At 36.6% G+C, this 288,358-nt stretch overlaps 1 protein-coding gene across 2 annotated transcripts; it reads right to left on the reverse strand.

Annotated features, from left to right (window-relative positions):
* Positions 1–34,297: 34,297 nt before the first annotated feature.
* On the reverse strand, positions 34,298–239,159 carry LOC108707897 (ephrin type-A receptor 3). 2 transcript variants are annotated; one of them, XM_018245986.2, is made up of 17 exons: positions 238,541–239,159; positions 205,778–205,842; positions 169,454–170,114; positions 102,033–102,188; positions 99,798–100,133; positions 86,379–86,503; positions 84,651–84,810; positions 79,136–79,238; positions 77,352–77,419; positions 62,566–62,691; positions 58,992–59,177; positions 56,266–56,327; positions 53,173–53,382; positions 49,559–49,708; positions 44,933–45,126; positions 36,952–37,107; positions 34,298–34,881 (listed from the first exon to the last, which is right to left on the reverse strand). In XM_018245986.2, exons 1-17 carry the CDS (start codon positions 238,626–238,628, stop codon positions 34,776–34,778), a joined length of 2,952 nt encoding a protein of 983 aa, XP_018101475.1. In that variant the 5' UTR covers positions 238,629–239,159; the 3' UTR covers positions 34,298–34,775. The 2 variants fall into 2 exon arrangements, with proteins under 2 accessions (XP_018101475.1, XP_018101474.1); XM_018245985.2 differs by having other exon boundaries at positions 84,651–84,813; positions 238,541–239,158.
* Between the last annotated feature and the right edge of the window lie 49,199 nt (positions 239,160–288,358).

Raw genomic sequence — 288,358 nt, forward strand, 5'->3', positions numbered from 1 at the left:
ACACCACAAAGTATCAAATAATGTATCAAAAAATGTTTTAGCACATAAAATGTCTTAGAAAGGGGTAATATGTTGCAAGTTACTTGGGTCTTAGAATGTTATAGGAAACAGCCTAGTGGCAAAGTTTCATTGAGTCCACGGGGAAAAAGGGTGTCCAATTTATATATCCAGCGGGATTCCCTTCTCAGTAGAGCTTGATCCCTGTCGACCCCTCTTGCGAGGGGGGGCTGGTGGTCGATGGCCATACACCGAAAAGTAGGAGGTGGATGTCCTTTCGACAGAAAGTGTTTGGCCACTGGTTGTGTAGCTTTGTTGTCCTTAACAGCTTTGCTGATAGCCGATCTGTGATTGGCAATTCTTTCTCTTAGTCTGTGTTTAATCTTATATCTTTTCCCTTGATGTGGATGTGGGAAGTCTGGACCCGTCAATAAGCATCTGCAGGTGACACAATCGGGGCACTTGTAGCATCCCAGCTTGGTGTGCTTTGTTAACCAATTAGTTTCCGTCTTGGTAGATATGTTCATATCTGTACGTACTAGCAGATCTCTCAGGCTTTTGTCCCTTCTATAGCCCAGGATGGGTCTGGTTGCTGTGTGTAGGGATAAGGAATCATCCATGTTTAGCATGGGCCAATGTTTCTTAATACATTTTGACACCTGGTGTGATGCAGACGAGTACGTGGTGGTGAAGATAAGGGGGGTTGCCATTTGCTGTTGTTTCCTTTGTCCAGACAGTAGGTCACTTTGGGAATATTGCAGTGCTCTGTTGAGTTGTGTACAAAGAAGTTTTTCAGGATAACCCCTTTCCACAAATCTAAGGAACATTGTTCTTAACTGGATTTCTGCTGTCTCTTGTATATATATATATAGTGAATAAAATACCCCCTCTTGTAAAATATAAGAATAATTATAAGTTACCAAGGAGTTCCGTGACCATTGTGGTAGAATGATCAAAGAAAGGTGCAAAAAGGTGAGTTTTGCCTTTAATTTCTCCCCAATAGGAGATAAAAGCTGCAAGGCAGATGTTACAAAACAGAGAATGGTTTTTCTGTTTAAAGGATATCGCTGTCTGGCCCTGGAAGCTATAGTATTCTGGAAGGAACAGGCAAGCCAGACATTTTTTTTCTAGTGGTTCAGTTTGTATATTGGCGGTCACTTTCCATAGGAAGGCTGTCCTATGGAAAGGTATTTAGTTGTAGAGAAACTTTTATGAAGATCTCTCTAAATAGGGCACAGAAGGTTACCTGCCTATGTTAGGATCTCCCAGAGGGGCTGGGGGTGCTGCCTGCCACTGCAAGGAGCAAAGGGAGACATGCCAGGTGACTGAGCGTCAAAAGTGATTGAGGAAAGCTGGAAGGTCAGACATGCCATAGGCTGGTAAGCTGGTATCCCTGGAGGGGAGAGTCAGCAGGGTTTTGTGAGAACTTGAAGCCCAGAATATTCCAGAGTGTGGAAGCTACCCTGTAGGGTAAGAACCCCAGAGTGGGGAAAAGTTTTTAATGTGTGATGTTAAAAAGCTAATGAACTGTGTTCCTGTAACTTTTGTGTTGGGAAGAGTTTGTCTGAATTAACCTGTGTTTTTGCCTGAAGACCTGGCGTCCCTTTCTTTCTGTTCCTGATCCTATGCTTACCTGCCTACCATAGCTAATTTCCCTCAAAAATGATGTGTACAGGCAGCCAGCTTGTCTCATATGGTGGTAGAGGATGCAGGTGACCCTATGTGACAAGCGGGCTGCCGGTACACCTGTTTCAGTGAGTTATGTGACTGGTTATAACATCACTAAGCACTGTTTATAAGCATATAATACACAAAAGCCATGAATATACTGTAAATTATATCCTTATAAACGGTGAGTTCTGATGTCATCAGTTATAAACGGTGAGTTCTGATGTCATTTCTGTCACATGACTCATTGAAATTTGTGTATTATAATAAATAAAGTACCCCCAGTTTTAAAATATGAGGATATTAGAAGTTACCTCGGAGTTTCATGACCTGTATAAAAACACTCGGCCTTCGGCCTCGTGTTTTTATATGGTCATGAAACTCCTCGGTAACTTATAATATCCTTATATTTTACAAGAGGGGGTACTTTATTCACTATATTATTTACAGGATATTCATGGCTCTTGTGTATTATAAAAAGATAATGGCATGCATTTTGTCAGCATTAACTGTCATCCTATAAACAACTTAAAAACAAATATATACCTCATAGAAAGTTTGAGAAGCACCTCTGAAACTATTCCATGCATAGCTGCTATGGTAAATTAGAATTTTTCTTTCAAATACACATTATTATTTTATATTTTTTGTTTTATTCATGAAACAAATAATGCATCATCTGAATCTAATATTAATGAAGTTACAAAACCTAAAAAAAAATCTAATGAAATTTAATCTAGGGTTAAATTGCATTTTGTCTAAAAAAAAGGGTAAAATATAATTTTTAAGAAACCACATGATTCCAAATGAAATATTCCTCTGACCCCAAGGTTGAGATCACAGGGCTGATACATTGGATTTGATATGACTGCGGAATAAGGAAAACAAATCAATGTTTATGTAAATCCAATAGATAGGCTCCCCGCCAAACTTTTTTTGTGCTTCTTTCTTTACAAAACTGTCAGAATTGTGACGTGTTTGTTGTGTCTTGATTCAGAGAGAGAGAGAGCAGAAGCAATGAGGTCAAATTATTATTGCATTGTAAAACAAAGGGTTCAATCATGATAAATTATGCTTCAATGGAAAGACATTGTTTCTCAGTGACTACACATACAGAAAATGTTGAATTTATATTCTGCCAATAAATTCTGATCATATTTAGTCTAAGCCTTTAGTATGTTTTGGCAGAATAAATGTTAGAATGAAAAAAAATCTTATTTCTATGAATAAAATATATTTTGATGTGAACGGAAGAAAAGCACATTCCTTTACTAAAATTAATGTACTAACATGCCCTAACTAATTGTTAACAACACTTGCTGTTGCTTTATGCATCAATTAGTCATTTTGATTTCTGTAGAAGGAATAAAATGAATTTAAAGTAGTTCTTCTTTCAGCGGGTTGCTGGTATGGCATGACTGCCAGGGTTTAATTGTATTGTTATTTTTATTGATCCTGTTTCTTTTGAGGCACTCTCCTATTTATTTATCATCCTGACTTCCAGAATGTTGCCTGGTCCCTAGGGTAATTAACCTGTGAAGTTTTTAAGCTCTAAGGGAAGGCCAAGATTCAGGCCTTCCCAAGTGGCATCATCAATATGTAGTAAAGTCATCATGAAAGCTTTGGACAGCCATTGTCCCACTAGACACCATGGCTTCCATGAAGGATGTGTTAACTAAATTTAGGTATTAAAGGTCCATTGACAGTACTATGCCTTCTTGTAGATCATCTTCTTGGCAGGTCACCTTGCCTGTGCAGGTCATCCGTCCACCTTGTTATTCTGGTTTGACCCTTGTCAGGCTGTCTGACCTGCCTGTACGCTGCCTGTCTTCTAGATTGCTTTTGCTGTGCTACACCAACAGGCACAGCTTCTGCCTGAGTTGAGCTACACAGAGGAACAGAGAGGAGAGTGACCTTAAAATGCCTGCTTTCATGACTGTGCCTGTCGGTGCAGCTCCCGGGAGCTATGAAAGAGAGTGGATTTACTTCTCTCCACCTTGCTACAAAATGCAGGAATTGAGAAGTGGAGCCAATGCTCTGTGTGACCAGAGTCTTTTAGAAGCCAGGGGCCCCATTGCCCCTGGTTTCCTAATACAGGCCTGACAATTGCAAGAACAAAAAAAAAACTAAATTTTTTTTAGACTAAATGCAAACTGCCTAAAATTAAACCAAAAGTTAATTTTATGGCAAACAAACCCTTTACAAAGGGGACAGATAGTAAAAAAATAAAATAAATAGCCAGAGGGGATCATGTATATTTTTTACCAACAACAGGGCAAGGTATATGGGTGATCCCTGGTTAGCCAAGTAGTAGATTGGTCTGGTCTACTGCATTGCTGTTTGCTCTTTGGCAGGTCCATTAAAACTCAACACATGAAGGAAAAATGTTGCAATAAAAGCATAAACAACAAAAGTACATCATTCTTAAAGCAAATAGAAAAATTAGAGGAATGTTTCTACCATGAGGAATGTCTAACTGGGTGACAAAATAAGTAGATTAATACTGGGATCATTTCATTCATGCAGGTAATTTTGAAGAAGCCCTTTTTGGAGTATCTTCAGGACTGGCACTTTTATACAAAGACAAATACTTTTGTGACAAGGTCCCTTGTGGAGCATTGCTGCAAATAGATCGGAGGGAAGGTATTCTTGAGAGGAGAGAATTATGGTCAAGGTCAAAGTATTAAATAAATCCAGAAACACAGAGGATTTAGAAAGAGCATAAACATGAAGATATCAAAATGACAAGTCAGCAGTAGACTTCAAAAGAAATTGAAAAAAAAATATTCATGTATGCATATGGAATCGCGAGTCATCGAGGGATAACCAAACAAAAAAGACAGCGCTCCTGAGATTACAATGAATGTTACTATAAAAAATGTATATAAAGATAGGTTGTCAGTGTTTTCTTTTTTATTGCCAGTCTGGTTTTACAGAAAAATTAAGTTGACTTTACCACGTGCTACCCTTTGGCCCTTAATTCCTTCATGCTGCCAGCTGTGTTTTTTTTCTGTGCCTTTAGTATGTTCCACTTCTTTAAGAGAGATTGCTCCTTGTCATTGAAATTCCTTTAGCTTTGGAGTATTACATATGCAATCGTGCTACCTTGCTATTTCTTTTGTAGCTTAAAACTCTGTGAATGCTAAGTTTTATTTAGATATTTTTTTTTCAATAAATTGTTAGAACCATTATTATTTTGTCTCGGGGTGAATTTTGTTGTACAGGTATGGGACCTGTTATCCAGAATGCTTGGGACCTGGAATTTTCTGGATAAAAGATCTTTCTGTAATTTGGATCTCCATACGTTAAGGGGACAATTTATAAAACCTCAACTTTTTTGGGTTGGACTTTTTGACGACAAAAGAAGAAAAAAAGCATGATTTTCCGAGATTTATTATGCGACAAAACTGCAACAATTCCTAAAATAGTTCAGCTAAAACCTGTGAAAATCAGTTCTGGAACTAGGGGTAGACAGAAGAGGCACCTGCCTAGGGTACTATGATAGGGAGGTACTGGGCAGTAACCTGTTAAAGGGTCTTCTGCCTACCCCTAGTTCATGTTCACTCCCCTCTTCCACTCTCCCCACCACTGCCCTCCCCTATGCTGCTTTCCCCTCTGTTGCCGCAACCCCCCCATGCAACATCATTAGTGGTGGGCGAATTTGCAAAACGGTGAAAAATTGGCGAAACTGTGCCAGCATCCTTTTTTTTTATGCTGGCATCTGTTTATGATGCCAGCGTCCGTTTTTTGGTTGCCGTGGTCATTTTTTTTGACGCCAGCAAATTTTCGCGCCGTTTCGCGAATTTATTCGCCAGCGCCAAATCACGCAAATTCGCCGCAAGTTTGCGCCTGCCGAATAAATTCACCCATCACTAAACATCATGGCATGTGCAAGCACATTTGTGTGTACGTACACAGGAGGGGAGGGAGGTGACTGGCTGAGTCTAGGGCGTCTAGTTGGCTTGGCCTGGCCCTGGTTGAAATCATGTAGAGATCAATAGTAGATGTCCCTTTTACAACTGGAAGATCTTTGTTTGATTTATGGTTTTAGAGTTTTTTCAGGTTTCTTTGCCACTTGCTTTGGTGCGACAATACAAAAAAAATCATAGTTATTATTGTTTGACAAGTCGAAAGAGTTAGTTGAGGTTTTCACAACGTATCTGTGACTTTTCTCGTTCATGCTTTTTCAGTTCGGATCTTTTAATAACTTTCATGGCATCCATTGTTTTAGTGAAAGTGAGTCTATTCCTGGTTTGGAAAACCTCAAAAAACACTAAACACTTTTGATAAATAGGCCTCTTAGTCTGCTAAAAAATACTTTAAAATAAAGGATTGTTTTGCCTTCATTAAGGACTAGTTATATCTTCGTTGGGATCAAGTGCAAGCTCCTGTTTTGTTATTACAGAGAAAAAAAAGGAAATCATTTTTAAAAATTGTAAGTATTTGTTTAAAATGGAGTGTATTAGTCAAATCCAAAATGTGTGCAATTAAAATCAACGGGTAGATATTACATATGCTTTCAGAGCAATGCAAACGTTTAGTTGGAGAGGACTGTGAGTTAGACTTGATCTTCTGAGAAGAAATACATGTATGGGTCTGCTGTAAGTAAATTCAGATTTGGGTTTGTTCTCTTTCTTCTCCAATTAAATAGATACCCATAGTGGTTTTACAGCTTGAATACACAGTAAAACTTAAGATCTATATTTCTATCTATTAAAAAGTGACCTTTACAATGCATACTCATTGGGAAATTCAGTATAGCAGCTGGAGGTACTAGGATAGATAAAAGATTCATTGGAACATTGAATTGAATCAGCTGGCATCATACAGCTTTCCCTGAAGGAAGGAGGCACTATGCTGATATGTTTGAATCTTACCTGATTTTGATTTTGATGTTTGGTTCGCTGTTAATGTCTTTGCAGTCGATGCTTATGGACGATAATATAGAAGTAATTATTTCATTCCATTTAACTTGCTATTTTTTGCTTCAAGCATTTAAATGACTGCCGCTCCTTTATTACAGAGGCATGTTGCACCAAAATGATAAACTTAGCATTGTTTAGGCTGCATAATGTTTCTTATGTTAGGCATTTCTCCATGGCAACTCTATATACCCTGGGAAACCAAACAGTGGCAGACCAGTTGAAGAATGGCTGTTTTAACAGTGGTTGTTCTATCTACAGATTTACTAGGCACTGATTTACAAGCTGTGAATGAATAGTAGCCTTCAACAACAGGAAGCTTTGCTATTAAAACCCTTACGTTCAGCTGGAGCCTGGAGTCAAACTGTACAGCTTAACAGGAAAGCTCACACCAGGATCCCAAGTAATCATCACACTAAACCATAAGGAAATGTCTTCATCCCTCTTAAATGGCCCTTAATCAGACATTGGCAGTGCAGCTTTGATCAGAATATAGGGAAACTTAGCATAACTATTCTCAATGCAAAACAAAAATAAACTCTGAAAATGGGGTTCTATTGGAGCGTATACTTTATGAATTAAACTTGTCTGAATCATTTAAAATAACTTAAAAGATACGTCACTATTGCCAATTTTTCAGAACAGGAATGCATTATAAATGGCTCCTACTGGGTACATAGTTTGGCTCTAATATTAATGGCAAATCTAGAAAGTGTTATTTTTATTTTATTTTTTTTATTTAAAACCTTTCTTTCAAGACCAAATGGCACTTATGATGTTGAAGTTGGGACCAAGGAGTAAGCTGCAATGCAGGCATGCAGGAGAAGTCCAGGTCATGGTATACAAGGGGTTAAGATACTCAAAGTCGTAATCCAGGCAAATAGTTAGAGGCAGGCAACAATCAGTGTGGTCAGGATTGACGCAGAAGGGTCAAGAACCCAGGATCAGTCAATACAATAAATGTAGTGCATCCAGGAACTCACTTAAGAACTATATTGGGGTGCTGAACCCAGGTCTCTGGCATATTTTTATTTAAAATTTTGGCATCAAACCTCAACGTGATATTGGTGTGCCATGGTGGTGCATCGTAACCACATCATCACCGCCATATTGGATTTGGCATCATTAAAAGTTCCCCCAATATGCTCCTTGCACTTTGCTAAATTTGTTTTATGATGCTGCTCTGTGAAGGCCATGAGAACATTTAGGGGGCTGTTCCTGCTGCAGCTATTTCTGTATAATTCCATTGCCAGCTCTTTTAGGACTGACCATGGGCCCTATGATATCAGTCTATGGTAAAAAAAATGACTCCTGTCAACTTCTAGTGAAAACAAAACTAGAAGAACCTAATGATACATTCATCCTTAAACATTTCCATCATATAAAATTAAAACAAATAAGGCATACAATATGAACAGGGACACTTAACAAAAAGAATGCTGGAGTTTTGGTTGAAATATTAATGTACTTGTGATAGGTGGGAACCTAGCAAGAAAAGTAATGTATGACACTGGTTTAGGGATATGTTTATCCTTTATATCTTTAGCAGCATCATATTACACAGGAGTTTACAGACAATCGTTCATCATGCACCAGTCCTTTAGCACAGTAGGAAAGGTCTGTACCTGGTACTTACACAGCTGATAAATTCTATATGGAAACCAGAGTAAGGCATGGCAAAACATATATAGGTTCCAGTACCAACTTCACCTTTGGATAGTTTGGGGTGATCTTAGGTGAGATATCCATGTATACTGTTATTTGCTACCCACTTAACACCCATATAGACCTCTGCACTACTACAGGTCCATAGAAGTAGGGGGCACAAATCTTGCATCAAGCTTCTTTCATCCCACACCCATGGAATGGTGGGAAGGACTCAGTGACATGCCAGGAAAGCCTAATGGCACAGCACTAAAACACTGTGGTTGCTCTGTATTCTGTTCTGCATGCCCTAACAAAATTACTTCTAGTAAAAAAAATTGCAAGGTATTGTAAGAAATTATAGTCTGAGCCATGCCCATAAATATCTTGACTTTTCTGTAGGTTGATGTACTCCTGATAGACTTCAAATACTCACAAAATAATTCATACATATGGACACCCTACAGGGCTTCTCAGGAGGTTGCCTTTTAAACCAATCTCATTTACTCTATTTCATTCCAGTTCATACCATACTCTCCATGCTGAGCCAGATTTATGATTAAATGTATGTTGCATTGGGATATAGAAAATATCATTCATGTTTGCAAAGTTCATACAATTCTCTTTAATATGTTAGCAGTTTTTATTGTAGAATAATGAGTTCCTTTTGGTGGATCCATATGGCTTACGTTTAAAATATACCATTTTATAATATATACATATGTATAGAAATATTAAACATTTTTATAAATATTAGAATTCCTTCTAGAAAATGAAGGATGCATTGCTACTTTTTCATCTGAAAATTACAGGTGCAAAGTTAAGGGGCAGATCTGTAGCTAGAAGGGGAGAGGTTTGCAGGTGGGGGTGACCAAATTTACTTCCAGCCCTGGATTTAGGCTTTGTTTCTCTAGCTAGTTTATCAGATTTTATCAGCCTAGTCAGTCTATATTTGCCGATGGATAAGGGGGCAGTGAGGAATGGCTAATGTTGAGGTAGAGAGGAGAAGCTGCTGTGAAGTATGGTAGTAGGTGGGGGGATGTTGGGGGGATTTCAGGGAGGATATTGGCATAATGTCAGAGAAAATTGTGATGTAATAATGGTTAGTCTAGATTGAATGATAAAGAAGAGGACAAGGAGGAGAAGGTTATATATATATATATAACCTTCCTAACTGCTTGCTAATCTAGGTGAAGGCAAAAACAACCCCATTTGAAGCCTCTCAAATTTGCCTCAGATGGGAAAAATTCCTTCCTGACTCCAAGACGGCAATCGGACCAATCCCTGGATCAACTTGTACTATGAGCTATTGTATCTCCCATAACCCTGTATTTCCTCATTTGCTCAAAAGCCATCCAACCCCTTCTTAAAACTACCCAATGTATCAGCCAGTGCGACTGATTCAGGGAGAAAATTCCACATCTTCACAGCTCTCACTGTAACAAACCCCTTCCGAATATTTAGATGGAACCTCATTTTGTCTAATTGGAATGGTTGCTCATGTGTCAGCTGGAAAGATCTACTGGTAAATAAAGCATTAGAGATAATTATATCACCCCTTAAGTGACTCTTCTCCAGCGTGAACAACCCCAACTTGGCCATTCTTACTTCATAATGGAGGTTTCCCAAACCTTTTAACAGCCTAGTTGTCCTTCTCTGGACCCTCTTTAAATCAAGAATGTCCCGCTTGGGCACTGGAGATGAAAACTGTACAACATATTCTAGATGGGGCATTACCAGCACTCAGTACAGTGGAAGAATAACCCCCTCCTACTGCAAATCTATTTAATGAAATTGTATATAAATTAGGGCCCCTATACCTCCTAGCCCCCCTGCTTCCCCTGTATTTACACCCCTGGTTATAAGAAGTAGGAAATGTTGTGCAGAATAAAGGGGAGTCGCTGGCATGCAGAATGGTTTGTCCATAAGCTTCCCTAGGCTTTTGACAGAGCTATGCTACCCAGTAATAGCAGCAAATGCATTGTAGAGCAAATGTTTGATTTTTCATGAAATTCTATTGTCTTTCAATTATATATTTAGCCTCTGCTATCCATTTGTACTCGTCAAAACCAATAGAATGTGGAAAATATCAAAATATTGCCAGTGCAATGTCACTACTGGAAAAAATGAAGCTTAATTGGAGGGGGGATACACAATTTTCATAATGGGTACCCTGGGAGTAAATGCCAAATTCAATGACCCCCAAACTCCTTAACTGTTCCCTTTACACATTTTTCTGACTGCAATTATAATACTGCTAATGATGTAATAGAGGACCAGCATAATGGTGTACATGCATTCAATTAAATCCTATAAGAATTACGGTTATGATTCCATCGTTTCGTCCATGTTCCACAGTATCATTTAAGGGATAATTTATTCCATCTGGCACATTGCCTGCATTTAATTTCTTTATTTTTCTCATCTACCCATGCTGGCACAAAATTAAATAGCACCGTAAAGTAAATTACACCCTTCCCAAAAGACTGACCCTACTGAACTGACCACAGTCCTAAATATTTCCTGCATACTACAGCTCATGCAGTGCTGGGACATGGGGGCAAAGCAGTAAGCATGTAAAAAGAAAAATAAAACAGACATTTAACAGAAAATTATATGAGCTGTTAACTTAAGTGGCACCTGTGGAGCAACTTAACATTAGGTATGCCAAAAACACGTCATGTAAATTTCTTTTCTTTTTTTTCTTCATAGAGCTGTACTGTGATCCCAGGGCTGTAAATCTGTATAGCTGCCGATTCTTTCATGGTTACTGACAAACCGGAGCTTCATGACTGTATGTAATGTTTATCTTCAATTTACTTCATATCTAGCGTTTATAGTGGTAACATACACATATACTATATATATATATAATACACAAAAGCCATGAATATCCTGTAAATTATATCCTTATAAACGGTGAGTTCTGATGTCATCAGTTATAAACGGTGAGTTCTGATGTCATTTCTGTCACATGACTCATTGAAATTTGTGTATTATAATAAATAAAGTACCCCCAGTTGTAAAATATGAGGATATTAGAAGTTACCTCGGAGTTCCATGACCTGTATAAAAACACTCGGCCTTCGGCCTCGTGTTTTTATATGGTCATGAAACTCCTCGGTAACTTATAATATCCCTATATTTTACAAAAGGGGGTACTTTATTCACTATAATATATATATATATATACATACATACATCCCATATAGAACAGCACTCTCAGGACTTAAAATGATAAAAAAAAAGGTTTGTATTCATAAAACAGCTTGTGACTAACGTTTTGGCCTAGTCATAGGTCTTTCTCACAAGCTGTTTTATGAAGAAAAACCTTTTTTTATCATTTTAAGTCCTGAGAGTGTTGTTCTATATGGGATGGATGAAGATAATGTGTTGAATGTGCACCCAGGCATATGAACACCTTATTATCAGAGGCAGGTCAGAAATATGCTGAATAAGAAAGCCAAAAATTACATAAAAATTAAGGCCATTAAACTCATGGATGAGATGAGACATAACGCCCACATCAGGAGCTCCCTGCACTGCTGATGGTGGTTAATTTTTTGAAGAACAGCAGTATTTCCTCCATCTGGATTGTGGACTCTATTATCCCACACCTCCAGTGGGGGAATCAATAAGCCCCCACTATGTGCTGTTTAAGAAGGGCGAAATCAGTGAGGAGTGACTGATGTGGAGGCAGTGGGGAGGAGCCAGTGGGAAGCATGGTGGTAGGCAGGTAATTATGATGGGGGGATACTGGCACAATGATGAAATGATGTGATAAGACAAGAGGGCAGTGAAGAGTGGATAATGTGGAGGGGTCATTTACAACTGCAATGGCAGTTACTCTCCCACAGTTGCGTATAAAACCCCATTCAGTAAAGGAACTTGAGCTAAAATGTGCTCTTTGCACTTCTGTATAATTGCACTTTGTGCTGCTCAGTCCTTCCTGCCTCCCATTGCATTTTGCACGCAGTTGTATCTTTTGACACATGGGAACTCTGGAGCTCTCACCAACTCCACACCAGAAGGTAACTCTATGGATCCTTTGGCACCCTGCATCAATAGATACAATGCACTTGTGTCTAAAGACACAGACCAACATATCAATCTCATGCGGAACAGCAGAAATTACCCCAATTGGAATTTCATTGCAATTACATCAGATTGTACGTGTATGTAAGTGTGTGATTCCCTTGAGTTTGATGTATCATCTGCAACTGTGTCAGACAAAACTCTTCCTGGCAAGCACAACAAAGATGAAATTCTGGGGAAAATGGTGCATTATGGGGGGGGAACAAGTTGATTGCGCTTGTGGTCTTCAATGACACCTAGGGGCACATTTACAAAGCTCGAGTGAAGGATTCGAATTAAAAAAACTTCGAATTTCGAAGTGTTTTTTGGGCTACTTCGACCATCGAATGGGCTACTTCGACCTTCGACTACGACTTCGACTACGAATCGAACGATTCGAACTAAAAATCGTTCGACCATTCGATAATCGAAGTACTGTCTCTTTAAGAAAAACTTCGACCCCCTACTTCAGCAGCTAAAAGCTACCGAAGTCAATGTTAGCCTATGGGGAAGGTCCCCATAGGCTTGCCTGTGATTTTTTGATCGAAGGATATTCCTTCGATTGTTGTATTAAAATCCTTCGAATCGTTCGATTCGAAGGATTTAATCGTTCGATCGAACGAATAATCCTTCGATCGCAGGATTTGCGCTAAATCGTTCGACTGCGATATTCGAAGTCGAACGATTTTAGTTCCTAGTCGAATATCGAGGGTTAATTAACCCTCGATATTCGACCCTTAGTAAATCTGCCCCCTAGGGTCACATTTACTTAGCTCAAGTGAAGGAATAGAATAAAAAATACTTTGAATTACTCGATAGTCGAAGTACTGTCTCTTTAAAAAAAACTTCGACCACCTACTTCGCCACCTAAAACCTACCGAGCATTTATGTTAGCCTATGGGGAAGGTCCTCATAGGCTTTCATAGCTTTTTTTGATCAAAGGAAAATCGTTCGATCGATGGATTAAAATCTTTCGAAACGTTCGATCGAACAATTTTTCCTTCGATCATATTAACGAAGGAAATGCGGTAAATCCATCGACTTCTATATTCGAAGTTGAAGGATTTTACTACGACGGTCGAATATCGAGCGTTAATTAACCCTCGATATTAGACCCTAAGTAATTGTGCCCCCTAAGGTGTTGAAGTATTTTTTGCCCTGATATTTTGTACCTCTGTGGATGGGAGACAAAACACTCCAAATTGATCATCCCCTTTATAACATATGGCTGCAGTTTTGTCTAGGGGATCATTGCTTGACATCACACAATGCCATGCTTTTAAGCAATAATTGGCAGCACAAAACTTTTAAAGTTTATTTAATGAATTTTCAGATTCTGTCTTGAACAATTCATATATTTGTTGTCAGTGTGAATGTTTGACTGATTAAAACATTCACAGACAAACCAAGAAGATTTGCAAAAAGTTAAGGGGAAAATTTCAGTGTCCAAGAGATTAAAAGCAGATGAATACTATAACGGTTTAATTAAGACATCTTTAAACTCCTTTTTCCATGCAGGCAGTTATTCTCAACATGAAGAAGAGATCAGACTAAAATAAACACAATTTGTCTTTATTCTACATATGGCTTTAGATTAAAGCAAGTCCAAGAGCATTAATCATGGAAAAGATCTTCAACGGGAAATTAGTTTTGAAACACAGGAATATTTCAGAAATTATGTTTAAAATAATAGTTCTTTGTCTCTCTTTCATTGCCAACTGTTTGTCTGCTTCTTTTTTCATTTTTAATGTTGTTTCATTGAATTTAAAGATACATTATCCTATCATACAGTCACTTAGGAGGAGCAACGAAGATCAATTGAAATTACAAAGATAGCATGGCTGATATAGAACAAACACTCAATATGATACTTGTTCTTGAGGGGCTAAATAATTCCCATCACCTGAGTACAAGAACAAGGTTAATCTAGTGAATGGAGCACAATTGATGCCAGGTGGCAGTACAACTTTAATTACCTTGAACATAAGCCTCAAAATTTTGAATATAATGCAGAGCAAGAAACAAGTAGTGACACTGAAAGAATTACAATAACCCTGACACTTGTTGGCTAACATACTATAGGCAAGTTTTGTTGAGAGCTGGCAGCTTGTGATGACATTTGCTGTATTAACCAACACCAACACTTATGTTCCTGATCCCATGTGGTGCTATTGACCATGTATTGAATGATCTTCTTAAAAACATCTAAAACATTTGTCTTGGTCATTGGCAGTACTAAAGATTTTGCTTCGGCAGCTACTGTTTATGAGGGTTTCATTACCTATGCATCAAAGTGGCAGTTGGAAATTTAGAATGAGATGGATAACAGAGCCGATGGGATCTTGGGACCTGATTTTTTTCCGATAGAGAGTTTTTTAGTGGTATTAGTTGTTCTTGAAACCATGACTAAACTCTTTGGGGCAGATTTATTCGAGGGCGGAAATTCGGCAGTGACCGATTCGCACCCATCGTTACACTTCCCAGGCCAAAATTCAGTCAGACAACGCTAATCATTTGAATGCAGAGTTTCGTCGTTGGCACCGAACGCTGGTGGGGTTTCGCTAGAGTTACTTCGGCAATGCAAGCAATTGAAAGCAAAGATACGCTAGCTTCATTTCTGCCTAGTGCAAATTTGCTAGAGGTCTTGCACTCAGATTCATTTGCATACAGCGGGAAATTATAAAGTTGAATGGACGTATACTGTATGTTGCAGCAAATACATTACACTACACAAGTCCAGGGAACCTTAATAAAGAAAATAGAGGTGTTATAATGCCCTACAAATGAGTTCACTGTATAGTTTATATGCCATATGTTAGAAAATGTATGGGGGAACCCGGTTACCCAAAAAAAAATGTAAGGACTTTTGCAGGCTATCACTCTGAAAAAAGGAAAAGACTCCAGCATTTTTTTGGACTTAGAAGCTAATTCCACTAAAAAAATATGATGTAAGTAACAGAGGAAGATCTATGCACTCCAATGCACTTCCCTGGTCTGAGCTGGCAAAGGCAAGTCTGGCGAAAGAGGTAACGTTCAGTAAAATCCGAATTTTATAGAGTGTGAATGACCGCTAGTGTCTATCTCTTTTGCTAGCGAAGTGACGACTTTGTTCCTTAAATTGGCGATGTTCCTGCGGGTGGTAACGCTAGCGAATTGATGCTAGCGTTAGCCACTCAATCCTTGAGTAAATCTGCCCCTTCTTCTCTAAAACCACGAATGCCATTAAAGTTATTAAAAGATTGCAATATAAAGTATGAATGGAAGAAATTGCTAAAAATTGCTACAAGTACAGAAACCTCTAAAAATGTGAATTACTAGCAAGAAAAAATTAAGAAAACCTTTAAAGTCCAGGTCCGGATTTGTGATGAGGCCACAAAGGCCCGTGCCTAGGGCGGCAAAATATTAGGGCTAGCATGCCACACAGCTGTTTTCTGAGGAACTCCAGCGCGTGTTCTGACGCGCACGGGGGGTTGTGTGGACGGCGGGTGCTGGAACTGTGCTGCTGGGAGCTAGAACCACATGGCCTATGGGCACCCACACTCGGCCCTGTAAAATGACTAAAAATAGCTTGTACTGCTTGTACTTGGGAAGTTGTGTATTAGAGATTTTTCCATAATGCCTAAGCTTCTGGATATTGGATTGGTACAGGAATCGATCCGATACCAGTATAAGCAATAAAATATAATAATGATAAACTAAAAGCCTCCAAGGCAATGTGTTTTTTGGTTGCCAAAACCAGATAGTATTTTCATTGGCAAGCCAGAAAAAGGCAGAATAGGAAGACTAATAATTACAAAAACATAACAAATAAAATATTAAGAAGAAGAAGGACCATATAGTTATTCCTGCCATCAAATTAAAATGTATATATAATGTATAATAAAAATGGAATGGAAACTTACCTACATTCTTTTCACTTTATAGTTTCTATGGTCACTGCAAATATTAAGACACATTAATAAGTCACAAAGTTGATTTGTACATTATTTCCGTTAACACACTATTAAAAATTCCTTCTTCTATTGACACTCCCTTTTTTGGCCTTTGTCTGGTAGGAAATTTCACTTTTGCTAGATAATTTGTCTGGCAACCTCAGGTTCTGACTAAAAAGTCTGGATTATGTTATATTGTCATATGTAATCTGCAGTTGTCAGCATCACTTTGTTCAAGTCTGTCTCAGTAAAATTAAAATTTGTGTATAAATGTATGTTCAAATAGTTTTATTGCTTTGTATACAGTATATGTGTATATATGTGTGTGTGTGTAGTAAACATAAATATTTCTTGATAAGCTTTGCTCACCTTGTTTTTTTATGAATTTTCACTACAAAGACAATTCACAGAAATATCTCTTATTTACTATAACACATTTCGCTAGCAAAATAGCGAAACATGAAAATCTGCTTATTTTCAGGAGAGTTAAACTGGTTAAAGGCTCAGAATCCTTAACTGGTTCCTTTTAGTGGTAGATGAAATTACTTTAGATGTATAGCCTCATATGAGAAATGTGAACTTATGCTCAAAATATTATTGGCTAGTCTGAAACCTTGACATTTTTAGCCAAGCTAATGCCCCTTATCGGGGCTTCAGGCAGTTCTCCATCTGTAGTTAATCTACCATGTGCAGACTATACCAAGCTGCTGGCTCCAGTGGCATCCTATACAGGCATGGAACCTGTTATTCAGCATGCTCAAGATTTGGGGTTTACTTCATATCGGATAAGGGGTCTTTCCGTATCTTGGGTCTCTATGCCTAAAGTCTGCTAAAAAAATAATTTAAAGATTAAGGGGTCCATTTACTAAGGGTCGAAGTGAATCTTCGAATTCAAAAACGTCGAATTTCGAAGTAATTTTTGGATACTCCGACCATTGAATAGGCCAAATTTAGATTCGAATTGACACAACTTTGACTTCAAAAATTGAAGTACTGTCTCTTTAAAAAACTTCGACTTCGACACTTCGTCACCTTAAACCTGCCGAATTGCTATTTAGCCTATGGGGGACCTCCTATAACCTTTGAGTGTTTTGCTAAGTTTTGAGTAGTTAAATTATTTTTTTGTAAAATCGTTCGAATTGTTCGGTGGCCGTTTTAGATCAAAAAAATACTTCGACTATCGAAGTATCAAATTCGATGGTCGAATTTCAAAGTTTTTTAACTTCAAAATTCGACCCTTAGTAAATTTGCCTCCTAATTAAACGCAATTGGAATGTTTTGCTACCAATATGAAATAATTATATCTTAGTTGGGATCAAGTACAAGGTACTGTTTTATTATTACACAGAAAAAGGAAACCATGTGAAATAATTGAATTAACAGATCTGGTTAACAGATCCCATACCTCTATAGCAAAAATATGGCCCATGCATAGTTCATCTGATATGAAGAAAATAGAACTTTTCATCAGGTTCATTGATCCATGGAAAAGCAAAGAACCTTCTCTAGCACTTGTTAGAGGGGATTCAGAAGAAGAATAAATAGCATTTTATCCCGACTACATTTTGGCAAGCAGTATATTTTTCTTGATCGACATATTAGTTCCTGAAGCAATGAGTAAGAAAGGAATTACCCTTTGTCTAAAGAAGAAGATACATAGGTTATTTATAATACTTGGAGAAATTAATTTTGGGAACAATAACTGAAATGTTTCTGTGATGGGGGAATTCTGGCTGGTGTAGATGATGTTGGTACCCCTAAATGAAATTTGCATTTCATATAAAGGGAAAAAATGCTAAAATTGCTTCTATGTCTATGTCATTAAATCATTTTCAGGCATATTTGTGCCTCCTTATATCTTACTGAAAAAAAAACTAACAAGATAATAACAGTACACTAAGGAGCAAATTTATCAAGGGTCTAATTGAAAATTCAAAATAAAAAAATTTGAATTCCAAGCTATTCTTGTGTACTTTGACTAAGGAATAGTCCAAATTCGAGTACTGTCTCTTTGAAAATTCGACTTTGACCATTCGCCATCTAAAACCTGCTGAATTGCTGTTCTAGCCTATGGGGGACCTCCTAGAACCTATTTGGAGTCAATTGGTGGACTTTGAAAATCAAAGTTGTTTTTTTTTTGAAGATACTTTGAATTGAATTAATCGAATTTGATCATACTTTTATTATAGAATGGCTAATTCTAAGCAACTTTTCAATTGGCCTTCATTTTTTCTTTTTTTTTTTATAATTTTTTAAATTATTTGCCTTTGTCTTCTGACTCTTTCCAGCTTTCAAATGGGGGTCACTGACCCCATCTAAAAACAAATGCGCTATAAGGCTAAAAACATATTGTTATTGCCACCTTTTTTACTCATCTTTCTATTAAAAAGCTAAATAACTAAAAAAAAATAATACCCAATTGCAAACTATCTCATAATATCACTCTCTACACCAGCGATCCCCAGCCTTTTGAACACATGAGCAACATTCAGATGTAAAAGGAGTTGGGGAGCAACACAAGCATGAAAAATTTTCTTGGGGTGCCAAATAAGTGCTGTGATTGGCCATTTAGTAGCCCCTATGTGGATTGTCAACCTACATTGATGCTCTGTTTCGCAGTGCACCTGGTTTTTATACAACCAAAACTTACCTCCAAGCCTGGAATTCAAAAATAAGCACCTGCTTTGAGGCCACTGGGAGCAACATCCAAGGGGTTGGTGAGCAACATGTTACTCACGAGCTACTAGTTGGGGATCAATGCTCTACACCATGCTTAAAGTTAATTTAAAGGGGACAACCCCTTTAAAGGAATAATGTGATCTCATTATTTCTATTATTTTTTTTAAGATAGTCAACTTGGATATCTCTTGGATACCTCAAACGCCTACAGTGACCTAGAAAGATAGGGCATTTAAAAAACATAAGAATTTCCTGAACGTTAGCTGAACATTTCTAGAGTCCTGTTTAATAATGATCTCCTTTTTATTGTCTTTACTAAAACTGATTTAATTATTGCTAGTGATATAAGCGGTCATATATTTTGTAAAATCTGTAAAAGATTAGAGGAGGAAATTTGCAGGAAGAAAACAGCAGATAGCCTACATTATGAGTAATAGGAAATCAAGAGCTGAAGAAAGCCATGAAAGCATATCCAATATAAATAATACTTGAAGTGTCGGAATATTCATACTTTTTTTTCCTATGCTTAGCTTCTCCTCTGAAAGGGTAATTTTTTTTTTGGTATTTGTTTAAATTATGTCAGGCTCAATTTTCATCATTTTTGTGTCCGTTCCAAGTGAGTTAAGAATTATCAATTATTTAAAATACTGTATTTGGATAATCATGACATTTACATTTTCAGTTTAAAATGCCCCAGAATATGAAACGATGATATAAAGTTGTAAATTATCTTTAAGAGAACCAGCAGTCAAATTGTATAAAGGTTAATATTAAGTCGTATGCATTAGGAAACTACTCACTCTACCAACATTGGATTTTTTTTCAGTATGCAAACAAGCAATTAAGATTTCAAGAAGGCACAAGACATCTGATTAACCCACCCAGGATGTTTTATAAACAGACACGGATTCCACATATGGGATCACTCAGTTATTACACGTAAGCCAATATTGCAGAACTCAATCATTACAATATCATCCTGACTCTTCAATGTGTTCTGCTGTAAAAAGGACAAGCACAACCACATCATGTGATGCTTAAACCCACAACAGATGTGAAAGGTCAGTGCGGTTTTATAAGATGCTCCGGGGATATGAGAGAAAAGAAGCCAAGGAGATCTAGGATATTTTGGTAGAATCTTTGTAAGCATTAGAAGAAAACTGGCCCTTTATAAACATAGATACCAATTCATGTAAATATATTTTATTTGTAGCTGACTGGTATTTAAAAAAATATCTTGCTGACTCCAATATGTCATTTGGACTAAGCCATAGATCAAAAATCTAAAAAAAAATGGTTTAGGACCGACAGCAATATATTTTCACTTATGCATCATACCCTTTTGTTTACAATGAAAATGCATTAGTCCAGCAAAGACAAAAAATAAAACAAAATCACAATTTAATATTTTAGCACAATAACGATAACAATTATATAAGCATGTTCATCTACATAGCCATTACCATATAACAGGGGAAAACCCCAAGTCGATTGTCCCGCCCAACGATTCTTGAGCAGTCTACAAGCCTCAAGGCTTCAAATGGTTTGAAAATTCTCAGCCTTAAGTCAGGCAATTGAACCAATCCCTGGATCATACACAGTAAAAAAGGGATTTAGGCCGATCCAAACTCACCCCCTGTGTGTTCTTCTTGGAGTAACTCCATTTTTGTATTCAGGGTGCTCTGCCATCAGCGTTGGCACTGAAGTAATATTTGCTCAAAAGATTAAAAGGCGGCACTCTGGTTAAAAGAAAAGGTGGGTTATTCCTATGGAGATATGTCTATTGAGAATACTCGGGTCTCTGTTAAATTACGTACTTTTTATTTTTTACTATTGTTAATTATTTTTACTATTATTGCTTATTTGAGTCATTTTTTTTAAAAGTAGCATACTGTCCTCACCTATAGTTATATACATATACAACTACCAGAAGAAACTCAAAAAATACTTTAAAAAAATGACTCAAATAATCAATAATAGTAAAAATAAAAAGTACGTAATTTAACAGAGACCCGAGTATTCTCCATAGGCATATCCCTCAGTTTATAGAAAAATGGCTCCCTTTGGAGTGCATTGATGCTTTTAACCAATACGATTTTAATAGGATAATTAAAGAGTTTTTTTATAATTAGTCAATTATATGGTTACATTTTATGTATGTTGTAATTGTATAAACAATCTGTAGAGGCCGCTATTGTACGACCTATTTAAGGAAACAACATGACTGTACTTGCAAGCATATGATGATGATGATATGAAACGCGTCAGGTGATAATGGTCAGTGACCTGTTGGAATAAACCACCTTTTCTTTTTACTAGAGTGCCACCTTTAAATCTTTTTGGATCATGTCGGTTTAATATGTATTACTAAAAGGGTACACGCAAGTTGTACACGGTCATGAAGCTGTTTGGGGTTAGCTGTTGAATGATGATGGTGACCCACAAAGTGTGGCAAAAAGAGTTACAAAAACAAAAAGATGACAGCACTCAAGGAACCCATAAATCATGGCTTATGACTAAGTTTCCTTTAACTTGAAATGTGTAAGGCTGTATCAGAGATGTAGAGTCTTCTTTTCTATATTAACATGGTCTTTATGGGTTTCTTCAATGCCCACCTCTGTTTTTTGTAATGGAATTCCACTCCTCTAGCTGTGGGATTAGGGCTGATGTATCTGGACCACAAGTGTAATTTGGTAGTGTGTTTCTCTGTAGGCTGGCACAAACCGGACTTCACTCAAAAGATGTGAAAATAACCATCTCAAAAAGTAGCATACTATAAATAAACTACTTTATACTTGCATCAACTTTTGTAGTGAAGTCCGGTTTGTGCCTGCCTACAACAAAACTCATTTATATAAAATTACTGCAAGTTCACATGTATAAGTACCTATGGCAACAAAGTGGATTAAGAAATATTTAATGTGCTGTTTGTGGTGCAATTTAAAAGTAAAACATTTGAGAACACACACAGATTTAGCATATAAACCATTTACTTCAATTGATGTGAGGTCCCAGCCATAAGAAGATAGTGGTAGAGATATTGTTAGGGGTTAACAATGTCACCCTGCATCATTTAAAAAGTCCTGAGTCTGACCTGTTCTAATGAGGAGGTTATAACACTAAGTGGAAGAGCAAGGACATCATTAGGACACAAGAGCAATCAAGTCTCTACCCAGTGTCTGTGATTAATTACTGTTCTAACCACTATGACACGTGCAAGGCTCTGCAGAGCCAGTTTCATTAATAACGATGGTATTAGGGAATGCAAACTAAAAAGGCCCAAATTAACAGAGCCAGTTTCATTAATAACGATGGTATTGGGGAATGCAAACTAAAAAAAGGCCCAAATTAACAATGGAATAGATAGTATTTTATAGAACAGGGAGCAGAGGGCTTAATCATTTGTAAACATTATTTGTGTGCCAGTGGGCTAGGATCCAGAACCTATTCTCTACGGTACTATTTAAAAGCATCACTGGTGGCATTACCAGAAGACAATGATCTAAAATCAGATGGTGAAGATTATTTGGATGTAAAACACAATATGTTACTGTTCATTTATGGCAAACATAGCACATGGTGGGGTCCAGCAAGAAAACTCTTTCTGCAGTATGTTGGAGAAACTAGAGGAGCTGTGACCTTTATCTGAAGATCTGGAGTGATTGGCTATATGAATCACAAGCATATAGTTCCTCTATTTGGCGTATGCCCCCAGAAATTAAGTTAATGAAGTGAACAGCTAGTGCACACACATATATGACTTTTTCTGTCATTTGTGCCAACCTTTTATTTGCACAGCAGTTGGTTGTAAGACTAGGATTGCTGTTGCAAGGTAGGGCTGGAATAGCAAATATTATAGAGGTAAAGGCTTCAAAGGAAAAATAATAGTGTTCTTACGCAATCAAAACATGGAATAAACCAGTATTACCTAATGTACCAGTGCTGATGATCCAACACAGGATATTGGCAATGGCCTCCTGTGCCTTAACCTGGAGGAGCAACGATCTGTATACACCAGGTTCCTGGTTCTAGACTAGGAAGTTCCTGACAAATGGTTAAATATTTAACTTGATTGGAACCATGTTATTGTGTGACGTAGAGTAAGCCTGACATTTCATATGTCCAACTTTGCTTAAATAATAAATGTCTGGGGTTTTGAATGAATGTGTGTCAGTAATAAAATAAAGAGGTAGATAGACACACTCTATACATGTATAATAAACGGAATAATGGATCTATTAACCACTGGTTTTATTCTGGGTTTTTGTTTTTAATATGTAAATAATACTAGATAACACAAAAGTGTTAGGCAAAATACTAACTGTTACATAGTGGTCCCTTAGAAATAAATATGGCATTGAGAAAATGTCAAATATATAAAGGTTAAGACTTAAAGAACATATATTGGATTGTATCATTTGTAACTGTCTCCAGCAAGTCACAATGGGGTGGTCAACATTTAGCACATCAAAACAGTCATGGTTAGACTTTAATGAAGAGTGGTGTGGATTTAAAATATTAAATTAGCCTGACAAGCGTGTGATGGATTGAGTTATGGAGCTAAAGCAAACTCTGTTCCTTTGAGGATAGTGTAAAATCTTTCTTTTCTTTATGATTTACTCTGGGATATGGATCATTGGAGGCATGATTACTGCACTTTTTGTAAATGATTATTTTAAAATGCCTATAATATTTATTAGGTACCATTTGAGTACCCCTTGCCTGCCTGACAGGCACACCTATCATGGAGAGAGTTATCAGCAGTAAGGAGACCAAAAAAAATGTACATTGGTATCATTGGGGTTTTAAAGGTTTGAATTGTAAAACCGTGGATTGAAGAAATATTCTTTAAAAGCCCGCAGGTCTTAGGTATCTGTACCAGTTCTTGGACCAATGGTGCTACCTCACTGATATCATTAACATGTGCTAGACTAGTGTAATACAATTACAGTGGGTTACAGTCCTACTCTTGACCTCTTACACCAGGGGCTGGTTGATGCAAAAAGCTGTAGAGTAGAAGCACATTATATATTATAGAACCAAAGGGTTGTGGGTAAAGTACGTTATTTAGTGGCTTAATGGGTTGTGTGTAAGAGTACATTATCTATTTTAGGCATTTTCCAAGAGGTTGATGAAGAGATGACTAGTGCCCTTTAAGAAGAACTAAAGCTTAACTAAAGAAGTAGGCTAAAAATGTTGTACATTATGCGTTGGGCTTCTGTATCAGCCCAAGGCAAACGCAGCTTTTTATCAGTAAAGATCTGTGTCTCCAAAGATGCCCCAGTAGCTCCCCATCTTCTTTTCTGCTGATTCACTGCACATGCTCTGTGCTGCTGTCACTTACTGACCTTAGGGGCTGACTCAAATTAAATAGTACACATAGAATAGAAATGTCTCAATATAAGGCTGATTAGTAGTTAATTCAGATCATTACTACATGGCAGCACAGAAACCAGTGCAATTAGCATCAGAATTTAATAATCAGCCGTGTAGCATCATTTTCTGCTTGATAATTTGCGACAAAAAAAGAGACATCATTGAATACTGTTTATGCTAAAGACTAACCTAAAGTCAACAGTAGTTTTTAGATTTTTGTTTCTTATCTGGTAAACAGCTTAATCATAATCAGAATGGATTTACAAATTTGCTTTTGTTTTCATTTTTCTCTGATAATCATATTGCATTATGTGGCCTGGCTCATGATTTGTGGTAATGTCAGGCAACAACCCACAAACAGAAGCAGAAGAAGGATTTATTATACAGAAAATTCTATTAATTATATTACATTTAAATTTAAAAAAATCAGGTTTTATTAAGTGTAAAAACCATGTAAACTTATAATACAAAATTGCCTAAAATATTGGCATCTCCCCCAAGTGAACCAGGGTTTCTTTGTTTTTTTAACAACAGTTTAGTGTTAATTTTTATAATGGCAAGGATTCCCCATTAATATTTTATGATTACAATAGTATGCCAGTAAATATTTAAAAATGAAAAAATATTGAATACAATACTACATTTTATCAAGCAACAAAATTGTGAAGACATAGTCATTTCTTGGATGATGCTCATAGAAACTGTGCCAGCGCCAAGGGACATTATCCCGGAAATCTTTTGTTACAGTTCTAATTGCTTGCAGCTCCTAAGATATGTCCAGGCGGAATTAATTTCTTTATTTTGTTATGATTTCTACCAATTTAAAGTCTTCAAAGGCATAATTGGATTCTGTAGGATTCCAGCCACAACCAGCAAATGTGAATTAATCACTAACCACTGACATGTCTTAGCTTCTTTTCACTTTCTACTTCTAGTCTGTATGTTCTAGACTTACCTATAACCAACATTCTAGCAACTAAAGGCAACAGTATATTTTTTTCTATTGGAGTACCAAGGAAGGAGATCTGAATTTTAAGCCTTCACTATTGAGTGACTAAGTTCTCCAGCATGACACCACGGGGCAGATGTATCAAGGGTCGAAATTTCGAAGTTAAAAATACTTCGAAATTAGACCATCGAATTAAAATACTTCAAATTCGAATATCGAATTCAAACTTTTTTTCGTCGAATTTGGCTATTCTGCGGTCGAACGGCTAAATTGTTTGAATCTAACATTGTCTGAACAATGATCGTTGACAGATTTCAAATGTATTTAAATAAAATGTTTTGCTTTTAAAAAAAATCAAATGTATTGTGAGAATAAAAAAATCAGATTGTCCTGTGTTTAAAACCCCCACATGGGCTACAAAACAGGGCTGTTAGAAATGAACAACTGAAAAATTGTCCTAAGACCTTTTGCTTGCTTTTCTTTTTTACTGCCAATTTTTTTTTTTATAATGCAAAGAAAGATAATATGCACAGGAGAAACAGAGAAGCAATAGCCTAGAGGTACAATTAACAGTATTCTGCACCTTTACGACACTAAGGACATTAGCATGTGTGGTATGCTGTGTGGGATAAATGCAAACGTGGGTTTTAACATTTAAAAAAAGATCATCTTACACTGTTATGTTCTGAATAATGTGCCACTTTTAATTACATCTGTAGATACTGTTTCAAAAAAGATCTTTTAAGACCTGCATTCTGATACTCTCTAAAGGATATTTTGATAAGTACATTGGTGTGGTTAGAGGACACACATATTTTGCACAGGTCATGGAAGGTTCTAAGTTAAATCCAACTGTAATATAAAATGACAAGACCTATATCACTATATACCCTGAGCCATGCAATATATCACAGTGGTTATAATACTGTATTGTAGTCAATGGGAAAATAGCTTCAGCAGTGTAACTCCCCAGCCTGAGATATGTCATTTCAGAGTGGAGTAACTTAGAATGTCCTATGCTCCATCCATAGATTTTGTGTAAAAATAAAATTATAATAATAATGTAGTCTGAGGCACAAAGGTACTGTGAATCCTTCATAGGCTGAGCAAGTAAAGTGTAAAGAGAATTGAAGAAACAAATCCCATGTCAACACAAATAAAAACGATCAATTCAATCATGAATAAAACACACCTATTAAAACAAACCAGACTTTGAAGCTTCCTGCTAGAAATTAGAAAAAAATGGATTTTAGGAAGGTTTAATCATTTTGAAGAAAAAAGTGACTCCCGGAATAAATAGTCAAAGAGTTTCAGAATTTGAAAAGGGAGATTAAAAATTAAAAGTTTATTTAAGTGGATTGTTTCTAACTGGGACAGAAGAAGAATAGCTTCTACACTCTTGTTCGAGATACATAAATGTAGAAGCTTTATTCTATAATAGTCCTAATAACACCCCTCTAATATAAAGAAGAAAATATATATTGATAAAGCTATAGGATCTTTTATCCAGAATGGTTGGGACCTGGAGGTTTCAATAAGAGATCTTTCCATAATTTGAATCGCCATACCTTAAGTCTGCTAAAAAGGATTGAAACATGAAATAAACAAAATAACCCCAATTGGGTTGTTTTGGCACCAATGTGGATTAATGCTGCCTAGTTACCATAAAGTACAAGGTACTGTTGTATTGTTACAGAAAAAAAAAATATTTCCATAAAAAGTATTTGCTCAAAATGGAGTCTCTGAGAGATGGCCATCTTGTAATTCTGAGCTTTCTGGATAAGGAGTTTCCGGATGAGTTATCCAATAACTGTTTATATGAATTATCAACTGTGAACACACTCTACTTGATTCACTCTTTTGAGATTCTTGGTAATAATTTGGACATAGAAGAAAAAAGACCTACAGTATACTCTCTTTGAAGCAAAACCATAATATCCACCAGCGTGGAATGGTATTTTAGTTTGATATTTATTCATTCTTCAGAAAGGTTCTAATGTGGACCAAAATGTCAGATTTAATTTATAGTAATAAACCAGGCAGACAATTTTACGAGTATATCAGAGGCAGATGTACTGTCTATTAGTTGGAAGTCAGGTTCAGGGAATATGAAGAAAAATTTCAGTTTTCAGGCATTGATTACTTTTTTTTACAACTAAATCTTGGGAAGTGTTTTCAGTCTTGAAAAAACTGTGGAAAAATACAACTTGGGAAAAAACTTAATCAATGCTTGAAAACCCAAGATAATACTAGTCAATTTTTTCATATCTCCTGTACCTTAAACCCAACTAATAATACATTTTCCAGTTTTTATAGAGGTAGAATAATGATGTGGTGGATGCAGTAGATGAAGTATGGCACAAAAAGGGAGCGACAATGGGGAATTGTGGCATTTACTAGTGACATGCTCTGGGGATGTCGTAGAACATTGTTGACTCATAATAAAATCCATTTAGGCTTCCAAGAAAATTACAAATTTCTATAGATTTCAGCAGAATATGCACCACAACCTGAGTGTCTTTATGATTAGTCTGAAAGAGGAAACAGAGAGCACCGCATCAAAAGGCATCACCTTGTTTGGATACTCAAGAGAAAAATAGCTGCAAAGCAATCAACACTCTTCTCAGTTCTGTCAAAAATACTTTTACAATGTTTATTATAAAAATATAAATGTTTGCACTACAAATCATTTTACATTAGACTGAAGCCATCTACAGTTGCACCCCTAAGAAACTAAGTAATGCTTAAAAAATGCATGTCAAAGTAAATGCAATATGTTATACAGGTCTAGAAAAAGCATAAAGTAGGTATATAAACAGAAATAAATAATAAGTAAATTACCTTTAAAATACTGGAAAGATAATATTAAAGAGATTTATTTGAAAGATTCTTAAAGGCGTGTTCCTTAAAATATGTTTCAAATGATAGCCATACTACTAGTAGTATAAAATATGAGCTCTGGGTTACAAAATGGTTGGCCCCTAGCAATGAAACATGGTGCCCCCCTTTTGAAGTTTTTTGTTAAACTACAACCCCTAGCAACCCAGATAGCCTTCAGCTGTATGTGGGATGCTAAGAGTTGCAGATTAAGCCCAGATGGGGAGGTTAAATATGTCCATTGTATTCTACTTTTGTTACCCCCAGGGGTCCCCTTGATGCCGAGGGCCCAGAATCTATTCTCTCTCTGCCCAACCCTAATGTCTGTTTAGACATTAAGGGGCAGATTTATCAAAATTCGAAGTCAAAGTATTTTTCACCGAATTTGTAAAATTGTTTGATCGTACGATTAAATTGTTTGTATTGAACTATTCGATCGATCGAACGATTTTACTTCAATGTGTAAAGACTTAGAAAATGGTTGTAGAAGGTCCCCATAAGCTAACATAGCATTTCGCCAGGCTTAATTTGGAGAAGTATTGAAGTCAAAGTTTTTTTAAAGAGACAGTATTTAGATTATCGAATGGTCGAATATTCGAACGATTTTTACTTCGAATCAAAGTCGAAGTAAATTCAAAGTTGTAGTATCCTATTCAATGGTCGAAGTATCCAAAAAATTACTTTGAATTTCAAATTTTTTTACTTCGAAAATTTCCTCGAATTCACTTTGACCCTTGATAAATCTGCCCCTAAATCTTACATACATTTATGTACAAAAATGTCAATAATAAAAAATGCTCAATGAGGTCTCCTGAGGAACAAACAATAGATATATTACAATGATGATACACATGAAGCAAGCCAAGTTGAATGAGTAATAGTTTATCATAATTCATCCTTTTTATATGTAAATATATGCTGAAAGCTTCAAAATATATTTTCCATACAGACCATGAAATCAGAGGTATCCGGATGCACTGGGTTCAAGGTCCTTTTGCTCAGGTCCCACTAACATTATAAGTAGCTTTGTCACCTGATAAAGTTCAATTTCTAGCAAGTAAATAATCTTTTCCCTAAAACACCACACTAATTGACCCTCGTGATGACCCTTTCACTGATTTAGGAAGCCCCTACTGTTTGGAAATATTTAATGGGCCCATTAACTAACAGACGAATTTTGATTTTTTTTTCACAAATCTCCAAAAATGTGTGTTTTTTCCCTATTTTTATTTAAAGCTGTGATCCTATTGAACTGCTTTAAATCATTTAGGACTTTTAGAGGTTTTTGGACATTTCAGCTAGGAAATGTTAGAAAAACGTAATCTTTTAGAGGTTTTAGAGGTATTTTACAGCGCATTGTTTTCCATTTGTAGTTTTTTTATTCGGATCTTTTAATAAATATCATGACATTTATGGTTATAAAGAAAGTGAGTTTCAAAAACTTCTAACCACTAAAAGCCAGCCTTTGATAAACAGGCCTCCACATGTTTAACTACATAATTTTCCCTTTCTCATTTATAACTTTGAACTATTTAAAAAATAAATAAAGTATCAATAAATCAATGTCTTCCAACACTAAAGGGCCCAAAAACTGAAATAAAACACTGTGGAATAGCTTTATTAAACTCAGGAAATTTGACTCCGAATTTTTTGGCAGTGTTATGGTGGTCCCTTAGTTAAACAAAATAGATATAAAATAGATTGGTTGGTTGGATTATGCTATTTCCCATCAAAATAATAAAACAAATAAAAAATGTAATTCAGGATTAACCTTTACATGGGCTCTCTTGAAAATGAGGTTTACACTTTAACCATGTTCCATTAATCTATCCCTAAATTGCGTAATTTTTTTTTTTTAAATCAAGCTTCAGATTCACTTAAATGTAAATAATCAGGAAAGTTGCTATGTACAAATGGAGCATCCAAAAGTAAAGGTGGCTAAGTGTGGGTTAATTGTAGGCTCAATTCTGCAGTACACACCCCTGCCACAGGTGTAATCGCAATATGCATTAGGAAAACAGGAACTGTGAATGAGCCAATGAAGCAGTACTTGCTGCAAAAAGTGTTTATAAATGGAGCATGTCCTGTTGCCATGACAAATTAAATGGGCAATACAGAATTTGTAGTGTTGAAATATTTTTGACTTAGGGGCAGATTTATCAAGAGTCTAAATGAATTCGAGGAAATTTTTGAAGTACAAAAAAAAAATCGTAATTCGAAGCAAATTTTTGGATACTTTGACCATCGAATAGGATACTACGACTTCAAATTTACTTTGACTTCGATTCAAAGTAAAAATCGTTTGAATATTCAACCGTTCGATAATCGAAGTACTGTCTCTTTAAAAAAACTTTGACTTCAATACTTTGCCAAATTAAACTTGCTGAAGTGCTATGTTAGCCTATGGGGACCTTCTAGAGCAGTTTTCTAAGTCTTTAGAGGTCGAAGGAAAATCGTTCGATGATCGCTGAAATCGTTCACATCGTTCCATTCGAACAATTTAATCGAACGGTTTTACTTCGATCGTTCGATTGCCAAAAAATACTTCGACTTCGATATTCGAAGTCGAAGTATTTTAATTCGATGGTCGAATTTCGAAGTATTTTTTACTTCGAAATTCGACCCTTGATAAATCTGCCACTTAATGTGTCGTTTGTCTGTAGATCGTAATGTCAATTCTGGCCAATGCATTAATACGCAACACAGTCTGCTCCCTCTGTGTTTTTTACAGATGCTGAAGTATTTGGATTTTTTCTATAACACATTAGAAAATTAAAGCAACACTGACAGATATATTTATTTTAACTAGTGTAACAGCTTGGGAAGGGTTCAATATTGCAGTTTTAGTATAATGTTTGTCAGACACCCCTATATTGAATCTCAATGGGTAACTGGCAGATTTTTCAGTGGTAACTTGAGTTCAAAAGTGGCAGCTTGCATAATAACAAATAGGAGAATTTACATCCAGGTTGAGCTTCCTTTGTTGGGAAGCGATATGTGACAAGTGAATTAGTAATTCGAGAGTTTCTTTGTAACATGCTCAGGCTAACATTTTGAAATATCAGAATCTAGATCTGGAAGTTGTTTTACCTGGTCGGACAGAAATGTTATGTTAAACATTACTCTAGTCTAAAAATGTAAAAACATTTCATCATTAACAAACATATGGTTTCATAAATAAGTACTGAGTGAGGATTTCCCAAACTTATCACATTAAGGCTGGTCACACAAAGTTGACCCACTATTCAGACTGCTTGTTTCAGTATTTTTGAGCAGTAGTGTGGCTGACATTGCCTGGTCTTCGGGTTTAACTGTCACTGGTTTCTGCCTAAACAGAGCAAAGTCAAAAGCCCTGTGTGTCATAGGAATTATGATTAAGGAGCGTGTCACATATTAATATAGTAATTAACTATTTTTGAGATGCCAAGAATTTGCAGGTTTGCTCTCCACCAGATCAGTGACCCATATTGCAGATTAAAAAGGAAAAATCTTTTTTGGAAGATTATTTAAAAGTGTACAAATGCTTAAATGCACCTGTGCCACAGTTTTAACTGGGTGGGTATATTATTTAACCCTGTAACTGACAATGTAGAAGGGATTTAGATTGTAGTTAAATATTTTTGCATAACTTCCACTGCGATACATAGGGTCTAATTTATAAAAAATCTGTAAACCTTAAAAAGAAAATTAAAATTTAAGTAATTTAAAAAAAAAAACAATTCTGCTTTGGAATTAATCATTCCAGTTTGGCAGATGATTACCAGAATACTCTCCCCCAACATAGGATTTGCATCGAGGAGAATTCCAACTTTTTATTACCCAATAGAGCAAAAGGGCATTGTCTGATCAAAACAGTCAAACACATTGGGGCAAATTCACTAAGATTCGTAGTTGCGCCAGGCATAACTTCGCCGCACTTCGCCACACTTCGCCAGGCGTAGTTTCGCCAGCGCTTCGCAAATTCACTAAAATCCGAAGTTGCGCTCAGGGGTAGCGTAAGGTTGCGAAGTTGCGCTAGCGTTGATTCGCTAAGTAAAGCGAAGTTACGCTAGCGAAGGCTAATTTGCATACGGCGCGAAATTCAAATTTCAATGGAGGAATACGTTTCAGCACTACAAATGGCTAGAAAACCTTCAAATCATCAAATAAAAGTTTTATTTTGCCCTACACATGTGCCCACTGTCTAGGTAAGTTGCCATGAGTCAGGAAATGTAGGGGGGAAGGAGGGGAGCCCCATAAAATTTTCGATCTTTTTCAGCCTATCACCCATAATGTAGAAAACACGCCTGCGTTTTTTGGGACTTAGAAAAAATTTTGACTTTTTTTGAAACAATCCCTATCTACTCTATTGCGCTTCGCCAGGTCTGAGGTGGCGAAGGAAGTCTAGCGTAAAAGGTTGCGTTCAGTACACTGCGCGCGTTAGTGAATTTGCGTAGTTACGTCGCTAGCGAAACTTCGCCAGGCGTAAGGGTGCGAAGTAACACTAGCGAAACTACGCCAGCGTTCTTAGTGAATTTGCGCAGTAACGAAAATGACAAACGCTAGCGAAGTAACGCTAGCGTTCGGCGCTTCGGCGCTTAGTGAATTTGCCCCATTGTGTGGAACTGGTTTCAGGTTTCAGAAATATGGCAGTTTGGTACAAACTTTGTTGGCAGTCAGTGCTTGCAATTCTTCAGGATTTCACAGTTTGATATTTGCTAAATCAACCCTTTATTATTTCCGTCATTATTTTTCCTTTTTAATTTAAATTAAAACTACCACTGTGAAATCAGTACATTTATTTCTACTGTATGGACCCTGCAGTTAACACAGTGGGCAAATTGTTAAGAAAATGGGGCAAAAAAGTTATTTTTGAAGAAATGAAAAACACACCATGATAATGATATTTTCCAATAGATTACAGTGATACATTTATATGTTCCAAGGAAGACATACAGTATTCTAGTTTTGGAAGCTTTGTCATCGCCCTTCTGTCAAATAGTTTCTTAATAAACATTTAGCACCTTCAAACTGCCTAAAAACATTAAATAAACTGAAAAGCACTTACATTATGAACAATAGCAATAGAAAGCAAACAGATCAGTGTTGTCATAGGTACTGCTTAATAATATCCGTAAACCTTTTGACTGGACTACAACATTCATTTAATCCCTTAATTTCTGCTAAAATTTGTAGGCAAAAAAGGTTTTACATAATTTGAAGCACCATGCCTTAAGGCAACAAAAATATTAAACTGTTACAAAATAAAAATAAAAACAGTTAAATAGTTTAGCCATCAGTGTGATTTTGCGCAAGTTTAATTAAGATATTTTACAATGGACTCTCCAATAGAGAATTGGTTAAAAATTAAGAATTGTTTGTTGGGAAATGACGCTACTGTATTTTCTAAGTGATGGGCATCTTTATAATGGATCCCATGCCTGTTTTACAAAAGCAAATTGTATGGCTACATTGAAAGTGTAAAATGTTTATTGGTATTAACTGGTCTTTCCTTTTAAGATTAAAAATATGGTTTCATATAAGCTTTAAAAGTTCTAATTATTTGAGTCAGTGACAGAACAAAGCAGAGCATGATCCCAATGGCTGAATATTATTTTCCATTTTGAAATTGAATACATGTCAAATTACGAGCAGAATTATAAACTTAGATGAAATGAGTAGAAACAGGCGTTGAAATTAAGACATTGGAGGTCACTTGGGATATTGGAGTTTAGGGATTGGCCCTGTACCTAAATGTGCTCAGGGTTCAACAGAGCTCTTGTTACACCCCAGAGAGAAGAAATATTAACTCTGTATCACTATAGTGAATAATTTATCGTTTTTTTTTATCATTTGTTGGACCTTAATTCAAAGATGCCAATTTCTATATATAAATTTTAAGCATTCAATCGAATCTAGTCTTCACCAGACCAGTAGTTGAGGAACAGTTTTAACTGATACTATACATTTGAAACATGTGCCTTACATTAAATGCATTTGCCAGTATTGCCAAACAGATCTCTATGACAATATAAACAACACCTATATGGCCTTAACCTGATTATAATGCCAAGATAATGTTTTCAATACCTATTGCTATTGGATATTCCAATATACAGTACACATGTCTGAAGCAAAAATAAAACAAATCACATTCAAATAAATATTTTTTTTTAACAAACAAATGACTGAATACTGACTAGTTCTTTCTGTCTTTAATATTGTAAATAATTCAGTTAACATACCAAAGTGTAACTGGTGTAACATTGTTGGTTAAATATCCTGAAGGTTACCTGTATTTATTGTAAAACCAAAAACAATATAGTAAAAAATGTCATGAATGTATCTTTTTTTTAAAAAAAAAAACAAAAAACAATGCACGATTTGTCAGTTTTTGCCTGTTTTCCCTGTACTCGGGTGAAGATGCACCATTTCTGTTGTATTGCGAGTCTTGTATATTTTCCATAATCTTCTGTTCAATCAGATTTTGTGTGTTACCAAAATGTAACCTTCCTGACTGTGAGATAAGAGTTTTTGCTCCTATTTAAGGCATTATAATTCCAGTACAAGAGTCTATGTGGGAATAGGATTATTGTCCGCCCCCACAGTGTTCTCCTTATAGTTTTTATAGCATGAATTGCACCTTCCATTTCAAATATATCTTCTTGTATATTTGTTTCATACATTAACAGGTCCATTCTTCTGATGTGTTTCAGGAGGTCTGAAGCTACTTGTGATTTTCTTTCTTGGTCCAGTAATGGTAACACCAACTGTCTTCATATCGCTGAAACAGTTATTGAAAAGAAAAGCAATTAAAATCTTCAGAAATTATTTTAAATGGAGACATCCTTTTGAAAAAATTGTACATGAAAAGTTGGGAGGCCAGAGAATTAACATGACAATATAATAAATGCAAATATTCTCAGATTCATTTGTAGAGATACACTAGCACCAACTATTATGGTGTTATTAGAACCAGAGTCAGCATTGCTTTGCACTAGCCTATGTGCCCCTTTTTGAGCATGAAATGCGTAAGGCTACGGGGATTGTGTCTATAGTTATGTAGCCTTTGTGGATTCCTTGAGTGCCCATCATCTTGTTTTTTTACACATTGTCTCTCACTACCCAAAATTCCAGGATTCTGATTAAATTCTATATGTATTTTGCATATAGTCATTCTCAACTCACTGTGAGTGTGCAAATACCCTTGGTTAATTTGCCAAGGTACAGAAAACATTTTCGCAGTTACCAGTATGGGGGGTCTTTATTATAAAGCATGGACCAGGGTGCAAAGTGCAAAAAATAGATACAAAGGGCTTTTGTACTTTGCACACTACTTCATGCGTTGTGCACATAGGCAGAGGATTTTCTGCTCCAGAATAGAGGGCAAAACTCAAATATGTGCCTTGTATGAATAGGGCTTGGAACTATGGGTTTTGGGCTATGCACCTACCTCAGAATTTCATTAAGTACAGGGCTTCCTTGTGTTTGACTGTGTTGTGCTCTACACCTTGCACCCGATATCTGACTGCGGAAGCCATAGCCCCAGGCACAACAGGTGCGAGGGCCCTACATGGTGCAATGGTGTGCTTCTTAGTGATGTTAGACATGCATGTGGGAAAGTGGTAAATGACTCTTCAGATGTTTATTATTAGATTGTTTTAATATACAAACCTGCTGCCCTCCAATTCTTATTTATGCCAAAGCTGTTGCTGGGGAGGTGAAACTGTACTTTAACAACTTTTTATTTAAAGTAATTAAAGTTACACAGTTTGCCCCAGGTCTTGTAAACCATAGCAACCAAGCAGTGCAGAGTAGAAGAGCTATTATGACTTGCTACAATTTTTTATATTTATTACATTACCTGTTATACTATCATGGGAAAATGTGTTTTTTTTCAAAACGCATCAGTTAGTAGTGCTGCTCCAGCAGACGTCTGTCATGTGACTTGTGCTCTGATAAACTTCAGTCACTCTTTACTGCTGTACTGCAAGTTTGAGTGATATCACCCTCCTCCCTCCCCCCCAGCAGCCTAACAACAGAACAATGGGAAGGTAACCAGATAGCAGCTCCCTAACACAAGATAACAGCTCCTTTGTAGATATAAGAACAGCACTTAATAGTGAAAATCCAGGTCCCACTGTGACACCTTCAGCAACATTGAGTAAGAGAAACAAGAGAAGAGAAACAATGGCCTGTCAGTAAGCAGTTCCACAGTGCAGCACTGGCTCTCTCTGAAAGCACATGACCAGCAGAATGACCTTAAATGGCTGCCTAAACATTAATATTACAACTAAAAAAATACACTTATTGGTTTAGGAATGAAATGTTATATGGCAGAGTGAATTATTTGCAGTGTAAACAGTGTAATTTCGAAATAAAAACAACACCATAAAAATCCCAACAGTATCCCTTTAAGGTTTGGATGCAAGGTGTAGCAGAAATTGTGATGATACACAAAACACTCGTAAATGTACAACTTACTGTACATTACACCAGATACTATAAATACCCTTGTCTTTTTCATAATACAATACTCTTTCTTTCAAGCTCTTCGCCCAAAAACATGTTCTGCTTCTTTTCTTAGCAGGAGGGTTGGAGGCCCACCTGTCTATTGCACATCTTCTACTTGTCTTTTATAAGCTGTCATGCCTATATATTGTCAAATGGCAGCTCAGGACACCCCCTTACAGGATGCCAGTGAAAAATGGGCAATTTTTTAATAAAACACTAACAAACATTTTTTTTTAAATGACCAAAGAACATTAGCACCACTTATCGCCCATTATATGAAATGATATACTTTCTTTATGTGGGCTTTATGATTTCTATGATGTATTTTTTATTAACTTACTCTAAGGAAATTTTTGCTATTGTTTCACAAGAACTGTAGGCGACTCCAGACAAAATATCCTGACACGGTCCAGTTTGCAAGGCATCGACCCAGTCTGCTGCAAGTTGAAATGCGGGGAAGTCAGCGCAGTTTTGATCTAGCAGCAGATTTGAAGGCCTGAAGGGGAAAGGAGAACCCATTATACTTTGCACATAATCATCCTGCAGGTAATTATCAAGAGTTTATTACATGTGTAGATGAGAGGCAGTGGGGTTGCACCAAGAGAAAATGAACTGCTGCTTGCCCTGTTCACAATTTTGTATAGACAAAATTTGTGTAGACATAATTTTTTACCACCGCATATAATTAACATTATTATGGAAGATGCTGGGAACAGGTGTTGGTCAATAAGATGGACACATGCACATGACTTTATACAGTCTGCATTTCCTTATTTTCAATTTTTTTGTTATTTGTATAGGTCATTGGAGTACTCTGTTTATTTTTAATGTGCCCCATGTGTTCCTTACTATTCTGTGTGGCTTTCCCATTATGCTGGGCTCTGATGCCTCATGGCTCTTTGTTGTTACTTGCCAATGCGTGTTAGCTAAATGGCATTAACTCTAATTTTCTCTATCCTGTGCTGTAAGGGCCACTGTCAGACTGCAGTAATCCCAATGCATTGGACCTTATAAGTTATTTTGATTGGTCCAAGTCTACCTCAAATACCCTGTGCAGAAACACTTGAATAAGGTGATGTTAGTGGCAGAATACCACCTGTTATTGAACACTCTAAGATTGTGAGACAGACAGGGCTGGCTAAAAAACTGCTTCATAGAGGAGATAGAAGTGTGGGATATTTCTAAAGGTGACGACCACCAGGTTATAGGGACTTAAGTGGGTAGGACTCAGGGAAGTCTTAGAATAATCCATTGGCACCCCAAGTGAGGAAGTTTCTGCACTGGAAGCACTTGGTGTGTGATATGACATTATGCCCCGAAGCGGCGAAAAGACCCAAAGTCACGAAAATAGCCGGAGCTGAAGTCCTGAAGCGGAGAAAAGACCTGAAGTCACGAAAACAGCCGAAATTGAAGTCCTGAAGTGGTGAAAAGGCCCGAAGTCATGAAAGGAGGCGAAGTTGAAGTCCTGAAGCCACGAGTTCAATTCTACTGAACACCAATGTGGGTTTTTTTTTAATCCCCTGGCCACCAATGTATTATTTTAATATTCTAAAGGCCCCTGCCACCAATGTTTTTTTTTTAAAAAAAAAAATTTGGGGCCCCAATTTTTTTAACTTGTAAGGGGGGCCCTGGCACCAATGTTTTTTTAAAAAATATTTTTTGGGGCCCCAATTTTTTGTTAACTTGTAAGGGATGCCCTGGCACCAATGTTTTTTTTTTTTTAACTTATAAGGGGGCCCTGACCATCAATAGCTTTTTATAACTTGTGTGTGGGGAGGGGGTTACTTTTTTAGCGCTGATGTCTGTGTGGTCTTTGGGCGGGATGGAGTGAGGCTTGGGTGGAGTGGGCGGGATCTGGGGTGGGGCTTGGGCGCTAGTGTGGGTGGGGCCTAGGGGGCCCCGTGATTTCTAATGGCGGTCCTGTCCTGGAGAGCAGTTTGAGTGTGTTAAAATAGTCAAAAATGGTTACATTTAAATTTCTTTTAACCTATTTCAGTTTCTTTTACTCCAGTAAAGTTACTTCCAAATAACAAGAGTCATTTAAAAGGCCCTTTTTACAAAAAACGTTTTGGTAATTTAACACCAAATAGCTACTGCTGTTCACTACAATGTGTGTATCACCTTTGGACTTGTATTTTTCACTGGCAGTATATCTGATATTCTCAGGACATTTTGGAAGTATTTATGAAGTGCTGCTGCTGGAAAGAATGTGAGAATTCCCCCCCCCCTCTAATTTTCTAGCGTAATCGGCCTTTGATTAGCTCTATCAGAAGCACAAGGAAAGAGTTTGTGGAAGGAAAGAGTTTGTGTATCTAAACTGAGAAAAAGCAGATTACGGACATAAGTAGTCAAAGTTTTCATATCGATGATTTGGATCAAAGAAATGTTGCAGTATAGGGGGACTGTATTTAAGTGTGGAGGGTTCCTCTAAGGATTGCTGGTTAAAATTGGTTACTTTCCTCCTTGGAGAGGACATCTGGACAGTTTATCAATAAGGAGGAATGTGTCTCTCACTGCGAAGAGCTTCTGATGTCTCCACACATGCACCAAGGGAACGCTGAGGTTCCTTTTTTTTAATCATCTGCAGGCATCGACATTTTTGGACCAAGCTCCCAGTCAGAGGTCTGAATGGGAAATTTATGGGGAGGGTGATGTTCATCATGAGCTCACATTTAACTAAACAAATTAGATGACTTTCCATCCAGGCAGCTGTACAGAGGCCCTGCCGGTTTTCCACCTGATCTTTTACAGCTTTTCATAAATCAGTACCCACCAGGCTACAGACTGCAGTCATTAAAAAGAAATCACTGATATTATATATCTGCTCGGAGGAAAAAGTTAAGGGGAAAAAAGTCTCCGAGCGCCAGCCCTTCTGTAAAATGATATGTATTTTATAAGCATTGCAAGACTTCTTACAAAAGCATCGACAGCAATTTCTGTGTCAAGTTTATCCTAAACATGCATAGTTAGTGCGACTTATGGATATATTACGGCCAACGTCAAAATAAAGAGTTGCATTTTAATACTTAGAACTCTTTGCAGTTTTGAGTTTTTGTTGTTTTCATGATGGATCTGGTTTAAGATCTAAAATAGGAGAGACGTGTTCAGAGTTATTTCAGATATTCATAGTAGAAGACTATAAGAGAAGACTGTCTCACGTGGCCTAGCAAATACAGGGCAACAGTTTCAGAGGAGCCATGAACAAGGGCCTTTAGCCTCTAATGGAAATAGAACAGGACATGCTATTTTAAAGGGTTAAGTTTACACTTAAATTAAAGTAACCTTAGAGAGTAACCTTAAAATGTGAGTATAATTTATGTACAAATAAAATGTATTTCTTGGTGGTACATGTATGGGATCTGCCATCTGAAAATCCATTATCCAGAAAGCAACGAATTACTAGAAGGCCATCTCCCATAGACAACATTTTAATTCAAATTATTCCCTTTTTTTCTGTAGTAATAAAGTTATACCTTGTACTTTTATTGGAGGAAAAACAATCCTATTGGGTCTATTTCGTGTTTAAATGATTTCTTTAATAGATGTAGCTTTACACTTAAAGGGGTAAGTTTACACTTAAATTAAGAGGAAAGTAACCATAAAAAATGTATATAATTTATTTACAAATTACATTTATTTCTTTGTCATACAGGTATGGGATTGATTATCCTAAAAACGATTAACCAGAAAGATCCGAATTATGGGAAGACCATCTCCCATATATTCTATTTTCATCAAATTATTCACATTTTTAAAAATTATTTCCCTTTTGTTTGTAATAATAAAACAGTAAAAATCAATATAGAGAGCAGTAGGAGCCAGATTCAATTGAGAACGAGTTGGAGTACTCCCGCAGGTTTGAAAAAAGCATAGAGCAAAAAGAAAGAGAATGTTGTGATGTGGGGAGTTGCAGTTCCACAGTGGTCGGACAACAATCCCCCACCCACCAGCAAACCAGTTCAGGCTCCAACTCACTAGTACACACTAAGAGTCAATTGCAAATAAATATTAAAAAATAACTTTTAATAGGACCATTAAAAAGACTAGAATCAAAAAAACACACTGGGCAAGTGCCCACACAGCACACCAACAAACTCACTCCTCCTTACATCAGCAGTGTCCCTAAAAAACATATAATAAAATAGAATAAAATGCCAAAGCATAGGTGGACCAATGGTAGTTTTTTATGCAGTTAGAGGGTCACCACCTGACCACACATAGTTAAGGTTAGAGACGTACCACAGAGCCCTCCCTTTCAAGTAATGCCCCACAAAACACAAGTTTCTACCTGTCTACGTGGGGAGCAAATGGGAGCTAGTCCCTCACTGTCCACCTATGCCACCTGCCCTACACATTTCGCCAAAACTATGGCTTCCTCAGGGGCATAAGTGGTGATGCTGCGTTACTTCGGGCAATAAATAGTCTTTCATTGGCATCCCTTGTGGTGGCACACATGAATTACGTCACTTCCGGTCACCTAATAATGTGTGTAACCACTTCCGGAAGTAGATGAATGTATTGGCAAGTACTTGCGCCTGGGAGTTTTTGCGCGTTGGCGTTTTTACGCCTGCGCGAAAAAATAACAGACATGCGCCCAAATGAATAAACGCCAGGAAGTTGTGATGTTTAAACTGCACTGGCGTGTTTGAACAGAGAGCCAATGAGCATTTAAGCTCTAGGTATTCCTAATAATTATATAGGCATTTAACCCTAGCCTGGATATATTGTAGATTCACTAAGTTTCAACAAAATCAAGGTATTTACTTAGACGAGTGCCACACCACCTACCAAAATCTGGATGGGGGTCACTCATATTTTAAATATAAAGACAATGGCCAAAATACTATATATATATACCAACAGAGCTGAAGACCAAAAAAAGGGGGTTGGCTGACTATTAGAGAAAGGGGGCGAAAGTTTTACCTTCATTTAACCCATTCGGGGACTTCAAGGTATAGATCCATTCCGCTTCTTTTTGAAGAAGCTTCCTATTGAGATCTCCCACTCGCGTGGTGTTCCGGATATTTTCAATTCCAAAGAACTGCATAACCTCTGTATTACCTTCATGTATGGAGTTCACATGGTTCGCTATTGATATATTTCTCTTGTGCCTCACATCCCCCACGTGTTCCATAATTCTACAACGGAATTCCCTAATAGTTTTCCCTACATATTCAATGCCACAGGTACAACGCATTACATAGATAACCCCTGTTGTTTTGCAGTTAATAAAGCTCTCTATCTTCCACTGAATGTTTTCAATTTTCTTAAAAACAGAGGTGGTTTTATTAAGTATAAAGGGACATGCTACGCAGTTGCCACATTTATAACAGCCTTTTTGTTTGCTGGCCAGCCACATCGTGTGACTGGGATTGGTGTAGTGGCTTTGTGTCAGATGGTCACGCAGATTCTTACTTTGTCTAAAAGTCACAAGGGGTCTCTGACCCAGCACCTTGGATAGTTCCGGATCTTGCTGTAAAATATGCCAGTGGCGATTTAGAATATGTAAAATACTTTTATGTTCCTTACTATAGTCCCCTATTAGTCTAATGATATTAGTATCTGATTTTTGGGGCACTTTCTTTTTTGCGGTAAGGAGATGGGCTCTGTCCGTTTCTAGTGCTCGGATGTAAACTCGTTTAAGAGAGTTGTGGCTGTAGCCACATTCCTTGAACCTCCAATACAGTTTTTTTGCCTCGACCTTGAACTCATCAATGTTGCCAAGTCTTTTGACCCTCAAATACTGGCCAGTGGGAATTCCTAAGATTGTATTATTTGGATGCTGACTTTGTGCGTGCAACAGGCTATTCGTGGCTGTTTGCTTACGATAGACGGAGGTGCATAAGTTATTGCTAACTGGGTCTCGATAAATGCGAATGTCAAGAAAGTTGACAGTGTCCCTGTCAATCTGTGACGTGACTTTCAAATTAATGTTATTGACATTAACAGTGTCAACAAAGTCTGAGAACTTCTCTTTGGTGCTCGTCCATATTAACACTATGTCGTCTATAAAGCGGACCCACAGGGGTATATGTTGGGTAAATTCCATAAGGTCCTCACTGAACACCAGGTTACGGTCCCACCATCCTAAATAGATATTGGCATAGGCCGGAGCACAGGTACTACCCATGGCTGTGCCCCGTAATTGATGGAAATATTTTCCGTTAAACGTAAAGTAATTGTGAGTGAGCACAAACTCAAGCAGGTCTAATACGAAGGTATTGTGTCTCAGGAATTGTTCCCCCATTGTTTAAGGGTGTCATTAAAGGCCAGCAAACCCACCTGATGGGGGATACTGGTGTATAAGGATTCTACATCCAGACGAGCTACGTAGTGGTCCGGATCAAGACCGGATGCCTTCAAGGCGCCTAATTGCGTCAGTCATGTCCTGTATAAAAGATGGTAAGCACTTGACGAAAGACTTTAGGATTTCGTCAATGTAGTTACTGGAAGGTTCAGTGAGACTTCCGATCCCCGATACTATAGGGCGTCCCGGAGGGTGTGACAGGTGTTTGTGAATCTTGGGGATGGTGTAGAATGTAGCAACAACGGGAGATTTGACAGACATAAAGTCAAATTCATTTTTATTAATGACTTTGTTGTCCAATCCATTCTTTAAGATATGCCCAATAGCACTCTGGAATACTTTAGTGGGGTCACAAGGTAGCTGTGTGTAGCAACCCCTATCACTTAAAAGGCGTATACACTCTTTCACATAAAGGGTTCTATCCTAAATAACCACGTTGCCCCCTTTGTATACCAGCAAGAGCGAGTGAATACATGCCTGCTTTTTAATGGCTCCGGATTCACCTCCTTAGGATGAGAGACTACTCACTAATAGTGTGGCTCTGCAATCCTCAAAATTCTATATACGTCTGGGTAGAGCAATTTTTATTAGAAGATATGAATGAACTGACTTTGATCAGTTATGTAATGGCATTTAACCCTCTATAATCCATCTACAAGCCAGAGATCCTGAGTCCATATAGCTTTCCCTACTAATTTCTCTTTTAACCTTTTTTGTTAATTTCTGGGCATACCTTTATAATTTCTAATTTCTAATTAATAGTTAGGTTTTAAATATATTTTTTGTTGGCTGGGATCCTCTGACAAACTTAATATGGGAGGGTGCAACTAAATGGGTCATTATTTTTCTTATTTTTGGTTAATCAGTATTCCACTTGACCCTGCACACCATTAATTAATTTGCTTTCACATTCCGTCCAATGGAAGGTGCCCCCCATTGTTCTTCTTGGTTTATTTGCAAGGGTACAGTATAAAGCTCCTTAAAACAGTTACCTTGTGTTCCCTTTATTTGTTGGCCTGACTTGTTTAAGGCATTTTCTGTCTGTGTAATCTATTTATTAAATGGCTAAACATTTTTTAATTCTTCTGTTTATTTTATTTAAGTAAGGAAGCCATCAAGCCATTGGAAGTCAAATATCTCATGTGAGTGAAATGCTTTCCTCTGAAGGCACCAAGTGACGTTGGCTTCATATTCTATATTGTTATGTTCACTGATGGTTTAGGAGGAATGAACAGAATTGAAAAGTACATGAAGAATGTGCATGGAGCATACCATGTTAAGCTTATTACATATATTTATAGAAGGACAAAGAATGCCGTAGCATGTTGTTCTATCCTATGTATCATTAATCTCCAGCAGCCCGGTTAGGAGCAGAGGCTGATTAACAGAATTACTTTACACAAAGCCGCATTTAATGTAAAAGTAGCTGCAACCTCCCCGGCACAACTGTAGCCATCCAAGAGTCTGCTAATCTGCTGACTAATTATTGTCATTAAAAACAGAACATTTTATTTTATTACAGGAAATGATATGCCACTGTTAGCTTCAAACACACACAAGATCACGTTAGCATTGAGATTTGCGATCGATGCCGGAGTGACAGGAATTACTTGTACAGCTCGCTGAGAGATTTAGTCAATTGCTTTAGACATAAAGGATAGATGCAAGGGAATAAATGACACAAGGAGTTGGCAATGTGGGTGTCAGAGCTAATAATGAAACAGAGTTCAGCTGACTGGAAAGATCAGATGGAAACAGCTCTGTAAGATCTTAAATTCAGAGGTTTTCCTGAACTACCAACCATGTCCAGGTTATAATAGGACTGGAGGCTAAAGGGAGAGAGGAGCATTTATGAAGGTGTGGCTTAGGGCCAAAGTAGAGCTAGAAACTGTAAATTCAGATGAGGGGTCTATGACCCAGAATTCTTGGGACCTGTGATTTTCCAGATAATCCACCATTGCCTTGGTTTTTAAAAATGTTGCAGACTTATGGAAAAACATTCAAGACATCTTACCTAATCGATGCATTGGCGATAACTTTCAAGCTACTAGGGTTTCGGATTAGTTTATCTAAAATGCTAACAATGTCTTCAAACTTGGGCCTGTTGTTTCTGTCTTTCTGCCAACAGTCTAACATGAGCTGATATAGGGCTGCAGGGCAATCCATTGGTGGTGTCAATCGATAGCCTTCTTCCACGGCCTTGATAACCTGGTGACAAGAGATTATCATTAGAAGTAGTATAAAAAAGAAAGTTTAGTGAAGCTAAAGCCTTTCCTATGGAAGGTATTTTATAAGCTGTGGAGCTGGAAAGCAGATGCAAATGGATGTGCTACACAATAATTGGACTACAGCACATACTCTAGTTAAAGTATAATAGTATTATTGACTCCACATTAAAAACAGGCAAGAGGATCCAAGCCTTACGTGTTTCAGGCTATTAAGCCCTTAATCATAGGAAGCTGGAAATCACCCCCTAGTTGCCAATGTGAATCATATGAAAATGACAGCTCAGTTGGTTTTCACCTAAAATGTGCTTTTTTAAGTGAGAAGAAAACTGTGTCAAAAACCTCCATGCTACACAAGTTCCATTTCAAAATGCCTTAAATCCCTTTGTGTGCTAAGGGCTGTAAAACTTCTGTGAAATCTCTTTAGCTCAAAAGTTCTTAGAGGAGCAATAATGTTCACTTAACTGAGAACAAATGGGATTATGTAATTACAGGTACACAGTTTCTTCCAGTTACACTAACCCTTGCCAACCAATCAGCATTTAACATTTATTGTTCTACTCTGTCAAAGGATACATCTGATTGGTTGATGTAGGTTAATAAAATGGGTGCATTCTGTACACAACCTCATTTGTGCTTTAAATATAATAACATTGCTCCTCTTAGAAGTCCTTTATGAACAGGATAATTTTCCAAAACTGAAGGCTCGTGGCACACATAGCATATTCTCCACCAGCATTTTTCAGCAGGCAAAGAAATTACTAAAGCCATGGAAACTACCTGTTGACAGTGGTAATGCAGATTTTGGTCAGAAAATATGCATCTGAGTATGTTTTAGGTACAATCCACCTAAAATTGGAGCAATTTTATCCAAAATCTGGTTTCCATTAAATAAAACAGTCAAGTTTGGGCAGTTCACATCCAACTGAGAAATGCTGGAGGAAAATCTCCAGACCCACAGTATGTCACATAAAAAGATCTTAGTTCATTGCCCCACCATTTACCAGACTTTGGGCCGGTTTATTACTTGAATCGCTCGAATTGATCCAGTTTTTAGGCAAAACACTCCAAAAATGTATAAATATATCTATATTAATGTGTATAAATATATAAGTATACATAAATATAAATCTTTTTAAACCCGAAAATGTGAGTTTTGACCAAAAAAAACAACCTAGAAAACATTTTAATTTTCAAACCTTAAAGGGATTCTGTCATGATTTTTATGATGTAGTTTTTATTTCTAAGTTAAACTGTTTATGCTTCAAATAATTCACTCTACAATATAAAATTTAATTCCTGAACCAGCAAGTGTATTTTTTCTTAGTTGTAATATTGGTGTGTGGGCGCCATCTCAGGTCACTTTGCCTGGTCATGTGCTTTCAGAAAGAGCCAGCACTTTAGAATGAAACTGCTTTCTGGAAGGTTGTTGTTTCTCCTACTATGTAACTGAATGTGTCACAGTGGGACGTGGATTTTTACTATTTAGTGCTGTTCTTAGATCTACCAGAGAGCTGTTATCTTGTGTTAGGGAGCTGTTATCTGGTTACCTCCCATTGTTCTGTTGTTAGGCTCCTGGGGAGAAAAGGGAGGGGATGATATCACTCCAACTTGCAGTACAGCATTAAAAAGTGACTCTCATGACTGGGGGCACTGGGAAACTGACAATATGTCTAGCCCCATGTCAGATTTCAAATAAAAAAAAATATAAAAAAATCTGTTTGCTCTTTAGAGAAATGGATTTCAGTGTGGTATTCTGCTGGAGCAGAGCTATGAACTGATGCATTTTGAAGTTTTTTTTGCCCCATGACAGTATCCCTTTAATAAATAGCCCCCTTAGTGTCTGTTATCACTTTAACTTTGAAGTATTTTGTCCATAACTGCCCACAAGGCTCCCCTGTTTTCAAGTATGGTGGGTAGTCTAATCTGCATTTTGGGCATTAGAGAAGCCGTCAATGTTGCCATAAGCAACAGTATGACCCCTAAGTACATTAACTCCTCCTCTTTTGCTGCAGTCAAGATCCCCATGTCAACACGGCCTCTGAAGCTATTCCTCTCTGTCATCAGCTGATGGTGGCCCTAGACTGTAGGTTTTACTATTCATCACCTACTGGGCTTCTGCGTGGTACATGACAAATAATGTTACTCATCTCCCTCAGCTAGAGGTCTTCTTCTACAAACATATCATTCTGCTGGTACAGAAATGTGTTTGTGTTACATATTTAGTAAAGTAAACTACTGCAATTAGATTTAAGTGGTAGCAACATTAAATGAATCAACGCACACTTAAAGCTGCATTTCAATTAATTTAATTTTAGCTTTGCTGTATCGAGGCACCACTTGAAGACACTCCGATTAAAATGTGGATTTCATTTTTTTTTTAATGAATAAATGTTATGCTCAAATTTTTTTATTGTAACCTATTTATTATATTAATACGATATTTGTGTATGTGTATATATGTATTTGATTCAATAGTTGGTCACTCACTTAGTCAAGTTATGTTTATGTAAGCCAACAATAATGTATTAAAGGCTGGCATTGCACAGAGAAGCCAAATTCTCTTTCTTTGAACAAATAATCAAATAGTGGAAAGGGTCCTGTGGATCATGCATACCTCATTTTTCTAATTGTTGGCGGTGATGTATGAAGAGAAGAATTTGACCTGATTTGAATCTTGCACATGTTTAAATCAGTTAATACAATCTAAGGCAAATACTTAAGTGAACGTCTATAAATCAGATAAACCACGGTAAGCGGACTGTCTTAGATCAGCAGCATACAAAAATGATTCCATCTCATTTGAGCTCCAACAGTAGATGAGATTGCTTAATATTCACGTCCAGGAGCTTAATCTTTCAATAGGAGGCATAGCATTTTATAGAGAAAAATATATGTTGCTCAGTTAGGTAAGAAGTGGTTTATTCATCATATCAAATAATGAAGCTGTTCATTTGCTGCCAATGGAAACAACTTCCTGGCATTCAGGTAAGAAGAGGTGCTATGCCGTCAAAGCTACTAATGCTATTTTGCAGCACTTTCCCAAGAATTTTCTCCCCCTCATTTCAGTTCTCTCTGAAGTTTATTAGAAGCAACAACAATGCAAAAAATGGCTAGGATACCATTTCATTTCCATTTGTACGTCCAATGTGAATATTAGAAGGTCTATGGGTTGAAGGTAATAAAAGGTCAAAGTGTGCTCCAGGTCTAGTAACAAACAACAATGAGCTTACTAGGGTTTATTCATATTGATGCAAACCTTTCAACTTAAAGTTCATGGTACATGGAACATATTTTCTGCCAGCATTTTATGGCCATAAAGTAGCACCCAAACTCAGCAGAGAAGCCTTAAGGGAAAGGGGTATTTGAGGATTTCAGGCAGACATCCACCTGTTACTGCTGGTGGATTCCAATAAAGCTTATGATAGGCTCCTCTGCAGGATTCATGAAAAACAAAGGTGGAGAATATGTCCCATATGCCTTGTTACTTTTATCTATTAGAGATGAATGCTGGGAATATCTGCTCCTTTTTCCCTACTCCTAAAAAGTGCCTACTCTATGTGCCTATGCTTGTCAGTTCAGTCTTATCCATGATATTGTTCTTGTTCCTGGATCCAATAATTCTCTGCATCACCAACTGAAGGCCAATACGATTAAATCAATGTGCATATCGATTCACATCGCCCTGCAGAAATTTGAAGATTAAATAACCTCAAAGATCCCAATGAGTGATATGAAATCAAGTTTCCTGTAAAATGGTTTGGTTCTCTTTAAGGATAGGCAAGACTGGCCAATTGGCAAGTTCCTTGGAACTTAATTTGGATTGCTGCCCTCCATTTTGATACTAGCACACTTATTCCCAGTTATTTAATGGTTTTCTATGTGCAGAGTAGAACATAGATGAGGAACTAAACTGTCTTCCATCCTGTTATACTAAGACTGGTGATGAGCACATTTTTTTAACCAGGCATGGATTCACAGCGAAATGCAGAATTTCTTTGCAAAATTTTGGGGAAAATTCACTGCAAAAAATTTCTCCATGACAAAATAGATGACGAGACAGAAAATGCCTATTTTAATTCATTTGGACAAAAAGTCGCCAGGACAAAAAAGTTGCCAAGACAAAAAAGTCAGCAAGTGCCCATTGACTTTAATGCATTTGGAATGAGAAAAAAAGTTGTTGCCTAATGACTTCAATGCGTTTCGCAAAATTTCCAGTTTTTCACAAATTTTTCATCAGTTTCGCAAGTTTTTCACTGAGGTGAAATGGGACAGATTCGCTCATCACTTATAACAACAAAATTTGTCATCTGGTATGAAGTGCTTTTCTTTTTAAATATACCGGACCATGAATTATACAATTAATATGCTGCCTTTTCTATTTAGCAATGGAGACAGAAATGAGATTTCCTTACATCTTGATTGGACATTTCCCAGTAGGGTCTCTCCCCGTATGACATCACCTCCCAGAGAACGATACCATAGCTCCACGCATCACTTGCTGATGTGAATTTACGGTAGGAAATTGCTTCTGGTGCTGTCCATCTAATTGGGATTTTTCCTCCCTGTGAAAAATTTGAAATACATTTTTAATATCTTTCTTCCATTAAGTCCCAACATGACTACTATAATGATGTTTCTCTCTGTCATTTTTATTATATATAGAACTTCTGCACACACAACTGCACTTACAATTACAAATAACCCCTTGATTGCATATTATGTCCTTTCAATCTGGCTTTCAAACTAGATTTTGGTTATTCTAGTTAATAGGGACCCAGTCTTAAATGCAATGGCACACTAACCATTTTAATTCAAAATTGCTGATGTCCACAACAGATCTCAAACGTGGCTTTTCTTATTTAGTCTATAGTGCACTGTAGAGTATACCTGTGGGTAGAGATCATAGTCTTGAATTAAGGGAATAATGGGCCTCAAGATGAGAATAATGATAGGCTAATTGGCCCATCAAATATTAAATGGCTTGGGGGTAGACAAATGTTCTTTTTGGAACTTCAGCTCAATGTTCTCCATCTTTAATATAATACTGAAACCCAGTGGCCATCACTCTGGCTCTTATTATCTTTTACTCACCCCCAACTTCATTCTCTCTGTGATATGGGTTTTAAAAGGTTCAGATATTTAGAGTAGTGGTCTTGTACACATTATATCAGTTCAAAATAGAAAAGGCATAGTCAGTGGAAAGTGTCATTTCCTGATGCTGTAATAACATCAGGAAAAATGTTACATACAGTAGTTAATTGGTCATCACCTTGTACATAATGGTAAACTAGCACAGATATTCCTGGATAGGGATGTAGCGAACCGCCGATAATGTGTTCGCGAACGCCGTTCGCGAACGCCGTTCGCGAACACCGGCAAAATTTGCGAACAGTTCGCGAACAGTTCGCGAACTTCGAACATCCGAAAATCGTTCGATTCGAACGATCGAAGGATTTTAATCGTTCGATCGAACGATTTTCGTTCGAATCGAACGAAAATCGTTCGATTTTAGCGATCGAATGGTCGAATGGTCGAACGATTTTGACGCGAACGCCTATTGGCGAACGTCGCGCGACGTTTGCGAACTTGCGGCGGACGCGAACAGCCGATGTTCGCGCGAACAAGTTCGCCGGCGAACAGTCCGCGACATCCCTATTCCTGGATGAATAATGGGATGTAAATAGACTACTAATGTAGAACAAAAATACAATTAATATGATGCTCCTCCATCCAAGTTCTCACACAGACGAGGGAATGCACAGGCTTGTGAAGATGAAATGAATGACATTATGGACTGGCTTCAAGATTTTTTTCTATAGTCTCTATTTTTTCCCATTATTTATTATAGAAGGAAAGGGCAACTTGACTCCTTCCTGCAACTTGAAGAATATTCCTAATGTTCCAATGCAATTTTAATTTTCCTTATCAAACTGAACATGTAGTGATATTTACTTTGTACTGGCAGTATGTATAGTGATATACTGTATTAATTTAAGAGGTTCTACAGTTGTAACACTATGATCATGTGATGGAAACATACCAACCTGCAAGTGGCAAATTATTTCATTGCCTCCCCTTTCTTTCTTAAGCAAAGTGCTAGGGCGAGGTTTTTCTTACTAGTGTTCTAGAAACACACATTAGGGCCATTTGAGTGTTTTGTAGGCTGTGAATCCCCACCCCCCTTAAAATGGTAGATTAAGAATTAGCTCCATTACTGACAAAATCATACTTTAAGGGGGGTTTTTATCAAAATCGAGGACAAAGTAGCTAAAATTGAGCAAATCTTTTTCTAAATGTTTTCCCGAATCTGAAGATTTTTTGGATTTCTGCTGAAAAAGTCCAAAATAGTTGGATTTTTGGGCTAATTCTAGCACAGACCACAGAAACTTCCAAATAGTATAGGGACCTCTCCTATTGACTTATATACAACCACGGCAGGTCTGAGATGCAGGATTTTCAGAATCAGACTTTTTCCATCCTCGGGATATAATAAATAAATGAAAATATTGAGGTTTTTTTTCACTAAAAATTCAGATTTTATAGTAAAAAAAACCTCTAATCTTTCGAGTTTTTGGAATTCGAACTTTAATAAATAACCCCCTAAGTACCCGAAGGGGAGTTTCTGTACTTCTTTTTTACCCTTCAAATGATAGCTGGATTACAATAGACAACAAAATGTATGGTACAGCAAAGCACTATAGCAATTGTTATCCCTGTAGCTGACCCGGTTTTTATTGAAAAATTTACAAGAAAATGTAATTAATAAAATTACCAGCTGACATTATCAAACTTATAGACAACTGAAATCCCCTCCCCCACCCAGTACAATAACCAAATGTCCTGATGAAGAACGTGACAATTGGACAGACAGTCTCAGTTCCATGAAGAGCCTACATCTGGGGCCAATTTACTAAAATTTGGATTTCAGTTTTTTCACATATTTTGTTTCTTCATAGCTCTAAAACTGTAACAATTCAAGATTTATGCAGTGTATAAACAATGAAAAAATCTAATACAAAACTTTGGCAAGCAGAAGTAGTCAGGGTGCTGTAGGTGTCAATGGGAGCTGTGCTGATCCTATTTTTTTTTTTTAGCCATTGAGGCTTTCAGAGGTTTTTGGATTTTTTTTGCTTGCAATTGTCCAAAAAACCTCAATGTTAATATTTTTTAGCACATTATTCAGTGTTATTTGCTGCTGTTTGTACTTTATACTACTTCATACTTTACATTTTAATAACTTTCACAACATTCGTGGTTTTAGTGAAATATGGGGGACTGTAATAAAAGTTGGTAATGGAAAACCTAAAAAATTTTCCTTTGCACAAATATAATATAGCTTTTGGGAACCCGGAAACTGTTTAGCGACTTCTTCCGATAGTGGAAGAAAGTTTGTGAGTTTTATAGTTTGCGTCAAGTGAATGTAATAAAACTTCTTACTGAAAAAGTTATGTTTGCTCCAAAAGATTACGTCTAGGGATGGTTGAATTGTTTTGCCTTGTTTCGCCACGGAAATGACGCCCATAGACTTGTATAGCATTGGGCATCAAAAAAAATTGCCGCCCGTCAAAAAAAAATTGCCGCTTGTTAAAATATTTTTGACGCCCATAGACTTTAATGGCCGTCGGCAACATTCCACCTGCTGCGAATTTTTGGTGTAAGAAATGGGTCAAATTCGCCCGAGCCTAATTACGTCACGTTTATGCACTTCTTAAAAGTGTGCAGTTAAAATTTGCAATGCATTAACAGTTTAAAGAAGATTATTACATTGAGAAATGCACATTTTTATTCTTATTGGTGCAAATTATTTTTGTCTTTGCGAGTTTTATTACATTCCGCAAGATCCTTGTCATAGCTACAAGTCTTCCTCCCCATTCAAAGTTAATTGGAAATGCCACTAATGCCCCCTTGAAAGAATAAAAAGGCTTATAATCAAGTAAGCATTTATCTTTGTAAACCAATTCAAAAGCTGCCTAGAATAGGTGAATATGACATAATAAAATATAACGTTGTTTTAATATCTACTTACCCTTGTGGTATAGGCAGCTTCCGGGTCGTCCTCCAATATTCGAGACAATCCAAAATCAGAGACTTTGCAAACAAGGTTACTGTTTATGAGAATATTCCGAGCAGCCAAGTCACGGTGGACATAACCCATATCAGAGAGGTATTTCATACCAGCCGCAATGCCACGCAGCATGCCCACTAGCTGGATGACTGTAAACTGAGCGTCGTGTTTCTGAAAAAAAATGATCTTAATTAGGATGCCAACTGGCTCTTTAACTGTGCTGTAGCAAACAAAAATTACATTAAAACTGGTATCTAAAATCTCTGTATTATCAGTTACATCTTAAAATAGAATTAGCAAATGCTTATGGATATTTTCTGGAGAAATGGTAGCACTTTCATTGCAGAGATATGAAAGATGATGTGATTTTCCGAAACACTGAAAAATGAGTACAATACTAACCAAAAGATATATTCATTTGCAGATAGCATCTACAAAGAAAACAACATTATTTTTGCTGGTTTTCTTCTGCATTTGCTGTTTGAAATATACCAGACTCTCGACTTGAGCTAATGCAGTGAGAGTGATGTATTCGTATACACAGGATGTCTGCCTGCAAGTATGCACCCCGGTACCTGGTTCAATTTGAGATCTTTACAATCTTTTTATACTAATAGAATCTTAAAAGGCTAGGAAGTCTATATGAATAAGCCTTAGCGTCAGGCAGGGTCCACACATTGGTCATTGTAAGTTTTGGTGCATTTCAGTCCAGTATTGGTTGCACAATTACGGTGTATTACTTTGTTGAAGTATACCCAAGGTATTACTTTTTTTCCTAGGACCTGGTTTAAAATATCCAAGCAGAGTTAACTCTTCTATGGTATGTCTCTACCTGGATGTCGCAACGCTTCCTTAAATTAAACCTCTCTAAAACTGAAATGGTTCTCTTTCCTCCAACTAACACCAGTAACATCCCGGAAGTATCCATCATAGTTAACAATTCCACTATCACCCCCTCTCCCCAGGCCCGGTGCCTTGGGGTTATCCTAGATTCTGCCCTGTCATTCACTACTCATATCCAGTCACTTATTAAATCATGTCACTTCCACCTAAGGAACATATCCAAAATATGATCATTTATCACCCAAGATGCTGCCAAAATTCTTATTCACTCTCTCATCATAGCGCGTCTAGACTACTGTAACTCTCTTTTAATTGGCCTCCCCCTCCAGAGACTGTCACCTCTCGAGTCCATAATGAACACTGCTGCGAGGCTCATATACCTCAGCAACCGCTCCTCCTCTGCCTCGCCATTCTGTCACTCCCTGCACTGGCTTCCGTTACCTTTCAGAATCAAATTCAAATTAATGACACTGACTTTCAAAGCACTTCATAAGTCTGCCCCACCCTACATCTCTGAACTCATCTCTATATACTCACCCATTCGCTTACTACGCTCCTCTACTGACCTGCTACTCAACTCTTCTCTCATTACCTCCTCACATGCTCGCATTCAAGACTTTGCAAGGGCTGCACCCCTCCTCTGGAACTCTCTCCCACGGTCTGTCCGACTTTCTCCCAACCTTTCTGCTTTCAAGAAATCTCTGAAAACACACTTCTTTCGAGAAGCCTACCCTCACTCTGCTTAACTACCAAACGCAACACCACATAAAGTACCACATTTCTCACCCACTTAATTCGATCTTGCCCACTCCCACACCTTGTGTATCACTCCCTTCCCTTTAGACTGTATGCCTATGCATAGGGCCTTCCTCACGTTTTGTACCTGTATTGATTGTGATGTTTGTTACTCCATTTGTTCTATGTATGCAATTCATGTGATTTAGTTGTATAATCACATTTACTTTACAGTGCTACGCAATATGTTGGCGCTATATAAATACATGTTAATAATAATAATAACTCTTCTATGGTATGTGCATTGTGTGTACAGAGAATGAAGACAGAGATCATTAGTTGGATAGCCAACAATATAAATAAACAAACCTTAATTGTCATTGATCATCTAACCACAATCTTTGGTCTGTGGCATTGTCAGATATATTATTCTACTGATGGTATACTCTCTAGGTGCAATTATTATTACAGGAAATCAGTGGACTTCCTAAGACACATCACTCATGCATAACAGGGAGGTGGTTCCGGCAGTGCTCTATTAATTAAATAATATATTACCCTTGGTGAGTGCATTAAGGGAATAATAATTGTGCATAATACATTTCAAGTGCCATTTAGGCCATTTTTTTTGCTGACTGTTCTTGCCCAAACTCCTTTATATTTACAATCCCTTTTGAGATATTTCAGATAATACGTGAAGTTTTCCATCATCTTTTGGGCAAACAACATATTGGGAAATGATTGATGATAAGAACAAGCTCTGCCAGTTTTTTTAATGGGCTCTAATGAAGATATTAAGGGATCAATACATTATTCTTCCCCTGATGCATTACTTTCTATAGCTTCTTATAAGGTGTTACAGCCTCTGCAGATTCTGCCTTGTATGGGACTCCTTCATCATTCTTCATTCCTCTCTTCCACTTATTTGTAAAACATGGCTTCCCACCAACTGACCCAAATTGGTAGCTGCATGGCCAGAATAACAGATGCCTAAAAAAACTGTATACTGGTATAGAACCTGTTGTCAAGGATCCTCAGGACCTGGGGTTTTCCACATAAGAGATCTTTCCATAATATGGATCTCCATGCTTTAAGACTATCATGTTAACATTAAATTCTGATTGTTTTGCCTCCAATAAGGGTTTATTATATTTTAGTTAGGAACAAGTACAGGGTGCAGATTTATTATTACAGAGAAAAAGAAAATAATTTTTAAGAATTTTAATTATTTATTTTATTAAATGGGAAATGGCCTTCCCTTAATTAGAAGCTTTCTGGATAACTGGTTTCCGGATAACGGATTCTATACCTGTAATAGATACTCTTACAACTATAGCAGGTAAACTATAAGGTATGCATTGAAGGAGCTTATTGTGAGATAAGTGGAGTGAATGGTTAATGATGGAACAGTAAGCTTAAATTCATCTAAGTCTAACATTTTTTATATGGTGTACTTACAAAATCAAATGTACTTACACGCAAAAAACTATCCAGGGAACCATTCTCCATATATTCAGTAACAATCATCACAGGCTTATCTGAAATCAAATAAACTGTTTAGTTTATATATTCACAACATTGTCATCTATTTCAAAATTTATATTTAACATTGTTTTTTACTACCTGTAACGGGTTCCTTTGAATGGAAAGCAACATGGGTCCCCCTGTTTGGACCATTATACCTTGAAAATGCATGTTACTATGTGTTCTGATGCTGTACTTCCAACAATTTCCCAGTGCTGAATACATACAGTATATCTATGCTTATAATACAAAGCAACAGTTATTGGAGTTGGAAGTCATTTGCCCAACATGTTTACCCCCTTCACTCTTATATATATCTTAGATATGTCTAGATAAGATGTATTAGATACCAATCATGATTTACTGCTGAAATGTAGCCAGTAAAAAACTACTATAAAATACTGATTTTGACCCTAATCACAGTCAAAATGCTCCAAAGATCCTATTTGTGAAAGGCTATCAAATGGATGTTTGGTTATTTGTCCAGTTCATTATTTCAACAACATAACAGTAAAATAGACCTTAAACATCATCAGCAGACATGGAGTAACAACAGAGTAGATCAAAGTGCACAACATAATAAAATGCTCTAGAATGATCTACTTAATAGAGTACATGCTTGGAATTTAGAGCAATGTATGATGGGATTGAAATGCATTTTCTGATAATAAGAAGTATACAATTGACATTAGGATATTTTTTCTAGACACATCATTTATCTCTTGCCTGCCAATATTGTGTTATGATATGATAGTTATTGTAAATATGCATACACTATTATTTAACTTTAGTCTGACTAACTAGTTCTAATGCTTTTAACGGACATATTTAAAAAAAAGTTAAGCTGTTCAAGAGAAATGAATGAAGCCTTACTATGGATTATTTTTTTTGCTTTTAAAGGGCATGTACAGGCAAAAAAATAAAATCCCATTATTACTTTATTTAATGAAAAAGAAACCTATCTCCAATATATTTTAGTTAAAAAAATGTGTACTGTTTTTATAAGAAACCTGACTGTATGCAGTGAAATTTTCCCTTCATTTACTGCTGTGGATAGGAATTGTCAGATGGTCCCTAACTGCTGAGCAGGGAAACAATCATACTTATGAACAGCAGGGGGAGCCCCCGCCTTACTTCTCAGCCATGCAGAACTCAAGCAGCTTTGTTTATGACAGTCCCTAAGCAGCCCAGACCACACTGAGCATGTGCACAGTCTTAGTCTTGCAAAGATATATAACAAAGTTACAAGATGGTGACCCCCTGTAGCCAACTTTGAAAGCATAAATTATTTGTTTGATTAGGCTTGTGGTGCAGTAAGTTCATGTTTATATTTAGTATACAAAATACAGCATTTCTAGCCTTATTCTATTTTACACTTTACATGCCCTTTAAGAGACCAGTGTCAAACTAGATCTTTTGGACCCTGGGAGATTTTCTTATTGAGCAGCCTTATGATGTCATCATTTAGGAATGCCCAGCTTGCTACAGTGTATCTATGAATGATGTTTGCAGATTGTGACTTTTCCTCCTAGTGAGGCCCACAGTAGGGATTGGTGGTGCATACTGAAAGCCAAGTTGAGAAACTATAAGCAGGGGGAGTATTACAAAAACATTTTTTACATATATATAGTCTTGTTTTGGGCACCTGGACAAGTGTTGGATCTCATGGTAAACATCCCATAGTGGGATGTTTGAATATCTTTGTTGTTTGCCAAGCAAACTCAGACAATAAAATGTCTAAATAAAAAACCCCCCTGATGCCATTGTCTCACAGGCAGATTAGTCACAAAATTCATATTGCCCTTATATTGTGTTATATGTCCTATACAAGAAGCCAGAAGGAGGCATGGCTTAGCAGTCTATGGGGCATAGCAAGACCACAGAGGAGTGACAAGTTCAGAGGGTCATACCATACATTATGGGGCACATTTATCAAGGGTTGAATTTCGAGGGTTAATAAACCCTCGAGTTCGACCCTCAAAGTAAAATCCTTCCAATTTGAATATCGAATTCGAAGGATTTTAGCGCAAATACTTTGATCGAACGATCAAAAATCGTTCGCTCGAATGATAAAATCCTTTGAATCGAACGATTCAAACGATTTTAAGCGATCGATCGAAGGATTTTTATTCAACCGAAAAAAACTTAGAAAAGTGCTGAGGAAGGTCCCCATAGGCTAACATTGCACCTCGGTAGGTTTAAGGTGTAAATTATGAAGTCAAAGTATTTTTTAAAGAGACAGTACTTCGATTATCAAATGGTTGAATATTCGAACGATTTTTACTTCGAATCATCGAATCATTCGATTCGATCGAATTTGACCAATTCGATGGTCAAAGTACCCAAAAAAATACTTTGAAATTCGATTTTTTTTTTTTCGTTCGAATTCTTCACTCGAGCTTAGTAAATCTGCCCCTATATGTATGAGGGAGCACTGTGCCAAAGTTTTTTTAACCAAATGCATGACTTTCTAGCATTCCTTTAAATACAGTAGACCAGGTAGATCTATTGTTAGGTAACATATAAAGATTTTTACATACACCAGAGCAGTACAAACACACTGCAATAAAGATCAGGAATTCTGTTTTGAAGAAACCTTTTTACATGTATAAGATAGAAGTAACTTGTATAATTGTGATGCTATTATTGACCTTTTTTGTTAAACTACCCATGCTTACTTTTTGTAACGACTCCTTCCAAGCGAATGATGTTTGGATGCTCAAACTGTCCCATGATGCTGGCTTCACTCAAGAAATCTCTTCTCTGCTTCTCGGTGTAGCCAACCTTCAGTGTCTTGATTGCAACGCTAATCTCCTTTTTTGAAGGGAGTTTCAAGTGCCCACTGCACACTTCACCAAACTCTCCTAAAGAAAGTAAAGTAGAGGAAAAATGAGCCATGACAAAATGAATATTAGCCTTGTGAAACACAATTCTAAAGAATGTTTTAATAGGCTTGTGACAAGCCCATAACTCTGAATCTTCTAATGCTGAACACATTTAACCATGAAACAGTCATTTACATTTCAGCTTGATAAGCACTGGCTTGTACAATGAAGCACTGTATATGCAGGCATGGTTTCTAGACAAGATCACTGTTTAAGAACATTCTTCAACTCAAACACAGTCCTGCATATCACTGCATCCATTTGTTATGTTCCTTGCTTAGATGTCAGCCACATTTTTCCTGTTTTTAAAGAAAGGCCTGACTTTAGGGTGAATCAGACCTGAGTGAAATGCAATGGATTCTCCATGAAAATAGAGCCCTGTTTTTATAAAGAACAATATCTTCCCTCTCCTTGAATTTCATACATTTGTTCTAATATTAATAATATCAAGTTTATTGTAACTAGTGTCTTTATATACAGTAGGTGAGCCAGCTCTCCCTTCCTTGTTGTTCCTTGCGTTGCCACAAAGGTAGTCCAAGCCAGAAATGTATCATGGATTGCCTTGGAACTAAACCAAAATATATTTAGTACTTAGTTTAGTATTTAGTACGACTCTGTCAATTAACCCAAGAAGTTAGATCACAGCTCTGCCCATGTATTCATATAAAAGTTGATGGCCACCATTTGTGACGTCCAAAGAAGGAAAACTGAGCTGGTAAAGGGTATGGAATGTCTCAGGTATGATGAAGACTGGCCAAGCTGGGGTTGTTTACACTGAAGAAGAGACGCTTAAGAGGGAAATGATAACTATAAATAAATATATATATATAAGGGGATCATATAATAATCTCTCTAATGCTTTATTTACCAGTAGGTCCTTCCAGCAGACACAAGGGCACCTATTCCAATTAGAAGAATAGATGTTCCATCTAAATACCCAGAGGGTATTTTTCCAGTGAAAATTGTGAAGTTGTGGAATTCTAAATTCCCTGAATCTGTTGTACTGGCAGATAGATTAGATAGCATCAAAAAGGTGTTGGGTGACTTTTTAACAAGTGAGGAAATCTGAGGTTATTGAAAATATCTCTTGATCCAGGGACTTGTCCATTTGCCATCTTGGAGTCAGGAAGGAATTTGTTCCCCCTCTGAGGCAAATTGGAGAGACTTCAGACTGGGTTTTTGCCTTTCTCTTTCTCTCCAGTTAGGCAAGTTATATATAGACTTAAAAGGTTGACCTTAATGGACTTGTCTTTTTTTAACTTATTATGTTACTATGTTACATGTGCAGAGCATCTGCTTGATTTTTGAATACTAGAAAGGGAACTCGATGCACAACAACTTCAATATGGTGCCACCACTTTTAACTCCATATATATTTACATTAATACATAAGCCCATATTCACACAATCATAGCCATGAGATATCCATGTAAAATATAAATATCATTTTCAATTGAAGGGTTACACCATTTTATTTTGTACAAAAACACACAAACACTGCCCTTTCCCTAGAATAGCTGTAGATCAAAAACAGGTAAATTGTTGCAGGTACCTCCGCCAAATGAACAACAAAGAAGCCAACAGTAAAAAAAAGATGTGCCATTCCAGCCATGACAAATGCTGTAGATAAATAAGATCAGGGTGATTGAATATGATGGGATTTGTAGAGAAAGAGCAGCTGGTGAGCCACAGGTAACCTGCCTAAACTTAGGGAAATGTATTTATTATCATGAAAGGTTTAGAAAATTTGCCTGAGGATTTGGAGGCTTATTATATTCAACTGTATAGAAACATTTTCAAAGCAATATATTTTATCTTTGTTCTCTCCTTTGGCTATTATCATAAAGAGTTACATTGCATCCTATTACACTTACAGCATGTTGCAACTGTAGCATGTCTGAAATATGTTTATATTGGCAGGTCCAAAGCACACAGGAGCTGATTTACAAACATAGGAACTAAATTGCACCAGTGTTGTTTTCCATAGAAGCTAATCAGATGTTTGTTTGTATAACTTTTTGTAGATTGTTCAAAGCTACTTGCTGATTGGTTGCTACTAGCAACTGCACATACTTTATTATTTTAATAAAAGTTTCCATCAATGTAACCAAAGATACATCCAAAATGTGGTCCTCCATGACTAGAACTTCAACACATCCTCTTCCAGCCAAGAAGGATCATTTACTATGACCTCATGAAGAAATGCCAGGGCACTATCGGACTCAAGATCGCTAATAAAAACTAAGTACTAACTAAGGCATTGACCAATTTTGTTCAACCTCTTAACAAACTCATACTTTGCTCAGAGGTGTTAGCTTAATCAAACAGCTTAGCAATTTACATGAGCAGCTTTTGGAGCTAAGCTATAAACAGTCTCTACTGAACCAAATAAACCGTCAGTCTGTCAGCGGGGCCCTGCGGCACCCACAGGGGGGTGTAGTAAGGATCAAGGAGGAAGTCCTTTTCCAGTGAGACCAGGCAAAGTACAATTCAAGGGAAATCCAATAGAGAGGTCTAGTCCAGGCAAGGGTTCAAGATGGCAGGCAGCAAGGTTCAAGGTCAGGAAACAGGCAGATGATCAATAGCAGGTATAACAGGCAAGCAGGGAGACCCAGGAACACAATATAATATTGAGCTATACTCGGGCATCAAACCCGGGTCTCCGGCGTCCTTTTATGTTTGAATTTGGCACCACAGCGCGCGACGTCACCGCACCGGCGCTCCGGCGCCGGCGTCCTTGCGCCCACGTGTAGTCCTGGGTGCCGCCATCTTGGATCCGCCGCCGCGCCGGGAGGAAGGTAGGGAGCGCCGAGCGCTCATCGTGACACAGTCAAAATAGTTTGAGCTATAATTGTGCAGCTTGTTTCCCTCATCTGATCCAGCTAGAAAAAAGACAACTTGAGGTCCACAGATTCATGCACAGTTAGGAAATATCCAGGCCCATTTCCTCTTAAACTTTACATAGGGCAGTAGTTATTAATAATGGACAAGCTGGGAGTCTTTAGTTGATGATGAGGTGCTGGGAGTGACAGCTTCAAAACATCTGGAGGGTCAATGATTCTCTGATCCTGATTTACAATTTAATGTATTCTATAACACTTTACATCAGATTTAACTATAGCCAAGTCGTTTTATGATGAGATCAAATTATTATCTATGGAAGATCCCTATCAACATAAATGTGAAACATATATTACTTTGGTAATAAAAACAACATATTTAAGCAGCATTACAAAGACTGAAAGGCACATGACAGTATAATAATGTTAAGAGCAGGAAAGAACGTTGTATATTTTTCTAAATAATCATAGGATAGGAAAGAAACTAGATAATTGCCTGTTGGATTTAAAGAAATAAATACGGGTACCTGCTCCTATAACCGTATCAATGGATATGCATGTAGAGTCCAGCTCCTTTGCAAACTCATGTATGGCCTGGTTAGGATCTTCATAAGTGTGAGGGTCTATGTATGTTCTGAGGCCAGGAAGCTTTACTGCAAATAGGAAAAAAAGTTAGAAAATATATTTTGTTTTTGGAATACTCCAGTAGTCTTTATCATTATATAAAGAAGCAGCCAGGTTTTTGCTAGTGTATATGACACAAATGCCTCTTCCCAAAAATATTCAGGTGCATCACACCCAGAAGAATCATGGGTGCTATTTTTAAAAAGGTTCATCCAGCTTCCAGTCCCAAGTACTCCCTAATGAACATATGACATAAATAATATTGATGAACCCCAATATAATGCATTTAAGCACTGGTATGTGCTCCTCACCAACGGCCAGTGCCACCAGTAATGGGGGTTGACCTAAGTCCATTCTGAAAGAATGGAAATCATTTGCAGATGAAGTTTAGAGCCAGAAGACTGAAAAGAATGCTAAAAGTTGGTGCATTCATAATGACTTTGTATGGGGTTTTACTTGTCTTTCACCTTTCAATGTCCTTTATCTTACTGTTAATATAAATTTAAGATAAAGCATGGATTTTTCTTGCTATTTATTATTATTATTCTAGACATGCAGTCTAAAAAGGCACATTGGGATGGAGATTATGGAATGTACAGTGTTCATTACTGACCGCACCTTTGAATTCCAACACAGGCTATAAAATGCATTTTTTAGATGAAAACTAAACTTTTGCCAGGAAAATGAAACCACCAGTTGTGTTTCAGTACATAAAAAGTAACTGCATGAGTCTCTTTCTACCAATAAAATGATGTAATTTAGCTTCTGTATTGACATCAAAGGGTAGGTATTTTGTTATATTGTGAAAAGTGACGCCAATTATACTTCTCAGTGGAACTTAATTTGCAAGTTCGAGAGATTTCAGAATACAACAGTAATCAGCTTTTTGCTATTGGTATAATGAAACAAAAGCTGATTGGCTCTATGTTGAGTGTTCCTGGTGTAAATGGGGTTGATCTAATTGTTTGCATCATCTAGGTTCCCTAAGTACAGTCAGTGGCAGTGAAAGTCATCCACTGCAGCCAAAGTATAGACATATTTTCCTTTCTGTTGAAGCTAATAACAACCTACAATGTACTTAATTTAGTATATATCCAAGTTGATGGCAAAACAATCAATTTAATGTTTATGGGTTTTTGATAGCCCACCACCTTAAAGAAGGGGTTGTCATACTTTTTCAGTTGATGTCCCCTTGAAGGTATAACCATTGGTCAGGGTTTTCATTAGCTCTGAACAAAGTTAGAAGTACAGGAAAACATTAATGTATAAGTCATTCAGGTACACTGGCAAGAATATGTAGGACGTCAACCCAAACCTAACCTTAATTTACCTTTAACATTGGCTTTCATATAAACAGTTCCAAGGATAGCAAACAAATACACTCCCCAAATGTCACCCTAGCTATTCTTCAGGATAAACATGGGTACATTATCAATAACTTGGAACTTTAATTGTTGAATTCCATGACCTTTCTCAACAAAATGGCAAGCAACCGATTGGTCCATTTTCGGTAACCTGATGGCAGACTTACTGTATATTCACGTATTCTCTCACATATCATTTGAGTTGTTTGCCCTACATACAACTGTCTGCAGGGACACTTGATGATATACACTACAAAGGAAGATGTACATGAGTAGTATCGCTTGATCACAATGGGATGATCCTTACGTGGATGGTATAAAACTTCTCCCTTTTGGCTATTGGAGCAACAACTACAGGACAGGCAAGGAAAAGTCCTGTTGTTTCTAGGGCGTTATATGCCTTGTCAAATCTGTTTGCCACCCATGTCTGATCTCACCATCATGGAACCTATTGTTTTCATTCTTATTGTATGACATAAGTGGTAAATTTTGGAATGCATCTACTGTGGGTAAACCCTTCTTTAACAAACCCCAATGTTTATTGCTAACTTTGGAAACTGGCATTTCAGGTACATAGAGGCCCAATCAGTCCACTCCAGCCCACTAAATACTGACTTTCTATGGCACCTTATAGCAGCCCCTCTGGCATTTGCCAGAACCCACAGATTGCCAGTCCGGGCCTCAGCGGGGATGCAATTAGGCTGTGACCACAAACTACATATAGACAAATACAAGAGTCCTCTGCACGCAACCCATTATCAATATATTTAAGACATTGAGACATTTTGTGCATACCGCTACTGAAAAATGCCTTACCCTTTAAACAAAGCAGGGGTTGTTTGTCCATATATTGCAATATATTTAATAAAAGGGCAAACAAGTTTGGGAGTTTTAATTTGAAAGCAGTAAGTAAGCTGTAGGTAAAACTTAGTCCCTGTGTAAAATGTATAATGAAGCAATAGAATTCTTAATGAATCAGATGCAATTTGAGTGTAGGACTGGCCACAGTTTGGGAACCACTGCCTTAAAGGAGGCATATTGTGTGAAAAACAAGAATAGTAGTGTTTTGGGTTGATTTATTAAAAATTTCCCGCAAATCCTTAATAGTCAATCCCAACTGAATTCTCTGGATGTGCAGTCGGCAAGAAACTGTACTGTAAGATAGAAAACAATCAGAAGCTAGGCTAGGCTGACCTGATAGGGAACTGAAGCCTGCCTTTGCTTGTGTGACTGCAGGGCTGTGATTTGCTTTCCTGTTCCTACTGTGCTTCTGGCTGGGACTGTGAGGACATGCCAACCCCCTTATTTAAAACTTGGATAGGGACCATAGTAACTTTTTTTAATGTTAATTGTTATTTTTAGCCAGAATGAAACCAGCACCATCTAGTATTAATTACTGCATTTTTTAGAAGCTTTATGCACAAAATGTCTCAATGTCTTAAATATATTGATAATGGGTTGAGTGCAGAGGACTCTTGTATTTGTCTATATGTATTTTGTAGTCACACCCTCATTGCACCCCCGCCTAATGGTTTTAAAAATTTCACTTATACTATATGTCTCCTTTAAGGTATTATGGAGGGATCCCTTATCTGGAAAGAATTTTTAGTAATAGATCAAGGTTATGTATAAACTGTAAATAGGTTAGTGAGACACAAAATAAATGTACAGATTGCAGATCAAGTCATAGACCCACATTTCAATTGTTTTGCAAGTGATTAATACATCCATTTATTTTCCACAGTGATTTCAGCACTGAAGAAAACCTCTAATATAATACAGATTAAGTTGCACATATTAAATGAACGGCAAGTTAAGTCACAAAATAAAAGAGCATATTTTGAGTCATGTTGCTCTACATGGTGAGGGGCTTCGCATAAATAGTGCTCTTTGTTAAGCAAAGGGTGTAACGCTGCTGCTGAGCTGAATTCTTCCATTGTATGAAAGGTGCCATAACACGCAGCCTGTAAAAACAATAAAATTAACAAATACAATTAAGGCCAATGTAAACATCGCCCCTGGCAAAGCCATAAACTGCCTGGTAACGATCATTGGGAGCTGGGAGCCTCAAGCCATAACTCCCCAGATGGTGAAAAAAAAGAAACGTGTGCACATTTGTCCTTTGCTTGTTATTGTTCATAAAATATGTTCATTTAAAACAGAAATAATATCGTTGGTCCTTAATCCGTGAAACTGGTCTCCCAAAAACGACATAATTTAATATACATCTCTATAACCACTGATAAACGACACCTCCCAGCAGCCCTCAAGAGACCAACTTTGCCATTATTTAACAGAATCGCCCATGTTCTAAATGGATGGGTATTGTCAAATTTTCCTACTCACATTTTTTTTTTAATTTCTTTCTGGGTTTTTTGCACCTTAACGTATTTTCCTAGCGTTTTATTAAAATCTTTATTCAAAATCTCAGTAAACTTTTAATTTTTTGTTTCGTTTTGCAATAGCCATATATGGGAGCTTCTCAGTAAGGAGAGAAAAAAATCAGAAAAAGGTCTTGACTTTTATTCCAAATATTACTACAGCTATAGGATCTGCTATCCAGAAACCCATTATCCAGAAAGCTCTGAGTTACAAGAAAACAGTCTTGCATAGACTCCATTTTAATCAAATAATTCAGATTTTTAAAATCAATTTTTCTTTTTTTTCAGTACTAATAAAATATTTGCTTGAACTTGATCCAAACTAAGATATAATCCATCCTTATTTGAGGCTAAAAAAATCGTATTGGGTTTATTTAATGTTTAAATTAATTTTAACATAAAGTATGGAGATCAAAATTACAGAAAGATCCCTTATCTGGAAAACCCCAGGCCCCGAGCATTCTGGATAACTGGTCCCATACCTGTTATTCATTCTAACAGACTTGCTCTGCCAGTGTCTCCACTTTCCTGGGTTCCCTTTGCCATTCCTCCTTTTAACCATGGGAAAGGTGTTGGGCAGTATTTCTTACCCCCATCTACCAATGTGTCTGGAAGACCCAATACTTAACCTCTGTTATCTTGAGAAAATCACTTTTTTCCAAGGTGGGTGAGGGTGAGTTTTAAATTAACATTGGATCTTATATAAAGCAGCAGTGTCTCTTAGCTATGTTGTTCTGGAAAGCAGAGGCTGGAAAATGCTTGGTGGGGACTTCAAATGTAGGCAATAAGGTTGGCACATTTTCTGAAAAAAAAATACTGGCTTTCAGTGGCATAACTACGTATATAGGAAGCAGGCCCTGTGGTTGCTGGGGGACTCAGGAGACAGAGGGGCCTGGACAGCAGGGTCTGCTTCCCCTATAGCTTTAAGAAATCCCTCCCCCCTAGCAACTCTTTTACTTGTATGGCAGAGATGAGGAGAACTAAACCATAAAAATGAATATGGCTAAAAATTGCATATTTTATATACTGAACTTATTGCACCAGTTCCAGCTTGTCAATAGCAGCAATGATCCAGGACTTCAAACTTGTCACAGGGGGTCACCATCTTGGAAAGTGTCTGTGACACTCACATGCTCAGTGGGCTCTGAGCAGCTGTTGAGAAGCTAAGCTTAGGGCTCGTCACTAATTATCCAGCAGAAAATGAGGTTGGTCTGTAATATAAGCTGATGCTATAGGGCTGATTATTAAATTCTGATGCTAATTGCACTCGTTTCTGTGCTGCCATGTAGTAATTATATGTATTAATTACTAATCAGCCTTATATTGTGACATTTCTATTCTATGTGTACTGTATATTGTGAGTGGGTCCCTAAGCTCAGTAAGTGACAGCAGCACAGAGCATGTGCAGTGAATCAGCAGAAAAGAAGATGGGGAGCTACTGGGGCATCTTTAGAGACACAGATCTTCCCTACCAAAGGGCTGTGGTTGCTTTGGACTGGTACAGAAGCCTAAAACATAATGTACAACATTTATAGCCTACTCCTTTAGTTAAGCTTTAGTTCTCCTAAAAGAGTTCTAGTATAGCAGGTTTCTTCTGCTGTACACCACAAGGCAGTGCATGAACGTACACTTCATTAGAGGGAAAACAATAAGCCAAAAATTAACAGTTTTCATTTTTTGTGCATAATTAACATAGTAAGTTAGGTTGAAAAAAGACACACATCCATCAAGTTCAACCTTTTAACGTTTTTTTAACCTGCCTAACTGCTTTTATACAATATTTCCAAATACAAAGTTCTATCAAAACTCGATTGCGAAATTGATTGTGATTTTCTCTCTTCATCACCAGTATACTGCCAAAAAAACTCCAATGAAAAAAATACAACTGCAACAAAAACTGCATTATTCTATTCATTTAAAACAATTAACTGTTTAAAAAATAATAAAATTTATTAAATGATAAAAATACACCTCCAATCGGGGGTCATTTGTAAATGTAGTACAGAATATTTATGTGTATATGGTTGGGATATGGGGGATATCCTGGGATCAATTTGGAAATTTTTGCAGCCTTCCTGAAGATTGAGTATTTTTCAGAGAAAAAACTCGAATCCAATTCAATTTAAATTCGATTCAATTCGAGTTTGCGAGTCGATCCTATTCACCCGAGTTTGAAAAATTCGAATTTTTTAATACATTTTGATTTTTTTTTTTCAAATTTCAAGTTCATGAGAGTTTTTACAAACTCCCATGAACTCTAAATTCGACCCTTGATAAATCTGCCCCTAAATACACCAATATTGCTGAGTTTTTTTAAAATATAAACAGGGCTAATTTCTCCTCTGTGCAAATAATTTGGCTACTGACTTACAGTAGTGGCCCGACAGGTTTCAGTTGCCAACGTTTCTTTCAATTTCATTTTTCCACATTTATTTTTAATTGCATCTCGAATCTCGGAAATGTCAAGTTCTGAAAACCCAACTTTGAGTATGTAATACAACATACTGAAAAAAGCCATCAGAATTCGGCATCCATATTTGCACCATCTTGGGCACTATGTTCCAATGTATAGAAGTCAAAGAACATTTTTGGACAAACCACATTATCAAGAATTTCCGTTTAAGAGTAGCCACATGAAAAACAATGAAAATAAACGGTTTATGGTGCTAAATAAAATGTGACAATTTAGGCATTTTGCCTGGGTTGTTAAGATTAGCAATGTTTTCTGGTTACAAGTTATACATATCAAATATTTTTTAACTAGATTTAAATGTGGATGGCATGTACAGGTATTCCTGGTTAAATTGGTAAATATTTCAGTATAAATACATTTTCTTAGATTTATTTATCTTAATCTAGGAAATCAGTGTAGCAAAATCATTTTACGTTGGTGATACAGTTATCATATAAATAATTTAGATCTTATTATTTTGGATCTGGATTACAAATAATCTCATTGTCGGAGATGTCATTATTCCAGGAGGTGGTTTTGAACCATTTGACAAAGAAAGGATCAGTTCTTATTTAATGTAATAGAGAGCAGATTTATATAGAAAGTGGCTCTCAAAGAATCACATAGAAAAAAAAACAGTTGGCAAGATATTGTGCCCTTTACAATTGGGGTTTATACTGCAGAAAATAAGCTTACACATGCGACTGCTGATCTCTTTTAATATGCGTCCCAGAGGTTCTCCAGAGACTGGGTGAAGCCTAGATACAATGGCTATAATCTCTTCACACCAATAATTAGGGGCAGCACAAGTCGTAAATGGGTTCTGTCATGAATAACAGATAATAAACACATGCACATGTGTTAAGACCCTCTGTGCTGTAGCTCTTTGTCCTCAAATACAATCATTTTCAGTTCTGTTCTAACAGCACGATTTGCCCTCAGGCTAATAGAAAGTAAGAAGTGCTAGTCAGGCAGGGGCAGCAGAGGAGGTGAAAAATATTTCTAGTCCTTTGAAGGGAAAGTTATAGGATTTACAATAATCTGGAGAGAGTCAAAGTCTAGCTGGGCCCTCTAATGCTGAATAAGCCAGGTGAAATTGTACAATTTTACAGGTGGTGCGCGAAGGCTTGCTCTGTACTGCTTATATTTATCTTGGCTTGATTGGTTGATATAAGGTGTAGACAAGTGACAAAACTTGTAGTAGGAATTCTAATGAATGCCCCTCGAAATATAAACTGGCAACAGAAATAAGGGCAGCTTACATGTTTAATAGCAAGTGATATTTAACAGACAAAAACATATGGGGGAAAATAAGTAAACATTTGATTTTAATTATAAATAGGAAAAAAGGTGGAAAAGTACTGTAAGTTTAGTAAAAGAAAAATCTCTTAAGATTTTTTCCATATTAAAAAACTGGGTAGAATTTGAGTGACTAAGAGGTTAAAAAGTTCACAGGGCAGAACAAGGACATATATGAATATATAGGGAAAATGACGATGGGCGTCTTAGATCTTGAACAAATGGAGCCATGAAATCTAGCTTTATGCAATTAAAAGACTATGTATATCCAGAATCAATGGCTTTGCCTTAAAGCAGTTATAATACACAACAGTACTTCATTACATATAGTCAAATTTAAGATGTAACTTGATAAAAACCTTAAAATCTTATGTTTGTGAATTTGTTCAGTACAGTCTAGAATACAAGAGCAGTCTGCCATTCTTGTTCCACATACAGTTGATGTTCATGATTAGAATCAGAATCAGCTATTGCCTGCAATTTGATAAAACCTGGCATTAATCATGGCAGAAACTAAGGGGGTTATTTATCAAGGTCCGAATTTATCTCAATATCGGGTGCTACAAACTCCGATCTAACCCGCTCAGGTTTTTAACGCTTATTTATTACATTTTCCTGAAAATTTGCTTTACGGGAAATGTTCAGATTTTCAAGATTTTTTCGTGAATTATCCCCGAAATTTCAGTTTTTTTCTGAGTTTTCACCCAAACATTGTGAAATTGCCCGAAACCCCAGACACAACCAAAAATCAATGGACTGTTCCCATTGACTTTTATGCAACCTCAACAGGTTTGAGATGCCGTCTTTTTATATTCTCGCTTTTTAGCCCTCGGGGTTTAATAAATTCCAAAACATTTGCGATATTTTTAAAAGTCCGATTTTATTAAAAAAAAATGTTGGATTTCGGGGGAATTTCGGGTATTCAGAGCTTAGTAAATAACCCCCTAAGGGGGTCAATTTAATAACATTTGAGTTGCTAGTTTTTTCACCAATCCTAGTTTTTTCTCTATCAATTTTTTTTTAAATTTTTCTTAGAGGCAATTTTAGGAATCATATTTTTTTTCTCTAAAAATTTATTTTTTAAATTTCTCTAAAATGCTAACAAATCAATATATATCAAGGGGCACATTTACTTAGCTCGAGTGAAGGATTAGAAGGAAAAAAACTTCGAATTTCGAAGGTTGTTTTGGCTACTTCGATCATCAAATTGGCTACTGCGAGCTTCAACTACGACTTCGAATCGAACGATTCAAACTAAAAATTGTTCGACTATTCGACCATTCGATTACTGTCTCTTTAAAAAAAACTTCAACCACCTACCTACCGAGCACCAATGTTAGCCTATGGAGAAGGTCCCCTTAGGCTTTTCTAGCAAGGAAAATCGTTCGATCGATGAATTAAAATCCTTCGAATCGTTCGATTTTCCCTTCGATCATTCGATCAACGAATTGCGGTAAATCCTTTGACTTCAATATTCGAAGTCGAAGGATTTAACTTCGATGGTCGAATATCGAGGGTTAATTAACCCTCGATATTCGACCCATAGTAAATGTGCCCCAAGTGTAAAGACAACTAAAACCAATAGAATCAGGATGTGGATAAATGGGCCTCCCCGACGTTTTGAAGAGACTTTCTAAGACCAAGATTTTATGGACATCACCTGTTTTTGCTTTGCACCATTATAAGTACAAAGGTTTCCACTACTTCCACTGCTTGCTGTATTTTATTATCCTATATAATAAAGTTGAAGTGTCTCTGCGTCCAGTCCCTGTGTCCGTGGGATTGCGCTACTGCGCATGTGCCCCACGGACCTCTAGCGCCCATTAATTTAACGGGCTTCACTATGAATGAGGAAAATTGGTAAAGGGTAAGAAGGATATCTGCCTTGAGAAACATGATGTAAAAGAGACATATTTATAGATTTGCAGGGACAGAAAATATTGAAGGCTAAGTGAATTTTTTTAATAGCCAACTAGAAGAAATTAGGACCCTTTTTTAAAATACCATTCTGGTTTTGCTTATGATTATTTTTAATGGAAGTATTGGGGGGTTATCATTACTCAGCACTCTTAAGGATTTAGTAGTTTACATTACTGAAAACATATTACTATAATGTGCTTCTAAAGATTTGGTTTTGGAATGATTTTACAACTGGAACCCTTTATTAATGCTTACTAGATGTACAAAAGTGTGAAACACTGTATTGAGATTATATACAGATTCATTTTATAGGTTTTAAATTTAATAAATGTGGTACTTTACAAGACAGTCTTTGTGCCAAGGCCATTTGGCCAGGAGACGTTTTGGCACAATATATCAAAATTTCCAAGTTAATATTAAAATCAGTGTGGTTTTCTTATTTGAGAAGTCTGGAGCAGGGATTTCAGAGTGTTGCATTACTTTTGTAGCCAGGACAGAGCGACAATTCTATTCCATACAAATTCATATTTATCTTTTAAATAACCCTGATTGAATGTGTTCCAGAATTCAAAAAACTCTGCCAATATAAAATGACTTGAGTCATATTAATACAGAAATTGTTTTTAAAAATTGAGAAATCTGATTTCAAAGATCACAGCCATATATATATATATATATATATATATATATATATATATATATATATATATATATATATATATATATATATATATATATATATATATATTCCTTTGACCACTCGCTTAAGTGCTCAGTAAATCATATACTGTATCTATGGAAACAATAAAGTAATAGATATGTGGTTAGTAATACAACATGGCTATTGGCTAATATACTATACATCCTGGTCAGGAATTTGTGAGATTGTATTGCCCAAATTGTCCTGCTGGTATGTAAATTTTTTACCGATGAAGGGTGTCCTTTTTTCTGTAATAGTTTAATCTGTGTATGTTCCTAGCTCCCCAACATTTCAAGAAAATGCATGATTTTTATTAAGAGCTCTTTTCCTGAAAAGAACAGATAAATCCCCAGGAATTTTGGTCAAACCTCACTACTGCAAAATTCTGTCATAGATGTGATAGTTCTGGTTGTCAATTCAGATATTTCATTAGTAAAGGCACAGAGATGGACATGTGAGCAACTGCTGGGTTTATTTTATTTAAATAAAATCTTAGTATGTCAAACTAGAGTTATCTTTTGGAAAAAAATTGTGAAATCAGGACACAGAGAACTGGCCATAAAAGGGCCAATATAAATTGCTGGTTGAGTCTGTAGATTAGTGGCTTGTATAGCATGTTTTACATAACTGATATCTGGATGAAAGTCCTACAGATATGTATTGGATAGGTTTGTTAATTGAAGACAATCCATTGATGCTGTCTTCTCCTTTGGAATCTGCATAGACTCCTATTAGGAACATTTTTTTGGTCCAGGGCACCAAATGATCACGTCAGCCTGATTTGGTTGCGGGTAACCATCAGGGAACAATCCATCAAATTAGCAGATCTTTGATTATTTGTTTAGTTTATCACTTGTTCTTCAGTTGCCAAACTTTAGTCTGGGTGATAATTAAAAATGATCACACTTTTGGGGGTTCTAATTTACAAACTATCTTCAAAATTGGCTAGAAGCATACATCTTGTGGATGGCTAACCTGAAAGTCATTTTAGAAGAGATATATGGTGAATGGTTAAGGTTTGATTTATTATCATTTATCTTGGGGGTGTAATTCATGGCAAAAAACCTGATCCGTGTTCTTTTTTTCTTTAAAAAATCTAAAGCTAAATCTAAAAAAAAGCTTTCCATTATGTTTAAAAATTTTTTTAAAGAAAATACAAAAAAACTGATTATGTGGGGAAAACGTGTGGTATAAAATACAATGGGCAAGATTCAATTCGATGACAAAACATTATGTCATGAACAAGATTCAATTCAAGGAGAAAAAACTTTTCTGCTAATTCAGTCCCAGTATTTTCCCCATAGACTTCAATAGAGTTTTCATGTGATTAAAAATAAAATAATTTTTTCTGAATTGAATTGCATCTCAAATCTAACCTTGTCCGTGAGTTTTTGGGCCAGATTCAATTCAGTGAGAAAAAAGTTTATCACATGAAAACTCATGGACGAGATTCAATTTGAGATACAATTCAATTCACAAAAACTAACTATGTTGAAGTCTATGAGGAAAAGACTGAATTTGGAGAAAAGTTTTTTTCACCTCAAATTGAATCTTATCCATGAGCTTTCATATTATAAACCATGAGATAACTTTTTCTCACTGAATTGAATCTGTCACAATATCGTGATCGTGATTTTTTGTTGCAAATAACAGTAAAAATCAGATGTTATTAACAATCATAGTTGCACTTTGAACCACTGATAGCTATGTATCTGTAGTCTGTCTTTGAGCCATAAAGGAGCCCAAACAATGGCTTGAACATAAAATATTTAGAAATACTAGATAAAGAAACTAGTTCAGACATATTATCACTAACAGTTTTCCAAAGAAAAACTTGCCAAGACAAAATGCTAAGAATTGCACAAGAAAATCCAGAGGCAACAGCTTGCTTGGATGAACAGTATAGACTTTTCATAGAAATTTCACTGTGCATTTTCTGGGGAATTCCAATGCAGGAAAATAACAAAAGGCACTTGTGCCAAGAGACTTAAATGAAGTACTACAGAACTTTTCATTCAATTCAATAACTGAATTAACTAAAGAAGGATTAATGGCTCTGAAGAATTTTCTTTTAACTTTAGGACCATTATATTAACTGTCATTACAGGATAAAATGAGAAACTCAATGTAGCAAGCACAGAATAAAATGTAAAAGAAAATCATATGTGTCGGAACTGAATGACATAATCTTCTAATCAGAGCTCCTCTAGCTTTGTTGCAGTAATTATTAACGAGACAATTTACACATCCATCTGTATGAGCTTCCTGGTGCAAATTGGCAGAAATAAATTTTATCCAAATGGTATAGCTGTTTATAGCCATCACAAAATCTTCAGCTCATTCAGCATAATTTCCAAAGCAATTTGTCTCATTTTACATGCAATGTGCAAATTTGTGAGAAATGCATTCTACGATAGAAAACAAAATATTTTCAATTATAAAAAATCCAAATCTCCATCTATTTATGCATGATCTTTTATTCAGCCAGTAGTTAATTCGTTTATATGACTTATATAATTTTTCAAAAAAAAAGGGGGGAGATTCTTTAACCCCCATTAGGAAAACTTCTCTCCTAATGTTTCTGTTGAAGCATTTACTTTGTTTGTACATAGTGGCATTTAGTCACGATTGGTGGCGCTCAGTCCATCCTGCCTTCACCTCCAAATAGAAACTGCTGTGCCCAATGATGCAGAGGAAAGCAGGGGCTACCATCACCTCCTGACCAGGTGGTAGCTACAGAGTTCCCTTTTTACCCAGTATCAATAGATGCAATGAACTTGTGCTTAAAGAATCAGGGGCAGATGTTACTTGCATGGCAAACACTGAAAATTATGCTGAATGGACTTCCAAGCAAGTGCATCCAATTTGCTGTGAAATGTGCTCACATTTGAGTTTCATGTCTTAAGACCCGCATACACGGGCTGATAAAAGCTGGCAACAGACCAAGTCGGCCGTTTATTGGCCCGGGTGTGGGGCTATCCGACGGGCTTCCCCCAAAAGTTGGCCAGATCTCGATCGCATGTTAAGAAATCCCGTTGGATCGCGGCCACATCTGTGCGTGTATGCAGTCCCGCGATCTGACCGCCTGTATCAGATGCATTAGGGCCCAACAATTGGATCAGCCTGATATCGCCCAATTCAATGTGGGCATATCAGGGAGAGATCCACTCGTTTGGCAACATCACCAAATGAGTGGATCTCTTTATTGTGTGCCATCACTATTACTTGAAGAGGCAATTGCCTAATAACAACAACAAGGTGCATTTACATGACTTGGTGCCAGATATATCAGCCTCTTCTAAGATCAGTAGTCAAGAATAGCCAAGAGACTGGTATGGGTCTCTTCTCTTTAGGTCATGAACAGTCAAATGCCTATGCCATTTATTTTACTTTAACTAAATACATTTTACTGTCTTACAGTAATCCCATACTGCGGTCCAGGTTCTATTTCTGCCTCTTTGGCATCAGTAGGGAGAATCATTAAAAGGGTTCTTCACATCTGAATTAATTTTTAGTATGATGTAGAAAGTGGTATTGTGAGCCATTTTACAACTGGTGTGATATTATCCTAACTATCTCCAAGTGGCTGCCATTCAAGTCAATGGCAAGGGTAGCAATAACCTTGGTACCGTTCCTTTGTTCTGGGGCTTTCTATAGGAAGATGCTTTGTATAAGATGAATGTTTCCCAGGCTTCTCCAGGAGCGCAGCCCTCGCAGCTAAATGGCTGTATATGAAATTTAGATGATAAATTGTATTTACATGCAGCATTTTTCAAAGCTTATCTGATGCAAAGCCATAAGGAGGCCTGTACAAAAAACAACATAACAGATACGTAAATCATTGAAATCCCACTGGTCTTGGAAAATATTTTTGGACTTAATGAATGAAATGTTGACCTCAGTTAACTTTATCAAAAGAAAACAGAAATAGGAGAAAAGTGAAGGAAATAACAATCCCTTCCTTGTGTCTTATTTTTCAGGTTTAATAATGGCTGTAATTAGCGGCTTTGGTGCCTGGGGCCAGAATAAGTGGACTTCAATATTTATGGTCCATTATGCCGGTCTCCAGTTGATGCCAAACTAAAATACCTAGAATCCCATTACAAGCTTCAACTTGTAATGCATCCTGGTAGTTGTAGTTTTACAAGAGTTGGAAGCCGCACATACAAACATCCTGACTGAGTGGTGGTGGGACCAAGGGGAAATATCCTCTGTGGGACATTTTCCTAACCCAACCAGCAGCTCCCTCACTGTTAGTGAACTTAAACTCCCAGGATAGCTATCACCTTTATTGACCTGATATAAAATGTAATAAATACCTTTTAACCTTTCTATCCCACCAGTGATGCAATTTTCCAGTCCAAAGGATTGCCAGTGTGGGGGGGTTAAAATTATCACTTTGCAGCTAAACAACTTTTGTTCCGTGTGGCTCTGCATAGATCTGAGCCAGCTTGACTGCCCCCTCTCCAAAGATATCGCTGCATTAGATATTACATTTTAATGGAATTCAAGAATCCCGTCACCATTCTCTCACATGTTCACCACTGCTCAAAGTGTACAAATCACCACTTACAGTGTCCATTTCCAAAGTGAAGGCGTTTTTCATCCGAGCCAGGCATTGATTTATTGTATCCACAGAACCTAGGAGGGAAAAGCAAAACAATAATTTCCTCAATGATGTAGAAAACATGTTGACGTTAACATGTTGTTGACATGTTGTGATAAGATCGCCCATGCATTGTCTAGCCAGCAAGAACATGTGTGTTATATCAAGTCAATCAGTAGCAAGGGCGCTACATTAGGAGCTGGCTTTTGTAAACATTTTATTTTATGTCACCAACATTTCACACTGTAATCTTGCTAGATGTAAAACAATCTCTTCTGGGGGAAAAATAGCAATAATTGGAATATGGAATGTGTTTCAATAACAAAACTATTATTATTTGTTTGGAAACATTTTATTATAAAATAAAGAAACATTAATTAGACATAAAACCCAAAATGAAATGATGAAAAAAAACTCCCGGCCATGGACTCCAATAGGAAAAAAAGAAATATGTATCAAAAAAATGTTGACGCCCATGGCCTGTAATGCATTTCTGAGAATTTTTGCATGTTCGCTAATATTCTGTGAAGAGAAACAGGTCAGATTCGCTCCATCACTACTAATGATTAAATGATTGGTTGCTATGGGTTAATAGACAAGTAGCAATATTAAGACCATTTATTGCATAACCATCAAAGATTTTAGGGTTGGTTTGCTTACATAGATTCCAAAAAATTGCCAATATCAACCAATGTGCACTTACATTTTTCAGCTTGTAGAAGAATGTTCAAAAAAAATTGTGAATTGAGATCAAACTGAAATCAGCTTGTGTGATATCACTGTGGAAATGCTGTTTCATTACTGTTACTGTTCTCTGTTTGGATCTTGACTAACAAAACTGGCCATACACAAGCCAATAAAAGCTGCCAACTTGGTCTGTGTATGGGATCCTCCAACAGGCCTGCCTGGCCACTATCTGGCTGAAAAAAATCCCTTTGGGGTGAGGACCTTATCAGCTTGGTAATGTGTTCCTTGCCCTGATGACCTGCCAGAAGCGTAACTAGAGGGGGGCGGGCCCTGGCGCAGGACGCGCAGCCGGGCCCCGCCCCCTCCATACACCCGGAACTGGCCGTGAATATGCGCCGCACATCGGTGCGTGGACTGCCGGGGGGCCCTGAGGGGGGTGCGGTCCCTGGCCCGCTCGCACCCCCTGCTCCCCCGGTAGTTCCGCCACTGTGACCTGTAATCCTGTCATTGTGATCCGATCATTTGGTTCTTGGACAATCAACATGATATCCAGGCTGATTGGCCAAGGTTGACGTGTCAGGGAAAGATCTGCATGTTTGGCAACCTTGCCAAACAGTGGATCTATGAAAGTACTGTAGCTACAGCTTTAGCCTGCAACGTCTGTTGCCTGCCCTAACCTCAGGGCTGATCTTGCTTTATGTGCTTTCACTGCCTAATCCTATAGCTGCATCTTCTACCTTGTCCTCACAATGGCCACCAAGTTATGTTTTACAAGTATACCCAGGACCTTACAGGGTTTTCAAAAAGTTTGGACAGGCGTGAAGTATTTTCTGTATTAGCTACAGTCAGTAAGGTTAGGAGATTCACAATTACAGTTCATAATAAAACCACATAAAAACACGCACTTTCCTTTTTTAGTTTTGTACCAACTTTTCAGAGATTCTTATAAGGTACCAAAGGCATAAGCTTATCACTAATAAAATATTTTATTAGAACTTTTCAAGCAGACAGAATCAGAATAAGAAGTCTGGGAATAACATGTGTTAAGCAGATATTAGACTCACCTTCCAATCAGGATATACACAACCACAGTCAGAAGGATAATGACTACTGCAGCTGAGATGCCAATCATCACAACCTGGCTATTCTCGCTGGAAATGGAAAAAGCTGTAAAGGTAATGGAATAACAGAAGAGATGCATTAGGACTTTGGAGGTGACACTGGCATAAAAAGATATTAAAAAATGCCTCAGTGTTTCTGCTTTGCAAAACCTCGCTCCTGTGTATAATGAGATATTGTCAATATGGTTAATTGGTAAGACTGAGAGGATGTTCTACTCTGGGCTCCCAGCTTTAGAGGGCCCCCTTGGGGTAAAATAAGTTCAAAAGTATGCATGCCTGAATCTAACTTTCTATTACAATAACATGTGCATGACCATGAACATACTAGTTGGCTTTCTGCATTGCTGCTGATGGCAAAATTGTTTCTGGAATACCCTAACTGGCCAAGAGTTGTATTCCACAAGGTACAGTGAGTCCTCGAGATACATAAACCCATCTTACATACAACGCATACTAACAAACAGAGGCTTTTACAGTAATTACTGTGGTTTGCTTTGCCTTTATTGGCATTTAACTTTAGTAGACCACCTGCCCCAACCCCCTCTGGAGTGTGTTGTCTACTGCAGAGCACAGAAAGGTAAAGATAAATACTATGTTAGCACAAACATCTAGAATAAGGCTAAAAATGCTGTATTTTGTATACTAAATATAAACATGAACTTACTGCACCACAAGCCTAATCAAACAATTGATTTATGCTTTCAAAGTTGGCTAAAGGGGGTCACCATCTTTGGTAAACATCTTTGCAAGACTAAGACTGTGCACATACTCAGTGTGGTCTGGGCTGCTTAGGGATCGATCGTCATAAACAAAGCTGCTTGAATTCTACATGGCTGGGAAGTAAGGCGGGGGCTCCCCCTGCTGTTCATAAGTATGATTGTTTCCCTGCACAACAGTTAGGGACCGTCTGACAATTCCTATCCACAGCAGTAAATGAAGGGAGAATTTCACTGCATAGTCAGGTTTCTTATAAAAACTGTACACATTTTTTAATCAAAGTATTTTGGAGATGGGTTTCTTTTTCATTACAGAAAGTAAAAATGGCATTTTATTTTTTTGCCTTTACGTGACCTTTAAGAACAAACCTACAGACCCTATCTCATACGTAACCTGTATTTAAAATGTTAAAAGGAACTTTTCAAAATGGGCAAGAACAGAATAGCATTTGTTGGGTCTGGACCTTGGTGAGTATCTTTTCCAATAATACAGTTCAATGCCCTTTCAAAGTTTCAATCAGAGAAAGAAGTTTATTCAAGCACAAAATACAAAAGCTTTCAGCAGCTCCAGAGAATTCTCTACCCAAACTTCCCAATACATATCTTTCTAATACACATAAGCATAGAAAATATTAGCCATACCTGATTGGTTACATTCAGCATAAAGGCTTGATTACCTTTTTTAAAAATAATTTTAGTTCTTATTGTAATTAACCTCAAAGCCCAAGGCTGTACCGTAACACAACAGATTGTTTATAAAACCATCTTCCCCCTTCTCTAAAGGCTGACCTTGAGACTCATTATGTGCCTGAGCAATCATAATAACCAGCTACAGTAGCTAGGCGTTGCCCATTAGATTCTGCTTTCATTGCACGTAGCTTGATTACTGTAAAAAAAATATATGCTTTACAAATAGAAAATGGCATGGAAACGAACCAGAGATCAGAGGTTATATAGGCCTTAGAGACCTCAAGCTAATTAGGATTCAACACATTATAGAATATTGACTTTTTTAAATTAGATACTATATCACAAAAAAAAAACCTAGCTTCCCTATGGAAAATGAATTATTTAAGTTGTACATTTGGCCAGTCTTCCAGGCCCGACTCACTTTGGGGGAAATTTACTAAAGGGCGAAGTGGCTAACGCTGGTGAAAATTCTCCAGCGTGACGTCATTTCGGCACTTTGCCGATTTACTAACGGTAGCTGGCGTAAATTTGCTGGCGTAATTTCGACAAGGAAATAGACTCTGGCGCAACTTCGCACTCTGACGCCAGGCGAATTTTCGGTCTGGCGAAAGAGCTTTACTACGCAAATTCACAATTTTTTTTATTTTACTGACCGTTACCTCTATTGCCAGACTTGCCTTCGCCACCTCAGACCAGGCGAAGTGCAATAGAGTAGATAGGACTTCCTCAAAAAAAAGTTGACCTTGGCGTTTTTTCCTATTTAAAGGGTGATAGACTGAGAAAGATCGTAAAAATTTTTTTGGGGTAACCTCCTTCCCCCCTACATTTGCTAACATATGGCACCTAAACTATACTGTGGGCACATGTGTAGGGCATTATAACAACTTTATATAATTTTATTAAGGTTCCCTGGCCTTGTGTAGTGTAATGTATTTGCTGCAGCATATGCGGCCATTGTACTTTAACTGCACAACGTATGCTAATTAGCCAACGCTAGCGTAACTTCGAACTGCTGAGTGTAATTTTGATGGCGTAATTTTGCCAGCGTTCGTTACCCTGTGCGCAACTTCGGATCTTTGTGAATTACGCCGAATTTACGCCTGGCGAAGTGTTGCGATGTGCATGAAGACACCGCTGGCGGTTATTGAATTTGCCCCTATAAGTACTTATTCAGCTGGGTTGCTGTTCCAACAAGGGAAGGGAACAGACAACCCCAATGTTTAATAACAGCTGGAATTGAAAAGTCCATCATATGAAGAGAAAATACAAGAAAAATAAATATGCAGTGAGAATACCCCTCCTGACCCTGCTGCCTGCAAAAAAAAAAAATCTGGCTCATAAAGAAAACTTTCATGTAAATTCACTTCAGTCCAAAAGGCTAAATTTATTCTTATTAGATTATTATTCAAATGTTCCAAGTATTTCCTCTGGATTTATTCGTGCCTTAAGGTGCTTATGTATTTGTGAATTTAATGATTGTTCGATACAATTAGGGCTCTTGTAAATTACACAGACCCAAGCTGGTGCTAAATGATCCCACAATGTACAGATGAATGACTTTGTACTAGTGCGTGACCTCTTATCTCCTAGTCAGCAGCCAAAAGGTATAGAATTCAGATTATACATACAGTAAACAGGCATTTCTCTGTTATTTTAATAACAACCGCTCCCAGGCATGCACATTACCAGTCCGAGTCTGAAGTTCAGTTTTACCAACACAGTTAGAAGCAATTTAAAATGCTGGAGATTAAAATATTAATACAAAAGTTTCAGGCTGTGCGACAGAATGTGCTTTGTGTGCTTGTGAATTTCTAAGAAAGAAAAACGTGGGTTATTTACCTTTCCCTAAATAGAAATTGGGGGGGGGGGGTTTAAAGAATGGGAGGGGATTTTTCTCTAAAAAATGTTTTAATCAAGAATGATCTGAATTGGAATCAATTTGGAAGTGGGAAATCCAGCATAAACTCCTTCTGGCTTTATGGGAAAGTGGTGATTTGGTTAATGTGAATGCAGTTAATGTTAATGCACTCCAGATATATATATATATAGGCAGGACATGGTTTCATTGGGGTGCTGTAGTAGAGCATCAACGAGTGATGCCATATTGTTTGCCTCAATTGAAATACTTTCTAGAAACCAGCAGATTTCAGACTTTCCCTGTTCCCCTTTGGAGGCACAACATTTGGTCAGGGCTTGTATCAAGGTTACAGATATATTAAATGATTACTGCATAACCTATTCAACCAAAGATCCAAGAATATCTGGGGCAGAAATTAGGAGCAAAATTAGAGTTTGTGAGAAAAAAACAGACGCAGAAACAAAACAGAACAAACTTGTGCACTTTGTTTTTCTCGGATGCCAGCTTATTAAAAGGGGTCGTTCACCTTTGAGTTAACATTTTTATGTTATAGGATGACCAATTGTAAGCAACTTTTCAATTGGGCTTCATTTTTATTTTTTTAATTTGCCTTTTTCTTTCAGCTTTCAACTAAGGGGTCACTGACACCATCTAAAATGCTCTGTAAGGCTACAAATTTATAGTTATTGCCACTTTTTATTACTCGTCTTTCTATTCAGGCCTCTCCTATTCATATTCCAGTCTCTTATTACAATCAATGTATGGTTGCTAGGGTAATTTGTATTCTAGCAACTGGAGAGATGTCGAATAAAAAGCAAAATTACTCAAAAACCACAATTTATAAAAAATGAAAACCAATTGCAAATTGTCTCAGAATACTACTCTCTACAACATACTAAAAGTTAATGCAAAGGTGAACAACCCCAAACGTGAGAAAATATTCCTATGCACATTGTGTTGCAGAATGTTCCTTATTACCTTGGAAAATTAATAAAAAAAATTAAGTTGTTAGAGAATATTCCCAATGACTTCTATACAACCTCGCCTGCTGTTACTTGCCAGGGTTTGTTTTTCTGGTGACTTTTCACAATTTAATTTTTTTAATTCTGACTTTTTAAGCTTTCAGAAAACACTCCACATCTATGTTTTTCTCAAATTAAGAAATAAACGCCAACTAAATTTTTGATAAATCAGCCCCTAAGTGTATATAAAAGTTCTCAAGCTAGACTTCTAGGAGTATTTATGAGAGATATTTAACATTCTCCTTAAATATCACCGAAAAGATCAGATCAGGCTAGATTAGGGGGTCCCCAACCTTTTTTTTTATCTGTGAGCCACATTCAAATATAAAAAGAGTTGGGGAGCAACAAAAGCATGAACAAAGTCCCCAGGATGCAAAATAAGTGCTATTTGGTAGTCTCTATGTGGACTGGCAGACTTCAAGATTCTCTGTTTGGCAGTACACCTGGTTTTCATGCAACCAAAACTTGCCTCCAAGCCAGGAATTCAAAAATAAGCTCCTGCTTTGAAGCCACTGGGAGCAACATCCAAGGGGTTGGAGAGCAATATCTTGCACGAGCCACTGGATGGGGATCACTGGGTTAGATCATCCAGCCACTACTCCAGACACCCAGCAATATTTCTGCCATAGACTAATAATTAGTGATGGGAGAATTTGCGCTGTTTCGTTTCAACGAAAAATTCACGAATTTGCAAAATAGTGACGGCGTCTCGTTTTTAACGAATTTTCGCCAGCAAATTTTTGCGGCCGTTTCGCGAATTTATTCGCCGGCTGCGAATCGTGTAAATTCGCCCATCACTACTAATAATACTAGATTATTTGAAAACTTAAAGGCCATTAGTAATAAATACAAGGTTTGGGTTGCATCCCACTGATTTCCAACTATTTAAATTTTCCATATGATTCGACCTTACCATCGACTGCAATGACATCACTGCCATGGGTCAAAAACATTCAGCTCTCTGGAGAAAGAACACCTCAGCAACATCAACCAATATTTCAATTCCCACTCAGATGTATTAGTGTAAATGTGCAGCAAATGATTTATCTGTACACACATTACGAATGTGAAATGCGATGTAACTTAATACTTGGCTTCATACAAATGTAAACCTGTGAATGAATTGAACCTTGGCATTCTAATATTAAGAGTTTATATATATTATTACTTACAGTCTGGACTGGTTTCAAACTCAAACTTGCGGCTATTTGAGCCATAGCCGGCTGCTGTCCTGGCTCGGATTTGGAAAATGTAAGTAGTATCAGGTTTAAGGCTGTTGATTGTCACATTGGTGGTTCTTGCTCGCAGAATGGTGTAACTAGTTTCCTGTTCCTGCTTTTTAATACAAAATGAACTTGTTAAATTCATGGTCTTAGCATCTTTATGACAGCAGACTTCAGTCTAAGTGCAGAGCCTGTCTATTAGTCCATGTATTGCACCCCCTCCCCCCTGTAATGACTATATGACTATAATGAGGTGATTACACTGTAATGAAACCCCCCTAGCTAACTTTGTGGAGTCACCCATTTATTTATTATGAGTTTCCCATTTAATTGTTTAAACTTAAAATCACTGGGGCTCATTTATCAACACTGGGCAAATTTGCCCATGGGCAGTTACCTATAGCAACCAATCAGTGATTCAGTTTTTAAAGCCAGCTGCAAGTAGAACAATGAATGCAGCAATTTAATTGGTTGCTATGGGTTACTGCCCATGGGCAAATTTCCCCAGTGTTGATAAATGACCCCCACTGTGTTAGAACCAATATTAAGCACCAGGTTAGAATTGGCCACATATACCACTGTGATTAGATAACTTGGGGGGAAAGACAGGTTCAAATATGAAACCCCAATCTACATGATCCAATCACTCTGACCCTATACCTACTTAAGGAAAGCAAATGCTATACAGAAAGACAATGGGGTTTAGTATTGGGGACCTTTCATTTTAGACAACCCTAAGTTTTGGCCACAAATTTATTTATAACAAATTTATTGAAAGATATTGCAGATACATTGTTGCAGACACTATGTGGAGGTATTTAGTTGAATACAGGTATGGGACATGTTATCCAGAATGCTTGAGACCTGGGTTTTTCAAGATAAGGAATCTTTCTGTAATTTGATCTTCATACATTAAGTGGGTTATTTGCTAAAATCCGAATAATCTCATTGTCTCAATAAAAAAAGCTTGACCAAACCCTTATACACGATTTTGCCTTATTTATTAATAAATGAACTCAATTTAATTGGATCGGTAAAAAATTTGAAAAAATCATGCGAAAACCTGAATCGTATGGTTTTTTTTTTTTTCAAAACCCCCAAAAAAGTCTGATTTTTGGGCAAAACCCAGCTCAGACCATGATCATTTCAAATTTGGATAGGTGCCTCTCTCATTGACTTTATAGGCCTCAACAGGTCTGAGATGGACGATTTCGGATTCAGGCTTTTTGCAGCATCAGGGTATAATAAATTTCAAAAAAAATAAGTCTTTCGTTCCTCTAATTTGAGTTTTCCAATGGAAAAAAACTTGATTTTTTAAAATAAATAACCCTCTAAGTCTACTAGAAAATCATTTAAACATTAAATAAACCCAATAGGTTGATTTTGCTTCCAATAAGGATTAAATATATATTTAGTCGGGATCAAGTACAAGCTACTGTTTTATTATTACAGAGAAAAAGGAAACTATTTTTAAAAATTTGGATTATTTGGGTAAAATGGAGCTTTCTGGATAATGGGTTTCTGGATAAGGGATCCCTTATCCTGTATATTCAATATGTTTCAACTATTGCATTGAAATAACATTTCTTAACTCTAGAACTGAACAGTCATCTTTGAGTCATTGCAGTAATGCCAGTAGAAGAATAGCAATCATGCGGAATTTGTGGTTCTTCCCACCTTTTCATAATATTTGACCTCATAGTCCAAGATGATCCCGTTTGGATGTTCTGGCTCCTGCCATGACATAGAAATGCTGTTTCTCGACATCCGCTCCTTTCTAATTATAGTGACAGGAGATGGAGCTGTAGAGAGTGGCCGTAAAGAATGAGAAAATATTATTTATCATTGGCAAGGAGTAATGACTTGAATACAAATAACAATAAAGGACATTTTGTAGCTACACTAACTACTTTTCCTATTTTAAAATTTTGCTTTTGCAAAGTGTAAGCAATTTTAGCTTAATTTTCTGACATCTCAGTTAAACAAAGATGTTCTTCTCCTTTCGCATGTGTATCCTTCCAAGTTATGACTATGTAAATCTATTCCATAAAACCGCAGATAAACTGCTACAACAATCAAGACTTCAGCTCCATATTTTACAAATTGATAAGGAAAACTACTACAGTATGTCAGAGATATAACTCTTTTTTTATGTTTTAACCAGTGGTTAAAGGAGAACTAAAGACTAACTAGAGAACGAGACTAGAAATGTTGTTCATTATGCTTTGCACTTCTATACCAGCCCAAGGCAACCACAGCCCTTTAACAGTAAAAATGTGTCTCCAAAGATGCCCCAGTAGCTCCCCATCTTCTTTTCTGCTCATTCACTGCACATGCTCTTTGCTGCTGTCACTGTCACTGAGCTTAGGGACCCACTTACAATATACAGTACACATAGAATAGAAATGTCACAATATAAGGCTGATTAGTAATTAATACAGATAATTACTAGATGGCAGCACAGAAACCAGTGCAATTAGCATCAGAATTTAATAATCAGCAAACCTGTAGCATCAGCTTATATTACAGGCCAACCTCATTTTCTGCTGGATAATTAGTGACGACCCTTAAGCTTAGCTTTTCAACAGCTGCTCAGAGCCCATTGAGCATGTGAGTGTCACAGACACTTTCCAAGATGGTGACCCCCTGTGACAAGTTTGAAGTCCTGGATCATTGCTGCTATTGACAAGCTGAAACTTTAGACTGGTACAATGGGTTCGGTATGTGAAATATTACATTTTCAACAATATTCATTTTTAGGATTTAGTTCTTCTTTAAAGGGCCACCTTCTTTATTTATTTTCCATTTGGAATAGTCTAATAAAAAGAGCTGAATCTATTGCACACGGGGACATGTAGTTTCAGTGCATACTTAGGTGAGTTTTGGACCAAAAATGCACACTTGATAGTCGACAGACTGAAATTCATCTCATTGGAGCAGTACATTAGAGGGCATTCTAAACAGATAGCAGTAGATGTTTTTTCCATAAAGAGGATTACCACACTAGAGGCCCCCCCTTTAGACTAAAGAAAAAGATCTTTCATTTGAAGCAACGTAGGGGGTTCTTCACAGTCAGGACAGTGAGGTTGTGGAATGCACTGCCGGGTGATGTTGTGATGGCTGATTCAGTTAATGCCTTTAAGTAGTGATTGGCGAGAATTTGCAGCAAATTTTCACAATTCGCCGTGAAATTCGCGAAACGGCCGTGAAAATTCGCTGGTGAAAATTTTTGCAAATTTTTCTGTTTCGCGAATTTCACAAATTTTTCGGCGAAGCGAAACGGTGCAAATTCGCCTATCACTACCTTTAAGAATAGCTTGGATATCTTTATGGACAGACGTAACATCAAAGGCAATTGTGATAGTAAAATACACAATTAGTATAGATATTGGTATATAGTTTATGTGAGTGTATGGAGGACTCGCTGTGTGTGTGTGTGTGTGTGTGTGTGTGTGTGTGTGTATGGATGCTGGGTTTCATGTGGAGGGGATGAACTTGATGAACGTTGGTCTTTTTTCAACTCAACTTGACTATGTATCAGACAGGTGCCATTGTACATAATATAGTCATAGTCAGATAATAGGACCATTTTCTCCACTAAAGCCTTTCCTAACCTACCACTGTCTTACAGACTTGCTGACCACAAGATTATGTATTATCTCCCATAACCCAATTGTGTTAGAAGCCAGAATGGAGAGCATGGCATGACATAATCTTGTTTGTGGCTCAATCATGGAGCAATGTTTTTCTCTTTCAGGCTCCATTAATATACTATTGAAGCTGACATAATGTAATATTAGACACAAAGAAAATACAATTCTCAAAAATAAGAGTTACATAAAAAATGTACTATAAATAACAATGTAATAATAATGGGAAGTTTATTCCACCAAGGGGGGCATTTACTAAAAGTCACATTTATCATAATGTTTTATTAAAACAAAGTCGACCTAACTCCCATCCACGAATTTAACTCATTTATCAAAAAATCAGCTCGAAAAAGTCGGTGCGAAAAAACGTTGCTACAAAGTCGTTTCGTCAATTTAAATCGTCCGACTTTTTCTGAAAACTCGACTTTATCGTATTGTCACCACGTATTTATTGGATTATCGGCTAAAAACCAGCGCAGATCACGATGTCAAGAAACAACTTCAGACACATCTGCCATTGACTTCTGCATGACCTCGACAGGTTTGAGATGGAGTATTTTCGGATTTGGATGTTTAGGATTTTCGGATTCGAAAAATTTGAGGTTTAATAAATGGGTCCCCAAGAATAGTGATTACGCGTAGCTGATTTTTAAGTCATGCCTGAAGTTGGAGTCATTTATTTGCTGCAAAATTGTTTTATTTCAAACAATGAACATTGACTCATGTAATGTTTTATTAAAGGGATACTGTCATGGGAAAAAACATTTTTTCAAAATGAATCAGTTAAGTGTTACTCCAGCAGACTTCTGCACTGAAATCCATTTCTCAAAAGAGCAAACAGATTTTTTTTATATTCAATTTTGAATTCTGACATGGGGCTAGACATATTATCAATTTCCCAGCTGCCCCAAGTCATGTGACTTGTGCTCTGATAAACTTCAATCACTCTTTACTGCTGTACTGCAAGTTGGAGTGATATCACCCCCTCCCTTTCCCCCCCAGCAGCCAAACAAAAGAACAATGGGAAGGTAACCAGATAGCAGTTCCCTAACACAAGATAACAGCTGCCTGGTAGATCTAAGAACAACGCTCAATAGTAAAAACCCATGTCTCACTGAGACACATTCAGTTACATTGAGAAGGAAAAACAGCAGCCTACCAGAAAGCATTTTTCTCCTAAAGTGCAGGCACAAGTCACATGACCAGGGGCAGCTGGGAAATTGACAAAATGTCTAGCCCCATGTCAGATTTCAAAATTGAATATAAAAAAATCTGTGGATTTCAGTGCAGAATTCTGCTGGAGTAGCACTATTAACTAATGCGTTTTGAAAAAAACATGTTTTCCGATGGCAGGATCCCTTTAATGAGCTCCATCAAACTAAGAATTTTCCCTACTGCAAACAACTCCCTAATGCTGAAAATTAGGCTGATAACGGGCAACTGGTGGCAAAAGTAAATAATTGCACTGTTTGTGATTTCCTAGTCTAATGAAATGATACCAGCAATAGACCGTGAGTTCAAATACCCAGTATGATGTTAGTTTGGGCATATTCTAACTTTGTTTTAAGTTCCCCTTTAAATAAGTCTGGCCTGGCATTAAACCTCAGCAGCTGACTTATAGCCCAAGCACACATATCTCCCAGCATATCTGGAGACAAATGAACTGAGATTTTCTGCAAATGGAGACGTGGTGGCAACGAGGCAGATGTTTTCAATACGCTACTAGATCATAGCTAATGAAAACATTTGTGCTATTAAAGGAGAACAAAATTAATAGAGCTATATATTGACATTGTCAAGAAAGTAAATGTAACATACTGCCCCGTGGACTGAGTACTAAAGTGCACATTTTTATATGCTTTAATATTAACTCCTTATTCAAATCCCGGGATCCAAAGACATGCCATTAATAATTATGGAGTCGTGGAAAATGCTAAGTGCCCTTAATGGGAATGTGATTTAAAAAAGATTAGCGTTTGAACGACAATAAACTAAAGGATTTATTTTTTTACAGTTGAAACACATTTCTCATGATTACCTTATATGTTAAAATATCATTACGGTTAAAGATATGTATATGCGGTATGTATATGCAGTCATTGTTTCTGCTGGGAATGCAATAGAAGCTTCCATCCAACGTAGCCTGCTTGTCTTCAGCTTAATAGTGACATCAGAATTCACAGGCGATTTTTCTTTGTCGGTAACGATTACGGAAGGCTAATGGAAATTCTTTTTCAACCAAACAGAATATTATCTAGAATATACTCTTAATAATCTCTAGTGGAATTGGTCTACAGTCTATGGGGCAGATTTACTAAAGGGCGAAGTGGCCGTTGCCAATCTGCAGGGACATTGCCAATTTTCTAACCGGTGTAGAGTCAAATCCCTAGTGTAAGAGCTCACCACTAATAAAGTTTTGTGCCCTTTCACCAGGCGAATTTTTGCTTAGGCGAATGTTCGTTACTCCACGAATGTTTTTAAAGTGTGAATTTTCCTCTCCGTTACGCTTTTTGCCCGAGTCTGCTTTGCCAGGTTATACCTGGTGAACTGATAAGATGAAACTACATCCTCCTCGATCTTATGTAAGTGACATCATATCCTGTATGCCAAAAAGTAATAAAAAAAGACAAAACGCTGTCATTTATCCTATTTTAAAGTGGGATTATGTTTAAAAGCGGAAACTGTTAAATATATATTTTTAATTATTTTTTTAACCATTTGAATGTCATGCCACATTTGTTTTTAGGGTGGGCTCATGTCTAGGAAAATAGAGGATCTCTTTTGTCTTTTGCTGGCACTTCACCAGCGTTTGTTTGCCAAGATGTAACTGTATTTTGATAAATAAGCATATGTGCTGTGAATTAATGTCTGACGAAGTTGCGCGAAGTGTGGCATCGCCCTTTAGTTAATTCCCTCGTATGAGTATAAATGAGAGATATGGGGGATATTAGATTGGCTACTCCTACCCATAATCTTGCAGAGGTGCAAAAAAGGCATAGCCTATGTGGATGGCTTGTGGCATAGTTCAGCACAGGCAGGATTCTAATGGACTATTAGACCATTAGCTCTGGAAAGCTGGGGGAAAGTTCCATCAATCCATTTTGCTTAGGAATGCATCCCTAATGTTGCTGTACTAAATGCCTTAACCCTGAATAATTGCTGGTGGCTGTAGCCTAGTAACATTTCAACAAACAGTGCTTAAGTAATTGTGTTTACATCCCCTTTAACAACAAATGAAAACAAGACTGCAGGAGATCTGCTAACAGCTAATTATCACGGACTGTGAAACTGGCTTTCCTCACCATTAAGGGAACTTTATTCCCCACCCCCTAATCTTTCTGCAACTGCTGGGTGCACCTGTCATTATAATTAATTAAATAATCCAAAAACAGGAGAGACTTAGTGAAGCATATAAATAATATCTAAAAGGCCCACCACAGAACCATCCACCTACTTCAAGTATCTGAAACAACGGCCACCTGATAGCTTTCTTGCAATCCTTGCATAAGCTCATTAATCACATTCTAATATCAAGAGAACTCATAAATTATTATCTACAGTTCTTATTATAGGCATAGGATCCATTATCTGGAAACCTGTTATCTAGAAAGCTTCAAATGATGGAAAGGCCATCTCCCATAGACTCCATTTTATCCAAATAATCCAAATTGTTTACAATGATTTCATTTTTCTCTGTAATAATAAAACAGGACAATATTCTTGATATAATTAATCCTTATTGGAGGCAAAATCAACCTTTTGGGCTTATTTAATATTTACATGATTTTGTAGTAGACTTAAGGTATGAAGATCCAAGCTATGTAAAGATCTGTTATTTGGAAAACCTCAGGTTCTGAGCATTCTGCATACCAAGTTCCATACCTGTACTATACTTTTTAATTCATTACTAGGCTTTTATCATATTTTGCTAGTAGAACACAGAGATGGAAGAACAACTAGATATGATAGGAAGAACAAGTAGGTATTAGAAGGATTATTTAGAAGAAAGATAGTCAGAATAAGGGAACGGAAATGAGGGTATAAATAAGAAGCATAAGGAAAACAATTTCAGTAGGATGAAGGATGACGTTTCTCCCTATACATTCTGTGGCTGGTAAGGAATGTACTTTCTGCATGTACAAATGAGTGCAACTCTGGTTTTGCTCCACATTGATGCCATGCCAGGTCAAGCAATGCATGAAAACATTTAGAATTGAGTGCAAAAGTATGCAGATACAGAACCTGTTATCAGGAACCTGCGACTGGAACCGCATAAGGGGTCTTTACATAATTGGATCCCCTTTCCTCAAGTCAACTAAAAATAATTAAAACATCAATTAAACAAAATAGGATTATTCTACCTTCGATAAGAGTTAATTATATCTTTAAGTAGGGATGCACCAAATCCACTATTTTGGAATTGGCTGAACCCCCGAATCCTTTGCGAAAGATTCTGCCGAATACCGAACCAATTCTGAATTCTAATTTGCATATGCAAATTATTGGTGGGAAGGGGGAAACATTTCTTATTTCCTTGTTTTTTTTGACAAAAAGTCACGCAATTTCCCGCCACCCCTTATTTGCATGTGCAAATTAGGATTCAGATTCGGTTCGGCCGGGCAGAAGGATTCAGCCGAATCCGAAACCGAATCCGAAACCTTCTGAAAAAGGCCGAATCCTGGCCAAATCCCGAACCGAATCCTGGTGTGTCCCTAGGTTTAAGTACAATGTACTTATGGTGCTGTGGAGGTTGAATCCATGCAAAGACATTAAAATTGTCTGCGATTAATAGATCTGATTCTCAGTTCTACTACTTAATGCATTATCCACCGAGACACCCACTGCCCTTATTCTACTTCATTATTTTTACTAAGTGAATCCATGTTTTGGCAGAGTTTTCAAATTACAAGGGTTCTCGAATTTAAGGAAAGAATGACCCTCTGCTATTTCCTGGTTGACTAAACTACTTTTGGCAAATTATTTTTAGCACATCTTAGGCTATATAAATATTCTTCTAAGAGAAGAAACCTATTATAGTTGAAATAAAAACTACAAAGTGATGCCGATACATTCTTTTCAGTTATGTTACAAAGGGGAACAGCACCCTGACATTTATGTTATTCTTCCTCTTTACTGGGGAATGCTGGCATTTAAGGAGTTGTGTAACTGTAAGCTGTAACATTAAGAACTTAATAAAACAACATATACCTGTAATGTATTCGTAGAGACCCTGAGAGTTATCAGGCAGTTTCCCCTATAGCTGGACACCTAAGGTGGTTCTCAGTAAGCCTTGGGTGATTATTTCCCTTTTCAGGGTAAAAATGATAAAATAGCAATTCAGTATACATATAGTATATAGTAGATATACTACAGTATATGTAGTAGATACAAGGTAGTAGATATTTAGTAGATCAAAGGGAGAGCACATGTGTTCTTGGCTCTTTTCCTGGATCCCACATAGCGGGGAGGTGGGCACAGGATTGAGTCTGGCCATGGTGCCAAGCCTAGTAAGGTCTTGGTGAGTTTAAAGTGAGTTTATAGTTATTGTTACTATAGGAGCTAAAGGTAGGCTCAGGACAAAGTAAGCTAAGCAGCCCTTTGCTCCAACAAGGAGTTTAGTTGGGTTAGGACCCTTTGGTAATCAGGCTGCTAGTGTAGGGAAAGGAGTGGATGAGCTCAGGAGCAGATAGGGTGCCTGGGAGCAAGACCCCATCATGAGGATCTCCAATACCGGGTATAGGATCACTTGACAGAAGGTAGTGTGTTACCTCCAGGGAGGATTGTGTTCTCAAACTTGAGTATAAATCTAAGTGCGCTCTCATGATCCAGAAGCTGTTCTCTGTTATGCTTTTTATGCTTTTTATCTAATTTAAGTGAATTACTACTGATATCACAGATGAGAAACTGCCTGGGAGTTAATAAAGAAGTTTGTTTGTTTGCAAGATACATAGGTAGTCCTGATCAGCAGGTTCTAGAGTTATTCCCTAAAGGTTTTCTATAAAGAAACACATGGCCTTTGCTAATCCCTTTTTGGACTATGTAAGATCCCCACCCCACCCAAAAAAAATAAATAAAAAAAATAAAATATATATATATATATATATATATATATATATATATATATATATATATATATATATATATATATATATATATATATATATATATATATATATATATATATATATATATATATATACATACATACATATATATGTACTGTATGTAGAGCACCTGTTATCCAGAATGCTCGGGACCTGGGGTTTTCCTGATAATGGATTTTCATAACTTAAGTCTACTTTTCATTTAAATAACCCGAATAGGCTGGTGTTGATTCCAATAAGGAATAACTATATCTAAGATAACATGTAGTCTATGCGAGATGGCCTTCCCGTAATTTGGAGGCGGAACAGTAAATGACAAAGCAGGATTCACTGCAGACTGTATAGAACGCCAACGGAATTAAATCATCTCTTCTTTGTTAGGCTTTACAAAACTTTTGTCATGACTTCTTGGTCAATGATGTCCTTCTGAGTGTTTTAGTGGACACATGAAACACAGTTACATCCTAATAAAGTAATTTCTGTTTAATGGAGTGGCAACAAACTGCTTGTGAATGGGACTTCCAATGCACACATCTGCTTCTTTGTACTGCAGGTCTTCCCTGAAAGTTTGGGAGGAGAATAATTAATCTTTTGGTAGAAACACCACTTCAGGGAAGTCTAGTCGATTGCCTTAGCGGTTGAATAATCATGTCTCATTACTTTTATCACTGAAATAAGAGAAAGAAGAATGGATTTTGTTGCTGTAACCCTGTTACCCTGATGACTAGTAATCTAATTCCATCAATCTACTCCTTGATTGGGGTCACTGCTCCATCATTTGTTTTCTACTGAGTCTACAGAAGAGATTTGCTGCAGACCTTCTCTAAGACTGAAGATATTGTACAGCTTTAGTGTAGTTCACTTTTCATCATAAACATGAATCTTTCATGAATAATGATGGCCACAACTCCATTAAGCAATGCCTTTCTATCTATTGTATCTATTGCTAAAGAATCTCAAATACTGTAGGTCTATTGAAAGCACAAACTTTGCTTTAAACATGCTGCAACCTGTAGCCAATAACACATGTCCACACTGCCAGTGGAAACTTATAATAATACCTTAATATACCTTCCTCTGTTATGTATCAGTCTAAAATCCCGTGCTGCTCTCACAACCAGACATTGACGAATTATAGGTTTATGGATCTCCTTGGTGAATTTTAATATGCAATTTTAATATGCTATATCTTAAAATAATATTTTACTCTAGGCCTAGGGGGTATAAATAAGGGATTCAACAAATCCACTATTTGGGATTCGGCCTAATTCCGAATCCTAATTTGCATAGGAAAGGAAAAAGTGGAAAAAATTCTTCTTTTGTGACAAAAAGTCACATGATTTCCCTACTGCCCCTAATTTACATATGCAAATTAAGATTCCGATTTGGTTTTGGCCATGCACAAGGAATGCATTCAAGGTGCATCCCTAGTATAAATGGTTATACCGGTATGGGACCTGTTATCCAGAATGCTTGGGACCTGGGGTTTTCTACATAAGGGGTCTTTTTGTAATTTGGATCTCCATACTTTGTCTACTAAAAAATTATTTAAACATGAATTAAACCAAATAGGCTGGTTTTACCTCCAGTAGGAATTAATTATATCTTAGCTAGGAACAAGTACAATACAAGCTACTGTTTTATTATTACACAGAAAATCATATCATTTAGACCCCAAGGCCCCAGAAAGCTGATCAAGTCACCAAGGAGCATATAAAGACTTCAGGCCAAGTCATAAAGGTCATAGAACACAATTATACATGAATAATATTTTCAATATATCATGTGACACAAATAACATCACTAAACAGGATAACATATGACATCACTAAGCACTATTTATGAGGGCATATTTTAAAGGTTAATACAGCTCTAGATGGCTCTCATGTAATGAGGAGAAAATAGATTTTTAAAGCATTTGTCAATGGTGTTTGGTGACATTTGCCCATATGATGAGATAAAGATCCATATAGTTAGGCTTCAGTTACAGTTATACAGCAGAAGGTGATATGGAAAATGACATATAGCCAATGGCTGCAATAGTGTATCCAGCCTGAGAAATGACTTATGTTTCTCAATAATCTTTACAGTTTTGTGTTCTGAATAGCAGAGGCCATAATTAAAAAAAAACATTAATTGTTTATTGACCGCAGTTTAAAAGTCAAAGATAAATGGTGAAAAGATGAACATTTCCCAGGTTCTAAATGCAAAATGTAATAGGTAACAGCTGCCATAACAGGCCCTGAACTGCCTATACTGTATATCAAGCCATCACTTGACTTTTACTGCACCTACTTTTTGCAGGGTCTATGTATAATGGCATGTGGGAGAAACAATAAATATACCTCACATTAAACTCTGAGATGGCGCTAATATTCACACAAGTAAATATTTTATGGATCATATTTGAACAGTAATATAGACCAGTAAATCAAAGGAGATTATATCAGGTTTATGACTGCATTTGATGGAACTGGCTAGCGGGCTCCAAGTTTTTACTCTCTGCTCTATTGAGAGCAGAAAAATCACATTCTGTGCGACCAATATATGTAGGTGAAGAAAAAGAAGAATAAATATATGTGACATCGCTGCCTCTATGGCACATCACAGCGTTATAAAGCTTCATAAATATTGTTGCACAATATTGTAATCCAGTAAAAAAAATTCAGCAAAATTGCTTGCATTGCAATAGAATATTTGGGCAATAGAATATGGCATGATTTAGGCATTTTTTGGTCAAGCTTTTAAAGAAAAGCACTATATGGTACGCTACTCTATGTTTCATACATGAGGTTGTGCTAGGGAAATGGCAGTGTACCATACATTCATTTTGTACTGTGCCAGTGCTTTTTTTTCCTAAAAGGAGCACTTGAGCACAAACAATAGAGATTGGATTAACTGGGTGGGTGCCCAACATATCAGCTCACCCCCAATGAATAAAGGTTGTGTTGTCCTTTAAAAGTTTTATAAACAGGCTCTAATTTTAATGGTGACTAGACCACCCATAGGCCATAGCTGTATATGATGTTCAGTTGATTGAAATGAGTAAACCAGCCACTGATTTAAATGGACTAGGCCAGCTCTACAGTTGTGGATCTACTATTTAGACACCCATTATCCAGAAAGAACTGAAATACAAGATTCCTAGATCCTAACAAGTAATTCTTAATTTTCTCTAATACAAAACTTCTCCAAGTAAATCAGTCTAGGTCCCATAGAAGTCAATGGGAGCTGTGCTGATCCTATTGGACTTTTTTTTTAGCCCTTCAGACGTTTATTTAAAAAAAACCTCTAATTTCTAGATATACTTTTTTTCTGTTTGTCATTTTTATATTTAGATCTTTTGATAGATTTCATGGCATTCTAGAGTTTAGGTTTTATTTATTGGTAATGAACAAGTTCAGAGAACCTCTTGTCTTTGTCTGGAATTAACACCTGTCTTGAGGAGATGTTTCTTTGAGGGCTCACTTTATTTATGGTTCCTACACATGCAACTGACTAGCACTTAATGACTCATGCTCTAACACCATGATAGAAATATTAACCTTTTCAACTCTATTGAAGCCAGAAAAACCCAAATGAAATTTGTGCATAGTTCTGTAAAAAGGTTGCATTGTGAGTAACAAAACATGTTTTTTGCTGCCTTTTTTTGAGCCCTCGTATCCCATAACATCATGGACCTTGTAAGACATAATGCATCTTACTTTGGTCATTCCTTCAGGCAAAGTTTATTACATTGCAATCCAAGCCTATAAAAAATCATGAGTTTTCTGTTCAATTTGGAGCTGATACAGCATCCAATAACTCATGTTAAACTACAGATAACCACAATTATGTAAAACACTGCTATAATGTACTTTATGTGTATGATTTTTTTTTTAAAAAGGCCCAATAAATTAAAAATGAATTGAATGCTCTGTCTCACAGCAGGATATGAAAATCTCTTGAGAGAGAATAGATTTCAAGAAGACTATGTAATTTATTTCCCTTCTTGTTTCAATAAAGCAGCCCACGTTATCTATAGTTTCCTATGGAAACAACTCAATAAAACTTTCCGAGTAACAAATGCTGGTTAGGTTTTAATTCCTGTAGGAAACAATTGAGTTAAATGGTCAGTCCATCCATTCCAGATACCATTTTTCTATCTTTGCCATACATTGTAATAAAGAAAAGGGCACACCCAAGCTGCACTCCTCCTGCAGTTCTTTAACTATTTCTAACAATATCTATTTACAACCAAGACTTTTCTGGAAAGTTAGCTTGAAGCAGCAGAGATGAACAAAAAGATTCAGAAAAGTCTGAAAAAGGGTAGAAATTGAGCAGGAAATCATATTGAGGTGGTCTGTCTATATAGGTTTTCATTCATCTAGGTCATTGTTTACAGTATTTAGCAGTGATAAGTCTAAAGATACTAAACATGCTAAATAACTGTCAAAGTCACTTTGATGAGCAACAAAAAGAATTTTCAAGATTCCTTGACAAGCCCAGATGCTTTAGACCTATAACTAGAACTTAACTTCTAGAATGTATCTTGATTTCTAGGGAATAGATAACCACTAATCTCTGTGGAACCTAAAGTCAGAAAAATTCTGCTTTTTAGCAATAAAAACTCTCATCAGATTTCTTCCCATTGCTGTTGTTAGTTAATATATGATACGGTTTATCAAAAATGTTCCTTGGCATTAAAAAGGACCCATGAAAACCATACAATATTTACTAAAGGATTAAAGTGAAAATTTCCCTCAACATCATCATTTTACTAAAAGTAAAATAGAAAATAAAACACCAAATTTTTGAGAATTAACTTCATGGTGGTGAAAATTCTCTTTACATTGGCGGAATTCACCTCTCTTCCCCAGGTTAAATTTCTCCAGCGAATGTTCACAAATTTACTAAGAGCACAGGAACAAATTTTCACGCAAGGAATATTTCTCCAGGTTCAGGCTGGTGAACTACAATTATAAAAATAGAGCAGCCACTTTGAAATCTCATAATCACCTGCTCCATGCTAATTTTCCACATATCTCATTTCTTCATGAGAATTTTCCCCACTGCTATGGTATGGGGAAAATATACTGGTGAATTTTCACAGAGAATTTATGCCAGGAGAAAGTTCACCACATTTCTCATCAAAAAGTCTTCTTATGATATTTAGTAAATATGAGACGTGTTGTGAAAATACACCTGGAAAAGTGAGGTGAACTTTGTTGAAATTAGATGAAGGGAAAAATCACACTTTAGTGATTGTGCCCCATGACTTGAATATATAAATCTACTTGATGTGCACCCAAGCAGCATTTTATGCAAATCTCTGATTACATACATATAATTCACATACTCACCCGCCTGGTTAGTAGTGATGCTAACTGCAGCAAAATTCCTGTTGAGTACACTTTGGTCAGACACACCATTAACTGAGTCAATTTCAAATGTGTAGTTGGTATGGGCCAGAAGATCTGTAACCGTCACAGTGGTGTTGGTTAGCCCACTTTGCTGTGGGATAAATTTTAGATTGCCCTTACAATATTCACAATATTTCCCGTTTACTCCACATCGCTTGCAAACAACATTAAAAGTGATGTCCTTTCGACCTCCAGTATCCAGCGGCCAACTCCAGTCTAGTATTACTGATGTTTCATTGATATTGGAAATAAGGTTTCTTGGTACAGAAGGTGGACCTGTGAAAACACAAATAATACACAAAACATTTCTAAAGATTTAACTTGAGGTGACAAATTTCTTCTCACAGCAGCACTTACTCCAAGTAAAGTAGAATAAAATAATAGTCTTTCCATTTTAAATACAGGTAAGAGAATCAAAATATTTTTTCACCAGTTGAATTTTTTTCTTTTTGATTGGGGGAAATATATAAAATTAAGAAAGACAATGGTCTTCTTACTGTCTAGTTGAAAAATATTCAAATACACGAGGGGGTTATTTATTAAGGTCCGAATGCCAAAAAGTAAAAAAAAAAAAGTTTTTTTAACTATGAAATCTGAATTTTTAGTGGAAAAAAAACTAAAATTTTTCAGGATTTATTATACCCCAAGGATATAAAAAATCAGAATCTGAAAATCCAGCAATTTGGGCCGGCCGAGCTTGTATATAAGTCAATGGGAAGTTTCTGTACAAAACGCATGATTAGGATTTTTGATTTTATCAAATTTCTCCCAATTAAATCATGATTTTTTTTAATAACAAATAAGGTCATATCATGGATTCTAGTTTGGTCTGACTTTTTTATTAAAAAAAAAAAATCAGAAAAAATCGGATTTTGATAAATAACCCCCTAAATGTTGGAGAACAAATTATTTGGAAAAAAAGTTATACAAAGAAGTCTTTGCAACCCATGAATCATCGAGGGGCTATAAAAATTCCTTTGAAGGTTTTATCTGGCCTATGGGTCTACAGTTGGGCTGCACTGCTCAACAGTTAAAAAAAAAAAGTCAAACAATTTTTTTCTGACATCCATCGTAGCAATTTTGTAAACCATTGTTTCTTAACCCTTTGACGAGTATGCAACATTCTGTTAGAAACTGACGTGTTCTACTGTGTTCTTAGCTTAATTATAATATTCCTAGTTGTGCTGTGAAAAAAACTATTAGAAATATATTTGAGGGTGATTTGTCCTACAAAACCCAAATTATCTGAATCTTCAAGAGCTTGATAATTAGGGTTTTTTTGAAACAACAGTTTAGAAATATGTTTAGATGTTATCTGTCTATCAGATTTGTTATAATGATGGATTGTATTTCATCCTCTCAATTTAACTATAAAACACCACAGAATTATTGCTAACAAATAAAGTGGCAATAACAATAAAAGGAGGAAGTGTGTGTATAGAGTCATCCTTATATTTTTTACACTACATGAGAAATTAAGACTAATTATTCTCTTCTCAAGGTGATGCTGCAGATCAAAGAGGAAGAATTATTTAAAAGCATCAAACCCTTCCAAAAGACTCCCCAAATTTAACATAAACTATATAAATGACTCATGAGTCTACGTCGGTGGTTTCGGTAAAGCTAGGAGAACAATACAAACATTACAATGGGGATTGTACAACATGCAATAAAATCTAGATTCATTGTTACTGAACCAATGGTCTGTTAAACTGCCTGTTAAAAAAAAACATTTCCTATAACATTTTTATGAATGGAAACTCAATGATTCTTTTGTTTTTAATACAAATGAATTCCTTGTTTTGTTCTAGAACTAAAACAGGCAGTTAAATCATCTGTACTGCAAATGTATTATATAGATCTGACTAGAAAATGTGGGTATGTGATGTGGAAATGTGACTAGTCATTTTACCAAATACTATGGCAAATGCCAAATATTGAAAAATGATATAGTGATGAATGAAAACAAAGGATGACATGCCTTTGATTTTCAAACTGTTGATCTACTCTCTGAAACAGTTAACAGTAGAGGTCTGACAGAGAAGACTGGGAGTCATTTCATACTAAGGAGAGCAGGGAGTCTTGGACACAGAAAAAAATAATTTAAAAATAATTTAGCAATAAGCAGATGGTTGAAGACAAGTAGGCAGTAGTCAAACAGAAGATTGTACATACGTGTGCATGCCATCGATGGAGGATCTTTATCTGCTCTGTAAAAGTTTTTCTCACAGTTGCAATAATTTGCCCCATCTTCCTGAGTAGAACTATGTGGGGGGCATTTAGTACATTTAAGGTTTCCAGTAAATGCTTTGTAAAATCCCGGTCTGCAAGCTGGAAACAAATACAGAAAAGTACAAATGTTCATTAGATGAGAAAGAATAAGGCACCAGGTAGGAATGGGCAACCTTTTAGATTTTACACAATGATGATCATGTGCAAAAAAAAAACCAAACATCTGACTTGGAAAACTACAGCGATTCTGGAAGATAACATGGCATAAGAAACTGAGCTTGTTGCGGATGGATTTTTTTCATGACGGGGCCTTGTCTGGGGTTACTGTCAATAATTAAAGTTATAAATTGAATACAATTTTCAACAATGGAATCAGACTTAAGTAGTTAACTACTTAAAGTACAGGAAGTAACTACAGGTATGGGACCTGTTATCCAGAATCCTCAGGACCTGGTGTTTACCGGACAACAGATCTTTCCATAATTTGGATCTTCAAACCTTGTCTTCTTCAAAATCATGTAAACATGAAATAAACTCAATAGGCTGGTTTTGCTTCCAATAAGGATTAATTGGATAAAATGGAGTCTATAGGAGACACCATAACTGTACTTTTGAACTTTCTAGCTAACGAGTTTCTGGATTACATATCCCATTCCTGTATGATACAAGGAAAGAAACACTACATTCTTCAAGAGTTGATAATGAAATAATAGATTGCTTTCTCCAGATAAACTCTCCAGTTCAGCTTTTAATAAAGCCACCAACTCCAACAATTATAAGTCCCCTTTCTCTGGAACAATATTTTTAAATATATACAATATACTATACTATATATTGTAATTAGTCAAGGCAATAGTAGAGCACTTCAGACACCCAAACTAAGTCAAAGTCAACTTTCTTGGACAATAGTTGGATTGTAGCCAGTTTTATTTTAGGCTTTTCCAAACATTTTTAAGTACAGTTTGCACACCAAACAAATACTAAAAATGAAAGACCTATGTCTAAATCTGGCCTCCCATCTCTCTATTTTGTTCTACTATATTTGCTATCCCTGACACCTCCTTCCTACCCTTACTATGCCCAGGACCCAGGGCAATCACTTTAGTTTGGACCTTCCCAGACAGCTCTGCCTGAAGGTATAAGAAAACTTGTAAGAGTCGTAAGAACATGAACTGTTTGGAGCCATGCCGTGCTGTTCTGCTTGAACCCTTCCAACTTACACATTCTCTTGTTTACAGCTACTTCCCAAACGAATGAGCCGGTTGCCTTTGTATTGTATATATCTGCTAGAAAAGTAAACTCTCATATATTTTATTATTAATTTATCTAACTCTTATATTGAATGCTGAGTGCATTTTAATTAAGTTTTAAAGAAGATTCCAGTGGCAAATGTTTTCTGCTATACCATATTTTATTTTTGCAAACTTAAATAATTTACCTAAAAGCTTTAATACAGACACCACATAGTTTGTTCAAGGTTATGTGACATTTACCTGTCTGATTTATCTGCACTGAATGCTTTTATCTATTTCAGCAAAATGCACAAGTATATTAATGTGTGTTGGATGGATAAATACAAAGTAGAATATACTGGAGATAGTCTTTATCATTGTGCTTTTAAAAATAAAAATGTGTGATTTTTTTTAAAATCCTATTATAACACAAAAAATCACAAATGTTTCTTATTTCGGGGAATTTCGGCTATTGGGAGCTTACTAAATAACCCCCTTATAGTTTTTCTTGAAAACGTTAACCAATCATTCGAGCGGCTTCTTCAGTTCAAATGAACTGACTTCACTGAAGAAGCCAGATGATTGATGAAACGTTTCTCAAAATTTCCAGTTGCCTTTGACTTTTGCACCACAAGAGAAACACTGCACTCAAAAAGCATGTAAAAAACATCCATTGACTACAATGCATTACACGAGAAAATGCAGAGAATGACTTCCATGGATTTTGTACAGAAAAAAACAGCAAACAAACGCCCATTGACGTTAATGCATTTAGAGAATTCACTAAAAGCTAAAAGCAGGCATGGTATCTCACTCACATCGATGGAAAGCTTGACACCAACATGGATTCAAATTAGTGGCTGGGCAAATCTTAAAGACTTTCAGATGATGAGAAAATCAACAGCGTTTGTGCTTTCTGTAAATTCTAAACATAGATGAGAAGGTGGCTGTGATATAGGAATTGTAGTTTGACATGGTGCCTATAGTAAAAGTGGGATCATAGTCTCTGGGAAAGGAGTGTGACTGTGGGATAACAGATATAGTAGGAAGAAATGGTGCCTATAGTAACAATGGGATAATAGACTCTGGGAAGGGACTGTGGCTGTGGGATAGCAGGTATAGTAGGAAGAAATGGTGCCTATAGTAACAGTGGGATAATAGTCTCTGGGAAGGGAGTGTGACTGTGGGATAGCAGGTATAGTAGGGAGAGATGGTGCCTATAGTAACAGTGGGATAATAGTCTCTGGGAAGGGAGTGTGACTGTGGGATAGCAGGTATAGTAGGAAGAAATGGTGCCTATAGTAACAATGGGATAATAGACTCTGGGAAGGGACTGTGGCTGTGGGATAGCAGGTATAGTAGGAAGAAATGGTGCCTATAGTAACAGTGGGATAATAGTCTCTGGGAAGGGAGTGTGACTGTGGGATAGCAGGTATAGTAGGGAGAGATGGTGCCTATAGTAACAGTGGGATAATAGTCTCTGGGAAGGGAGTGTGACTGTGGGATAGCAGGTATAGTAGGGAGAGATGGTGCCTATAGTAACAGTGGGATAATAGTCTCTGGGAAGGGAGTGTGACTGTGGGATAGCAGGTATAGTAGGGAGAGATGGTGTCTATAGTCACAGTGGGATAATAGTCTCTGGGAAGGGAGTGTGACTGTGGGATAGCAGATATAGTAGGGAGAGATAGTGTATATAGTAACAGTGGGATAATAGACTCTGGGAAGAGACTGTGGCTGTGGGATAGCAGGTATAGTAGGGAGAGATGGTGCCTATAGTAACAGTGGATAATAGTCTCTGGGAAGGGAGTGTGACTGTGGGATAACAGGTATAGTAGGGAGAGATGGTGCCTATAGTAACAGTGGGATAATAGTCGCTGGGAAGGGATTGTGGCTGTGGGATAGCAGGTATAGTAGGAAGAGATGGTGCCTATAGTAACAGTGGGATGTTAAACTCTTGTAATGGACTTGATCTGTGACATTGCAGGTACACCCATTTGACTGATTTTTAGCATTAGAATAGTAGCCTCTATAATGGAATTGTGGCTGCTAATACAAGGTAGTGGTTGACTCATGATGCTAGAGTATAGAATTACAGAGCAATCAGAATACACAGACAAATTGAAGACGATGTAAGTGCACAGATTTCTAAATTCTAAATAACTGTTCCATGAGATATCAGAATTACCCAATCTACATTTGTTGATGATGTACAACTTCTAGCAATCAATTTTTGCAGAAGATCCACCACTAATGTTCACCTGGTATGTACCTGACAAACCTTTCCAGCATCGCCCTTACAATACAACCATTCTGCGTATGTTTGCTACCATCTTCCATCTAACCATTTGTCTGTTACCTCTAATGTTAATATGACACTAAATTCCTGTTCAGCAACCAAATACCTTCAGTCACCACAAAATCCATCTCTCACCTCAAGTTCCGCTAAATGTTGAAGAATAAATAATTCAATAATATCCAAGCATGTAAGATTATTTTTTCATGCAATATGCATGACTGTTTCATTAACCTAAGTGATGCAATTTATTTTCCATAAATAAATCACCTCTGTGTTTCATCCTACTTATCTAGATGCAGAAATCAAGTGCTGACTTTCTGGGGGTTTGAAAATTTAATATACATAACATTAATTAACAGCTTTCTCCTGATAGATTTTTATGCATAAAGGTGGCATGCGCGCAATGACATATTAACACACTCTGTTTTGAAAGAAAGACGCACTTTAACACTCAAAAAATTAAAAGAAGGTGAGAAACGATGATAGTTGCTTTCTTTGATATTCTGTAATTAACACTGTGTCATGTGCATATGTTATGGCTGTTTTCAAAGTCATTTTAAGAAGCAAGATGACAGGTCTCACACCCACAGGTGCCTTTAACGTGTTATCATTTCTCTATATACAGGAAACAGAATAGCCGTGGATTTTATGCAACTGTATGATAAGAGAGTTTGATTCATTTTCTTTTTCATTAAATAAGTTGTTTTTTGCGGCGAAAAATTCACAGCGACTAAACAAAATTGGCACTTGACAAAACAGTTGCGAGCATTAAAATATTTGCTCCTTAAAATATTTCGGAAACCCGTTGATTTTAATGCATTTGGACAAAATAGTCACGCGTATAAAAATTGACGCTCGCGTTAAAATTGTTGCAAGTCAAAATTATTTTGACGCCTATTGACGTCAATGCATTTTGTAAATTTTTGGCGGTTTTGCAAGTTTTATCGCCGTTTCACAATTTTTTTTCGCCATTTCACGCTTTTTGGCAAAGCAAAATGGGACAGATTCGCCCATCACTATTGGGGTGTTGTTTGTGTAAAGGATTGGTTCAAAATTGATGAATACAGGTATGGGATTTATTATCCAGAATACTCAGGACCTGGGCTTTTCCAGATAAGGGATCTTTCAGTAATTCGGATCTCCATACTTTTAGGGAGCTATTTACTAAAATCTGAATTTATCTCATATTTTATTTTAAAAAACCATGACCAAACTCCAATGCTCGATTTGGCCTTTATTTATTAATGAAATAAACCAAATTAATCTGATAGAGGAAAAACTCAATAAAATGTAGCAAAAACCCGAATTTCTGGGCTTTTTTCCTGAATCGCTTGATTTTTTTCAAGTATTTGCCAGAAAGCCCTGAATAAGTCAGATTTTTGGGCTAAACCCAGTGCAGACCACGAAAACTTCAAATTGAGATAGGTGCCTCTCCCATTGACTTATACAGGACCTCGACAAGTCTGAGATGGCGGATTTTCATATTCGGGCTTTTTGCAGCATTGGGGTATAATAAATCTAGAAAAATTCAAGGTTTTTTTTCTATGAAAAATTCAAGTTTTTCTCCCCAAAAAGCAAGACCAGATAAATTCAAGATTTAGTAAATTTTTAAATAAAGGATTTAAAAAATAAATAAACCCAACAGGATTGTTTTACCTCCAATAAAGTTTAATTATATCTTAGTCTGGACCAAGTTCAACATGATGTTTTATTAATACACAGAAAAAGGAAATAATTTCAAAAAATTTTGAATAATCTGATTAAAATGGAGTCTATGGGAGATGGCTTTCCCCGTTATTCAGATTTTTCTGAATAATGGTGTTCCAGATAATGGATCCCATACCTGTATATGTTTGTATAAAGTGAGGCAGAAGGACAGTTGTCAGCACACGATTCAATGGCTCATTTACCATTAGTGATGGGCGAATTTATTCGCCAGGCGCAAACTCGCGGCGAATTTGCGCGATTCGGCGACAGCGAATAAATTCGTGAAACGCCAGCGAAAATTTGCGGCAAAAATTTGCCGGCGTCAAAATATTTTTTTCCGAAAAAACGGACGGCGTCAAAAACAAGAAGCAATTTTTTTGCCGTTTCGCGAAATTCTCGAATTTTTCGGCGAAGCGGAACGGCGCAAATTCGCCCATCACTATTTACCATTTCCCTGAGAACAAGTTCAAGAGCACAAACCCTATAGGTTCCTTGCATGGAGCAATCACACCTGGGGCATTTTTCTCTGTAATAATAAAACAGTAGATTGTACTTGATCCCAACTAAGACATAATTAATCCTTATTGGAAGCAAAACCAGCCTATTGGGTTTATTTAGGGGCACATTTACTTAGCTCGAGTGAAGGATTAGAATGAAAAAAATGTCGAATTTCAAAGGTTTTTTTTGGCTACTTCGACCATCGAATTGGCTACTTCGACCTTCGACTATGACTTTGAATCGAACAATTCGAACTAAAAATCTTTTGACTATTCGACCATTCGTCGTTTGATTCAAAGGACTTAATCGGTCAATCGAACGATTTTTCCTTCGATCCTTCAATCAAACTAAATGCAGTAAATCCTTCGACTTTGATATTTGAAGTCGAAGGATTTTACTTCGATGGTCGAATATCGAGGGTTAATTAACCCTCGATATTCGACCCATAGTAAATGTGCCCCCTAATGTTTACATGATTTTTCTAGTAGACTTAAGGAATTACAAAAAGATCCATCAACCGGAAAACCCCAGGTCCTGAGCATTTTGGATAACAGGTCCCATACATGTCCCATACTTGTACCTTGTATTTGATGGTAACTAAGCAGCATGAATCCATATTGGAGGCAAAACTATCACATTGGGTTTATTTAATGTTTAAATATTTTTAGCAAACTAAACTTATGCAAAAGTCACACATATTTTGCATAATAGATCCTATACCTGTATCTCATTAAGCTAGGTATTGAAACAATAGACAGCAAGAACAATATTTTGTTGTTGATTTATTTGTAAATATATCCTCATGTGTGTTTTTTACCTTCTTAAACCTTGCGGTGCCTAAGTCATATATTTTCCGTCAAGTAAAATAAAACAATTTATACCTTTTATAGTAACCACAGAATAACAGAGTAAATATTTATGAGTCCTCTGTTGTTTGGGTTACTGATTTAAAATGCTAGACAGAGAAACCCATGGCTATTTTAAGTACATTAACAACATAGTTCAAGTCAACTGTCCCGCTTTTTTCTCAGATCTCTATTTCAGTTGTTGAATTTCACAAGTCAACATCTCAAAACTGAAAATTAAACACCTTTCTAATCCAGATGACACTATTTTGACCACAGCTGGAAGGAAGAATCAAGGTAACACTTTAAAGAATTGAAATTGAAACGGTGATGACAGCATTTTTTTAAAAAAAGAGATATTTTAAAAATTCAATTATAAAAACATTAAAACTAAACACTTAAATACTCATTATCTGGAATATTAATTCAAGTCATGAATGCTAATTGCATTCAATATCAAGATTTCATTTCGCAGTTAAGTATTAAATAGAATGTATTACATTTTGTTTGACAAAAGTATTAACAATTTAAAGATTCATGGAACATATAAGTGTAAGGTAAAAGAAAGAATGACAACAAATTGAATAAAGCTTGATTATAAGTAATTGTAAACAGAGAAATCCCTGAACACAGATATTTTTTAATTGCTAGTATTTAAAAACTTTTTTTTTTAATCTAAGGACCATGAAGGGCAATGGTACATGGGGACAAAAAGCTTCAGAACATAGGAAAATACCAATGCCATTTACCAATTTTAATAGGAAATCAAATTTATATTTTTGGCTACCTTGTACTTGATGTTAACTAAGAATTATCATAATTTAGAAAATGTTACCAAGCATTAGTGGACGTTAATTTACCAACATAACTAGTGATGGGTGAATTTATTCACCAGGTACAAACTCGCAGCGAATTTCCGCGTTTCGCCACCGGCAAATACATTCGTAAAATTGCCGCAAAAATTCACAATTCCGACTATAATGGGAGTCGGAATTGTCGCCAGCATCGGAATTGTTGCAGGCGTCAGAATTCAAAATATTTAGATGCCGGTGTCAAATATGAGTATCGCAAATTTTTTGGTGAAGCGAACTGGGAGAAATTCGCCCATCATTAAGCATAACCAATGCTGTAAGATTTTACTATTATTTCCACACTGGCATAAATAGTTCCAGCTCGGAGATTGATTATCAGAATACCTTTCTTCCAACACATTGGGGAGAAAGGATTTGTATGAGTATTAGTGCACAGTTATACTAACAGAAGTTACTAACTAACTAGTTTCCATAAACCCAAACACAAATCAAACTGCTAGGGCTGCTTCCGGATTCCTCAATGTAATCTCTGATAAATCAGCATACACCTATGTTGAAAACAAATCTGCTTGGCTTTTTAATTTTCAAATGTTTTTGAGTAACCTTAAAGGGATCCTGTCATCGGAAAACATGTTTTTTCCTAAACGCATCAGTTAATAGTGCTACTCCAGCAGAATTTTGCACTGAAATCCATTTTTCAAAAGAACAAACAGATTTTTTTATATTCAATTTTGAAATCTGATGTGGGGCTAGACATTTTGTCAATTTCCCAGCTGCCCCTGGTCATGTGACTTGTGCCTGCAGAAATGCTTTCTGGCAGGCTGCTGTTTTTCCTTCTCAATGTAACTGAATGTGTCTCAGTGAGACATGGGTTTTTACTACTGAGTGTTGTTCTTAGATCTACCAGGCAGCTGTTATCTTGTGTTAGGGAGCTGCTATCTGGTTACCTTCCCATTGTTCTTTTGTTTGGCTGCTGGGGGGGGGGGGAGGGAGGGGGGTGATATCACTCCAACTTGCAGTACAGCAGTAAAGAGTGATTGAAGTTTATCAGAGCACAAGTCACATGACTTGGGGCAGCTGGGAAATTGACAATATGTCTAGCCCCATGTCAGATTTCAAAATTGAATATAAAAAAATCTGTTTGCTCTTTTGAGAAACAGATTTCAGTGCAGAATTCTGCTGGAGCAGCACTATTAACCGATTCATTTTGAAAAAAAAAAAAAATAATTCCCATGACACTATCCCTTTAAGGCATGGTGCTCTACAATATATAAAAAGCCTAAAGGTCCCAAGCATTCATTTTTGTCAATATAACCACCTTCCAGCCAAGCTAATGTACAGCCCAACAGACTGGCCAACAATTAATCTGTGCTGTAATGCATTCTGATGTGTTTTAATATGAATCATTATAATTTTAAACAGAAATTTCCATATAAATTCTGAATAATATAATTCCAAATAACATGGGGCAAATTCACTACAACAAGGGCAAAGTGGGAAACGCTAGCGACTTATCGCCAGCGTTACCAGCCACAGCAACATCGCCAATTCAATAACAGGTGCAGGCGCCAATTCACTAGCGAAAAAGACAGTCGCTAGTGTTCGTTCACACTTTATCGCCTTCGCGACTTTTGGCTCTGGCGAAAGGCTGTTACTCTGCAAATTCAGTAAAGTGCGGATTTTACTGAACGTTACCTCTTTCACCAGAGTTGACTCAGACCAAGTGAAGTGCTAAAAAGAAGCTAGATCTCCCTCAATTGTGTCACTTACATCATATCCCGTGTGCCAAAAATACATTAATGTTTTCTCCAGACATTTCATAACATATGGAACATTTTACAGTGGGCTCAGGTGATCAGCACCCAGGGTATTAGTGAATTAGCACAGTTGTAGCGAATTTGTGCCTGGCCAAAACCGCCGATGTTTGTGAAGTGGTCGCTGTCAACAATTCGCCCTTTAATGAATCTGCCCTCAGCTCTCAAGCCAATAATTTTGAATTCATGAACATGTCAACAGTCTTTCAGAGATTTCCAAATTCCCAAACTTCCAGATTACCACAATTCTGGGATCTTAAATAAAAATGTCACACCTGTAGCCAGCAAATTTGAACTGTAACTGTAAGACCTTGGTCTGTTTTTGAAATGATGATTCTTTTAGTATGTTTTATAGGATGCCTTGTAAATTTTTACATGCTATATACACATGAGTGGGAAAAAAAATGCAATAAAGATTAAAAAGATAACTATCATACCAACAGCTCTCACAGTGTCCGGTATAGTAGCTTAGCTCAATTCAATTGTATTCCTTGTGTTAAAGTAAACATTTTTTCCCTAGAGCCAAATAATTGCTCATTTGAAAATGAAAGTGAAGATTATACAGTATATGCTGTATGCTTGACATACAGTACCAAGGGAAAATCAGTAACAGATCATTTTCAGCAATGATTTTTGTAGTTTTCTAGTTTTCTTAAAGAAAGTCATCGTAATTTTATGAGCGATAGTTTATATTAAAAATGACACAGGCTTTTATGCAAAAATAAGTAAAACTTTGTAAATCATGTTAAAGTAAGCATGGTCTTCTTAGATTCTGCTTGAGAAAAAGACTTTTGTCTATATTATGGGTACAGAAACCCTTATAGGAAAACTATACCCCCAAAATAAACAGATAGTTTACATCATATTAAGTGGCATTTTAAAGAATCTTACCAAACTTGTCTAAGTAAATCTTGCCTTGAGCCACCATTTCGTGATAGTCTGTGTGCTGCCTCAGAGATCACCTGACCAGAAATACTACAGCTCTAACCGTAACAGGAAGAAGTGTTGAAGCAAAAGACAGAACTCTGTCTATTAATTGGCTCATGTGACCTAACATGTATGATTTGTTGGTATGTTTGTGTGCACAGTGAATCATACAATCCCAGGGGATGGCCCTTATTTTTTAAAATGGCAATTTTCTATTTATGATTACCCAATGGCACATACTACTAGAAAAGTATATTATTATGAAAATGGTTTATTTACACGAAGCAGGGTTTTACATATGAGCTGTTTTATGCAATATCTTTTTATAGAGACCTACATTGTTTAAGGGTATAGTTTTCCTTTAATACACTGCTTGTGCTTGTCTATAGATATAAAGCAGTGATCCCCAACCAGTAGCTCGTGAGCAACATGTTGCTCTCCAACCCCTTGGATGTTGCTCCCAGTGGCCTCAAAGCAGGTGCTTATTTTTGAATTCCAGACTTGGAGACAAGTTTTGGTTGTATGAAAACAAGTTGTACTGCCAAACAGAGTCTCAATGTAGGTTGACTATCTAAATGGGGCTACCAAATGGCCAATCACAACCCTTATTTGGCAGCCCAAGAACATTTTTCATGCTTGTGTTGCTCCCCAACTCCTTTTACTTCTGAATGTTGCTCATGGGTTCAAAAGGTTGGGGATCCCTGATATAAAGGATGGATGGTAGAGAGCACACTAGAAAGGGTTTGATGCATCTAAGTGATAAGGTAAGTAAAACAGCAAGCTTTCAAGAATGCTTCCATCCCTTCATCAAGCAAGTTGCGTATTTTGAAACTAAAATGGAAGACATTTATACACACAGAGCCCAGCGCAAAAACACATCAAAGGAATATCCAGACATAAACAAATCCAGTGGAAGTAGAAGCAAACAAATTAAGGCAAATGAACCCTTATTTATAGAGCGCTTATGTTTACATTCATTTCTTAGAAAGGTTCCATAAAACATATTGGTGTGGGTTATTCTGCAGTTAAATTCTGATTTATTTACATATATTTATATATTTACTATGGATGGGTTCCGTCATACTGGGGGTCATTTATAAAGTTCGCGCAGCACATATTTTTCGCAAACGGTTGTATTGCGCATGTTTTTTGTGAATATTTTATCCGCCACCAAAGTTGTGGCATAATTGAGTCGCAGAGTGTGCGCATAGAGATTCGCAATTTGTGACATATTTAAAAAGCTCCTATAGACATTCGCATTGTAAAAAAATTTTTTCACAATTCTGTTTGCACTCTCTTATTCAGCTTTATAAATATAACCAGGGCAAATATATTCACTTTGCAAACCAATCTGCCCTGCGCCACATTTATAAATGAACCCGACTGTTTCCTCCCAAAGCAACTATTTAAATCTCCTGTAAAAAAAAGTCATTGTTCCATCATGATCCAAATATTAAAATTCTTGATTTTGAATTTAAAAATTCCAATTTATGAGGTCTATCTGCCCAGCAAAGATGATTTCAGAACTAAATATTTCCAATATGATATTTGGAGACTTGAAGCCTTTAATTATCATATATTTTTTTTATTATGGTTTTGTGTGTAATATTTTTCTTCAATCACATTTCCCAGCTAAAACGTGCCCTTCACGTTCCCCTTTAAGCTATTTGCCATGTTTTGTCAAGGGAATAAAGACTAAGCCAAATTATAAATACATTTTCTTCAGTCATGAATTTGGAAATGATGATAAGGAGTTCAGGGAAAAAGACAGATTGGTCTTCGATTCAATGACCATATAAGGATTTATTAATCTCTCTGTATTTTTTTCTTATTATTTTAGTCTTAGGTATCTAGTGAAATATTATACATCCCCCGCCTCTTATTTATTTTATAACGTATGGTTATCACTTAGCAGGATACAGTTTAGAGTTAAATATTGAATATTTAAGCAGTTATAAACATACAAATGGTCTAATATATTTGCCTCTGACCAGTTCTGTGTTTTCTACAGGATTTGAAGATTTTTAAGAGATATGAGAATAAATATTTTAGAGGTTTGTATGGAAAAATATCATAGTAATCAGAGTATTTTAGGAAGATTGAAAACATGGCACATGCTCTCACTCACTGTTGGCAAGTGAATGTTTGCAAGAAAGTTTATTTTTTTGGCTTGTCACATGTAGAAGGAGTTTGGCTGGAAGTTAGGTGATCAGTCTTTGATGTGGGATCTCATGCTAGAGACACTGTTCAATTACCTGTGGAAACTCCTTATGACCCTGGACAGGTCACAAGTCAAATCATCTCCTGGTGTCCTAGTCTATGGGGAGGCCCATTTATCAACATTCTCATTTTAGTGGTTTTAGAGGTTTTTTGAATCCACAAATACATTTTTTATCTAAATATCTGAATATAAAAAGTATGAATAAAAAAACACGTAACGACGCGCAAAAAAATGCAAAAACCTATAAAAATTCAAGTTTTATTGAAATCATTTGAAAACCTCTAAAAGTCTGAATGGCTAAAAAAGGTCAAATAAGATCAGCGCAGCTCCCATTGACTTCTATAGGACCTTGACTACTTTCACTTTTTTTGTATTAGAGTTTGTTGTGGGTTTTACACTCATATCTCTAACTTTGGGGGGTGATACTAAACTCTAAATTTATCTCATAACATTAATAAAAAAAGCTCGACCAAACTCCCATGCATGATTGTATTTATTAATAAAAAAACTCAGTTTAATCGGATCGTGAAGAAACTCGATAAAATCTAGCAAAAACCCAAATCATATGAATTTTTTAGGGTTTTTTCCCTGAATTGCTTGTTTTTTCAAGTTTTTGCCTGAAAACCTCCAAAAAGTTGGATTTTCTGGCTAAATCCAGTGCAGACCACCATTACTTCAAATTCAGATAGGTGCCTCTCCCATTGACTTATACAGGACCTCAACAGGCCTGAGATTGTGGATTTTCAGATTTGGGCTTTTAGCAGCATTGGGGTATAATAAAACTTGATCATAAAAATTCGAGGTTTAACAAATAACCCCATTAGAGCTTCAGAGAAATAAAAAAAATGTAAAATAATAATGATTATGATTGGTGAATCATATTATGATTGGTGAAGAAATGGGTGAAATATGATTTAGTTAGTAAATCGGCCTCTTAATGTGCTTATAATGACTGCTTTGCTTGCTGTAAATTTCCATTACATTGAGCCACTACTCATCCTGAACATCTCTCCAATATCCCACCCTGAATTGCAAGGAGTTGTGTCTGGCAGTTCAGTGATTCAACTGTAGTTAGTGAATATTGTCGGGGATGCATTGTCTGCTGCTTTCATAAACAATTGCCTCAACTGGGAAAGGGTTAACTAAATACTGCTTTCAGTTGCAATTATTTTGGCAAAAACCTTTAAAACTTTTTGACAATTCTTAATGTTAATGTGCTTAGGATTGTGTGATGTGGTCAGTATGAAGATAACCATACTAACAATGGCTGAACTACTAGGGCAACACTAGGAGATCAATTTTCTCTCAGCAACAGTGACAAAGCCATGGGTCGGATATCGGTGTAATAATCACACATAATATGAAATGACATCCAGCTGATATACATGTCACTGCACTGTGTTCTGTTGTGACACTGCACACTGATGCATGAACATATCTCTAGTAATGAGCAATGGAAATCTGGCCCTGACGATTCAGCCGTGTGCCAAAATACCAGATTGATTTTTCCTTCCCCACCTGATGTCCTCCCAGCATGTAATATTCAAGATGAATAACTGCCTAAGGACAGGGGGAAAGTTTTGATCCTGTTTCTCTGGATCTGTCATTTTGGTTTATGTCACACAAAAAATGGAAAAAGGGAAATTTGCTAAAAATGCCTAACGGTGTCCCCTTATCACTGACTGCAGAAAATATAAAACTAAACATTCAGTGACTATGTACTATGTAGTTGTCCTAAGTATTGCTCATTGTAGATACCATGATTTTATATGGCAGTGCTACAATACATTTTATTAAATAGATCGATTATATATTGTAAATCTTGTATTTTATGCAGTGACACCAATAAACTGGTCTAAGAAAAAATGCCAAGATCAGCTTAATCTTACCTAAACTATAATAAGGCCATAGAAGAATCCAATTAATAAATGTCACCATGCTCTTATTATCTACATCTTTGAATCATGATGACTGAAAACAGCAGGATGATAATAAAAAGTAAAGGCAATTGTATCATCGCCTGTTTTATACAACACAAAACAATAAAGCAATCAGCTTCAGTTTTAGATTGAAATCATTGATATTAAATTTATCAGGATCAGCCCACCAGGGAACCTGACACCAGAGACCATCCACCCAAATTATTTTCTTTATTGCTTCTCCATTCATAATAATAATTCGGACTCTTTTTTGGATCCAATTGTAAAATACAGAGCAGGAAAGATTTTTTGTCTTTAGTCCATACATTTTTTAAATAAAGTACTAATGTTAAAGATGTTATAATGTAATGTCTGAATAGTTTTTGTATTAATTACATCACGGCAATAACATTTACAGAACCCCCCAAAAAAAAGAAAAATATGATCAGATGGATAATATGGGGGATTAACACTATTTATAGGGAAGAAGACTAATGCTGGCATGCACCCTAGCCTCTATTTATAAGGTATTGATGGCAGATGAATGGAGGCGATGGTCAACTGTAAAACATTACATTACAACCGCCTATATCCTACTTTTATATTACCCTTATCTGCATTCTATATATCCCCTTTGTCTTTCAACTTTTTCCTCTATACCTTTCTGCTGATCCTGTTAGTCTTTCCCCATTTTTGCACTTATTTGCACTGCTTTTGAGTAAGGAGAATATTGTGCTTGGACTTAAAAACCCACAATCTGTTTGGATACATCCCATTGTTATACTGTTAAGAGCTAAGACCATGTAGTTAGATTGTACCACTTGTACTGGGATCCATCCAATTCTTCCAGGGTCCTGCAGGCAAGCACAGTCTAGGTAATACTCCATGTTTGGTTCTTACAAGGTAAATAATTAGTACAGGCAACCCCCCTACATAAAGGTATCCTGCTAACTCCTGCTAAATGTAATAAGGGAGGGGTTTGTATAGTAGTAATCAAATTATCTACTTCACAAGGACCAGACATGGAATAGCTTAAATTCCCCTGTCTATCTCAAGAAATAACAACAATCATAGTTTTTTAATGGTTATAACAGAAGATAAAATGTATCTTCAGCAGAAGCATTATTCACTGAGCTCAGGTTGAACGAGGACTTTTTCTGCATTAACTACTGGGGCAGTTTTACATGAAATTCATGGAAGGTAAGTACCTTTAAACTTGTTTTCCCTTTAACAGAACAACCTTGATAGAGCAACTGCATATTTGTATAAAAATGAGCAGAAGCGACCATAGTACAGGTTCATCTTTCCAACACAGCCTACCTTGTAAGAATCAAGGGAATAACATTTCCAGCTTTGTAGCTCATTTTTAATTAGAACATACAGTATGTTCATATCATCAATAACATTCAAGGTAATTCAATTCAACTTAATTATCTTTAACTCTCCAATGAGGTGTTCTGACAACAATATTACAAATTGTGTGATGAACTGAGACAATCTAGAAGTTATTGGATTAGATAAAACAGTTTAGAGAAACACAGATTTATCAGTTTTGCAGAGCTTTTAATTTGCACATCTTAAAGACAGATTTGGATGAACATCAGTTAGTGAGCGAGTAACTATTAGCTGAATGCAAGAACGGGGGAAAGATATAACAAATAACAAACTGGGAAGGATTAAAAGCAGTTCAATATTTTTTCCCATTGATCAAAATGTTCCTGATGGTGAGCAAAGTTTTAAACAAATCTGCAAATCAAAAAAGTGTCCTAGATCAACTACTCAGAATGTGTTCTACTTTGAGCTACAGGACAAGGTTGTTACTGCACATCATATGAGCAAGTTCGAAATATCAACTGACCTGATTGGATCAGATCTCAAAAAAATTAAAGAATAACCTAAATGTATTCAAATTTTTCAAAAATAGTCATATTGTTCAATTTCTTATATTTTGACAGTTTTATGTAATAACTCATTCACATAATAACTGAATCTTGCCCGTGCATAGCAGACGCAGCCTGTTTTTTCAGCCTACTTGCCTATATATGGGGCAAAATTATGTCTTTAGCAATCCTTACATTATGATGATTTAGCAAATATCCACTCAGTTGGAGGGCAGGTTTTCAGTGTATGGACAACTTTTTTTATTTTAAGTCCAACACTAATAGCAGTACCAGATAAATATGCAATCACTCTTACCTGTAAGACACCTATATGAGCATACAATGAGTAGGTGTTCGGGTACTTATGAAGCATGTCAGGAGATGGCATATGTTGTGTTGCCCTATGACATCTTTAAAAAAAAAAAAAAAAAAATAGATAGAGGAAATATGTTTAAACCCATAGCTCATTGTAGAAGCTCAGGGTAGTTTGGACTACTGCATGTTCATCTGCAACTCCTATTATTTATTATTACACTATTATAAGTGTTTTGAACCATGATCAATATGAAAGTGTTTGGGGGTAATTCAGCAATATAGAAGGACATGTAATAACAGGCGCAGAAGTGGCAAGTCTAGCAATCAACTAAGTCTGTGTATAAGCCTTATCCTCCTTTATAAATGGAGAGACATGAGGGATAAGAGTCTGTCTATGGTCATCTAATCGGACAATGGTCAGCTATTAGGACATTGACTCCTGAGCAGGGCCACCATCAGGTAGTACAGGGGTACTGTAGTCTGGGGACCCTTGACAGGGCTCTAAGGGATGTGAAAATGCAATTTATTGGTCACAAGCGGAATGGGCTTGCAAGAGTGGTATGGGAAGTTTGGGGTGGAGTTTTGACATAGTGGGCATGGCTTGGATCAGGAGGGCAGTCGCACACCCATGAAAGATTTTGTTTTGTTGGGCCCAGCTAACTTAGTAGTATGTAGCCCTGTGATTCCAAGTGGCAAAATGCAAAACTGTGATTTCCTCAGGGAAATACCTTTTCTTGCAGCCACTGGGAATCACCACAAGTAAAACACTTCAATGGTGTAATGGTGCCGTCTTTTGCTATTTCTACTGTCTACTTTAAAAAGGTATTTTCAAACACTTTGTCTCCTGGGGATATGCACAATTATGGTATTTCTTCAGGTATAAACAAAATATTGTGATTACATTCCATGATTGTGTTGTTACTCAGTGGTGGAACTACTGGGGGTGCAATTGCACCAGGGTCCACACCCCCTTGGGTCCCACCACAGCCTCAGGCGCATGCATATCCCTCACGAAATGCTGTACCTGGGGGGCGCGTTGAAGGGCCCAGCTGCGTGTCTTGCACCCAGGCCCCATCTGGTATAGTTATGTTACTGTTGTTAGTAGTCTCTGTCATCTTACACATCATACATTTTGAATAAGATACAACTTAAATCAGAACTGTGGATATACAACAATTGTTCAATTCAAAGTCCAGTTCAAAGACAATGGATTTATCACAATCTGCCAAAACTACAGTTTTATGTTAATGGTCAACTCTTGAGGAATTTATGAAAGTAACTTTTACAAACAGTTTAAAAAAATAACTCACATGATACAAGTCGTCACTTCGATTAAACTTTATTTAAATTAGAAGTAAAATAATCATATATATATATATATATATATATATATATATATATATATATATATATATATATATATATATACACACATTGTAAATTCAGCTTATATTAGTTTATTTTATACAAACAAAAGAATGAGTATATACATTGTGTCATTTGTAACAGTGCAGTGTCTGAGCTTTGTATCTGAGTATAAAATAACAAATTAGTAGATTTACTGAAAATAATGAATTTGAGGGACATTTTCAAATTAATTTACATAAAACAAATACCAGAAATTTCTGCTCTGTGAAGAGACCCACCCCCCTCCAATGTATTGCATGCGTTTTTTTTCCCTTAACGTTAACGTTAATGTCAGTGACTTATACATTTGCCCACTGGAAAAGACTCACTTGCTCAGCCTTGTAAGGCAGTAAGAATGCTCATTACCTGATCCTGAACATTCTTGCTCATCATGATGAATGATGAGACATGTAGGCCCAACCGCAAATTCAAAACAGATTAGTATGCATGGTAGCTAAGCAGTAGAAGAGAACCTCAGCTGAGCACTCTGCATCAATCACAAATGTACCTATAGTGATGGCTGAATAAATTCAGCAGACATGAATTTGCGGTGAATTTCTGCATTTCGCAGCAAGCAAATTAATTTGCGGAACTGCTTCGACAATTCACCGGCGAAAAATCAGACTCGTCAAAAATAAATTGGCGCACATCAAAATTGTTGTGCTCATAAAAATTGTCACGCATCAAAATTATTCAGACACCCATTGACTTTAATACATTTTGACCAAATAGTCGTGCGTATAAAAATTGTTGCTCACGTCAAAATGAATTTGAGGCCCATTGACTTCAATGTGTTTCAGCAAATTTTTCGGCAAAGCGATGCTGCACAGATTCGGCCATCACTACTATAAATAAGTGATACATTTATGCAAAATGGTCAAGGAGGTTTTCTTGTTGCCAGTAACAAATTCCTTATGTGGCTCTATTGCGCACTCACACACGACTCCAGGTGGCACCTACCGGTTTGTATTTGATGGTTTCTATCAGTAGGAGAATATTTACGAGTGCTTGTTGTGCAATCCATACCTATAGCATACCTATGGATGTCCTTTAAAGGAATTGTTCAGTGTAAAAATAAAAACTGGGTAAATAGATAGGCTATGCATGTTTCTAATATAGTTAGTTAGCCAAAAATGTAATGTATAAAGGCTGGAGTGATTTGATGTATAACAAGTCAGTCAGGACACTACTTCCTGCTTTTCATCTCTCTTGGTTTACACTGACTGGTTACCCTGGCTACCAGGCAGTAACCAATCAGAGACTTGAGGGGGGGCCACATGGGTCATATCTGTTGCTTTTGAATCTGAGCTGAATGCTGAGGATCAATTACAAACTCACTGAACAGAAATGTCCCATGCGGCCCCCCTTCAAGTCGCTGACTAACTCAGAGTTATAGAGCTGAAAAGCAGGAAGTTGGATTCTGGCTGTTTTATTAGACATCTGTTCACTCCAGCCTTTATATATTACATTTTTGGCTAACTAACTATATTAGAAACATTTTTTTATTTTGCACAGCCTATCTATTTACACAGTTTTTATTTTCACACTGAACTATTCCTTTAAGTGTCATTCAGTTTTTTACTACATCTGTATAGAATTTTTTCTCACTAATTTTAGTAATCATGTACAGCCATAAAATTACCTATATGTATAGATTCAAGTATGCAGAGAATTAAGGGGGTGATTCACCTTTAGTTAACTTTTAGGGGCATATTTATCAAGGGTCGAGTTTCGAATTGAAAAGACTTCAAAATTCAATTTCAAAAAGACCAACCGAAGTGAAGTCAAAGTTTTTTCGGGTCGAACAGGTCCATGTTTTCCCCCAAAAAACTTTGATTTCTCAAAGTCCACCAATTGACTCCATGTAGGTACTAGGAGGTCCCTCATAGGCTAAAACAGCACTTTGGCAGGTTTTAGATGGCGAATGGTCGAAGTTGAAGTTTTAAAGAGACAGTACATGATAAATTTCTATATTCGAATTTCAAGTTTTTTTCAAAAACGAAGTTGGACTATTGCCTAGTCAAAGTACACAAAAAATAGCTTGAAATTCGAAGTTTTTAACTTGATAAATCTGCTCCTTAGTATGTTATAGAATGACCAATTCTCAGCAACTTTTCAATTGGCATTCATGTTTATTTTTTTTTATAGTTTTTGAATTATTTGCCTTCTTCTTCTGACTTTTTCCAGCTTTCAAATTTGGGTCACTGACCTCATCTAAAAAAAACAAGTGCTCTGTAAGGCTACACATGTATTGTTATTGCTACTTTTTATTACTCATCTTTCTATTCAGATGCTCCCCTATTCATATTCCAGTCTCTAATTTAAATCAATGTGTGGTTGCTAGGATAATTTGGACCCTAGCGACCAAATTGCTGAAATTGCAAACTGGAGAGCTGCTCAATAAAAAAACTAAAAAAAACCCTCAAAAACAAATAATACAAAATGAAAACCAATTGCAAATTGTCTCAGAATATCACTCTCTACATCATACTAAAAGTTGATTTAAAGGTGAAGAACCCCTTTAATACATTAAAAAAGGATATAGCCTCGCTTAAACATACAGTATTGTGTGTTACTAAATAAATAAATAATGGCATATTATGTTTCATATCTTTGAACCTGGATATATGTATCTTTAAAGCAGAAAAATCATTTTTGTGAGATGAGAAATGTTTTACAGATGATCTGATCTAGTCCCATGATATGGAATTTAGTGCTCTGGGAATTCAGATTGTCCTGGGTCAATAGCTAAGCTAATTAAAACAAACCATTCTGCTCCTGGATACTCAGATATAAGATATTTAATGACAAAAAATCTCAAGGAATGAAATATCATAGGATTGTCTCCTGCCAAATCTCTGCCTGCACTCTGATTTATGGTCATACGCTGCAGATCTGTGGTCAAAGAACTGCTTTTCCGTTAAAACAAATCCTACTAAAATTGGGGACCTTTATTTTTCTGGATTGATAATGAAGCAGTGCAAAAGCTTCTTTAGAATATGTGGTATGGAGTATGAGGATCTATGTCACAATAATCAGGCATAGTTGGGCAGTAAGTTACACGTTGAGAGAGTATTCCGTTTCTCCAGCTGTCTCATATCCCACTGAGTTTGCCAGTGTCCAGTTGCTTCTGATTTGGAAGTTCTGCTCTATTGGCTAAAATTCCACTCATAGTATTGGGTACGCCAGACTAAGCAGCTGGGAGTACACGGATAGAAAGAAAATATTTCAACAACTTTGTTTTGTCTACAATGTACTTATTTTAATAATAACAATGTTTGATTTTGTGTTTGAATTTCTCAGTTTGAATTTCTCTGGGAGATAAACTGTGTTATGTTAAATGGTCTACTTATCTGGGATGATTTATTCACACAAGATAATGTATCTTACAGCTTGTTTTATAACTAGAATAAACGTGTAACAGATTTGTGTCACAAATATACACATATATATTATTAATTACAGTTAGCTCTCTCATAGACAGAGACTAACAACAAGAGCAGTTGTGCAGGGTGAAAATTGTTAGGTTGAGAGTAAATGTATCATTTTTATTCATCATTTTTCCTCGGCCTAATAACTAATTCTGCCAGGATTTACAGTGCTCCGCATGATTGAAATGCCCACCGCAGGAAAATAAAACTTTACACAAGTGGTATTTGTAAAGTTGTTGTTCTCCTTATTCCTGAATTCAGCACTAGGTGCAATGCAAAAGTCGCAAGTGAATCATGGGGGGACATGTGGAATTAATAAGTGGAGCCTAGTGTGACGGGCATTGTAACATTTTTAAACACTTTCATAGATATGCTGTTTAATACCGCTAATATTGTTTAATACCACTAATATCTTAAGAAACTAGGGGGCAAATTCAATAAGATTCGTAGTTGCGCCAGGCGTAACTTCGCCGCACTTCGCCAGGCGTAGTTTCGGCAGCGCTCCGCAAATTCACTAAAATCCGAAGTTGCGCACAGGGGTAGCGTAAGGTTGCAAAGTTGCGCTAGCGTTGATTTGCTAAGCAAAGCGAAGTTACGCTAGCGATGGTTAATTTGCATACGGCGCCAAATTCAAATTTCAATGGAGGAATACGTAGAATCACTACAAATGCCTGGGAAACCTTCAAAACATCAAATAATTTTTTTTTTTTGCCCTACACATGTGCCCACTGTATAGTTAAGTTGCCATGAGTTAGGAAATGTAGGGGGGAAGGAGGGGAGCCCCAAAAATTTTTTCGATCTTTTTCAGCCTATCACCCATACTATAGAAAAAACGCCAGTGTTTTTTGGGACTAAGAAAAAATGTTAACTTTTTTTGAAGCAATCCCTCTCTACTCTATTGCGCTTTGCCTGGTCTGAGGTGGCGAAGGAAGTCTAGCGTAAAAGGTAGCGTTCAGTACACTGCGCGCTTTAGTGAATTTCCATAGCGAAAATTCGCCAGGCGTAAGGGTGCGAAGTAACACTAGCGAATTTACGCCAGCGTTCGTTTGTGAATTTGCGAAGTAATGAAAATGCCCAACGCTAGCGAATTGACGCTAGCGTTAGGCGCTTCGGCGCTTAGTGAATTTGCCCCTAGGAGTGCAGCTGCATGGTTGCATCTTTTACCCTTTATTAATATGTCTGTATTTCTAAATTCATAAAATCTGTAAATTTTACAACATATTACAAGTAAGAAACAGCCTTGTGTCTGGCTTGCTGTTTGAACGTTGGAGACTGGCCTATTCTCAGATTTAGCTCATTAATCACAGCCCTACTTGTAAAGCAGACACAATCAATGAGTAGGCCAACACCTTCAGGAAAATTGACTCCCATAACATAAAACAAATGAAAAACTAAAAAAAAATCTATTATATCCAAAAGCACAGGAAGAGGAATTATACTATATTTTGCAAAGCAGTTTTTTCAATTAACATATTCCATATACTTAATTATTTCTCTGCACATCCTCCCTTGAGAATAATTTGTCAAAGAGTTTTTAAAGATTTGAAGTGTGGGGCAATTAATGCATGTTGCAATATTTCAGGCCTTGAAGCAATATTTAATTTTGTTGGCTATGCTATGTTTTACACATTAGATCAAGGGAGTTTTTTACTAAGCTCTGAATACTCGAAATTCCCCGAAATCCGAAAAATTTGTGATTTTTTTTTATAAAATCGGACTTTTAAAAAAATCACAATTTTTTTCGGAATTTATTAAACCTCGTGGGCTAAAAAGCCTGAATATAAAACCACGGCATCTCATATCTGTCGAGGTTGCATTGAAATCAATGGGAATAGTCCCATTGATTTTTGGTTGTGTCGGGTGTTTCGGGCAATTTCAAAATGGTTTTGGAGCTTTCGGGTGAAAACTCCGAAAAATTCGGAGATTTCGGGGAAAATTCACGAAAAAAACTTGAAAATCTGAGTTTTTCCTGCAAAGCAAATTTCGGGAAAATGTAATAATAAATAAGCGTTAAAAACCTGAGCGGATTAGATCGGAGTTTGTAGCAGCCGATATTGAGATAAATTCAGACCTTGATAAATAACCCCCTAAGTGTTTCCAAGCAGGTGTTAGGGACACAGATTCCACATAATATGCAATGCAAGAAGTTTGGGATGTTTTATTGTCAGATCACAGTCAATCGGTGAGAAAATCTTATCTTTTGAAATCTACATTGAAATCTGTTGGGAAATTTGGAATTTAATGAAAATAATTTTTTTTCTCATTGGATTTAATATTGCCAAATGTTTAGCAAGTGACAGCCATACAACTTGTTATGATGCTGCTCACATCACTGATAAATAAAAAGAGGATTCTGTTCCACAGACATAAGCTGACAGGTTAACTGATCTGCATCTGATATTGGATCTTGTGCAGGAGATCAAATCCCAGTGGTAGCAACTTGTGATGTAGGACAAGTCACTATTTGTCTGGTACTATCATCTCTCATGAGCATGCATTTAAGCCTTGTGAACCTTCTCCATTGCAAGTGCTGTGCCGGGAAGCCACCTTTTCTATATGATGAATTTAGGTGCAACCCAAAGCATTATTGTCTTATTTTGTAAACTGCAGAATTTATGAATTAGATTTTTATGAAATAATATAACATGCAATTGTTTTTACTTTTAAAATATGGTGACAAAAAAGCTCTTTGTGAAAATGTTTATAAAACTGTTTAAATATATCAGCATTTTAAAAAAAGGAGTATGAAAAATGTTCTGCTTGTATTCAAAGTATAACAGTGTAATAGTGCTGAGTTAGTTGAGTATTGTCTAAAGAGTGGTTCATCAAAATAGTATTTTTTCCTCTATGGGCAAAGAGTAGAAATCACATTCAAAAAGTTTTTTTGTGTTTCATGGAGGCACTTGATCCTTATTTCTTCATATTCTATTTACAGTATAACATATACAAATAAGATTTTTTTTAATTTCACTCCACCAAGTCACTAAGTCTATTACTTATTAGCCCCTGAATGAGGTCAAAATAATGCTTAGATAATGCTTAGAGATCATTTGTAAGCTGTACATTCCTATCGAGCAAAAACAGCATCAATCCATGGATGTAATCATCTTCTAGCAGATCTGCACAGGCCCCATATGTGACCATCTGGTGGCCCAAGAACAAACCATTGGCTCTGTAAGTCTGATTGTCCTTGTCACAAAGGATACCCTAAGACAAAGATCCAGTAATTTGACCTTGCCAAGTGACCAATATTATCATGTATGGCCAGTTAAAATATGGGTAAAGATGACAGATGCTACTGTGATGCTTCAACTTCACTCACAATGTTTAGTGGGTAGAGATTTTTGTAGCGTTAACAAATACAAAGTCACTGCTTGGCAGAATTATTCATTTGACTTTCATTAACATTTGCCTAAAAGACAAATAGTACTTAGGGGGCCGATTCACTAACTTCGAGTGAAGGATTCTAAGTAAAAAAACTTTGAATTTCAAAGTGTTTTTTGGGCTACTTCGACCATCGAATGGGCTACTACGACCATCGACTACGACTACGACTTTGAATCGAAGGATTCGAACTAAAAATCGTTCGACCATTCGACCATTCGATAGTCAAAGTGCTGTCTCTTTAAGAAAAAACTTCGACCCCCTAGTTCGCCATCTAAAAGCTACCGAACTCAATGTTAGCCTATGGGGAAGGTCCCCATAGGCTTTCCTAAGTTTTTTTGATCGAAGGATATATTTCGATCGTTGGATTAAAATCCTTCGATCGCACTATTTGCGCTAAAATCCTTCGACTTCGATATTCGAAGTCGAAGGATTTTAATTCCCAGTCGAATATCGAGGGTTAATTAACCTTCGATATTCAACCCTTTGTGAATCGCCCCTTAATATATGGTTAGCTATAAAATAATTATAGAAATGTATTTAGTTGGATAACATTAAAGCAAAGGCATATTATTGCCTACTTATATACAAACAGTCTCAGCAAAAACTGTCCACAGTTATTTTAACAACTCTCTGATAGGAGTAATGGTCATATTGTTTGTAATAGATAGCAAAAATTAAAGTGAAGCCATAGATAGTCAGATATTTGTCAAATAAATTTATTTTTTCTGAAACATTCGTCAAACCCCCTCACAGTTTAATGACACTGAACATATGCATTTTCTAAGGAAGAAAAAGTGCTCAAACGTTTTCCCGTTCTTGTGAGAAATGCTCACAGGTGCCAATATAATTATCCAATATAATATATAATAATATAAAGTATCTATTCTTATATTTTGCTAGGCAGTTCTACAGAGAGTCAATGCAAAAAAAATCATACATTCCACCTTTGGTGTACTCAGGCACAGAGAGATAAAGTCATTTTCCCGGGGGATCATTAAATGTAAAATTGGCCTCAGTTGGGTAATTGGTTCCAAAGGTGACTTTTACAGAGTAATTTAATATTATCCAAGACAGCCAGTAAATGGAGAGCTTTTGTGCAATCAAGGATTTATTGACTGATTTGGATTCTGTTTTATTACAGTCTGAGATGTAAAACACACTTTGTAAGCCCAATGTAATATTTACAACTCCCTCCTCTCTACCATAATAAAGCATTTGTAATATTCACTGACACAGGCCCTGTTATAGTTGCCTACTTTCTCTATGTCAAATGAGTCTATGCTTCCAAAAAATCTATTATCACACAAATTGATGGTATTTTACAACTTAGAGACATACAATATCTTAAGGGCGGCTTTGCAGGAAGGGCTCCTTATATCAAATCACTACTATAAATGTAGACATTTTTGTAATTAAATGCACTCTACACATTTTTGCATGTATCTTACATAGCTTTCTTCCTATTATGTAGAAATACAATACCCATTTTTTAGAAGGAAAATTAGATATAACCTATAAAATCTACAGGAACATACTTCCTAGACAGTTTTAAAAGACTTTAAAATCATAAGTTACTTGTAAATAAAAGAGATATATGTTTGTAGAGTCATGATCTCAAAAAACCAAAAAGAGGAAAGTGGTGATTGTCCACCATGTAATGTTTGTACTGTCCTATTTTGTATTCATAATGTTATTAGTGTGAAAGCCTTCGGCCGCCTCTTGCACGCGTTCTCCTTTGCATTATAGAACTGTTTGAAATTGTTGGATGTGAAGAAGACAATCGGGATTCAGAACTTTTGGACAGTTCAAGTTCTTTGAGCTCAATAAGACGCTGAAAAGTGGCAGCCATCTGATTATTTGCCTTGACAAGCTCAGCATTCATTGCTGCTGTTTGACGCGCTACTGAAAGCATGCCTTGGGAAAGTGAGAGAATGCTCTTATGCACCTTGTTTAAAGCACCAGTCACTGAGTCCATCTTTTTCTCTATCCTCTGGAAGCCCTGCCTTAGAACATTGCATTGGTGCTTTTCAGTTTCCACAGAGTCATCCTCATGTCTGTGGAACAGCTCCTGCACCTTCTGGTTGAGCTTTTTGATGCCATCTTTTTTCCTGTTTTTCATAGATTCATCTTGTTGTCTCACCAATATATCCTCTTGCTCTGATATTGAAGGAATGACTTTGGCAGTGCTGGAGACTGTGGAGCTGAATACTTTTTTGCCAAGATCCTCTCCCACTTTCTTTATTTCTGAAAAACAAATATATTTTATATGACCCACTATACGCTGAAAGAAAAAGCCAGTGCATAATGACTTTAAATAATATCAACCAAACTTAAGGGATTCATGGAAACAAAATAGAACCACATCCAATGATATGAAGGTGCTGTCCTGGGGTATTTATCTAGTGGTGGATACAAATAACTACAACAAACATTTTAACTTGAAGGGAAAGTACCATATATTTCAATGTCATGGGGAGAAAAAAAAAGACGCATGGATGGTGAAGTGAAAATACAGTAAATTATAAACTTCTTGTCTTACCATAAAGTGTGGCCAGGTCATGTTCTGCTGAGTCCACACTTTCCACTTTGCTTCACAGCATTTCGTCCACCTGCCTCTCCAAGAGCGTCAGCTGTATGAAAGTTAATGATTTCCCTCCTGTGGCCCTGGAATGCCTGTTTACTGCTTTTTATGTATAAATTTAAATGGTGTCTTACTTCAAATGAATAATTGCTCTTTGGTTTGCACAGAGTTCTGCTGAGCTAATTTACTTATGCAAGAAAACATTGAAGGCAGAATCATCAAAGAAGAGGAAAAACAAAAAGCATATAAAGCTGCTAAAATTGGCCTTACATATCATATACACACTCAACGTTGATTGCTAGAACTGTATTTCATATATCAAGTTATGGAGATGACAAATAAATTTATAGGACACGTGATATATTTTTCTCTTGCGTGAACTCCAAAAACTCAAAATGTTTGTATGTTTGTATTCCCACATTCTGCTGCTTTAGAGGATGTGATTAAATGAGTATCTCTTGAATTACAAGGTAAAAATACTGTAACATGATCATTGCACTTGGACACAACTTGAAAGTTCATTAGGCACAGGTCCAATTTTTATGTATTTTATCGCATATTATTTATATGTCAGGAAGAGTGTTTAGGTTCAATAGACAGACTTAGCCAATGTAAATCTGCCACCTTAAGACTGCTAACTCATGACCCCAAAGAGTACTATGAGGATGCATTCCACTTAGTTGGCTACAACTGCACACACATATAGTAGGAAGAAATACAGCGAAATATAATATCTGAAATGCATACTTCCACTATGGATTTCCTGAAATCCTCCTTAACTGGGATAACATTTTAGCTTAATTTTCATTATTCCATTTGAAAGAATGAAATTCATAATAAATTAAGAGACCAAACTATTTGCAGAATGAATGTACTCTTTGGGAAATCCTTTGATGACTACCATCTGACCTTCTCCTTGCAGCTTCCAAGTCTTTATGCCCCCCACTGGGAAAGCATGTGTGTCTGTCAGCCATGGGCTAAGAATTAATAGGCTATGGCTATATTTAAGTATGGGCTGGTTGGAGCTGGAACATATATCTGTGTCAACTATTTTAGCATTATTAGTTGCCATTCATCAATACATCCCTGTAGTAATAGTTGTGTGTATTAGATTAACTAAAATGAATGAGCTTTATTTGTGCTTCCAAGTTCTTTTTAGTGTTCCTCAATCTATGTACCTCTTTCTATATATACTAATTAATTAAATATAATAAATATTATATCTGTTGTTCAGTTTGCCTGATATATTTATATATTGTTCATAATGATAAAAACATATTTACTACACAATTGCTATGGGCAATAAATGTTTAAAATATTCTGTTTCACCCATTTGTATTTCTAATGTTTGGACCCAATAACATGTATGCCACTTTGATATATAAGATTACTTTTGAGCTCTAGCTGTTAAATCACTATTTAGACTTTCACTCTTTTGTGCACAAAATTCCTGATGTTTCCCTCTCCTATCAAATGTCTATTAATTGCAGTTTCAAGCTGAGCTTGGATTCCTTCTAGTAAGGTCTTTGGGAAAAAATTAGTCTGGTAATGCTCTTTATAGTGACATCTGCTATTGTACTTGTACATGATCACTGTGCAATTTGCCAAAATTATTGGGCTATGCTTGAAAGTTCCATTTTGTCATTTTCTTTTTAATTTTGCAATTGCTGGCATACTCATAGTGTCACAGTTTGATCCGTGTTGTAGATGCCTGTCTATATGGCTATTATGGGTTTAAATTCTCCTGAACACTAATGATATCCAAGGGAGGGTCAAGTATACACAATATAATGATAAAAAAATTGACATGGGGAGGCACATTTATCAAAGGTCGAATTTCGAATTAATGTGAGTTTTTTAAACTCCTTTAAATTCCAATATACTCAAAATTTGATTGGGGGGTTATTTAATAGAAAAATCGAATATCTAAAACTCAGATGAATTTTATCAACTCAAAAACTCGAATCAAATTCGATTGAACTTGATTCGAGTTTTTTTTCCGAAAAAAACTTGAATGTCAGGAAGACTACAAACATGTCCAAATTTGTCCCTGGACCTCTCCCATTGACTTATACATGAACTTGGCAGGTTTTAGGTGGCACCAGATTATGATAAATCTCAAAATTCGAATTCGAATTAAAACTTAGTTTGGATAATTCACAATTTTAATTTGAGAGTTTTGACTATAAAAAAAAATTGAAAATTCAAATTTTCAATTTGACCCTTAATAAATCTGCCCCATAATGTAATAAAAGTTCCAAAGTGTTGAGTGGGGCCAACAACTAACAGCAACCAATCAGTTTGCTTGCAGATGAACAGCACACCCTTCTTGCATTTGTTTAGCAGACCTGATGCAAATTTTATGACTTTTATTACATTATCCCATGGTTAATCAATGTGTGCCCAAATGTTGACCTGCCATTAGCTTAAAAAATACATTTTCTCTAGAACATGCTACAACAAAAACTCCCAAAATTACTAATAACTTAAGCTGGGTGACATAGCTCTGCAACAAAAGAGGCAGAGGGCAAAATATGCCTAAAACTAAACTATATTAAAAGGAAACATTAACGTATTGAACTGACTATTAAGAAGATGCTTTTCATATTTACATTTCCTTGTAGACTGTATGTTGAACATCTTGCTGCAATAGATTTTTTCATCTAAAACTTTTGACTCACTAACAGAAAGCAACATATGGCACAGCATATGTGAACATTTTCTAAAACTGCCACAATCTCCATAGTTTCAAAAGCTATGTTCTACAGTCCCTAACAAGACTACATATTCAGTAGGTCAAACATTTCAGAGGCTAGTGGAACACAAGTCATATGGCCATGTGCAAGATCATTGCAATGCCTAAGTATTAGCAACATTCTATGCATGGACTACCTGATTTGTTGGTTTGTAAAACTGAAACTCTAATTTGTCAATAAGTCCCACTGGAACTTGCGGGAGGTTATGAGAGAGAAAGCGGCAGGAGCCTCACATTATCCTGCTTCTCCTGCATAATTGTTTGGTATAAGAACAAATGATCATATTACACATTCACATTTGTTAACAATGCCCCAATAATATATGGCTCAAATATGGCGAGGTTTAGCTGCTTCTTGTGCAACCTGAGAAACAATAATAAATACCTATATATATATATATATATATATATATATATATATATATATATATATATATATATATATATATATATATATATATATATAGTTAATGCATATGGCCAAAGGCCATATAATCTAGTTGTTTGTGTTGTTCCGCACATGTTACTGGCCTACTTCCACTAATCATCCCATCTTCCCAGAAATACAGAGGGAGCTAATGTATTTTTGCTGGCTGGCCATAATAGCCTTTAGATGATAGATAGATAGATAGATAGATAGATAAGGTATAGACAAGGGAGACACAAAAGGAAAAGAAAGAAAAGATAAATAGCTCATACTATATTGTAGTGAGTACATTTCTGAATCCTATATATGTTTATCAAACATACTACATGAGATAAAAGAAGGAATTTTGCCAGTTATAGAGAGTAGCACATTATAAAAGCAGTAATGTACAGTATTTTGTTTTGCTTTCACACTTACTACCTCCACTGTAATAAGCTGAGTTAGCTTAAGTAAAGATAATGAACTCTGTACAAACAATCCCTTCCCTTCACCTATAGCTGTGACTGTTTTGGTTTACAGATAATCAGAAATCCATTATGCTGGGAGGTTTGTCTGTGCACTGATATTTGATTAACTACTTCTTACAAACCAGAACGTTATTAAGTTGGACTCTTTTCCAGTCTTTTGCTTAAGAAATTACAAGAACCACAGAGTTTCAGCTAAAAGTATATTCAGATAAGCCATTTTGAGTGAACTCGTGTTCAACAGGGTTCTAGTGTCTCTTTAAAATCATATTGTGTTGTAGTAAACAGTCTGCTTAGGAAGAAAATATTATTTATTGATAAGTTGTGTTTCTCTTTTCCTGACGTAGACAAAAAATGATTAGGCCCTTGAGAATGCATCTGCTTCCACATGCAATAAGACAGCTCTTAAATGTAGGTATGAATTAAAATGTACACAGTAGGAAAGTCCTTAGACTTTAATGAGATATTCCTTCCAGATGGAGACAGTTCCATATTTAACTTCATTAGTAATGTAATGAGCAACACCCAGGGATGAAAAGATGATAAATGGACACACCTGAGAAGACTAGAGTCATGTCTGCCATGGGAATGTAATATACGACAGCATAATTGAATGCATGTAAAGCTCATTTTCTTTCCATTTGCTTCCCTTTTCTAATCATTACCAAGCAATAATCTTTCCTCTAGTTGAATCTATGTATTGTATAAACAAATATGTTTTTTTACACTTTAATAAGTACAAGATTTGTCTCATGTTCACTGTAATTTCACAGAATGTAAAATAACTCTCTACCAAGGGATAGGATGATCATATGTATTTTTGGGAGTTCTGTATAATCCTATACCCTACTAAAGTTATAATGATAGATACTGACAAAGTTTTATACAACTGACGGAACCCTCTGTACGATTCATTGAGACCACTTAACCATTAAACAGTCCAATATGGCAGTTTCCCGTGGCTACTAAAATTTCATTTAAATATAGCTATATCCAGATTAATCAAAACAAGTGCTCACTAACAGAAATGTTCAACATGTGACTTGCGAGAAACCATATAATCAGACACTTTGTGGGTGCCATAAAGCTGCACTTGGTTTTAGTAGATATTCCAGCATTAATCTGATGCCAAAATATTAGTAGAAATTTTATGCGGTGACTCTAAAATTCTGTTACTGAAAATGAAAATTGTCATTTACTGTAAGTCAGACTGAATATTTAATACTGAAGCTGTAGAAAGGCCTCAAATATCATTATGCAAAAGAAAAGAGCAACAAAGGTGCATAGAATGGATGTCTCCTTATTTTCAATTTATTTTTTTGTGTAGCACTTGAGAGATCACTGTTTTTCAACACAGTTTTCTTCAGCACAGTGATACACCTGGTCTGGCATAGTATTATAGTGCCTCTGTGTAAAGGCTATGAGGTGGTTATCAAACGAATCCCATACAATCTGATATAATAATATATTCATCTATACTGTATTATTATTTCAGTTAGCAATAAAGACAATGAAATAGCCAACAGGGGTCACTAACAACTAGAAGTGCAGCTTCATTGTCAGAAAAACCCACTGGTTAAAGGTACTTGCGTCAAAAAGTGCTCTATGCCCCATTTTGTTGTGCGTTTTAGTGATGTGTGGGTCAGAATAAAATGGACGCTCTACCAACCATAACCCGAGCCCTTCCAAACCAAACTTAATTATAGACCTGCATCCAGCCTGGCTATCTATGCTGTCACAGGGCAGGGAAGGGCAGTCACGGACCTATAAATAGAGGCTACTGGAGGCAGAAGCTGGCACAGGCACGGTCATGGGTTCCCAACAACTTCTGCATCAGATTGCCTGGTCGTGGGCTGGTTTAGGTTGAGCTCTTCCTTCAATCTGGTGCGGAAGTTGGTCCAAACTCACCCAACCCGAGGGTCTAGATGGTTTTGGGCAGGTCAGCAAGTCACTAGTGCTTTGCACCCCTCGCTCTTCCTGCCTCCCGTTCCAGATTTGGCACAGTTGCATCTATTGACCTAAGGGAACCCTGGAGATACTCCAAAAAAGTTTAAATAATCTCTGCTCGGTGAGATAATTATGCTGGAATCATGGGAAACGCTGCCGCATTGTGAGTAAAAACAAGTAGATTGTGGAAACACTACAGTAATGAACTTGGTAAACAAGAATGTTTACTAATTGGACTCTAAATTAAATAATTTGGATGGAGTAATGCTATTATCTTATCTTGACCCAGCATGCAGAAGAGAGTGTACTAAACTTCATAAACATAAGGGTTCTTCATCTTCCCACTTGCTCAAAAGATGCAAACCAGTCTTTATTAGTGCCGACTTGTCTGCCAGCTGTACAAACACAATATTTGATTATATTAATCTGGAATACGGTATCCAGAATACTATCACCTCCTCTGGGACATTTCCATCTCTACTGATCAATGGGTAGAGAAGCATCACTTGTCACGGTTGAGGTGCTTGGATTTGTATGAGCTGTTCAACAGACTCTGGACAAGATGACAAAGTTCCCTTGGGCTTTCTGTGTCAATTGTCTGCTGCCTTCATATTGATTGTAAGATAAACCTGTGAGGCTATTTCTCTACCACTGTCACTAAGATCTAGACAGACTGTCTATCCTATCATTCAATGTGATACCAGCAGAGCAGACCTTATATGACCTACTATTCCTTAATGTATTAGTGAAATGTTGGGCAGAAATCCTTAAGGAGTTTAATGAGTTCATCACAAAATCCCTACTCAGTCAAGATAAAAAAAAAATAATGCAACAGTATATCTTAAGCATTGCTTGGTCTCATATCTAACCTTTAATATCTACTAACAGAAATTACAATTGACACTGTAGACACGATTCCCAATACCAGATCATCTGTTTTCATTTCCGAGCAAATGAACATATTAAGGACATTGACATACATTCTGTAATAGTAGTGCTTGACAAGAGTCAATAAAATGGCACAAGCAAGTTACATTCTCATTTTAAAAGGAATTCAATTACATGGTATTGATTATGAGTTTTTTTGTCATAGGATATTAGACATTTCCTTTAATGGACTGTTTATCAATGAATGGAAACATGTTGGTTGCACTGTGCACCTATGGCTAAAATCTCATCCACTAAACTTTCAGAATTGCTGCTTTATACAGACACAAAATACATTCATTCAGATATTACAAGGTAGGATGTAAAAGTGGGCAGAAACCAACCCTATTTTGCACTTTTGCATTCTATGCTGCATTTTCAAGAACAGGCTCACTCCTGTGGGCTTCAAATGGATCACAAATACCTGTGTCTACCCATGAATCATACAAAGTACATTTATTAAAGGTTAAATTTTAGTGGTACTGTTATTAGAGCTTTCTGAAACCATGATTAAACTCTATTTACTAAAACCATAAATGCCATGAAAAGGTATTAAAAGATGCAAATATAAAAGTATAATGGATAAAAGTGCTGAACGATCCGAAAAAAAATACTAACATCTCTAAAAAGTAACGTTTTTCAGACAAATACTAGCAAAAAAAACCCTGAAAACTAGTGATGGTCGAATAAAATTACCTGGCGTAAATTCATGTGAATTTCCATGCTTCGCCGCCGGTGAATAAATTCTCGAAACTCCCGTGAAAATTTGGACGTGCATCCAAAAAGTCGCTCATGTCAAAACCTATCAACACTATTCGGACGCCCATTGACTTTAATGCTGGCATCAAAATTGAATTTCGCACATTTATTGGCAAAGCAAAACGGAAAATTCACAAATTTTTCAGCAAAGCAAAACGGGAGAAAATCGCCCATCACTACTGAAAACTTCAAAAAGTATGAATGGCTAATAAAAAAGGTCAAACAGCTCAGTTTGCTTTGACTTCTACAGGACCTTGACTGCTTTTACTTGGAAAAGTTTTGTATTTGCAATTTTCATGTTTTTTACACTTATTAAATCTCAAATTTTTAGAGTTTCACAGAAATTTTAAAAACATAAATGTTTAGAGAAAAAATAAGAATCGTGGGAAAAAAAGAAAATCTGAATGTTGGTGAATAGGCCCCCTACATGTCAGAACTAGGGGGCCAAGGGGCTGTGGCCCCAAAAACATTTCCACAACATGTTATGGAAATAAGTGCAAATGTGCCCCATCGAAAATCTTTTGCATAGGCCTTCTATGAATATAGCGCTGCCTGTGTCCAGCTGACATACAGGCATCCCACCCTCTACTTATCCCTTAACTTGTGTATCATTGAGACATTCTAGATAAGGAGCACCAGTGGGCACAGGGTGCTTACCACCTGTTCTAAGGTGTAGGTGTAGGTGCAGCGAGCAGCAGAGCAGCAGAGCAGCAGAGCAGCAGAGCAGCAGAGCAAATATATACTAATGGGCACAATGTTGTAAACCTTAGTCCTCCAGCTCTTTCACCCATAGACCTTTTTTTATAATGGGATTAATTCATTTTTCTCCCAGCTGCTTTACTAAACTATACACAAAGTTTTAAGGCTAAAATTCTAATTCTAATGAAAAAAAAACCTCTTGACGGCACATATATTTACCTTTTATGGTCTCTATCATCATTCATCTCCTAACACATAAAATAATATAAAGATATAAAATAAAAACATTGATACCACTGGAGGGGGGGGGGTTATAATTTGAAAAAGAACAAGCCTGAAGCCTGAGAATGGCAAGGATTGTTGTTACAATGCAGCCCACTCCCACCAGTTGCACCAGAAAGATGTTTATACTAAGCTCTTTCAAGATGTATAGTCTCATTTAAGAAAAGCTGGATGTCACCAGCAATCAATTAGTCCCGATCCTACATGGATGCAGCCCAAAAGGCTGCTTTACATCAGTGAACACTGAGCAAAATGAGCCATTGCTCCAAATTTTCAACATCATTTACCCCATGCATTTATTAAACAGCCCTCTAAACTCTTTGCCAATTATCAATAGAAGCCTGCGAGAAAGAGGCATACCACAATTAATCATAGACAGCTAGAGATCATTCCTATATAAATCACTTCTTTTGCAGAATGGCTTCAATGTAAATATTATATCTGACCCTCGGCACTAAGCTGATCTTATCGAGATGTATAAAAACAAGAAACGTCTGTAGGACTCTCTTTAATGACAATAACCACATATTTGATTGATACCAGATTTGAAATCCCTCAGTAATCCTTCTTTAAACTGCGGCATATCAGATGCATCTATATTATCCACATTATATTAATATATCATTTTATTTATTGAAACGATTTCAAGAAATTCCAGGAAGGTTTAGAGAGTAATATAAACATATGAGGATTCTTTATTTAAAGCATTGATTGACTTTTATAGCTAGAAAATGAAAAAAACGAGTCACTTTGACCCCCCCCCCCAAATTCTTCTCTCACGGTTGTTTCTGCCATGAGACAGGGGGCTTATTTAAGATGTACAAGAGATAGTAACGCCAATGAGCTCCTTCCATTTCTATGGGAGTTTTTAGGGACATAATTATCAAAGGGGGAATCTCACTTTCATTCACTGGTAATTACAGTATATGAACCTAAAAATCCCATACAAATTACTAGATAGTGGCATAATTCACTATGGTAAAATCTGATGGGCCCCTCCCAACAACACAAAGTATCGCTTTCCATAAATAAGCACAAAACAAAAACTGTGGTACCATGTTTGCCAGTAGAAAAAATAAAAAAACAAACAAATACCTATATTGGCTACCATATATACTTGAGTATAAGCCGAGTTTTTCAGCCCCCAAAATTTCACTCTACCTCGGGTTATACTCGGGTCAAGCGCAAAAACGGTCGCTGGTGTCTAAGAATAGTCGCCGGCGTCTAAGAATAGTCGCCGGCATCCAAGAATAGTCACCGGCGTCCAAGAATAGTCTCCAAGAATAGTTGCCGGCATCCAAGAATGGTCGTCTGCGTCCAAAAACGAGACGCCGGCACCTCTATTGGGAGCAGAAACCCTCAATTTTTTGATTGAAACTTACCAGAAGCTGCTGCATTTCTCACCCTAGGCTTATACTCGACTTATGCTCGAGTCAATAAGCTTTCTCAGTTTTTGGAGGTAAAATTAGGTACCTCGGCTTATACTCGGGACGGCTTATACTCAAGTATATACGGTAACAATAAAAAAAATAGATTGCAAGTTTTCGGCGTACAAAGGACCCTTCATCAGGCAAAATGCAAATGAAAGCTAGAAAGGCACAGCATATATAGAGTTCTACATTTGATCTCTATCTATCTGTAACTTCCTAATTTATTGCCCATGAATAGCTTTCACTGATCTAACAGAATATATGCTTTCAGGAAAAACTCAACCTGCACCCACCCTAACCTGTAAAATGTTGCTGTTGTAGGACTCGCGCCCTACCCATACCCATGTATTTTTGTTCTTTACACTACTTCTGTGTGCACCTCTGGTTTCAAGACAGAGAATCTTTGGGAGCAGAAGAGGAATGTACAGTACTTCCCCAGTCTGTCCTACATCACTAATTAATAGTGATCCAAATTACAGAATGATACCTTAACCAGAAAACCCCCTAGTTTCCATGTATTCTGGAAAATAGATTTGGCAATGTGCTCTATTCATACATTGTATCTGTTCCTTTTGCTTAAATAAAGTCTAGAGTCATACCTTGTGGTGGTCACTTTTTGAATATCTGCATCTGAAAATGTATCCTTTTTACTATGTAGATTGACATTTTCATAGATTTTAATAACTACATCACCCCTTGTGGTTATAAAGATAGTATTTGCTACTTTTGAATTTAGGATATCATTTTTTGCTTTTTTGGTTGGGAGGCATTAGCAATAAATCAAGTTTCTATCAAACATAATTTATTACTTACTTACTCAACTGCATTTCAATCTGTCATAGGGGTACAATGAAAGACAGTAGAAACGATTTAAGGCAATTGCATTTTCACTTTAAAGTTGCACCCTTGGTGCCCAAATGCTGTCCAGATGGAACTCTACAAAACTCCTTTTGTTAAGAAAGAATTCTGGCTAAAGATGCAATGAATGTTCTTGTGGTATATAATACAGTAAACTTGAGCTAAATCCAGCCTACATTAGAAAATACCTTGGTGTTACTCTGTTATTTAATTTTATAATATAAACTGCTCTCCGGGAAGCAAAGATGCAAAAAGGAATTGCATGGATGTATGAACCAATACAGCAACAAAATCTGATTCTGAAGCAAAGTGCAAGATGACTTTCTTTGGTAAAGGATGTTGAAATAAAACAAAGAATGCCCTCCTGCTGTGACAACACCTGGTAGTTTACTCATTCTATGAAGAATTGGATTGTTGAGGTATGGAGGAACCTTAGTTCTGCAAACCTTTCTTATAATGCATTTAACTACTCATATTTCTGTGTCCAGGAATGCTTTCAACTCAAAACACTCATAATTTTCCATTTTCCGGATCCTCATAAAGCCAATAATATTTTTTACCCGTGAAAAACCTGCATCTCCAGCACTTGTTAAAGGATGTGTCACCACAACAGCATGAGGTCTACTGCTATTAAGCTAACTACTACTACTAGTGTTTCACTGGCAAGTGGTCTGCATGATGGGAAGTGTTAAATGAATCCTAACCTTCCACCTAAAAAGGAATAGATGTTTAATACAATAATGTTTAATATCAAACCTGTCTGATAGATATCTGGATTATCTTTGGCCAAATAATAGTAGGGAGGTTCATCACTGGCCCAGGCACGGGCCCAATATGCTGCCAACTTGGTCCAAAAAGACAGGGAATGCAGCCGTTATCGGCCACTTTATATACCCACCTTTAGTTATTCCATTAGGACATTAATTTTCCAATGGATCACAAAAATGAACCATTATATATCTGAGAAACTAAAAAAGTGGCCCTCCATAATTTTATTCCTTCAAAGGAGTTTTTCACCGTTGCGTTAACTTTTAGTATGATGCAGTTGTGTTTTATTTTTTATTATTTGTGGTTTTTGAGTTATTTAATTTTTATTCAGTAGCTCTCCAATTCAGCAATCTAGTTGCTAGGGTCTAAATTACCCTAGACTGGAAATGAATAGAGAGGGCTGGAATAGAAAAATGAGTAATAAAAAGTAGCACTAACAATAAGGGGGTTAATTTATTAAAATACGAATTTATTTCATTGATTCAATATTTTATATATTTTATACACACACACACACACATATATATATATATATATATATATATTTTTTTAAATTTTATTAATAAAATAACTCAAATTAACAAGATCGGTAAAAGACTCCATTAAATCAATCAAAAACCTGAATTGTATGTTTTTTTCAGAATTTTCTCCCGAACCGCTCGTTGTTTTGGGTTTTAGACTGAAAACCTCAAATTCATTTGATTATTGGGCTAAACTGAGAGTAGACCAGAATACAGTATCTTCCAATTGGGATAGGGGCATCTCCCATCGACTTATACATGACCTTGACAGGTCTGAAATGGAGGACTTTCAGATCTGGGCTTTTTGCAGCATCTGGGGGGTTTTTTTCAACAAAAAATTTGAGTTTTTGCCCCAAATAAATTTGTGGTTTAGTAAATAACCCCCTACATTTTTATCCTTACAGAAAATTTGTTTTTTTAGAAAAGGTCAGTGACCTCCATTAGAAAGTTGTAAAGAATCGGAAGAAGAAGAAAATAATTAAAAAAATAAATTGAAAGTCAGTCAAAGTCAAAGTCAAAATGAACTTTATTGTCATCTCAGCAGTATACGAATATACAGTGAGACGAGATGACATGGCTCCAGCTAGTACAGATCACAAAAAGGCACTTAAAAATAGACACAATAAATATGTAAACATGAAATGTGCAATATATAGGCAGAAAAGTTGCTTAGAATTGTCCATTCTATAACATACTAAATGTTAACTTAAAGGTGAACCACTCCTTTAACCATTTAATTACTATTAGCACTTTTTACTTAGGTAGTACGTCACCCCATCACATTATAGTGACTCGTGTTACATGGCACTGGGGGAACAAAGTACTGAAAACTGAGGCCAAGTGTTATTATTTGGCACAGCGAGAAGCATTTCACCGAAATGTTCCACACCAGCAACAATGCTTAAGCCATTTCCACACAGCTTCCATTGGGTGAGTTTATAGCACCAACAGTTGTTCCATTTTTTAAAAATGAATGTTAATAAACTCAACTCACTAACTTGTTTTATGGCTTGCACAAATTCCAGGTGGAAATCAAGTGAACTAGTAAAGCATTGATCTAAACTGAAAAATGCAAACAATTTGTATTTTACATTTATGGAAGGTAGAGGGTGATTGTGGTTTCCTTCTGATTTGATATCAGTAAAATTAACTGAATAACAGATGCACCTCTGCAAGAAGAGAAGATGTTCCTACCAAGGCCAGTTTTATGGTAGGAACCCAGAGCAAACCATGTGAATAAAATAAAAGTCTTTTAATCTATTACACAGGTTAGATATTAGAATATACATTAGGGGTGTCCAGCCTGTGACCCTCCAGCTGCAACTGACAAAACCCCCCTTCTAACTGGATCCCCAGGCTTTCTGCAACAATAGAGAGTTCCTGATAAAAAACTTGAGGAACCTGATTTTTTTTATTAGTGATCTAAGTACATGCTACAAGAAATGGCCACTTGCTGATATTAAAGGGATACTGTCATGGGAAAAACATTTTTTTTCAAAACGCATCAGTTAATAGTGCTGCACCAGCAGAATTCTGCACTGAAATCCATTTCTCAAAAGAGCAAACAGATTTTTTTATATTCAATTTTGAAATCTGACATGGGGCTAGACATTTTGTCAATTTCCCAGCTGCCCCTGGTCATGTGACTTGTGCCTCCACTTTAGGTGTGAAATGCTTTCTGGCAGGCTGCTGTTTTTCCAACTCAATTTAACTGAATGTGTCTCAGTGAGACATGGGTTTTTACTATTGAGTGTTGTTCTTAGATCTACCAGGCAGCTGTTATCTTGTGTTAGGGAGCTGCAATCTGGTTACCTTCCCATTGTTCTTTTGTTTGGCTGCTGGGCGGGAAAAGGGAGGGGGTGATATCACTCCAACTTGCAGTACAGCAGTAAAGAGTGATTGAAGTTTAGCAGAGCACAAGTCACATGACCAAGGGCAGCTGGGAAATTGACAAAATGTCTAGTCCCATGTCAGATTTCAAAATTTAATATAAAAAAATCTGTTTGCTCTTTTGAGGAATGGATTTCAGTGCAGAATTCTGCTGGAGCAGCACTATTAACTGATTCATTTTGAAAAATAATTTTTCCCCATGACATTATCCCTTTAAGGGTACAAAAAACATTGAAATATTCTGTATTATGAATATTACGTTTTGATTTATTTGTGAGTTCAATACGGTGGAGGAAAGTATATTGTTTTGGCAGCTGCAGCGATTCATTACAACATCCACTATAAGATAACAGCAAGTTTGCAATGCATTAATGAATATAGAACTTCACAAATCTACATCATTTCCTGCCGTGTGTGGGAATGGATGTTTCTAGCTTTATGCAGCAATAAATCTTATTTAAGAAGGTATTAACTATGAGCTATTCTTGCCCCAAATGTCAGTTCCTTTAATTAAATTGAGCATTTTAAATTATGTCTGTGGGGCATATTTTATGTTACTGTACACAATTCAGAAGAACATTTAAGTGAACAATGCCCTGTTTTGAGTGTGATGGAACTTGTGAGCGCCTTTTTTTGAGTGAGTAAAACAAGGGTAGTCTGAGGTCTGAGTTCATTTTTCTTGATAAATTGGTCACCAAGGGCATTATTTCACTGGGATTTCTGTAACTTTAACTTGATAGGGGAAGATATGGGTGAATAACAGGTGTTGATTTCCTCATAGTACCCCTGTACTGAATAACTGGATTGAATGATTGGTAAATACTTAAAATGTAGCAAAGTTCACTAGTTTTTGATAAATATAGCTATATTTTATTTACTTTTCGTTCAGCTCCAGTTTTAAAAACAATTCCTCAGATTGAGAAAGATAGCAAAATCTCACTTTCCCTTCATATTTAGACACTATTTATAAAAGCACTGATGCATCTCCCAAAAACCTGCAAGGTCTTCATCATCATCACTTCTACAAAGTCCTCTCTTATATCTGCACTTAAAATGTATATATATATATATATATATATATATATATATATATATATATATATATATATATATATAATAGTACACAATTGTAATGCATTTCATTAGAAAAGTTTTGCATTTATTATTGTTTAAATAAAAAAAATTAAAAATGCTCTAAAACCTGTAAAAAAATGAATGTAAAAAAATTGAAACTTAAGTTAATGTGATGTCAACAGCTGATATTAAGGTTTTCCAGGTTCTGATACTTTAATTTAATATTAATATTATAGGCAGAATAAATGTATACAATGTCAGGATGGTTTGGAATATACTTCTCCGAGGGGTTTAAGATGGTGCACAAGTTGGTCAAAATATCTGGTGCATTATCCTTAATAATGGATTTTAACCCTGGAGGGGAGATGCCGCTAGGTAAAAGAATGAAGTTGAAAGAGTGTCCCAATCTTAGTTGATGTCATGCTGTCTTTGACAAAGATAAGTGAAATGAGCGGATAAAGGACTGAATATTTAGGAAAAAGACGAGGGTGGAGTAAAAGAGTCCATGAATGCAATCAGCATGGGAGGTGGGAAAGGCAAATGGGGTCGTTGACAGTGATGAATGCTTCATAAGTGGGAACAGTGGCTGAAGGAAATGGTTTTTGAAAGGTTAATTTGAGATAATGGATGATGGTGTATTTTTTTTTTAAAGTCAGCTGAAAAAGTTTATATTTTTGTTTGGGAAAATCCAGAGTTAAACTGAACTCAAAATCCGACGTAAAATAGCCACAAAGACCACACTCAGTCATGATTTATAAGGAATGAACCAAAAATTGTTGCATGCATATAAATATTCCTTATAAATCATGACTGAGTGTGGTCTTTGTGGCTACATTTACCAACCATAATCATATTAATTTAATATGATTATGCTTGGTAAATGTATTTTTTCTATATTTTTTAAAGTTTGAAATATTGATATTGTGCATCAGTTAGGGTACTTGAATGACCCTGGCTGATGCACAGCCATTGGGTTTGCTGTCCCTATTCTTATACCCATGTAAAGGGTAAGAAGCTAAAAAGCTGCAAGAAATATTAAAAAAATATTCAAAAAATAAAACTAAATAATCCAAAAAAACTCTCTAGAATTGATACAAATCTAAATTCCAACAGGTCCCCTGATAATCAGAGACATTTAATATTCACACAAGTCGTGTGATGCTGGGGCTTTAAAAATATTTCCATAAATGTTACTCTGTAACCCATGAACAATTCGCAACTTTTACATGATAAATTAGTTTAATTTACTATATCTAACTCACTATATCCCAACTCACTTTAGCATAACTCTGACACTGTTCAGTAAAAGTTCCATAAATCATTTGCAAAGTGAAATGGTCCTGAACGCAGTAAGCTGCTAATAATGCTTTTTGATTCCTACAATTTGTCATTTCTCTCTGGTTTCTTCTTTCTGCCATCTAACACTGAATGTAGTGTATTTACAGCAGTAGCCTGAATGGGCCACATGGAAGAAGATAACAGCAGTGAATGATATAAAAAATAAATAAATACTGGTAACGCTACAATACTGAACATTTATCAGCAGCAAGAATGCATGACATAATACATATGAAAAACAAATAAGAATAAGAATGCTACAGCATAGTCATGTGACCATAGGTTTTCTTAACACTGCATGGCCGTGCTATACTTCAAGCAATCTGACCAATCAACTGATTGACCAGTCTAGAGGATGAGGGCAATGTAGCTACCCATATGTGCAGTCAACTTGTACTAATGTGTATTGTCAGTAATACCATTTGTTACATATTCCTAAATATGCAGTCATCTGTGAGTCTTGAAATTTGTCCACAGGTCTAGATTATTAATATTTCCCAAATTAATACCCAATGATCAACTGAAATTAAAATCTAGCCTGCAAGGTGGGTGAGCTTAGTCCCCGTTGTTCTCAATGGCTCATTGGAAAAGGCCTCTTAAAGGACAATTAAAGGCGAACTAGACCCTAAAAATGAATATGGCTAAAAATGTAATATTTTATATTATGGCCTTATTACATCAGCCTAAAGTTTCAGCTTCTCAATAGCAGCAATGATCCAGGATTTCAAACCTGTCACAGGCGGTCACCACCTTGGAAAGTGTCAGCTAAGCTTATGGGTCATCCCAAATTATCAAGCAGAAAATTAAGTTTGTGTGTAATATAAGATGATGCTACAGGGCTGATTATAAAATTCTAATGCTAGTTCCGCTGGTTTCTGTGCTGGCATGTAATAATTATCTGTATTAATTACGAATGAGCCTTATTTTGTGCCATTTATATTGTATGTGTACTGTATATCGTGAGTGGGTCCCTAAACTCAGTAAGTGACAGCAGCACAGAGCATGTGCAGTGAATCAGCAGAAAAGAAGATGAGGAGCTACTGGGGCATCTTTGGAGACATAGATCTTCCCTGATCTCAGGAAATCATGAAATCATCAGTAAATTCAAGATGTTGGAGTATACGGCAGAGTCCAAGGCTAGAGATTATATTAACTGGAGGTTCCTAAAAATTGGCAGTCTCTAGTGAATTGCACTAGACTTATAAGAATATAAAGTCTAGATCAAAATTATTTCTATGTAGAGATATTAGTAAATACAGGAAAAAAATGCTTAAATGGGATACATGTTCAGTGTTTTTCATTTAGATTCAAAAGAATATCTTACAGCAACTGGAAATACATGAAAGAACAAAATATCTGCATGAGCAGCATTTCCCTCTTGACCCCTTGGGATTATAAGACAAATGAATAGAGTGACCCTTCCCCTTGACAATCTCCCATTAGCCTTTCTGCCTGTTGCAGCTGTTATACGTCCCAGGGATCAGCTGGTATGAAATACGCAGGGAATAGAACTATTAGCATTTTCACAGCTTATCCCCAGTCCCATTGATTACACATTCATTTGAATTAATTCATTTTTAATTTTCTCCCTTTTCAAATATTATAAATCAAGTTAGCATGGCGGTGCAATGTGTACTGACTTATTACTGCTGTGACTTCGAGGGGTTTGATCATAGAGCCAGTGTCTAATTATGCTATCATTCATTCCAAAGACAGGGAAAGGCAAATGACTTTTCACAATACTATCAAACAGTATTCGGCATTAAATAATTAAAATGTTTAAAAGAAGTCACTAAGTAGCATGCTGTTACTTCATGCCTGAAAATCTGAAATTGTAATTAAAGGGAAAAAGCAGTGTGGGAAAAATGATGGCGCTAGAAGGCCCTCTCCTTAATCTTACAGTCTAGGAAGCCACAGGGCATTTGTCTTTTTCACATATAAAGAAAATGGGGATCGTGATTTAGGAATAAATATGTATTTAGAGATTAATGGGGTGATGTAATAAAAGTGACAACATTTGCACCAGGTCTAATAACCCACAGCACAATCAGTGGGTAGCGATCCTGGTTACTAGACCTGCAGCAAAGATTTTATTACATCATCCCGAAATTATAGCTAAAGAGACTGAACAACCCTCGGCTTTCATTTTTTTAAGAAATTGTACGTATTGAGGTTTGTGATAGATAGATAAATAGAATATTTGAAAACTTTTTAAAACGGAAATTTTAAGTTTTAAATTTTAAGAGTTTGTTGACTTTTGGTTGAGTCTAGCAAAGAGGCCCATTTATAGATCAGAAGCTCCCAAGCTGTGATACTGGAACTCTATGGGGCAGATTTATCAAGGGTCGAATTTCGAGGGTTAAAAAACCCTCAAATTCGACCCTCAAAGTAAAATCCTTCGAATTCGAAGGATTTTAGCGCAAAACCTTCGATCAAACGATCAAATAAAAATTGTTCAATCGAACGATAAAATCCTTCGAATTGAACGTTTCGAACGATTTTAAGCGGTCGATCGAAGGATTTTTATTCGACCTAAAAAAACTTGGGTGCTGGGGAAGTGCCCCATAGGCTAACATTGGACTTCGGTAGGTTTAAAGTGGCGAAGTATGAAGTCGACGTTTTTTTTTAAAGAGACAGTATTTTGATCATCGAATGGTCGAACGATCAAACGATTTTTACTTTGAATGGTTCGAATCATACGATTCGATTGAATTCCATCGAATATGAACAATTGGATGGTCAAAGTACCCAAAAAAAACCTTCGAAATTAGAATATTTCTTTATTCTAATTATTTACTCGAGCATAGTAAATCTGCCCCTAAGTGTGTCTCAGAACAGTGGGGGGGGGGGGGGGGCAGGGGCAAGCCCAAAGTCCTTTTTTGGTGGCATTATGGGGTCTATTTGTCTGCCTAGATACAGATTGAAGCCCGGCCTTGTTCACATTGCATGAAAAGAATTCCTTCTAATACATTTTATTATATCCATAAATGATCAGCAAAACAAAATTGTTTTGTTTTACTGAAAAATTCAATAAATGTTGGTATAATGCATTGGAGTGAAGGTGACATTACATTGCAATTAAAGCATTTTTATCCTATATATTATTTCACCTTGCTAGAGACACTCCTTTCTACTATGTTACAACTAGTGATAAGTGAAATTTTTCATCATGTTTTGATGAGAAAATGACTCCCATATACTCTAATGGGTAAAAAGAATTGTCGCTAGTCCAAAAAAATTGTTCCGCCGTCTTGAGCATCAAAAACAATTTGTTGTCCATTTTGCAAATTTTTGGTGTAGTGAAACGGGTCACATTCACCCATTATTTGTTACATCTATTCTACATAGAAAAAAAAAAAGATTCCCATATTGCCAATTACTTCCAAACATGGTATCCAAGTAGGTAGACAAAGGTATCCAAGTAGGTAGACAAAAAAAGGCTACAGTGACCATTGATTCCACTGATTGTTATGGAAGGCAAGGGATTTATAATAATAATGTCTGTGTTTCTGCATCTTTTTCTGGTGAAACAAAAAGCATGGCAAAATTTTAGTGCACATTTGCTAAAATTTTCACGGCTGGTCAAACTGAATTTTGCCTCAAAACTGTACCAGGTGAAATAGATTCATTCCAAATATTCACCATTAACCTTGTCTGCTCCAATAAAACAGGTAAGTGACTGATGTATTTTGGGGCATTTCACCCCTTCATATTTATATGCTGTACTGCTCGCATAATATTTATTCTGCAAAATAACAGTAAAAATAGACAATTGCCATTGTACAGTAAGTGCAGTTAGAAATACTATTCTTTCATTTTCTGGGAATATATAGATTTATACTATTTACGTAAGATAACTTTGCATTTGATTTGACATTGCAAAAAAAGATGACATTGCTGCAAAACCCTCAGTGCCATTTCAATTTTAAAACGTTACGAATTAACATATGAATCTTGTCCATAATTTATTGGCAGATAGATGAGCATGAGTCTCATATCCGAGAAATGGAATAAAACTCTTTAATAGCGGCGGCAAAGGAAATGAATAGTCATTTAATAAAAAGACACCAAGTATAAATCAAATTTTGTTTTCTTTTGCAAAATATTAATGTGACCAAAGTAACCTGCAGAAAAATATGCATTTATTTGCCCATAAAATATATGCAGCAGAAATACATTTTATATTTTATAGCAGTGCTCTTATGGGTACTAAAAATAAATCAACACTTATATTTTATGCTGTCCAATAACAGTTTTTATAATATTTCTTGTAAAAGTTACTCCTTAAATAAATGTACACTATGGGCGGAATTTTTTAAAATAATTATTATCAATATTATTGATTTTCTGGGTTTAAAATGGTTAAGGCCAATCAAAGCAAGATGATATTCACACCACAACAGCTGAGTGGGTAGACCCCAAATTTCAATGCACCTCTTTCCCAATTGTTTAAAGGGGAAATAAAGGTTTCTTTGAGCTTAGGGATCTTATTATAATCCTTAAAAAGATTATTTTTAAATATTGACATTATTTAAATTTAATAAGTTATAGCCTCCAGTGCCCCAGATGCATCTGTCTGCCACATCTATAATGTTCAAATTAAAGCAGTTGACAGCCCCACTTCTAGCTCTCTGTAGTGGGGGCCAATAGGAATTAAACACACATTGCACCTAGTGACATTATTCTTCTCACCATGTGTGCTTGTTTTTGATTGGCTCTCAGTCAGTTCCCTCAGGGCCAGAGCTAGGGGTATGCAGAAGAGGCAGTTTCTAGAGTGCAATGGTGAGGGGGCACTAGAACCCTATGTATGTATGTCTGATGATATTGAATCATCCTTCCGAGTCCTACCCGAAGGCATGGGCTCCACTGCCCAAGTGTCCCAGGCTACCGCCCTCGGACAGCTTGAACGGATGGGTCCCCCTTCACCGAAGCTAGGGAGGGCCACTGCTCCCCCGAAGGGGTTTGGGGTCGTTTGGACTCCCCTTCGCCGAAGCTAGGGGGAGTCCCATCTACCCTGGGTTCTGCCGAAGCTTCCCCCAGGGCGTGTCATGGTCTGCAAGTCCAGCCAAAGGGACTAGGACCCTATCCAGGGTGCTCAAACCAAACACGAAAAGGGTGCTGGAGAGAGTGGTGCAATGCCATTGATTGCCTTGTTAGGGCTCCGGCTGGCGGCCGGCAAAAAGCAAGAAGAGGAAAGCAGTAGTGGAGAAAAGATTCCCCCCCTAGCCAAGCAGCCGGGGATATGAGAAGCAAAGCAAGATTAAGCAAGCACGTGCATTATGCAAGACCCAAAAAAGGTGGATCAAGCACTTCTCCATAAAGGATCACTATGCATCGCTATGGTCAAGCTTCCACTTCATTGGACTATTCCAGTGGATCAAGTGGATCAAGTGGATCTGACTACACATGATCTTAGTGGCCCAAAGACCAATTGTTTCCACTTCCTCACATAGGATCATAAGAAGGTACTACACTTGATCTTAGCCAGAAGGCCGAGAAGCAATCACGTCTGATGCCTCCTCTAACCTTGGCCATGTGGATCAGGTTTGCTGAGTAGGGAGTGGTGATGGCTGATTAGTGAACCAGAGGCAGCACTAGTTGAGGAGTATAAGTGGTTAGGGAGAGAGTTATTAAGGGGAGAGAGAGAGTTGCCGAGAGTTGCATGAGTGTGGAGGCTTGCTTTGGGCAACCTGGTGTGGTGGCCCAGCTTTGCATTCTCCTAAGCACTTGTGTTAAGGACCATGCTGCACTCTGTGCCTCGTGCCATAGGGCAGGTGATAAGGACAGGATTCTTTAGCACTACCTTGTGGTGCAGGGTGTAAATTTGCCAAAAAAATGATGGTTTGAACCCAGCCCCTGCACTTTCACATTTTACTTTTTTATGGAATAAAAATAGAATCCCTCCTATTTCTGGCAAGCATTTACTTCCCTTTAAAAATGTTTCTTGAAATCTGATAGTTTTGATAGAGGTGACAATTTACTGTTGTAAAATTTGCATATTCCATTATATGTTTAATATTTTCTTGTGGGAAAAAAAAGTTATCCAGTGCAGTTTTGTTAACATTAACTCCAAAACCTTGCATTTTTTTTAAAATGTAAAAGCTAAGATGTAACTTTCCAGTCTAAGCAGAGAAAGTGCTTTTTGACACTTCAGTGTGGTGCAACATATCCCCTTATGGATATCGTTCGTGTTTGTGTTTAGATTGAAAGAGAAATAGAGGCACACAGGGAATGGAACAAAAGTGGTAAGAAAAGTAAAAGTTGGCAAAAATAAGAACATTCTCATTTTACAATTTAATGCTACTTATAAGACATTTATTACATGGTAGATTTTTTATTGTATATGACTTCTTAGTAAGACTTGCTTAAAGATATTTCTTGTTGCAAAATCCCACTGTTTTGTAAATATATTTTACTTTATAGGGGCACATTTACTAAGGGGCCGATTCACCAAGGGTCGAATATCGAGGGTTAATTAACCCTCGATATTCGACTGGGAATTAAAATCCTTCGACTTCGAATATCGAAGTCAAAGGATTTTAGCGCAAAAACTGCGATCAAAGGAATAATCGTTCGATCGTTCGATTAAATCCTTTGAATCGAACGATTCGAAGGATTTTAATCCAACGATCGAACGATTATCCTTCGACCAAAAAAACTTAGCCAAGCCTATAACATTGAGTTCGGTAGCTTTTAGGTGGTGAACTAGGGGGTCAAAGTTTTTTCTTAAAGAGACAGTACTTTGACTATAGAATGGTTGAATAGTCGAACGATTTTTAGTTCGAATCCTTTAATTCGAAGTCAAAGTCTTAGTCGAAGGTCGAAGTAGCCCATTTGATGGTCGAAGTAGCCCAAAAAACACTTCGAAATTTGAAGTTTTTTTACTTCGAATCCTTCACTCGAAGTTAGTGAATTGGCCCCTAAGGGTTGAATATCGAGGGTTAATAAACCCTCAAATTCGACCCTCGAATTTAAATCCTACAAATTTGAATATCGAATTAGAAGGATTTACCGCAAATCCTACTATCGATCGATCGAAGGAAAAATCGTTCTAACGATTCAAAACGATTTTTCTTTGATCAAAAAAAGCTTAGAAAAGTGATGGGGAAGGTTCTCATAGGCTAACATTGTACCTCGGTAGGTTTAAACTGCCGAAGTATGTAGTCAAATTTTTTTTTAAAGAGACAGTACTTCGACTATCGAATGGTCGAATAGTCGAACGATTTTTTAGTTCGAATCGTTCGAATCGAAGTCGAAAGTCGTAGTAGCCTATTCAACGTTTTTTTCATTCAAATCTTTCACTCGAGCTTAGTAAATGTGCCCCCTATTGTGTCATATGGATTTTAAGATCATAATTATCCATTTTGTCTCATGTCCACTGGATTCATAGCATGGGAAACCCCATATGCCTGTGAGACATGTGGGCATATCTTTGTCCATTCTTATTAATTATTATTTTCATTGATGCTAATAATACAGGTCCCATTAATATAACATTAAGGAAACATTCTTTCATAAAGCATTGAATTGGTTGCAAGTTTTAGAGGTTATATTCTTGTAAAACCAAGTTTGAAAAACAATGTTCCACATAGTATAAAACCTACATTCCTTTATACATGAGAATGCTGCACCCACATTTTAAAATATTCAGTTTTCAATGAATTGAAATATTTACATGCAAGCCAACTAAAGGAAAATATTATTTTAAGATACATAGCTTGCCCTGTTTCCACACTTTTTTTTAATAAGAATTCCCCATTGGGGAATGTCAGTGAAAGCTCAGCGGATGTACAAGCCATTTCTTTTCAGTCTGCCATTCCCAGCTGACACTTTCCAATGTGCAGTCATCCATCATAGTCATGTGTTTGGCTGTCCCATACTGGGAGCTGGCAGTCGGCATCAGTACTCGTTCAAGCAGATTACCAAAGCTATGCTTCAATATAGCCTTTCCAAACCTAGCAGCAAGGATCGCTGGGAACGGACTGCCTCAATAACTCTTAGGCTAGCACAGCAGGAAGGAGTATCACATCATGTTATTGGTGGCAAATGGGGAACAAAGCAGTTCTCTGACATAGATATATTGATGAAATCTAACTCAAAGCGCATGCTTCATTGCTAAACAAAGATAAAGATCATATTGTGCTATATTTCATTCCCTAAAGCCTTCTGTATCCCACATATCTGTGTTGAAAGTGGAGTTTTTGTTACCAACAATTGTATAAAAAATATAATATTGATAAAAATAATAATTTAAAGTATACTGATTTCTAAAGTAGCCTACATTAGTAGTGTTTTTTAAAAAAAATTTGAGCCTACTGCAGCCTAGTTATGCACAATGTCGAACTGGGATGTTCAGGCCAACGGGGCTGTTGCCTGGGAGCACCCACCCCAGCTGCCAGCCCCCCCCCACTGCTGCCTCCACACAGTGGCGCAGTGGGGGAGTAAGCCTAGGTTGATCGAGTCCCATCAGGTTTTTTCCCTGTGTTCTGGCAGCCCAGATTATGCAAACCTACCCCCCCCCCCAATTTCCTATAATTCATCCAGTATATCACTGCACAAAACCCTTCCTATATCATCCTGAATTAGATTGAAATGAAATGAAATATTTAAACAGCCTCTTTTAATAGTTTTCTCATACCCAAATACACACACACTTATGCTCTGCTTCTGACCCAATGATCTCCCCTCAAGTCCATGCTTAGCGCTTCTTTTTCCTTCAAACGTTCAACTTCTCTTTTAAAGTCCATCTGTTTAAGGATTTCTATCTGAAATTGGATCCTCCAAAGTGTGTTCAAAATGAAGTCTGCACTCAATGTAAATTTGTGGGTGCTCGTTCAATACTTTGTGTATATCAGATAAAAGAACCAGTATGCCAATATTAGTGAATGTCAAATTATTTTATTCCACCATCTGCAATAAAGGTCCCATCAAGAGACCATTTATCAAGGATCCTCAGATTCGTTCTAACAACCCTATGTTTTAATGCTGACATTTAATCCTCCTTTTTAATTAGTACATGCTGTGCACATTTATACAGTGGCATTTATAGGTTACGGCCACACTCCTAGATGTGAGACATTCTATATAAAAAATATATATCTTAAGATAGTCTAGAAAACTGCAGGCCCTTCTCTAGGTAAATATTAAAATAAATGTTTTGGGCATGGAGTTAGCCATGCCATCATTTCATTACTTTGTTGTTATGGTAATTGAAATGCAGAATTAACTATATTTATAAATAAACTGCAGTCCCTTTATGTTGTACGCTTCTGTTACTTGCACAACTATAACCATGGTCTATTTAAAGGCCAGGAGCCACATTCCAAAAGGATAAGGCATCAGAGTTTATCCTAATTAGTAGTGACCAGTCTGTGATTATATTTCCCTCACAAGCCAATACCAACTCTGAAATCCCTTGATACATTTTAAACCCTCACAGGGTCTGGAAATAGATACCAAAAACATAATGTTCATACAACAAATATTGCCAGATTTAAAATAAATGTTCAAATCAATCAGATGAAGAATCACACCCGCTGTCATGCCTCCTCCATCCCTGATTCAATAAAATGTATGTTTTTGTGAGACAACTGTGACACGCTTTGGAGTGATTAAGTACCTTAGGTGCAATGATATGCATCCAGATTAAAAGCTTCACTCAGAATGCCCTTGGGATCTCTTTGGAGCCAAATTCTTTAGAAAATGAAATACTAATGAATAGTACGTGTTTCCAAGAATTCCTATACCATAAGAATCAAATAGATGTTTTTTAATAAATGATTCATCTGAAATGTTTATGATCTCAGACACATGAGAAACAACTATGATCTAGCCATACAGAATGCTTCTTCCATTTGTTATTTTGAAGATTTGTGTTTTAAGACACAATAGAGTTTTACTTAAACACAACAGTAACAATAAACATGCTCTATCATAGATAGTATATCCAGTATATAGTGTGCGTTATAGTGTGACAAAAGCTTCAATATAATGAATTTCATCAAAAAAAACAAATAAAAATATGTTAGGGTCAGGGCTACTGTAGGACATTCAGGGGCAGATTCATTAAGGGTCGAATTTCGAAGTTAAAAATACTTCGAAATTCGACCCTCGAATTGAAATCCTTCGACTTCGAATATCGAAGTCGAAGGATTTAGCGCTAAACGTTCGTTCGATCGATCGAAGGATTTTTCGTTCGATCGAACGATTAAATCCTTCGAATCGAACGATTCGAAGGATTTTAATCCAACGATCGAAGGAAAATCCTTCGATCAAAAAAAGGTTAGCAAACCTATGGGGACCTTCCCCATAGGCTAATATTGACTTCGGTAGGTTTTATCTGCCGAAGTAGGGGGTCGAAGTTTTTTTTAAAGGGAAAGTACTTCGACTATCGAATGGTCGAATAGTAGAACGATTTTTCGTTAGATTCGTTCGATTTCGTTCGTATTCGAACGAATTTAACCAATTCGATGGTCGAAGTACCCAAAAAATACTTCGAAATTCGAAGTATTTTTCATTCGAATCCTTCACTCGAGCTTAGTGAATGGGCCCCTCAGTGTTTTGTACTTGAGTCACACGAACATTACCAACCTTTCCTTTGGGATTATTATTATGGCTCTGCTGAAAGTTGAATTTTTACCCAGGAATATTTTTGTTTTACTACAGATTAACTAGTAATATTTCTCTATATTTTTCTAAATCTTTGTCGACAAGAGACACAGTCCATGCTTGACTAAGGGCATGGTGGGTTTTGAACTTTAAACAGTGGTAGATTTGCCCCATGGACGCTTTTCGTCCAATATAAAGTAGCGACATTTTAAAAAAAAGGTCAGTCAGTGATTAAAATAAAAACATTACAAAAATATTACAGAGCGCAACATTTCAAAGTACAATTTATTATTGAGTAAAACTACAGAATTGTTCAAGGGGCTGAATTATTTTTCAAGGCACTACATATAAATATATATATATATATATATATATATATATATATATATATATATATATATATATATATACAGTCATTTATTTTTATAGGATTTCAAAAACAGAGCAGCAAAATACACACATTGTTGTTTATGGTAAAATGCCAACGCACCGAATGCCCTTGTGATTTACCACCTGTTTTTGTTACATGTCCCCCTAATTGGATAGAAAAACAATAATAAATGTGATAGCCTGCACTCTTTACTGACTGACATGTCTGGTTCATGTCAATGTCTGCCTGACTCCGCTTCTCTGCCTTGTATTTTTGAATTGTGAAATAGAATTGGTTAATCGTAAAAAAAAAAAAAAAAATTGTGATAAAGATTGTTATAAAAAATATACTGAAATCAATGAAAATAGGCACCAATATTTTCTTGTTGATAATCGTATTTATATTAAGCAGATACATCTCACTGTCTTTTATGCTGTCCTTGACCCTTGATATGCTTCATAATTATACTATCCAATTGAAAAATAATAATCTTTTTTCCATGGGCCTAAAGGAAAAAAAAATACTGAGCTGCTGTGATCTACATTCTTTAGTTTTACTGTATCTAAAAGGAAACATAAGTGTAGGATTCTTTTACTGTGTTTTTGCTATAACTGTTTTGAGATTCCTCATGCTGAAACCTTAATAAAATGTGTTTGTTTTGCATTTTTATTTCTAAATAAGTAAATTTATTAATTTTAAAAATAGGAACTTCTATATCTATTCCATATTCTATTCCATTTTTTAACCAAAATATAATTTTCTAAAACTCATAGATTTAAATGCACCCATCTGGGAATGTTATTATCCACTTGCAAAAATCAAACCGACATCAGCTTTGTTCACACAAATGTGCTCTTTGCCATTACATTTAGGTGGTTATTTATTTAAGTCCGAAAGCTAATAACTCTATAAAATCCAAATTTTTAGAGGCTGCAAAAAGTCTGAATTCTAAATCTGCCATCTCAGACCTGCTGAGATTGTATATAAGTCAATGGGAGAGGTTCATATCCTATTTGGAAGTTTCTGTGGTCTGTGCTAGAATTAGCCTGAAAAATCAGAAAAATTAGAACTTTTCAGGGCAGATTTATCAAGAGTCGAAGTGAATTCGAGGAAATATTCGAAGTAATTTTTTGGATACTTCGACCATAGAATAGGATACTACGACTTCAAATTTACTTCAAATTCGATTTGAAGTAAAATAGTTTGAATATTCGAATATTTGATAATCGAAGTACTGTCTCTTTAAAAAAAACTTCAACTTCAATAGTTCGCCAAATTAAACCTGCCGAAGTGCTATGTTAGCGTATGGGGACCTTCCAATGCATTTTTCTAAGTTTTTACACATCGAAGTAAAATTGTTCGATCGTACGCTAAAATCGTTCAAATCATTCGATATTCGAAGTTGAAGTACTTCAGTTTGATGGTCAAATTTCGATGTATTTTTAACTTCGAAATTCGACCCTTTTTTATTTTAAAAAAATCAGATAAATTCGGATTTTGAAAAATAACCCCCTTGTATATTATTGAAAGAGTTCCAACCAAATGTATAATGGTTCGTTCTAGTAAATGAAACGAAATACCTGCAGTTTTAGTGGATTGCCCATAAGAATTATTTTAGAAAAAATGCAATCATGAATGTGTATACTGTAACTGGTTTATATGTCAATATAGATAAAGCAATGATGGAAAAAATACACAATTAAATGTCGAGAACTTCCAGAACCAATTGAACTGTATGTACATAAACTTTATAATGTGGAACAATTTTCCCTGAAAGCAAAAATTCACGAAAGGCATTGTTTGAAGTCATTAGGCAGTTTTTTCTGCAAACTGCACAACATTTTAACAAAATATACATTAGATTATATGGGCATTTTTTGCAGCAACATATTTTGCTCATCCCTACAGGACCTGCTCAACCTAACAAGCAATCAATTCTAATGGAATGTAATACTAGAGTCTACTGTGCAAGCAGCTGCCTATATGTGCAATTTAACCCTAGGACCTAGGCAGTATACAAAGGTTGTGGTATCTTTTCACATTACCAAACTATAGTTAATGTTGTTTGCATAAAGAACCATTGACAATATTAATGAAGAAACAGTCATTTGATAAAGAATGCTAATTCCCAGCTGCCACCAGACTGTTTTTATCCATCATGATTGGGTCCACAATAAATCACAGCCATAGATAGAGTTTAGGCACGAACACACAGTACTATATAGCTTGAGATCAGTGGAGATATGCAAACCTGATCTGGGCTTAATTCTTAAGGATCAAGGTCATTAATGAAGCTTCAAGTAGGGAACCCTTTTCATAAGATCCTGCCATGGGACAAGCAGCTAATATTGGGTCCTGTTGAAGTGCAGTGAGCTGGGCACTTATCCTGTAATCCCCATCCATGTCCAATGTGAGTTGAACACTGGAAGCAAAGTAAAGGCATTCCAAAGAACAGTTATGGTCACAGTTGAATGTTCCCATAGAAAATGGGATTCAGCTTAAATTGAATAGACGTTAAATGTTCCCCTGGTTCAGATTTTTAAATAAAAGTAGAGGAAATAGCCGTCTACAAGTCTCACCTTTGTGGCTAATATAAACAGACAACAAAAGGCATTTCAGGTTACAAAAGCTCAATGGAGAATGACAGGCACTCATTTTTTAAGGTACTGACTATATATAAACAAGAGGAAAGAACATCCCTGACCTCAGTTCAATAAATGAGTTGCAGACCACATTAGCTAGCTGTACTACAGATCACTTTATCAGTTCTTTTAAACGTTACAAATGATTGCACTTAAGGAACAGCGTATGGATAATGACCAACAATATGACCCAAACAGTAGATGAAACCTTATAGTTCAATTACAACTTCTGACATTTTTAGCAAATAGCTGAATATTTTTTAGGGAAATTTGAGTTATTTAACAGGGGTTTCATAAAATACCAGCCTATTCTTTCATGATGACAATGAACTGTACAAATGGTGTGTAAATGAACTAGGGGTGCACCGAATCCACTATTTTGGATTCTGCCGAACCCCTTAATCCTTCGGCAAAGATTTGGCTGAATACCGAACGGAATCCTAATTCGCATATGCAAATTACTAGTGGGAATGGGAAAAATGTTTTACTTTTGTGACAAAAATTCATGTGATTTCCCTCCCCACTCCTAATTTGCATATGCATATGAAAATTTGGATTTGGATTCGGTTCAGCCTGGCAGAAGGATTCGGCAGAATCTGAATCCTGCTAAAAAAGGCCGAATCCTGAACGAATCCTGGATTTGGGCATCCCTAAAATGAAGAAAGTACTGTAACACTGACAATCTAATGGGAGCTAGGGGAGTGCAGAGGGCTCAGTGGGAATTTAGACTTGTGCACTCTATTTATCAAGCTGGGTAAAATTATTTACACCAGAAAACCATTGATTGTGAGCATTGTTGTAAAGAAAAATGCCTACGCCCAATTTCAGATACGAGCCAAGATCTTGGTTTATAAAATATGTAAATGTACTCTTCTTGGATATGTTGTATTTCAATTATTTTGCTCATGCAACAAAATAATGCAATATCAGCACACCAGAAACAGACATTTAATTTACTCCACAGAAATATTGATGATTTCTCAGCATGATGAAAAACATTCCAGCAATTAATTATAGCAAGTGATACTAAGGAAGGATGAATAGAAACAAAGTGATAAATGTGTGCTCATATTCCACATTAGGAAGAGAAAGTTTTTAAAATACAACTTGGCAGATATGAAAAAATCTGTTGTAACAATTACAGGTATTCAGTACATGAATCATTAAACTGCCAGTACTGTGTTGTAAATTAAAATAGAAACATGATACAATAATTCTGGAATTATTCCTTTTTATCATTATAGAACCTGGTATTGTTACCAGTGTTTCTTTGCAATAGAAGCCTGCTTGCAATTCAGTGCAGCTCAGGTAGAATATTTACAATTTTAAAGGAGAACTAAACCCTAAAAATTAATAAGGCTAAAAATGCCATATTTTATGTATTGCACAAGCCTAAAGCTTCAGCTTATCAATATCAGCAATGATCCAGGACTTCAAACTTGTCACAGGGGGGTCACCAGGGCCGGACTGAGAATTAAAATAAGCCCTGGCGTTTCAGGTACACAGAGGCCCAAACAGCCCCCACCAGCCCACTTAATATTGACTTTCTATGGCTCCTTATAGAAGCCCCTCTGGCATTTGCCAGAACCCACAGATTGCCAGTCCGGGCCTGGGGGTCACCATCTTGGAAAGTGTCTGCCAAATTCACATACTTAGTGGGCTCTGAGCAGCTGTTTAGAAGCTAAGCTTAGGGGTTAAAGGGGACAGCAGCACAGAGCATGTGCAGTGAATCAGCAGAAAAGAAGATAGGGAGCTACTGGGGAATCTCTCGGAAACACAGATCTTTACTGCTAAAAGGATGTGGTTGCTATGGGCTAGTACAGAAACCCAAAACATAGAGGCACATTTATCAAGGGTTGAATTTCAAATTCATGTGAGTTTTTTTAAAACTCCCATAAACTCTAAATTCGACCAATCGAAATGTATTAATAAAATTTTCTCAGTTCAGATGAATTGAATCGACCTGAAAACTCGAATCAAATTTGATTCGAAACTTGATTCGAATATAAAAAAGAAATCGATTCCAGTTCTCTGAAAAAAAACCTCAAATGTCAGGAAGGCTGCAAACTTCACCAAATTGATCCCTTGACCTCTCCCATTGACTTATACAGTATTTTGGCACGTTTTAGGTGGCGAAAAGTCGAATTTGAGTTCTTAAAGTGCTAGAGTATGATAAATCTTTATGATACATTTTTATGGTCAAAACTGTCAAATTCGACTAGGCAATTATCCAAACGTGATTCGGGTTATTTTTAAAAAAAAAATGTGATTTTCGAAATTTATCATACTCTGGCCCTCAAATTTGATTATTCGCCACCTAAAACCTGCCGAATTACTGTCAATGGGAGAGGTCCAGGGATCAATTTGGTGATGTTAAGAACCCTTAATGGTAATTTGGACATCCATATGGATTACCAAGTTAGATAGGTCTTACATTCGGTCCATTCAGATAACCTCAAATACAATCCAGCCAAAAAAGATTGGGAACTAATAATGATCTAGTGTACTAGATCTCATTTAATTTGGCTGACTTCTCTGTAGCCTAATCAGATGAATAACACAACATTTCAATTTGATTTTCGTTGGTTGATGTAGCATCTATGCTTTTGAATCAATATTAGGTATAGCCTAGACTGAGATCTATTCAATCCATGTGTTGATAGTTTGGAACCTCAAATTTGATCCATGTATGACTACCTTCAACAAAAGTTTTGGAACACATGGTCTTGTGTATAAGATCTTATTTTATTTGGTCAACTTCTCTGTAGCATATCCAAATGCTGAACTCAAGATTTCCCATTTGATTTTGGTTGACTAATGTAATATATGCTTTTGCACCAAATATAGTATAGCCTAAACTGATCATGTTGCTTATTGAGCTTCTGCTGCTACAGTGACTTTTTTTTCTAAACGACATACATAGCCACAAAGGAGAGCGCAATAAAACATTCTCCCCATCCCCCACAAACCTGAGAACTTTTAATCAATATTTCAAGCGTTTGAACTTAAAAATTCACATTGCTATTAAAGTAATTGTTCAAATACCTTAAAATTATCATCCCATAACTAAATCCAATATATTGATTTTTTTTTTTTTTAAGAAAGGAATGAATTTTTCTACCTTATAATAAACTCTACTGGGATTAGAATTTGAGAACGCTTCAGACATAGTTGGAAAAACAGCTCTCCTAGAATAATTACTTGATACCTGTCATCTCATTATTAGGATCAAATTACGGTGAAATCCTCAACTGCTGGATTTTATTTTCTGGCACAACTTCAGAGAAGTCAAGATATTTCCAAAACTAAAAAGGAATATAATGCAGCCATAGATATCCCTGTCTAATTGCACCTTCCCACATTATGCTTATTCAATAGAATATAGTATGCTGCATTTCAGGCTTGCTTAAAGGAGAAGGAAAGCTACAGAGGCCTTTTATTGACAATAGATTAGCTGCAATAGTGCAAGCTAGAATGCTATAATTATTTTGTAGAATGTTTTACCATACCTGAGTAAAAAGCTCTAGAAACTCTCTGTTTGTTTAGGATAGCAGCTGCAGTATTAGCTTGGTGTGACATCATTCGATGCCTGAATCTCGCCCTGCTAATTTATAGCTCTGGGCTCAGATTACAGCAGAGAAGGCATGGTGGGGGGGGAAGCGGAGTAAACTGAGCATGTTCACGCCTGGGGCAGGGAGGTTTAAGCTGAAAACAGGAAGTCTGATACAGAAGCCCATGTGTACACAACAGAAGGAAAAAAAATGCAGTATTTCTTTTGACAGGGGAGTCAGAGTAGCACTACTTTGTGGGTTTACTGGTGTATTTAGGTGGACCATTCTGCTAAGGCTTACTACTTTTAACCTTTCCTTCTCCTTTTTAATTAATGCAAATGTGTGCTCAATTAATCTATTGTTACTGTTTTTGAGGAGGTAATCCCATTGGGACCTTTATGAAGTCCCTCTGATTTCCCATATTACATTTTCCCATGCATGGTATATACACTCTATGCACTCTAAGATTTTTTGTCCTCCTCTACATGATCACTTACTTGGCCTATGGCCACTCCATTTTTGCAGAAACAACATGAACAATGTGTACCCTTGCTATCTGCAAACGTAAAGAAGATTATTTGATGCATCTAAATTATCAAGTTAAGTCAATCTACAGTAAAAAGTCATCACCATTTTTTCTCAGCATACGTCAATTGTTCCCCTTGCCTTTAGACCAGTGATCCCCAACCAGTGGGTCATCAGCAACATGTTGTTCAAAATCCTGACTGATTATCCTCATAGTGGCTTCAAATAGCCTATCATGCACATGTAGCTCCCCAACTCTCTTTTGAATTGAATGTGGCTCATGTGTAAAAAAGGTTGGTGTCCACCACTTTAGACTGTAAACTTTTGCAAGAAGGACCTTTACATTTTTGTTTTATTCTATAATCCTAATTTATTGCAATAATACAAATCTGCAAAGCCTTTGTTCTTGCATCTCCTTTGTCCACTTTGGCAAGCACTGAGTACAGTCATTTTTTATTGTTAAAGCCACCTTCACTACTCCACTTATAAATATAAATATGTTGTTCTTGAAGAACTTGAGCAAGTGATTTTACATGTTTCTTTAAAATACTGATCTGGGCCCAGGGCCAATATATTGCAGTAGTTAGGCCAGAACATTTTTTTTTAAGATAGTTCCATTTTTCATCTTGTTTTATTAGGTTTGATAAAGCAGAACAGTTGTAAAAATGCCCACGTTTATGCCCTTCTCATATTCCATTATGTACACCGTGAAGGGAGAGAGAAGATTGAAAATTTAAAAAAAAATGAAACCTAGATTCTAACAAAGATTGATTACCAAGCTGCAAAGTAAAACAATCGCACACTTCGCAAATGTTCCAACAAACTCACTGTCGCTCAATACATTTGATATCTATTTCCTCATTATTTAGCTGTCTGCCATCAGCTTGTTTTGATAACATCCTTCAGGAAAAGAAATAGGAGCACATATGTGAATTGTTTGTAGTCAAACCATCTTTCAAGATGCCACTTGATTTAAGAGCATTTTCTTAAAATGTTATCAAAACTTACACTTCCCGGTACAATTGCTCACTAAGAAAGTCTAGTACCAGCTGTCACCATTGAAACATTAGCCCTTATTAGCCAGCAAAAGTTTGCAAGTGGAACTAACAGGAGACTTTCCAAAAACTATAAACACTTATGCAAGTGGAAAGGAGGAGAAAGGAGAATGACAGAAGTGTATGGCAAATTACCTTCAACAATGCTGTTTCTGTGACCAAATGATGACTCCCCCCTGTTTTAAAACTCAATCCTTTGGGGGGCTGCTTAGGTGTCAAAACGTCACAGAGTAAAAGGTTAAGTTGAAGTCAGAAGGATGTTTTGAGAGCTTTTATCATTCATTTATTCTGATGTTTGTACTTCATATTATAGTATTGCTATAATCTAATGGAAGGTAATTGGGGATTCTACTTTACAAAGAGTCACCTGGGTGTATTATTACATTTGTATTCTACATTTGTATACAAATGTACACGTTATTTGTTAGGAATTCAACATTGTATACAAATGTACACGTGAAATACTTTTGAAGAAAAATTTGGACGCAAATTGCATATCAGCAGGTTTTTAGATTATTCTATAGATTTAATGTATGGCCAATTCTGTTAATGCCTTTAAAAGTGAATTGGATGATTTATTGGACAAGCATAATATCCAAGGCTATTGTTATACTTAAATCTATAGTAAGGGGGTTATTTACTAAAATCTGACTTTTAAAAAACCCAGAGGATGGAAAAGTCCAAATCTGAAAATCCGGCATCTCAGACCAGTCGAGGTTGTATATAAGTCAATGGGAGAAGTCCCAATGATTTTTTGATGTGCTCTGGGTTTTTGGCAATACCCCGAAGATTTCTGAGTTTTCGGGTGAAAAATTCAAAAAAATCATGAAAATCAAATGAAAGATCTGAAAAAATCGTGAACATCTGATTTTTCACGATTTTTTTGGATTTTTTTCTGCAAACAAAATTTTTGGGAAAGTGTAATAATAAATAAGCCCAAAAAACCCATGCGGATTTGGTTGGAGTTTTTTTCAGAAAATATTGAGATAAATTCGGACTGTGATAAATAACCCTTAATGTGCATGAGTATATTTAGTTTATGTGTGATGTACATGTATGGAGGGGTCAGTGCATGTATATGGATGCTGGGTTGCATTTGGAGGGGTTGAAATGGATGGACTCAGGGGCGCTCCACCAATGAGGCGAGTTGAGACACTCGCCTCAGGCGGCAGCGCCCCCCTGGTTGCCAGGGGCGGCAAAAATGCCGCTCCTGGTAACTAAGAGCCGAATTTCCGGTTTTCAAACCGGAAATTCGGCTCTTCTAGCGCAGAGAGCGCTATCGCGCTCTCTGCACGTATCGTCGCGGACCGCCCCTGCCCTCTCCGGCGCTATAAAGGTTAGTGCCGGGAGGAGGGAAGGGGGCGGCGAAAGAAGGCCGCCTCAGGCGGCATTATACCAAGAATCGCCCCTGGATGGACTTTGGTTTTTTTTCAACCTGATCTAACTAACTAACTAACTAACTAACTAACTAACTAACTAACTATGAGCAGTTAATAAGAATGTTCTTTTCTAGCCAAGATGACCATAACAAATGGCAGCTCTTGGCATGGATATAATTCCATGTCCCATAAACAAGTTACAGCAATAGAACACATTTGTTCAGCAGTTAAAGGGAAAATCTCACAAATTAAGAAGTAGTAAATCTTGCTCTAATGTATAGATTTGAGTCTCATTCAAAATTCACATATAGAATTATTATAATTAGTGATGGGCGAATTTATTCGCCAGGCGCGAATTCGCAGCGAATTTGCGCGATTCGCCGCCAGCGAATAAATTCGCAAAACTCCCGCGAAAATTCGCAGCAAAAATTCGCCGGCGTCAAAAATTTTTTTTCGAAAAAATGGACGCCGGCGTCAAAAACGGGCGCCGGCGCCGTTTTGCGAATTTTTCGCCGTTTCGCGAATTTCACGCGAAATTCGCGAATTTTTCGGCGAAGCGAAACGGCGCAAATTCGCCCATCACTAATTATAATGGTTTGGATGTTTTGTAAAAAAAAATATACACCACAATATCTTAACATTACAGTGTCTGCTCTTTCAAAACAAATCCGTTTTACACGGAAATTTTAAACTTAGCTTGGATCATGAACGATGTTAATGATTGAACATTCCCTATACAACAGAGTGTAACAAGTAAACACAGTATAAAAGATTATAAATACAAGAAGAAAACCTGGATATCAGTGACTTTTCTAAAAGCATTTGATTGTTATGTTAACTATTCACTTTTATTTAAGCTAATAAGAATGCTTATAGTTTTTAAAAATGAAATTGCAATTAAATGCAAATTGTCAGCATTAAATGAAAGGAAAATTAAGATTAAAATACAAACCATTTTAATTAAAAATTAAATACCAGGTAGACTGCAATATCTCTAAAGATGTATATAACTCTCTAGTTTATATTACTATATATTACCCAAAAACCACTGTGCATACATGAAGCTGAACTTAAACACTGTATAGAAACACCTATAGGGAAACAAACAGGTCAGTTTCCTTATATGTACTGCATATTTTAACCACAAATTCATGGCACAAAATGTGATCACAATTATTTCCTAATTTGAATTTTCCAACAAAGGAAAAAAACTTGGTGAACGTCTGTAAAAGTCAATGGAAGGTGTATTTTCAAAAATTAAGTGATTTTAAAATGTGCTTTTTCACCTAAACTTAGCGATTTTACAGATTCATTGAAAATGAAGCGAAAATGTGATTTTAGTGTGAGCAAGTTTTCTGTGCATGAATATGTATGATTGATTTTTGAAAACTTTTTAGTTTTCACGTTTTTTTGTTTTTTCCAAATTCTGCAAAAAATGGCAAAATTTTCAAATTAAGTTTTAGTATATATTCTTTCCCATATGTGTTCTCAATTCCTATTTCTCTTCCATGGCTTCTTTTCTCTGACTCTTTCCTTTCTCTCTATCACCATTAACTCTCTCTTTGTATGTTATGTCAAGTTATATCAACATCTTAATGGAATAAAACGTTTCCATTGAAGTCAAAGTTTTATTCAAACTATGACATAGTTATTTTTCAGAGATAGGACATAGAGGGGCACATTTACCTAGGGTTGAATATCGAGGGTTAATTAACCCTCGATATTTGACCATCGAAGTAAAATCCTTCGACTTCGAATATTGAAGTCGAAGGATTTTGCGATATTCCTACGATCGAGCGATCGAAGGAATAATCGCTTGATCGAACGATTAAATCCTTCGAAACGAACGATTCAAAGGATTTTAATCCATCGATCAAAGGATATTCCTTCGATCAGAAAATTGTTAGGAAGCCTATGGGGACCTTCCCCATAGGCTAACATTGGCCTCTGTAGGTTTTAGGTGGCGAACTAGGGGGTCAAAGAATTTTTTTAAAGAGACAGTACTTCAACTATCAAATGGGCAAATAGTCGAACGATTTTTAGCTTGAATCATTCGATTCGAAGTCGAAGGTCGTAGTCGAAGGTCGAAGTAGCCCATTTGATGGTCGAAGTAGCGAAAAAAAAAAACATTCGAAATTCGAACTATTTTTCCTCTATTCCTTCACTCGAACTAAGTAAATGGGCCCCAGAGTGTCTTTAATATGTTGCATTTCAAAGATGTTGCTATTCATATAAGCATGATGTTTTTAGTATAGCCTTTAATTTTTTGTCAAAAATACCGATAAATAATAAAATGTATAGCTCAAAAAAGTACACAAACATATTATTATATAATAAAGTAAGGAATGTATACTGAATTTTATATTTGACAATAAAATTGAAGTGTTTGCATACACTGATGAAGCTACTTGGAAACATAACTAATGCAAGATCTCAAATGACAAATTTATGGGGTTATGTAATAAAAGTTGTAAACAAATGAAGGAGGCATATTTCTTGGTGTTAAAATAAAATGTTTACAGTAAAAAGTGTTATTACATAGACTGTATCATCTTTTTTCCACTGCCTGCCGAGTCGCTAAATACTTTCATAGGTTCACCAAACTTGTATTTATTGCGCACAAAGGAAAACATTTTCATATTGCAAATATTTTTCCCATTAATGACTTTTATGACATTTCTCCACAGAATCCAAAACAATCAATTCAACAAAAGTCACTTGTTCTTGAATCATGTGCTAGCCAAATGCCAAATGGCATGGAAAGTAAATCGAAAGAAAATGCAAGTGAAATCCTGGCATGCATTAAGAATATACATTTCGTAGATCACACATAATATCCCATAGATCTCTAATAAATAACCAGTTACAGAATGTAATATTCACAACTGTTATTGTGAATTTGAAAGGCATGCATTCACACCAATATACAACTATATGCAACAACAAAAGTGCACTGAACAGTGAAGTCATGTTTAGTTATTTTAAAAAACATTTAATATATATCATGAATTAAGTCCTGCATGTGCTAGTCTCAAGTTTCATTGTGAATAATCAATAGGAGTGGACTGTAAGAATCTAGTTAGGGACAAAGTTAATACGTGATGGTCCATATTCAGTGAGCAGTATTTTCTTTAAACGCATACAGTAACTTGTAGAAGTAAAGCTGTAATAGAATGTACTCACCATGGCCAAAGAAGTGAGTTAAAAAAGGGCATTTAAAGGTCAAACTAATGCCTTAAAATGTAAACCTTTTTGCAAATAATTGGAATGAATTTCATACTGATGAATACATGGGAAATATAAATAAAAACATTCCAGGCTGATGTTATTACAATCATATCTAAACTGGCCACATTTCTGCATGTTTACAACTTCAGAACTGATTTAATTTTATCAGCCACAATAGTTTACATATATATATATATATATATATATATATATATATATATATATATATATATATATATATATATATATATATATATATATATATATTATAACGATATATTAGCATATTCTGCATAATGATTTTGCTTCTAAGTATTTTTACATATCTGTTTATGTGTACTTATGTGAATTTACATTCTTTTATTTTTATTGCTTTCATATGTTGCTTTCATATGGTACAGCCATATACAATGCTTTATTTCAGGCACAGGAAACCAGCTGCCAAGGAACTGAACCTGGCCCAGGAGAGCGTTATTGTTCTGCAACCGCTGGAGTGACTAACATTTCCTAGCCCTGCTTTATTTCTGTGAAATATATTATCTGGACTATTATACAGATGGGAAATGATCAAATAAAATGTTACAATAATTATTACCTTGGCAAGTAAAGTCTCTCTCTTCATAACCGGCATTGCACAGACACTTTCCAATGGGAACAAGCCATTCACCTTCAGTACTGCAGTACATTTTGGGTGGATCTTCCTCTTTGGAATAGTTGACACAAGAGCCTCGAACCTCCACCAAAGAATGGGAGTCCATAGGTACAGTATCTGGAAACATGGCCAAATTCTTCACAGTAAAAGGGCACTTTTTGAAATAAACCCGCACAGATACTAAGGCAACACAGGCACCAACATCCTGAAAAGCTAGATAAAGTCCCTTCATGCTTATGGGTCCCACTTCTCGTACCTCAGTGTTGAGTTTGAGAATTCGATCTCCAAGGTCCATCTGTGTAAAACTCTCATCAGCTGCAATAGTATCAATTTTTGTAAACTGGTGCTCTCTAAACCTAACCCCCTGGTCTTCGTCTGATTCCATGTAGTAGAGGTTAAATGTTTCTTTGCATGTGCCCAAAACAAGAGGGATACTGTTGCAGTCTCGTAATGTAAACTTTAGCTCAATATAGATTTTCTGAGCAGCATTGCGGGGAATCCAGTTTGTCCTAAGCCAATTGTTTTGATTGTGGTCCATAACATTACAAACTTGGTAGGTTCTTATGGGAGTGTAATTCTCATCAACTCCACTGATCTCTTCCCACTAAAATAAAAAAAGAAAATTGGTCATGCATTGTCATTTAACAACTAAACAAGCACCATGAAAATATTCTAATTTCTGACCACAAAATTTCTAAACCACAACCAGTAATTGATTGATCATTGGAGAGTATGTTCTCCATGCACTGGTCACATATTCAGGAGCATTTTATTTAAGGTTTAAACTAAAGCAGAAGTGAGTGAAATAGTGCACCGACTTGCAGAATCTGCTTTTATTGGCTAGTTAAAAATTAAACCAGTTTTCACCTTTAAAGAAAAACATTACAAGCCAAACCTGTAGGTAGGAAATGCTATACATACAGTATAATAGTTTTACTGTATGTTGTTTCCCATAGAAAATGTAGAAAAGATAAAACATATATTTAGGCTTTGTATGGTTAATGACTAACTAGAATGTACAGGTATGGGACCTGTTATCCAGAATGATTGGGAACTGGGATTTTCCGTAATTTGGATCTCTATACCTTCTCTTTTACTAAACATCCTTTACATATTCATTAAACCCAATAGGATCGTTTTGCCTCCAATAAGGATTAATTATATCTTAGTTGAGATCAAGTACAAGATACAGATTTTTTATTATTACAGAGAAAACAGAAATAATTTAAAAAAATTAATTCTTTGATTGGGAGACGGTCTTCCCAAAATTTGTAGCTTTCTGGATAATGGGTCTCATACCATGATGGAAAGCTATCATAGCTCGACAGTTCCTACTTGACACAAGAGACACAAGTAATCTCTTCATATATAGTCAACAATGAAACATATTATCACATCATTAGTGATGGGCAAATTTGTCCTGTTTTGCCGAGAAATTCACAAATTTCCAATGAAATTCATGAAACAGCAAAAAATTTGCAAAACACCCCCTTAAATTTGCGGGCATCAGAATTGGTTGCCGGCATCAAAAAGACTTTGCGGCAATTTTGCTTATTTATTCATCAGCGCCGAAAAGAGGAAATTCATTGCGTTTTTGCGTCTGGTGAATAAATTCACCCATCACTACATATCACACTTTAGTTTTTTCTTAACAAAAGAGACTTGCATTAAAAATATCAAAAGTCTAACAGAAAACTGAACACAATTTGTCAGTCCTGAGCATATGCTAATATTAGAAAAACACATTTTTATGTAAAGGAAATATAATTGTACATATTATTCAGATCGTTGTACTGTGTTTAGAGAAGTATATCTCTGAAGGGTATTTGAGATTTTGTAATGATGAACTAAATGGGCCTGAAAATAACAGCAGCTGGCTCTGTTCAGTGTGGCATTTTTCCAACTCCCAAATGTCTTATTTGTAAACAGTGAAATTTCACCAGTTGTTTAATATTCAGAGCTAATAAACAGAAATGAAAGAACTACATATTGACTAGTTAGAATACTTTTTCATTCAAGAACGTTCTAGTTAGGGTTGCCACCTGTCCAGTTTTGACCCGGACAGCCCGTTATTTTGAGGGGCTGCCCGGGTTTATACTTCCTGCCCAGTTTTCCAAATAAGGAAAACCGGGCGGGATTCCCTTGATTGACACGGTTATCGGCCAATCGCTGATCGCCGTGTCATAGCCCCGCCCACTGACATCACGGGTCGGCCCACTGACGGCATAGCCCCGCCCAATGTGCATTGTAACATATTTTAATTTTAAATATCCATAGATAATGTTTATCTAATGGATTACCAAGAGTTTGTGAAATGGAGATCTAAACACTCTTATGACTTACATGAAATCTAACAAACTGGTGTATTTTATATCCACAATTCCAAAAACCAAAAGCAACAAAGATGATATTTGGCTACTCATAGACAATATGATTGTGGCCAAATTGCCTAAATTTCTTCCATTAAGGTGATTTTCCAGGAGGGACTTAGAAGGAATAATACTAAGTTCTATGAATTATAGAGTCGATTAGTTTATTCAGTCTGCCCATATCTTCATGCAGTAAGATACTGGTTCTCCAATAACTCTCTCTTCAATAGCTCTTCTTCAGAAGGCAATTATTTGTAATCTGCCTTCTGGTCTTGTGGTGATATCATGTGCATGAGTGATGTATATGGGTAGTGAGGAACTTCCTTATCAGACATTTCCCACTGTATAATTGTATACAGACAGTGAAGTGAACTGCACAATGAAAGTGCAATGCAAAAAATGTATAGTGGGGCAAAAGATACACTTACTATCAGGTGATCATTAAATGCTAACTAGTGGTTGGTTATGAGGTGATGAGTTACTACAAAGTATGCCAAATTTGAATTACATTTCTCTATGGTTTTAATCCAGAGATTGGACCATAACTGTACACTATGGGAATTCTTAAAATGGATCAGATAGACTTAAAGGGTGTTAAGTGAGAAAATGGTTAAACTATATGGATATGGATATTTTTACCCTATGTAATTTTCTGTATAATTAGTTTTTTTTTCTTTCTTTCAATTTTGCATTCACCGATTTCACCAATCATTTCAGTGAGCTTATTGTTATATGAGGTTTGAGAGCATCAGGGTAGTTGAACATGACTAAAGAGGTCCAAAAGAAGTAAACTTCTTATTTAAAGTTGGGAGTTTCTACAAAGTGTATGAACTATTCAAATATTCCACAGTAATAGTCTTAGGTGGTTATTTACTAAGCTCCGACTACCCGAAATTCCCCGAAACCCGAATATAAAAACACGGCATCTCAAACCTGTCAAGGTTGCATAAAAGTCAATCGCAACAGTCACATTGATTTTTGGTTGTGTCGGGGTTTCGGGAAATTTCACGATGTTTTCGGAGCTTTCAAGTGAAAACTCCGAAAAATTCAGAGCTTTCGGGGAAAGTTCACGAAAAAAACGTGAAAATCTGAGCTTTTCCCGCAAAGGTAATTTTCTGGAAAATGTGATAATAAATAAGCATTAAAAACCCGAGGTTAGACCGGAGTTTGTAGCAGCTGATACTACTACTGATGAGATAAATTCGGACCTTGATAAATAACCCCTTAAATGTTAAATTGCAATCTATACTTTTTATTAAAACATAGATTAATGAGTGGCAGTTGGGCAATGTGTGGCAGTTGGGCAATACCCCTCAAATCTAAATCTTGGGGGTCCAAGAGAACTCTATCCATTAAATATTTTTTCTTTGTTAATATTGAGATAACTCATCTCCCGCCTCTCCCACCCATAATCTATTGGGCCAGTGCTAAGAATTACAATTGAAAAGAACATAAAAAAAACATAGCCTATATATATATCTGAATAAAGTCAGCCATGGGAAATAAATGACATTGACTTGATCATTGCTGCTACTGTTTGAAATCATAATTACAAATCCTCAGATGTAAGACAACTTCACCAGCGATGAGATTATGCTGCCACATGCGTTTGATAACCATAAATTTACACCTCACTGTAAGCGCAGCTTGAATGAAGGTGAATAATAAATCCAATATGCAATTAGGTATGCAAGAAAATGCAAAACAGGGAAGGAAGTTTGAATGTGTTTTTCACAACATTGCTCAAGCTCTAATTATTTTTAAAGTATTCATTTTGAATCAAGCTTGGCAAAGAAAGAGATTTGAAACAAAGTTTTTTTTATATCGTTGAACAGCGTTAATATAATAATTTGTTGGATGAGGAATACAGAGTGATGTAAAACATTAAAAAAGCTCTATGCTAGGAAGAAAACCTTGAATAGTTACTGATGCACTGGTTTAGGGGAAAAAATGTAATTATCCTGTCAGTCATTTCTAAGAGCCAAGCAAGGGCATCTTGAAAAAAGACAATTCTGAATTTCAAGGGAACATAAAATCAATTTCTTACAAGTGTATAAAGCTCTACAAACTGCCCTCTGCTATCTAAATGAAGCACACCTCCCTGATATTCCTTTTTCATTAGCAAACAGCTCGAGATCCTGACAATTTTAGCAAATGAATACCTGCCACCCACCCTTTCTATTCTTTCCACAGAATATTTTTAGAAGCGGAACTTCCCCGCAGAATGCACTGAGATCATTAAAAGTATCTTTTAGGTACCCAAGCTAGTTAAATGCAGGGAGAATTCTTTATCAGATGACAAGAAAAGACTTTTAAGACCTCATATGCTTGTAGGGCCTAGGGATGCAGAATTTTGGACATTGCAATGTGTTTGAAACCACTAGGGACATGCAGAAGATTTGCTAGCTCTTTAAATCTCCTGAGTGATAATCCTCATGCTCCGGACCCAACAAGATAAGACTTGTGCATGTGTTTCATATGAAAATGAGAGCAGGAGGGCTACAAGAGGTCCGGGCCTAGGAGTGACCTATGTATAAATCTGGCCCTGATAACCTAACAACCCAGAACCCAGGTACCTTGGGCTTATGTCAAAGCTTACTTTGACCTAGCCCCAACAATCACCTACTGTGAATGTCATTCTTAACCAGCAATTCTATATCATATAAAGATCTTACTGTATTTATTTAAGAGGATACCCAATATTGTTACCAAGTGTCCAGTAACAGAAATTCTTTTTTCTCTAAATGCTGGGAAAGATATATATATATATTTATCTATATCTATATCTATATACATATATATATATATATATATATATATATATATATATATATATATATATATATATATATATATATATATATATATATATATATATATATATATATATATATATATATATATATGTCCACTAGGCATAATTCTCATATTATATGCCTAACACGATTGTTTGGTACCACTTTAAATTATTTTAACTTTTACCATACCTTCTTTATTAATTTCATATCACTTTATTTTAGGTGGCCTTCTATCACCTTATTAGCTATAGTTTTATATCATCTAGCATACAGTCACCTGGTGTGTGCCAATATGTCTCCCATCATAGAAATGACTATTTACTCAAAAGAAAAAAACACATTGCAGAGGCTAAAACTCTATAGGATAACAATGTACAGAATGTATACATTTTTATTTTTAATAGCAATGATGTCTGTTGTGCAATTCAGGATCTATAATAGCTTTCTAGCAAGGTGACAGGTCTTCCATAATCATGTCTGCATATCCTGTGACATGTATTTGCAATTTCCCATTTCCCAGAGACATGTTTTGTGAACTCTTAAGACAGAAATGTTTCATGGCACACAGATAGCAAAACAATATTACCATACCACTGTCTGTTCTTGAACTTCAAAGCAACAATTTAATAACCAAGCTAACAATTAGCTTTTAAAAAAAAGAATTAAACATTAAGGGGCCAATTCACCAAGCTCGAGTGAAGGATTCGAAGTAAAAAAACTTCAAATTTCAAGTGTTTTTTTGTGCTCCTCGACTATCGAATTGGCGTAAATTTGCCTGAGTAGAATGATTTGAATAGATTGAGCGCAAAAACGCTGCGACTATTCGCCATTCGATAGTCGAAGTACTGGATCGAGCACAAAAACGCTGCGACTATTCGCCCATTCGATAGTAGAAGTACTGTCTCTTTTAAAAATACTTCGACTGCCTACTTCGCCACCTAAAACCTACCGAATTGCTTTAAAAGCCTATGGGAAAATTCCATAGGCTTGTTTTCCAAGTTTTTGATCGAATAAAAAGGCATTCAATCGAATGAAAATCCTTCGAGGGAATCTTCGATCGAGCGCCTATTTGCCTGGCGAATATTCGCCAATTTGACTATTCGCCAGCGCGTAAATTCGCCCGAATTGCCTATTCAATTCTATTCCCCAGTCGAATTTCGAGGGATTTAACCCCTCGAAATTCGACCCTTGATGAATTTGCCCCTAAATTCTGAGCAGGAGATATATCATGTGAAGTGATATGAAGAGCAGGCTTGGATATGCTGAATAATGAAGATAAGACTAGGGATGAAAGAGACTAAATGCAAAGAAACTATACCACAAGACTCTGATAAGTTGGTTTCTGGGTATATTTACAAAGAGGTGCATGTCTCATGAATATATATGGTGTGATGGCATCCCCACTATAAAAATGTGTGCACTAAATTGTACACATTGGTGCATAATGTGTACAACAGATGAGTTGGCATCTTGGAAATTCTGGGAAAAATCTTGGTGGCCCTATTCAAAATTTTGCACATTTTTGGGTTCATACATGAGCCATTGGATGTATTAAGCAACTAGAACTAACATAGTGAATGAGGAAAAGTAAGTGAGCATGGCAATAACATATGCATTCAGTCAAATTACATGCAAGTTTTCTTTCTCGGGGCATCTCAGGCTCCCTCTGCTTACATAGCTGACACAGCAATTGAAAGGTAACGAGTATAAAAGCTGTATGCAGATGGAATAATATGAGATCAGTGCATAAACATTTTTTTTTTATTCTACAAAGAAGCTAAGTGGTTAGTGGCTCAGAGATGGATTGGATTCCTGTGTTGACTTCTTGTCAACACTTCCGGAAAGTTTCTTTTATTTCCCTAGGTATAGTCACCATATGTTCTATTGGACACAGAATAACTATGCATGTAAAATACTGTATATAAATAGCAGTACCAAATAATAAAGTTATAATAATATGAACATTATTAAATATCCTTTTTTGTTTTCTTTCTTTTCTTGTTTTTGTAAATTCTCTCTTGGGTGAAGCAAAATTCTGCTGCATATTTATAACTTTTTAGATATGAAATAAAAACACAATGCTAGATTTTTCTGTCCAGCTCTGCACACAAAGAACTTGCAGCATGTGACCAGCTCTGTTATTGTACTTAAACAGTGCATTTTGTTTAAAGAGGGTAACGAAAATGGTTTGTAGATTCAGATTCCTAGGCAATTTCTTTGGAATATTTTAAGCATATAATTCTTTAATAGGCTTTATTTACTAATGTGGCGCCAGTGGTTTGATATATAATTGTGTACTTGTTAAATATATAATCAAGCTTTTATTGCAAGATGCAGATGGCATTTGTGCTGTGTGAAAATATTTCAAATAACCTTAAGAGGGGAAAATATAATTGGATTTTTTTCACAATTCTATTCATCTTTTAGCATGACCTTAAATAGTACAATGACGTTTCATAATTGTACCACTGTGAACTGAATTTATTTTAAGCTACATTTTGGATTTTCTTTTCTTGATCTGATTTCCTTTTTTCTTATTTTGTCTGACTGCTAGGGTGACCTGCACAGACAAGAGACTTGTGTAACATTTTCTTAACTGGCTTTATTCTTGTTTTGTGTCAGATATGCAATGGCGCTTTCCATATCTATGGTCATATTTTGTACATCTGCTTTTGAATTTAGTTGATTCTACAAAAAACACTGGCTTCAGAAATTCAACCAAGAAGTTCTTAAGGGACTCTTATTTAGAAGATATTCTCCAAATCAGTCTCAGTTGGCAAATACTTTCTTTAACATGTACAAATGTCCTGCTATAGAGAGTGTCCAAGTATACATTTCATGTTTGCTAGCTTTTTTTTTTTAAAAAAAAAATTAGCAAATTTTAACAGGGTTGTTTACGTTCAATTGAATTTAGATTTTTTTTGACAAATCTCTAAAAATTTGTGGTTTTCTATTTTTTTTTTTAAAAAAAGCTCTAAACGTTTGAGATCTATTAAGTGTAAAAACAATAAAAAACATTGATAGAAAATTTTGCCAAGTAAAAATGTTTGAGGTCCTATAGAAGTAAATGGGAACTGTGTTGATCATTTTGAACCACTTCAAATGATTTTATACTTGAAGAGGTTTAGGGATTTTTTTTCACTAGGAATTGCTTAAAAAACTTGAATTTTTAAAGGTCTTCGAGTTATTCAGATTTTTAACACAGAGTTCATTGTAATTTTCCATTCATACTTTTTTATTATGGTTATTTAATAAATCCCATGACATTCATAGTTTATGGGGGTTATTTATCAATGGTCTAGTTGTTTTTTACCCGAAAAATTTAATTTTTTTTTTAGAGTATTTTTCAGTCAAAACTCAAATTTTCAAATTTGAAAAAAAAACCAAATCTTTCGGGATTTATTATACCCCGAATCATGGAAATATATTGAATCTGAAAATACTCCAACTAAAACCTGTCAAGGACATGACAGAGGTCCCTTCAACCCAACATTTGAAAATAGCCTTCATGATGTTCAGGTTTTCTTCAGTGGGTTTTGCTCAAAAACTCGATTAATTTGAGAGATTCAAGTTTTCTTTGATAAACAACCCCCTTACAGTTTAGTTTGTGAGTTTGGTCAAGGTTTCAAAAAACACAAAACTTAGGGGACTGTTGATAAATAGGCCCCCACATTTCCATTATTCTAAATGGGCATGGCCTGACCCCTGCCAGTATAGTTACAGATATATACCCAAAGTGGAAATTGATGAATACTGAATACTTTTTTGTGTCTCTTGTAATGTGTTTTTATGGCTGTTCCTGAAACTTAACTTTTTATTCTTTCATTAAAACTAGGTTAAAAAGTTGACACTTTTAGCATGGAGGACAGTCAAATGAATACCTTTTTAGCAAAAAATGATCTTGGAAATAACACAGTTTTAGCAGAAATATTTCTGCCACAGAATATAACTATTAAAGTGAAAGAAGACTTTTTTTTTACTTATTACATTTTTTCAGAGAGCAAATTTGGATGTACTCATAGAAAGTCCACTATAAGAATAACTGACATAGCTTAAAATACCAATGCTTCTTTCCATCCCTAACAATGATATAAACGATTTACAAAATTAGTTGGCTTATGAGATTTTAATGGTGGCAAACCATTTATATTAATAATTGGACTATATAAATGACCAAGCTGAATAAGCAAGCTACAGACCTTCATATTTGTTCAATCTGGCCATTAGCCATCATGTAAACAAGCAGTTAACAACAACACATAGCTCACAAGTTTACAAACTCTGTGTGTGGGATCATGCACAGCAATAATCCAGGAGTACCTAACCTGTCCCAAAGCAGCTGCACATTCACTCCACTCCACAGTAGCAGAAATGGGTTGAGCAGCCTTATTTCCCTGTCATGGAAGGAATTTAGATACCTTTTATTTTTTTATAATAACGCTGTTTATTATAAATTGAACCCTTGCTGTTGCAATTATCTTAATGTTCCTTATTCCATTTTTCCACCACCCTTAATTATATTTCCTCTCATTTAACTCAGCATGTCTTAATTAACCACTTTTATCACAGACATTTTAAACAATTACTCCAGGTAAGATTTTGTTTTTAATATACTTTATAAGGGAATATTTCTTAAACTGCTGATCGGGACTCCTATTGAGTTCACGGTGAAACTTTACGGTGTTACACTTTTCTCAAATGTCATTTTTTTCATAACTTTGAAGCTAATGGCTTCAGTAAAATAAGAAAAAGAAGCTACAACATGAAAAAGAAACAGAATAAATGAACTTTTTTCAACATATAAAAAATGAATATAAAGAAATATGTGGTTTGCAACACACTTCTGGCTTCATTGCTTTTGATCACATTTTCATTTTATCCTGTATTATAAAAGTCTAAACTGATAAAAAATCATCACCGAAACCATCTAGTATTTATAACAGCTATGAAAACCAAAATTATTATTATTATATTATCTAAAGATTATTATATTATTTTAATGGCTACCATAAAATAATAAAAAGAGTAAAGACCAAAATAAAAACCACTAAATGCTGAGATGTATTTTATTTTGAAGGCATTGTTGAAGAATTATAACCACAAACATATGCAGATCAGTTTCTGTTTTAGTATTCTGAAACTTGTCCATTGGCTCTTTTGGTTGTCAAAAGTTTGATCAAAGTTTTGGAACAAGACAAACTCTGGTACTATGCCTAGGTGGGAATTCAATCAATGATGTTTTGGCTTCCACTACACAAATTGCAGGGCATAACGAACTGTTAGACACAGCTGTGCAATCAAGGAGGTCCAAAGATGATTAACACAACAAATAGCTTTATTTTTTTGCGGATGAGTGAAAAAAAATAGCATTCTGGAAGATGATAAATTAGACTGAGTTTCAAAGGTGGCCATCCAGTGCAACTAGATGTGTCCACAACATTTTGAAAGACATGTGACCTATCATTTGCTTTACTGGAAACCATGTGTTATTGGTTGAGTTCTTGGCTGTGTGGTCAGGTTCAGGAGCTTCTCTGCCAGTGGAGAATTCTCCACATGTTCTATGAGAGTTAAAGAGACGCTTGGACTCATTTACCAATACTTGGCAAACTTGCAACCGGACAGTGACCCACAGTGAAATTGTTGCTTTTATTGTTCTATTTGCAGCTGGCTGAACTAAGTGAATACTGATTGGCTCATATGGTTTACTGTTCAGGGGGTAATTTGTATTGTTTTTATGCTGTAAAACTAATGCCTAAATTGGCTGATATTTATTAATATTTATTAATGAAGTGTTTTTTTTCCTTTGTTACACATGTTCCTTAACCCTGTATTTCATATACACTTTCCATCTGAGTACTTGTATGAATTAGAGTAGAGGCTCTCAAGCTGCTGAATTTATGAAGGATCCAATGATCTGAAACATGGTTTGGATGCAAGTTTTGCATTAAAATCATGTCTACAGAGCCTTCGGTAGGCTGCCAGTCCACATAGGTGCTACCAAATGGCCAATTAAAGCTTTTTTTGCAACACCCAAGAAGATTTTTTATGCTTGTGTTGCTTCCCAACTCTTTTTACATCTGAATGTGGCTCACAGGAAAAAAAAGTTTGGGGACCTCTGGTTTACTAGTTCTAGTTACTAGTTCTGCAAGGACTTATAAATTACAAAAGGCATTGTGGTGCCCGATACTCAGTGTTAAAAGAGAACTAAACCCTAAAAATGAATATGGCTAAAAATGCCATATTTTATATAATGCACTTATTGCACCCACCTAAAGTCACCATCACCATCCGGGAAAGCGTCTGAAAAACTCAGTGGGCTCTGAGCAGCTGTTGAGAAGCTAAGCTTAGGGGTTGTCCAAAATTATCAAGCAGAAAATGAGGTTGGCCTGTGATATAAGCTGATGCTATAGGGCTGATTATTAAATTCTGATGCTAGTTGCACTGGTTTCTGTGCTGCTGTATAGTAATTATCTGTATTAAATACTAACCAGTCTTGTATTGTGCTTTGATCGAACGATCCAAGGAAAAATCGTTTGATCAAACGATTAAATCCTTCGAATCGAAGATTCGAAGGATTTTAATCCATCGATTAAAGGATTTTCCTTCGATCCAAAAAAGCTTAGAAAGCTTAGGGGGACCTTCCCCATAGGCTAACATTGGTGCTCGGTAGGGTTTAGGTGGCGAAGTAGGTAGTCAAAGTTTTTCTTAAAGAGACAGTACTTCGACTATCGATCGATTCAAAGTCGAAGGTCGAAGTAGCCAATTCGATGGTCAAAGTAGCCAAAAAAACTTAGAAATTTGAAGTATTGTTCATTCTAATCCTTCACTCGAGCTTAGTAAATGTGCCCCTATGTGTACTGTATATTGTGAGTGGGTCCCTAAGCTCAGTAAGTGACAGCAGCACAGAGCATGTGTAATAAATTAGCAGAAAAGAAGATGGGGAGCTACTGGGGCATCTTTGTATACACAGATCTTCTCTGCTAAAGGGCTGTGGTTGCCTTGGGCTAGTACAGAAGCACAAAACATAATTGACAACATTTCTAGCTACTTCTTTAGTTAAGTTTTAGTTCTGCTTTAAGAGCCATATACTATATACAAGAGAGAAGGTTTTATATAATTGCTTTAATATAAGTACTTTAGAAATCTAATGCCTAAACCTTCCCTTTTTATTAAACCACATAATAGGTTATTGCTTAGAGACTTTCTACCCTAAGATTATTCATAGAGAACTCTATAAATAAAAGACATCATTTGCTATCTATTTTCTCCTTATTGAGGAACTTGTGCTAAGGCTTTCTCGGCCGAGAGAATATTAAAATTATGTGAAGCTTCCTGTTCAAAAACACTTAAAGTTCTGGTTAACGAAATACACATTGAGCAGAAGTGCAATTATTAGTAATTTAAACCGAGCTCCGAATGCAAAGGTTAACTTTGAACGATACAGCAGGACAAGTAATTATGATGTCAGGGAATTGTTGCTGAATCGTGAGGAGTTAATTAAGCATAGCGAGGGTGCGTGCTCTGTTCACAAGAGATCACTTTCCTCATGTCACAAACTACTGCATCAGTGACTTATGTGGAAGGATTGATGGTAATTCACTAAAAACAATCACATGCTCAACATGTTTTTTTTAAGTTTGTAGTTCTGAAATATTATGATTGGGGTAAAAAACATACATTTTTTTTTATCCAGATGTGCACTCACACGCACACAATGGATTTTTACACTACTGCTTAAATAGTGGATAAAAAATATATACAGCTGTGGATTCATTACCCGGGAACCCATTATCCTGAAAGCTCCGAATCACAGAAAGACCATCTCCCATAGACTGTATTATAATCAAATAATCCAAAATTTTCAAATAATTTCGTTTTTCTCTGTAAAAATGAAACAGTACCTTGTATTTGATCCCAACTAAGATATAATTAATCCTAATTGGAAGCATAACCAACCTATTGGTTTTTTTTAATGTTTAAATTATTCTTTAGTAGACATAAGGCATGGAAATCCAAATTACAGAGATCCATTATCCAGAACACCCCAGATCCCGAGCATTCTCGATAACAGGTCCTGATTATTCTGGATAACAGGTCTCATACCTATATATAACATTTTAGCAAATTTCATTAAAAAATATAAAAATTTCTTTAAAATAGGAAATATGACTGCTTAATGTTTAAATAATTTTCTAGTAGACTTAGGACATGAAGATCCAAATTACAGAAAGACCACTTATCTGGAAACCTCCAGGTCCCAAGAATTCAAGATAACAGATCCCATACATATATATATATATAATCCTCAGCCCTTGGCCAGAAGTCAAATCACACGAGGAGCCAAAGCAGGCCCATTGTATCCACAATACAATAAGGTGGGATTTCTTAACCCATCTATTTGAAATCTAGGTTGTGATTAGATATCACTCTGAGAGAGCATCATTGTGTTCCATTACACAGACCACTAACCTGCCAGCTTCAGACAGAAAATATCATTAGTAAATAACAAACCATATATTATTACACAGTACAATTGCCCCTCCACAGCATGTAGAATATTTTCATGCAAGAAGTTCTCTGTTTGCTGTTTTATGATATTTACTATATTTGTAAGACGTCTTTCTATTTCGCTTTCTACCCATGTTCCACCAACAAAAGCCTTTTAATTACTTATACAGTTATTAATATGGGGAATTTGGAAATACTAAAATTAATAAACATTCCCCCCAACACCTATTCATACATTATTATTTTTTTCTATTCTGTCCATCGAGGATTCTTAAGCGGAATTTATATTTGGCAACGAAACAACCCTAATTTATGTTGACAACTCAAAAATGTAAATAACTCAATTGCAGAGTTGCTGATAGCTTTTGACAGATGCATGTGTCCCATTGGAATTCAGTAATAATGCCATGAAATTGAACCTGTTCTGTTGGAAACTTAAGTAAAATGTCTGCTTAGTACTGAGTAAATTATATATTTCTCACATGCTGAATTCCCATTGAGTATTACTGATTATTTAGTATGGGATAAGTCAGAAAAGGTTTTCCTGGCCTTCCTCTACTTAAGTACATTACAGAGAAGCCCCTATGTATATAGATGAAAAATTATGTAAAGAAGAACTGTCTGTTAGTGTCAATGAGAATACTCAAAAAAATAATCACAGCTTTCTAATATATGTTGTGGTCTAACGTTGACGTTTGGAATTGGAACTATGAGACATCTGGGACTGGCTGCTTGCCTTGCATTGTCATTGGCCACATGCCAGAGCCACTTAATCTTTAGATTTATAGTTATTATTCTGTGTACAGAAACACCTCACATTGGTTTTACAAAAACAATAAGGTGATAGAAATGACATGCTCAAGGTGGCTAGGTTTATAGTTTATCTAAATTGTGGCTGTGCCCTATATCACCCCTAAAGGTGGCCATACAAGTAACAATTACAATCTTTTCTTCAACCAAGGATTGTCAGTTTTTATTACAAATGTTAAAAGCTGAATCCTTAGATATACAGATAGAAACAATGAAATTTTACCTCTAAATTACTATTCAGTAAGCCCTGGCTGATGTTTGGAGGCACCCAATCAAGGTTTTTTCGTCTTTGCCCATAGCAAGATGACCGATATCCAAGTCTTTTGCCACCTTGTCTTCTACCATACACACACTGAGGGGCCGATTCACTAACTTCGAGTGAAGGATTCGAAGTAAAAAAACTTTGAATTTCGAAGTGTTTTGTGGGCTACTTCGACCATCGAATGGGCTACTTCGACCTTCGACTATGACTTCGACTTCGAATCGAACCTTTCAAACTCAAAATTGTTCGACTATTCGACCATTCGATAATCAAAGTACTGTCTCTTTAAAAAAAACTTTGACCCCCTAGTTCGCCATCTAAAACCTACCGAACTCAATGTTAGCCTATGGGGAAGGTCCCCATAGGCTTTCCTAAATTTTTTTGATCGAAGGATATTCCTTCGATCGTTGGATTAAAATCCTTCAAATCGTTCGATTCGAAGGATTTAATCCTTCAATCGAAGGAATACGTTCGATCGTACTATCTGTGCTAAATCCTTTGACTTCGATATTCGAAGTCGAAGGATTTTAATTCCCAGTCGAATATCGAGGGTTATTTAACCCTCGATATTTGACCCTTAGTGAATCGGCCCCTGAATGTTGTACGAAACAGAATTGTACGATAATATCCATGAGTGCAAGGCCACCTTAACTGTTTATGTCTCTGGACCATGCCATACTACCAGACCATTACAACATTCTCATAGTTTCTCCTGCTTCACAAATGGATTATCTAGATTTTGTTTATATTCACACTTATTAACCACTTGCTCAATCTGATCCAACAAATACAGTATGAACTCTACATGTTGCTCAGAAAGTAATGGATGATGCTTTGTGCTGAATGTAATAAGTGAAAAGATGGCTCTTATTATTGTCAACCCAATCAACTGATCTGCGTGTAGCATTTAATTGTATAAAGTTTCAAAGAAAACATTAAATTGGTTACCATGGATTACTAGAGCTGGAGCAAACTTTGCACCTGTCAGTATATTATCCCGCAGTGGTGCCATTATAGAATGTATCATATCACTGCTTCTGTATATTACTACTTACAGTATCTAGTTGTTTAATACATTGTGGTAAAAACAGCTCCACACCCGGCTAAAATATCTGGAGAAATGGACATTTAGGGGGTTATTTATCAAAATCCGTATTTTTATGATTATTTAATTAAAAAAAGGTCAGACTAAACTAGAATCCAAGATTGTAGCTTATTTATTATTAAATAAAGTTTGATTCAATCGGATTGGGGAAAACTCGATAAAATCATGCAAAACCCGAATCGTTCCGATTTTTGTCTGAATCGCTCAATTTTTTTGGGGCTTTTTCCTGAAAAGCCCACATCTTTCAGGTTTTTGCCCAGAAAGACAGAAATTGCCAGATTTTCGGGCTAAATCCAACGCAGACCACAGAAACTTCTGAATAGGCTAGGGACCTCTCCCATTGACTTATATAAAAAAAACTGAGTTTTTAGCATTCAGAATATTCAAATTGAATCCAAGAAGTACCACCTTCTTTATAATGCCAACGTTTCAAGTGGGAAGTTTACTTATTAAACAACATTTGAATTTCAAAATAGTCAACTGTCTCAACTCTTTTTCACAAACATTTCGACCCTATCTTATGGATGAATTGTTGCTCTTCTCATTATGCTGAATTCTGCTTCAGTCAGCTTTGTTAGAATAGGTTAATTTCAGCCACACACATGGAGGTAGCAGTGTAAGTCAATACATCGTGGACTTTTGTTGTCCTCATCTCATACTGACAAATCTGCATAAATGTTATGTGCCAAGAATCAGTAAATGTGCGGTAGAAACCAAATAATGAAAAGTGAGAAGTATTCAAATGATTACAATTCCAGGTGAAACATATCTGTTTCTTATCAAGGTCCATGTTTGGCACAAGGGACCCTCGCTCCATTCATCATTGTCAATGCATCAAGATGCTAATTATTTCAAATTGTTTCCCAAGTCAGAGGTCTAGAGGTAATTCATGCATGCCAAAAATAGCACTTATGAATAATTGTGCATAATTTGTCTTAAATGCTCAACTGGTCAATCAACTCCCTTTTTACTTACCGTAATGTGATCAATACAAACATATTTTAATACAGCAGTAAAGATGTATACGTACACATCTGAAGCAAATTAATATCTCTGAAGGAGAAGTTTATTAAAAATGAAAAGCAGGAAAGTAATTACTTCCTTCTTTACTGTAAATTTTAGATTTATAATTTCAGCCATAACTTATTTCATACAACTTCGCATTTTACAGAAATAACAGTAATCTTTTTATGGCTGGTGTATATATAGATACAGTAGATATATCTGTTATAAAGGCTAGTCAGGGTAATTCATGCTGTAAGAATTGATTCATACAAGCTAATTGTCAGTACAGGAATAGGATCTTTTGTCTGTAAACCCCTTATCCGGAAAGCTCAGAATTAAAGAAAGCTCGTCTCCCATAGACTCTATTTTATTCAAACAATTAAAAACTTTCAAAATGATTTTCAAGTACCTTGTACTTGACTCCAACTAAATTATAAATAACCCTTGTTGGAGGCAAAACCCAGCCTATTGGGTTTATTTCATGTTTAGCAGACTTAAGGTATGAAGATCCAAATTACTGAAAGATCCTTTATCCAGAAAACCCAAAGTCCTGAGCATTCTGGATAACAGGTCCCATACCTACAGTATGTTCTGCTTCCATATCTAAAATGACAATGATATGGTGTAAAGTACAGCCTCTCACTGATCCTGCATGACACATACTAAAATTCCCCTGTATATAGAATGGCTGCCATCTTTATGACATGACAGATATCTTCTACATCCTCCTGCAAATACCATCTGTTACTGTTACATTTTAAACGCTTTTATTTTGCTCATGTGTCTATATATAACAATATATATAATATATATAATTATCTTGACCCTTTAAAGGATCATAAAAAATTGAGCTGAGCTTATTATTAGGTAAGTTTAAGAGGCACATTTTATAAATGGCCTATGACAGCTTGGCAACTGTTTCTGACTTGGTTCGATTTTGATGTTAAAAAGGATATTTGCCTTGAAATCAACTTTTTATATTTTGTTGATGGAGATACTGTAAGAACATTCCCAACTGGGTTATATCTTTTTGTAAACTGAACTGCAAGCTCCGTAGTAGAGAACCTGAATAGTAATATAATGGCATGCATTATACATTGATTTTAATATGAATGAACCATTGACAGGGGTGACTGAGACAGAGAGAAAGAGAGAAAGATCGAGAAGTGAAACTAGGGTGAGAGAGTGAGAAAACAAGAGAAAGGCAATAAGAAGAAAGAAATAAACATTGTTCAAAGAGAAGGAAATCTCATTTACAACACAATATACCATGTGTTTTTAGATTTTGTTTCCATGTTTACATTAATAAAGTACCTGATGTATGTTTAATTAAAGAAAGGGTCTTCTTCAACTCATTAGCACTTTTTTACTGCAGTCTGAATTGTTATACTGAATAAAAATGATAAGTTAAAAAGGTAGGTATGTGCCAGAAGCTGACAAGAGGTAGAAGTGCCAGGATGTCAGACATTAGAACATAGAACTTTTCCCCTGATGTCTTCACTGAGTCAAATCCAGTCCCTCTGGTGCCTTCAAAATGTCCATGATGGATTTTTTTTCTCCCTTTCCCCAGAGTAACTAAAATCAGTTTTGATCCACAAATTCATTTTGCATTTCTTCCTACATCTTACGTTTTCATATGCCAGAATTATACTATTCCTTACAGATTTCTTTTAAACAAACAAAAACCCTTTGGCCTTTCTGAGATTGTGACATTATTTTTTTAGTTCAGCATTGTACATTTGGATTTTAAAATATCTGCCAAAATGAATATTCTTCATTTTGGCAAGGGTTAAAGAATATAGTTAAAAGCTGTAATGGAATAGTACAGCTCAAAGGTTGGAAGACACAACATAGATGCATTTACAGTACAATGGTTTTCTGCCATAAAAAATGCATATGGAAGATTAATAGAGCCTTCAGATCTATGTAAATGTGCCTTCTTGGACTCAGCGAGATGAACTTTACAGTCATAGAGTTTATACACATTATTTAAATATCTTTAACATGAGTATTAAACAGATAAAAAAAATACTATCTAATGAAATACGCAAAGCTGTGGTTTCACTTTAAGGACGTCCATCAAGTTTCCATACCCCATTCATATGTGCAGGGTGCTATGCCTCCCAGTGTACATGCATGAGTATAATTATTGGGTTTTTAACTGCATTTTACTGTTACAGTTTAAGGTAAGTTTAGAGCCTAGTTACTATACTGACAGCTAGCAGCTTTTATCGAGAATGGGAATCATATACAGGTATAGCATTTTCCCATAATTATAATCACCATGCCACAATTAAACATGAAATAAACCCAATACAAATGGTTTCTCCCAAGTGTGAATGAATAGTACAATGGACTGTTTTATCATTATAGAGAAAAGGGTAATAATTTGTAATGGACTTTATGGGAGATGGGCTTTCCATAATTCTAAACTTTCTGGTTTCCAGATAAAGCATCTCCTACCATAATATAAGCTTAAACTTAATCAGAACATGTACAAAAATAAATCAGAGGTACAAGCAGAATCTGCTAATGACTGAATCCCACTTTGTATGACCTGTTCTAGACACTGTATCACTGTATAACTCTGGGTTTGAACATGTTACTTTAAGATCAGTTGCCAGTACTGTCTGGAATTAAGTCCAATCACGTAGTGGAATTTAAGGAACTTAAGGCCAGGAGGATTTGCCAAAAATGCTATTAACGTGAGACTAAGCTGTACTGAAATTCAGTAAAAAAAAGTAAGTTGGAAAATGAGTCTTAGATAAATAGTTTTTTTTTGGTTTTATGAAACCTAATTTTCTTATTTGTCAGATGACACCATCAGTAGTTATATGGTCAGCATCCTAATTCCTTATTAAAATGATTTATAACTCAATAAGTGAAAATGTTTACAATGCACTGTTAGGGGCCCATTAACTAAGGGTAGAAGTGAATTTTCGAATTGAAAAACTTTGAATTTCGAAATAATTTTTGGGTACTTTGACCATCAAATAGGCCAAAATTCGATTTGAAATGAAAAAACTTTGAATATTTTAGTTTAGATAGGCAGGGGGACCAAACTTTAACAATCTAGGCCACCGCTAGAGGAAGAGGGGATAAAATATGTTGAAGAGGCCTTGTTGGATACAAATATAGAAAACCAACTACTGTATTTTGTATTAGACTGCCTAAAGACAGTATTACAGAGAAATTATTTTATGTTTGAAACTGAGGGACCTCAATGGGTGCGGCAGTCGCTCCATCATTCGTGAATATATTTGTCCACAAGTTAGAGCATAAATTGTTTTTGAAACATAGATACAGTGAAGATATTATTCTATATTTGAGATATGTGGACAATATCTTACTCATATGGAAGGGTACCCAAGTGATGCTGCCAGAAATGATACAATAGGCTAATTTGAGCCAAGAAACCGTAAAATTTACTGTGGAATTGTCCAAAAAAGATTTAAACTTTTTGGATGTGAACTTGGCCATTAACAATGGAAAAATCATTACAAATCTATATAGGAAGGAAACAGAGAATAGCCTGCTTCATGCCCGAAGTTTCCATAGTCGAATACAATTAGGGCGATCCCGAAAGGGCAATTTTTATGCACTAAACGCATTACCTCCTTAGACACAGACTATAAAAAGTCAAGTCAAATTGAATATGAGTGATTTGCAGAACGAGGCTATTCCTCTACAGATTTGTTACATACTTTAAATGAAGTTGCAACTCTAAAAAGAGAAGACCTACTATGTCCAAATAAAAATAAAAGCAAAAAGTATACAACTAACCGAATACCCTTTATCTCTAAATATGTTAAACACAACAAAGAAACAGAGAAGGTGTTAAGAAAGTATTGGCCTATCTTACAGGGAGACAGTCAGTTTGGTAAACTGTTTACTGAACCACTTTTGTTTTGCTATTTATGGGCAAAAGCATTAGGGACTTGCTTTGTCCAGCAGTCCCCCTAAGTAAAAATAAAAATAAACAGAGATTTTTAGGGGCCGCCAAAAAAAGGTATGTTCCCTTGTTTAAATTGCGTTTGCTGTGCCTCTATTATAAAAGGTGATAAGATCAATCACCCCACACAAGGCACAAAGGTGAAACTCAATGATTATGCTACTTGTGATTCCAAAGGGGTTATTTATATGCTAAAACTCCCATGCGGGCTAGTATACGTTGATCAAACTACTAGGTATGTTAAAACTAGAATAAAGGAACACAAAAATGATATCCGTAATTTTAAACAAAATACACAGTCCGATACGGCAGTGGCCCGCCACTTTAATGCAGATAAAAATATGCACGGCCAACTTAAATGGGCAGTGATGAAGGTAGTACAACCACTGAATAGGGGAGGTAATTGGATTTTGAAATTAAATGCGCTAGCCCCCAAAGGTTTGAATGAGACGTGGAGCGTGAAATGCTTTTTGTGAAGACTACTAATCTATATAAAAAACTTTCTTTTTACAGACTCCTATGAGACCGTCTCTTATGTCTTAGAATTTATTGATCAAATGTGTGGGTACGGTAAGATATATTTTATTTACTGGCCCTAATGTACTTGCATTATATAATGTATAAATGAAGTTAGGCATTAATACTGTCTAATGGACAGATATAAATTATACTGCCCCTATAGAGTGACACAGTTTTGGCTGTAAATGGTAGGTAGACTCCTATGAGAGTAGTACCTATTTTTCAAGTTTGATTCCTCAATAGCTAATTAGTAAGTTATTGTACTGGTTTTATCCTTTGCACCATTTGTTACAAGTATTTATTAATGTCTATCTATTTTGATACAATTTTTTAATTGTTATAATATTTTATTGTTACAGTGTGTATAATGTTTCAAACGTCATCGTTACCTAAAATACGATTTCTTTAGGTGGTCAAACACAGTTTGTTGGACTGGGGGATCAAGTTGCGATTAAGAAATTACTTTTTGGACCAATTGAACAGCATATGATGTCACAAAGGGAGGAGTAATAGTGTGGGTTTGGGCTTATAAGGTGGTTTTGGCATTTGCATTTTACACTTGAAAAAGGATCCTTGCCGATCCGAAACATGTTGTGTTAAATAAAAAAACTTTGCAGCAGAGTCTGCGTACCGAGTGCTCCATCCTACACCACATCGTTTAAAAAAAAATATATATATATAGTCCATCCAAGGAGCACTCACAGATCTTATGGCAAAAAAAAAAAGAAGTGTTTATTGTGGGCAAACAAACTGACGTTTCGGCTGTGGAACCTGCCTTTCTCAAAGTGATTACACAGTGCAAAAATAAACGTTCATATACAGGAAATGGCAACAATGGGGTGTATGTCAATTACGTATGCGTATTATTGGGTAATATGTGAAGCTGCGAAATTCAAACCAACCTATAATCACCAGTGAACACACACACACACACACACACAATAACTATTTTACAATAATAATGTGCTTCCACAGAATAAAACAGTGTGATTGGTGCTGCGTGTTCCCACATTTATGGTCTGCATTCACACTGACAGATTTGGAGAAACACAAATCTCATTCACAGGGGAAATAAGAGTCTTGTAGAGCTGAAAGGAAAGACTTGGAAGTAAGTACTGTAAAACCTTTTTTTACTTACTGTGTTTCACCTCTGGAATAACAGATCTCCAAACCGCTGGCAATAAAACCTAAGCTGTCCCAATCTATTCCAGAAATGGAAGAAATGATTGATCACTCGAATAATGAAGGGCGGCATCTCAGCTCTCTAACACAAGCAGGGTAAACACATTGTGCCGGCTACTTGTCTAGAGTCTCCCCTCACCAAAGAGATACCACAATCAGGAGCAGACCAACTACTCAAATAGGGGGGAAATTTGCTTTAGATAAACCTATCATATTGCTGTGCTCAGAAAAAAATTAAACATTCAGCCAATAGTATTAGTTTATAGAGTTTTTGTTCTGGCACTTATACTTTCCATGCTCTGCCGAGGGGGCTTCACAACTAGGGCACAGAGGGCAAAACTGAGCCAAATTTCCTTCTGTCTTTCGGCTTCTTCTTTCTTCTCATAGCAGCGAATTAGAGCGAAAAGCCGAACTTTAACGAAAAAGCTGGCTATTTCGTTCTACTGCACACGCGTCTGCCCTGGGAAATTTGAAGAAAGAAGAAGAAGAAAAGGACCGCTCCGTGGTGCTTGCTGGAAGAATCCCAGGTCGGTGCAGTTTTCTCCTGATAGGGCACTGGCCCAGGGTGTCATTTAAGTCAATGGGATCACTTGAGGGTGCCTCCTTGCACCCCAAGTAAAAAGGACTTTCCTTCTCCCTTAAACATTGCATTTTAGATGCTTGATTCTGTCCTGTCTTTATTTTGATAGTGTGAAGAATCGGAGGAACACACATTGGCAGCTGTATATCCTACACAAGAAGACTAGCCGTGACTCTGGATTGGTATTCTACAAGCTACCAAATAACCTGAGAAAATGGCTGTGCTGAAATATAGCAAACTGAGATATTGTAAAACTTGGTCAAGCCATTATCAGCCTATACAGGAAAGGCCTAATTTAAACGGCTGGATAATGGTTTCGAGCTTGGGAAAAAAAAAAAAAAAGACAGGCCCCTCATAGAGAAATAGAAGACGTATACAGAAATTATAATAAATTACAAGTCTGGCTCAATAATATCACTCTTGAATTTTTATTTTATGCATTTTCTATTTTGATAACCATATAGAGGTTTAAAAGAAAACTGTACCTCTATTTTAAATTGTTGGCATTATTTTAACCCAACAATTTAGTTTACCACTACATTATACACTATTTTCTCTTAACGGCAATACAGAAATATTTAGCTCAGTTTTTCCTTTCCTTGCTCTCATTTTCTCCTTTTACCTAAAACTTAAAATAAAATGTAGTTCCTTAGAGATTAGTTTATGAATTTTAAAAAATACGCTATTTGAAATTCAAATATCGAAAAGTATAAGGATTATATGTATTACTTTTTCTCAGCTTTGGGCTGAGCAGCTGTCTTTCTGGCTGGTCACAAGCTTTCTTGTTGTCTACTACAGGTCTTCTAATATATTAACTTGCAAAAAACTGCAAGGGGGCAATGTATGGCATGACTGGAGAGCACTGTAACACTCTATAGTAGTGATGACCCCACCTAGATTAACCACATTTTGCACCTACTGGGATATAAATTGACCACCCCTAAATTTTACTACTTCTATAAAGACATAAGAGACAAGAAGTACAAGTCTATGATGAAACCTTGAGTTACATGTTCATTGTAATTCTGCTCTTTGCTGTATGCAAATGCTATGTTTCTCCTTTCATTCTCATTGAACATCATTGACCCAGAATGCTTTGCACATGCATGTGCTGGCAGCCTCAAAGAGAGAACAAGATGATGAAGAGGAGGAGATAACACAAAAAGGAAATTGAATGGGGAAATCAACTGGGAGTAATTTTCATCTGGCAGCCCAGAGAGTTAAAGATAAAATGACTTGAATAGTAAGGAAATATCTACTGAAGTGTAGTCAAAACCCCCAGCCTTCTGTATAGCAAGAAAATGCTTTAATTGTATGTTCCATTTAGACACCGTACCCACCAAAATTTCCACTGACATAAGCAGAAAATACATTAAGGTTTCTGCAAAACGAGCTTTTAATTCACATAAGGAAGGTAGGGACAGAAACTCACATTGTACTGTTTTTAATTATGAATGTTGGAGCAAAGAAGACTGGTTTTAATTCAAATGTTAAATCAGTAGTAATACACAATAACACAACAACAGTCATATACATTTATGACAATGAAAATAGAGATCAGAAAAATGTGTCAAGTAAGAGAAAGATCAACTGGCACTAGCAGGGAGATCTGAGGTGTGTCCAACATGGAAGAGGTAAAATCAATATTTGTGTTGTCAGGGAATGTACCCACTGATTTTTGTTCAAAAGAAATATATAATTTTCTGGTAAGTCTTCATATTAACATAAGAGAAAAATGCAAGTTAAATCTGGGCTACATACACATGGCATACACAGGGTCCATTTTCAAAAGGGCTTGTTCAGTATAATGGGGCTATAGATGAAACTCTTCATCTATCATCTACTGTATATAAAGAACAGCATACAGTTAAGTGTTTACCACTTAGAAGCACAATTCTACATTTGTGGCATACCTTAAAAAATAGCTGCCAACAAGTACACTATGGGGCCCATTTACTTAACTCGAGTGAAGGAATAGAATAAAAAAAACATTGAATTTCAAATGTTTTTTTTTGCTACTTTGACCATCGAATGGGCTACTTCGACCTTTGACTACGACTTTGAATCGAACGATTCGAACTAAAAATCGTTCGACTATTCGACCATTCGATAGTCAAAGTACTGTCTCTTTAAAAAAAAAACTTCGACCCCCTAGTTCGCCACCTAAAACCTACCGAAGTCAATGTTAGCCTATGAGGAAGGTCCCCATAGGCTTTGCAATCTTTTTTTGGTCGAAGAAAAATCAAAGGATTTAATCGTTCGATCGAACGAATTGCAGTAAATCCTTCGACTTCGATATTCGAAGACGAAGGCTTTAACTTCGACAGTCGAATATCGAGGGTTAATTAACCGTGAATATTCGACCATAAGTAAATTTGCCCCTAAGTGCAAGTTTTTGTGAATATTGGATATTAATTAAAATAAACCCATTGTCCTATAACAGTCTCCATAACAAGAACTGACATTTATAAAGCTTAATTGTAAAATATATAGTTAAAGGCTTGTCTGCAATGGTGAGATGTATGAATTTTCAGGATAACTTAATCTTTTTTTTTTTTTTAAATTGCCTGTTTTCACCTTTGTAATGTCAGGTCACATACTTGATATTTTTGCCACATGCGGTGATATTCACAATTGGTTAGTTTTCAAAATTATATTCCTGATTGTTATTTGAAAAGATTCGGAGCAGTAACAGAAATCTACAGACTCAATTTATCAATATGTCTGAAAAAAGCCAGATCATTTACATCTGAAGGTTCCCCAGTACGATTCACAAAGGGGAAAAAGCTGATTAAGCAAGCATGCAACAACCTAGCCTTTTTATAGGTCATACACATAATGAAATGTGTCACTAATAGATCCCGGGGGAAAAAGGGGCATTGAAAAAATGTTTGCTAAATTCAATATTTTTCATTTTTCCTGACCTGATAGGTGGAACTGTGAAAGAAGAATTTCTTGCTTTCCTTACAATAAACACCTTACAGGTTCCATCACAGACCAAACCAATTATTATACTGAATAAATATACAATGGTGGCATGTCCCTCTTGGGCCTTCATGTGGACAGTCTGGTACCTGATGGGATAATGGAAAAATATCCAAATATGTTACATATATTTATATTTTGGGAGTTTTGGTGTATTCTACAGAAAACACAGAATTCTTTTCTTGTTGCCATTTTATCCAACACAACTTTCTAGTTAAAAACACACAAAAAATATGATAAATAAAGGCAATATCTCAGGGGCTAAGGAACATGCAACTTTGATTGCTGCTACTTGTAGTTGTCATCAAAATGCTGCTACAAAATCAAAGACATTATTCCTAAGGCTACTGCCATATGGAATGTTAAACTGCCATAGAAATATCCTCTTCCCTATTTGCAGTTGCCCCCTATTAATATATTTTTGAAATTCCCAAGTGCCATGCCAGTACTTTCCTTAGGCAGCCCATTTCCCTTTCAAATTAAGTTGTTACAGGAGAGAAAATGAGTTTTGACAACTAATCTTTGAATGAAATATGGTGATCAACATATTCTATGTGCCCAGAGGGGGGGATGTCAATCTTTTAAGCAGAGAATGTTTGCGTGGATAACAGATGTCATTCACCTTAACATAACTGCCTGCCAGTATTACAGTATTTTTACAAGACAAAAAGAAAGCATCATCAGCTGCCACAGGTGTGGTACATGTTATCCAGAATGCTTGGTACCTGGGGTTTTCCAGATATGGAAGTGCATATGGAGTGGATATTTTTATAATATCTTCATACCTTAACCTTTTTCCTGATTTATCTTATGAAACAATCTTGAACTGAATTAGAAGACCTGTTTTTCTCTCAAATTGAATCTAGGCCAGAATATTATAAGGATCGGTTGCACTTTCTGCTCATTTACAGCTCTTTTAAAGGGTTGCATGGCATGTATTAAAGAGAAGCTTTCTATAATACTTTAGACCCGTTTTTTTAACAATAGAAAATGGCAGACTTGACATTTTAAAGAATCAAAACCTCTGGAACAAATTTTTCCAGTAACGCTAAGAAAAGAGTTTGAATTTGCTGCTTAAGGCACTGATATATTGGCCTTCTTACAGTGAGCTGCCATGGGAATCAAATAAATCAGAGCTATTTCAGAGACCGCTTTAAGCCTTAAGTGCTAAGGATTAAAAATAATAAAACAGAGCCTCACTTGTGATTAGCACTCAAATGGTTACTGCTAAGATTTAAACATAAATAAGCATTACGTTAAAATATAATTAATTTCATTAGGTGTTTGTTTAAATGTATAAAATGATTTATTTTTACTGATTCCCACCAGGTTCTTGTCTGTCAAGGCCTAATTAGCTCTTTATTTGGCAATTAAGGTGTTAATGTAATCTTCTGCTAGACAGTTTGGCTTATTTCCCCAAACAATTGAAATGCCTAAAGAATAAAAAAAAAATATGACTAAAGCTGTTCCCTAAATAATTGAGCTGATTGTTCCTTGATGGTTTCAATTTAGAAATGCAGGATGTGGAATTTCTATATCAGTCTCAGCTGTCACCCACCATTAGCAATCAGGTGTATGTCATATTCCCATTTTAAGTCTTATTAAGGGCTTATTTCTTTAATTTATTTCTACACAACAGAAACAAATGTTGGAACAATAGAAGGAACAAAAGGAAAAAAGGAACAATGTATTAACAATCTCCCTTTTCCTTCATAAAAACAATACATTAAGGGGGCTATTAATTAAAACTTGAATTTTTCTGGCCTTTTAAAGGGGAAAGAATCTGAAAATACTCCATCACAAACCTGTCAAGGTCCTGTAGAAGTCAATGGCAGATGGAAGATATTTTGGTCTGTGCTGGGTTTTATAGAATAATCCAAAAAAATTTGGGGGGTTTTGGGTGATAACTTAAAAAAATTGAGTGATTTGAGAGTCAAATCCAAATCTATTTTTTTTCACAATTTTATCGAGATTTTTCCTCAACTGAATTTTTCTAGGTATTTTATCGATAAATAATACAAAATTAATAAGTAAGGTAAAACCATGGGTGGGAGTTTGGTTGAGTTTGTTTTATTGAAATTATGAGAAAAATGTGAGTTTTAGTAAATAACCCCTAAATGTACATGTTTTAGATGCATGTATTAATTAGAATTGTAAATCAAATTTCCACAGTCAATGTAAATGAATAGGTTTTATGAAACAGCTTCAAGGTTTTTTTTTATCTAGGCCTCCAATGTGTATCATGTTCCATGGCTATGCCTCACCAATTTGAAACTCCCTATTACAGATAGAGTTGTAGGAACAAATACTAGTTTTTTAAATTATATTTATAATGCTTCCTTTAAAAATGTGTGCCCTGAATTGGAATGTATTGTTGCTCATTAACTTTTAGGGGCCCATTTACTTAGCTCGAGTGAAGGAATAGAGGAAAAAAACTTCGAATTTCAAATGTTTTTTTTTGGCTACTTCGACCATCGAATGGGCTACTTCGACTTCAACCTTCGTCTTCGAATCGAACGATTCAAACTAAAAATCGTTTGACTATTCGACCATTCGATAATCGAAGTACTGTCTCTTTAAAAAAAACTTTGACCACCTAAAACCTACCGAGGCCAATGTTAGCCTATGGGGAAGGTCCCCATAGGCTTCCTACCAATTTTCTGATCGAAGGAAAATCCTTCGATCAATGGGTTAAAATCCTTTGAATCGTTCGATTCGAAGGATTTAATCATTGATCGAACGATTATTCCTTTGATCGTAGGAATATCGAAGTCGAAGGATTTCAATTCGGCAGTCGAATTTCGAGGGTTAATTAACCCTCGATATTCGACCCTATCTAAATTTTCCCCTGTATGCATTTAAGTACTACAAATTCATACACTATAAGGTACTATGAAGGTGAAACACCCACAAAAGGCCTATGGCATGTCCATCGCCAGTGTTTTTAGTGGGTAGATAAACCCCTGAGGAAACAATAACTATATTTTAAATTGGGATTACCTGCACTGTCACAAAATCCAATTTTTGAATTTTTGAATTTAAAGCATGTAATTTATTGGATTATAAATGGCATTTAGAGTTATTAAGCAAAAACGTCAGTCCCTAAAAGTTATAAACAAAACTGGCCAACTGCTCCACTGGAAAATTCCCAAAATAGAAAAATTCACGAAATGGCAAAATAATTTTCTTGCCCATTTTTTTCTAGTGACTTTTTTAAGTATTATTTATTTTCTCTCCAAATGCATTGGAGTCCATGGGTGGTATTCTCGCACAATGCATTGGCTTCAATTGACTTTTTTTTCCTCCACATTTCTTTTGCCAAATGCATTGAAGTCAATGTGCATAATTTTTCACAGGAAAAAGGGGGGGGGGGAGAGGGAATAGAGGGATTTTTTTACCCAGCTAAATAAAATGCTTGGTGAGTTTTTAGTGCAGATTCAAGAACATTTTCTCTATAAATGAAAAAGCAAATTTTGCCACGGATCTTTATAAGGTAAAAAAATTACTTAATTTCATTAATAAAAAAAATCATTATTTTACAAAATAACACATTTATGTTCATTTTTATTTCCATAAATTAATAAATTTAGTGCTACAGTATATAGCAGGAGTGTAGTTATATAGAAACATGCTACATGTCATTTCATTGAATGGTTGGTTTTAATTTGATGAGCATTACTGCCCTGTTTCTTAGTATTTGTCTTCGGGTCAGCAGCTAATATGTCTTTCACATTTCTGAATTCTCTCATGTCTGTGAGAATGTGGCAGAAACAAAATAGTGAATACTTTACCAGGCTACCAGTACTAAGGAAAATATTAATAGCAAAATAGAGAAGATTGAATGTGAAGGAAGGAAAACAGATTGAAAGAGAAATATGCAGGTAAAATCTGTCAATTAATTACAGCCTGAGCATGTTTGTTGCAGGGCTGATTGTTTTGGACTTTTTTCAAGAAACACTAGATTTTTTTCGGGTTTTGTCCATGAACCCCCTGACTTTATCAATTATCAGGCTAAACCCACTGCAAACCACAATACCTTCAAATTGGAATAGGGACATCTCCCATTGACTTATACTGTGACAGGTCTGAGATTTTCAGATTCAGGCTTTTTGCAGCATTGGGGTATAATAAACCTCAAAAAGTCTGACCAGAACATTTTGGATTTTAGTAAATAACCCCCTTAACTTCACTTTAATCTGAATTAACTTTGTATATTATATTTATATATAAGCTCTAGCAACTGTCTGTAAATTAGATTATGTGTTTCAGCAGAAAAAGAAGATGGGGAGCTACTAGGGACATCTTCAGAGTCACAGATCTTCACTGCTAAATGTATGTTAATGTTGGTCTAGTAAAGAAGTAAAAAATGAATGTGCCCTCCCTAATGTTAGTACACAAATGTATACATTTTTTTTGCTGCAATATAAGGAAATGCCCAGGGGGATATGATCAACAAAAATAAACAAACCCTAAAGGAGGTAACATTTACAGCATAAACAGGGGAATGTAATAAAAGTCGCAAAGAGCAAAACAATTCACACCAATAAGACTAAAAATACACATCTCGCAATGTAACATTGTTCCTTAAACTGTTATTACATTGCGAATTTTAATTGCGCACTCATAAGAAGTGCTTGAAGGTGTCGTAATCTTTTGGAGCAAACATAACGACTTTTTCAGTAAGAAGTTTTATAACATTGACTGCGCAAACTATAAAATTCGCACACGGTCTTTCACTGTCGGAAGTGGTCGCTAAACAGTTTCCGGGCTCGCAAAAGCTATATTAAATTCACACAAAGCAAAATTTGTTCCCGCAAAGGCATAACTTTTCGCATTGCGAATAGTTTTTCCGTTAGCGATTTTTATTACATTCCCCCGAAAGAGTCTAACCGAAAGCAGGAAAACTAAAAAAAAATACATCCTTATTAGTTCATAAAAGTTATAAAATGCAAAAAAGTGCAAATCAGTAACACATCACATGCTAAACATCTGAAGTAAAAACTCGTACATACACTTGGGTACTCATTCACCTGCTCAATCACATGTTTGAATTATTTAATTTAATTTGAATTTATTTAATTTGAATCTATAATGGTGACATGAAACCTAAAAAGATAATGCTAAAAAGCAAACATACAATTTGCCAGTAAGTATGAGCCTACTCCGTACAGTCGTTTACATGGAACAGGTCATGGTTTACAAATTCAGAAAGAGTGTGTGAAAATATACCTTCAGCTCTGGGCTAAGGAATACCCAAATATATGCAAAGAGCCCTTGAAATATATTGCAAATGACATGCTCCGGATATCTGATATCTAGGCAGGCACATTTATTGAAGGTCGAATTTTAGTGGTAACCATTAAACTCTATTGGGGGAATGTAATGACAGTTGATAACGAAAAAAAATCCCAATGTGAAAAGTTATGCTTTTGTGCGAACAAATTTGCCTTTGCACAAATTTAATATAGCTTTTGCAAACCTGGAAACTGTTTAGTGACCACTTCCAACAGGGGAAGAAGGTTTGCGAATTTTATAGTTTGCACCAGTGCACAGTGAATGTAATAGAACTTCTTAATGAACTCGTTATGTTTGCTTTAATATTATGACACCTTCAAGCTCTTCTTAAAAGTGAGCAACGCGCAATTAATATTTGCAATGTAATAACAGTTTAAGGAAGAGTATTACATTGCGAGATGCAAACTTTTACTCTTATTTGTGTTTTGCTCTTTGCGACTTTTATTACATTCCCCCATGTTTCTCTAAAACCACTAATGCAATGAAAGTTATTACAATATCTGAATATAAAAAGGTTTGAATGCGTAAAAAAAATCCAAAATCTCCGGAATAGCTAAATGGTTAAAAAAAAGGTCCAATAGGATTAGTTCGACTCCCATTTGCTCAACTTGGTGAAGTTTGACTTTTTTTTTAAACTTGATTAATCTAATTTTTTTATAGTTTTTAGGGTTTTAGAGAAATATAAAAAAAACATTTTAGAGAAAAGTGCAAAAACGTAAATCCAACTGTTAGTAAATAAGCTCCATAATCTTCTGGTGGGCTTTGAGTTAGCCTCTTTTAATCTTTAGGGTTCTTGTTAGGGTTCTTGTGCTAGTAAAGAAGTTCTAAACTTTATAATGTGCAGCATTTCCTGTCTAATTCTTTGTTTAAGGCAGTTATTAATACCTGTGCACTACAATTTTCACCTTACATATAATGCATAAAAAAATATTGATCAGCACAGCCAAAAGTTGAAAGAAGAATGCATAGGTGCAAGCAAAGCAATAGAATAAATGTGTAAGAGAATTTGCCCTTTGCGTTAGCACATTTGTTTCAGAATGAGCCTTCAAAAAGTGTTAGATGAAAGGAGAGTATTGAGAGAATTTAAGAAGGAAACCAAGCACGGCACATCTGACAAACAAATCTCTGTGCAGTCATGAAATTTTCCAAACATTTTTATTATTCTAAGAAAGGCATCAAAGATTCAGTAAATAATCTATAACATTTGAAATTGCCATTGAAAGCATTGACTTGCCTTTTTATCTACCATAAATGATGTCTGAGACATTTCACTGTTGCCTAGAAGTTTGGGCTACAGTCCTTTTACAGAGAAGACAATGATTCATAGTATAGACAATGCTATTTTAGACGCTTTGGCATAGTGTCAGCAACGAGGTGTGCCAGGAGAAGCAGACACAATGATGACAGATATATTAAGTACCTGTGATATAAAGCACTCATGGTGGGAGAACAGATAGAATTCCACTGGCTGCTTCATGATACATTTAATGAGTAGGGAAAGTATAGTGTCATCTTTCATAAACATACTAATTTAACCCTCTTCTTCAGAATCTGACCTGCTAACACAGGATGATACAAAGCACCATTCCCTGTGTTCGAATGGAGGGAAATATATTTTTGATGGCTTACCATTATTATCCAAAGGGAGTGCAGTGAGCATTACACAGAAGTATGATGTCTGCCTACATGAGTAGTTTTACTTATGTTAGGCTATAACGTGCAATTCCCTCTTTTTAATAATGGTGGATTTTCCAAGCTAACATTGCTGTGGTCACAGTAGGCTTGTGAAGGCAAGGGTCACATGTGTAAAATCCCCAATAGACAAAAGCTAGAACATACTGTGCAAGGGAATTGCTCTGAAACGTATAAATTGAGGCGGAGCCTGTGGAGAAGTATTTGTGATATCACTGCAAATTAGTGATGGATAAATTTCTCCAATTTCGCCGAAAAATTTGCGAATTTCCCGCCAAATTCGGGAAACAGCGAGAAATTTGTGAAACGCGAATTTTGATGCTGGTGTCCAAATGTTTTTGACGCCGGCGACAATTCTGATGCCGGCAACAATTCCGACGCTGGCGACAATTCTAAGCATCTATTGACTTTAATGGGCATCAGAATTGTCGCTGTCGTCTAAAATATTTGGACACCGGCATCAAAGTTCGCAAATTTTTGCGGCAATTTCGCGAATTTATCCGCAGGCGGCAAAACGCTGCAAATTCGGGCCTGGCAAATACATTTGCCCATCACTACTGCAGATAGTTAAATCACTTTGTTGGCTCAATCTGGCTTGATCCTACTAGAGAATATATGCTCAAAAACCCAAACAAGAGTTAGGGGCCCATTTACTACTTCGACCTTCGACTACGACTTCGACTTCGAATCGAACGATTCGAACTAAAAATCGTTTGACTATTCAACCATTCGATAGTCGAAGTACTGTCTCTTTAAAAAAAACTTCGACCCCCTAGTTCGCCACCTAAAACCTACTGAAGTCACTGTTTGGGAAGGTCCCCATAGGCTTTGGAAAATGTTTAGGTAGAAGAAAAATCGTTCGATCGATGGATTAATTGTTCAATCAAACGATTCAAACTATTTGCGGTAAATCCTTCGACTTTGATATTCGAAGTCGAAGGATTTCAATTCGGCAGTCGAATATCGAGGGTTAATTAACACTCGATATTCGACCATAAGTAAATTTGCCCCTAATTGTCCAATATTATGAGTAGTTTACAAGTAGGGACTTTGTTCCCTGAAAGGTGAAAGTAATAAGGACATGTGGGATATAGATCAGCATGGAGCTAATGTAGCAATAAGGCAAGATGACGACTATAGCACAGCAGTATTTGCCTGTGTAATTATGGGAGGGGTTTAACTTTTTTAAACATGTACTAAACTTTAAAAAACAGTGTTGCAATAATAGAATTTGATGTTCAGGAACAGCTGGAGGGCCACGCTCTTGGCATTTTTGTTCTATATGGCACCAATTTGTGTCCTGTCCCAGCCACTCAAATAACATCTAGGAGCCCATGAAATGCATTACAGTGTTCTCTGAAACCAAAGGAGATAAAAGCAGGGGACATATCTAACAATTTTTCGGTCAACTATGTAGGTAATCCTGGCGAAATCAGTATCACAGCTGCCCTAAGCCTTTTAGTAATGAGTGGATTCTGTTTAGGGTGGTGTGAAATTGCAGCCTTGTTTTAACATTGAAGCCACAATGCCACATGATGGACCATCTCAGTAAAAAGAGTTACAGATATTCTTCCTCACTAGTGTTGTCAGCTCAGCATTCTTTTTTTCATAGTAATGGTTGTGCACATTCATTAGATGTTTATGACTTAAAAGCAAACTGTACAATGACAAATGCTCCTGTGGTATGTACTCAATAGATGTTCAATAGATGTTCCAAAAATAATCAAAACCAACATCAAAAATGTTATCACTGGCACAAAAGTAAGTCTGACAAGACATGTATATTTATTCTGTCAAATGCATCTGTTTCTACAGAATTGTAAACCTTCCCAGTGTAGAGAACAATGTATTAGTACATCTGGAGGCTTATGAAAAATAGCTAGTGATATAAATGTTTCCAGTTTGCACTAATGGAAAAAGAATGTACTAAATTACTTAATGGTCGTTGAGCTGCAGAGTTTTTGTTTTGCCATAACAGCATACTAGAAATAAGTTCCATAGTTTTCTATGGGGCAAGTAGGTAATTATACATTTGTGGGATCAATAAAACCTACTGGTAGCCAACTAGTAAAGTCCCTGAGTGAAATAAGTACTGTATGTGTACGGAAAAGCTCAGATTTTCACGATTTATTTGTGAATTTTCCCAGAAAATTTTCACCTGAAAGCTCCGAAAACATTGTGAAATTGCCCGAAACCCCCGGCACAACCAAAAATCAATGGGACTGTTCCCATTGACTTTTATGCAACCTTGACTGGTTTGAGATGCCGTGTTTTTATATTCTGGCTTTTTAGGTTTAATAAATTCCGAGAAATTTGTGATTATTTTTTTAAGCCTATTATAACACAAAAAAATCATAATTTTGGGAATTCTGAGCTTAGTAAATAACCCCCTTAGAGATGGTAATTATTCCATTTAATGCAAAGGAGGGGCAAAAGGACTAATAACTGAGGGATAAACTGTATAATCATACTTTAACCTTATAACATGATTTCGAACTTGGAAGTGAAAATCATTTCTTGTGATTTTTCAGAGAAAAAGTAGACATTTTCTACTTTGGAAATAAATATTTTCTGGTTTTCTATACATAGTTTCTAATGACTGCAAAGAGAATATCCAAGAAAGTCTATTTCTCATCATTTCATCAGTAGGCTGAGCAAGAGAAAACTGATTTTTGGTGACAGATTCACACTTTAAGAAAATATTTTCCATTGTTTCATTTTAGCATCAAAGTGGAGACTGGGATCTAGTGAATTTAAGAATGCAACAACATGCCAAAGGATCATAGAATTTCCATCAATTTAATTAATTTAAAATGCTCACAGATTCATGCCATATTATTGTGTAAAGTATCCAATAATTCTAACACTAGAATTATTTGCTTACCAATCCATCTATGCCTTATCCAAGTTATTCCATAAAGTAACATAAAAGAGAAGCTAAGGTCCACAATACACATACAATTTATCAGGTCAGGATAAGGGAATTATTAACTAGAGTATCTGGATGTCAGGGATATTATGATCTCTACAAGAAAGCATTTTAGTGATAAATTTGAAACATCATTTTGTATGGAGAAGAACATTTTTCTTCCGACTTCCAGTGGAGAGTTGGCAATTCTGCAATGTACCATGAAGAAGAAGCAGTGTTGAAATAGCATATTGTTTTGAAACAGCACTTTTCCATTTCACAGTCTAGTAAACTCACCCCATGTGATGGGTAGGAAATCCAGCCCAGCTCCCCTTGAATTGCTTTTGAATCCAGAAGATTAACTACAAAAGAAGGTACAATAAAAAAAAGGAATGAGACATTTGGTTGTGCCCAGTTAACTTAAAAGATGTGTTTATTTAGAATTCCACAAAGGCCTCATTTTTTCAGGTGGTCTTGTGGATCAGAGCAAGGAACCTACAAACCAGCTCTATTGAGATGAGAAAGCAAGACCACAAAGGAGGCAGGAGTTTTAAAAAAAAAAAACAAATTAGATCAGCATAGCCCTTCTGGCTGTGAAACATGGTATGCATTTAACCTGGGATTCCAAAACAGACTTGAAGTCTCATTTCTTATATGATTTAATATATGCTGATCTGTAAAGAGATATACAAATATACAGATATGAAAATAATCTAGTCTATATGTAACTGGCAAGACACTGACTTATTTTAAAAATTGGAAAGAAAACTCATATTTCTTCACTAATACAGCCAGTGTTTTGTACAAATGTCGGGTGATGTCAAGTAAACATTCTTCCATATCTCATAAAAACAAATTACTGATGTCATGTTTAGCATTTTTCTACAAAAATTACCCAAAAATAAAATTTAAAATCAAATATAAAAATGGTGACCTACTTTCCCTCAACAATGTTTAAATTAATATTAATAGTTGCCAGTGATGTTAATACTTGTTAGCTATTTTATCATTAAAAAATGTCAATATATATAAATATGTTTAGCACTACTGCCTTGCTTGGGTCCTAGGTTCAGACAGGGCACTATCATAAGCTTTTATCTTCTTCTCGTGTCAGGGTGGATTTCTTCCAGGAAGGTTAATTGGTTCCTGATAACCCTGATCATAGTGTGTAAAAATGAACCTTATAAGGTGATGGCAAAATAAACTAATGCTCCAGGTTAGTATTGAAGGGATGTGCATTTTCTTTTTTATTTGTCTAATTGAAAATAAAGAGCTAATTACTAAGGTGCTGTTGGACTCAATATTCTTATAATGTTTAACCACAATCTTATATCCACCCAGAGCAGCCATCAGGGGGGACAGGGGGAAGAGTTGTAGGGGGCCCGAGGGTAAGGCCCTGCCATGCCACACTTACTTGATTAGCTGGGCCCCCCATCTTTCTGAGAGCTGCTGACTTCGGGAAGGCATGGACGTTTAAGGGGCCCTAGCCACCAATTTTCTCATAATGTGGGGGGGGGGGGCCCTGGCCACCAATTTTTCTTTTCTCATGTGGGGTCCTAGCCACCAATATTTTTTAATGGGAGGCCCAGGCCACAAATGTTTTTTTATGGGGGGCCCTGACCACCAATATCTTTTTATTTTTTATTAACATGTGGGAACCCTAACCACCAATATTTTTCTTGTTTTTTTACTGTGTGGTGGGGGGCGGACCTGTAGGTGGGGCTTGCGGCTGGTGCAGGAAATTTCGTCTTATGGGGCCCTCCGATTTCTGATGGCGGTCCTGGTCCACCCACTCACATAATTTTTTTGCAGAAAGCCAAATATTAAAGTCAAATAACGTGATTCTGTTCTTTAAGTATTCCATTTATCTACAGTAAGGGGCAGATTTATGAAACATTAAAGGCAGATTTATTAAGGTTTGAGTTGTGTTTTCCACAAAAAATTTAGTTTTCGAGTTGTTTATTTGGTCGAAACTCACATTTTCTGATTGAAAATTAAAGCTTGAATTTTTCTGAGATACATAACCCCCTACATTTCCTTCCCCAGCTGTATTTTAAGGGGCACATTTACAAAGCTCGAGTGAAGGATTCGAATTAAAAAAACTTCGAATTTCGAAGTGTTTTTTGGGCTACTTCGACCATCGAATGGGCTAGTTCGACCTTCGACTACGACTTCGACTACGAATCGAACGATTCGAACTAAAAATCGTTCGACTATTCGACCATTCGATAATCGAAGTACTGTCTCTTTAAGAAAAACTTCGACCCCCTAGTTCGGCAGCTAAAAGCTACCGAACTCAATGTTAGCCTATGGGGAAGGTCCCCATAGGCTTGCCTGCGTTTTTTTGATCGAAGGATATTCCTTCGATCGTTGGATTAAAATCCTTCGATCGTTCGATCGCAGGATTTGCGCTAAATCGTTCGACTTCGATATTCGAAGTCGAACGATTTTAGTTCCTGGTCGAATATCGAGGGTTAATTAACCCTCGATATTCGACCCTTAGTAAATCTGCCCCTAAGTGTTTTTCCTGATCAAATGTTTTCACCAGATCTGAGATGATCTAAACCATTACAACCTATGGGACAAATTATTGCAAGTTTGAAAAAAAAATGGACCCAAAAAAACAAGGCAAATAATTAGATTTCTCACAAATAAATTTCTATCGGACATTTGTGCGTTTGCATGAGAAAAAAATTGTCGCCAATAATAGTAAAGGCTGCCAACAAAAAATTATATACCAGGTGAAAAAGGAAAATAATAGGTGTTTGTATTTTTTCTAAAAAAAAACTGTCCATAAGTGTAAGGCACATGTCAAGGACTAAACTGGACTATTTTCCCAACTATGAAAAAAACAAAAACCTTTGTAAATGTATGCTTGTTCCTAATGCTGTCTTTTTTCCCAGTTATTTACTTATTTTCATCCTAAATAGTTCTTATTGCAGTCTCAACCATTACGAGACACAGGAAATTGTTATATTTTGCAGCTTTTAACCATTAAGGGAGCAGCTGGGAATCAGCATAAAAACACCAAATGTCTCTGATAATCTTCAGGCACTTTTTGTGTGGCTTTCTAACCTAATATCCTGGACATATATACAAGTATCTGGCATTTTAAGTAAATAAATGACCTAACAACCTGCAAACGTGAAACGTGCTATTGATTTCCCTGTGACATAATCCAACAGATGAAACCAATAGACTTGGCTAGCATACCACACAGAGATCGGAAGGACAATAACACACACAGTTGAATAGTATCATTATATTATGCTAATGAAACTCAGAATACCTGTAGGAATTCATTAGTATAACATGTGCCTACTGAATCTAATATTTATGCTGAAAATTAATGATTTTACAAAAAGCACCCAAAGTGGCTTCTGATATGTTTATGCTACTCAAATTAAATTTAGAGTGAATTTTTCATGCTCTTTCTACAGGGCCACTATATATTTACTTCATTTATAAATAAATCATTATGGTGTCGTGTAAGCATACATGTGTTAGAAACTTAAAGGGAAAGTACCTTCACAAATTACGTCAGGCTTTTGGGAATTAAAAACAAATATCCTGCCAAGCCGCTCCTTAGACTCTTTGATATCAACAGTTGCACACTTTGGCTTATAATGGGCAGTTGGGTAAGTTATGAACACAAACACAGAATAATAAATATTTGCTGCTGAATTAATTCATGAAATATTAAAGGAAATAAATTACTATGGCAGCATTATCTTTCATGCAGCGTAAAACAGACCCTGTACTTATTTATTATGGAAACTTGTTTGGCTGTTTAAGCTGTGATTAGCTTAAGAGAGATATTGAGATAGTGTTCTCAGATACAGGGAACTGGTTTAATATTTTAATACATTGCAATATAATTAATAGTTTTATCATTAAGTTTGTTATAGTGATGAAAGAATGTATTATTTCCTTGAAAATCACAATATCATGTTATTGATTTGTAATATTTCTTTAATTACAGTAATGAATCTGAGCATCATGGGTGAATGGCTACTTTTTTCTTATTATTGTTATTAATACTTGGACTAATATCGTTCATTGAAGAGAAGTTTAAATACTTCTAGTTCAGGCAATTCAACCCCTTTTTCAGCCCAGGCCACCACTGCTTATTATTGTCAATGCACAGGGCTCACCCACATTCAAAACTCCCATCCAAAATTATTAGAACTACAGATGTCTTCAAACATTGCAGCTGTGTAGAGAACTACATACCCCCAAAGAGAAAATTAATAAGTAAGAACAATCAAATCGCAAGATTTTTGGAATTAAAAAAAAAAATGAAAAAAGCAGGTACTATTGTTGTGTGGAAAAAAGGTGAGCTTGGCCACACAACTTGAAAAACTGTATTTTATATCATAAGGTTTAATCAGTAAGGCCCTTTTCATTGCTTTTGGAGGGAAGAAAAGGAACACATAATAGGGTTTTTAAACCTTCATCCCTCCAGTTGTTTTAGAGCAACAACTCCCAACATTCTCTGACACCGTAACAATTTATACAAGTATTTCCCTCTTAGGCTTGATGTCTCAGTGTCACGCATTCATCTTGCTTGTTTGATACAGTCTGTATATTCTTCCCAGTGTAAATCACAGATCTGAGAAATCTGTTGGTGCTTTATAAATAACTTTTTTATTAACAATAATCAATAATTATAACAGCATTACAGACATATAAAGAGAATGCAGAACACGTATGAAGGTATTTGAATTTAATGTATCCATAGCTCCATAAAGGTTAATGGGGTTCAAGAACGCTAGAACTACACACAAACACACACATATACAATTACTGAGTTTTGCTATACCTCTACAAAAGCACACCATTGATAGTGGGAACAGCTGCTACTCTATTCGTGTTATTCTGCTGACTACATTCAAAGGGGAAGGGGTGTGTTTTCAACATGATATTTTACAAAAGAATATGTTGATTTTGGGCACTACCTCATATAACCGGTGGTTGTTTCATTTTACTTTTTGGAATGATTGATTATACTTTGGGTGGCCCAAGCTCCAAAATTCTGGAGTCATTCCAGATTCTTAGCTTTCCTTTACTAGTACATACTTAATCAATTTGATCAGACTTTATTATCACTTGAACAAACTGCTCAGGTTTGTTTTAACCTTAAAATCTGACCTACATTCAACCTCCAAGAGTTATCTTTTACCTCTCAGCTACTACTAACTGTGATCATAGCAAGCCCTACATACTTGCTTGGGTCCACACAGATTCCTTTTATTAAAAAAAAAAGGTCACACCCCACTTTTAAACCTTTTCATTTTCATACAAACTGAATTTATCTATAAAAAGACTACTATGACTATTACTATTATATTCTTTGACATAAAGAAAAACTACTTTGAACCTATATTTATGTTAATTTGGGAATAAGTATAAAGATACGGAGATAGGACACAAAAATTTATTATCTAAGTCTTAAAGGATATTTAAAAAACAATAAAGTAATAAAACGGCAACATTTGTTCAGTTCTTAAAGTGCTTTGGCTTTTTATAACTAATGTCAAGCATCAAGTATCTTTCTTTTTAAAGAATCTAAATTGTATATACAATGACATTTTGTTAAAAGTTTCAGGGATTTGCCAGAAATTGTGCTGTACTCCAAATGAAAACAAAAAATGGAAAAAGATATAGGGTGAAAGTTCCAGTGCATGACTAATTAAGATACAAGGGTCTTATTTTGATTATTCGATCATTGGTTCGGGTAAACTTAATCAGAAAATGCAAGTGAGTTCTTTAACTCTTTTTCTGGTATTGAGTTACAGAACTCACATTCAATTTCTGATATTGTTTTTCCACATTCGCATCAATCAAATAATCATAAATCAGCCTTTTAGTGGCAAAAATGTGCGTAAAGCACCTTTACATTTATTTTCAATTTTATGGCATTTTTACCTTACTGCGGAACATAATTCTATCAAAGAACACAAACAGATGGAGTAAATTCAAAAATACTAAAGTAAAAATAATCATAGTGCCTATTTTATTTTTCTTTGTGTAAAAAAGAGAGGTCCATGTTTATAATACATTTATTCATTTAAAATGTATTCATTTAACAAATGTGATTATCTACACATCAAACCAAATTGTCACATAAAGGACAGTCACAAACTTTTTATTATTTTTTTAATCAACAATTTTTTTCAGTTATTATTTTTCTCGTTATAAATGTTAATATTTACACATATTACAATTACATTTTTATATTATTTTTAAAAGGGGTTAACAATTGTATTAATAGTTTCATAATTGCAGTGATTGATTAAGGAGAACTATACTAAAAATGACTGCTGACTGCAAAATTAGTGTTTGCTACTCAACTCTGCAACAGGTATAAAAAAGGCATGAATGCTTTGCTTGTAATTAAATTGCCACAATATTAGCACTAATGCTTTATTAGTGAGAAGGTTCTAGAAAACATGGTCTACTAAATGTTCTGATGTAATAATAAGAAATAGAAATACATTCTATAGGACTAATTTTCATAGGATCATCGGAGTATTTGATAAAATGAATGCTGATCATTTCAGATTGAACACTATGGAGTACAGGAAAGTGTTATACAAATTTTTAATCCCCTAATGAGCTCTAACACCCCACTGAGCTCAAAGCAATAACATTCTAACCTACTGACACACTGATCCACATAATATATGTATCCATTTGCTAAAAACTTTCCTCACGGACCGGAAAGTGTAAATTCATTTCAAAAATCGAACTGATGAAAAAAAAAACCTGAATTCCCCAGTTAGATATTTTGTAAACGTGTCCCTCTATTTTATTATGTTCAAATGTGTGTTACATAGTCTAATTTATTATGATATGTGCCTATAATTCACATGGTACCATGTTTATTACATATAATTTGCTTTACAACTTTTACTTTTGGATACACTTATGTAATAGATTAATGGTATATAAAAATGTAATTAGTTGGCCCCACTAACATATGTAACTGGCTGCAGGAACAAATTTGTGCTAAAAAATAAATCTGTCCCTGAGCTTTGAATTTAGCCACTTAAAGTGAGATCCTAGTTCCTATTCTCATTACTTGTGCCTCCTGACTTATGTTAACATAATTTAATGTGCTGAAAACGCCTGAGCTATATTTATTTTTGTATTTAGGAAATATTAACCACTTCCTCGATTATCCCCACTTAAATGAGACATATTTTTCTCCAGTGGTGAATGGTTTGATGAATGTTTTGCCATTTGTTCACACTAAATTAAAATTCACTTGTTATTCCTTCTTTAAAAAACACCTAAAAGGGAAGTAGTTATTGCATCTGTTAAACCAAATTTGTACCCACACATTATAGAAAAATGCATTAGCAGAGTCAGCATCTGTTTAGTCGAAAGTTGATTTGTTTGCATTAAATTGAAAAAGAAAACAATAAATCTGTTACTAGAACAGCTTTTTCTTACTTTTGTAGTTTATTACAAACTATAAATTTATGTGTTTAAATTGAATAAGACAACCTATATTTTTATGTATACTTTACATGCAGGCATAAAATCTGTGGTTTTGGGTTTTACAGCTTCATTGTGTTAACAAAATAGCTAAAAATGTGTTTCCACTGATTTAGTTTAATAATGACATTTATTTGGAAGGAATTTGTTTTCCATGTCTTGTAGAACAAGTACTGTTAAATGAAAAGTGTTAAATGAAAAGAAAAAATACTTTTACAGTTTTATAAGCATTCAGTGATTTTACCATTACTTCTAGATTCAAGAAGCTTTTTGCTTGTGCTGAAAAATTGTTCCAGTTATTCACAGAAAATAATTTCCTCATTAATGTGCATTACTTTAAGGGGATTATTTATTATGCTCCGAATATCCGAAATTCTAATAATTCCTGGTTTTCAGATTTTAAAAAAAAACTACAAATTTTTCTGAAATTATTAAAGCCTGATGGTCTTAAAATGCTGAATCTGAAACCCCAGCATTTAAAAGCTCTTGAGGTCCTGTATAAGTCAATGGGGAAGGTCCCAGTGTCTGCGCTCATGTCCGTACTGATATCCGATGTGTTTGTGGTTTCTACACAAAAAACTCAGAAAAAATATTTTTATGGAAAGCTCCGAAGTTTGCCTGACCCTATTTTTTCTAGCTTTTTTCTTAATAAATATGGTCCGTTCCGGCAGTTGGAGTTGATCGGATTTTTATGTTAGAAATACTTAGAAAAATTCAGACCTTGATAAATAACCCCCTACATGTAAGACTACTATATTTTTGGTTTATCAGTTCAAAGCTACTCAAAGCAGTCAAACACATACATATATGTGAGGGTATAACACTATAAGCATGTTACTGCCTGTTCAAATTCAAAATTGTAATCTTTAGAATTAAATGATAAATATACAAGTAGAATATAATAAAACATTCATTGTTTGAACTCTCACCAGATACAAAAATATAGCATGATACTTATGAGAATTTTGGTATTTATTGACAAGGGACCAAGGTATTCTAATAATCAAATTCGTACTATAGCTGGCAAGCGATAACCATCTGATGATGGCAATCATAAGCCTTTTAAGATGTTTAAGAACACTTGGGGGTTATTTACTAAATCTCAATTTTTTCTGGTCTCTTTTCTTGGGCAATAAATCAAATTTTTATAGGAAAAGATTAATTTACTCCGAAGCTGCTACAAGTCTGAATTTGGAAATCCGCTGTCTCAAACCTGTTGAGGTCATGTAGAAGTCAATGGCAGATGTCTCTTTTACAATTTGAAAATATTGTGATCTGCGCTGGGTTTAGTCTGATAATCTGTAAAATTTGGGGGTTTTGGGCAATAACCCAAATCGGAAAATTTGTACGATTCGAGTTTTCGTTTGAGTCTTTTCCCAGCCCAACTTTTTCAAGTTATTTTATCAATAAATACAATAAAATGTGGATGGCAGTTTAGTCAAGCTTGATTTCATAAAAAAAATTGGACAAATTCGAGTTTCAGTAAATAACTCCCTTGTATTCATGTTAAGATGCTCAACCGGAATTAAAATTATAACCACACAAAAGTGTGTCATTAAATGTTTTACAATGTGCATATTTTATAACCTTATTTTAATGTTTTAAGTAAATCTGTGTTATCTCATCCAGTTGACCCATTGTGAGTTCTGTTCCTCCCACATCACTTACTGCAGTTAACTGGAAGATTTGCAGGTCAAAGTGCTCTATGTTTTGTAATGTGTATGGTTTTTTGTATATGGATTTTTTTTTTTACTGGACCTCTAAAATGTGGAATTCAAACTGATTGTTTGGGATCCTTGCGACTCCAGGACTAGGCACTGGTTTGAGTGAAATTCTGCAAAATCAAAAGGAATAATCTAAATAAGTACAGGCATTTTTTTGTAATTTGAAGGTAACTCCAGAATGCTACTAAAATACATATAGACAACTAATTTGTTATCGTCCTCAATTTATACTGGGGCAAAGGAACAGATTAATTGTATTTTAAATTTAGACTCAAGAAGTACAGAGAACACATATAGAAAAGTAGCCAATTGTCATTTAATATTCAAAGTTGTGTCTAAAGGTGACCATTCACAGGCCGATAAAAGCTGTCAATCTGTCAAGCTAATTACCCTATATATGGGGCCCTCAGATGGGCCCACCCAACCAATATCTGGCCAAAAATTGGCCAGATGTTGATCTGGCAGAGTTGAAAATCCGATCAGCTTTTTGATGCAGTCCTCATCCTAAATGTATCATCATAGTGATTAATTTGTTTGGACCAAGGCACCAGGACCAAAAATTCTGTCAACCCTATATAATACACCTCAAGGTGGAAAGGTCAGATGTTTCAATGTAAGGCAACCTTTAGTTGATTTTTCCTTTTAGTTATGAATATTTAAATTATTTATATAAAATGGTTTCCAATTCTGAATTTATTTGAATTGAATGACTTTAATCAAAAAAAAATAAATAAATGTGGTCCAGAAAATGCCAAGCAAACCCTACACTAGACCATTTACATTCAAAAAGCTTGTAAAATGATCATGGTCCAAGTAAGTTTCATGCAAGCTGCTAAAAAGATGTTAATATATCATGTGTTGTTTTTTAATAAAGGTGGTGTACAACTTGAAGTTCCATTCAGTATATGGTTTACATAACAGTGGTCTCTTAACATGTGTCAGATTCACCTTTTAAAAAGAATGGGTTAATTACAATTCAATATTTTTTCTTTAGAGAATTCAGTAGAAGCGATAATACTGTATATCCCAACATACCCAGCCACATCAGCCATAGAAAAGAAAGTGCTCTGTTAAATCTCTATCCATGTTTATTATTTCTAAATGTAGAACAAACAATACCCAAAAAGACACATGTTCTTAATTATACTCCCTTTTCAAGATTTTGTGTAAATAAATGTTTATTTAGAGAGAGTCAATAAAGCCAAGGGTGGTACAACATAAATATTTTGCCAAATTAAACAAAATGCTCATCCTGTAGTTTATTGTCTTCATAGAATATTCCTTCCTTTTGAATTAAAAAATATTTTTGGAAGCAGATTTATAAATGGTGTCTACAGAACTAAGCGACACAACATTTTCAATTGTTTCATATATATGGCACTCCCATGTAATAGTTAGCAGAGAATATCGCTGTCAATGAAACAATTTGGCAGCTTTTATTTATATTTATAAGGCTTATGGCACATGTAGCAACAGACAGTGACAGGCCGTTTTTATCCATATCAACAACAGGAGGTGAGGGGGTACTGGGTGTTTTTAAGATGGCCGAAATACATTTTCGTAGAAATAGTTCGTATGCCATAAGCCTTTGGACAATATGTAGAAAAGAAAACTTCTGATGAAGGACAAAGTGCATGTCCTTCTAGTCTTTCTACTTTTTTTGTCAATTACAGACAAAATAAATCTTATTATAATTAGGGCAAAATCCTCATTCTACAGAATGGAGTTTCTCCCATGCCCAAAAAAAGAGTGATACTTATAATGCGATACGTATAATGCACAAGAGATCATAATATTAATACACAATTCCAAAGAAAAACCTATATGTGCTTCATCAGTATGTTTACTCAACTATAATCAGGCAGGAGAATACAAAATATAATATTCACATAAACATTAAATTAGAAATATGTAATACAGGCATGGGACCTGTTATCCAGAATGCTCGGGACCTGGGGTTTTCCAGATCTTTCTGTAATTTGGATCTTCATATCTTAAGTATAGTAGAAAATCATTTAAACATTAAGGGGGGTTAGTTATCAAAATCCAAATTTTTCAGATCTTTTAAATAAAAAAGGTCCAACAAAACTACGACTTAAAAAAAAAAAAATCAGATCGGGAAAAAACATGACTTTTTCAGATTGTCGCACAGAGAACCCAATTTTTTTGCTTGATGCCCGAAAACCACAAACAATTTGCATTTTCGCAGAAAAAACTCAAACCCCGAAAAGTCTGAACATTTTGTGAGAGTTAAAACATCTTCAAATGATTAAGGGGGCATCTGCCATTGAACTTTACATGACTAAGGCAGGTTTTAGGACTTGGAACAGCTTTGGGGTATAATAGAGTGTGAAAAAAATTGTTCTTTTTTTTTTAAAAGGACACCGTGAAAAAAAACCAATAAATAATAAACCCAACAGGCTTGTTTTGCTTCCAGTAAGGATTAATTATATATTAGTTGGGATCAAGTACATGGAACTGTTTTATTATTGCAGAGAAAATAGGAAATCAAATTATTTGGATAAAATGGACAACCATCCTGTAATTCGGAGCTTTCTAGATAATAGATTCCCATACCTGTATCACCATCACTAGTATTCAAAGATGTTTATTTTAAATTAAGAGCATTCATCCACCACCAACTCTAACATTTTTCACTCCACCTTTCAATAGATGGGTCCACATTTCTAACAACACGAACTCTGAATCTCCCCCCCCAGTTAGTCCATATCAAAAACAAAGCCCAAATCTCCAATTCATTAGTGACATCAGGATTTATTCTTCCAATCCTAAAAGCACATGCAAGTTTCTGTTTTTTAAATCCATTCTACTTCTCTACAATACAGTGCATCTAAATCAAGATCAAGGGAAAGGTGGTGTAATCTTGTATGAAAATAATATACAGCTATGGGACCTGTTATCTAGAATGCTTGTGACGTGTGTTTTTCCAAATAAAGGGTCTATAGTTTGGATCAATATACAGTACTTTAAGTCAAATAAAAAATAATTTAAACATTAAATGAACCCAGAAGGATTGTTTTGCCTCCTATACAGATTAAATATATCTTAGTTTAGATCAAGCACAAGGAACTGTTCTATTATTACAGAGGATAAGAAAACAAATTTTAAAAATTTGAATTATTTGATTCTAATGGAGTCTATGGGAGATCCGGAGCTTTCTGGATAATAGTTTTCTGGATGGACCCTTGTGCTGTGTATGTGAAAAGGAGTAGCCCACTGGGGCAAGGAGGGACTGAATAATAAACAATATCTCTAAGGTCCTGGACTGACGCGACCATGATTTATAAAGAAAGTATTTTTTAAAAATTATATAAAAAGAAAAAGTAAGAAGAATGTTTTGTTGGAAGACTGAACTAAAACAAGGAGTCAATAGGGGACTAATTGTGGGTAGTTACAAATGAAAATAGATACTCATTGTGCAGCAATTAGTAGGATAGTAGAATCTGCATAAATGAACCAGAGGTTATTTTATTGCCTATCTAAGCTACACAGTAGGGCTGGAGATTAAGTGACTGATAAATACTGGTGACAATGTAGAGGTTATGGCAATAAAGATTGTATGTTTAGTGGACACTAGAATAATGGCAGTCTACTGTACAAGCTGTTTATGTAGCTCTTAATTCTGCTTGGAGCTGACTAAATTGCCTTACATGAAGTTTTTTTGGATGAATCCCTTGTACAACTGTCAGTTTGTAAGTGTCATTTATTTGCACAATGGCTGTTGCAAGAGGTCTTTATGTTCAAGCCACCACAACTAAAACCAATTGAGCAGGTAATTGTGAAGTGCTAATCAATTCAACGTGCAGACAATTCACTCCAATGGTTTCCATTTGCACATTGCACATTTCAGAATTGTTTCTCACTTCCTTTAACAGAAAATGTGGCTCACCAGATTTCCACTACAACACAAAGCATTTTTTTTTTTTGCATTCCTCCTCCTCCTCCTCCTCCTTTCTCCCTCTCGACAAACGCACATTCAGGCATGCACATATGCACACTACACTATCTGCCTTCTTTCAATGGAAGTGTTAAGCAGATCTGCTGTTATCACCTTTCTTTTTGCACTTCTGTCAAAAGACCCGAACAAGACAAAACAGACAGATCTGTTTAACACCTATAGAAAAGTCATGTCTATCTATTTTACTGAGCTGTAAATAAGTCTGGAGCTGAACTGAGCTCAAAAGCCATTGTGCACCGCAGAACACTTTAATAATGGGAAAAAGACTCATATTGCCAAGCTGTGATTATTGAGTCAGGAAAACAAAGGTGTAAATTCCATTCTGATCTGATTGTGCCTACCTTACATGTGTCTGTTCCTGTTGGAAGCATTTATGAATATTTGTCTTTTTCCAAAATCATACATCACTTCTGAATGTGTCTGGTACATTATACACAAAGAGTAACAGGATTAAAAATAGAAGTAAAATGATTTATTATGATTTATATGGTGGCCAGATGATGCAGGAAGGCTGGAAGCTTTAAACTTAATACAAACCATGGATGTCAGCCCTCTCTATGATGATGGACATTACAGGGCTCATTTACTACCACAAAATGCAGTTTTGCAAGTTTGGCACAGACAGTTGCACAATAGTTGCAAATTCCCTTTTTTTTATCGGCGCTTCTTCCTGTACCACATTGAAACTTGTGTTGTGTGCCTACTTAAAGTAGCTCCACGGATCCCCAATAGACACAGCTCATTGTGCCAATAGAATGGGTGCAATCGTCATTTTGACAGTGAGAGTCAAAGCCAAACACAGTAATTGGTCAAATTCATGTCAACGAACCAGTGCAATTGAGCTCATTTGAACACATCAGTCAAAGGCAGAACACTACCTTGTAAATGGTATTATGCTGAAATTATGGGGGAAATGCTGCATTGTGTAAAAAAATATGCTGAAAATGCACCTGTTTTCAGCTATAAATGAGCCCTTATGTCTATGGCAGCCAGACCAAGAATAGGGATATTGTCTAAATTTAGGTCTGGGCAGGGGCGGTGATGATGTCCCTTGGCAGGACTGTGGCATCATGGGGCAGAGTGTGGCCATCAAGGGAAGGGGCTTTGTTGTAGTGATCTGTGATTGGCTGATCACCAAATCAATCCTAGAAAATCCTGTCTGGTTTTCCTAAGGGACAGCCCTTCTCAAAACTGAGTTGTCCGGGTCAAAAGCGGAACGGTGACAACCCTAAAATGTACATCCATTTGAAATCTTGGCAATTAGTTATTAAATGAGCCCCAGCATGCTTTAGTTGAACCATGCATCTTTGTTATAATTTACTGTGTTCCCTAAACATTTGGTTGATGTCACCCTTGAATATACAATAGTGAAAAGTAATAGTAATTATTAGGGATGCACCAAATCCAGGATTCAGTTCGGGATTCGGCCTTTTTCAGCAGGATTCGGATTCGGCCGAATCCTTCTACCCGGCCTAACTGAATCCAAATCTTAATTTGCATATGCAAATTAGGGGTGGAGAGGGAAATCATGTCACTTTTTGTCACAAAACAAGGAAGTAAAAAATGTTTTCCCCTTCCCACCCCTAATTTGCATATGCAATTTAGGATTCGGATTCGGTTCAGTATTCGGCCGAATCTTTCACAAAGGATTCGGGGGGTTTGGCCGAAACCAAAATAGTGGAATCGGTGCATCCCTATTAATTATGTTTTGTAATAACTGCTAGCTAGTGATGGGCAAATTTATTCGCCAGGCGCGAATTCACGAATTCGCCTCCGATGAATAAATTCGCGAAAATTCGCCATCGAAAATTCTAATTTGCGGCAGCATCAAAAAACGAGACGCCGACGCCGTTACACTAATTTTTCACAGTTTCGTGAATTTCCAGAGAAATTTTTCGTCGAAGCAAAACGCCCAAAATTCGCCCATCACTACTGCTTGCCCCTGTTTTAAACATCTATGATTCACATTAGATAATTATGATAATACTGTATATAATTTATAAATCTATGTACTGACAATTATCATATCATTACCTTAATGTAATATACAATGGAATTAGAGTAATTAGAATAATTATAAAGCCACTACATACAGAATTATTGACATAATACATGGTTCAACACAACATATTACATTACTTAGTCCCTGCCCTGATGGAGTTCACAAACTAATTTTCCCACCAAATGAAAATAAAAATACACAAGGGTCAGTTTTATCAAACGTTAACCTGCTGGCCTGCAGGAGAAAAGTATAACACTCATAGGGAATTTGTATAAACATGGGGAAACCTTACAAGTAGGGATGAATAAATTTTTATTATACAGATCTGTGGTGTAATTCGTACTTTTGTAAGTGGCATTTGGTTTTGCAAATTTTCACTAGTTTTGCTGAAAAATATATATTTTTTTTGCACAGGGTTAAAAAATGTGACAAATACTCCAGTGTATTCGCAATGTGTCAAAACATTCTCCATTTTGAATTTTTTTCTGCAAAATAGCAAGTAAATGGGATAGTTTCGCTCATCACTGCTTAAAAACACTATAAGGGTTATTTACTAAAATCCATTTTTTTTTTTACATTATTTAAATAAAAAAAGTCCAACCAAACTAGAATCCACGATTTAACTTTATTATTAAAAAAAAGTTTGATTTAATTGGTTCCAGTAAAAACCTGATAAAATCGAGCAAAACCCAAAATTTGTACAGTTTTTTCCTGAAAATCCCAATTTTCGGATTTTTGCCCGAAAACCCCTAAAAGGTCCAATTTCAGACTAATTCCAGCGCAGACCACAGGAACTTCAAAATAGGATAGGGACCTTTACCATTAATTTATACACAGCCTCGGCAGATCTGAGATGGCACATTTTTGGATTTGGCTTTTTGCTGCATTGCTGCAGAAAAATCTGTGTTTAAAAAAAACCCAGAATTATTTGAGTTTTGCCCCAAAAAGCCCGGCTAGCGTTAACAAATAGCCCCCTATGCATTGTAGAATTGAACCCAGGACCCCTAGCATTGAAAGAAAAGTATCCATAGAGTATATATGTAGCTAAAGGTTTTTAAAATAAACTAATTTTCTCTAAAACCATGAATGCCATGACATTTTTAAAAAGATCCAAATATAAAAAGCACAAATGAAAAAATGCTTAATAATGCAAATAAGATTACGGAAATCCTGAAAACCTCTGACTGGTACTAGCAAAAAAAAATCCGAAAACCTCTTGAAGTCTCAATTGATAAAAAAAAGGATCACTTCAGCTCCCTTTGACTTCCATGGGACTTTGGTTGCATTTACTTTTGCATTCGAGTTTTTCATGGTTTTTTAACATTTGATGCACAAAACAATGAGTACAAAATACAGTTGATCTATATGCTCATTTTTTTTCCAATGTAAAACATTTCAATAGCTGTACATACTTTAAAACCGTACAATAAAAACAAACCTTTTCTCACACTCACACACATGGCAACTTTTACTGAATCTCATTTAGAACAATAAACACTCAATTCAGATTAAAATGCACAGTCAGGTTAAACTTCAGCATCAGCATTTATATTTCTTACATGTTTTCATGACCTCTTGGCACAAATTTGGTTGATATAACGGAATACAAATTTTAAATACGTTTTATAAACATTTATGACAGCATCTTATTATCCTTTAAGATTTTGATATTTTAGGATTATATTTTACTTCCCTCTCCAGTGTTAAAACTTAATCAAAATCTTAGTTTCAGCCGACTGTTTAAACAAACCCTTTCCATATATTTGTTGAGGTTGTTTCGATTTAATTACTTCTGGCTATTATCCTATTTAAATATTCTTTTGTTTTTAGGCAAAAAATGATATTTGGTTTGATTATTTTAAAATATGTTACGGTCTTAGAAAAACACATAAAATAGACTTATGGTTTGCAAATAAAAATTACCAGTTGTGCTAGTTAAGATCAATATTTTTCTTAATTTAAGAAAGTCAATAAACTTGTGGATTAATGTGAACAACTTGGAAACATTACTTTATTGGACACGCTCAGACATCTTCAAAATGTTTTCTTCAAATTTTTTCTTACTAGATAATCCAGTTAAAGGGAATTGATCATCACAATAATAAAACAATCATTTAAAAAATAACAGTCAAATTTTATTAGGCAATGGAGACCTGGGAAAATATTTCCATGGCTTTTGAAAAAGCTGAAAGGAAAGGACACTTAGCTGGTTCCTGTATGAAGAAATGTGTTTGTTGGTTCTTTCTTTGTTGGAAACCCTCACACAAACAACAGCCCTGTTGTGCATTATAACTGAGACACTAGCTACAGTATCTTTGTAACAAATCATCAATCCACAAGCATTTCAGATGTGAAAGACTTGTTTGTTTACACCACTGTGGACTTCAGAAAGCCTTCTCCAGTTAATTAACAGGAAGATTAAGATAAGAAAGCCAAACCAAGGTAGTTTTTATATGGTTGTATAAGGGAAACAGATGTCTTGACAAAAAATGGACTGAGATGAGGTTGAAAACTAGGAACAGGACTAGATGGGGCAGGTGTAGAGACAGGACAGGCAGAAGTGGGACAGAGTGGGCATAGAGTCAGAACAGGCAGAAGCAGGACAGATGAGGCATAGAAACAGGACAAGCAGAAAAAGCATGGTGGGTGTAGAGACAGGGCAGGCAGGGGTGAGATGGAATGGGCATAGAGAAAGGACAGACAGGAACTGAAAGGAGCAGGGGGTACAAACATGTCAGACAGAAGAAGGATGGATTTGAAGTAGGTACAGAACAGGCAGGCATGAGATAGAGAAGTCATAGAGACAGGAGAGGCAAGAACAGAATGGACCCTGTAAAGAGACAGGACAGGCAAGAGAGGAACTGAGCAAACATAGCAGGAGCAGGATGGACCTGGCATGGAGACAATTAAGGCAGGAGAGGAACTGAGCCAACATAGTGACAGGACAGACAGGAGCAGGATGAAGCGGTTGTAGAGACAAAACATACAGGAGTGGGACAGAGGAGGCATAGAGACAGGTCAGGCAGTAAAAGCATGGAGGGGGTGTAGAGACAAGACAAGCAGGAGCAGAATGGAGCTAGGGTAGAGACACATTGGGCAAGTGTAGGGACAGTACTGAGGAAGGACTAGATAGGGCAAGGAAGCAAGTGAGGCAGAACAAGGGTTTAAATAGGGCACAACCAGCTCAGATTGCCTGACCCTACATGAGCAATTAGGCTGCTCGGATATGATGGTGAAAGGTAAATTTGTTGGCGGTTCTCCTGGCGGATGACTAACAGGAGGTTCCTGGTTTGAAACCCAGCAGAGCCTTCCATGTTGTAAGTAGTGATGGACGAATAAATACGCCAGACACAAATTTGCGATGAAAGTTTCGCTGCAGTTTCGCGGATTAATTTGTTTGCGGCAAATCTGCGGAGACAATTCGCCAGTGAAAAACCTGCCTCATCAAAAAAAAATTGACATAAATAGTCAAAATAGTAGTGCACATAAAAATTGACATGCGTCAAAATTATTCAGACGCCCATTGACTTTAATGCATTTGGACCAAATAGTCACGCGTTTAAAAATTATTGCTCACGTCAAAATAATTTTGATGCCCATTGATTTCAATGCATTTCACAAACTATTCCTTATTTCACAATTTTTTAGCCATTTCGCGCCATTTATGGGAAATTCACACATTTTTCGGCAAAGCACAGATTTGCCCATCACTGGTTGTAAGGAAACTGCATATCTGCTGCAATAAACATCTTAAGTCTATATGAGAAAGTGAACTATAAAATAACAATTTTCGGATGACAGTACTCCTTTAAGGCTGATTTTTTTTTTCCTGATCTTTTGCCATCTCTGTTTTCATAGTACTATAATTATTCTGTTCCAATGACACATTCAAACTGGCTTCGTGGTCGGTTTCATGACAGTTACAGTTTATAAGAAAAAGACGCCACTTTTGTTGTACAAGAGGAGCCCTCCTCTACACACAAATGCAAACACAGCTATTATTTTGAGGTCTGTTCCAACACAGCAAACCAGTTCACATTTGGAAGAAATACACAGGGATTTGGCATAGACACATATTTACTATGTGACAAAATATGAGCCAGAGATAATTTGTTACCTTGTAGCTGGCAGATCACTTTATTTTCTGTAGGGGAGTCAGGAGACACAATGGCGCAGTCAATAGTTCTATTTACTTGACTATTAAAAGTGCCAATTCTAATGAACCCACAGAGAGTGGAATATTATATTAGATATAAATTGCCTTTTCATTAACAGATCTTTGTTAAGGAAAATATAAAGGCAACAAATCATTTTTATTGTCACAACATGTAGATGTCAGTGGTTTACCTTCATTTATAACCATGCTGCTGAACTGTACAAATCACATAGAAATGCCTAGTTTTGTGGTATGACTTGGGAAGGATTATAAGGTTTGTTTTTGCTAATGTTATATCTGGAGTTTCCCAATATCAGCCATTTTTGGTAGACGTTGTGTCTAATAATGGGCCCAAATTATGGGCGGCCAGATAGTTTTCTTGTAAGGAAACGTTAAAATAAGGGGAATTCATCTATACATTAACTTCTTATTATTGCCTTAGTCATAATAAAATGCAGTATATTGGTGCTTATCGCTACCTGCCTAGACTGATGCTCATATTTCAGATTATCCCCCATATGTAATAAAAGGCACTACGTTTGCCCTGTAGAAGCCACCCATATTAACCAATAACATGTTTGTTTTTGAACAGTAAATTCTACCTGTTGATTGGTTGCTATGGGTTATTGCTCCTGTACAAATACAGTGCTTTTTATAACAAAACTCCTTATGACTCTACCCCTTAGCCTTGCAATGCCTTTCTGTTGTTCCCCTAGTACCAACTTTCTCCTAAATTCTCACTTTCTGGCCCTGACTTCTTTCGAGCTTTGGAAGAGACACATTGCACATGTTACATGTAATGGTCTGTATATGAATCAAAATAAAACAAATGTTCCCTCATTGCAGTAACCCACAGCAGTCAATGAGGATTTAACTTAAATTGCTCCAACATAGCTAGAATAAAGAAGGTGAAGAGCCTGTGTCACAATTTTTATGTTTCTTGGACTAGGTTCCAGCAATTTCACAATTAACATGACTTCTTATTTGCCTGTAACACATGCAAGGGAAAATGGTGTCATCAAAAAAGAAAAGAGATATCCATATTCCCTTGTGGTCTGGTGTAACAAACTTTGAGGCCAGCCTACTTTGAGGATCATCTGCATAAAGAATTACACATAGTACAACGTTCCAGTATTCTGTTCTGTAATCCTGTACAGAGTCGTTACATGAATTTCTATTGGTCACTATCAATGCACACACAAATAGTGTTTGACTGGGCCGGCTGGACCCAGTGTGCCCTGTTCTTCATGGGCCCCGTTAGCCTAGTCCCTCTCACCGGCCTGGACCCCAAGTTTGCTCCCCCCATAAGTTCTGAGCTCTTGAGTTCAGTCCCTGTGAGCCACAGAAAACTCAGTCCAACCCTGCAATGTAATTATATATATATATATATATATATAATTTTCTTAAATCCCCCGAATTAACTAGCACCATGTTTATGTAAAATAAAGCTCACATGAATGTATTGATGTAAACAGCACTGATTGCAGTTTCTACAAATAAAATTATATTCCGAAAGAGAAGCCACTGGCTAAAATAAATCAATACATTACATCAATAAATGAAACAAGGTGGGGAGGTAGCTCTAAACACATATCTATCTATTTTATTGGTAATAAAACTATCTTCAGCCCTAGGGGGTCATTTGCAAAATACAACATCTATGGGCACAAATCCGCTTGTTTTTTTAACTCAAAATATAATTAGCATTTTTCTCATTCTATGTCCCCCTTAAGGCTCCTAAAATCACCCCTATTTCTCCCCAATCACTACCAGTAGGAATGACATAAGAAAGGATGGGTAAATGATGTAAAAATCACATTTTACACTTTTTCAGATTGCCCTCAGGTGCAAACATTCTCAGCAGGAAATATTGCTCTGAGCATGAAGTTCAAATTTGCAATGTCTTCCATAAGCTTTAGGCAGAAAGACAAACAACCTACAGTTATGGGATGTGTTATCCAAAAACCTGTTATCCAGAAAGCTCAGAATTATGGAAAGGCCATCTCCTACAGACTTTTTTTTTCTAAAAATAATTTTTTTGTAATAATAAAAACAATACCTTGTACTTCATCCAAACTAAGATATAGTGATGGGCGAATAAATTTGGCAGGTGCAAATTAGCTGTGAATTTCCGTGTTTCGCCGCCGGCAAATACATTTGCGAAACTCCCACGAAAATTATCTCAAATCAAAACAAAACAAGTCGCTCGCGTTGTGCATCAACATTATTCGGACACTAGTTGACTTTAACACCAGCATCAAAATTAATGCGAGTGTCAGAATTGACGCGGGAAATTTTTCGATGAAGCGAAACAGGACAAATTTGCCCATCACTACTAAGATATAATTAATCCTTATTGGAAGCAAAACCAGTCTATCGGTTTATTTAATGTTTACATGATTTTCTAGTAGACAGAGGGCCAAATTCAATTCAGTGAGAATTGAGTGAGGTTTATCATAATTTTGATGAAGATCCAAATTACAGAAAGATCCATTATCTGGAAAACCCCAGGTCTCGGCCATTTTGCATAACAGGTTCCATACCTGTAATAACTATTTGCTTAGAGTTTATAAATGTATTATTTGCAAATCCCCCACCCATACCCATGCAGAGAAATTATTTTCTGTGCTCTAAGCCTAAATGCAACATACAACAGTTTTTCAACTTGAACTTTAATAAATCAATTAGCAGAAGTAGGAACTTGTTTTTTTCAATATAGCAAATAGTTTATTATTGTTTTCCCCAATGGAGCTTTCCCCCAGTCAAATCTCTTATTAGACAATAGCAAAGCCTAAAAGAAGAAGGAGAAACCGGCAAACAGCCCCCAGCGTTAGGAAGCCCAGATTCCAGTCTAGCAGAGCAATCAGCGATCAGCCATGGATTGATTGCTGTTTAACTTGGAACAGCTCAGCAGTGACCCTCACAGGCGGCTCAGTTCGGGGAAAAAAGAATACTCCCTTACTGAACTAGCACCAGCACGTCCCCAGGCAATTTCAAAACCAGGTCAATCAGATAAAAATAGTTTGGTTTGGTACAGATTGATATGATGACAGAACATGCTGCTATCTTGAGTGAGAAATGTTTTTTTTATTAACTCAGATGTTGATAATATAATAAATGAGATAATAGGAACCCTACTTTCTTCTACATGTATAATAAGTGAATGATATTAGAAGGCTACCTTCCTAAGGTGTCATATTATAATGAAGCCTGACCTTGTATGGGAATGCCTTCAGGGCAGCACTAAATATAGGTTCCCTTGTGGACCGGTCATTTAATAAGAATGCATATACCCCTTTCTATTGGTTACTTTAACATATACAACCTAATGGGACACCTTGAGCAAAGTACAGATGCTGGGGGCAAAGGTCTTGGTGCATGTGATTCTGAAAAATACTATTGACCGTCAGCGTGGAGCCGATCTCTACAAAAGGCCAAAATAAATAATCTTATCCTTCAGAGATCAGAGCACAGCAATAGCTTTCCACTTGGTCTGGAGTGAAGTTTTCTAGTTAATGGCAATGCAGATTAGTAATGGTACCGCTGCAATAAATACACATTGGCTACTAGAAAATCATGTAAATATTAAATAAACCCAAATAAGCTTCCAATAAGGATTGATTATATCTTAGTTTGGGTCAAGTACAAGCTACTGTTTTATTATTACAGAAAAAAAGGAAATCGTTTTTAAAAATTTGGATAAAATGGAGTCAATGGGAGACGGCCATTCCGTAATTTAGAGCTTTTTGGATAACGGGTTTCCGGAATAACACCTGTACTATGCATTGAAACCAGAACATTATATCTTGACTATATATACAATTTTCCTACTGTAGGAATAGGTGAAAGTGTTATTATTATTACCATTCTGCCTCATAGCCAGGATATATGAAAAGAACAGGGATAGGTTGCTTTGTTTATTCTTGGGTTGCTCCACATGTTAAACACAATGGGGAACATTAATAAACTTTGAGCAGCACAGAATGAGTCATATTTGTCTTTGGAGTCTTTTTATTTATAAAGTTGGACAAGATTGCTGTTTTTAATGTGCAGGCATAATTGTGATTTTTTTTATTTGCACTGCAATTGTTCTTTAATATACAGTATGACTTACTGGTAAATTGGGGCATTTTATATGCACCCTCTGTGTACAAGTTATGCCACAAATTTGGTGTTGGAGCAAATATTCGCTAAACAGATTTCGCAAAATTGGCAATTTATATTTGCAAAATTATCGACTCTATTCTTGTGCACACACAATATGCGCTGCACAAACGTTATAAATGACCCTAATATGTCTTATTTGGGAACTTACGTGCAGCAGGCAAAGTGCAATTTCAGACACAAATTATTATGTTGTATACCCACAATGCAGTGTTGTCCCACCAGAATTCAAGTGCTGTTACCTCCGTATGGCAAGTTGTGCCCTTCACCATTGCACTGGATGCATCAAAATGAACACAATAGTCTGAGTGGGGATTCTGCTCAGACACATCTATTGAGGCAACCCACTATGGAAATCCTACAATTATCACCGCATTCGGAGGGTGGCACCTCAGCTTAGGCACAATTCAGAAGAAATGGCAGGATGGATGCAATAGCCCTTGGTGCAACTACATAGAATTGCAAGAAGTATGACTGGAAGCAACTACGGGTATGGGATCCATTATCCGGAAACCCGTTATCCAGAAAGCTTCAAATAACGGAATGGCCGTCTTCCATTGACTCCATTTTATCCAAATAATCCAAGTTTTTTTCTCTGTAATGATAAAACATTACCTTGTACTTGATCCCAACTAAGATATAATTAATCCTTATTGGAAGAAAAACCAGCCTATTGGGTGTATTCCATGTTTACATGATTTTATATTAGACTAAAGTTATGAAGATCCAAATTACAGATACAGTATCAGATTTCAGTTGCCCCAAATATACGGCCAGTGATATCTGTACCAGTCCTTTTAATTCTCAAATTCCTCTGCAGGAGCACATTCAGAACTAGACTCTAATATCAAATAGGTGACATGGGGAGAAACAATAGGCACAGTAGACCTTGATGGAGTGCGAGAGTGTGGATGAGTTTCAAGTGCAACAAATTTCCACGTTTCACTGCTGGCGAATAAATTTGCGAAACTGTTGCGAAAATTTAACGCATCAAAAAAAAATTTGACGCCATTGACAAAAAAACTGTTGCACGTCAAAATTATTCAAACACCCATTGACTTTAATGCATTTGGACAAAATAGGTGCACCTCAAATTGTCGTGGAAGTCAAAATTGTTGTGGGAGTCAAAATTGTCGTGGGAGTCGTAATTGTCGCGGCCGTCAAAGTTGACGTGGGCGTCAAAAATTGCATTTCGCTAAGTTTTCACCATTTCTCAAATTTCGTGGGAAATTGGGACAAATTTGCCCATCACTAATTGCAATATGTTTGTGAAAGAGATACAGTAATTTATGAATGATCTATGGATGCAAACCTTGCTTCCTTCTAGTTATATTCTGGATAGCATCTCCCAATCTTCTTTTATCTAAGCTGATATATATACCACTAGCTACAGGACTTCTCTGTCCTGGGGTATTTCGAGAGCCGTAACCTGATTTATTCTTTAGACGAGACATTGAAAAAACTAAGATGAAGACCAGGAGGTCCCTTTGGTGAGAATGAGAACTTTATCCAGGGGATTATATTGCCACACAGCGTATACTACGTTGCTGTCGTTTCATTGCATAGCATTGTACACATACAGACTTCTGCTTGGCTGTATTGCTGGCACTAATGTTACCCTGTGACTTATCAGCCTCCATAATTGCTTGTTTTGACAGTCTATAAAATAATAATGGCAGTTTTACCAAGTATAAGAACAGTAGTTGTTGTATAGTTGTAGCCTGTTTATAAGTAAACATAAAGGTACATCTGGTTATAAAAAGTACAGTCTAATTTTATTACATTAATATTATTATAACTTTCACCACTTAACAACATCTCAGGCATACACAGAAATGTAATGACCTTGCTATGTTTTTTTCCAAAGCATTTTTTTCTCTTTGTATTTGTTTAAATATATATATGACTGGGAGCTGGCATACATCTTGCCTCTCACCAACAGAAAAACACATATATACAGTATATATACTGTATATAAAATATCTCAAGCAGATACAGAGGCACACAGCCCCTAGGCATCTCTTTAACTGCTTTACTTGCCTATTCAGAAGAATGTCCATTGTAGGTAGGGATGTCGCGGACTGTTCGCCGGCGAACTTGTTCGCGCGAACATCGGCTGTTCGCGTCCGCCGCAAGTTCGCGAACTTCGTGCGACGTTCGCCAATAGGCGTTCGCGTCAAAATCGTTCGACCATTCGACCATTCGATCGCTAAAATCGAACGATTTTCGTTCGATTCGAACGAAAATCGTTCGATCGAACGATTAAAATCCTTCGATCGTTCGAATCGAACGATTTTCGGATGTTCGAAGTTCGCGAACTGTTCGCGAACTGTTCGCAATTTTTGCCGGTGTTCGCGAACGGCGTTCGCGAACACATTATCGGCGGTTCGCTACATCCCTAATTGTAGGTGCCCCTCCAGTCTACATTACTATGCAGAGGAATCTCCGCCATTTTGTCTATTTTTCACAGATTTACAGCAGACCCTCTTGAGTCTTGACCCGTTCTGCACCAGCAAATGTCTTTTACAAAACTCCCATGTATTTTCGATCATTGGATAATCATTATCCTTATATAGAACTACAGTAGTTTAGACAATGCTACACGCGGTACTATTTAGGAACAACGCATTTCTGTAAGTCAAAAGAGGATGTGATAGAAGGAGAGTATGGGGATGATTTAATGACACCTCAGATTCAAGTGCAAGAACACTAAGGAGTGCAAAATCATGTCCCTTAGAGCTCATTTAAAAAGCACTTGCAACCAGGTTCTGGCAACACTATGCAAGTTCACAGCTCCGGTGTAGCTCCAGCAGGAGAAACACAACCCTATCCTTACTGCCTACTTACTGTAGTTCTACCACAAGTGCTCCCTAATATGGGTGTCATTTAGTGATGGGCGAATAAATTCAGCAGACACAAATTTGTGGAGAATTTCCGTGTTTCGTCACAAGCGAAATAATTCATGAAACTGCGATGACAATTCACAGACGAAAAATCTAGCGCGTCAGAAAAAAATTAGCGCACATCAGAATTGTCACTTGCCAAAATTATTCAGCCACCCATTGACTTTAATGCATTTGGACCAAATAGTCGTACGTATAAAAATTGTCGGTGGTGTCAAAATTATTCGGACGCCCATTGACTTTAATGCATTTGGACCAAATAGTCGTACATATAAAAATTGTCGCTGGTGTCAAAATTATTCGGACGTCCATTGACTTTAATGCATTTGAACCAAATAGTCACACATCAAAGTTATTTTGATGCCTATTGACTTCAATGTGTTTCACAAATTATCCACCATTTCACAAATTTCGCTGTAAATTTTTTTTCAGCGAAATGCGACAGATTTGTCCATCACTAGTGTTCAGACAAACAAATTAGAGGATGGGTAGGTGACCGGAAGGGTGGCTGCATGGTGGCATCCTTCTGCCCACCCCTTATAAATACAGCCTTGATGTATACCATTTATTATTTTGAGGATTTTATCAAATCATTGCAGCACAGCAATTGCTGTTCTGAATCTTTACTCTCCACATATGGTACTCAGCGGGGGGTTAGGATCCGGATGGGTGATAGTGTATAGTGATTAATAAGCTGAGCACTGCTATGAGCTCTGATAAATTTAAATTTATTGGTAAAAAAACGATGCTGACTGTCAGTTAAGTTTTGAATAATGAGGGATATTTTCAAACTGTTGGAAATCCTTCAGGATTCCCCAGTTTGCTATTTCATAAACCAGTCCCTAAGAGTCCAATGAAGTGAGCTACAGTATCTCAGTTCCCATGCATACAAATGAATTGATTTTAAACATGATGGAGATTCTTTTGTATTTTGCCATTTGTTAGCAGCATTACCAGTAAGGGCTGTTCTGAAACACCATATACAGTTGGACAATTCAGAACAGATATGGGACCTATTATCCAGAATGCTCGGGACCTGGGGTTTTCCGGATAATGGATCTTTCCATAAAGTGGATCTTCATACCTTAACTTCCCAATAGGCTGGTTCTGCCTCTAATAAGGATTAATTATATCTTAGCTGGAATCAAGTTATTACAGAGAAAAGGGAAATCATTTTTAAAAATATATTATTTGGATAAAATGGAGTCTAAGTTCTGTAATTCAGAGTTTTCTGGATAATGGGTTTCTGGATACTTAGAGAACGTTTTAAATTAAAGCAAATATAGCAGCTGGCATTGGATGCCCAAAATGGGATTGTGTCCTTAGTTTTGGTACTACATCTATAGTAATAGTATAGAATATGTTCTTAGATGACTTCTGATGGGCAATGGCGCATTCAAATAAAACTTCTAAATACGGAGACATTTAAGAGAATTTTTGGTATGTGGGTCAAAGAAAATAAATGAACAAGGTAGTGAGACTCTGGATACAAACTGGGCTGAATTATTCAGGAAATATTTATTATATGCCCCAGGATTTACACGTCCTAATTTAGGAAAGCCAGTAACTTTCAGACACGGCCGTCCTCTATCTGTTATTGGGTGAACAGTGCATCTGCTATATATAGGATATAAAAGATAGCATCACTCCGAAAAAGGAATTTAGGTGCCATTAGCGTGTAATTGATATCTTATGTAAGCAACCCAGGATTTCTTCAGATGCACAAAAGTTGACAGTAGGTGAAACGACCGTAATCAAACCATCTTCTTCATATATTATGTGAACTGAAATAGATGGGTCTCAGTTTTCTCCCCCTCCTTTTTCATTGTCTCCTTTGTGCAGTAATCCCATTTACTAATTGCATTTCTAAGATGCAGTATTAATTTATCTGCCACTGGGCCAATTCCCCATAGCAAATACTGAGCAACTGACTCATTTATTCTTTCACCTCTTTTTTTTTTTTGTTCCTAAAAAAAAATTCTCTCCACTTTCAAAACAATATCTATCTTTATCTTTTCTTCTCCTCCAGAGTGTTTATTCAAATGGAAGCCTACATCCTTCATCGTGTGCTTTTAGCCTAGTGGATTTAGCAGTTTAATCTATAGATAATTATCTTTGTACTCCCCACTCTGCTTTCCTGGGAGGGGGAAATTTTATATTTTTCCCATCTTTGGACATCCTTTTTTATTCCTTCTGATTTACTAGGTATTTATATATATATTAATTACATATTCTATACAACGAAGAAATAATATCAGCAAAGATCAGGCACGTGGGAAGCAAACTCTTGCCTTGTGGATGTAGGTTCTATGATAGCCCTTAAAAGTAATCATATTTCCAATTTTAAAGAAATTTTAAAGAAATTTTAAGAAATTTTAAAGAAATTTTAAAGAAATTGTAAAGAAATTTTAAAGAAATTTTTAAAGAAATTTGCTAAAATGTCATATAGGTATTGGACCTGCTATCCAGACTGCCCGGGGGCCTATTATCCAGAATGGGTGTTCCGGATAAAGGATCTTTCTGAAATTTGGATCTCCATACCTTATGTGTACCAAATAATCATTTAAACATTTAATAACCCAAATAGGCTGGTTTTGCTTCCAATAAAAATTAATTATGTCTTCGTTTGGATGAAGTTAAAGCTGCTGTTTAATTATTACAGACAAAAAAAGGAAACATTTGGATTATTTGGATAAAATGGAGTCTATGGGAAACTCCCTTTTCGTAATGCAGAGCTTTCTGGATAATGGGTTTCCGGATAACGGATCCCATACCTGTATTACAATTTTTGAGACTTTTAATGCTTCATTCTCACATTCTGCAGACAAGTGAGGCATTTCCAAAAACAAAAAACAAAAACAAATAGCAACCCCAGGAATATAGGTTACCAACACCAAGTAACTAATTGGCAAAGAATAACTTCAATTGATTGCGTGAAGTTCAGTTACAAAAACAGATGTTACAGTGACTTTCACTCTGAATATTCAGTACAAAAGACAACATCGCTAATAGAGACCTCCCTCTTTCACGCCAGTGTTTGATCGGTGCTAATTTTATCTAATTCATTAATTTTGTGCCATGTTTCTGTATTTTTTGTAACCAAAACTAAAAAAAACTAAAAAAAAATAAATAAACATAGAATTTTATTTTCGATAAAGATTAAAGGCAAAAGCACCGTCGCCAAAGTCTCCAATATGAATATTTTCAACCGGTTTCCTTCATTCTAAAAACAAAATATTATTGAAGCAATCCAGGCTGTCAGTAACAGCTTAAATAAATTTGCTAATAATCCTGTAAATGACCCGGGTCAGAAGTTAACTGTTACAGGTTATGAGGCAGGGGAATTAAGCTCATGCCCTTAAGCTTAGCATAAACTTTAATAAAAGTGATAAACCTATTACTATGGGGTATGAATGATTCTGGAAGAACTGGGTCTCATTGTATGTAGACAATAAAGCATCAGCTGTATATTCAACTTCCATTAATAACGATGTTTTGCTTCTGTTAGTAAAAATAAGTAAAAATAATGCGCTCATTAGGGCTGGTGTTACTTTTTAAAAAAATATTTGGGGTTAAATGAATAAATAATTCATTTAATATCCAAATGAAGTAGTAGTTTGGTGCTGCTGATTGTAATTGTGGGACGATAATGTGCTAGAAGTCTATTTCTACTGAATAGCAACAATATATTACTATTATTATTTGGGTTGACAAAGGAAACTTTTGTATACAATACTGTATGTGACTTCCTCATTGTGAATCCCATCTATAAATAGGTGCGTTTTAGTGAGGCAGATAAACAATGAGATGTTTGGATTTAAAAAGGAAGTGTCTTCACATCCTTAGAGTATTTATAATACTTGTATATTATGTTTACTATAAACTTATTGACTTGTAATGGGACAGTGCTGTGGATATCCGGCTGCCTAAATAATGTTGGTTAAAGTGTTAACTTTCTACATTGTAACTCAGTTGTGAGCAATGGCATCGATTCACAACACGTAGAATTAACATGTCTATTTAATCCCTAACCGAGTGGCTTTCAGGGGTATTAAACAGGGTGACACTTATTTGTAAGGCTTGAAAACTGCACAGAAGTCCATCTGTTCTGACAGCAATGGCAATTTATTAGCACTAGGCATTGCCTGCAGTCATGTCGGAACAGACCATTCAATTTCCATTTCGTTATAAATTCAGCGTAAATGGAATGGGCATGATTGTGCTCAGCCTTCTCAGCTCGCCTGGGAAAGGTACAAATGGAGCTCGAAATGGGAAGTTGATCAGATCTATTGGGATTAATGATATTAGAGAGCAAAAACCTGCTATGACATTATAACATTTGCACAGAAGTGATTAAAGCTTGAAGGCAGAAACAAAACATAGCATGATTGTAGATCTAATTTCCAAAATTAGTTTCAAATAGCACATTGGATTGGTCAGCTATATTATACACATACTTTTCTTCTACACCCACGCATAGAAACAGATATTTGCTGTATTCTAAGTACGACATATTATAAACGATTCACGTCAGTAAAGGTAGAAATGGCCATGAATTAACTGTAACTGAATGGCCGCCCTATAAAACACACTGTGCCCACCCAAACAGTTTCAGCTACAGCAAGAACAGATTATTTCAAAGTTCAGCAGCTGATAGGAAGATATGATTAAACAGCACCATCCTAAGGAAACTAAAGGCTAAAAATGTATTGCTGTAAGAAGAACAGTGAGAGATTATTTCCCCTTAAAACACAAACATGTTACTTATGGGAAAAGTAGGGCAACGGTGTGTTACTACTAGAACACCATATTAAATGCTTATTTTATACATTAGAAGTATTATGTTTGTGTTGTTACACACATACAGGCCCGAACATACACTCAAACACACTCAGGGCAGTGGGATATGTAAAGGGGTCAATACAAGGAGTTTTGTCCTGTAGCATCAGGAAAGAAATATAAAAACAAAGAAAGTCCCCCTACACCAGTTGGAAATCAGTGCTATGCTTATTAAGATACTGACAAGGATTGTGCAATACATTAATGCAACATTTGAGCATTACCCAAGGTCATTATAAGCCCAAGGGGCTCCCTCTGGGGTTTAGGGCCCAAAGCAAATATCTTTTGTGCAAAAATTTCAGAATTCGTGCAAAAACACATATGCACTTATACTGTATATTAAAGTACACATACACACACACTCACCCCCTCATTATTATCTCATTACACCAGAATATCTCATGCATTTCATGCCCTTTTTGTGCATTCTTGCTGTTACATTAAAAAGGCCCACATGCCTGTGAGTCTAAACTCTATGGAGTCGGGACTTCTTTCCATTATCCATAATACTTTATCTAGAAGGTAATTGCCTACAATTATGTATATCCTATTAGCGTATTCTTAATGTATTGTTTTATTGCATACACAAGGAGTGCCTTATACCTACATTAGCACAGAGGGCTACCTCCGTCTCTACTCTAAGGAGCAGGCACTACACAAACACACACTGGGAAGCAATTTTAACCTGCAAAGCTCCATTAACATTCCAAGAGAAAGAAAGAAAGGAACAGACCCTGTCATTCTTTATTTCAAGGTAAAATGCCTGTTTAGGGTTTCCTACAGGATAATGCCAGCCTCGGCTACTCATCTGGAACATTCTTGGAAAAAAATTCATTATAGTTACCAAATCTATCCCTTGAAATGATTAACTTATTCCTCTCAGCAGCCACAATTGCTACCTACAGTATCACGGAACTGTACAATACACAAAGGACCCAGAGCTTAATTACTACAGATTTATCCCCATTCAGGGTCTTTGCTTTAAAAGTTCCCCTGCCGCAGTTAAAGACACACACAGTAAATTCTGGCGCGTAGCGTAGTTTGGTGCATGGCATGTCCAGTGTCAACATCCGTAATTGTGTTTGTGTACGTAGAAAGAAGATACAACACAATGGCAACAGCTTAATCAAGTTAAATATTAAGAGAATTCGCTTTAAAATGTACAAACAATGAATTTGATTCCCTCAGTATGAAACACAATGCCAAATCATAACATGAGAGATTTATTCCTTTGCAGGTTTACGCTATTTAACAAAAGCCGCCTTATTAGGTACAGGGATACTAAAAGGGATTATATGCTAATATTTTTACATGAAAAACAAAAAGGCTAAACACAAGATTCTAATCCTTTTCCCCCAGATCAGTTTAAACTTCTAAAGTTTATTTTCTATGGCTCCTGCTGGAAATCCCACTTCAAATCCCCCACGGAAAACAACTGTAATTCCACAGTATCACCCATGTACTCAGCAACACCGACTTCACCCGACTCTGGGTGCCCAGGAGCAAGGCGTACAGCGAGAGCAGCTGATGGAGAATTGCATTCATTTGTTCAGTTGAAATATTCAGCTACAAATGTATCAAAGAAAAAAGAGGCTTTCCTTTGAATTTGTTCACTAAGTTCCAGGCAGACACAAAGCACCTTTAAAGCAAATGATGGGAAGTACGTATTTACAAAGAAAGAATGAAAAGCTTCCTATCAATTATTAAAACAAGACAGAGCCTATCACTGAGCAGACTCGCTTTCTGTGCAAAGTGAGATGAAATCAGGTATTTCTGCTGGGAATTTTTACCTTCATTAGCAGGATGAGAAATCAGTTCCCCTGAGCAGCTGATTGAGATGGAGCAAAGGAGGAGGATGGAGCAGAGCTGACAATCCATGCTTGGAGTTGGAGTGCAGAAAGCAGTGGAAGGAGCATATCTCCACTAAGCATGCCACTGATGTGACTGCAGCTCTGATTGCTGAAGAAGTTACCATGCTCGCCTTGCAGGCTGATGTCAAGTTTGACACTGGAGACAAGGAGGAGTCTGCTGGTTGCCTGCTGTTCCACTTCTCTACGTCGCTGGGTCCTAAAAACTGTCGACTTGCAAGAAGAACACCTAGGAATGCCAACATGTCAGATGACTGCCAGGGAGATCAAAGGCAATGAGATTGTTTAACCTGTTTACGGTGTTGGAGAATAAAAAAAAAGAAAAAAGGAAATGAAGTGCAGCTGCCAAAGTGCAAGCACAGATTGAATTCATTTCTCAGGGGGGAAAGACATAGCTTGCCTCTTTGCCCTTTAAACAGGAGAGATCTCTTTAAGTTTCATTGGCATGTCCCTGAGTGGCAGGAGAATAAATAAAAAACATTTATAATGTGAGTGTTACAGAGGAGTCGGTTTTATGATTTGATGATTTGTTGAATTACTGAAACTGATAAGAAGTCTCACGGCTGAATGAAGGGAGTTGTGGCAGCAGTTAGTATGAAGAAAATCAGATATACAAGAGCAAATGTAATGTGGAACTGTTAGAATCTTTAGTGAAAAAATACTGCAAATAATATATATATATATATATATATATATATATATATATATATATATATATATATATATATATATATATATATATATATATATATAGTCTCATTTGCTGCCTATATGCTTGTTATTAGATCCACACGCCATGACGTGGCTTAACCCTCTCCCTGCCAACAATGTAGATTCTGCATGGTCAGCAAGGAAGGTGACAGCCTGCCAGTGATACAGAATCTAAGTTCATGGTTTAAGGTTATGTCGTGGGAATTGTAGCAGATTGAAACTGTAAACTCTATAGAGCACCCCCACCCCTTTTTGTCTTTGACAATATGTACACTTTACAGTCTGTATATGTTTCAGTAAAATGTTGATGTTTGTTGATATCTTGCATTTGTATCTTTTAAGCGCTACAGGATGAGATGGCACTATAAGGATTGTGTTTTCTTGAAATTCCGAGCAAGTGAAATCAGGGTGAAATGCCAGCAGTGAGAGGGTTAAAAAAGTTGATCAAATTGTTAAATAGCATTTAGGCCTTTTTCTACAGCACTGTCTAAAAATAGACGATAGATAGATAGATGATAGATAGATGATAGATAGATAGATAGATAGATAGATAGATAGATAGATAGATAGATAGATAGATAGATAGATAGATAGATAGATAGATGATAGATAGATAGATAGATAGATGAAAGATAGATAGAACAAAAGAGATAGATGGTATAGACTTGACAGACAGACTTGACAGACAGACAGACAGACAGACAGACAGACAGACAGACAGACAGACAGACAGACAGATAGATAGATAGATAGATAGATAGATAGATACAAAATAGATAAAAAGAACAATAGATAGATAGAAAGGGAGAGAGAGAGAGAGAGAGAGAGAGAGAGAGAGAGAGAGAGAGAGATGATGATAGATAGATAGATAGATAGATAGATAGATAGATAGATAGATTAGATAGATAGATAGAGATATCGATAGATTAGATAGATAGATAGATAGATAGATAGATAGATAGATAGATTGAGAGATGATAGATAGATAGATAGATAGATAGATGATGATAGATAGAACAATAGAGATAGACAAGATAGATACAGATAGATAAAAAGAACAATAAATAGATAGCTTTATTGATAGAGATAAAAATACTTTGCTACATAAATGATAGATAGATTACATATTTGGAGATACAAATAGTTGATGGACATGATAGATGATAGATAGATAGATGATAGATAGATAGATAGATAGATAGATAGATAGATAGATAGATAATATGTAGATGAATAATAATAGATATTTAACAGATAGCTCGATAGATAAATACATAATAATAGATGACAAATAGATGATAATAGATGATAAATAGATGATAATAGATGATAAATAGATAGATATTTAATAAATAGATGGATAGATAAATATTTAATCGATGATAGATAGATAGATAGATAGATAGATAGATTCGCTGAGGACAAGCCAAAATAGTTACAGTTATTGCATTCTCCAAGAGGAGAAAATAAAACCCAGACACATAATTGGTGGTCTATAGCACTTAAGGGGTTAATCATCTATAACTATCTCACAGAAGGTGCAATAACTGATATGATGTGGTGGTCTTAACACTATTACTTGTGCCTTAGGTCCCTTGCTGTAGGGCCTACTGATTTTTAGCCATGTCAAAGGTCATTTGGCCTTTAAATAGAAAACAGCCCTCACCCCAACCCCCAACAAAACGGTTATGTAATAAAAGTCAGGAGCAGTAACACAAAGCAGCCAATCGGCAAGTAGCATTTACTGGTCACCTGTTTAAAATCAAACATCTTATAGGTTCCTACGGGTTACGGCTCCTGTGCAAACTTTGTGAATTTTATAACATCTGAGGGTTTAACTCTTACATTTTAAGCACTGGGCAAGACTTGTTATGCCATCTCTATATAGAGAAGGTTCCAAGTAATGAAATTCAGCCTAGTGAAAATAGCTTTGTCTTGGTCATGTCAGTGTGTACTCAAGATACACTTCTCATTAGTGATGGGAGAATAAATTTGCCTCACACGAATTAGCGTTGAATTTCCACGTTTCGGAATTTCCACATTCGAATTGCTCGATTTCTTACTAACAACATTCAAATTGCTCACTTTTAGTGAAAATGTTCGAATTGCTCGATTTTTCCGTGAAAACTTTCAAATTGCTCGATTTTTTTGTGAAACCGTTTGAATTGCTTGATTTTTACGTGAAAATGTTCGAATTTCACGATTTTTTCGTGAAAACATTTGTATTTCACAATTTTTCAAGAATTTTTTCTTTTTTCTTTCGCGGGTTTTGCGGGAAATTCGCAAATTTTTCGGCGTGGCAAAATGTGAGAAATTCGCCCATCACTACTTCTCATCACATGATCAGTTGCTGACAGTCAATGAGGGCCAGATAAACTGTGGCCCAGACTTTTAAATAGGAAGGGGGTTGTAGCAAGACACCTCTATAGGAGACACAGTGTATGCTTTTTATTTGTAACATATTAGGGGATGAGATATTGGGTTCCCTATCCAACACTGAACCAGGTCCTGCCATTGGCTGTTATGTCCGTATCCTCCAACTCTAATACCAGGAACATTTTATCAAGATATTATTTCATCTTGTGATTTCATCTGTCTTAATCTGTCTTGATTCATTATCTTGTGCATTTTATCTTTGTTTGAATTCCTGCTATTTATATTCTTATAAAACATTTGGGGCTTTCCTTTTTTGTTTCCGTCTAAATGTGCTTGTCAGCTTCTATTCCAGCTCCATAGGATAAAGCTTAGCAGCCCGAGACATATTCACTGCGCACCATGCTGGGTCGTCCAACACATGCCAGTAAACTCAAACCTTTCATCTGTTTCGGAGGAAGAAAACACATGTTCGCTGCCAGGAACCACATGGTAAAGTTATCTCCTTACCCAATCATATAAATATCCAAAATGTCTCTTATCTTAACTAAGGCTGAGAATAACCTAGAGAAATGGTGCACACGACACCCCCTAGCTGTGCACACAATGTACCTGCTTTCCGTAACTTGGAAGGGCCAATACATTTATATTCTGTTCTTGTTATATCCTTTGACTTCAACCAATGACCCGTGAGTATTACTGGAGTTTTTCTTGAATCTCTTGTGTTTAAAGCACTATATCATTTATGTGAGCAGTGCCCCTTTAAAGCTATATTGTAAATTGAAAAGCAGAGTAAACTTTTGCCACTGGTTATGCAAATACGGTTACATCTACTGTTACACCATTAAAGGGCAAGTAAAACACAAAAGAGGTTTAGTAAAATACAATGAAGGCATGTGGTTTCTTGGTAATTTCCCAGAACCCACCCTACTTAAATTACAGAGTGTTTCTTCCAGTATGGATCCCGACCTCTCTAACCTAAGGTTGGTTGCCAAGCATATGCACAACTAGTCTACATCCCGGGTTGGCACACTAATGCTCATAGATTACAAAACTGACAGCCAATGAGGGCCAAATAAACTATGCCCCAGACTTTTAATTAGGAGAGGGTTGCAGCAAGAAGCCTCTATAGGAAACACAGTGTATACTTCATATTTGTAACATGTAGATCACACAGAGCAGGATCTCCAACCTTTTTTTTTACCTGTGAGCCATATTCAAATATAAAAAAAAGTTGACGAGCAACTTAAACGTTTAAAAATTTGCATCCAACAAGAGGCTCTGTTTGGCAGTACATCTGGTTTTGCACGTAATTAAGCTTGTCTTCAAGCCAAGAATTAAAAAATAAAGCACCTGCTTTGAGGCCACTGGAGCAACATCCAAGGGGTTGGAGAGCAACATGTTGTTCACAAGCAATTGGTTGGGGATCACTGATGTAGAGTGATGTAGTGATTATGTAGAGTTCAGAGATATTGGGTTCTCTTTCCAAAACTAAACCGGGTCCTGACATTGGCTGTTATGTTGGTCTTTTCTCAGAACCCACCCAACTTAAATTACAGACTGGTTCTTCTAGTAAGGCCACCCCGTCTAAGGTACAGGTAGGCTAAGGTACAGGGTGTTTGTCAACCATATACACAGGTACACATCATGGGTTGGCACACTAGTGCTCATGAATTATAAAACATCCCAAAAAGGGAGATGTTGAGCATTTGCTTTATAGACTCATACACAGTTGGGATAAACAGAGAGGTCTGGTTGAAGAGCAAAGAGCACAGAAGCACCATGTACCATTTCCCCCAGACATGCTGCCATTTTTGCCTGGCAATATAGAGGGGTGATCCTCCTTGTGACAACTCATCTGGCATGTTATATGATAGATAACAATATAAAATAATTAAGAAATAGTTAGCCCTTTAGATTATCTCCCTCCTGCCGTACTCTTTCAGTCTCTCAACTGTACAAAAAATGTCAAAAAAAGAAGAAAAATATTCCAAAAAATAGGTTTTCTTGTAGAACAGTGCCTAAAGCAAATGAAAAAAGCAAAAAAAAAAAAAATAGATAAGTAGGATAAGGTTAGGGGAGAATAGAGGTGGAACATCTGCCTCCCAGGCTAAGTATCTTATGGAATGTGTAGGGTAGTTACAGGGCTCCCAGTGGCACCAAGCAGATGGAATACGATGTATTTAGTACTGGTACTGTCTGCAAACCTTTAATTGTGTCAGATCTGACTTATTGGTGGAGATGCCAAGACTTGAATGATTTATATGAATTAGAGCTGTTAAACTGCCAACACTTTGTTGACCTACATCTCCCACTTCCAACATCCCCAACAGAGAATATTTCTAGAATCCCAATTATCCCAAAGATTTTTGTTTCTGCTGCTACTGGCACTGTTCCTGTGGAACACAACAAAACGTCTTTATCTTCCATCAGTAAACAGCTGATTATTTGCAGGGAGCCCACATATAACAGAGCCAATGGCCTCACCCCTGCTTCTGGCCGCCTAAAGAGAACTTTCTTACATGGAATCCCTATTGTAAACTAAAAATAAGATAGAACAAATGATTGGGGAAGACTATTGATGTTCCTAGTTAAGGATTGTAGTTCAACTGCAACCAGAGTTAAGGCCGTAGGAGCCCCCTAGTCTCATTAATCCACAACAGGAAAGTTAATTTCCTTATTCTAAGCGCCAGATGATGGTGAAACGGGTATACACTACGATATGTGTTCACTCATTTGTTTCCATCTTTTTATTTAATCCGAACCAGGTTGAAATTCAGTTGTGCATCTGGAAAAAAAAAAGCACTTCTTGTGGGAATTAAGGAGATCTGAATGGAAAAAGTGATTTGATTTTATATCGTTATTAACACCGTCCACACAATGCAATTAACCCCTTTAAGAGACTTTTGTGTAACTGAATATGGACAACATGTGTGATTTTCGCTCTGCGCTCCCATAAATGTTTTGTGTCAAATAATCACAACATATGGCCCTTTCCTGGAGTCAAGGCCTTCCCAGCGTGATGTCCTTAGCATAATGCAATTTCTCACTGTGATGCTCTATAAAGAATGGTTTGTTTAACCCGGATTTGTTTGTGGTTTACAAGTGTTGAAATATTATATAACGTAGGTTGGAGTATCAAGCTACCATTCATATACTCATATCCGTAGTCTGGCTTAGAGCTTTCCTGGTGTGACACATTGTATAATAATGTCACGAATGATACTACTGGAACTGACAATTTAAAGGGGCCTATCATATGCTGATTATGGGTATTTCTTTAACCCCCATCAGCCTTTCTATGCCATTTAATATAATCTTAAAAAATAAATTCTCAATTTAGCATCGGTGCTTATTTATTTTATTTATTTTCGCATGCATTTATAATAAATAAATGAAGACTTTTTTCAATCTCTTTCCATTTTTTACCGTTTTTCCCGAAATCGAAATTTAAAGTTTAATGTCTCTGTCTCTGGTGTTCCGGCAGCTCAGTAATTCAGGCGCAGAGTATTAGCAACTATTGTATCAATTCTAACAGCTGCCTATAATGAAGCTCAGGGATTCTGCTCAGCGGGGACAAAGATAAGAAATGTATCAACTAAATGTATCAATTAAGAACACTTTACATGGTCGGCGACCCCCCCCCCCCAGAGCTGCTTTAGAAGGTGAAACATGACACTTTACACTTGAATATTAGAAAATGGAAAGTAATTGGAAAAAGTCATTATTTCGGCTGAAAACAACTAGGGGGCAGATTTATCAAGGGTCGAATTACGAAAGTACAAAAAACTTCGAAATTCGACCATCGAATTGAAAAACTTTGAATTAGAATATTGAATTCTAAGTTTTTTCACCGAATTTGGCAATCCTACGTTCGATTAAATGAACGATTAAATCAAACGATTCGAACGATTTTAGCCTACGATCGAAGGATTTTTATTGGATGTGTAAAGACTTACAAAAAGTTTGTAGAAGGTCCCCATAGGCTAACATAGCGATTCGGCAGGTTTAACTTGGCGAAGTATTGAAGTCGGAGTTTTTGTAAAGAGACAGTACTTCGATTATCGAATGGTCGAATATTCAAACGATTTTTACTTTGAATTGAAGTCGAAGTCAGAGTATCCTATTCGATGGCCGAAGTATCCAAAAAATTACTTTGAAATTCGAACTTTTTGTACTTCGAAAATTCACTCAAACCTTAGTAAATCTGTCCCTAGGTGTTTGAAGGTGAACAACCCCTTTAAGTTTACTTTTAGTATAGAATGGCTAATACTAAGCAACTTTTCAATTTTTCGAGTTTTTAAATTATTTGTATTCTTCTTCTGACTCATACCAGCTTTCAAATAGGGGTCACTGATCCCACCTAAAAATGCTCTATAATGCTCTGTTATTGCTGCTTATTGTTACTTATTCTTCTATTCAGACCTTCTTCTTTTCATATTCCAGTCTTTTTTTTTTTTAAATCAATTCATTGTTGCTAGGGTAATTAGGAACCTAGCAACCAGATTGCTGAAACTGCAAACTGGAGGGCTGCAGAATAAAAAGCTAAAAAAAATATTTGCTAAAACTAATCGCAAATTGTCTCAGAATATCACTCTCTCTATCATACTAAAAGTTAATTAAAACCAGCAAGTATTCTCCCCATATATCACCCCAAAACACCTGTCACAGTCTCCAGTATTCTTCAACACTCCCTTAGTACTCCAATCCTCATCCTCCATTCTTTTGTCATCTGTTCCACATATTTCACTCCTCATAAAATTTCAGGACCAAGGAGGAAGCTTGTATGAAGAAAAGTCAGATTTGCGGTATCCAAATGGGTTAAGAGAGTTGCAGTATCCAGGCAAAAATATCAGGGCAGGCTGTGAGCAGTATAGTCAGGAGCAAAGATGGAGGTCAAGTACAGAGTGAGGAATCAAAGTAAGACAGTAATTTAGGAGCACCCAGGAGCTTTACTAAGAAAGATCTATATTTTGGCATTGAACCTGGGTTTTTGGTGTTCTTTTATATTAAATGTTTCCAACAATGACATCAGTGCATGTCCACAGGCACCACCATCTTGACATTGAGAGTTAAGGGGACTAACATCTGACAGTGTTTAGGAAATGGGATGAAGGCTGAGAATAATCAAGGGATTGGCGTCTGCTAAAACACAGATAAGAATTATGAAGACTTCTTTTTTCTTAGACAACCTCCTTCTCCTTCACAGATACAATTTACTGGTAGAAACAGGGTCAGACTCTAACAGCCCAAATCCTTGCCATGTAACTTTTAGGATTAATAAAGCTGTTTGCAACAAGCTAAACCCATACTCTGAGTTGACTTCTGAAATCAACACATCTCTGCCATGCACTTTATTTCACTGCAGAAGGAGGGATATTAATTTGGAGTAAATACCTAAATTAAATTCTCTCTGACTGTTATTATATACGTAATAGAAGCCATTTATATTTCTAGACTCGCTTAAAGGAGAAGGAAAGGCTTCCTACAATTGGGGGTGCCAAATGTAAGGCAACCCCAAGTGATTGTATTGACTTACCTATAACCGGCCGGTGCTCCTATCAGCAGAAAACTGCACCAGCCCGGGGTTATTCCAGCGAGCACCAAAGAGCAGTGTAGAGCAAATTTTTTGGTAAAATTTGAAAATGAGACCCATTCCCTTCAATGCATTTCGCCAAATTTTCGCCAAAGATAATCTAGTCAGATTCGCCCATCACTAATAACAATTCAGTACAAGAAAAGGACAGATCAAGCCCCCATGATAGTTATAACTGTGCAGCTGGTATCTATATGTCAAAAACATCTGAGGAAGGGGCTTCACGTTGGACCTCCATGATTTCAGTTCTGCATTTATTTTCAGTAGTTGGCTTCCCTACTTTTTCTTTGTGACTTATTCTTGTTTACATTGAAGTTGACTTTACCCTATATGACCCGTGAAAGAAAATGAAGCTGGTCGTGTTATATGATTGTCATTATTGAAGCATTCCCACCACTGCAGAATCATCCATCATAACGCTATTGTTTTAATCAGAATAATTGCATGAACACACCAAAACCAGTTCTTGGAAAGTGAATCCACGCACTAGAGTGATAGTGATTAGTAGAATGATTGGAACAAGTATAATTATGCAAGTTGAGACTCTTCAGCGCCATAATTAGGACACATGTTATATAGAATGCCATAAAAATCCGATAGTCTGTAGTTTCATGTGACATGCTACTTGGTCAGGAACACCTGCTTGCTCTATTAGCATTCTGCAATTCAGTGGACTGAATCCATTTAGGGAGACTGTGATTGCTAATAGGATGCAGCTGGATTAACAGACATTCGGATGGGTCGGGAGACGTCAGTAATTTTCAGTTCCCCAGCTAAACGGCAAAAGTGCTAAATCATGGAAATTTAGAAATAGGATGCTGCAAAATCTAAATAGTCAAAGTATGAATAAACAATACAGCTAAATAAACACCGGTGTTATAAACAAATCACTGCCTATGTATCTCATCTGGAGTGTTGTTTAAAAGACGGTTTAATCAAGAATGTCGTTTTTCTGCTGATAAATGTAATAACCATGAATGCGCTGTTGTTTAAAGCAGTTTTTATAGTTAAATAATGTGGAATTTGTGATGCTTGACAAAGGTGACAAATGCCAAAGAATACCAAACAAATATTTCACTTCCAGTCCAGAAACCCATTATCGAGAAAGCTCTGAATCAAAGGAATGCCATCTCCCATAGACCTCCATTTTAATCAAATAATTAGAAAAAATTAAACTTGTCCTTTTTGGCTGTGATAATAAAACAGTACCTTGTACCATATCCCAACTGAGATATAATTAATTTGTATTGAATGCCAAATAATCCATATTGTGTTTAATTAATGTTTAAGTGATTTTACTTAGCTCGAGTGAAGGAATACAGGAAAAAAAACTTCGAATTTCGAATGTTTTTTTGGCTACTTCGAGCATCGAATGGGGCAACTTCGACCTTCGACTACGGCTTCGACTTCGAATCGAACTATTCAAACTAAAAATCATTCGACTATTCGACCATTCGATAGTCGAAGTACTGTCTGTTTAAGAAAAAACTTCGACCCCCTAGTTTGTCACCTAAAAGCCCCCAAAGTCATTGTTAGCCTATGGGGAAGGTCCCCGTAGGCTTACAATCTTTTTTGGTCAAGCAAAAATCGTTCGATCGATGGATTAAAATCCTTCGAATTGAACGTTTCGAAGGATTTAATAGTTCATAGAACAATTTTTAGTTTGATCTTTCGATCGAACGAATATCGCTAAATCCTTCGACTTCGACAGTCGAATATCGAGGGTTAATTAATCCTCGATATTCGACCTTAAGTAAATTTGCCCCTTAAGGTATGGAGATCCAAATTATGGAAAGACCCCTTGTCCGGAAAACCCAAGGTGCTGAGAATTCTGGGTAACAGTTCTCATACTTGTTTCTTGAATTATTACAAACTCTTATCATGAACGCCTTAATTAATTTTTTTGTTGCTTTGTTTTAGGTAAGACAAAAAAGATTATGTAGAGAGACATTAGCCATTCACACTAGGAAACCAAATAATAAATCATGCTAATAGAAGGAATAAAAATAAAAATAAAATATGGTTTTTGCTAGTTTTAGTTGCAATTTAAAATATCATCAGGAGATAGTCTCGCTAACATATTCAAGAGTTACTAGAAAAATGTTTTTTTGTTACGAGTCATCACCCCCAATGGGATATATTTGGAAGAGAATATTTTGCCCATTCCCCGCAGTTATTTCTTTGATAATGAGAATTTCATCAAACAGGAGTAAAATTTTTACAGTATATTCCAATGAACCACCATTATGTATTAGTCTTCCATAAGTATTTACCTTGAAGATGACTGTGGAGAAGGTAAAAAAGTTACACATTTTATAGGAATTAAATTGTCTCGCCCTAATGTGTAGGGGTTAGTGATGGGCGAATTTGGGCCGTTTCGCCAAAAAATTTGCGAATTTCCAGCGAAATTCACAAAATTGAGAAAAATTCGCAAAACAGTCCGTTTTTGATGCCGGCATCCGTTTTTGTACACCGGCACACATTCGGCGGCATTTCACGGCAGTTCCATGAATTTATTTGCCGGTGGCTAATCGCGGGAATAGGCCGCGAATTCGTACCTGGCGAATAAATTCGCCCATCACTAGTAGGGGTATTTTAGTTGAGAAAAAAGATGTGGAAAGGCCACAGAATAAATGTAAAGCTGAAAGCAGAAGACATTTTACAGATATATTTGGAGGGCAGATGAGAAGGTGGCAAATGAACTTCATATCTCATTACCATAAAGATATAGGATAGAGGGTTTGAAAGAGCAATGGATAATCAACAACATTATCAACATAATCAACAACAAAAGAAGCAAAGGGACCTAAGGGAATTAGCAAATGGAAATTAGATTAGCTGGGTGTTTCTGAAGAGATAATGACTGTCGGGCAGAAAGGAAAAGAACAATTTATTTTACAGGCAATTCTGACAGATTTAGGAAAAAAATATCTGTAGAAGCAAAGGAAAAACCCTGAACAAAAACATAATTCTTCACTTAATATTTCTATTAAACCAATTTTAAAGAAAGGTATTTCTTTGCTGTTTTGTATGCAACAATCACCATGTAGGTTGTATTAGGTTTTAGCTTTGCTCCCATCCCTCTGCGGATATCTATTTTATATCTGTTTCATTTTCATGTAGATGAAGAAGTGATTTATAAATACGAAAGTACAGCAAACACTGGAAAAACAAGCCCTACACGTTATAAGATAGTAATCTTGGTTGATAAGAATGATTCCTGTAAGGTCACATAATTATGGAGGAATATGTTGGGCTGACTCGGAAATCCAGGATAATACCAATGAATGTAATCATGCAAAGGAGGAGACAGACATCTCATGTCTTTGGGTCTGAAACGGTTGCATTTCTCCCTTTTGAAATACAGTTTGTTTTGACTTTTGTTTGCCCTTCTCTAGATTAACACATTGCAGGTTCATAAAATATTATATTCCTGGATTAACCTCTTTCCTGGATGCCCTTGTACAGTATATAACAGTATTTAATCTGCATGTCCTACTGAATCTGTCTGACTCTGATTATTGTAAATATTAGAAATATTTTTATATCTCTTTTCTTTCAGAGAACACAGGGGCATTTTAGTTAAGAGGCATTTATAAAAGTGCACTCCTAATCTCCTAATGTGTTTCGCATCGGATTTACACGAAGTGCCATGTATTTTGCATTTGCACCTTACTCCCCCCCCCCACCCGGGAATGCACCCACTGCACATAGATGGAAAGCTTTGCACAAAGAGTAGCATCTGGTTATCTATCCAGAGATAGAAGCACATGTCATCTTTGATCAGCAGCTCTCCATTTTGGATTTTTAGCAGCTATCTGGTTCCAAATTACCCTAGCAAGCAGGCATTGGTTTGAATGAGAGACTGGAATATGAATAGGGTAGAGTTTGAATGGAAAGACGTAAGTAATAAAAAGTAACAATAAAATTGCAGCAGATTTTTGGCTGCTGGTGCCAGTGACCCCCCTATTTGAAAGCTGGAAAGAGTCAGAAGAGGAAGGAAAATAATATGAAAAACTATTTAAAAAATTGAAAATGAAGATCAATAGCAAAGTTTCTAAGAATCGACTATTATATAACATACTAAAAGTTGGCTTAAAGGAGAAACACATTTTTAATTGACGTAAAATACAACAAAAAAGTTATTGGCCCCTCTTCTGTTGTGTCATAATTTTTCTAACAACAATAATATATATTCAATTATTTAATAATAATTCATTTTCTGCTGATATATAGGCAGTTTCTTTAGTACCTAATGATGTAAATACTGTATTTACCATGATCTACCATCTGAAATAGAGACGCATGAGGGTTTTGTTACAGCTTAATAGGGTTCACGTTTTGGCCAAAATCCAGCTCCAATTACTGTTACGGTTTGTACCCAAATAAATGCTGCACAGACATTTCCTAATGATTTTAAGGTTTAAAACATGAGTTTAGGCAGATAAGATCCAGATATGCAATTAAATATGTAGTGCTACTGGGCAGAATAATGATAAAATTGACATCATGTTTTTAGTCGTAAAAATATTTTCTTTTTAGGAGAAAGAAAAAAAAACCTTGTTTCGTTAACATTAAATTCCATTCTGAAAGCATTCATTCACAGAACTGTTGAACGATGGAGCTGTGCCATCTTATATTTTTATTGATATTATATAACAATATTTTAATTTCCAATTAATACTGAACCATAATAACATAATTGTATGAAAATATAGGAAACGCAAAACATTATAATTTTCTGTTGTTGCTTTTCTATTGAAAGTTTAACGGTTAGTGTATTTCTATTGCAAACAGGTTCCTAGGCAAGTCAATAACCATCAAATATTAAAAGTACAATTTTAATCAGAGATGGGGTAGATTAAATATAGCACTCAAAAAATTATATTTGCCCTTTAACCTTTTACTACTTCCTTTATAATAGTTTATTGAAAAATGAAATGGAAATTTTAAAAAAAGAACTGCATATTTCTGCTTGTATTTTAAATCAATTATCAATGATTCCACCACCTCCTCTCTTCCTGCCGCGACCTGCTCTCTTCCCGGTTGCGGCAAAAATGGCACGAGGGAGGGACCGGAGGGGACCCTGAGGCAGCAGACCCAATTTCGGCACATGCGCAGTTGTTGTGAACCTGGAAATTGCTCCAACTACGCATGCGCCGTTACGACCGTCTCATTCTCAGCTTACCAAAGACCTGGAACCTGGCCGTGAACTCCGATCCCTGAAAATGCACCAAGGGGTAAGTAAAAGGTTAGGGGCATTTGCCCGGGGTAGCAGCTATATGGGGGTCTATGTGGGGTAGGGGGCAGGTTTGCTTTTTAATAAGGGGTTTGTTTCACCTTTAAGCTAAACCACTGATTCCTGGCCTGTGGCTCAGGGACATGTTGCTCACCAACCCCTTTGATGTTGCTCTCAGTGGCCTCAAAGCAGGTGTTTATTTTTGGATACCTGATGTGGTGGCAAGGTTTAGTTGCATAAAAAAAAGATCTGGAGTGACTGGATGTCTAACATAATAGCCAGAACATTACTTCCTGCTTTGAAGCTCTCTTGCTTTCCACTGATTGGTTATCTGGCAGTAACCAATCAGTGACTGTAGGGGGGGGCACATGGGTCATAACTGTTTGCTTTTGAATCTGAGCTGCATACTGAGGATCAATTGCAAACTCACTGAACAGTTATGTCCCATGCGGCCCCCTTAAAGTCGCTGACTAACTCAGAGTTAGAGAGCTGAAAAGCAGGAAGTAGTGTTCTGGCTATTATGTTAGACATCCAGTCACTCCAGCCTTTATACATTACATTTTTGGCGAACTAACTATATTAGATTTTTTTTATTTTGCTCAGTCTATTTACCCAGTTTTTATTTTTTACTCTGAACTGTTCCTTTAACATGTCGCTAACTTAAGACAACTGGCATGTATTTTACCATTAACCCAGAATACAGAATCTGTTTATGAGGGCAAAGTGGCTACACTGGTGGATTGTAATAAATAATGCAAATCATATCGTTCATAATCATGCCAGATTTAATAAAATGTCCCATAAGCAATCAAGCAGTTGAACGTTTCATTAAGTGACTACTGAGATTTTTAAACAAGTCCCAAGGTTTCTGAGTGACCTCAGCACACATTGTGAAAGCTCATCAATGGATGCCCATGCTGCAAATAAACATTGCAACAAATTATTCATCCTTTTGCATTCATTACATTTGCAAAAATATAAGTTTGCAGAATGCAACAGAAGCTCAACCACAAATCTCTTAGAACTTAATTATAATTAAACTGAGCAAATGGACTCTTCTATTATGTAAGTGTTTGTATCTAGAGACTGCTATATTGCACCTGAACAGGTCACGGCAGCATGTTGCTTACTCTTCTCATTGATACTAGGAAAAATGTCACAGGATTTTACTCATTATACTAATTGTGATGTTTACTTTGCTTCATTGGGGAGGGATACAGGTATGGGATCTGTTATCCAGAATGCTGAGTTTTCGGAATAAAGGCTCTTTCTGTAATTCAGATCACCGTTCCTTAAAGGGCATATAAAGTCTAAAATAGAATAAGGCTAAAAATGCTGTATTTTGTATACTAAATATAAACATGAACTTACTGCACCACAAGCCTAATCAAACAAATTATTTATTCTTTCAAAGTTGGCCCAAGGGGGTTACCATCTTGTCACTTTGTTAAACATCTTTGCAAGACTAAGACTGTGCACATGCTCAGTGGGTCTGGGCTGCTTAGGGATCGTCATAAACAAAGCTGCTTGAGTTCTGCATGGCTGGGAAGTAAGGCGGGGACTCCCCCTGCTGTTCATAAGTATGATTGTTTCCCTGCTCAGCAGTTAGGGACCATCTGACAATTCCTATCCACAGCAGTAAATGAAGGTAGAATTTCACTGCATACAGTCAGGTTTCTTATAAAAACAGTACACATTTTTTAATTAAAGTATATTGGAGATATGTTTCTTTTTCATAAATTTTTTTGCCTTTACATGCCCTTTAAGTCTGCTAAAAAACATTATTTAAACCCAATAGGATTGTTTTGCCTCCAATAAGGATTGGTTCATGTGATCTATCATGTATGTGTGCCCTTGGTTTGTGTGCACCATGAATTGTACGGGGGGTGGCCCTTAGTAATTAAAATGGGAATTTTCTTTTTAGGATTACCCAATAGCACATACTGCTAGAAAATTATATTTTTGTGAAAATGGTTTATTTAGACGATGCAGGGTTTTACATACAGTATGGGCTGCTGTATGCAATATATTTTTATAGGGACCTACATCGTTTGGGGGTATAGTTTTCCTTTAATTCTATCTTTGATTAAGTACAAGATACTGTCTTCTTATTACAGGAAGAAAAAAAGTAATTTTTAAAAATTGGAATTATTTGATTAAAAATGAGTCTATGGGAGATGTCCTTCCCATAAATAGGATCTTTACAAATAACAGGTTTCCGAATAACAGATTGTATACCTGGCTTAACATTAGTCAATATAACCAGAGTGAATCAAAGGGGCCCATTTACTTAGCTCGAGTGAAGGAATAGAAAAAAAACCTTCGAATTTCGAATGTTTATTTTGGCTACTTCGACCATCCAATTGGCTACTTCGACCTTCGACTTCGACTTCAAATCGAACGATTCGAACTAAAAATCGTTCGACTATTCGACCCTTCGATAGTCGAAGTACTGTCTCTTTAAAAAAAACTTCGACCCCCTACTTCGCCACCTAAAACCTACTGAAGTGCAATGTTAGCCTATGGGGAGGGTCCCCATAGGCTTTCTAATGTTTTTTGGTCGATGAAAAATCGTTCGATTGATGGATTAAAATCCTTCGAATCGAACGATGCGAAGGATTTAATTGTTCCATCTAACTATTTGCGGTAAATCCTTCGACTTCGATATTCGAAGTCGAAGGATTTACATTCGGCAGTCGAATATCGAGGGTTAATTAACCCTCGATATTCGACCCTATGTAAATCTCCCCCAAAGTGTAATGAAACACAGAATTTAGACCACTGGTCAAAGTGTCTTGATTGCCTGTTATTTCTTTCTTTGGAAAATAATTATATATATCAAGTACAAGGTACTGTTTTATTATTACAGAGAAAAGGAAATCCTTTTTTAAAAATGTTGATTATTTGGATGAAATTGAGTTTATGAGAGAACTTCTTGACACTATTTCTGTGCAACCCTGTCAGTAAAGATGCTTTTGCAGAATATAATTTAACTGCTGTAGAAAAGAAATCAGGCAGTGTCGGCCTTGTGTGGGAATTAATGCCCCAGGATCCAAGTGGTTAATCTGCAGTTTTTATTTTCTCAAATATTTCTCAAATATGAAAGTTGATAACTAAGAATTGTAAAAAAAGAAAACAGAAATGCTAATGTTTCCTTAGCTGATTCACTCAATCTTTCTACTTTATTAATGATTAAAATACAAACTTGTGGACTTTTCCCAAATGTATAATCTTTTTTCTTTTGAGAATACAGAAAAACACGGAGGCAAAAAGGAATCCACAGAACGTAAGCATATCACACAAAATGGTTATGTAGTAAAATTTTGCACACCAGAAGGACTTTGGGCTCTTTGTATCGGGAACAATGACCATGATTGTGCTAAAAAAATATATGAAAGCAGGAGAGTGTGAGTCTATATAACACCCTGCTGAGCTGAAGAAATCTTATGGGGAAATTAGCAAGTCGCAAGGAACTTAAATGATTACTCATTAGCATTTCTTCTGCTGTGAATTATGACAACACCAATTTCATTGACGATTTTGAAAAGGACTAAGGACTTCTATTATGTAATGAGCTGTTTCTTTCTTTTCCAGCAAAATGTAGAATGTACAGGCTGCTTCCATTTAGCGCTGGAATCAGATCCAAAGAACTTTAAATCCTCTTGCGATGTGAAGGAAAATCTCCTCCATCAACATTGATAAACTGTCAACATATAATTGAAGGTTAAGTGGTGCACAATGATCGAACATGGGGGGAAAAAAAGAGCTAATAATTGTAGGAAATCTCTCTTTAACTGCACCTGTCTTTTGCCATATTGTTCATTAACGTGACTAACATTCTAAATGAGCATGAGAGGACATTATTGGCATTGATATTTAATATTATGCGTATTCTGGCCTGTTTCGGACATAAACTGGCTGGTTCTTTTGTTGAAATATTTAGAAGGCATGTCCTATATGGATTTACTTTTAGAAGGATCTTCACTTTTATGCCAAAATATAAATATGTTTGGCAAGATAGTATATATATGGGTATAGCTGTAAAAGGTGCTCTGAAGAGGGTAAAACTGCAAATGTGATTGGAGTGGAAATGATATAGGTCACATAGGACCAGAAATAATTTAAAATTGTAGGAAATACATTATTATTTCACAATAGCCCCTCTAAAAGCAATACTGCCTGTGGCATGATGAATACTAAAACTAAAATTGTCAGAACAACATCAAACCTCAAATATAAAGCCAGAGACGAGGAGCCAGGATTTTCTGGCCTGAGGCAGGTCTACATTTTTTAAGCAAAGGCACAAAGCTTAATTTCAGAGCTTCTACCTTGAGAACCAGCTGACTTCCAAAGCTCTACCAGAAAGGAATTATTGCCCTTTATGAGCTGTTTATGTTAGACCTAAATCAAGTACAAGTGGTTTCTATTCAGGATTAGAGCCCAGAACAATTGTGTGACTGCAGAACTGCTCAAGCCCCACTAGTGTTCCTGCTGAGATAAGCTGTTTTGCTAACAGTAATTAAGTCCTGGGTGTCCAAGTTTTAAGTACTTCCATTTTTTTTTTTTTGTAAAAATGCTTAATTCTACTTTTTAACTTTAACTTAGATAACATTAAATATAATTGCGGTTACTTTCAATGTATAGAAAACATCACAGGAACAATTTACAATAATAACAAAAACAAAATAATATTATATTTCATATATTTTGCAACAGCTTGACTTTCAAAATAAACATTACACTCTCTTTCAAATAGTTCATTATTGGTACTGTATTTCAAGAGAAGAAATAATGATGGCAGATATTTAAATTTAAGATATTAGCTTCCACTTCTAATTTTCACATAAATTGCCCTCAGTTTGTCTCAAGGGTAACTACGGGATGATGTTAAATTTGTTCCAGCCTAGAAAACTATTTTAAAGTTAAGCTGATCCTAATTAAATCTAGAATATTGTGAAACAACATGGAACTATTATGCATTTCTTAGTATATGGGGCCTATTTACTAATACAGTATTCAGATTTCTTTTGTTTCACAAATCAAATTTTGTCTCTAAAAAGAAATTTTTTCCCATTTCTCTAAATCGCTAAAAACTCTAATTAAAGTAGTCAAGGTCCCATAGAAGTTAGTGGGAGCTGCACTGATCCTTGTGAACCTTTGTTAACTATTCAAACTTTTAGAGGTTTTCAGAATTTTTTTTTTTTAATTGTTGGAAAAATTTTAATTTTTAGTGTTTTTTTTTCGGATCGTTCAGCATATTTTTCCGTTCGTAGTTTTTATATTTGGATGTTTTAATACTTTTCATGGCATTCATGGTTTTAGAGAAATAGAGTTTAGTGATGAGCAAAAAATTCACAAAGCCTATTGAAGTCAATGGGAGTCTAAACGTTTTTTATGCAAAACAATTTTTTACGCACGTGAAATTTTTCTTGCTCCAAATGCATTGAAGTCAATGGACCTTTTTTCTTATGGGGACTTTTTTTGTCTATATGCATTAAAGTCAATGGTTGTTTTTTTCTTATGGAGACTTTTTTTGTCTCTGAGACTTAAATTTTTCCGCAGCAAACTTGTGTAGCAGTATCGCAAAAAATTAGCAGATGGTGATATGTGGAATTTCACTGCAAATCCATGGCTGGCTCATCGCTGATCACTAATAGAGTTTAATCGTGGCTTCAAAAAGCTCTAATACCACTAAAATTCAACCATTAATAAATGGCTCTGCCAGTGTATAAACACAGTACAGTTTGCGATACATGGAGTAGTCTTTGGGCTGCAATGTTCCAGCTGTTATTGAATTACAAATCTCTCATACTTAATATTCTTCCCTCCAATTCCCATTGCTTAAAGGGATCCTGTCATCGGAAAACATGTTTTTTTCAAAACGCATCAGTTAATAGTGCTACTCCAGCAGAATTCTGTACTGAAATCTATTTCTCAAAAGAGCAAACTGATTTTTTTATATTCAATGTTGAAATCTGACATGGGGCTAGACATTTTGTCAATTTCCCAGCTGCCCCATGTCATGTGACTTGTACCTGCACTTTAGGAGAGAAATGCTTTCTGGCAGGCTGTTGTTTTTCCTTCTCAATGTAACTGAATGTGTCTCAGTGGGACATGGGGTTTACTATTGAGTGTTGTTCTTAGATCTACCAGGCAGCTGTTATCTTGTGTTAGGGAGCTGCTATCTGGTTACCTTCCCATTGTTCTTTTGTTTGGCTGCTGGGCTGGGGGGGAAGGGAGGAGGGTGATATCACTCCAACTTGCAATACAGCAGTAAAGAGTGATTGAAGTTTATCAGAGCACAAGTCACATGACTTGGGGCAGCTGGGAAATTGACAAAATGTCTAGCCCCATGTCAGATTTCAAAATTGAATATAAAAAAATCTGTTTGCTCTTTTGAGAAATGGATTTCAGTGCAGAATTCTACTAGAGCAGCACTGTTAACTGATTCATTTTGAAAAATTTTTTTTTTCCCATGACAGTATCCCTTTAAGGGGAAACAAAACACTTTTCCTTGCAAAGTTTTGTTATCATCCGCAATGAATCAACTGGAGATGTTATATTTCTAGAGACGATAAAAGTGGGCAAAGAAAAGTAATTTGGGCCATTTTCTTTCACCAGATTGTTTTTGTTTACAAAACAACAAAGCCCAATGTACAATGTGAATTTATTCATCAGTCATCTGCACATAAAATCATGCTGTAGTCTGAAATAATTTTCACTATATCTGTATTTATTAAAACCACTCTGATCAAACAAAAACATTTCAGTTTTATTAGGCCTCAGCCATAGAAAGTTTCAAGCCAAAAGATATTAAAAAAGGATATACAGTATATAAATATGAATTCAGCTATCAGATCTATATGCATGCTCAGATGGCTGAACATTTCTAATTTTTTTTCTGTACCTTTAGTTTTTGGATATTTTTGCAAAAATATTTTTCAAGGGTATTTTTCATCTGTTATATTTTGTCAGCATGTTAACTATGCTACTTATGCTACTATATCATATTTAAACAGTAAAAGACCATGAAGGGCAAATGTATTCTAAAATTATGTTGCTGAAATGTGCTTCATGCAGTGGAACTTAAATGCTCCACAGTGTTAACATATCTTTCTATATAGGATACTAGAAAACCACAGGCGTTGTCTCTACAATGAAGAGTTCCATTTATGACCCTGTTTGACTCAAGACACCCTCAATGATATCATCATTTATTTATTGCAATGTTTTCCCCATCTAGGCTAGGAAACAAAGAAGAGCACCAGTTACATTCAACATGAAAGGATGAAGGGGGGATGTATTTGAACTACAATTCACTGATGCTGTGTGACTAAATAAAATAAATTGGATGCAACAAGGTTCTTGAACCTAAATCCCTGTTAGGCTGTGATCCCTAAACTACCAGTCTTGCCTGAGGGGAGAGCTACCCCATTGCTATCCATCGTAGTTGGAGCATAGGCTGCTCACTAGTTCTATCTGCTTCTCTTTCCTAGAAAGTGCTGTTACAGAGAACTACCCTGTCCTGACTACACCTCATTCACGGGGTCCCTGTATCCCCGACTTCACCAAGGGCCTCACCACCCTTGGGGCCTTCTCTTTACTGGACCTAAGTTACAGGCTCCCAGTAGCATCCACTCCCTCTTGAAATGGAAGGCAAATAAGGAAGATCGACCCTTTGCCTAGCACTATACTGAAGTGTGACAGGAAGTGGCCATCAGCCTCTGGCCAATGATACACATTACATATTATGCTAATAACCCAAACTGGATACATTTCTTCTGCACAGCAACTATGGAAAAAGGAAGTGTAGTGATTTAAAGCCATAGGCTAGCATTAACCCTAAGGGCCCCTACATTATAACACTGTAAACAATAATGATCAAATATAACACACTGCCATCTGATAGCCAGGCGTTGGCACATACCACAACAGTGTGTCTAGCAAGCTGTGTATTAATTATCATTGTAACATTTTTGTAAAAAAATCCATCGTAAATTGCAGTGGGGAAAAATATCCATCACAAATTAACAACTCTGTTTTTTACTGCCCAAATAATTTCCATTAACTTGGATTGTTTCAGCCCCCCTGCCTAACAATTCTAAAATGCGCATTTTAGAATTGTTAGGCAGGGGGGCTGAATCTACAAAGAATCTTTGGGCTACCGCTTCACAGCAGAAACGGGTGGGAAGCTCTGTGGGTGAAGGGGTGGGTTTTCGACGGTGATTTTGTGGCTGGGATAGAATCTTAACCTCCATTTAAATCTAAAACTAATTGAACACGGCTACTTTGGTTATTTATCTTTGGGCTACCGCTTCACAACAGAAACGGGTGGGAAGCTCTGTGGGTGAAGGGGTGGGTTCTCGACGGTGATTTTGTGGCTGGGATAGAATCTTAACCTCCATTCAAATCTAAAACTAATTGAATACGGATACTTTGGTTGTTTACTTTGGAAAAAGGGGGAGGGGGCGCTTGAGGGTGAAGGGGTGGTGCACCAGACCTGATTGCGCTTTGTGTCAATCCCTATCTCAGTCTATGGCTTATTAACTGAACTCTGCTGCCTACCAGCACTCGTATGCCAGGGTTGGCAGTTTATGTATTTAGTTTGCCTGATTTAATTCAGGGTTAATCGACATACAGCCATAATACACTGGCTTCTCTCTCTTTGGCTATGGGAGGGTGTGCTTGAGGGTGAAGGGGTGGTGGATATTTTAAGGCCTAAAAGCCATCATACAAGGTTGACCCCGACTTATGGCTGTTAAATGATTGTATGTGACTTACCAGTATTTACATTTGTAGGCTCGTGGGTTACTCTTTGACATCCCAAACACCCACTGTATGCTGTGTACTTTTTTGCCCATTTGAATCCGGGTTCTTTGCCTCCCTGTCCCTAACCTTATTTTAAACGCTCCTCTGGACTTACGGTTTTAATTTATTTATTAAAAGTTAAGTTTTATTGTTCCTTGAGTCATCGGATTTAAAGATGGGTGTGGTGCAACTTTAAGGGTTAATCTTTTTTTCTCTTTTGTGTTACCATTATTTATGGGCGACAGCTTTTCTTTAATTCAGAGCTTTCTGGATAAAGGGTTTCCGGATAACAGATCCCATACTTGTATATAAAAAAAATCTTGGAGTACAACTGAGTATTCACAATCTTTTATCATGTAATAGGAAATTGTACTCAATCAGGTAAATAGACTAAATGATTATAGGACACCAAACTAAGAAAACTCAGATAAGAGCAGTCAGTGAAGGCAACTGGCCCCTATGAACCACCCTGCTCTATGGTTTTCCTAGAAAATGTTTCTGCCCTGTTTACCGTCTGCTCTATTCTTTAGTTGTTCCACTGACGACACTGACTGTGCATTTACTTTAATAATAGAATTGTTGGAGTACCTGGCCTCTACGTAAGATTTGATGATATCTTTTCACATTCAGAACTTCCTCAGGAAGTTGTAGAAGGAAATCCTCCACCCTTGTTAAAATGTTTATTTGTTGCACATTTTAAAGCCACACTTGTTGAATTGTCTTCAAAAATGAGTATGTGCAGAAATGCACAGGAAAATAATCGCATGTGTAAATGCTTGTGAACATAGTAACATTGGCTATATATTGGGATGGGGGGGCAATAAGATGTTGAGTTTTACTTTGGTGAAGGCATTTCATTATAATGTACTAAGTTAGCTGAAGTCTTCTGTTTGTGTCATCAGGCAACATATAATCATCTGTCCCATATAAGCTTATAATTTGTAGGAAAAGTCACGTAACTTGTATTAAAGGAGAACTAAAGCCTAAAAATGAATGTGGCTAATAATGCCATATTTTATATACTGAATTTATTGCACCAGCCTAAGGTTTCAGCATGTCAATAGCAGCAATGATCCAGGACTTCAAACTTGTCACAGGGGGTCACCATCTTGGAAAGTGTCTGTGACACTCACATGCTCAGTGGGCTCTGAGCAGCTGTTGAGAAGCTAAGCTTAGGGGTTGTTACAAATTATCCAGCAGAAAATGAGGTTGGTCTGTAATATAAGATGATGCTACAGGGCTGATTATTAAATTTGGATGGTAATTGCACTGATTTGTGTGTTGTCATGTAGTAATTGTCTGTATTAATCACTAATCAGCCTTATATTGTGACATTTCTATTCTATGTGTACTGTATATTGTGATTGGGTCCCTGAGCTCAGTAAGTGACAGCAGCACAGAGCATGTGCAGTGAATCAGCAGAAAAGAAGATGGGGAGCTACTGGGGCATCTTTGGAGATACAGATCTTTACTGCTAAAGGGTTGTGGTTGCCTTGGGCTGATACAGAAGCACAAAACAAAAGACCAAAACATTCATCTTTAGTTCTCTTTTAAAGAGAATCTACCAAGCAGAGTAATGTTTTGCAAACACAATTCAAGCCTAAATACGACATGTTAGTGAAGGCATATTTTAAATTCAGGTATGCCCAGCAGTTATCTGAAAGGACTACAAAATGGGGTGGAAGAGGTGGGTAACAGGGAATATAACTCAAGAAAGAATAATTTCAAGTCAAGATTCTCTTGCTGCCACTCGTCCCCACTTCTGATCTCACTCTCCTCCCATGATGTAACTGTGCATGTGCACACGTGTTCACACTCGCTCATGAAGCGGATGAGATGAACAGCCGGGTTGCCTAGGTCATGCCTGATCAGATTGTCCCACCTCTGCTACAGACACAAAAGAACCCTGGGGTAATTCCAGGGTTCCCACTACAGGCTGCGCTGATAAGGACAGTGTACTTGCACCGCTTAATGTGAAAACCAGAAAGAATGCTATCCTGACTAAGACCAAACCAGAGCAGAATTGTGTCTGATTCATGGCAAGTGTAATTGTGTGTATTATGAGACATCTGATGCAATTGTACCAAGGGCAAATCTACATGACGGCTGGAATTGTGCGGGAAATAGTTGCATTCTGCGCAAAAGGTATTCGATTTTGTCCATAATTGCCCTCTGAATGCTGCACTTGTGGTCATACAAGAGTAAATGTAAAATTTGGCAGAATCATCCTGAAATCTCCTATATGAAGAGACTGCAAATCAAAGACACACACATCATACACTATTGCAAGTTAGGAAAAATTGCTTTTCTAAAAGTCTTCATCCCTGTGGAATAATGTGGCTGAAACAAGAGAGCCCACAAACTAAGTATACAAAGAAGTGGGAAAAGTCTGCCTTAAAATTAAAATTCACAATATCTGTCTAACAAAGAATATTACTGTGTAAAATTCACATTTTTATTCGTATTTGTTTTTTTCCATATGCCCTTTTAAAGGGGAACTATCGTGAAAATTTTATATAAGCTTCTTCATACTGAAGTAAGAAACTGTCTAGATACAATCAAATAAAAAATCTGCATTGTAATCAAGTTTGTATTTGCTATTCCTCTCTCAACATCTGCTTCATTCTGTCTTCATGCAGCAGTTGGGTGTCAGATGAAAGATCCAATATATCTCATGGGGGGGGGCTCCCTTTCCTAGCAGATGTATTAGAACTAGGGATGTCGCGGACTGTTCGCCCGCGAACTAATTTGCGCGAACATCGGCCGTTCGCGTCCGCCGAATGTTCGCGAACGTCGCGCGACGTTCGCCAATTTGGGTTCGCCTTAGCTGGCGCTTATTTTTGCCCTCTCACCCCAGACCAGCAGATACATGGCAGCCAATCAGGAAGCTCTCCCTCCTGGACCACCCCACACCCCCTGGACCACTCCCCTTCCATATATAAACTGAAGCCCTGCAGCGTTTTTTCATTCTGCCTGTGTGTGCTTGGAAGAGCTAGTGTAAGGAGAGAGCTGTTAGTGATTTGAGGGACAGTTGATAGTAACTTTGCTGGCTAGTAATCTACTTGATACTGCTCTGTATTGTAGGGACAGAACTCTGCAGGGATTTGAGGGACAGTGAGTTTAGGTTAGTTAGCTTCGCTGACTAGTAATCTACCTTCTACTGCAGTGCTCTGTATGTAGCTGCTGTGGGCACTGCTTCTGATCTCTCATCTGCTGACTGCTGTAATAACCCAATAGTCCTTGTAAGGACTGCTTTTATTTTCTTTTTTGTTTTTTTACTTTGCTACTATAAGAGCCCAGTGCTATTAGTCTATCTGTGTTGGGGAGTGGGACTGGTGTGCTGCTCCTCCTAGTAGTTCACCACTACCAGCACCAACCAGAGTCAAAATTGTTACAAAGTATCTTATTTGCACCTGTTAGCTGTTCTGAGCTCTCTGGCAAAAGCTAATTAAGTTAGAAACTGTTTTTTTTTCTGGCTGTTCAGTTCAGAGAAAAGAGGGACTGGTGTGCTGCTCCTCCTAGTAGTTCACCACCACCAGCACTAACCAGAGTCAAAATTGTTACAAAGTATCTTATTTGCACCTGTTAGCTGTTCTGAGCTCTCTGCCAAAAGCCAATTAAGTTAGAAACTGGTTTTTTTCTGGCTGTTCAGTGCAGAGAAAAGAGGGACTTTCCAGTACAAAAGAGGGACAGGGGGTTGAGTGGTCAAAAGAGGGACAGTTGGGAGGTATGCAAGTGCCACCTAGCTGTGTGAGCTTTTTCACATTCTGTCTAAATAACAATAATAATTCCGTGTCCGTAAACATCACCTGAGTGATGTTTTTACAGCAGCAATAATATATTCCGTATCCACTACTGTATACGTTGCCCTTGCAGGCATTGTTTGCCCAGTCTTTAACCAAGTGCCACCTAGCTGTGTGAGCTTTTTCACATTCCGTGTCCAGAAACATCACCTGAGTGACGTAGTGTGATTTCTGCCCTTTACAGCACAAAACGCAGCGCTGTGTCAACAATGTATTTTTCAGATACATTTTTGCCCTTGATCCCCCTCTGGGATGCCACTGTCCAGGTCGTTGCACCCTTTAAACAACTTTAAAATCATTTTTCTGGCCAGAAATGTCTTTTCTAGCTTTTAAAATTCGCCTTCCCATTGAAGTCTATGGGGTTCGCGACGTTCGCGAACCTTTCGCATTTTTGGACGCAAGTTCGCGAATATGTTCGCGAACATTTTTTCCGCCGTTCGCTACATCCCTAATTAGAACTCACTCAAATAACTAGTTCCAGTAAAAACAAAATATAACAAAATAATTTTGCACAAATCCTGCATGTAGAGAGACATGATGTCTGGTGATTTCAATAGAGTGAGCTCTAATACATCTTCTAGGCAAAAGGAGCCCCCCTATAAGATATATTGGATCGTTCATCTAACACCCAACTCGCGAATGAAGACAGAATGAGGAGAAACAGATGCTGAGAGAGCAATCGTGAAGATAATCTTCATTTTTTTTCAGAAATGGTACAGAATTTTTTATTGATTTTCAAAGAAGGCTACACTCTATATGGAAATATCAAGCTAAAGACTTAATTTATCTTTGCCACTTCCAGTTCTTGTCTATACACTGCTTCTATTCTTCATTACCTCTGCACAATGGCTTCCTACTTCTTCCAACTGTTCTGACACATCCATCATTTTTTGCTTTGTCTACTTTGAATTGTAATGGCACCCGACTTGCTCTATCTTGCTGTGGTTCCCCACCAACCTTTTTTCCAACTCAGCTTTTTTCTCCTTGATATTTCTTATTGCCCCCCTCCCCTTTCCCTCATCCCCACATTTTTTTAATTACATCTCCTTTCTTTTCCCAAAGCTAAGTCTGCTGACTTTTCTGCAAGTTTATTGCAAATCTCCTGTAAGAGCTTCCACACTAAGGAATCAAACTGATTTCAACAAGTTGAAAGAACCTGAAAAGGAAATTGGATAAATTAACAAAGGAATTTTCTTTTTCTCTAAGCCAGTCTTTATAAATCAGCTTTTTGACACAGCTACTATATAAGAAACATACTCGGTATCTAGACAAATTAACAGGAGATATTCCAGAAAAGCCAGAAAGAAAAGAAAGAAAAAATTCACATGAAATATAAAATAAAACAAGAATAAATTATAAAAAGAATATTCCTGTGGAATGATATGGAGGGAAGGGGAGATCATCAATAATAGAAAAATAAAGAACAGTAAAAAAATGAATAAGGATGAACTAAGAACGGCCAAAATAAAATTATTTTATTAACATCTGTGCTAAATTGAGATTAAAAAACACTTTTAAGTCATCAATTTGGAAACTATTTCCCTAACAGCTAAAAAAACATTTCTATTTCAAGGGATTAAAACCTTTCTTCTCACTATACACTTTAATAAGCTCATGACTATATAATCTAACTTTTTTTTAGAAAGATACTTATGAAGGATAATTATCCATGGTTTCTCATATTCCATTATTTTTTGGCGGTCTCGTCTTTTGCTATATATTCCGCTTCATTTTTGTGTGCTGTAAATGAAGACGTCCTGAAACAATACAATGAGGCTTAGTCACAGGGAGGGGTAAGTATAATCCTAATGTATTCAATGGAACTCTCTGCCATGTGTAGAAAATCCAATTAGGATCAGTCAGAATTTTGTAGTCATAATGGTGATCTTTTATAAAGCCAGTGTCTGCAGAATTTACAGTTCAAGTGATGTTTCAATAGAAAAGGTTACAATTAAAAGTGGATGAACAAAACATTTATTTGTAGCACAATATTTCAGACCTTACAACTGGTCAATATTTGATGGATTTATTTGATTTTCAAGTTATATCTTTATCTGTAAAATAGAAAGGGCACATATTTAAAGGTTTCCCTATTTATAATCCCCATACTTCACATTTCATCACATAAGGTTATTTTTATATCACTCAGTTTCAAATTTGAAATCAGTTTACTTTCTAAACTTCATTAAAGATGTTAAGAGTTTTCGAGTACACATGGGGAAAACTCTTTCGGGTTCTGTTATGTTTAGATTCATTTCTGTACAGGATTCATTAAAAAGTTTAGCTTTGACAATTAGTAAAAATTATTGGTATGGTTGAGACTTTTTTCAGTTACTGTTATGTAAATTACAGGTTAGTTGCAGGGCTAGAACTAGTTGTAGTAGTGATGTGCAGGCTGATACTCGGAGGAACTGTAGATCTACACGTGGTACCCGTGGGTTTACCTGCTGGTCAGGCGGGTTAGGGCCAACATCTACAAACATTTTGCAGCTTGAAAGGTTGAGCTCTTCTTACGCTTTCCCCACACGTGACCTTACGGTTCCAAAAGCTTCCATTTTTAGTCGCATGCCTGCCCATCCCCTTTTGTGACATCACAAATGGTTGGGTCAGGCACAGGTTTATTCTTGGCTCGCGTGCCCGTTGAATTTTTGTTCAGTATGGGGTAGGTACATGTCTAGTAAAGTTGGGTAGCTAAGACAGCAATGAAATGAGTACCTGAAGGGTTGGGTGGATAAGTAGAGCACTGAGCCAAGTAGTATTGCTTTGGGCTGCAATACTACTTGGCCCAGCTCTGGTTAGTTGTTATGGGTTGCAGCACTACTAAAGGTTACTCGTATGTTAATAAATTAGTGATCTGTATGTCTTATACCACTTTGTTAACCAGTGGCCACTCTAGGAACAGTATGCTGCAAGGCAGCTTTGCTTTTCCCAGTCATTAACCATGGATTCTACCTTCCTGTCATTCTGGAAACTCATTTGCCAACAATATAGAATCCATGTTGTTAGCAGTTAAAGAATAAGGTGGAAAAGCTCTTGGCTTCCACCAGAATTTTACAGCATGTTAAGTCCATCAACCCCTTCAAATGCACAGAGGCCTCATCTGATAATCAAGCAAGGTCATATAAAGTGTACACACTTATAGGAACATATATCAGTATCCCTAAGATTCTTAGGTTTCCAGGATAGACATCCAGGGCAGCTGCAGCTGTAGTGCTGCATCTTTATCTAGAGCACATCTATTGTAATAGGCAGGGGCATCATACAATTATAATCCTCTATACCTGTATTATTTATTTCTGGGAAAGTACTTTTTCTTTTTGGCCTCTGATGACTCTTTAGCTGTTCCAGTAGGTCTGATCCCAGTGACCACCTGCTATTGTGTCTTATGCATGCAAATTGGAGAAATAAGGAGTATTGAGTGTTCTGGGTCTGAAAAGTGCCAGTACATCTAATATTAGGCATTTCCCATTGAAGAGGACTGGTTTGGTGACAATTGAAATACAGGAAGTAGTCAAAAATATTTATAAAATATAAATATTTATAAAAAGGAAAGTTAATTAAAAAGGTTACAATACACTAATAACAAATGTTACTGGCTCAACACTAAGGAAAAACCCTGCAGAAGCACTAATACATGAAATAATCACAGGAGGCAACAAACACATTTTTTCAGCCTCTAAACAGGTTATAGCGACTGCCTGGAAGTCCCCGATCCTAGATTTTCATCTAGTAAAAGCTAAAATGGATAATGTCCTAGTATTGGAAAAACTGACCAGTTTGAAAACTGACTCCCAGTCTGGACCCCATGGATGATCTACAAAAATGTGTTGCCTAGGTGATCAACCATCACCAATGGTATGAGGGAATTACATACGCAGGGAGAGATCCATTTACATAAATCTTAAGTATTTACCTCTTACCCACTCTGATACCAAACCTAACACAGACAAAGGTATGAATAAGAAAAATTACAGTATTCATAAAAGCTGGTTTGTAAATGTTTATTGTTATTTTGTTTAATGGTTCAGGATAACAAATTTATGGTATAGGTTTCTTTACATTTCTGCAAACTGGGAACTGTCCAGATGTTGCTGTCCCTGGACTATGAATGTTTTTTACTAATAAAAAAAAAAATGTTACAATATTTGTTATAGTGCTAAACAGTGTTGGACTGGCCCAAAGGGAGACCAGGAAAACTCCCGGTGGGCCCAGGTGTCAGTGGGCCTCTTCCTTCTAACCATTTGGCCTATTTCATGGTCATTCCCTATTTCTTTATGGGAACAAAGAGGTTTAATAATGGAAGAATAGAGTATAGTATGTAGAGAAAAGATACTAGGAGAATAAAGTGGTTGAGTTTTGGAAAGTGGGCCCTCAACCTAAGGTTTTCTGGTGGGCCCCTGGTATCCCAGTCCGACACTGGTGCTAAACTATCCTCCCAGAAATGTAGCCACCACAATGTAGGTGATGGCACACAGGTTAGAATTCTGCATATAAGAACTTGCAGCACTTTTTATAAGGTGTTTTTTGGCACTTTCTGTAACTTTGAGCTTAGCCGCAACAGCGGTTCCTGTTTTTGCAATTAACTTTTTTTTTAAGACCTGTGATTGCCGAATTTTGACACTGGTCTTTTTATAATACTGTAGTTTTTTTTATGATGGATAGAAAAATATTTTCGAGTAGGGCAGACGTTCTTGGTGTTCCAAAAAAGCACTACAATAACCATAACCCATCGGATATATGTCCACCACATTGCAATCCTTGCTTATTTTATAATGCTATTGTTCACAGTTTGTAGCAGATGGAAACACACAAAATACAGAACGGGGGCATCTGCTTGAAAATCTTTCCCTTTCCCCTTTATATTTACAGCTTTACATTTAGCTCCAACTTATTTGTCAGCAGCTGTTGCAAACAGCCGACAATATCTGAAGGGCCAAACAAATTTTCTCTTTATTTCCACAATGGGACTGTGATCACATATTGTACTTTGAAAAAGATGTATGGAAATCATTGCATTTGAACTCTTTATGAGTTTATTATGTATGGTTTTTACCTTAAAGCCCTCTCTTTCCTACATATGCTTGAGTCAAATCCCGGATTATGTTCACATATAAATCTTGAACAAAATATAGATAGAAATAGCAAAGCTCAGAGCAGGCATGGTAAACTTGCTCACTGGGACGGCTGGGAGCAATAGTTTATAATAGCCTGGAGGGCACATATTTAGGAACAACATTTAGGTTGCTTTTTTTTTTCTTTCTATAGCTGAAATCATTTTTTTTTTTACATTATATTCCAAAATATCACGAAACAGAATTTTCTCTTAAGGTAAATAGTCTCATTAAAAAGTAATGCTTGGGAATGCCAACATCTTTTTTTCCTGGGTCTATAGAACAGCTGCATGCTTCTCAATAAGACTACTTCATATATCAAATGACAAGCTCAAAGGTTCAGCAAAACAAGGAGCTGCAACTTTTTGGTTCCCTCAGAACTTTTGACCTTCTACAAAACATGCTGAATTCTATTTTTATGGTCTGGTTTGATCATATTTAGACTCTAAAATCTTTTTTTTAATTTGTTGCAAAGATTGTAGGCCATTAAAATAAATAAGCAGGGAGGAAATATGTGGTCAGCATCTTATTGACAAGAACTAGAAACCACAAGGACATGGGCATCGGTATCTTATAGCATTCAAGGAAGTCACAATTCTGTTGGATTAATCGGATGTAAGGGGTTCATTCAGTGCAGTGTTCAACGTGCAATTCCAGGCGCAAGTCACCATGTTTTCTTTACCCACAATGCAGCATTTTCCCACACAGACCCAGCCTAAAGTGGTCATGAGGTGGGAGTGCACCTGATGTAATTGGGGGCAAAGCAGTAAAATGGGCTTCATTGCTTATCAAATGCAGTTGTTTTAAAAATCTTAAATGCCGGAATGACGTAATTTACATTGGTCAGTGTCAAAATGACACCTTCATCTTGACAGGGGCAGCATCAATCTGATGGGCTCCTCTCAACACCAAGCTCCCCCCCCCCCCTTTCTTAGGATAATAAACCAAACCACATGAGATATTTTGGATGAAAAGGCTGCAGCTTGTTTAAGAACACATTCGTATAAATAACGACCAGCATAAATCTACATCAGTTGAGTGTAGGGCAATGTAAACAATTACATTTATATAATATTTAACCATTAGCTTTCTTAACATCTCACAAACCATTGTACCCAAGAATGAATGGCCTACCTGTTGTCCCTCCTAGGTGTAGCTTTCCCCCATAACTCACTCCCCTTCTACCGAGTCACTTCCTTCACTTTGGCCCCAGGTCTAATCCCTGTAAGACCACACGCTTGATACCACTATTACCCCCTGGGAGCCCATCCCACTGTGACACTAATCTAATACATCCTCCCAACACTGCTACTCCTCTTGCGCTGGTGAAGGCAGGAACTGTTCAATGTAGAAGATACACCCCTTTAACTTCCTTCCTCCTTTAACTCCCTTGTTTTCTGAGCCCTGTCATGGCCCGTCTTCCCAGTTCCTGGTTCACTCCTCACAGGCATTCTTTAGAAGCAAATACACTGCATGAATTGTCACAGACTGCTTGTGGGAAAATCAAAGCTTCAGCTGCCCTTTGAGGTGGCAGTAGCTCCAGGGTTCCCCTGTGTAAACTGTTGTATGGTTCTTCTGAAAAGCTTAATGGGGTGCATTGGCACAAGGAGCAGCTGTAGACACAAGTACCTTTAATAAATGGCACAGTTCCAAGCGACAACTGCAGAAAAAGTTGCACAACTTAACTGGGCTTAATAAATTCCCCATAAACTCCTCTTATCTGGTTTCTTAAATTCAAATTTTGTTGTCCAAACTTGAACAAACTTCTTATGGTCTCTGTAGTGGCCACTGAGTATAACAATTGGACTAGTGACCTCCTTATGGTATTTAAAAGCAACAATGAAGTCACTGATGCTTAAGCTGGGTTACTTGTTTATGAACACTGCAAGCTATGTTCCTTCAGAAACTGTTTTTATGTCCACAGAGGAATGCTGGGTTTCTAATTTCCTGGTTAAAGGCCAACACTGGGATCAGCGAGCAATAGATGCACGTTGATATTCCGAGCGCAATTTATTGTAGTGAGCTTAAGAAGGACATCAAATGTGATGTTCTAAGAACTCACCTGCTGACACAGCCCCATCCAACAGCAACCACTGGAATGCTGCTGATCTCTGCAGTTAGTCTACCTTGATTCTTTCCAGAGAACGCTATGTTTTATAGTGCACCCATGGGACGATTTCCTCACTATTCAGTGAGTTAAAAAATAAATCAATGATTTTTCAATAGTAAACTATGTCTATAGTCTATGTTTTTTTTTTATTTGATATTCATTTTATACAATGCTGGGACCATGCTAACATTTAGGCACAAAATATGCATCATCCAGTGCTAATATAAAAGTTAGCAGAAACACTGCATGATACTGGTGCTACATTATACACTAACCATGAGTGATGAATTTGAGAAACGCATTGAAGTCAATGGACGTAAAAACTTTGAATCGAGCAACATTTTTTATCTACGCGACTATTTTGTCCAAATGCATTAAAGTCAATGGGCTTCCCAATAATTTTGGCTCGTGAACTTTGACACGCGACAAATTTTGTTTTCCAAAAACATTCGCTGGCGGCAAAATGTGGAAATTCGTCGTGAATCAATGTCTGCCGAATTTATTCGCCCACAATTACTTCTAAACATACTTAAAGGTACAGGTAACATAAGCACAAACCAGCACATAGACCCCATAGACATACTTGTTTAGCTGTAAAGTTGTAGGATGGGAGGGGTCATTTACTTTGACTGCTGACCCAACAGCACTAAGTGATACAAAGTGTTTATTTACACCGCACCAGTGGAAGCAAGATAGACCTGACCTTACCACCTGCTATAGGGTAAGGTTGCTTAAGGTAGTAAAGTTATGGAATCCATTATTAGGAAACCCATTATCCAGAAAGCTCTGAATTACAGGAAAGATTGTCTCCCATTTTACACAAACAATTCAATTTTTTGAAAAAATTGTTTCCTTTTTCTCTGTAACAATAAAACAGTAGCTTGTACTTGATCCAAACTAAGATATAATTAATCATCATTGGAAGCAAAACCAGCCTATTGGGTTTATTTAATGTTTAAATGATTTTTAGCAGACTTAAGGTGTGGAGATCCAAATTATTGAGCATTCTGGATAACAGGTTCCATATCTGTGCAAGACTCTTTTGTGGCCTCTTTTATTGGTGCTCTCTAACGTGCATGATGAATAATATGTTATTTATGGGATGGGTTGGGTTGGGGGAACAGGAAGAGTGATGCCTACATGACCCTTCCCACCTGAGACAAAAAAAACAAAATTCAAAGGGCAAGGAAAACATGGTGGATTGTGCCTGTTTTTTTGTACTTTGCAGCCTCTTTTCGTTTACTAAATAAGTAAACGTCTCCCTTAAATGTTCACATAACTCTGCATTTGTGGGGTACAGTTTGAACTGTATAATTTAAATTAAAACAGGGCTTTATTAATTCGGTTTACCATTATCGCAAAGGATCTTATCTTGAAATGACACACAGTTAAAATATTTATTTTTTTGCCTAAATGAAAGTGACAAGAGGACATGGAATAAATGAAAGAGTATGTGGGATCTGTTATTCGGAATACTCGTGCGTGGGATTTTCCGGATAGTGGATCTTTTCTTAAATTTGGATTCATAGCTTCATAGCTTTAGTCTATTAGAAAACCATGTAAACGTTAAACAAACCCAATAGGCTGGTTTGGCCTCCAATAAGGATTAATTATATCTTAGTTGGGATCAAGTACAAGGTACTGTTATATTATTACAGAGAAAAAGGAAATCATTATAAAAAATGTGGATTATTTGGATAAAATGGAGTCTATGGGTGGCGGCCTTTACATAATTATGAGCTTTCTGGATAATGGGATCTGAATAACGGATCAAATACTTGTAGAGCATACCACTTTAAAGAGATCAGTCCCGGTTTTTTTTTTAATAAAATTGAGTCTGTGGGAGATGGCTTTTACATAATCCGGTGCTTTCTGGATAACTGGTTTTCAGATAATGGATCCCATACTTGTATACAAATATCTATAGAGTGGTTTTAATTGACTGTAAACTCACTGCAACATGATAGATCCGCCTTTATTGCTAAAAGAGACTAGCTCTCCTATTAATTTCATGTATATATTTTTTAATTCCCTTTAGCTCCAAATGTCTTTTTGATAAATTATATTATCCCTTTACAAAGAGGCAGAATTATAGACATTGATAATATATATAGAGATTGTGTGTTACAACCATCTTCGTCATGTCATTGTCAGACAGGTTCCCTTTATAATAAAACAGTAGACTGTTAAATGACTACAGGGGTCTCTTTATTCTTAATCTGGTTCTAATGCTACCTCCACCAAGGTGCAAGCACTTCACACCCTAACCTGTGCTTTGTAAAGACCTCTTGCACTTGCATTCTAGTTTATATTTTCCACAATTACTTTTTGTACTTGGTTTTGTTTTGGTGGTAACCTCTAGCTTTGCAGGCTACATGCATTTATAATAAGTACTGTATATTAAAATTCTTCATTTACTTATCCAGGACATTGTAAATGCAAGAAAGCCATTGTATTTTTTATTTTGTTCCCAGTATTCTTTTTTAAATTCATAAGATTATATTTTCTGAAATGATTATCCACAGTTCTTTTCCTTTGACTTGGGATATGTATAATAAATGTATCTGTCAGGATAAAATGCAGAACATAAGTAATTCACATTGCAGTTGACTTTTCTGTAGTCTACACCTGTTGCATGCCTCAAGCTCATATGAAAATGAATACCAGATGAAATTCAAATTCTTACGTTATTATTTTTACATTTCCCTGTTCATTTGTTATACTTCTCTCGAGGTCAGCAACAATTTTGATGATTCCATTGAAGTCGAGAAATGTATCTGTGGCTCCAAACTTGGCTTTTCATTTCTTAATACCAGTGAAACATCTTAGTGAACTGCTGGAATTCCCTTCTGCTGGTCAACTTATCCATTATGTTCTCATGAGTACGATATTTGTTCTTGCTTGGAGTTCTAAGGTGGCACAAGGCCCTCTCCCATAGGAGCAAATTCACTAACCTCCGAAAATTCGCCAGCGACGGCTGCGTTCACTGCGCAACACATCGGCAGGCATAGATATGCCAGGACAACGTTAATTTACAAAAATCCAAAGTTGCGTCCAGGGCGATGAACGCTGGTGAAGTTGCGCTAGCGTTACTGCGCCAGGCAAAGCGAAGTTGCACTAGCATTGCCTAATTTGCATACAGTGGGAAGTTAAAGTTGAATCGACATATTCCATATCTGTCCTTCCTAGGCACAGCTTTCCTCTGTAACTCATGCTCTTCCATGGGGCCCCTTCCATCACTTTGGCCCCAGGCCTAATCCCTGTTATGCCCCCTACACTTGATAACACTATCACCGGCTCCCGCTGTGACATTACGCTAATTCCACCCCGCTACACAGCTACCCTCCTTGCAATGGGCAGGGCAGGCAGGAGCTGTTCAAGGTAAAAGAAAATGCTCCTTTCACTTCCTTCCTCTTTTTAACCCTTGTGTCTCCAGCCATTCTAATAGCAACCCAGGAAATACACTCATAATCACTAACCCCATCTTCTGGTTCCCTTTTTCCTAGCCTATTCATGTCCCGGTTGTTCTCAGTTCCTGGCTCACTCCTCACAGACATTCTGGAAAACCCCAGGTCCCAAGCATTCAAGATAATAGATCCCAAACCCGTATACAGTATTTTATTTCAATCAAATTTAGGTAGCGCACACCTTGTTCAATTCTTGAGAGTTTGGGTGCACCTCCTTCCACACTTGGAAACGCTTGCAGAAACCCAAAACGGGCAGCACTTTTAATTAAACCCTGGAGTGCTGGCCATTTTGGGTTTCTACACAATTTAAACAATTTAGTGGTCATTCACAATGCCCCGCTCAATGTGCAAAGGCCATTTTTATTACACTTTGCACATTGCATGGGGCATGTTAGTGCAAAGACCTGTAGCATGCACCATGGATTGAGCACTTTTTGTTTTAAACAAGGCTCAATCTAAGAGGGGCAAGTGGGGGGAGGCATGAATGTGCCCCCTCCATCCTACCCTGTCTGCCCCTAACTTGCATGCCATTTACAAGTGTTAGTAAGTTAGGGAGAACAAGTACTATGTAAGTGAGCACTAAGGGGCGCCCTCTTGCATCTCTTTGCACTTTTGCACTTGCATCCCTGGTGTAAGTAAAATAACCCCTTTGACTCAAATTACCAAGGAATAATTTATAACTGTCCCTGTAGCATGAGCACAAGGGGCACAATCTGGAGAGGTGCAGAGTGCAGTGTCAGCAGGAGCAATGCAGCCATGTCCTGTCACCACTACAGGGCCCCGTTGGGGTCTATTTCCACCATTGCTCCTAACTTGCTTATTTAAATGACACATTAGTTAGGAGATGCAATGCTGTTGAATGCAGGTAGCCCTGTAGTAATCAGGGGACACAATTCTAATTCACTGAAAGTGCTATGGCAAAATCCATAAAGAATTTCAAAATATTTGATATTAGATAGTTGATTAGCTATTAGAAGAAACATATCTAACGTAATGTTATTGTTTCAGTTGGGCTTTAGCTAATATGTAAGGAAGTAGCAAATGTACATTTTAACCAGAGTAAAGCAAACAAGACCATATTATTTCAGAAATGTAACTGCGTGTAAAGTGGAAGTTATCGAACTGAAAGCTTCATGTTAGACTGGAAAAACAATGGCGTTAGATAAAATTGAAAATAAAGTGATGATAGTTTCTGTAAACATTCTCAAGATTCCAAATTGGTTAAATGTGTGTGAGAAGGTTCCGCACTGAAAGAACAATAAGTTGATTGCAGAATCCGTCATTACAGTGTTCACTGCGAAACAGAGTATTTCTGTGATTTCATCTAATGAAAACAAAAATAAAGAGCCTCCAAAGACTGTTTTTTGGCATTAGAAAATGCTATAATTTTACTAGCTGGGGTCTTGAGAAACAGAAGGAGAAAGACTGTAAACTTCAGTAATGAAACAGACAAAACAATAAAAGAAATAAAAGGTAAACAAAAAGCAAAACTTACAAAAAAACCCATAATAAACCTGTTTCCTGTGGATCTTGAGGTCCCTGGTCTGGTAGTTAAAATTTCTCAAGAAATTGAGTTTGGTGTTTATTATCTGTCACATTTAACCAAAACAGGAAAGATGGGAACAAGTTATTGCAAAGTTACACGAGCAGGGAATTCAATGTTCTCTTATTTTAGATGTACAGCTCCATCAAAATGATGTTTTATAAAAGGAATAGTATCTTAAAAATGAAAGTGGTTTGTATTTGCACAATGCTGAGTGCTGAGTGGTGTAGTATTGGAAGGCAACAACAATACCAGCAACAGTGTTTCCAACTGACCCTTACGCTAGGCCCTGGTATTTCAGGTATACAGAGGCCCAAACAGCCCCTCACCAGCCCAATTAATAGTGACTGTCTATGGCAACATAGCAGCCGGGATCCAATAAAGTGAAGGTTCTGTGAGTAACCAGCTTTCCCTCCCCCCTCCTAAACTGATATCCATACTACCACCAAGAACAGTGTCTGCTACAGTGGGCAATTGCAGAAAATGAGGTATTGGGGACATGAATGGGGCAACAACAGAAACATGCTGGGACCCTTGAGATATGGACTATGTACATTTAGCTAACACAATCGTTCACTTTGATATATAACATATGCAAAGCATCTCAATAGTCACGCTATATTCATCAAGTGAACTATATCTCCCTTTAATGAACTCATGGACAAACTGTGTCTAAGGGAAGCATAGGGTGGCCACCCTGCAGGTCTAGCATTGATCATACATGGTGCCAATCACTGTTTTTTGTGGGGCTTAAGTGAGGGCCAAACTTTTCCCACAGCCATCTCCGTCCTCAATGTTAGCGCGCACGTCCGGCTCCTTTGCCTGTCTGCTGTCGCTCATATATACAAACTCACTCCTGCTCCCACTCCATCCACTTCAGGACATCAAAGAGGGTCAGGTGCATGTATGTGTGAATGACAAGTGGGCAAGTTAGGATCGGGTGCTTCAATAGTATGTAGGGTTATGGTGGAAATTAGGACTGATAGAATTGGCCTTGGCTGAGCAACCCAAAGTCCTGAATGCACTGGGAAATAAATTTGTATATGTAACAGGTTTTTTGGGCTATTTAAGTACAAAAGGGTTCATGTCCAGCTATAGGCATAGAACATGTGTTACATTGGACTCTAACACACTTCGCTATATGAAATGAAGGTATGGTGTAGTATACTACAGCTACAATCTGCATCAATATACAAAGGCCCCCAGGAGGTTCTTTCAACAAAAATAGAACAGTTTATTTGTCCAAGACAAATGATCTGCAGGTTTATTACTTACATTACACAGAGGCCCCGGCAGATAATCACGACAAGACTACAACATGTCCCTCAGAGACAGCACTGTGGAACTCCCCAAGGCGATATCGGAACACCTGGATAGATACACCCTCAGGATCTCAGCACCTGGACCTGTATCCCCACAAGGAACTCACTAGCCCTAACTCCCTATTAGGTTGTGTCCCTATACTACAGGCCAGTCTTGCTTGATGGGAGAGCTACCTCCTTGCTATTCCTTTTAGTTGGAGGCAGGTTGCTCTTGCTACTTAACCTAACTATCTTACTCTTCTAGAGAGTACTATTACAGGTAGTATCCTATCTGTAGCTGGCCTCATTCATGGGGTCCCTGCTCCCCGACTTATCTCTAGAGGTACTGGTCCCTCTAGGGCAAAATGGCTTTACTAGGCCTTGTTGTACCCAGGCTCCCTGTAAACATCCAGCTGGCTCAGCAACCAGAAGCCAAAGAGGAAGATCCACCCCTTCACAATCACTATACCAAAGTGTAACAGGAAGTGGACACAACACCTCTTGGCCAATAATACAACTATGCAAATTACAACTAGCTACATTATTATTATTATTATTAACATGTATTTATATAGCGCCAACATATTGCGTAGCACTGTAAAGTAAATGTGATTATACAACTACATCACATGAATTACATATATAGAATATATGGAGTAACAAACATCACAATCAATACAGGTACAAAAAGGTGAGGAAGGCCCTATGCATAGGCATACAGTCTAAAGGGAAGAGAGTAATACACAAGGTGTGGGAGTGGGCAAGATAGAATTAAGTGGGTGAGAAATGTGGTATTGTATGTGGTGTTGCGTTTGGTAGTTAAGCAGAGTGAGGGTAGGCTTCTCGAAAAAAGTGTGTTTTCAGAGATTTTTTGAAAGCAGAAAGGTTGGGAGAAAGTCGGACAGACCGTGGAAGAGCTTTCCAGAGGAGGGGTGCAGCCCTTGCAAAGTCTTGAATGCGAGCATGTGAGGAGGTAATGAGAGAAGAGTTGAGTAGCAGGTCAGTAGAGGAGCGTAGTAAGTGAGTGGGTGAGTATATAGAGATGAGTTCAGAGATGTAGGGTGGAGCAGAGTTGTAGGGATGTAGCGAACCGCCGATAATGTGTTCGCGAACGCCGTTCGCGAACACCGGCAAAAAATGCGAACAGTTCGCGAACAGTTCGCGAACTTCGAACATCCAAAAATCGTTTGATTCGAACGATCGAAGGATTTTAATCGTTCGATCGAACGATTTTCGTTCGAATCGAACGAAAATCGTTCGATTTTAGCGACCGAATGGTCGAATGGTCGAACGATTTTGACGCGAACGCCTATTGGCGAACGTCGCGCGACGTTCGCGAACTTGCGGCGGACGCGAACAGCCGATGTTCGCGCGAACAAGTTCGCCGCAGAACAGTCCGCGACATCCCTACAGAGTTGTGAAGTGCTTTGAAAGTCAGTGTCATTAATTTGAATTTGATTCTGAAAGGTAATGGAAGCCAGTGCAGGGATTGACAGAATGGCGAGGCAGAGGAGGAGCGGTTGCTGAGGTATATGAGCCTCGCAGCAGTGTTCATTATGGACTGGAGAGGTGACAGTCTCTGGAGGGGAGGCCAATTAAAAGAGAGTTACAGTAGTCTAGACGCGATATGATGAGAGAGTGAATAAGAATTTTGGCAGCGTCTTGGGTGATAAATGATCATATTTTGGATATGTTCCTTAGGTGGAAGTGACATGATTTAATAAGTGACTGGATATGAGGAGTGAATGACAGGGCAGAATCTAGGATTACCCCAAGGCACTGGGCCTGGGGAGAGGGGGTGATAGTGGAATTGTTAACTATGATGGATACTTCGGGGATGCTACTGGTGTTAGTTGGAGGAAAGAGAACCATTTCAGTTTTAGAGAGGTTTAATTTAAGGTAGCGTTGCGACATCCAGGTAGAGATAGCGGACAGGCAGGAGGAGACGCGAGTTAGGAGTTCTGGGTTGAGATCGGGAGATGAGAGATAGATCTGAGTATCGTAAGCATAGAGGTGGTAGTGAAAACCATACGAATTTATTAATTTGCCCAGGGAGGAAGTATAGAGGGAGAATAGTAATGGTCCCAGGACAGAGCCTTGAGGAACTCCAACAGAAAGAGGTAGGGGAGAAGATGATACTCCATTGTAGGAGACACTGAAGGAACGATTGGTGATGTAAGAAGAGAACCAGGACAGGGCCGTGTCACGAAGGCCAAGTGACTGGAGGGACTGGAGGAGGAGAGGGTGATCTACAGTGTCAAATGCGGCTGAGAGATCAAGCAGTATTAGTAGTGAGAAATGATTGTTGGCTTTAGCAGTTAAGAGGTCATTAGTTAGTCGAGTCAGGGCAGTTTCCGTGGAGTGTTGTGGCTTAAAACCAGATTGTAGGGGGTCCAGCAGGTTATTGTCAGAGAGGAATGAGGAAAGTCGGTTGTAGACTAGGCGCTCAAGTAGTTTTGAGATGAAAGGTAGCAGAGAGATAGGTCGGAGGTTGTCAAGATTGGAGGGATCAAGAGAGGGTTTTTTCAGAATGGGGGTGACAAGAGCATGTTTTAGTTGAGAAGGAAACAGTCCAGTTGAGAGCGAAAGATTAAATATGTGAGTTAAGGCTTTGATTAGACAAGGATTGGTATTGCGGAGAAGTTTTGAGGGAATTGGATCAAGCGGGCAGGTGGTAAGGTGAGAAGAGGCCAGAAGCTTTGAGACTTCCTCATCAGTGACAGGGGTGAAGGAGCACAGGAGAGACTGGGGAGTGTGGAGGGAGGGTGGTGGAAGTCTAGGGGGGTTGAGTAGTGTAATGTCCCTTCTGATAGTGTCAATTTTGTTTTTGAAGTGCTCAGCAATATCTTGAGCAGAGACAGATATGCATGGAGGGGGTGGAGAAGGGGAAAGGAGAGTGTTAAAGGTGGAGAAAAGTTGTGCTGGTTTTTTAGAAAGGGAGTTAATGAGTGAAGTAAAGTATGTTTGTTTGGCTTGGAAGAGGCTGGTGTTAAAGGAGCGCAGGGCAGATTTGTAGCTCCAAAAGTCTGATTCTGAATGGGATTTGCGCCAGCGACGCTCAAGTGCACGTGAGTGTCTTTGGAGCGCTTTTGTATGAGCAGTATGCCAAGGTTGAAGTGGTTTGGGTCGAGAACGTTTAGTTTTTATAGGAGCAAGCTCATTTAGGGCAGTGGTGAGAGTACTATAGTAGACAGAGGTAGCCACATTAGGACATGAGATGGCTGAGATATTAGAGTGAAGAGACTCAAAGGAGGAATAGAGATGTGACACGTCTACAGCTTGCAAGTCACGGTAAGTACGTGTTTGGGGAATAGCAGGGGGTGAGGAGGGAGTTAGTGAGAGTTGAAATGTGAGCATATTGTGATCAGAGAGGGGAAATGGGGAGTTAGTAAAATTGGAGGTTGAACAGAGTCTGGTAAATATGAGATCCAGAGTAGGGATGTAGCGAACCGCCGATAATGTGTTCGCGAACGCCGTTCGCGAACACCGGCAAAAAATGCGAACAGTTCGCGAACTTCGAACATCCGAAAATCGTTCGATTCGAACGATCGAAGGATTTTAAAATCGTTCGATTTTAGCGACCGAATGGTCGAATGGTCGAACGATTTTGACGCGAACGCCTATTGGCGAACGTCGCGCGACGTTCGCGAACTTGCGGCGGACGCGAACAGCCGATGTTCGCGCGAACAAATTCGCCGCAGAACAGTCCGCGACATCCCTAATCCAGAGCATTACCATTGGAGTGAGAGGGGGAGTCTGAGCACAAAGATAAGCCTAGGGAGGAGGTTAGTGAAAGAAGTTTAGAGACAGAAGAGTTGTTAATGTTGTTAACGGGTATATTAAAGTCACCTAATATGATGGATGGGATGTTAGATGAAAGAGAGTAAGGAAGTCAAGCAGCAAAGTTGTCCAGAAATTGTGCAGTTGGTCCTGGTGGTCGATATATAACAGCAATGCAGAGTGAAACAGGAGAAAAGAGCCTAATGCAGTGAGCCTCAAATGAGGAGAATGATAAAGAGGGAACAGGTGGAAGAACTTTAAAAGTACAGCGGGGAGAGAGAAGCAAACCTACCCCACCTCCAGGTCTGTTACCAGGTCTGGGAGTGTGAGTAAGGTGTAGGCCCCCATAGGACAGGGCAGCAGGTGAGGCAGTGTCAGTAGGAGAAAGCCAGGTTTCAGTAAGCGCAAGTAGGTTAAAGAAATTTGCAATGAAATGGTTGTGTATAGCGGTGAGTTTGTTGCAGACAGATCTGGCATTCCAGAGAGCACATGAAAGATTAACTGGGTTTTTGGGTATAGGAGTAAGTGTTCTGTACTGTTTGAATTTGCTCCGGAGAGAAGGAGCTCGTGGCCGTGATATAACTGGGATGGGGTAAGGGCCAGGGTTTGGGGAAATGTCCCCAGCTGCCAGCAATAGAAAGGAAAGAAAGACTAAGTGAGAGTGGGATTTATAAGTCCTTGGTTTGTATGAAAAAGAGGAGTTTTGTGGAATAGCTGAACAGAGTACTTTATAAACTTCATGTGTGGAGAGGGAAGAAGAGGAGAGAAGAGAGGCTGAGATTTGTTTAGAACTGGGATTTGATGGAGGAGGTAGTGAAAAATGTTTTATGAAGCATGAGAGTGAAAGGAGGAGAAATGCAGGATAAAGCATGTTTGGAGTAAGAAGTTACAAACTAGCAGGTACAAGCAAATCTGTTTTCTTCTTATCCCAGATGGTTCACTGTTGATTGCAGGGGAATCTGGTTCCTTTTGCCTTGTCAATGCTTTGTCCAACTGCCTTGTTTAACTGTTATTTCTAAGCACTTGTGAAATTTTACATGGGCATCTGCCCAGCAACTAGGTATACCAGGAAGTGTAGGGATTTAAAGCCATAGCCTATATACAACCGCAACTTAAGTGTAATGAAATTATTCTTATTGGGTCTTGTTTGTTGGGCATATTTGTAACCAAGGGTCTTGCCTTGATCAACTCATCTTTTACCCATTGTAAAATGTAAATGTAAAATTTACATCACTTAAATTTGTCTTCAAGTCAGCACCAAACTCTGGTACCTTGTGTTATGTTTTGGTAGCTGAGGATGAGTAGAGTATAACAGTTCTTTATTAGCAGGTTCATGCAGCCATTACACTTCCATAGTAGCTTGAACTCTAATACTTTAAGCAGAATAGAAAGTACTATGTACACAGTATAACTCTTGTGCACAGTGACACCTACAGGCCCTTTGTATAAACACCACACATTGCATGTGCATTCTTACCTAGAAAGAACTGTACAATCTGAGAGCAATGCTTTCTGGGGCACTGTTCCTTCACTGTATCCAATTTCATTTAGAAGCAGACAGGTAGAATTTTTAAAAAAAGTCAGCTAATTACCTTGTTACATAAAAGCATGTTAGGAATATACTGTCTGGCATATCATAGGCTGGCTTACCTTACTAATCAGTTCATTACACTTGTGTCCGTAGTATATCAATAGTCTGCGGTTGCTTACATGACAGTCAGGGTGATTGGTTTGATGTTGTGCAACCGCTAAAATTAAATGCTGTGAACGAATCAGGTATTACAATCATGAGAACTCATAACTAACCCTCAAATATCTCCTCTGCTCTAAATGAAAAGTATTGGGCTCTGAGGTTTTTGATCGAAGGCAGCGGCTCCTATACAAAGGCAAGCAATAAATCTTAGGAATACCATCTTAATCTTAATGTAATATTCAACTTTCAGTTTCTATGTTAAACAGATGGTAGCAGTTTAAAATCCTTTGATGCATAGTTATTTAGTCTGTAAGCCCAGATATTACTTTAAGCTGCAAAATGGGCGCCGCCAATGTGAAGCTGATAAATACATTTCATAGCTGTGCAAATGGAGCAGTCTGAAGTAAAGCAACTGTGCTGTTCTGTGTTCTACACATAGTTGTGGACAGTTTCACAAATGTTGTGTGACTATTATCCCATATAGTCTTTGCAATAAATAAGTAACACACTGGAATTGTTTTGAAAAGTTCCCAAAACTAATTTATTGGCTCACAGTAGCACAAAGACTTGATAAAGGGTCCTGCAAGGCCTGAAATAGTGTCCATAATGCTACTCACTTATTGCAAAGACTATGGGGCCACTTTACTAAAATATTGATTTCCTTTTTTTCCCAAGAATCGTATTTTTCTCTAAAAACCACAAAGGGCTTGAATACAAAACGGCACAAGTGAAAGCAGTCAAGGTCCCATAGAAGTCACTGGGAGCTGTACTAATCCTATTGGATCTTTTTTTTAACCATTCAGAGGTCATTCAGATGTTTTTGGATATTTTTTTGCTAGTGTTTGTCCGAAAAACTCAGATTTTTTGAGATATTCAGAGTTGCGCAATATATTGGCACTCTAAAAATACATGTTAATAATAATAATAATAATAATAATTGAGTTTTTTTTTGGATCATTCAGGGTTTTTTTTCGTTCTTACTTTTTTAAATCGTATTTTTTAATAACTTTTATGGCATTCTCGATTTTAGAGAAATAGAGTTTAAACATGATTTCAACAGTTTTTCCCTTTGAATAAACTCACAATTTAAAATGTTTATAATGTTCACTTATTTAGTAAAAAAAATGTAAAAATAAAAAACGCAATTGAATACAATCATGGAAAAAACTTGAATGGAAAAACCTCAAATGTGTGCGTTTACAAGCTCAAAAAATGAAAATCTCAAATCAAAAAAATGGCTTGAATTTTGCCTAGGACAAATCCCATTGACTTCTTCATGAATTCCAAGGGCCAAATTTACTAACCGACGTAAATTCGTGTCCACTTTACACCCATTGCTACAGACAACGCTAAGACAACGCTTATTCAATAAAATGCACAGTTTCTTGCACTCAACTCAATTTGCATAGGGAGGGAAATTTAAAGTTGTATGGACGTCTTTATGTTAAATGTTGGGTCATATACTTACAAATTACACTTTTTAAAACACAAGTCCAGGGAACCTTAATAAAGACCATAGATTGTTATAATGCCCTACACATGAGCCCACTGTAAAGTTAATGTTCCATATGTTAGAAAATGTATGGAGTAACCCAGTTACCAAAAAATTTTAAGGACTTTTGCAGCCTATCACTCTGAAATAAGGAAAAGACGCCAGCGTTTGCCTTTTCCATTCAAAGAATATGATGATAGTGACAGAAGATTGAGGAAGATCTAAGTTCTCCATTGCACTCCGCTTGGTCTGAGCTGGCGAAGGCAAATCTGGTGAAAGAGGTAACATTCGGTAAAATCCGCATATTAGTGAATTTGCGGCGTAACGTTCATTCGACAGAGCGAATTGTCGCCTGGCTATAGAGTGTGAATGGCCACTAGTGCCTGTCTCTTTCGCTAGCGAATTGCTGCCTGCGCCCGTTAGTAAATTGGTTGATGTCCCTGTGGGCGGTAATGCTAGCAAATTGACGCTAGCTTTAGCCACTTCGCTCTTTAGTAAATCTGCCCCCAAAGTTTTTTGTTCTTAATAAATACCAAACATTTGAGTTTTTGAAAATGTAATTCAAGTGTGTGAGTGTTTGAGCAAGAATTCTGATTATAATACTGATAAATCACCCCCTATATGTTTCTCACATAGCAGCATTATATAGTGGCGTAACTACAGAGGAAGCAGACCCTCCATTTGCAAGGGGGTCCAGTAAGGCCCTAATTAATGAGCAATCGTAATATATCTTGGAACAATAGGCAACCAACTTATCAATATTTTGGGGCCCTAAATTGAATTTGCTTTGGGGCCCAGTAACATCTAGTTACGTCACTGATTATGTAAAATATATAAACAAAAAACAGCTATCCAGAACAACTGGATTTCAGTCAGCCTCAATTTGTGATGAGCAAGAAGCCTGCTCAGACCTCTCCAGAACAGGAAGCAAAGCCATTTGTACTGTTAAATTATATATTTCAGTTTAAAGATTTATTAATATTCGTCAAATTTCCTTTCAAGGAGCGGCCTTTAATCTTCTCTGGAAATGATCAACAATGTCTTATTTTTTGTGAATTATAAATCATGCAAACTCCCTTCCACAAACTGAACTTATTTATCAATAACTTTTCTCGAAATAATTGGAACAACAAAACGTTTGTTCAAAAAGCACAAAGCACACTGAGCATGTACGTGCTGCAGACACGCCTAACAAAATCCAAGATGGAAAACTCATATATTTATATATTTGAAGGCCTCGAAAAACTAAATCTGGAAATATCATTGAAATCATAAATATCTCAATGAAATACTTTTGAAATTACATTTAATGATTGTTCTATCTGTACTGTTACTGTATTTCAGGGCTGGAACTAGGGTTAGACAGAAGAGATTGCTTCCTAGGACACACTAGTCCACTGTATGATATTCTCCGATCCAGTTGCCCTGACTTACTCTAAGTTCTTGAAAGGGTGAGCGATAGAGGCATATGGTTAAAGAAAGTGGTGGTGAGCTGATGGGGGTGTAGGCAGCTGGATGAGAGTTTCGGCAGGCTTCATGTGCTAAAAAAGTCCCTACAAAAAAAAGTTGATGTGGAATGGAAAAGGTTGCTACAAAAAATTCCCATTGACAATGCATTTTGCGAATGTTCGCCGCTTTACCAATTTTTTGGCAATGGGAAACGGTACAAAGTAACTCATCACTAGCAGGTCAAGAAGTACTTGCCTTAGGAACCAGTATTCTAGGCCAAGCTCTGCTGTTTTTGATAAAACAAATATTATTTGCAGTCATTTTTATTATTATATAACAGTTTCTAAATTGCTGTATACTTTGCTTTCATCCAAATAATAAAGCATTTTTTCAAGTGTCAAAGATCGACTATTTCCATTACATTATTTGTCTTGTTTAAATTCAAAAAGGTGCAATGAAATCAACATTCTGTTCAGAAATCTTCAGTAAAATTCCCGACTATTAATTCACAGGATTGATTATCACTTAAAATAATTTGATTACTTTAGTTTAATTTTGAAGAGCTAATCCAATCATTAATTACACATGTTCAGATAAAGGACAAATTATAAGTGGCAATGTAAAATAATCAGGGTGGAAAATCTTAAGAACTGGATTTTTTCCTATATAGAGTATCCGTATGCACTTTTTAAATCATCAGTCAGTGCATTGGTACAACACACTTTGAACATTTGAATCAGGTTGGGGTGGGGGGGAGAAGACAAAAAAATCATGCCTTTTATGTCCCTTGTCCCCTGCTTTGGTTTCTTTGTAGCTTGGTTTCATGGTTAATGTAGAACTTGTCAGGTTGAGAGCTTTGATAATAGCATTAAGATAAATGGAACTCCATTCATCATGTTTTAACTGGTCTGAGTTAATGTCTAGAATATTAAATTAAAAGTCTTAACTGCAAGACAGGTGCAGAGCAAGGAGTGCACAGAATTTTATCGAATATCAAAGCTGAACCAGACAGTAAATGGAGGACTAATGTTTGACGGGGCTTAATTGATATAGAATCTATTTTTGTAGAAGGAAAAAGAGATTAGGAATACTGGAATCATCACCATTACTTTTTCCTACAGCCCTTGAGATGCAACACATGATAATCTTGTATTCTGCGATACTTTTGCATGAGATTTTATGTTCATAAAGGATTAGAGACTGTTTTTTAAAGCTATTCCACCCCAGAGAAACACCTTGCGAGGATTGAAAGTGCAAATAACAA

Source organism: Xenopus laevis, chromosome 2L (assembly GCF_017654675.1).
Source record: "Xenopus laevis strain J_2021 chromosome 2L, Xenopus_laevis_v10.1, whole genome shotgun sequence".
Lineage (NCBI taxonomy): Eukaryota > Metazoa > Chordata > Amphibia > Anura > Pipidae > Xenopus > Xenopus laevis.

Excerpts from the sequence above, each read along its gene's own strand:
- LOC108707897 (XM_018245985.2), bottom strand. The coding sequence starts at position 238,628 with ATGGATTGTCAGCTCTGCTCCATCCTCCTCCTTTGCTCCATCTCAATC. Across the intron at positions 62,692-77,351 it reads TCACTTTGGAAATGGACACT|TAAAGCTTCCTGGCCTCAGA; the intron begins GTAAGTGGTGAT and ends TCCTATTTGCAG. Across the intron at positions 49,709-53,172 it reads AAGCTGCCTATACCACAAGG|GGAGGAAAAATCCCAATTAG; the intron begins GTAAGTAGATAT and ends AATTTTTCACAG.